The 288358-nt window shown below is 41.6% G+C and overlaps 1 protein-coding gene across 1 annotated transcript; it reads right to left on the bottom strand.

The window, feature by feature from the left end:
- Positions 1–56605: 56605 nt before the first annotated feature.
- KCNN2 (potassium calcium-activated channel subfamily N member 2) lies at positions 56606–199598 on the bottom strand. The gene is made up of 8 exons (XM_027605754.2): positions 198379–199598; positions 197650–197745; positions 157780–158198; positions 94534–94675; positions 82200–82310; positions 66782–66909; positions 60434–60503; positions 56606–57212 (listed from the first exon to the last, which is right to left on the bottom strand). Exons 1-8 carry the CDS (start codon positions 199498–199500, stop codon positions 56922–56924), a joined length of 2379 nt encoding a protein of 792 aa, XP_027461555.2. The 5' UTR covers positions 199501–199598; the 3' UTR covers positions 56606–56921.
- Positions 199599–288358: the final 88760 nt, after the last annotated feature.

Below are 288358 nucleotides of genomic sequence, written 5' to 3'. Positions count from 1 at the left end.
GAGAGAGCGAGAGCGCACAAGTAGGGGGAGGGGCAGAGGGAGAAGCAGACATTGTACTGAGCATGGAGCCTCAACACGGGGCTTGGTCCCAGGACCCTGAGATCATGACCTGAGCCAAAATCAAGAGTCAGACACTTAACCAACTGAACAACCCAGGTGCCCCATTTTTTAAGGTTTATTTATTTATTTGAGAAAGAGAAAGAGAGCGGGGGGGAGGGCCAGAGGGAGAGGGAGAGAGAGTCTTTTTTTTTAAATTTAATTTTATTTAGGGGCGCCTGGGTGGCTCAGTCATTAAGTGTCTGCCTTCGGCTCAGGTCATGATCCAGGGTCCTGGGATTGAGCCCCACATCAGGCTCCCTGCTCGGCGGGAGGTTGCTTCTCCCTCTCCTACTCCCCCTGCTTGTGTTCCTTCTCTCACGTTGTCTCTCTCTGTCAAATAAATAAATAAAATATTTAAAAAAATTAATTTTATTTAAATTCAATTAATTAACATATAGTGTATGTTTCAGAGTTTAGTTTCAGAGATAGAATTCAATGATTCATCATTTGTATATAGCACCCAGTGCTCACGACATCATATGTCTTCCTTAATGTCCATCACCCAGTTACCCCATCCCCCCAACCCCCTCCCTCCAGCAACCTTCAGTTTGTTTCCTATGGGTGAGAGTCTCTTATGGTTTGTCTCCCTCTCTGATTTTGTATTGTTTTATTTTTCCCTCCCTTCCTCTATGCTCTTCTGTTTTGTTTCTTAAATTCCATATACGAGTGAAATCATATGATAATTGTCTTTCTCCGATTGACTTATTTTGCTTAGCATAATACCCTCTAGCTCCAACCACGTCATTGTAAAGGGCAAGATTTCATTCCTTTTGATGGCTGAGTAATATTCCATTGTATATGTATACCACATCTTCTTTATCTATTCATCTGTCGATGGACATCTGGGCTCTTTCTAGTTTGGCTATTGTGGACATTGCTGCTGTAAGCATTGGGGTGCATGTACCCCTTCGGATCCCTACATTTGTATCTTTGGGGTAAATACTCAGTAGTGCAATTGCTGGGTCGTAGGGTAGCTCTATTTTTAACTTTTTGAGGAACCTCCATACTGTTTTCCAGAGTGGCTGCACCAGCTTGCACGAGGGAAGGAGAGTCTTAAGCAGACTCCCTGCTGAGCCTGAGCCCGACGGGGGTGGGGTGGGGGAGGCTCGATCTCAGGACTCAGATCACAACCTGAGTGGAAACCAGGAGTCAGATGCTTAACCCACTGTGCCACCCAGGCACCTCAGCAGCTGCATTATTAAACAATAACTGCTTTTTAAAAAACAAAAACAAAAATCCTGGGGATGGGGCTTTTCCCACAGAGTAAGCTTCAAGTCAGGTCAAAGAACAGCAGTGTCGTGCAAAGGGTTTTTTCCCAGGGACCCATGAGACAAAGAGTGACAATGCCCTAGCACTGGGGCTTGTCAAGGAGCACCAACCCCACTTAACCCCCTGTGTTGGCAGCCAGACTGCTGGTTTTCACAGCTGCTGCGGTTGGGAGGCTGCTGGTTTTCAAGGCTACATGGAAATGCAGAGAAAGGGATGGAAGCAGGAGTAATTAAATGCTACAGTCCCTACCATTCTTACTGAGTTTTTGCAGTTTTTCTTCAATAGATTGCTTCTCATACTGTTGGCAACCTGGTGTTAACTCCCAGAGTTCTAAAAACATTGATTTTGGCAAATTTGCTTGTACTTTCATTGATTTTATGGAAGAGCAGACTTATGGAGGTCCTCATTCTACCTTTCCATATGTCCAAACCTTGCATTTTTATCTTAACTGCAAATCACTTTCCAAGAGTCCTGTGGCTTCCTTGAGTCCATGTTTTGTATATATCAGCACTGGGACTCCAAATTCCTGCAGGGATCAGGTGGGTGACATACATGAGAGTCGAGCATGTGATAAAGATCTGAGGAGTGGTGGGTGCACAAGCCCATCTCAGGAGTGGCTGCTCCTCCGATCCTTGGGGATAAGGGCCAAATACTGCCAGACCTCTCCATTTAACAAAAGAGGCAAGAAATTCAGATTTTTTTTTTTTAAAGGAAATGCTTATAATTCATATATATAGTATACGTTGCTAGATGAAGACAAATGGCACACCTCTGTGGACCAGATCCCTCTGGCAAGTCCCTGACTTGTGTCCCTTATTAAAGACTAGTGTTGAGGGGCACCTGGGTGGCTCAGTCAGTTGGGCATCTGCCTTCAGCTCAGGTCATGATCTCAGGGTCCTGGGATCGAGCCCCACTTTGGGCTCCCTGCTTGGCGGGGCTTCTCCCTCTCTCTCTCCAGTTCCCCCTGCTTGTGTTCTCTCTCTCTCTGTCAAATAAATAAAATCTAAAAACTACAGATAAAACAAAAATAAAATAAAGATTAGTGATGATATGAACTAGGCATTGTCTTCATATTTCTTTTTTCTCACAGGAAATAATGCAAAGCCACATGCTCTTCTACCTGATAATTGTTCTCCTTTGTGATGTGGGGGAATTTTTTTATAAGCCCCATCTTACAGGTTTCGTTTATAACTCATTTTGATAAGGAGAGGTCTTTCCTTCTGGGATTTTCTGATAGGACACATGGATGACTTCTGGATAGCTCCCCTTACCACCAGCCTCTCCATATGGTCTGAATGTGTAGACCTGGGTGAGACTCTGTGTTTTTATCAACAAAGTAGTTAGTTTTATGATAGGAGCCTAGAAGAGGTGAGCACATTAAAGAAGATCAGTTCTGATGGGATTTTAGTGTGACCTTTTGACATTTCTCTGCTGTTACCAGCCGAGCTCTCCCTCTTGAAATAGTGCTCAACTATAGCCAGAACCAAGGACCACACCGCTTATAAAGAAAGGTGGAATTGGCACAGAGGATCAGCTATCTTTGTCTTCATATAGGACCTCATTTAAACCATCTCATACCTGACAGATCTGTTTTCTGGGCTCCTCTCAATCACTCATTCTAGGAAATGATAAACATTGTGCTGTGTTTATCTAACCCTAAAATGTGGTCATTTGTCCCAAAACCTTGTGAGTGTTTAGTAAAGGCAAGCAGTTAGTTTTCATTCTAGGCAAACTTACATGTGGTTATCTTCTGTCTGACCTTACCCAGGCTGGGAATCCCTGTGAGTTCATCTTTCTTTATTAGTTGTGTTGTTACTTCCTGTGATCAATGCCATTGCTCTTTGTTAAACCTTCTCGAATGTTCTAATGAGGCGCAGTAAAATAGGAATTGCTGTCTGTTCTCTTCCCTGTCAGGGATTTATGCTTTTCTCTTTGGAGTGCATAGCATTAATGATAAAGTAATATTTCCTTGTGGCTGTCCCAGTAATAACCCAAAGAAAGTATCTGTGCGTAAAGTCACATATAGCTGGGCATCTGGGGGGAGATATGCCCCTTCTGAAAGAAGGGACAGAAATTCCCTTTCCAATTTATTTCTCCTCTCCTAGCCCTCCCTTGCAAAGATCAGTTTATTGCTGATTTCCGGCAAAGATCAGCTGGATGTTAAAACCTGTCAATTTTGAAATGGGTAGGAAAAGAGTAATGAAGTCACTGAGAAATAAAAGTGAGTTTGAAGAGTAAAAGTATAATCAAATTAATTTGTGAGCAGGATCATTATAGCTTGGATTAAACACCTGCATTTTTGAATGTGGGAAGAGCCAGAAAATATTCCTTTCTAGAATTATAAATTGGATATCTGCAGCATAACTTGAGGAGATAAACTGCCAAAGACATGTCCTGTTTTCCCAAATAAGCACCTTTTTTCAATGAGAAATAAAACTCAGTGTGTCAAGAGAAAAGAAGACAGGCCACAGACTGGGAGAAATTATTTGCTGGAGACATATCTGATAAAGGACAGTTACCCAAAATATACAGAGAACTCTTAAAACTCAAAAGGCAGAAAATGAACCCCATTTAAAAGTGGGCAATAGTCTTGAACTGACGCCCCACCAAAGAAGATGCAGAGTTGACAAAAATTGTGAAAATATATTCAACAACCTTTGTCCTCAGAGGATTGCAAATTAAAACAATGAGATACCCCTACCTACTAATTTAAAATGGCCACAATCCAGAACACTGATAGCACCAAATGCTGGTGAGGATGCGGAGCAACAGGAACTCTCATTCACTGCTGGTGGGAATGCAAAATGGTACAGCTCTTTTGGAAGACCATTTGGCTGTATCTTAAAAAATTAAACATACCCTTACCATATAATATAGTAGTCACACTCTTTGATATTTACCCAGTGCAGTTGAAAACTTATGTTCACACAAACCTGCACATGGATGTTTATAGCAGCTTGATTCATAATTGCCAAAACTTGGAAGCAACCTAGATGTCCTTCAGTAGGTGAATGGGTAAATAAACTGTGGTACATCCAGACAATATTATTCAGTGCTAAAAAGAAATGAGCTGTCAAGCTATGAAAAGACATGGAGGAAACTTAAATGCATATCACTAAGTGAAAGAAGCCAATCTGAAAAGGCTACATACTGTGTGATTCCAACTATATGACATTATGGAAAAGGCAAAACTATGAAGATAGTAAAATGATCATTGGTTGTCAGGGAATTAGGGAAGGGGAGAGATGAATAGGCAGAGGAGTTTTAAGGCACTGAAACTATTCTGTAGGTTATCATTGTGGGTTCTTGTCAGTATATATTTGTCTAAATCCACAGAATGTACAACACCAAGAATGAAACCTAATGTAAACTATAGGTCTGTGGGTGACAATGGCTTGTCAAGTAGGTTTAATCAATCATAACAAATGTACTGCTCTGGTGGGGGATGTTCGTAATGGGGTAGATTGTACATACATGAGGACAGAGTATAAGGGAGCTCTCTGTACTTGCCACTCAATTTTGTTGTGAACCTAAAAAATTAAGTAAAAACGATGTGTACCATGGGGGCATCGTGTTAGGTTCAAAAAATGGGAAAAGCAATTATTAGCGCTCCAGTAATCACCCAAAAGCTTGTTTGTATCCTTACCCCAAGTAGGTTTAAGTCTCAGTAAAAACAAAATAGTGAACATAGTTGGGCAAATGGGCAGGACATATGATAAACCCCTTCCGAGTGGGAAATACTGAGTTCTTCTCCCATGGGGTATTTGAAAACATTTTTCTTCTCTCCTTTCCATCTCTAAATGTGAGTACATTCATCATCCCTTTTATTTCTTCACATTTTGCATCCATGTATTTTTTATAAAGGTAGCAATGCCAAGAACAAAAGCAGTAATCTATTGGTAGCTGATGTGGGACAATTAATTAAAGCTTTTAAGTTAAGAGCGATTTCTCAAAACCCCACCCTCTGTGATGGACACTTTATTTCACTAGTGTTTCCAAGGCTTGAATCTGCCCGTTTGAGGAGAAGAAGAAAAAAAAAAAAGGCTAGCATCTGGTTATAATTTGGTACTATTGCATGTGGAAATAATAGCTTTGGATGAGGACATATGAACCTCCTCTGTGAATGCCTTCTTTCCCCGCTTTGGTTGATCAGAAGGCTGCTAGTAAATCTTTTTTTCTTTATAACTCAAGAGTCAGCAGCATTGCATGGCATTGTTAAGCGCCCCCCCCCCCCCCCCCAAAGAACTGATTGTATCTGAAGTTAGATTTATCCCACTGGGGGCTTTTCTGACCTCAAGATGATTTCATTTGCTGTTCCTCTCAGACTTTTTCTGCCTGCCATTCTAGTTAAACTGGAAGCCTGGGATCTACAAGGTAGGTTCCCAGTACCTGAGAGTTATCCACACTGTCACAAAAGACTGGATCCATTCTACTATTGAGACACCCAGGAAAGAACTTAGATTCCTTGATGGATTTTATTCTCCAGCCTGGAGGGAGTAAAACAGTCTGAGGAAAGGTCTAGCCACTGCGGCTTCACAGACTATAACCAGACTGAGAAGGGAACATCCTTTTCATGGAGGCTCTGGACCAGATCACTCTTGGATGATTCAAATAAAAAATAAAAAATAACAAGTGTTGGCAAGAATGTGGAGAAACCATATGATAATTGTCTTTCTCTGCTTGACTTATTTCACTTAGCGTAATCCGCTCCAGTTCCATCCATGTTGATGCAAATGGTGGGTATTCATCCTTTCTGATGGCTCATATGTGGAACATAAGGAATAGTGTGGAGGACCACAGGAGAAGGGAGGGAAAACTGAATGGGAAGAAATCAGAGAGGGAGACAAACCATGAGAGACTCTGGACTCTGGGAACCAAACTGAGGGTTCCAGAAGGGAGGGGCTTGGGGGGACGGGGTAACCAGATGATTGGTATTAAGGAGGGCACATGTGGTGATGAGCACTGGGTGTTATATGCAACTAATGAATCACTGAACACTACATCAAAAACTAATGATGTACTATATGTTGGCTAATTGAACATAAAAAAAAAAGAATGTGGAGAAAAAGGAACCCTTGTATACTATTGTTAGGAATGTAAATTTGTGCGGGCACTGTGGAAAACAGTATGGAGGTTCCTCAAAAAATTTAAACTAGAAATACCATATGATCCAGTAATTCCACTATTGGGTATTTACCCAAAGAAAATGAGATCATTGATTTGAAAAGATATATGTACCCCTATGTTTATTGCAGCATTATTTACAGTAGCCAAGGTATGGAAGCAGCCCATGTATCCATCAAGAGATGAATAGATAAGGAAAATGGGATACACACACACATATTATACAGAATGGAATATTATACAGCCACAAAAAGGATGAGATCATGCCATTTAAGACAACATGGATGGGCCTAGAGAGTATTATGCTAAGTGAACGAAGTCAGACTGAGAAAGACAAGTACCATATGAGTCCACTCACATGGAATCTAAAAAAACACCCAAATAAACAAAAAGTAGAATCAGATCTACAAATACAGAGAACGAACTGATGGCTGCCAGAGAGGAAGGTGACAGGTGGTTGGGCAAAATGGGTGGTTGGGAGTGGGAGATACAGGCTTCCAGTTATGGAATGATTAAGGTACAGAATACAAAACACAGCTTAACGATTATAGTCAGTGACACTGTAACAGGGATGTAATGGGGCAGATGGTAACTATACTCATGGTGAACATAGCATAATGCATAAACTATAGGATCACTAAGTTGTGTACCTAAAACTAATGTAACATTGTATGTCTACTGTACTCCAAAAAAGAAAAAAAGAAAGAAAGAAAAAAGTCTACTGGCATTTAACAACCACAACAAAAGATACTTACAGACTACTTTATAAAAATAGAGCTACCCTATGACCCAGCAATTGCACTCCTGGGTGTTTACCCCAAAGACACAGATGTAGTGAAATGAAGGGCCATATGCACCCCAATGTTCACAGCAGCAATGTCCACAATAGCCAAACTGTGGAAAGAGCCGAGATGCCCTTCAACAGATGAATGGGTAAAGAAGATGTGGTCCATATATACAATGGGATATTACTCAGCCATCGGAAAGGATGAATACCCAACTTTTACATCCACATGGATGGGACTGGAGGAGATGATGCTAAGTGAAATAAGTCAAGCAGAGAAAGTCAAGTATCATACGGTTTCACTTATTTGTGGATCATAAAGAATAGCAGGGAGGACATTAGGAGAAGGAAGGGAAAACTGAAGGGAGGGGGATTGGAGGGGGAGATGAACCATGAGAGACTATGGACTCTGAGAAACAAACAGGGTTCTAGAGGGGAGGGGGGTGGGGGGATGGGTATTAAGGACGGCACGTACTGCATGGAGCACTGGGTGTTATACGAAAACAATGGATCGTGGATCACTACATCAAAAACTAATGATGTATTGTATGGTGACTAACGTAACATAATAAAATAAAATTAAAAAAACAAAATCAAAAACAAAAAACTTAAACTCTGAATATGGGTTTGCTTTGTTTATAGGTAAGCCTTTTGGTTCAATCATAATGGGGCATTTTCTCTTCACTTCCTGGGGAAGATTAAAGAGCCACAAGTCCACAATGGTCATCTTTTAGATACTCCCAAGAGTTCTGTATCCTAGTGTCTGGAATAGTGCTAGATTTTACAGTTTGTAAAATTAGGACCAGAATCTGCTTGTCAAAATAACCTCACAGAAAATCTTGGGGCTATGGTTTTCTTAATATGTTGAAGTGTCTTGTACCTTTATAGACTTGATACATATAATTGCTGATGATCACCAATATAATGGATGACAACTTAGTAAAATAGAAATGTTTACCTAGCCCACCAAAGGAAAAGATGGCTAAATATTTACTGGTTATAAAGCACATTAGGCCACACTTTTTCCTGGTGACTCAGTCCTGCACCACTCTTTAAAACTTGTTAAAATAAGGGCGCCTGGGTGGCTCAGTTGGTTAAGCGACTGCCTTCGGCTCAGGTCATGATCCTGGAGTCCCGGGATCGAGTCCCACATCGGGCTCCCTGCTCAACAGGGTGTCTGCTTCTCCCTCTGACCCTCTTCCCTCTCGTGCTCTCTATCTCTTATTCTCTCTCTCTCAAATAAATAAATAAAATCTTAAAAAAAATAAAATAAAACTTGTTAAAATAATAAAAATGAATATTTTCATAAAACACTAAAAATATTAAGATGGTATTGTCCAGTGGCCACACAGGGGGAGATTCTTCTTGGGCTTTGAAGAGTTTAATGGAGAGGAGGTCACATTCCTGTTACTGTCTCACTTTGTGTATAAACTCTCTATTTTTTCGATATTTTACTTCCAGCACTTGAAAAACAGCAACAAATAATCCTATCTTTTACCTTCTTCACAAAATCATTCTGTATTTGGAATCCAACACTTTGAGTACCCTGAAGAGAAGTGACGTAGAAATAGCCCTGTCTCCTTCCCCAGTCTTCCTCACGTATTTTTTTCTTGGTTCCTGGTAAGATTCTTGCCCAGTGATTAAATCAAGAGAAACACGTACACATGTTCTGCTCAAAAGTATTTGCCATCGATCATTTTATGTATGGTCGAGGCCACCCAAGGCAATCACTCCCCTTTCTTCTTTTTCATGATATATGTACTGTTGAATAAAAGAAACAAATGAATTACATATTAGGATTGGAACCATATTTTCTAAAATGTTCTTAAGCAGGAAAGCATAAGAAAAATGTGAAAACCTTTTTTTTTTTTTTCTTCCTTTTTCCAGTTTCTAAGCTGTGGACTGAGACTGGGTGCTCTAAAAATGTTTGATTTGGATAATGCTGGAGGAAAATTATATGGTACATTTCTTTTTAAGTAATACTCCTGTTCTCCCCCTTCTTGCTTTATCTCTCTATGCTGGTTATCTCTGTGGTGAATCTCCTCATTCTCTGCCAAATTTTAAGAGTAGAGGTCATTTGCATGACACTGAGGCATGGTTGCAATTTCTTCCCTGGAGAGGCACCAAGAATGCCCATCTGTGAACTTCTTCCTTCCCTTTCTGTCTTCCCAGCTGTCCAGTCCTTCCTAAAGAGAATGATCATACTACTGTAAATCCAGGGGATCTTCATGGGCTAGCTTCCAGAAAGTTGAACTTCTTACAGAAGAGAAGGGAGAGGTACAGAGTGTCCGGGGTTTTCTTTGTTCTGGAGAAAATCACTTCCTAGGGATGGGGTGGTACCTCCCTGCCAAAATTACCCACCCTTCTATCTCCAGGCCCTCTCCAAGGATCCTTCCCTGCTCTGGCCTGGAATCTGTTCGAGACTCACCTTTTCTTCATATTTAGATAGAAGCATATTAAAATTGGAAAAGTTGGCTCAAACACAGTTCATTTCTCATCTGGTCAAGAAAGCATTTCCTAAACTTTTAGCCTGGGCCCTCCTAGCCCCTGTTACATATCTCTCAGACACTCCCCATCATACTGAAGGGATCCGATAATATGTCTGTTCTCTTATGTTATTAATTCCTAGGATGTGGTGTACATTGGGCGCCATATAACTCCAGGGTAACCATTCATACCATAGTCATCTTAGACTCGTGTGTTTCTCACAACACTTTTCAGTTGGTTGGCAATAAAGCGTCTTGTGAAAGGGGTGGCATTTGCTAGATTTTCAGATGGTGGCATTTGGACTGGTGACAGGGCTGGTCTTTTTCTTTGCTTTATCCTTATAGTAGTGAACTTGACAAAGTAACATGAAATTTAAACAAAAGATTTATAGGATAAGTAGATAAATGAACATACGATGCTCTCAATAAGAACTTTGCAAACCAGATTAAGGTGTCTGGCTTTTTGTTGCATTCCAAACCCATGTTCCCCTTCCAAATATTTCTCCAAGTGGCTATGTGAGTACATATCCCTGTGTCATTTCCTGCAGTTTGGGTGTGTCTAAATGGAGTCATGTGTTCCCAAGTTTTGGCTCTTTTTACCCTATTCATTTACCCCACTCCCAGACCTGCCACCTATCCACAGCAGAAGGCCACAGATTAAACTGGCTTCTGGCATTGTTCAAAACGGATCCAGCTTGGCCTTGGGTTTCCCTCTTAAAATGCTAGTTTGTTAGTACAACATCAATTAAGATCCCCTTAGACCCATTAAAGCTAGTGGTGTTTTAATTAGGTTCAGTCAACAGGATTGATTACAAGTGAACAAGAACAGCTTTGGTGAGGTGAACTCACGGTTAATACGTTTGGCTGGCTTTCCAAATGGCAGTGTGAATTTAATGAATATAAGCCTACATTTGTTCAAAGTTTGGTCACCCTTCACTGTCAACCTGCAAGTTGTGGCATTTAATAAAAACAACATGTGGATAAAAGGTACATACCAAATATTGAATAGGCATGCATATATGGATACCAGAAAATAAACTTTCCTAATTACATCAAAATTATTTTTTATTAACAAGTGAAGAAGGTAAAATGGCATACCCTTAAAATAACTATGCTATTTCTGGCTAATGGAAAGAAAATGTTTTTTAATGTCCTATATTTTTAATTAAAGAAGAAATACATGGTTAATATAAGTAAAATCATATAAAAATATGTAGAGAATTAAATATTCTTCTCCCCTTTGACGTCCCTGAAATAACCCAATGTATACTTTTGCCATTATTCTTTCTCATTCAAATGTAAATCCAGATATGTTTGTTGATAAAAATGAGATCCTACTGTACATGTTTTTCTCCTGCTTGCATTTTTTATGTATCCATGTATAATAGAGAGCCATCAGGAGAGTGGGTAGAGATCTAAGTTTTCTTTTCCTCTGCCTACATTCTGTAGAATGGACATATCCTAGTTTATGGAACCATTTTCTTAGTATCGAGTATTCAGATTATTTGCCACTATAAATGGCGCTTCAATACATATCCTTATCTTTATGTATTGTCACTTTTTTTTCCTCTAAGAAGCTCTAAAATGGAATATCTGGGCCAAAGAAGATATATATTTAAAAATTTTTAAGTACTGTGCTGAAATAATTTTTGCCAAATTTCTAATAGCAGGCAGTTTTCAGACTAATTCTTAAATTTCCCAGGTAAGTCTAGATCACTTGAAGAAATTGCCATTTAAAGAGTTGTTTTTCAAAACAACACAAGATAGAGAACTAACTTCCACATTTTTCTCTATGAATCTATATTTGGTGTTGTTTTTCCTGAGAGACTGAATTATCTAGAAATGTAGAAATACATTTAAGTTCTATAATTATGATTTGAGATGTGTAATTTTACCTGAGAACATTAAAAAAAACGTTCAAGTTTCATTAAATCAAGCAAACTAAATATGAAATACTAAATGCTCTACCTCATTTCAAACCTTATTATGTATCAGTTCCATATTCACTATTAGCTAGTAATGGTATCATGCTAAGGAATTCCCTGGGACTCACTCTGATGGTTAAATTCTCTCTGGAAGTGAATCCTGTTACCTCGCTGCAGTGGGTCCAGTCCATGACCTCAAGAGGGAGAATGCACTGGTGGGTTGCATAATAAGCAAGCTTATTTACATTAAATTGGTGTTTCCGAATGTGCTTTATATTTACTTCTGGTAGTATGCAAAATTAATTTAGTTGTAAGAACATATTCTTGGGCACCTGGGTGGCTCAGTTGGTTAAGCGACTGCCTTCGGCTCTGGTCATGGTCCTGGAGTCCCGGGATCGAGTCCCGCATTGGGCTCCCTGCTCAGCGGGGAGTCTGCTTCTCCCTCTGACCCTACCCCCTCTTATGTGCTCTCTCTCTCTCTCATTCTCTCTCTCAAATAAATAAATAAAATCTTAAAAAAAAGAACATATTCTTAATATCAATTGTACTGGAATTTTAGCTCTTTTAACAGGCACTGGAAGAAACATAACTAGAATATCAAACCCCTGATGTCATATATATTTATGTTTGTAGATATATACATCTGTGTATATATACACATATTCTCATATACATATATGTGTATAATGTATAATTAATATAAATATTAAAGTAAGTTCAAAAATGAACTTATTGAAAGAGAAATATTAAGTACAGGTGGTACATATATATATATATATATATTTTTTTTTTTTTTTAACAAAATATCTTTTGAGTACTTTCCATGAGCCAGATGTTGTTTCAAGTGCTGGAGGTAAAATGAAACCTTCAATCCAGTAAAAATTGTAAAGCCGGAATAAGAATAACTGAAATTAGGGGAAAACTGAAAATGTACATAGCTCTAATTTCATGTTCAACTTGAATACTTAAGACAAATCTCATTTGTATAGACATTTTATTACATCTCAATGCAGCATGGCTAGCAGCCTCTCTAACTTTTGCAAACCAGAGTACAGTAACTGAGACAACCGTGCACAAAGTGTGTGTTGTCCAAACACAATAGTTCTCACCGTTGTAACCGGAACCAGCAGGTGGAGAGATTGGCAGGCCACCCCATGGCACGCATTTTTGGTGTGGTAGCTGGTAGAGGCTCTGTCACGTTACCCATGTGGCTTCAAGTGAGCCCCGAGAGTTGTCTTCACTCCTGGCTGCTGGGAAGGGAACAGAGCTTAGCCCCTGAGCATGGGAGGCTTGATCATCAAAGCCCAAATCTACCTTGCAACTCTTTCAGTCATCATCCTTTGGATCAAACTCACTCAGGAGGCCCCCGCTAACTTCGAGAAAGACTACAACAAGCAGGCTAGCTATGGCCAGGAGAAGAGAGGGAGCAGCCAGTGATCTCTGCCACTGTGGGGACTCGAATGTGAAGGCAGTCTTCAGAGTTGGTCTCTGACCACCTAATTCTGGAATAATTAGAAAGGTAACTTTGGGTTATGCATATGAGAAATAACATAATAACCATATATGATTTTCCTTTGGTCCAGAATGCCATGGAAGTGTTTTTTTTTTTTTTTAATGATAAACATAAAATACATTTTCCAAGATGTCTAAGAACCATTAGCCCTTCTTCCTACAGCCACATGGCTCCAACGACGAAACTGTCCTCCTACACTCTCATACCCCCCGTTCACCTGTACGAACTGTTTTCTGCCTCTACCCCCTGGTGGTAGCTTGACTCTCAAGGTCCAGGAGGACCTTCTCATGATCAAATCCGGTGGATTCTTCTTATCACTCATTCTCTTATTTTCTTTTTCCATTATTGACTTCTCTTCCTCTTATTGGTTTTGTAGGAAATGTTATTGATGTTTTTGTAACACCAGTAACCTCAAACACAATATAAAGCACTTACTACGTGCCAAGAACTAGTCTGTGTAAAATACAAATATTAATTCAGTCCTCATAACAATCTTATGGGGCACCCCTCTTATTAACCCCATTTATAAATGAAGACTGAAGCATAGAGAAGTTACATGACTTGCTCAAGTTCACACAGCTCGTCAGTGGTGGGACTGAGGTTTGAACTCAAGCAGCCAGTCTTCAGAATATGTGTTCTCATCCTCTGTGATATGCTGAATCTTTACTTCATTTCTATTTTGAGCCAAATTCTGCTGAATTATGGAAACTTAATCAGAGTTAATTTATGGCAAACTCATTTTAATTCAGATTTTTCTCAAATTAGAGCTCTTCCCACCTTCTCCTTCTCCTCTGGATTTCAGGGAGGTTCCATGGAGTCTTATGTGAAGTCAGGCCCTGAAGGGTGTGGGGAGCATCTGGTGCCCCTTCTCCATGAGTTCATGCTGGCATTACACAGTAACCTGAATGTTCACGGTCATCGTTACTCCTCTGCACTGCATTCCGTCATCCGGGGCCTGTCTCTTTTCCATACTTCTGTTAGGAAATACACTGCTTGAGGCTCGGAGGTCTCTGTATTTTCTCACTTTCTCTGTTTTCTCAGACCTCCCTTTTATGATCCACCTCCTTGTCAGGGTCCTATGCAAAACCCCAGAATGCCGGGTACCTTCTACCCTCAGAAAGGCACTGCTCCCTAGGTTCTCCACACTCTGAAATTGGTGAACATAACTGGTGGTGTGTGTGCTTCCTCACGACTCAGATCAAGGCAGGAGGCAACTCTGCCTCTCAGACCCCGGGGATCTAACTCTGCCGTTCCTTCTCCGACCCTCACCTGCCTTGTTGGGAAACTCTCTTCCTCCTCCTCTGACCTTTGAAAGGTTTCCCCTCTTTTGCCTTCTTTTCCCTCCTGTCCTCCCTATTTCTGGACTTCCGTGGCTCCCGTGAGTCGTTTCCTTTCTCCTTGACTTTGTTTTTTCTTGCTTGCTCGAAGTCACAGGCCAATCCTAATCTCTACTCCTATTTCACATAGTCTTCTACCTCCTCTCTGTGGCTTCATCAGTCAGGTCTTTCTGACTCCAAAGATCTAAATCTCTATTCTTGATTTTTCTCCCAAACTTCAATCCCAATCCCTGTCTACCTACTAGACACCTTTACTAGGCTTCACCTTAAGCTAAATTAGTCTCAAACCAAACTGGCCATCTGGTTTCAAAACCGGATAGAAAGTTCCAGTTGTTCTTGTTTGTGGGTATGCATCCAGGATTGGTAGGGCCTTCCAGTTAATAGGCACCTGGTATTTGTTGAATGGATGAATGGATGCTTATCAAAGGCCTCATGACTTCTATGTTTCTGCTACTCTAACACCTCTGTTATCATCCCATTCTCTCTCGCCGTTCAAGTTGGTTATTATAATGGAAGGAAAAAGATGTTGTAGTTAGTCTCCTTTTGCTTGTTTGATTTCCTGAAGCTTACCATCTCTATCTTACTAATTTCTCACTGCCGATTTAATTTGTTTGCTTATTGGGTTTTATTTGTTGAAGATTGTTCCGTTTGCTTTCAAAAGCTTGCCCTCTCATTACTTTTGTGGGATTAGAGATCCAGGTTCTTCAGACCTCTCTGGTTTCCTCCAACCCAGAGCTCAGGACCACATCCTCCTCTAGATGGTGATTCTGACAGATGTCCAGAAGATTTCTGGAGTATATTAGTTAGCATGCACCAGTAGGGTGTGTGTGTGTGTGTGTGTGTGTGTGTGTGTGTGTGTGTGTGTGTGTGTGTGTGTGTGTGTGAAGGGATTTATTATAAGGAATTGATTCACATGATTATGGAGGCTGAGGAGTCCCAAGATCTGTAGTGGGCAAGCTGGAGACCCAAGAGAGCAAAAGTATAAAGGTCTTAGATGCAGGAGAGTCAGTGTTGTAACTGTCATCTGAGGCCAAGTCCAAAGGCAGGAGGAGACTGGTGTCCCAGCTGGAAGACAGGCAGAGAGAGAGAGAGAGAGAGAGAGAGAGAGAGAGAGAGAGAGAGTGAGAACAGTCTGTTATTAAGCCTTTTTGTTCAGTTCAGTCTTTCAGCATATTGAATAAGGCCCACCCACATTGGGGAGAGCAGTGCTTTACTCAGTCTACCAATTTATATGTTAATCTCAACCCAAAACACCCTCACAGATACACCCAGAATTATGTTTAACTAAATATCTGGGCACCTGGTAGCCCAGTCAAGTTGGCACATAAAATGAGCCATCATAGTTATACGTATGATAATGCTAGGGAATGTATGATAATGCTAAGAAATAGCCACCAATGCCTTCAGTTTATTTTAATGTGGTAGGCTGTATTGGATTCACATTTGTTCCTGTATTATATTCCATTAGTGAATGTACTTTATTTATTCCATCTGCTATCAATGGGCATCTGGCATTTCCTTTTTTTTTTTTTAATTATGAAAAGTGCAGCCATGACCCTCAGTATTCCTCTTCTCCTTTTAATGCTTTAATTCTTCCTCTTTGGTTTCCCAAATCATCACAAATTGACTACCTGTGTCTATAGCAGGTGGTAAGCATGGCTGCTGAGTTTCATGCTCCCCTTTGAAGATTTTTTTTTGGGCAGGAGCCTGCCAAGTACCCTTCCATAGAAGTCTATGTTCTTCTGTCCTGCCAGAGCAGAGCCTGAGGAAATAGAACTTCTCACAAAAGTGACCACAGCAAAGGGCATGGTGTGATGGGGGTGTAGTACTGTTTGCAAGTGCAGTCCAGCAGAAAAGAGTAGGTGGAATCATGAAAAGAACCAGACATTGTGCACTGAGAATGGGTTCCGTGGCTGAATAGAACTGTGAACTAGAAAATCTGCTTCACCTCTCTGAATCTCAGTTTCCGTATCTGTAAAATGGGACAGTATCGATCACCTGCCATGATTGTTAGAGGAATGAAAGTAATAATGTGATATTGGTAGGTACCAGGATATTCACCAAAATAGTCTCTTTTCCTTGCCTTTTTTGCTCTATTTCCAAAAAAGTAATTGATGGCGAAGCTTTTTGGGTCATGGGTTAGAGTAAGGTAGACATGATCTCTAGATGTATGGTCATGTATGCGTACCAGTAAGTTTTGAGCTGAATTATAGCCAGGCACCTAGGATCTCTCTGTAAGCAGAATGTAAATCACTTTCCTCAAGATGTTTCTCATTGTTTGCCAGAATTCATTACCAGAGAGTTTCCAAAGCGCTATCCATTACGTCAGGGCCAGTAAGTGCGTCCACGGCTTTTCAAAGAGGTAAACTGTCCAAAGTTGAGCAAGTTATTAATAACCCTTCTTTTGAAATCATTGCTGCCAATGTGGTTCCAGACTAAAGGAACCATGGGCACTTTAGCCCCTAGGAAGTGGGTGTCCGTGTTAAGTGGCCAAGTGGCACTCAATCACATGCCCATTTGTGGCCGCCTTGACTCTGACATTGACATTATATTTAATGGCTAAATAAAAGATCATTTTTCCTTTTATCTGGCTGGAAAAGAGAAAAGCATGCACTTAAGACTACGTTGTGCCATCGAGGGACACCCATCAGGGAAACTGACACACTGATCTTTAAAACTTGGATTTTTAAGCTTTGAATGACCGGGTCCTGGGATTGAGCCTCCCCCCTCCCCCCCCCCCAGCCCCAACCATGTGTCTGGGCTCTGTGCCCAGCAGGGAGTCTGCTTCTTCCTGGCCCTCTGCCCCTCCTCCCAGCTCATGCTCTCTCTCTCTCTCTCTCAAATAAATAAATAAAATCTTTAAAAAATATCTTTTTTTGCTGATTATTTGTAGCTTTTCTCTTATTTCATCCTAATTTTTGACCTACCCTGTTCTGCCACCTGCCTAATTACCTACTAGTTACCATATATAATGGCACTTCAGGGAGGGCAGGAGGTTTTCACTAGAGTGGAGAATTTTAATGTAATGCAAACTCTCACTTTTATATCCATAGATTTACTTAAAGCAGGGCATACCGATTATATATCGTGAAGTAGTTTTTCCTTTACTGTGGGGTATGCTTAGAACTGTGGCATTGAACATGAATATATTTAATACATTTCTTGCAGTTTTTCTTAGCACGGTATCATTTATTTGAGGAATATAGTTTTGCTTTTTTCCTCTTAAGATGTTGTAATTTTTCTCTCAAAGTTTTACAAGCTATCCAAATCTGGAGTAGGGAGGTAGGGGCTGTACACTGGAAAAATTTAAGTATATTTTTAATGGGAAAAGGTCAATGATGAAATCTGTCTGGTTTCTCTCTATGAAAAGTATCAAGAAGACAGGTTTGTAGAGATTTGAAAAAAATGAAATGCCTTTTAAAAGTTGGGAAAAATACAGGTTGGGAAACAGTTTGATTTAAAATATTTTCTGTTCTAAATTAATTATAATAGTTGATTAAACTGGCTGCTTAGGGAATACAGATATTTGGTTAATACATTTTTATGTTATTTTTATTAACACTAATCATTTAGTTTGTTAATGACAGGGAATCCTCTATATTTATCTTTGTTGAAAAGTTGTTTGCAGTTTGGTCTTCCTTTCCTTGGACCTCCACAACCTTTGTATGAATTTTTATAACAACATGCATGGCATTGCTATGGCTGAATGGTCATTATTTGTGAACTCATCTGCCTATTGGATTCTGTACTCTCTGAAAGAATTTTCTTTATTCATCTTTGCATTCATTTGCTGCCTAATCCCAGAAATTTTGGAATGAATACATGGATGAAGTTAGAGCTTAGAGAGTTTATGGTACATCATTATTACTTCTGTCATTGACCATTTATCCCTTCATTGTTTTATATTCTGGAACCCCCAAAAGGAGTTGTATAGGTGAAGGTGGGCTAGTATGTGGCCTTAGTTAACAGGAGACAATAGGTTCCTAACTGGAGAGTTGTTGGATTTGTTTAGGAAATTAATAATGGAAAGAGGATGGGAAGGAAGAAAATTTTTCGTCTAAGAAGTATTAGGACCTCTCTCCTTGTCCAGGGTGACATAATGGCTGGGTACTTACTTCTCAATGAAATTCAAGTGCCCACAGTAGGTACCACATCATGCATTGACTCCATACATTCAGAGACGATTAGAAGGAATTGTGAAAACTGTTCAGCACAATTCAGTACAGAGAAGGAAATGGAGACCTTGTGACCTAACATCTCGCAATCCACTTAATGGTAGAGCTTCACTCGATCACTCATCTACCAGATCCAGTGCTGTGCTCCAACCATCCCCCCTAATTTGACCTGATGGTTTTTGGATAATTGCTTCTGTTTGTTGAGCCAGAATGGTCAGCTGTGACAGCCAGTGTGTACTTATCTAATTTTTCAGAGTCTTGAAAATTGACACCTTCTTGGATGTACGCACATCCTTTCACCTTCCCCATGGATAGAGACTTTTTCCTGTTGGACAGTTTCCCACTTGAAGGACCAAGTAAGAACGTTACAGCAGGTGGGAATAGGGAGACTATATAGACCCAACTTCTTAAACCTCGAACAGAGCATAGAGTGATGCAGCTTTGATGGTCTCTGGGACGTTTTGCTGAAGTAAAACATGAGATTTCCCTCATTATTAATGCAACATTTTTTTTTTTTTTTACAGTTTAAGAAAAGTCCATTAACACTGTCCAATTCTGTTTCATCTTTAAGGAAAAGTGTTTCTGTACCTCAAGCTAGTGATTTCTGCCTCTCTATCTGTAACTTGTCCACTAAAGTGAGCGTTCTGTAACAGGCATCAGAAGAAAAGTTGGGCTTGCACATACTCTGGGGACTCTAAGCCCAATCATGGGCAATCAGTGTACAGAATTAGAGACAGAGTTCTGAGAGAGAAACATCATACCATCTACCACCATCGCTTTTATCTGTTGGGCTTAGATGCTTTGCAAAAGCCAGATAGCTTCAGCTTGTAGTAATATGCAGACTGGGAGTTGCATACATGTGTTCATGTTGTGGTAATTCATTTATTTGTGTACTTTTTGCTATGTGTTTTTATTTCTACAAAGAAGTTTTTTTTTTTTTTAAGATTTTATTTATTTATTGGACAGAGAGAGAGAGCGAGAGCAGGAACACAAGCAGGGGGAGCGGGAGAGGGAGAAGCAGGCTTCCCGCTGAGCAGGGAGCCCGATGTGGGGCTCGATCCTAGGACCCCGGGATCATGACCTGAGCCAAGGGCAGATGCTTAACCGACTGAGTTACCCAGGCACCCCTATGAAGTTTAATAAAGCTAACCAGCCTGCTTGTGCTCTCTCTTTCTCACTCTCTGACAAACGGATAAATCTTAAAAAAAAAAAAAAAGAAGAAGAAGAAGAAGAAGAAGCTAACCAGCCTGCTGGCCCTAACTTTTATCTTCCCATTTCCATGTAGTATTCTCTGCTGACCATGAGGAACATGGGTATGTACATATGTATGTGTGTGTATGTTTGTACATGTGTGTAACTCCACTGGTTAGAACTGTAAATCTTTGTTGTTCCTGAGAGATTTTTTAAAAAAGATTTATTTATTTTAAAGGGGTGGGGGCAGGTAGAGGCAGACACAGATGGAGAGAGAGAATCTCAAGCAGACTCCCTGCTGAGCCTGGAGCCCGACGTGGGGCTCAATCTCAGGATCCTGAGATCATGACCTGAACCAAAATCAAGAGTTGGACGCTTCATCGACTGAGCCACCCAGGTGCCCTGTTGTTCCAGAGAGATTAACCCCTACGTCTGTAAAGAAGGATTTCTATAGTTTCTGGCTTTCTCCCAAATTCTATTTCTTTGGGGAGTTTTATGTTTCTGACCTCTGTATTCATACAAGTTTGCCTCCTCTTCAGCTTTTCACTACAATTTTTGTGCCTTGGTGGTCACAGTTTTCCACAAGGAAGCATTTTTTCTAGTTCACAGGAGTTACAAGAAATTGAATAGAACATGTAGGCTGAGTTGTGTAGGAAATGGAAACCAGTTGGCGAGGCCCACTCACTAAGTTATTAACTACTTCTGCACGCCAGCATGAAGGTATAAGCAATTCTGAGTCACGCCCCTGCATAATTTCACATTTCTACAAGCTATGGACATGGTTGCTTGACCAAGTTATAACACTGATGGTAAAATCCACAAACGCCAATAGATGAGACAATTATAATATTTTTTTTCCATTTCTAACCTCCCGTACTCAAGTGTAAGCCACCTGAGATCAGCTTTGTTCCTAGCAAGCACTGAATAAATTTTAACAAAAGTAGTAAAGTGAGTGAAAATGGAGTATATTCCTTTATTTGCAACTTATTTAATTTGACACATCAAGAATTCTCCTAGGCCTAACAAAAGCTTAGAGGTTCTTGGGTTTTGAGTGGTATTACATGCTGGTTTACCCAGGATGGTCCTAGTTTACATGTGTTGTCCCCTGTAACTATTAATAGTGTCTTTTACTTAAAAAGTAAAAGTAAAACTGGACTTCTGTCCGGTTAGGACAGAAATTTAAACAGTCACTTTACTTAAAGAAATATGTTTGTATCAATTAACTATAGCCATAATAATATTGTGTAACCACCACAAAATGTCAGTGGCATACAATAACTGTTTAGCTCATGAGCATGTGCACAAGCTGGTAGTTAGCTAATTTAAGCCGAGGTGACTGCTTCACATCTCTCTCCTCCTCTCTCAGACTCAGTGGCCAAGATGGGCATCTTCTTCCAATCATGGCAAAGAGCAAGACCACAATACTTCCCCTGCTTTTCATCATGTCATGCCCACCAACATTTCATTGACTAAAGCAAACCACATAGGAATTCCAAGTTAAGGGGCAGAAAAAAATACCCCACCTCTTCTGTGGAAGGAGCTATAAAGTCATATGGCAAAGAACCTAACCCAGGGGGGATGCATTCTACTACAGCTTTTCTTAATCGCAAATAATTTCCACCATGTTTGAGAAGTCTACAGATGAGACCTCCTACATTACAAGCCAGCAAGATGATTTTACTGGTCACATTGCACTCTAGTATCTTTTTAAAAATATTTCATTTATTGATTTTGAGGGGGAGGGGAAGAGGAAGAGGATCTCAAGCAGGCCTTCACCCCCCAAGCGCGGGGCCCAATCCCACGACACCAAGAGCATGACCTGAGCCAAAACCAAGGTTTGGATGCTCAACCAACTGAGCCACCTAGGTGCCCCACACTCTAGTGTCTTTTGTAGGACTGACAAATAAATGTATTACCACAACATGAACACATGTATGCAACTCCCAGTCTGCAAGCCCATTGGAGTGGGTTTTAGGTTTGAATTGCCAGTCAAACTCATCATGCACAATTAGGCTTCTGCAGCAGCAACTTTATTTAGCTTTTTAAAAAAGTACCAATCAGGCCGTAACTACAGCTTCATCCCAGAGACCTCAGACACTCTGATGTAGCCTCTGATGCCCCAAATCACCACATGCAGATGCATTTTGGTCACCAGTTTGATGGAGACTAACACAAGTGTGGATCACATCCACATAGGTAGACACCCAAGCTCGGGGACCTTCAGCTTAACTACTTTGCTAGCCATGTAGCTCTATTCTTTTGTCCTTAAATCGTAAGTCATACAATGAACAGTCCCGACATCCAAGCACAGTGGGGTAAAGAACATTCATGTATCAGTATTCAGTATATGGCAGGCCCTGAGAACCCTATTCTTCAGGGTTGATGTTATAGGAAATAAAATATGCTCCCCAACCCCCCAAAAGTCCTCCTTATGCTTCTTATTAACAAACAGTTCCTCCTAACGATCACTACCATGACTTTACTCCTGAACATTACTTTTTAAGTTTACCTAAAAGAATAATACAGCACACACTTTTGTGGCTGCCATCTTTTGCTTAGCATCACATTTTTGAGATCCATCATATTTTTTTTCATGTATCTAATTAGGATCTCATTGTATGCATATACCATAATGCATTCATGCTATTGCTGATTGACATTTGGATTGTTGCTAATTTATATAACTCGAATAAATCCTGTTGCCAGGCATGTTCTCGCAAATGTCTTTTGGTTCATATGTGCGTGCATTTCTGTTGGATATCTGCCTAGGAACAGAATTGTTTGTCCTAGGGCAACATCACCTGTCAGTAGATATGGACAAAATGTTTTCCAAAGTAGTTACACCAATTTATACTTCAATTGATCCTAGGAAGTAAGGGATGAGACTTCCTATTGATCTACATGTTCTACACGTAGGGGACAGAAAAAGTTTCCTTCCAACTTTCTAGGTTCTTTGGCCTAATAATTAAATTGACATAATGACAGATGAACACGGGGAAAAACCAATTTAATTTCATATATACAGGAGCCTCCCCCCCCAAAAAAAATATGAGACTCAAAAGTTACCAAAGTAGGCGGCTTTTACACCTTTTAAATCAGGAAACAATAAATTCGTGAAGAACTGATAGGACGAAGGGGTTTGGGGCTTGGGGTAGTAAATTAGCAAAGAAGGAACAGGTTTGTTTATAACAGCCTTCTCAGCCCTAAATTCCTCTCTCTGACGATAAGGATGCCTTGTACTCTCTTTGTGCAAGGAAGTACTTTCACGGGGAAAACACATTTCCTGCTTTCAGGGACACAAGGGCCAGACTGTCCTTCTTGCAAAGACTGTTTCTCAAGGAACTTTAATTCAAAATAGCCAGTATCACAATAATCGTATATTCTGCTCCCCTTCATAGGACATTTGATATTATCTATAATAATTTTATTACCACTTCACCTTGTGGGTGTGTAGTGGTAATCTTAATTTCCACTTCTATGTCCTGCCGTTTGAATATCCTCTTTTGCAAAGTACTTGTTCACATGTCTTCTGTATTTCTATTGGAATATCTGTCTTTCTCTTTTTCATTAGCAGGAATTCTTCATAAATTCAGAAAGGGTATCCTTTGCTGATTATAAGAATAGCGGATGTTCTCTCTCCTCTCTGTGGTTTTTTTTTTCAGATTTTAATGGTGTCTTTTAATGAACAGAACTTCTTAATCTTAATATAGTTCAGTTTAGCAAACTTTTCCTTTTTGGGTAGCACTTGTATAGTTCTGTTTATGGATTTTTTTTTTTTTTTTTTTTTTGGTAATTCAGATTATGAGACTCTTCTCCAACATAATCTTCTAAGTGCTCCATTGTTTTACTACTTTAAAAAATTAAACCCTGATAGGATAAGTAGTCCCTTCTTACTCTTCTTTGGGAGTGTCTTGAATGTCTGCAGATTTTGAACTTTTTTTAAAAAGATTTTTTATTTGAGAGAGAGCACATGCATGCATATGCATGTGAGCCGTGGGACAGGGGCAGAGGCAGAGGGGGAGCGAGCGAGAGAATCCCAAGCAGACTCCCTGATGAGCGAGGCGCTCGATCTCCTAGACCTGAGATCATGGCCTGAGCTGAAACCAAGAGTCGGATGCTAGAAAAGATGCTGGCTGAGCCACCCAGGCGCCCCTATTCTCACATTTTGTAGGGCTTACATAAACTTTAGCATTAGCTTGTCAGTTTCCCCAAACCATGCCTACTTGAATTTCTATTGAGATTGCATTGAATCTGTAGGTCATTCTAAGGAGAAATGATTGACCGTGATCCTCACAGCAGTAAGTTAGTTGGTTCATGCACAAAAATATCTCTATTCATGTCAGTTTTTAAAAAATTACTCTCAATAATGTTTTTTGATTTTGTGATTAGGGATCTTACAAATGTTTTAAAGATTTAATTAGGTATTTGATATTTTTGATGCTGTTGTAAATCATATCTGTTTTAAAATTTTATTTTCTCATCGTTGCTGCTATAAAAATACTATTAACTTTTGGATATCAGCCTTGTAACCTGCAGTTCGGGTCAGTACATTTATTAATTTGATCATTTGTCTGTATTTTCTTTGGCATTTTTATATATGTAATATGTCACTTACAAATAACAGTATTATTTCCTCCATTGTGATTCTTTTACCTTTCTTTCTTCTTTTCTTTTTACACTGAGAAGGACCTTCCGTGCTGTTTAATACAATGGTGGTGTTAGTCAGCATTCGGTATCATTTCTGATTTTATAAGGCAAAATTTTTAACATTTTTCTCTCAAGTATGATTTTGCTGTAGGTTGTTTGCATGTCTATGCTTCCTTCTTGCTCAAATCAAGAAATTTCCCTTTGGTTCCTACTTTGCTCATAGTTTTTTTTTTTTTAATTAGTATGAATGGATATGAATTTTATTAAATGCTTTTTCTGTCTGTATTAGTTGAGATGATCACATTTTCCCCCATCTATTCTATTACTAAAGTGAATTGAATTGATTATTTTCAAATGTTGAACCACCTTTTCTGATCTCTTCATGATATATTGCCAATTTGATAATTTAAAAACTCTTTTTCACCAATAATTATGAAACGTGTAGCTTAATTTTGCTTCCTTTTAATAGGCATGACTAGTTTTGATATCAACATGATGTCAGTCTCTTAAAATGATCTGGAAAATTTTTCTTTTTCTGTTCAGAAAAATTTGAGCAAGATGGGTGGTAATTTTTCCTTAAATAGCGAATTCATTGGTAAAGCCATCTGGATCTGGATTTTTAAAAAAATATTTATTTATTTATTTTAGAGAGGGAGCGAGAGAGTGAGCACAAGCTGTGGGAGAGGCTGAAAAGAGGGAGAATCTCAAGCAGACTCCACACTGAGTGCTCTATCTTATGACCACTCAACTGAATGAACCACCAAGGCTCCCCCTCATGGATATGTTTTTAATTATTGATTCAATTCCCTGATAGTTATAGGGTAGTCATTTTATTCTATTTGTTAAAAGATTTTTTTTAGGAATTTTTATTTCATCGAATTTTGATAAGCATTTGTATCCAAATCTTGGTAATACCCTCTATCATTTTAATGTTTGCAGGATCTGACCTATAATCTCTTCTCATCCTCCATATTGCTTATTTTTTCTTTCTGTCCTATTTCTTAAATCATTTTCACCAGGGGTTTATCACTTTGATTCATGTTGTTAAGAGATAATTTTTTAACTTTATCTTCATTGTAATTTTGGTTCCTATTTTATTTCTTTGTGTTCTTCATTGTGCCTGCTTTCTATTCTTCTTGAGTTTGATATGCATGGCTTTTCTAACTTCTGAAGATAGAGGACTATAATATTGATTATTTAGCATTCTTCTTTTCTAATGAGAGCTATTAATATATGAAAACAACACAAGGCTTTAAATGAGAAGCTGTATCAGTTCCCTTTCTTCTAAGATCCCTTTGCCTGCATCCTATAAATGTTGTTCTTTTTTATACTAATTTATTTCAAATAGGCTTTTTTTTCCATTGTGATTTCCTTTTTGATTCATGGTTGGTTTAGGCATGTTTTGGTTACCCTACAATGATTTGGAGATCTTTCAGTTACTTTTTTTTTTTTAAAGTTTATTTCTAGCTTAATTCTGCTGTGGTATGGAGAGCGTACCCTATATGATTCCAATCATTTAACAGTTTTGGAGACATTTTGTAGGCAACATAAGATCAATTTGTTCACATGTTCTCCATTTCTTTGCAAGTAATATCTATTCCTAATACTAGACATTCAGTTGCATCTGGCTTACTTGTGTCGGTCAAATCTTTTATAAGCCAGTTGAACCGTTTTTTAAAGATTTTATTTATTTATTTGACAGAGAGAGAGAGAGAGAGAGAGAGTGAGAGCAAGCAGGGAGAGGGGCAGAGGGAGAGAGGCAGACTCCCTGCTGAGCAGGGAGCCCAATGTGGGGCTCGATCCCAGGACCCTGAGCCCCAGCTGAATTTTTTTTTTTAAAGTTTTACTTACTTGAGAGAGAGAGAGAGGGAGAGAGAGAGAGAGTGCATGCACAGAGAGGGAAGAAACAGAAGGAGAAGGAGAGAGAGAATCCTCAAGTAGACTTCCCACTGAGCATGGAGCCTGACTCAGGGCTCCATCTCAAGACACTGAGATCATGACCTGAGCTGAAATCAAGAGTTGGAAGCTTTGGGCACCTGGGTGGCTCAGTCGTTAAGCGGCTGCCTTCGGCTCAGGTCATGGTCCCAGGGTCCTGGGATCGAGCCCCGCCTGGGGCTCCCTGCTCCGCGGGAAGCCTGCTTCTCCCTCTCCCACTCCCCCCGCTTGTGTTTCCTCTCTCGCTGTGTCTCTCTCGGTCAAATAAATAAATTAATTAATAATCAATCTTAAAAAAAAAAAAAGAGTTGGAAGCTTCACTGATGGAGCCACCCAGGTGCCCCTGAATTAATTTTCATCACCTCCTTTTATCCTCTATGAATTTGTCATTTGTACATGGTTTTATTTCTCTTTTAATAGTTAATCCAGGGATTGTAGTATGTGTCATTTACTTCTCAGTGTTTATTACAAATTTGTACTTTTCTCTCTCTCCTGAGAATGGAAAGATTTTAAAATTCTGTAATTCTCTTCATAGTTAACACTATTGTTTTGGGTGTGTATTTACTAAATATATGTGTAAATCCCAATACATCATTGTTAATAGTTTCTCCTGTTAATGTTAATTCAAATTCCCATGCTCTGTTCTTTTATGTCACTCTTCATTTCTTATATCTCTGAGTTTCTCCCTAGCACTGATCTTTTCTTCTGCATGAGGAAATCCCTGTAGTATTTCTTTTATTTTTCCAGAAAAACATTTTCTCTTCCATTTATTTTTGAAGGAAAATATTTGCTGGTTATGAAATATTAGATTGGTAGTTACAGTTTCTTTGCTTCCTTTGAAGTTAGCTATCCATTCTGGTTTTGCTTCTTTGAAGATTATTTTTAAAAGCTAGAGTTATAAAAGACAAATTATCTTTTCAAAAAATGCATAGCATTCTGTGATACGTTTTAGTGTTGTTTTTTCAAGTTTGCATTCATCCTATTTGGTGTTCATAGACTTCTCTGTTTTGTGACTTGATAGGTTTTCTTAGTTTTGAAGAATTCTCAGCTATTATATTTTAAAATATTGCTTCTGTTCCATTTTCTGTTATCTCTTTATTTTGGGTTCTAATTACATGTATATTAGATTTTTTTTCAATGCAATACTCCTACATTCATTTGTCTCTTATTTGTCTTATATACTCCTTTTCATATTTTTATTCCTTTACAAAATTTTGTTCCATTATAGATATTTTCCTGACATTTATTCCAGTTCACTAATTCTCCCTGTCATAATATCTAATCTGCTTTTAATTCTGTCTTTTTATTTGTTAATATCAGTTATTTGATTTTCCTTTTTCAGGATTTTCAATTGATTTATTTTTCTTTATGAAAAAATCTTAATATTTAGTTTTTTCAAACATATAGAGTTAATTTAAAATCTGTCTGATAACCCATTATGGGTTTATTTCTATCACCTGTTGTTTTTCTTGGCTTTCTATGTTCTTTTCTCTCCTTCATAGCTGGTGAATTTTTTTTTTTTTAAGATTTTATTTACTTATTTGCCAGAGAGAGAGAGCACAAGCAGGGAGAGTGGCAGGCAGAGGGAGAAGCAGGCTTCCCACTGAACAAGGAGCCCGATGCGGGGCTCGATCCCGGGATCCTGGGATCATGACCTGAGCTGAAGGCACATGCTTAACCAACTGAGCCACCCAGGCGTCCCTATAGCTGGTGATTTTTAAACTTGGGTTCATTTTATGGGAAATCGGGTATATGAAATGATTTAGAGATAACGTGAAACCTGAAATTACGTTTTCCCTCTTATCATCCTTTGCAGGAGATGTATTTTTGTTCTTATGGAAAGTCATAAGCACTACCAATCTGGATCATCTTAATCCAGTTAGGATTGGAAATGATTACAATCTGGGGCTTAGGGTCTGAAACAGGGTCAGTTCCTAGTTTACCTCTCTTGCTGAGGTGTCCATCTCCCCTTCTTCCTTTGTATACCCTGAACTCAAATTCATGTTATTCCTTCCCTGTGATTATCAAAAGCTCTGCTCAGTTTCTCAGTGTCTCTGCAGACTCTTGGAGAAATTGGCAGACAGCTTGGACAAAACTAGCCCACAAAATTCTGTTCACTTATCTACTTTTCCTTTGTCTGCCAGATATTAACCAGCACTTATTTTTCCGTTTTTTTAGTCCATGCTACCTGCAAATGGACGTTTTCTTTTAATTTTTTTTTTTCTAGTTATAGTTTCATCAAGAAGGTTGGTCAAATTTCATTGTCCACCATTACTAGAAACTGAACTCTGTGTTTTGTAAGATTTTGATGTGAGGGGCGCCTGGGTGGCTCAGTTGTTAAGTGTCTGCCTTCGGCTCAGGTCATGATCCCGGGATCCTGGGATCGAGCCTCGCATCGGGCTCCCTGCTCAGCGGGAAGCCCGCTTCTCCCTCTCCTTCTGCATGCTGCTCCCCCTGCTTGTGCCCCGTCTCTCTCTCTCTCTCTCTGTCAAATAAAAAATCTTTATTAAAAAAAAGATTTTGATTATGCGAAAAGGATCATGGCCCACGCACGACATGAAAGGAGTCCAGTGTGGTGATTTCGGCAGAACTCGACTAACCTGTGCAAAATAGAAGCTGTGTGGAGAGAACAGGGAGAGCCACTGTCTGCTGGGGCCGGGTGATGGGTGGGCTTCATGTGCACAGATAGAAGCTTGGACTGCATCCTGTCGGTGAGCGGTGAGATGCTCAGGATTTGGGAGTGGGGGAGAGAAATGATTTAAGTGGCATTTTAGAAGGATGAATCTTACAGATAACTGTCTTGCATGCACTGATATCACACAATATTGAATCTGATGCCAAGAAAAGACCTTAGTCTCACAGGAAGAACTATATTTTGAATACCACCATCAGTTCTTGTAGCTATTCTTACCCAAAACTTATTTTCTATAGGCAACCCTTATTTTAGACTTGGGAATCAGAAGTAATTTCGGTTGGGATGCCTGGGTGGCTCAGTCAGTTAAGTGTCTGCCTTGGGCTCAGGTCATGATCCTGGGGCCCTGGGATCAAGTCCCACATTGGACTCCCTGCTCAGCGGGGAGCCTGCTTCTCCCTCTGCCTCTGCCTGCTGCTCCCCCTGCTTATGTGCTCTCTCTCTTTCAAATAAATAAATACAATCTAAAAAAAAAGTAATTTTGGTCGATGGGCTGTTCTCAGTATTTATATTAAAAGTCAAATAGCCATTGGTGAAAGGGGCTATTTGCTTCCTTATACACTGGAAGTCTCAAGGGTCCTAAAAACTGATATGTCTAACCTGTCCAACCTGCTTCTTAGATACCTGCAGATATTCTTCACGGGATTTACTTAAGCAATTAAAAAAAAAAAGTCCTCGCATCTTTATCATGCTTAAGTGCCTCCCCCTCACGGCAGATTGTGGTCTTTATTTACATCGCACATATCCCTTCCTTCATCAGGGAAACTCCAGTGCTTTGGAACTGAGAATTTCAGGCCTACAGGAACATTAGAACTCCTCTCTGTACAGCCTCCTTAATTTACAGATCTGGAACCAAAGCCCAGCTTGTTTATGGAACTTATACAAAATCCCACAGCTGGTTAATAGCAGAGCTGGAAATACAACCAGAATAATTTGGATAGTAGCCTTCTAGAGCACTTTTCATTCCAAAACAAATGTTAAAAGATCTAACAGGTTACATGCAACTATAAATACATAAATCAGAAGGTTAAATAGCAGATCAGTAGTTTGCAGATAGGAAAATACTTAGGGATGTTTAAAAATTTTGTGTGGAATTCCTACCTAGACTAGAGATGGGCTTTAGGGTACCCCCCCAAATAACCTTCATTATACCCTATCATATGCGTTTGGTCAAGGGAAGACTTTCTTCCAGTTCTCTAAGGAGTTCGTGAGTCAGAAAAGATGAAAAATCACAACCTAAAACTTCTTAGATGGTTGGAGTTAGCATGTAGCATTCATTCATTCAGCTCCGTGCCAGATACTTTGTTGGAGGCTCAGGACACAGAGATATGTGAGATAGTTTCCTCGATGAAGGACCCTACATTGTTCTGGGGAGACAGAGGTGTTGTTACGTGACAAATAAGTGATACAGATTCCTGGTTAGATGAGTTGATCCCCACTTCATTTCTTTATCAGACCAAGATCACTGTGAGAGGCTGGATAGGAAACTGAAGCAATCCCAGACTTAATCTAAGATTTCTGCTTTGAGTCATGTGGATATATCCAGATACATTCCCCAGATCCAGAAATTATACAGACACATTGCACCCGAACTCTGGAGAGCAGACTTCTGGATTCCTACATAAGAGACCCATGTCTTATCCATTTCTGGATCTCATCTCTGGTAGTGTAGGGCACATAGAAGGTTCCTGATAACTGGCTGTTCACTTTTGCCAATATTGTCTTAAATCATTGACCTGTGGGCCCCACCTTACTGACTTACAGAGAAGTTAGCAAATTAGTTGATTTTTCCTAAGGGTTAATTGAAGAATTTTTATTTTTCTATGGCTGGGCTGAGGCAGTAAAGAAGCTAATGGCTTGAACAGTTTACTACAACATCAGAAGGGTCATTCGGCACAATGAACATGCTTGGATAATTTTTAACTGCATCAAATACAACATTTCTTAAATCCACAATGCCAGTAGCTTCAGCTTGTTTGGGTGCCAAAGTACCCTAAATTGCTCATTTTATGAAGATAATAAAAATAACACTAAAACCCAAACACTTTTAACACTTTTCACTGTTTCTGAAGAGGACAGGGAAGGAATACATCGCAAATGTGGGTTTAATAATCAGAGTCCGTGAAATTGCAAAGCATTCTCCCTGAATACAAGTGACATTTTCCTCTATCCTTAAGGGTGAAAAGCATGTAGCCAAAAGGTAGAATATCGACCGATGCTTTTAGAGAAAATAGTTTCCCCAAGAATGGCATTGGACTCGTGGTAGTGTCCGTTTACTTTGACCAGAAATGTCTGAAGACCCAGTAGAGAACATGCATAACCTTATGAGGACAAAAATCTTCTTTGGACTCGCAAATCCCATTGCATTTTGGAAAACTGAAAAACAGTGCCCTAGTTTCCTTGGCGTCATTGAACAACATGGATGTAAATAGCGGCTGTTCTGATTTAATTTTATTTTTGAGTTCAGCATGAGTCTGGCTCATGGAACAAAGATCTATTGAGTAGCATCATTCGAGTAGTGCTAGCTGAGAATTCAAGGATGAGAAAAAACATATTCCATTTCCTTTTTAAAAAAATTTTTTATTGTTATGTTAATCACCATACATTACATCATTAGTTTTGGATGTAGTGTTCCATGATTCATTGTTTGTGCATAACACCCAGTGCTCCACGCAGAACGTGCCCTCCTTAATACCCATCACCAGGCTAACCCATCCCCCCACCCCCCTCCCCTCTAGACCCCTCAGTTTGTTTTTCAGAGTCCATCGTCTCTCATGGTTCGTCTCCTCCTCCGACTTACTCCCCTTCATTCTTCCCCTCCTGCTATCTTCTTCTTTTTTTTTCTTAACATATATTGCATTATTTGTTTCAGAAGTACAGATCTGTGATTCAACAGTCTTGCACAATTCACAGTGCTCACCATAGCACATACCCTCCCCAATGTCTATCACCCAGCCACCCCACCCCTCCCACCCCCCACCACTCCAGCAACCCTCAGTTTGTTTCCTGAGATTAAGAATTCCTCATATCAGTGAGGTCATATGATACACGTCTTTCTCTGATTGACTTATTTCACTCAGCGTAACACCCTCCAGTTCCATCCACGTCGTTGCAAATGGTAAGATCTCACTCCTTTTGATGGCTGCATAATATTCCATTGTGTATATATACCACATCTTCTTTATCCATTCATCTGTCGATGGACATCTTGGCTCTTTCCACAGTTTGGCTATTGTGGACATTGCTGCTATAAACATTGGGGTGCACGTACCCCTTTGGATCCCTACATTTGTATCTTTGCTTTCCACTTACTTTTAAGACTGAAAATCTAGCAGTGATAAAATTGTTTTCTGAGCTCCATCATTAGATGAAGCTGCAATGTGATTACAGTTAAAAAAAAATCTGATCAACTGGGGATGCCCGGGTGGCTCAGTCAGTTTAGTGTCTGACTCTGGGTTTTGGTTCAGGTCATGATCTCAGGGTTGTGAGATCGAGCCCCAGGTCAGATTCTGCCCCAGCCCCCCACTCTAAATAAATAAATAAATAAATCTTTAAAAAAAAATCTAAAGTGTAATTTGGGTAGAGTAAAATGTGCCCATTTCAAGTGTGCAGTTCTGTGAATTGATACATATATGCACTCATGTAAGCTCCATCCAAATCAAGACACAGAAGATGTCCACTGCCCAAGAAGGTGCCTTCATAGCCCTCTGGAATCAATTCCTCTCCTCTTCCCTGACCAAGGCAACCACCAATGCAATTTTATCATTATGGATTAACTCTGCCTCTCATGAATGGAGCCATAGTATGGACTCTTCTATGTTTGACATTTGTTGCTCAGCCTAATATATTTGCGATTCATCCATAATACTGTGTATATAGTTCATTTCTTCCTTTTGCTAAGTGGTATTTAATTTATGAATATACCACAACTTGTTTATAAATTTATCTGTTGATGGATCCCCCCACCCCATTTTTGGCTTCTATGAACATTTATATAAGAGTGATTTGTGGACATACACTTCTCATTTTTCTTGGGTACATAATTAATAGTGGAACTTCTGGATTATTTCATAAGTGTATGTTTACCTGTGGAGGAAATGTCAAGACGTTTTCCGAAGTTATTGTACATATATTATATATCTATGTAAAATGTGACACTTAACAGTGTCTTTTGAATACCAGAAAATTTTGATAAAGTTAAGTTTATCAATATTTTATGGTTCCTCCTCTTCATGTCCTGTCTGTGAAATCTTTGCCTGTCCCAAGGTCAGAGAGACTTTCTTCTGTATTTTATCTGAACCGTTTCCTAGTTTAATTTCTTAAGCTTGGGTATCTGATCAATTTCCAGTTGATTTCTCTCTGTGGTCTGAAGTGTACAGGTTATTTTTGCTTTCTGAATGTGGATATCCAATTGTTCAGTTTCACTTGCTGAAAAATGATCCTTTCTTCATTATACCGGGGCACATGAATACACACACACAAGTGTGTGTGTATGTACTTCTGTATATTGCATATATGGTACGTATATTGTCTCTGAATATTTATACATTTATTTATGGACTCTGTTTTGTTCCCTTGTTTTATATGTGATATCATGATGCCTTTACCATACTGATTTCACATAAACCTGTTTTTCTTTCTCAAGATTGTTTTGGTTCTACTAGGTCCTTTGCATTTCCCTTATACATTTTTTTTTTTTTTAATCAGCTTGTCCGTTGCCAAAGAAATACCTGCTGGAATTTTAATGGATTAGAGTCTAGAGTCTAGAGATGAAATCTGGGAGAGTTAATGCCTTAACCCCATACTGAGAACTGCAATGCATGAGCATACTATACTCGAAAAATTCGAGAACCAGAAAGGTAAGTGCCCTGGGCAGATGTCACATAGTCCATTGATGGTGGAGATGGAGGATGTTGAGCCCATGAGACAGCCAGTGCCCTGCTGGATTCTTCAGCCCAACATCCTTAAATGTGTGTAGACTATAACGTGCCTTCTGGTTTGCGTCTGATCTGAATATTTGGTCCTCTCCTGCCTCTCAGAGGGCACTTGTCATTCTCAGAGTATTACTCCTCACCTTGTTGAGCCACTTTGGAAATATTAGTTCAATGACAGGGAAGAAATGGTGTCTCTTTATGCAGCTACACTAGGGTTGTCTGATGTCTAAAGGAATGAAAACATAGTTCCCCTTTGAAAGGTTTCAACAAATGCTGGTATCAGAAGTCTCTCCTAGGCTCTTGATCCCAAAATGGATGGACTGGAGGAAAGCTAGAGTGACGAACGGTAACTGCTGTGTGCGTTAGTGAAGTCCACATGGGGTTTTCAGGCACTGCTTCGCTGGCCCCCTCTTGAGCTCGGGGGGCATGGATGCAGGGGCATGATCAAACAGGGTGTGCAAATCCCATTATACAGAAGAGCGACCTTTTTCCTTCTTCATGGCTGCAAGTTTCCTTTTTCACTCAAAGCTATTTTTTTCTTATAAAAAGCAGATGTTTTTTCTTTAATTCATCTGATGGTAATTTATTTCTTAGCATCCTGGAGGAGCCCAACTCTTCCCTTTTTTCCTTCAGGTGGCCTTACCTCGGCCGCTGAATTTTTTATTTTTTATTTTTATTTTTTTTGTCACGTCTCTTCTGATTTCGGAAGAAACTCAGCCTGTCAGGTAATTTCTCTGGGCCTCTGCCTCAATACCCGATAAGATCATTGTTAGAAGGTGAAGGGGGGGGGGGCTCCTGGGTGGCTCGGTCATTAAGCGTCTGCCTTCGGCTCAGGTCATGGTCCCAGGGTCCTGGGATCGAGCCTCGTGTCGGGCTCCCTGCTCGGCGGGAAGCCTGCTTCTCCCTCTCCCACTCTCCCTGCTTGTGTTCCCTCTCTCGCTGTGTCTCTCTCTGTCAAATAAATAAAATCTTTAAAAAAAAGAAGGTGAAGGAGGGACAGTAAGCTATCCTCCAGACTGAGAAGGCACTTGGAGACTGGAAAATGGAACAGGTGACTCCATACAGAGTTTTACCCGGTTTTATTTTATTTTTTTAAGCGTTTATTTAAATTCTAGGGAGTTAACATAGAGTGTTATATTAGTCTCAGGTATACAATAGAGTGATTCAACACTTCTACATCACCCAGGGCTCATCATGACAAGTGCCCTCCTTAATCCCCAACACCTGTTTGCCCCATCCACCCACCTCCCCACTGGTGACCATCACTGTGTTCTCTAGGGTTAAGAATCTCTTTCTTGGTTTTACAAAGCTTTATTCAAGTTAACTTAAGGTGAGGACTGGGCAGGCCATGATCCCGGCACTGTGAAGCTATTCTCGTTGAAGTCTAGACCTTCCTCCACAGATTTTATAAAGCAAAGGGGCTGTGCGGAGGGCACTGTGGGCGAGGTCAAAGGTTAGTTATCTAAAGTAGTGCCAACCGTGCACCAGAGGGGCGATCAGAACAAGCCCTCTGGTATTCCACTCACGGCAAACATTCACCTCCACAGGCCTGGAATGCGAGGCCCTGAGTGGGGGGGTCACTGTGGGGACATGAACAAGATGGAGTCAGTGTTGTCAGCTCTCCTATAGCTGGTTCGGAAGTGTGAGTGAACATGAAACAGGAAGTAAATTTGCCACCAAAGAGCCCTGAGCCTTCATGCTGCTGCTCTGTTGAACATAGTGTGTGACGTAGCCCAAACAGACACAAGCACGACTCCTTGGGCTTCGAGGAGCCTAGAGCCCTCTGCAGGAAGGCCTCTCCGAGGGGGAAGTGAGGCAAAACGTTAACCCCACATAGAGCGCCATTTCCTCAAAAACTCTCCTCAGCCATGTTGTTCACCGAGTCTGACATGACCCAGTCGCTTCTCTTTTTCCCTTCCCGTCATTTCACATCTTCACTCCTGAATCTTCCCCACATGCCTCCCATTCTTCTCTTAGAACCATCTGCCTCCTCTTCTCTGGGCTTGTTTCCTCATTTTGGCTTCTTTTCATTGCCCTTGGAGGCACACCAGTGGACCCACCCAGCCAAGTTCCTTCTCAGAAGGGGAGGATGAGAAAAAGTTTGGGGAGGTAATGGATGTTTTAGCTGATGGAAGGACCCCGCCATATTGTTATGGGAAACAGTTCTCTTGGTGGGCGTCCCTCCAAAAGACACAACCAAGCCAGATAATAGGAAAAGGAAGGGTTTTGTTTGTTTGTTTGTTTTACTTGGAACAAGTAAAGGAAGACCCTGGGGATATCTCCCAAAGCAGTGTCTCCTCAGACAACAAAACCGGGAGGTTTTCAGCAAAGGGTATGTGCATATTCATGAAGGGGCTTGAGCAGTGGGGAATTCAGTCGGAAATTTGGTCAAAAGTCATCTTAAGAGGACAGAACCCAGGTCTTAGGTGACTGGAGTCATGAGGGTCGACAAGGGTCAGCACCATCAAGTCTCTGACTCCTGGTAGTCTGGTGTTTGGGGGCTTGAAGTGGGTTAAATCATGCCAAAAAAGGCTCAAGAATGTGCATTAGGTCAATCTCTACTTTTGAAACAGCTCTGGGTGTTTTGCCACCGATTTACTGTCTCTGGTACACTCAGGCCATCTCCTGGCCTGGTAGACGCAGTTTGTCTTTGCTTTCCTTCGTTCCCTCAAAAATCATTGACCACTGAGGTTTTCACATTTCTCTGTAATTCCAGCACCTCCTAGGAAGCACTGTGTCCTGTGCTTGGGCCAGGGGTGCTGGTCAGGCTTAGATCATGAAAATGGCTGAGAGCCTAAAATGACTCCTCTCGCATCCAGAAAGCTCAATCTCATCTTTCTTTCTTCCGGTATCCTAAGCCAGCTTATGGAGTGGTGGCCCTTTTGCTTGTGAGCCTCTGGAAATGTGGGGAAAAACCTGATTTTGGAGTTGTTAGGAGACCACCCCACCCCTTGCCCCCAGCCTGAGCTGTTGCCTGTTACCAAGGTCTGTGTCACCGAATACGCTTCGCTTCACTGAAACTTGAGACTTGGTTTTGTTCCCCATAAAACAGTGATCATTTCTCTAACAAATTCTGCTAGTCAGTCTGTAGATAGACATTTGTAAGATTGACTTGTTCCGTGGAGGCTGATGATATTGTTGAATCGGGACATAAACCATAATCATCATGGTTTCCTGGGCACCGATGTGGGAGAGCAAAGGATGGGAGGGAGACCGGCAAATGCGGCAACCCACCTTCCTGGGGAAGCCAGGACACGTTTTGAACGGGTACTGATATTCGTTGAATGAGTACTGATATCCGTTCTATCGTGCAAGGTGGGGATTTGATTTCCAGAAAGGAAGCACAGTTCCTGTTCACCAGGCTTACATTCAGATGCCTTTCGGGGCCAGGCGAGTGATATAAATATGCAAAGAGGAGTGGGGTAGGCGGGGTACTGAAGGGGCCTGTGGCAAGCTGGAGAGTGTGTGCCTGTTCAAAGCTGTTCAAGCTCAAAACAATTTTTTAAAAGCTCGTCTGACCAAACAAACACAAAGCTGTGGGCAGATAGTGGTGATTCTGTGCATAATGTGTTCGAGGAACACATTGTAGGATCGCTTGGGGGTGGAGCGTAGGGGCGGTTAGCATAGTCAGGGGAAGGTACCAGGGAGGAGAGGTATTTGGGGGTAGACCAGAAGGGCCGAAGGAGTCCGGATTTCATCTTGTGGAGGGCAGGCAATTGCATTCTTCCGTTAGGTGGAGTGACATAATAAGGTTTGTTTTGTAGGGTCAGGTATCACCCTGAAGAGATAACGTGAGTGAAACCGGTGGATAACCAGCACAGTGTGGTGCGGATGGGAGGTGATTTTAACCCCTTATGTGGAGCGTTGGATGGGGTCAGGGTTGGACAGCCTTGTGTTTCCTTCTGTCCTTGTCATAGCTTCTTGGTCACTCAACGGTCTGGGTGAAGAGATGTGGGATTGGATCTCTCCAAGGCGAACCCCTTGTCTGCAAAAAATGGGCCCTGAGCCCAGCCTCAGTAAGCCTGGCCATTTCTCCTGGTCTGCATGCACAGGATTTCCTGCTGCCCCCATGGATGCCTTTTTCTGTGAGCGTTCAGTTTTCTTCCTTAAGAGAAAAAGCTACAAAAACAGACTTAAATCTGCAGGAATGGTACTCCATTGGGGGGAAAAAAATGAAGTAACAACACTAATACATCTTACAACTTCTAGCCAGGATCTGTTAGGATGCTGCTATAGCAACCCCAACAGAAACGCTTCAACAACCCCCCACCGGATCCCTTCCTGAATCCATCTACCTGACAGTCTCCCTCCTGGTGAGGCTATCTCTCTTACATTACACCCACTAAGTGAAGATCCAAAGCAAAGAGACAGAAAATAACATCTTCTAACAATCTGCTTGTCATTTAGAAAAAGCTCCCCATATAAATGTCATGGAAACAAGCTGTTCTTGCAGAAAGAAAAGAAGAAAGCCCAGCCTCACTTGATTCCCTTTCAATTTTAATCTTCCTAATAAAAGGGTAACAGAAAGCAAATGTTAAGTGTTTGAAAGCAAATATCTCTGGAGCTTGGCCTCGGTGTGGTTCAGCCGTGTTCAGCCTGCTGGTAGGCTGCAAGCAGCGGGAGTCCCAGATCAAGCTCTCTGGGAGAAGATAAACTGGCTGCTCAAGACGCCATCCGTAGGACATGGAGAACTCAAAACAGACTGACAGGAGGCAATGAGTGTTGTTCTCCTAACTGGGACCCGGGGTTCTTGCTAGGATACTGGCTGCAGGGTCTGTCCATTTCCGTTGCGTTAACAAACATTCGTGGGCACAAAGCATGGACAGTTCATTGTGCTTTGGTCCTTTGAGGGATGCCCAGATACAGACGACATTGTTCTCTGTTTGTGGGTGTCTCAGCTATGGCACGAGGACAGTGTTGTGGAAGCTGGGAGCCCAGAAGAAGGAGCCTTTATTTTCTGCCGGGATTAGCGGGGAATGCACTAGAGGAAGCAGCATTTGAATTGAGTCCCAGAGGGAGAGGTAGGATTATAACCACAGGATTGGGGAGGGAAAGGGAATGGCAAGGAACATGTTAGATGAAAGCAAGGTCAAGAAAGCAAAAGAGGAATATTTGAGGTGAAATAATGGAAGGTCCTGAATAACCTATAAGTGCAGTCCTATCTGGACTGGAATGGTTCAGATGTGTCTAGGGTATGTGTGGTTAGCCAACATCTACTCCCTAGACTCCCCTGACATAGAAGTTTCCTGAGAAAGGAACTTAAACCCTGTCTCTGCTTAGGGTTTATCTCTAGGGACATGCATAGCAAAGTGGTAGGAGAGGCCATCAAGAAACTAGCTTGTAAAAAGAAACTGCAGACCCTCCAGAAAAGAAACTTCTTCCTAGGAAAATAAGCATGGTGAGTTAGACTCAGCCTAATGGTCTGGGGGTCAGAGAGGAAACCTAAAGGGAACAAAGCTCTGTTTGTGTGGAAGAGAGGAGATCCATGATACCATGGTCGCCATGTTTGGGGAGGAAAGCCACACTATGGTAGCACTGATGTGAACAGCAACAAAGGAGATTGCACCTGTCTGAGTCCTGAGAGGACTAGGAAGCCAGGGAAGGATCCACACCTTCATTCATCCAATCAGAAAATGCTATAAAGCTGGAGAATGAGAGTTTTAACACTTGAACACATAAACTGATGACATGTAAGGACCATTTGGGGCTACGTGAAGATTTGCGGTTGGTGCCATGGACAAATTTTCAAAGTGCATTCTGCAGAACACTTGTTCTGAGCAGGTTCGGACTGAGCTGAGTATCTTGGAATGGGAAGAGACTGGGGCGTACAGTAGAGCGAGGAGATCTTTGCAGGAGACCAAGACAAATGTGAGAAGCTGCGCTGGGCAGGTTGGATGGGAGAAGGGAGGAGGCACTAACAGGAATCATTTCACCGAGGAAGCATCCGACAAAGGTAAAGACTAGGTGTGTGTTTGGTTGATTGGACATGCACGAAAGAAGAAGCAAGAATGGGGAAAAATTTATTGTGAAGGTTTAAGAATCAAGAAAATACAGCGTAGCTGTCCAGCGAATGGGCTTTAGAGTCAGCCGAGTATGATCCTGCCTGGGCCACTTACTAGTGAGGGACCTTGAGGGCATTGCTTAGCCTTCAAAAATGTGTTTTGTAATCTGTGAAACAGAATAATGCCTGTATCTGAAGCTTAGCTCTTGGATTAAATGGTATATTTCATGTAACATAGTTAAAAAATAATTGCCATGAAATGGAATCACTTTGTAGAGAAAAGTAATGAATATGTTTTAAATAGTAATACCTCTTTAGATCTTTTTAAAAATTTGATGGATAAGTTTTTCTATAGGGATCTTTCACGTCTTCCACTAAATTTACAACTAGGTATTTGATAGTATGTATATCATGCAAATTGTATCTTTTAAAATTATTAACTTATAATTATTTGTTGCTGATTGGTTTTTCTTATTAGCCTTTACCCAGCAACTTACTGATCTCTTACCAATTTTATAATTGAGCTGCAAATTGTTTTGCAATATCTATGTACATAATCCTATTGTCCACATTACTATGTTATTCCAATAATACTATGTGGATAGTATTATTTCTTCCTTTGTAGTCCCATAGGTTTTTTTTTATTTTGCTTTATTGCATTGTCTAGAACGTCTAGATGACTGTGATTAGAAGTGATGATAGTCACCCAGTCCTTCACCTGATATCAGAGGGTGAACTTTGAACATTTTACCACTAAATAAGTTGTTTATTATAGGTCTTGTGTAGATTCCTTCTATGGCATTAAAGAAGGACTTTCTCTTCCTAGTTTGCCAAAGTTATTTTACTGAATGGATGCTTAATTTTGTGAAATGCTTTTTATGAGTCTGTTGAAATGATCATATTTTTTCCCTTTGTTCTGTTTAATGCAGTGAATTTGGAATCACTCTAAATTTTGAATGTTAGTCCACTTTTCAATTCTTGAATAAAACCCATATAGATGGAGAAATATGTACATACACAGGTATATAATGAATTTAGTGTGTCAGTATGTTGTTTTATAATTTTTGCATTGGTATTGGTATCCATGAGGCAGATGGGCTGGTAATATTTTTTCTTGTCATGTGCTTTTCAGGTTTTGGTATAAAGGTTTTCTGTCCTCAAAATAAACTAAAAAGTGTTTTAAATTTTCTCTACTTATTATACATACTTAAACGTTTGGTAGAATTCACTGATGTTTATCTAATCCTGGAATTTTCTATTGTAAGATTCTAATTACAAATTTAATTTCTTTGGTAATATAGGACTTTTCATAGTTTCTCTTTCTACTTTTATCAGTCTCGGTAAGTTACATTTTTCAGAAAAGAGTCTGTTTTATCTACATTTTCAAACTTACTGCTTGTAAATTATTCATAATATCCTCTTAGTATGTTTTAACAACTGTGTTCTTCTTCATGAAAACTCCTTTATCATTAGTTACATTGACGGGTTGTTTTGCTTGGTTTTGTGTTGGTCTTAATCGTACTTGCCAGAGGTTTATTAATCTTACAAATCTGTTCAAGGAACCAAATTCTGGCTCTGAGAATCCTCTATATTTTGTTTTCTACTTCATTCACTTCTGATAATCTGCCTATCTTTCTAGTAACTTCAGTTGAAAGCTATGTGTTTACTTCTAAGCATGAATTTAACCGCATACTACAAGTTTGATGTTGTAGTTTCATTATTAGTCACTTTTGAGGAGGTTCCACTGACATGGTGACAGGATAATGAAGAGTTAGCTGAATCTTGAAAACTGTGCTGTGTCTGGGAGTTTTCAGGCCAAAAGCAATGGCCTCTATACAGACTTTAAGGCAGAAAAGAACTCAGTGAAGTAAAAGAAGGCTGATGTTAGTGAAGAAAAGAGCAGAATATTATCTGAGGCACAGACCAAACATTGAGACAATCACTGAACTAGAAGGTAGATCTGGAGAGAATACCCAGAATGCCATATAAAATAACAAAATGAGGTTATTAGGAGACACGGAATCTAGAGTGGGGATGTCTAATTTTAACCTAATTGGAATTTCGGTAATGGAGAGTAGAGAGAGAGGGAAAAACCACATTTAAAGATAAGAGAGATGGGCACCTGGGTGGCTCATAGGTTGAGCATCTGACTTCGGCTCAGGTATGATCTCTGGGTCCTGGGATTGAGCCCCAAGTCAAGCTTCCTGTTCAGCGGTGGGTCTGCTTGTCCCTCTCCCCTCCTAGTGGGCTCTCTCTCTTTCAAATAAATAAACTCTTAAAATAAAAATAATAAAACTAAAAGATTTTTTTCCAGAATTGTTGAAATAGATGATTTCTTAAATTCAGGAAGTATATCAAGTCTCAAGAAAAATAAATCCTAGGAATTAATATCTAGACAAATCCTAAGAAAACTACATCATAGACTTATACCCAAAATTAGCAAGAGAAAAGAAGTCAAATTGTCTTTTTCAAAAATTGACAAAACATTGCCTTCTAATTATGACAATAAAAGCCAAAAAGCAACTGATTTTTATCTGGCATGTATAAAAGAATTCCTACAAATCAGTAATAAAATGAGATATGTGGGTGTGTATATATATGTGTGTATATATAGATATAGATATATATCACCATATATATAAATGCTAAACATCATTATTGATCAAAAAATGTAAATTTAAACTACCCTGAGTGATTGCTACACAGCCATCAGAACAGCTAATATTAAAAAGACTAAAAATATCTAGCATTTCTGACAATGCAGAAGAATTGGAACTTTCCTATACTATTTCTGGGAATGCAAATAAATACAACCAGTTTGGGAAATTATTTGGCAATAACTATTTCAACTCCTAGAATTGAACATACTCACATGCAATTCTGCTACTACATTGACATCTAACAGAAATGCATGCATATGTTTCCTGAAATACATGTATAGGAATATTTATGGTAGCATTATTCTTAGTAATCAAGAAGTAAACACAACCCAAATGAACATTAACGGTAGAAAAGGGAAGTAAACTGTGATATGAATGTACAGTGGAAATATGGCCATATAAGGGAACTCCAGCAGCTAGTACTAGGGAGATGGATCTCACAGATAGAATGTTGTATGAGAAATGCAGTCCACAAAGGCATACATACTATATGATTTTATTCAGGTCAAGTTCAAAGTAAGCTAAAGTAACTTCTGTTGCTAGCTTTGGGAATAATGGTTACCTTGGAAGAAGAAAGGGAATAGTGTCTAAAGAGGTCATGATGGGGACATCTGGGCTCCTGGCAAAATGTATGGGGTTGTAATTTTATGATCTGTGTACCTTTCGGTATGTCTCTGATACTTTGAAAAGGTTTATATTTTCAAACTTAAAAGATGCTCACAAATTCCTAAAGGAGGAAATTTTAGCGTGAGCTAAGCGCTCACCTTCAGAAGCAGGAAGAAAACACCATTTAAAAAAATAAAAAGAGGGGTGCCTGGGTGGCACAGTCAGTTAAGCATCTGACTCTTGATTTCAGCTCAGGTCATGATCTCAGGGTCGTTAGATCAAGTCCTACTTTGGGTTCCATGGTGGGCGTGGAGCCTGCTTAAGATTTTCTCTCTCCCTCTCATTCTGCCCCTACCCCCATGCTCGCTTGCTCTCTCTCTCTCAGACAAATAAAATCTTTTTAAAAAATAAAAAGGAAGAAGGAAGAAAATATGGACAGAAAAAAAGAGGTGTGAGAAAATACCAAAGCCAAAAAAGGTTAAGGAAGAAACATGAAACCACTAGGAGCGGTGTTTAGTAAAATTAAAAAAGAAGCATTTGGAGCAAGGCCAAAATTTGGGTCTTTGAAAATAGTGATAAAACAGATAAACACTTAGGGAAATATTATCAAGGTAAAAAGTAAAGAAGGTACAAATAAGCAATTCTAGGAATTTATATAGAGGTTATAACAATGGGCATGTACATTTTTTTAAATTAAAGAATACATGAGTAACTTTATTAAAATAAAACTGAAAAGATAATGGAATTGTTCTTAGAAAATAAAAGATTTTAACTGACTCAGAAAAGAGAACTCTTCAATAGGCCCAGAACTAATTTTTGAAAACATGAATCAGTGAGTGCTAAAATATATTCTCATAGACAATCAGAGGCCAGATGATTTTCTAGACAAGTTCAAGCAAACCCTCAAGTAGAAGCTAAGTCCAATTCTATAAATCTAAAAAGAGAGAATCTTAAAATAAAACCAAAGGCATCACTTCAGCCCCCAACAATTACTTCCTCCATGCCTCAACTGCATAAGAAAACAGATTCTAGACCTATGTCATGTTAAGAACACAAAGCAGAACTTCTCAATAAAGTGTTAGCAAATTTAAGTGAGCAATAAGCATCTATTTTAAAAAGTATAACCAAATTAATATAAAGAATATTTCAAAACACATGAAGGCTTACAGATCAGTAAACAGAATATTATCCAATGGGGGGGGGAGGGCAACTGAATAGGCAGCTGACACAGGAAGAATCCCAAATGTGCAATAAACTCATGTTGTTAACTATGATTGTTGACACAATTTTTAACCAGCAGTCCTACAGTTGTGAAGTTCTGTTTCCTTGCGCTTTTGAGTTGGAACATCTTCCATGGTTGACAACTGTTGCAACAGTGTGAACAGTCTTCTCCCATTGGTAGGGTATAAATTGGTTCCATTACTTTGGAGAACAATTTGACCAAATTGGTAAATTCGAACACGTGCAAATTCCATCGCACAGCAGTTCAAGGTATATGGTCCAGAAGAGTGCTACTCAAAGCCAGGTCCTAACAGAGACATTGCTCTGCAAATTGTCCTGACCAGTCCGTGAAGAAATGAACACAAAAGCTTTTGAGTAAGCGTTTAGAAATTTTGATCGTAATTTGACATTGTCACGTCATCTCTTTTGGGTTTTATCAAAGTATCCATCTACAGCCAATTGGAAAACTTAAAAATCCTTCCTTTTAGATAGTTCTAGAAGCACTGTCCTGTTTCAGTTAACACTCATGTGTGACTTGAGAGATACAGACAATGATAATGGTTCATGGCACACAAGGGTAAAAGCACAGTACTCTGTGCCCGTGGGTAACTGTGGGCTTCCCTTACCCCAAGCCCCACCTGACCAACTTCAAGCCCAAGAGGGGTCATCATCTCTGCTCACTAAATAAAGAAGTCATGGCAGACAAGGGACCTATATCACACTGGTTTGTGAGCTCCGTTCTAGCGATTGACATACATGTGCACAAGAAGATATATACAAGAATTTTCCTATCAGCATCATGTGTTACGATGATAATATTGACACTGACTTAAATATCCATCACACACACACACACACACACACACACACACACACACACACACACACACTCTTATGAATTTTCTAACGTTGGATCAGAAAAGGGAATTAACAAAGTACATATAGTAAAATATGTTAATATTTTAATACTTAAAATTGTGTTAAGTAAATTCTGTTAAAGAATGAAATACATAAAAATAGAGGATACATCCTATAAAAATATAAAGAAAAGCAATAGGAAGACAATAAGTTCAGGATAATAGGTCCCTCTGGTGGGATAGGGAGATGCCCTAAAAAGAAAATGGACAGTAATAAGAGTATAGTGGATTTCAAATGTATTGTAATAGTTTATTTTTAAGACACTGTTTTTCTATATTTTAGTATCTTTAAAAATAGTGTTTAATATTTTTCAGAGATAAGTTCTGGAACAATAATTTGGTGACAGGAAGGCCCCACCACAGAGCTCCATCCCTCATGCTAGAATATCATGGGGAGCAGTTGGAGCATAAACAGGAGACACAGACTGGAGAGGTCTTTATACACGTAGAATGTGCTTCTTAACATCCCCAAACCTCTGCTTAAACAATTCTAGTGCCAGGGGACTCAGTTCCTGTCAAGGCAGCCTGTTCCGTTGTTGGAAAGCGACGATTATGAGCCAAAAATGGAGTTTTCAAGGTCTTGATGATCCTTGTCCATGTAGAATGGATCCATTCCTCTCTCCAGGAGCGCCCTCTAAGTATTTGAAGACACCTTTCCTGTCTCCCATTGGTGTACTCTTCCAGACCAAAGTTACTCTGAAAACTCTCTCCTTAACCTATAGTTGATCTCACATCCCACTTCACACGGAAACAGAGGTCTTTAGATTTGCACGAACTTCCCTAACCCAACCTCCAAACGTGTCTCAAGTTTCATAGCCTCCCTTTCTGGATATTAGAACAAACAATTTCTCTGTTCAAGGGTGACCCTTCCCTTACTCTTGAGTCCGTCCTCTCCCATTTTCTCCTGTTTCATCCCTTCCTCACTTTCCGGTATGTTTTAACCATTTTCCCTTTTACTTTGTCTTCATTAATACAAGAATACATTTTCTTTAAAACAAAAAAAATTAATGGCTGGCTCAGTTGGCCAAGTGTCTGGCTCTTGATTTCGATTCAGGTCATGATCTCAGGGTTGTGAGATCAAGCCCCATGTCAGGCTCCATGCTGGGTGTGGAGCCTGTTTAAGATTCTCTCTCTCCTTCTCCCTCCTCATTCCCCTTTCCCCACTCATGCCTACTCTCACTCTTTCTCAAAAAAATAAAAAAAAATAACCAATACGGATGAAGTGGAAGTCTTCCTTGATCACTCCCAACTACATTTTTACTCCCGCCCAGAGATAACCAACTTTATACTTCTGGTATATTCCATCATATTTTTTCTATGTATTTGCACGTATTTATATGAATGTGGAGGCATGTACACTCTTGTGTGGTACTTAAGTGGGATAATAATTCATTTATTTTCCAAACTTAGAAACTCTGTATACCCTTTAACTAAATTCACTAGCTGTTAACATTTTCCCATCTTGCTCTGTCTGTCTCCCTCTCTGCAATCCCCCTTTCTGCCTCATGTACAGGTCACATTTTTCTGAACCCTTTGAGAATGATTTGAGAACATTATGCTCCTTTATGATGCATTTTTGAATATGTATTTTTTTTTTAAGAACAAAGACTTGTCTTTTATCACCACAGTATAGTTAGCAAATAAGAAAATAAGATTGGGGCGCCTGGGTGGCTCAGTCGTTAAGCATCTGCCTTCAGCTCAGGTCATGGTCCCAGGGTCCTGGGATCGAGCCCCGCATCGGGCTCCCTGCTCGGCCTGAAGCCTGCTTCTCCCTCTCCCACTCCCCCTGCTTGTGTTCCCTCTCTCGCTGTCTCTGTCTCTGTCAAGGAAATAAATAAATAAAATATTTTTTAAAAATTAAAAAAAAAGAAAATTTAAGATTGACACAAAACTGGTACCTAATCTATGATCTATATTCAAATTTGGCCAGTCGTCCTTCTAATGTCCTTTATAATTTGTCTTTTCCTCCTGGTTAGAAAGATGACTTGTATTTAGTTGTTATCTATTCAACTTCCCATAATCTGGCTTTCGTGGTCTTTTCTAAAATTGACATTTTCGAAGACTGGTTAGTTGTTTAAAAAGTCAGTTTACATTTCTTGGTTTCCCGTCTTTGGGGTTATCCGATAACTCCTGATTACTAGATTCAGGTTATGCATTTTGGGTGGGATTACTACATAAATGATATGTCTTCCTTTACTGCCTCATATCAGTGATACAGGACCTTGGCCTGTACCATTTATTGGTAATAATTCTTTGTTTTCTTAGTTAAAGAAGTAGTTGCTAGGTTTGCCATTTCTCATTTTATTTTGTTTTATTTTATTTTGCTTTAAAGATTTATTTACTGTAGAGAACGCACACGAGTGTGGGGCAGGGGCAGAGGGAGAGAGAGAGAGAAGCAGACTCCCTGCTGAGCGCGGAACCATGTGGGGCTCAGTCTCATGACCCTGAGATCATCACCAGAGCTGAGATCAAGAGTCAGACGCTCAACTGACTGAGCCACCCAGGCTCCCACCCATGTCTTTTTTAAATTTTAAATGGCAAATTACCATGAACCCTTTATAATTAGTAAAATAATGTTTTGGAGGATATTTTGATGCTACAGAAGTAACCATCCTGATCTCCACAAACTTTTGCTTACTGTAAGGAAGGGTTTTGTTCCTTTTATTTGTTAAGCAAGTATCTAAGGATTTCTTTTAATTCAATTTTGTATTTACTTTATATATATCTATTTTATATTTTATATAAAATATATTGATTTTATATTTTAATTCATAGACTCTTAATATCAGTATTTTTTTGATGCGCAGTCTCTCCCAGATTTGTGATTTTATGATTTGTGCACCTTGAGGCTGCCCATTATGTCCCTCGTGCCCTTCACGTCCTCTTCTGAATGTTCTGGTAGAAGATGTTCCAGGCTCATCTTGAACTTCCCTGCCCTACTTCTGTAATCTGCCATTTCTACAAGGAGAATGGTATTTAATATTTAGTGGAGACTGGTATTAAGAATTCAAGGTCAAGCTCGAGCTTTGGGATTCTGTTGCTGCTAGGTCTTTTCAGCAGACAGAATACGGAAATAAGTGCACAATCATATGTTTATTGGAATGTATATCTGTATCTGTTTCTAGATCCGTGAGTTCATGCTGGTGCCTCCAAATGCCAGTCTAATATTGTAGGGCTCTTCCTAGCCTAACCCCACTCTGCATTTGGAACTCCCTCCTCCAGCCATGCAAAATCTGCTCCTGCTGTCTTCAAGATATTTATTCATTGTCTCACCCTTCTGGTGTGCAAAAAGTAGTTTTACAACTGCTAACCCACACAACTGTGAAAAATCAAGCACAGTAAATGTCTTCAGACTGAGGTTATTTAGTTCAAGTAAGGTCTGTAGACTAGTTAATATTGTACCAATGTTAAGTTCTTGGTTTTATAGTTATACTAGGGTTGTGTAAGATGTTACCATTGGGGAAATGCGTAGAGATATAAGGAAACCCTGGTCCTGTTTTTTGCAGTGTTTCTGCAAGCCTATGATCAGTACAAAATAAAAAGTTATAAAAAATTCCTAAGGTTGTTTTCCCCCCACCCAACGCACACACTTTGATAGGGTTATATTTTTCATTTGAAGTAGAGTGAGGTTCGGTTTTTCCCATAGTCTCACTGATAGTGTTTGTTTGTTTGTTTGTTTTTAAGATTTTACTTATTTACCTGACAGAGAGAAAGGGAATGAGCACAAGCAGGGGGAGTGGCAGGCAGAGAGAGAAACAGGCTCCCCGCTGAGCAGGGAGCCTGATGCGGGACTCGATCCTGGGATCACAACCTGAGCTAAAGGCAGTTACTTAACCAACTGAGCCACCCAGGCGCCCCGATACAGTTTTTTTGAGCATATAAAAGATAGACATGTTTCAAAAAGTAAAAATTATTAATAACATACCCAGACGTGTGTCACCGCCCCCCATTCCTTCCACCCTCTTCCTCACCTATCCTCATAGGTATACAATTTTGTTAGTTTCTGGCTTATCCTTCTAGTATTTCCCGCTGCAAAAAATCAACCTGCTTTTCTTATTTCTCCCTGTTACACAAATACACTACATGTACATCCTTACTTACTTTGCTTACTTGAGCTCTGTCAATAAATTCTTGATGCCATTCCCTATCTGTTCATGGAGATCTTCCTTATTGTTTTGTGTGGCCACTTACTCTATTTTGGAAAAAAAAAACATTTTAAAATATGAGCACTGATGGTGCATGCAATGTCCTGCAATTATCGGTAATGCTGTAATTCACCACCTCATTTGTATATTCTCCTACAATGCTTGACATTCTATCTTCAGAGTCAAAACCTAGAAGAGAGATTTCTGGGTCAAAAATAAATGTGGTTTTCTTAGACATTGCCAAACTTCCTTCTAGAGGGTTGTGCCCTTTTACACTCCCACATGGAGAGGATTGAAGTGCTTATATGCCCACTTCCCAGGGAACTGGGCTGTCAAACGTTCCATTTTCGCCAATCGAATGGATGAGATGTGTCGTATCAGTATAGTTTCAATTTGCATCTCTTATTATAAATAAAATATCTTTTTATCTGTTTAAGAATCATTTAAAAAAAGAATCATTTTATATCCGTTATTTGGGAAAATCATTTTTTACCCATCATTTTCTTTTATATGCCTTTTGTAAAAAGCACATAGATGTGTATTGTTTTTAAATACATCTTAAATTTTCTATTTTTTAAGAGTGTAAATTCATCCCTGGTTACTTATTGCCAGGCTGCTAGGTTTCATCTCACTTTGGGTTCCTTGCTTTATGCTTTCACATTTTTCATGGTTTCTTGCTTTCTCATTTTTCATGCTTTCTTGCTTGGGTTTTTTGTTTGTTTCTCCGACATCATTTTAATTTCTAGTTTTTAAATTATCAAAGTCAAGAATGAAAACACACGTTGCTTCCTTGATTCCTCTCCTTTTTATTTTATAATTAAAAAAAAAGATTTTATTTATTTATTTGACAGAGAGACAGCGAGAGAGGGAACACAAGCGGGGGGAGTGGGAGAGGGAGAAGCAGGCTTCCTCACGGAGCAGGGAGCCCGATGCGGGGCTCAATCCCAGGACCCTGGGATCATGGCCTGAGCCGAAGGCAGACGCTTAACGACTGAGCTACCCAGGCACCCCAATTCCTCTCCTTTTTATAAACAGGTTTTCATCAACTACTTTGTAAAGGGCTTTTCCTCTAAAAATGTAATCTTTTAATTTTTTTGTTAATAAAAGTACTGCTTTTTTAAAAAGCAATACTTTTTCCTAAGTTTTCAGATCTGCTCTCTAATGGATGCGGAGAAAATGTCCTCTTAATGTGACTATTTCTAGAAGGGAGAGGAAGCAGGAATCTCATGAAGATACAAAGGATTCCATACTGGAGCTGTTTTCCCATCACTAGAAAATGTTTGTCCACCTTCCCCGCCCCCCGCATTCTGGTTGAAGAGCAATAACCCCTCTGTTACCAGTGCTGTCTCTCAAGTGAAGTATAATCCTCACATTCCCTGAACATGTTTTAAAACACATAGACATAGTACAAAATTAAGTTTTTTAAAGAAATCAGCAAAAAGTACCCTTTTGCAGTCGTGTTATATTCTTTCCCCTTACAAACTCAAAAATAAAAATATTGGCTCGCTTAACACCTTTTATCTATTCACTGTTAGCTTCCTCTTTGGAAGGCACTGTGATTTTACCCAACACAATGGTTAATTTTGGATTTATATTCCCAAGACCCACAAAAATAAGAATGTCCGACCTGACAATTCCATTTATAAGCAGTAAAACAAAAGTGGGAATAAGTGGATAAACAGGTTCATCTGTGATTCAGAATCATGCATAATCACATCACACGTGTAAAAATCAGAGAGACAGGCATGCATGTATTCTAGCCCCCCTGAAGGGATGGTAGGTGGCACAGTGAAAATTCTGGTCTTTTAGAATAATGTAGATTTAGAATGTTATGACCAGAAGGTGTTAGATTTTTGTTGTACATTATACCAAATGTCTTCTTACTAAGGCAATTTTGATTCTTCCTGTACAGTGAAGATACAGATATCTTTATTTCAGTGTCTCAAATCATCCCTTATCTGCCATCTGAGCAGGGCTGCTGGCCACAGTCTCTCCAGCATGTCAGGTGCTGGCCTTCGTTCACTGGTCCAGCTTCAGTGGGGGTAACAGGTGGTGTTGTCTCAGAGTGTAGATGGCCACACTGAGTTTGTTCTGTCACCTGTTTGAGTCCCTTGTCACTCATACCCACAAAATATTCCACAGTGCATGTGCGTTTTTCCCTTGAGCTAAAGTAATTTAAGTAAAAATAAATAAATCAATCCTACCAGGCAAAGCAGACCCTGGGGGAAAAAATAAAGGAATTCAAATATTTCCCTTCTTTTTTTAAAGTTTTTTTTTTTTTTTTTAACTGTTAAATAATCTCTACACCCACCGTGGGGCCTGAACTCATGACCGTGAGATCAAGAGTCACGTGCTCTACTGACTGAACCAGCCAGGCACCCCTGGAATATTTCCATTCTTTAACCTTAGCTGAGGGCACTAGGTTTTCGCTGCCACAAAATATGTGAAGTAACAGAACTGAGTTAACAAGAAATATCTTTTTTTTTTTTTAACAAAGTATCTTCTTTACAGATTTTTTTGGGGGGTCGGGTGGGTAGGAGACCCCAGGGAAGTTGATGATTAAGTAGTTGGGCTCTGGAAAGACACAAGAGCCACTTTCCTAAGGAGGAGTCAAGGAGTCAAGTTATTAACTAAGTAGGAAGCCTGGAGAGAGAAAGGATCCTGCTGAGGTTTCTGTTTAGCCATAGTCTGCTGACTACAGTCTTCCTCATACTCACCTTACAGCAGGACCTAAAGTTGAGCCAGCTCCAATCCAGAATGCCTAACACTGCCAGGATTAAGCAGCCCGAGGAATTCCTAATTACTTTTGTAAACCCCTCCCCAACCCCGCCATGTGGGGACCATGAACACTGGGGCAGAAGAAAAAGAAGAAAACCTGTAAGTAGAGAAAAGGCCATGTCGGGGGGAGATGGGGAATTCAAATTATTTCTAAAAATTTGAAATGGGAAATATCTGCAAAGTCATAATCTATATTTTCTATTTCTGGGTTCACTGACTCGAGACATATTTCATAGAAGTACTAGAAAGCAGCATTGATGGGCTTTTTTTTCCTTCCCTGACCTAAGAAATCACAGAGGAGCGTGCCCATCAGGGGCTCTGGCCAAAGTGTCAGTGAGATGGAGAAGTTGCTGCCGTCCTACCCCTTGTTGCCCTGGCTCCCAGCCTCACAACATCTACTAGGATTCATTTGTCAAAAAGCCAGTTTGATAGTATTTTCTTAGTGGATTGGCTTGACATTTCCCGTTAGAATGCACAAACTGTGTGTGTTACAGATGGGGAGAAGTACGTGGAAGCTCACCAGTGACAGAGATGGGTTTGGAAAAGGAATTGAGCCCTTTGGTCCAGCTCTTGGGTGGCCATATTAGCTCAGCCCTAATCATGTATCCCAAGTCATGAGCATAGGGCGCAAGCACCCTCCACACTTCTGGATCATGTTTACCAACAGATTTTGTGGGATGGCAAGCGGAGGAAAGTGTAGGTCAGAATCACAAAGACAAAGCCTATGTACCTATTGATATTCTAGATCCCATTGCCCAAAAAAACAGCGACAGGATCAGGAAACGAATCAACAAATGGAGAGTCTAGGAACTTCCTTTAAGAATTAATTAAGCAAAGGGGAGAATTTATAAACTCTACTGCCAGGTGTTAGAAGTGGTAAGACAGGCAGGTGTTGGGGGGTTTGGCATTTGTTGCCTTATACTGGAAATGGTGATAAAAAAAAATGTCTGCCGTCAGTTGGAAAAATAGATGCTAGGCTTCAGAAAGGCCCTCTGCTGTCTCCTTGCACACTCATTTTGTGGCTGAGAAGAAAGAGGCTCAGTAGGATTAAAGCTGTTCAAGTGCGTAGAGCTAGCAAGTGTCAGGGCTCAGTTCTGAATCCCGTTCTTTGAACCACATGTTCTCTCCACTACGTTATTCCACCTCTCAAGACCAGGTAAATTTGCAAAATAGTACGGCTGTAGAATTTGAATCCACCCCTTGAGATTTGTATTAAACCTAACCCACAGGTCCCCTGCCCACTCCCAATTCCCATCCTCTCTTTTGGAACATAATACCCTCTTTTGGAATATCATTATTGGATTATTGCTGATGCTTTGGTCTGAAGAGCTCTTGGAAAAGAATTACCAAGGGAGAAGCAACTGGGGAGAAAGCATATTCAATTTCCTAGATCTATTACCTGTTAAACTTGGCTCATCCTTGTTTCTTGATGAGCGTGGGATCTTCTTTGTTGTGGCCAACTTGTGATGTTGTGCGTAAGTAGGAGAAGTGAAGAAAGTTAGGAGGGAGGGGCTGTTGTTAATTCAAAATGATTTGTGGTAGCCCTATGTTCCCATCCCGTCAGGAAACAGGGAGGCCCGGGTGTGGTAGGCCGGCAGGTATAAGAACACACTCAATTATCATCAGAAATTTTGACAAAGTACAAATTAGAGCAAGGCCTAGATCCCCTCAAAGGAGTAGTGATCTGAGGAGCCCCCGGAGGATTTTGCCTCCTGCTGAAAGGCATATGGGAGGAGACCGTGGTCATGTTGCCCGGAAGTAGGGTTCATTCAGCAACTTGCTGGCCATAATCTCGACCTGATTGATGGGTCTTCTTTTGCTCTCTCAAGTTCTGGTTATTTGGTATTTGTTTAAAATACAGAAACAAAGGATCATACGCTTCTGTCGAATCGTTACCAGTCTTCATCTACTTTGCATAAAGAAGCAGGAAAAGACAGATCAAATTTGGGGGACTGATGACTGCCAACCTACAGGAGCTGCATTTAATCAGGAAGAGGAGGATAAATACAAGGTCATGAAATCTAAAATCTAATTTCTCTTCTCTGTTCTTGAACAATTTATTATTCCTTCCCTAGTCTTGCAGTATATTCTGGGATGGTGGTGCTAATTGATCAATAAGAAGATCATTAACCTTAATTATCTGCTATTCTGCTTTTTAGTCACCACAGAGGTATTTATAAGATTTTTATAATCTTATATATTTTATATATGTATAATCTTATCTTAGAATTAACGGTGTCAATTGCCAGAACAAAGCAATCATCTTTTCAAAATTTCTCTTTCTTATGTCTAGTGTTTGCACCAAATACTGGATCTATTCTTGCATATAACCCAGAATCCATAAAAGAAAATTTTAATTTCATCCATGGAATAGACATCCCCATGAGGGTAGGATTTGAAGTTCATTTAACTCAGCAATATGTTCCCAAAATGGTACTCTAAAAGTTTTTCTTTCACTTATTACTAAAAGACCTTCTAGGGGGGCGCCTGGGTGGCTCAGTTGGTTAAGCGACTGCCTTCGGCTCGGGTCATGATCCTGGAGTCCCCGGATCGAGTCCCACATCGGGCTCCCTGCTCGGCAGGGAGTCTGCCTCTCCCTCTGACCCTCTTCCCTCTCGTGCTCTCTATCTCTCATTCTCTCTCTCTCATATAAATAAATAAAATCTTTAAAAAAAAAAAAAAAGACCTTCCAGGTCTCACCCTCACCCTGCACAGACACATATAAGATGTGCAAATGGCTTTTCTTTTCAGCCATTTGAGACGGGTAACAAATCACAAGCAATTCTCCTGCAATCTAAAGAAATCATCCTTTTATGTCCTTGATCTTGAATGGAAATGTCTGATTTTTGCATCAGTTATGGAGCATAGTTATGAAAGTGATTTTATTCATTGAATTATGCAAAGTGATGAGATCAAGCACTCCAGTTGTGGGAGAAGAAAATGACTTGGTAGGGTAGACACCAAAGGGTATGGTGTAAAATAAAGGGGAAGAGGGCAAAAGCAGATTTCTCTGGAAATGTGGAGTAAATTTTAGGTTTAGGTCAATCCAAGCAGGTTGGTTGAAGAACTGTCTAAATCGTGCCTTACAGTTGTGATGTGTTAGCCCTGCTACTGTAGATCAGCTCTTCCGGTAGGCTCTGGAGACCATGAGCAGGTGAGAGAATTCCACACTGCTATCCCCTCTAGACCCAGTCAATTCTTAAAGTAAATTTGGAAAGAGATGTGCTGGCCACATTTAACCACCCTGTTCCCTTTCCCTGCAACTGATCTTAACCACCTATGAAACAAGTGCGATAGAACTCATGAAATTGACAAGGTGCCATTTACTTCCTTGTACCAAGTACACAAGTAGAGACTAAGAGGGGACCATTTGCCAGGTGATAATGGACATGTTGAGTTAGGCTCATTTATGTCCATTATGCTGTTAGGGACTATGCAAACAGATGCGTGTATGAATACGCATGGAATCCAAACCAAGTGCATCACAGGCCTCCCATAATAAACAAATATAAGGGAAAAGATGAAATAACTGGTTTAGACCAAAAAGTCTTCAATATCAGTTCACAGACAGTAGTGTACCCCTGATACTTTCTTTAAATATATTTCCTGGGCCCCTGGGTGGCTCAGTTGGTTAAGTGACTGCCTTCGGCTCGGGTCATGATCCTGGAGTCCCGGGATCGAGTCCCGCATCGGGCTCCCTGCTCAGCAAGGAGTCTGCTTCTCCCTCTAACCTTCCCCCCTCTCATGCTCTATCTCATTCTCTCTCTCAAATAAATAAATAAAATCTTTTAAAAAAATAAATAAATACATTTCCTGGTAAACTGGGAATAAAATAATTCTAGAAAGCATCTGTGTGCCCCTGGTCTACATATACGCTTTGATGTAACAGGTCCTCCTTCCAGATAATTTGGAAATAAATGCAATTAGAAACTAGACACTGTAAACTCAAAAAGAATAGTAAGCTGCCCGTGTCAAATGAATGTGACTGTAACACTTCGTGATGGGGGAGCATCTTAGTGAATGGAGTACAGAGTGATTGAAAGTCTTCTTCCAACCAGCTGGGTAATGAAAGTTATCAACACGTATCAGGTGATAACCAGTCATCTTAGCTTGAAAACAATGCGAGAAGTGAACCTTTAGAAATGTCAAGTGACCAAACAAGTATGTGCAGAAATTAACTTTTTTTTATTATATATCATATAATGTAGTAGTAAAGTTTGTTTGAAGTGCATGAATAAAAAGTTAGTGAAATTACAGGAGGAACAATCTATATAGCAATAATAGGTGCATTCCTTGTGCATCTGAAAGGAAAAGGAAAAGAGTTTTCACTCATTTTGGCCTAAAACTTAGTGTCAGGTTCCCAGGATTCTGACATCAGAACCCGGATAACGCTGATTAGAACCATAGGGGCTTTACAATAAAAGCTAAAATATTGACCATATGATGGCAAAAAGTCTTATTTTGTGGTTGACTGATTCTCTTCTAGCTACTCTCTGATGAAGTTGGTGGCGCTGTGGAGGAAGACCGCCGTCTCCTGGACGAGGACCGGGACCGCTCGGCATTGTCGTAGGTGACGTGCTTGTCATAGTTCTCCATCTGAGCCTCGATGAAATCTCTCTGCTGTTGCCTGATGGTCTGGCTGATGAGCCCAGGGAGGGCGTGGATGCTGCCAATCAGAGTCTCTAGTTTTGTCTCCACGGTAACGATCCTCTTCTCAAAGTCTTCGCTCCGTTCATTTAGGTCGGAGATCATGTCGTACATGATGTTCTGGGTCTACAAAACAGGGTGGGAGACAGATAAGGAAACCAAGGACTACGGTGTCAGGACACCGGCCCTGGAAGCAAACTGTCAACTCTCCCAAGTCTGAGGGTTGGATTCCTTTTGGTGGCACACAAAGAAATAGGGGCATCAGCTAATGGAGCACTTGACTTTGCAAAGCAGATTTAGGATGTCTGTTCGATGCCAGGATTTAGAAATGTGGGATCTTTGGGGCCCCTGGGTGGCTCCGTTGGTTGAGCCTCCGACTCTTGATTTTGGCTCAGTTTGTGATCTCAGGGTCATGAGCTCGAGCCCCACACCTTGGGCTCTGCACTGGATGGAGAGCCTGCTTAAGATTCTCTCCCTTCCCCACCACGCCCTCCCCCTCCTAAAACTGTAAGATCTTAGGCCTTAACCTGGTCCAGTTGCAGAAAATGTCATACAGGTTTGCTGGTGGTATGCCCTGTGATTTTTGGTGGTGTCGAGACAAAGTTGTGATTTAATATTTATGTAGATTTCTTAATAGCAGTTACAAAAGTTAGCATATCACATTCGTTTTGCAACATGTAATATTTATTAGGGCAAGGGTAATTTTTAAAATGAAGCTGATTTAAAGAATAATAATAGCATACAGAAGGTACTGGAATGTAGCAAAAATTTTGAGGGTGGAATATGAAAAAATTTGAAGGTGGAATAGTTTAGGACAAACTAATTTGGTCAAGTAATTTAGTAACTTAAAGCAGGAAAAAATTCTGAACGATCTTTTGTGGCCCTAGGTTTCAAATTACAGGCTCTCCGTTGGGTAAAATAGCATTTTGAGAGGTAAAAAATTGGGGGGAGATTAAGTTACCAGTCTACCCTGTGGTTTATCAGAGCTGAGTGGTTTGAAAGAGGAAAATGCTTTTTGGTCTCTAGCGAATCTTGAAATTGTCTTGATGAGAGGCTTTTCATAACTTGGACTCCCAGTTATGTTTCTGGAGGGAACTGAGAGACCAGGAAGAAGGGAAGGAGGGGCACATGAATCTCCTTCCATTGCTGCTTTTCCCAAGTTTCAAAACATTTGTTGAAGCTGTCCATCCCTCTATCTCATTTCCCTCTATTAAATGTGCTCTTACCTGCTTAATAACCTCTTAATGATGCTAAATGAACCGATTAAGAGAGTTACTATTCAGGACACAGGCACCTAGTCTGAGTTTGGTCATGGAGACAGAGCACGTTAACTTTATTTTTTCACTACATAGTCTTGAGAATATGGGAGCGACATCCAATTCACTCAGAAAATACTGAACCCTTAAGACACAACAGCTCTGTAGCTGTAATAATAAGCATGGTGCTCAAGAAATAATTTGAAAGAAATAGCACAGCGTATATCTGTGAGCATCCTGCCTTATAGGTAGACTCCTGAAGTGACACTATATAGTACAGATTTATAATATTATATATAGTAAAATGTTATATCTTATATTATTTCCAAGTGGTCTGCTTTATTTACCCAATTTTTTTTATCATTTGGCCTTGGAGTGATGTAAGAGTCTGCCCCATCTTCATTCAAGACGTGTCTACTTGAGAGCCACGTGTGTAAATATTAATTGAGAACATTTTCGAGTCTCATATGTGCTGCCCACCTTCAGTGCATGACATATGCTCTCCCAGGGGTAAGTCATTGAATTCTTCACTTACCTTCTATTTATAAGGCCTCAAATATTCAATTTTTACATATTTATATTGCATGTGTTATTGATAGACAGTAAGACAAATATGATGTAGTTGTGTTATTTCATAAGGCTAGAATAAATAGGTGTAATTTTCCTAGTGATACTGGAGGCTTTATAAAAGACAAACAACAGGATGTACAGATCCAACTGAGAGTTGCCCCTTTAGTTTTTTATTATTTTTTTAAAGATTTATTTATTTGTTTTGAGAGAGCGAACATGCGCAGGGAGGGGAAGAGGGAGAGAGAGAATCTCCAACAGACTCCCTGCTGAGTGCAGAGCCCAATACAGGGCTTGATCTCACGACGCTGAGATTATGACCTGGGCCAGAGTCAAAAGTCCAATGCTTAACCGACTGAATCACCCAGGTGCCCCTAGAGAGAGTTGCCCCTTTGAAAGCATTCGTGTTAAAAGGTTGAGAACTGGGGAGCCTGGGTGGCTCAGTCGTTAAGTGTCTGTCTTTGGCTCAGGTCATGATCCCAGCCTGGGATCGAGCCCCCGCATCGGGCTCCCTGCTCGGCGGGAAGCCTGCTTCTCCCTCTCCCGCTCCCACTCCCCCTGCTTGTGTTCCCTCTCTGGCTGTCTTTCTCTCTGTCAAATAAATAAAATCTTAAAAAAAAAAAAAAAAAGTTGAGAACTTCCACATGATGCCTCCTTTGGAATTAGCTCAGGAAAATGGTAGGTTGTCATTGTTGGCAAATATTCATTTTTTAAAAAAATTTTTTATTGTTATGTTAATCACCATACATTACATCATTAGTTTTGGATGTAGTGTTCCATGATTCATTGTTTGTGCATAACACCCAGTGCTCCACGCAGAACGTGCCCTCTTTAATACCCATCACCAGGCTAACCCATCCCCCCACCCCCCAAATATTCATATTTTTAAAGTGGAGTTGACTTGAGAGGAACAACCAAAAATCAACTGGATAAATCTTGTGAGTGTGACAGAAGAATCAAGGGACCATTAATGTACTTTTTAAAAAGTACTATGATCTTTTAAATAATGAAAAAAGAATCCTAAATTATAAAAACTGATTCTTTTTTTGGAAAGATGATTCTCATGTTATGATGTAATTTCTTGTATTTTTTTTTTAATTTCAACACTGCAGTCTTCTGAGCGAGCTTAAAATAGAAAAATAATTTTATTAATGAGTCCTCTGTAGCCCTGAACGTCACAGTCAAACCCAGAATGTAGTTCTGCTCTCAGAGGGATGAGACTGAATGACAAATATGAAACCCAATGGTATTGTCTCATATTCCACTTATGTTTCTTACATATTTTCAAGTCCCTGTAAGTGGGAGGGCTTTTAGAAAGGGGGTTGAATAATTTATGTAGGGAAAGAGCATATGAAGGAAGAGTTTTAGGAAAATTCTCTTAAGTCGGGTCATCGGGTTTAGGGTGGTTTGTTGGCTTGATGCGTTAAGCAAGTCTGGGGTGTCCTCCTCCCAAAGCATGATCAGTTACTGTGCAGTGCTTCATTCCAACAGACCTCATCACGAGGGCTGAGACCCCAAGCTTACCTTGGCCAGGTCCACCAAGGTATTGGCTTGGTCATTCAGTTTCCTCTGCTCCATCTTTACACTTCTTAATCTAAAAGACAGAATCTGAAGTCAGAAGGGCTCCTTCCTTTCTACTGCTCTCATACGCCTTCCAAAGAGCATGCATAAAATCGACAAGAGCAAAGAACTGCATGGATAATGCCTTGAATATTTGGGGTCAAGTCCAAACTGGTTATGTATCTGGTACAATGAGAAGCATGCTTCCCCAACACCGCAAAAAAGGAAAGGAGAGAGAGAGAAAGAGAGAGAGAGAGAGAGATGAGGTGTCCTTAGGACAGCTATTTACCAGGGAGTTAAAAGTTGAACGGAGAAAGGCTCATAAGGATTTAACCATATGAGAAAAGTCAAAACATTCCTTAAAATCCCAGTATCGTTTCAAATAGACATAGGAAGAAATAGGCAAAGCGACGACAATTTCATCAATGTTGGAGCAGTGAGCACCTTCCTATGCCTACATGACTAGATACGGGGCATAGCCCTGTTCAGCTGGAGATGGATTGGGTTAGGTATTTGAACCTGATGAAACGCAGTGATAAGTGAGATTCTTATTAGCAAAAATAAAGCTTTTATTCAACCAGCAGCAAGATAACTCAAAACACATAATTCTCTTATTCTTCCTTGTGTTTCCCTTGACTTTTATCTTAAACTGCCATGAATTTGAAGGGAAGCCGGACCATTTCCTTGGGAGAATTTCCCTTAATTTTTTCTTGTAGATAAAAGTCAGCGGACAATTAAAATGTCTGACAGATGGGACTGCTACTCATAAAGTTACTTTTAGATACTTTGAAATATCACTGCCTATATCTGATTGACAGTCAAACAACCACTGGTTTTTTTTTTTTAATCTTTCTGAATGACAACTCTTACTATTCCTTAACTTATTTACTATAATATTTAAAAAAATATTTATTCATTGCTTACTCTGTACCAAGAAATCAAGATTTTCCAACAAGAGACAAGTGGTTTGTTGTTCTTTAAGCCAACGATTCAAAGCATTCAAAGCCATGCTCCAGGAGAGGAGCAAGTCTCTCTCAGCTACTAGTTAAAAAAAAAAAAAAAAAAAAGTCCATGCTAACCTTTTTGCCTTGATGACATGTTGTTTGTAAAGTACAGTGTTGATGTTGGAGAGTCATCTTGATAATTTCCCAATTTAAATGAAAGGTAATTACAAAAAAGGGATAAAAAATTCACAGGGCAAGATTTTACTGCCAGGGAGATTTTTGCAACGAATGTTCATGATGCGCAGTGATTTTGTTTTGAAACTACGATAGCCAATATGTCCCCAAATCTGCTTGACAGTGAAGATAGAGTTCCTTCTGCCAGTATGGGTTTAACTGACACCTGCCTATAACACGGTATTTAACCATCCAAAACAGCTTAAGGTTATAACATATCATTGCAAGTCTGTGTTTCTCTATTAGAATGCTTGGAACTCAGTTAATTGGCTCCTTTCTGTGCTATTCTAGAGATGGAATATGTTTAAGTGTAAAAGAAACTTACAAATATGTATTTAAATCTAACACGTTGTTGAGATAGGTTTCTCTAAGTAGTTACAAGGATTACGGGTCTTGATGTCTGCCTTTTAAAAAACAAGTCCCTTCCCTCCCCCTGCCAAAAAAACCCAAAACAAAACAAAACAAAACAACCCTTGAAACATGTGTGGGGTCATTCTATAGAAATGTACTAGAGAGAACAAAGGGGCCAGACAGGGACTCCATTCTCCCTGGCCCTAATTTGACCTTCAGTTTCTTAATGGAGGAAACAAATAGGGTTAGGTGAGGACAGTGGTTCTGAAGTGCTGGATTTATATCAGCAGAGGTGTTCTAGATGGCTAAGTGACACGCAAACAAGAAGACCTTAAATACTAAACCAGATGGAGAGACAGTTCTCTTTAATTCTCTTCCAATTCATGATTATTACAGGAAAAATGTCTCAGGCTGGTCCTATCCTGTTTTTATCTCCCAACACCTGCTAGTCTCTCCTTTCTGAAAAAAGAGAGAGCAGCATTTCAGCTGAGAGCTTTCTGCAGGCAACAGTCCGTGGCTAGAATTCAATGCCAGTGTTGCAGTTGTTGGCTGATGCTGCCTTTACCTCTCTTTGCTGGGAATGGTTTTTTGTTTTTTCATTTTGGTTTGTTTTTGGTTTTGTTTTTTAGCCATTTTGTGATAGAGACTTACATCAAGCTTTGTTTTCAGATTTAAATAATAGGAGAGTCGGCACGTGAATGACCCAAGTTTGGGGAACCAGATCAGAAGCCTGAGCAGCTAGTGAGTGCAGGCAAAGTCCTGAGCTTGGCCGGTCCCGCGCAAGGGCCAGAGTGCTGGTCCCTTCGCTGAGGTTAGTACTCTGTCTTCCAAACAGTGAAGCCTAACTTGCTTCTCTTGAATTCCTATATTATGTTTCTGACAGTAGAATTTTGCCCATTTTCTTTTCCACTAATCCGGAAAGCTGACATAGAGCAGCCTATTTGATTGGAATCCCCTGAGCTACTTGCACTTAAATCATCTTGCCTTGCTGCTTCTGAGACTGCCTGAACCATAGAACTGGCAGAAAAAAGCCTACTTAAAGCTTCAGCTGTCAGAATAAAAGGTAAAAGGTGTGTGTTTTACTTCCCTTCCCCCCGCCCCTCAAAAGAAGAATAAGGAACATATGTTGACTTCTTCCTTGTGAACTTCACTTATCACAGGAAAAGATCATGATTTTGGATCACATTTCCATAGCAGCAATCAGACTACTAAAATTCACAAATAAAGGATCCACTTGGGTGCATGCAGCCGGTAGAAAATTCTGCAAATGTTGAGGGGAGCGGCTCACACAACTTACTTCCGAGCTCTATTTTCATTTTGTTGAAATAAAAAGACAAAACAAAAGAAAAGAAACTGTAAAATATTCTGGAACAAAACAGCGTGGTGTTCAATTGTGCACAGGGGGCTCGATTCATTGGCGGAAAGATCCTGTTAAGGTTCTGCAGGATTTTGGCACAGTGATCACAAAAAAACACTGTTCAATTATATTAGCATCCTTCACTGCTGAGAGACTGCCTCACCTGAAACACAGCGCTTTCTCCAGAATGAAGGTTCAGAAGGAAGAACCTCTACCAGGTCATTATGGCCTCTTCGATACTCGATGTACAAGTGAACTACAAGACCCATTTTGGCCTAATATGAATGTCATAGGGACAGTAGTCTCAATAATGGGATTATAATGTCAGTGTTTCTTGGAGGGGGTACATACACTCCGAGTTGGGGCTGTTCAGAAGCCTGGCTTTCTGAAAGGTGGGTAATCCAAAAACTCAGCATCAGAGAAATTCTGTTTACTGAATTTCTCGGCTCCAAGAACAAGTTAATGTTGATTGATTGCTGGGTCTGTAGTTGAGATAGACAGAAGAATGATACACTTTAAAAGAGTTAATGCCGATACCAGAAAAAATGCTCAAACGTCTACAGGCACAGAATGCTTCCTGGCACTAAGTGATGATCCCTAAAGACAGATCTGTTACTGGAAAGAGGACAGAGCCTGGAGAAGCAGGCATCTACTGGAGACTAGGGAGGCCATGTGTTAGAGAGAGACGCTGGGAAGAGGGGAGTCCAGATCGAGCTCCGGAAAAGCTCTCAGGACAAATCAGAGGATGGGAGAGGCCAGCAGAGCTCTAGCCAATGAAATTGTAAATCTGTGTCTGAATAGTGGGCAATGGGAGTCTTGCCCTGAAGAATCGAGCCCTGTGTGCTTTCCTGCATGACTTCACTCACTCACTTAAAATGAGAGATTAGGCATGATTAGAATAATCTAGCCAAAACCCAGTCCATATAAATGTCCAGTTCTACTTAAAAAAATTTTTTTTTACAAAGTATAAGTACCCTCCCACCTCAGAGGAAATCAGATAACCCCAAGACTAAGTTATAAAACAATTTAGAACATTTGCATGGCTCGAAGCTGATCTACTTTAGAACTACGTTGTTGCTACTGAAGAAACAGAATGAGAAATGTCTGCAAGAAGCAAAAGAATCATGAATGGTTTCCTCTGTTATGCTATCCCAGAGCAGGATTCTGGAAGGCCCATGTAAGCTATACCTCGAACCCCTTAAGAGTGGATCCGTGCACCTTCTAGCAATCTAACGATTGCTTAGGTGCAATTTTTCAATTTCGCTTCTCCCAATAATTTTTTCTGACATACTATAAAAATTTTCAAACCTGCAGCAAAGTTGAAAAAAATTTATAGTGAACACCCCTAAGCTGCCCCCACCTGCCCCAAGATTGAAGCATGAGTGCATTTTGTGACAAGACAGATAAAAATATAAATACCCACCATTCACATGTGGCTACAAAATTATTACAGAAACCATCAAAGCAGTTTTTCCAATAGTTATATAAAAACTTCTCAATGGCACACAAGGCCACTCACATTTCATTTTCTATTTAATAGGTACATCACACTGACAGAAAGGGTTATAAATATGATCCCGGAGGAAATGGCATGTGTGGTTGCTGGACCCGTAGACAGCCCACACCTGCCCACACACGCAAAGGTAAGTTTTGTGTGTGTGTTTTTTTTAATATACCTGAACAATATAAGTTCGTATTGAAATATTAGAAGTACAAAGGGTGATTTCTCCACAGTATGGAGAAATCTTGGATGAATGTTGGGTTTCTATGTGGTACACTTGTGGGGGTGTAGGAATGGCCACTCTACCAGGAGAGGGGTGCCTGGGGACCCTTGAGGAGGCAGCCTGTCCTCAGAGGTGAAGGCTCAGCATCTCTCTGGGGACTCGCTCTCTTAGTCTAAACTTTAAGGAATCAAGATGTGGAGTCCCCTAGGGGGTGGTATTTGGTTAATAAAGGTAGCCGTGATCTCCAGCAAGCAGTTTCCTCTTGGGAGCCAGATCTGATCCGGGGTCCCTCTGTGTTTCCCTTTTATGCATTCCCAGACTTGGACAGAGTATTATCTTAAAATTCTAGCCTTTCCTTACAATGGGATAAAAAGCATAGTTGGGGGCCCAGTGTGACATCCCAGAGCTAAAGGGGAAATGATGTCACTTTGGGGCTGCTGGCCGCAAGAACATGACTAAAGTGCTCTGAGGAGCCATGAGGGCGGGCTCTACTGTACTGTATGTGTGGAGTCTCCATTTTAGATCTCACAGTGCCTGGATTTTATTCTCATTAAGGTAGTAATTTCTAGACAGAGTCCACACTGTGAGTGCTAGCTATTTAGAAACGCACAGTTAGAGGGAGAAGTGAAAGGGTAGCCCTTGAATACTGCGTGATTCCCCAGAGACTCTCGGTGTAATATATTAGGTATGTACTACCTGAGGATATACAATGAAAACTCCAGCTTCAGAGCTTTCTGGTCTACCGCACTAGGCAGCTCCGAGAAAGACACATCTTGCTGTCTCAGCAGGATACCCAGTGTGTTGCCCCACCTTTCCATGATTCCCCTGGTAGGCTGCATGAGGAAAGCTACTTTTCTGGCCCACCCATGTAACGGATCTGCTCTTCCCCACACAGAAATGGCATGGACTTAAGAGCAAGGCTGTGCAGCCTCAAGATGGACGCCCACGTGAATGTACTTACGGTAAGGATGCTGCCAGCCTGAGGGAGAAAAACTGGTGCTTTCAAGTCATTATTGAAACTCACTACAGAGGCATTTGTCCTTTAAAAGTCTATGATGGTTATATACAGTGTTACAACAAAATGGTGTGAAGAACTTCAACAAACTGAATAATGGTGGTCTGGATAAAGTCAGAATAATGGTGGAAGAATGTAAGGTCTGCAGGCACTATAAAATCTATAATGAACACGGAGTGTATAGAAAATCCCCCAAGTCCTGAGTAAAGACTCATTTAAAAATGCAAGTATTAAATCAAGCATCTATACTATCTTCACAGAAATATGTTGGCAGAGTGTTAAAAAAAAAAAATCCAGACAGGTCATAAAATAGTAAATGTTTGTCAAGATTTTGCAGTAGATACAAACTAAACATCCTACAGCAAACTAGATGATTAAGCTATACTAGGAAATACAATTGCAACTGAAAATATTGTTTCTAAAGAGAGAACCTGAGAAGACATTTTAGTTAATACAGTAAATGACGATTCTCCCTCATAATGAATGATTTTTTTAGTCCTAAAAAGAACTGACAATCTTCTCAGCATTTCATTTGTGGAATTACTAAAATGCCAAATAATGTCTTCTGGGCACAGATATGACAGTGTTTTCTTTTTTCTTCTCTCACGAGAGAAGAATGACCAAGTGTGAGAATTTAGACCCAGAGCTACACAAGCAGGAAGGCAACAAATGAGAAATGGTACTTACTGGTGAATAGCTTGCAAGAATTTTCGTTGATGTTTTCTTACTTTTGCATGATCTATCTTTTTTACTAGCTTTGTATTTTTGTAAATTAGCCATGTTTCCCTGAGTACATTGGCAGCTGCGTTTTTCACCTGTTAAGAAAACAAACAAACAACAAATCCAAATCAAAACCACATTGAGATACCACCTTACACCAGTTAGAATGGCAAAAATTGACAAGGCAAGAAACAACAAATGTTGGAGAGGTTGTGGAGAAAGGGGAACCCTCTTACACTGTTGGTGGGAATGCAAGTTGGTACAGCCACGTTGGAAAACGGTGTGGAGGTGCCTCAAAAAATTAAATATAGAGCTACCCTATGACCTAGCAATTGCACTCCTGGGTATTTACCCCAAAGACACAGATGTAATGAAAAGAAGGGCCGTATGCACCCCAACGTTCATAGCAGCAATGTCTGCAATAGCCAAACTGTGGAAGGAGCCGAGATGCCCTTCCACAGATGAATGGATAAAGAAGATGTGGTCCATATATACAGTGGAATATTACTCAGCCGTCAGAAAGGATGAATACCCAACTTTTACATCCACATGGATGGGACTGGTGGAGATTATGCTAGGTGAAATAAGTCAAGCAGAGAGAGTCAATTATCGTATGGTTTCACTTATTTGTGGAACGTAAGGAATAGCAGGGAAAAATGAAGCAGGGGAAATCGGAGGGAGAGATGAACCATGAGAGACTATGGACTCTGAGAAACAAACTGAGGGTTCTAGAGGGGAGGGGTGTGGGGGGATGGGTTAGCCCGGTGATGGGTATTAAGGAGGGCATGTACTGCATGGAACACTGGGTGTTATACACAAACAATGAATCATGGATCACTACATCAAAAACTAATGATGTATGGTGATTAACATAACATAATTAAAAAAATAAACAAAAAAAACCTAATGATGTATGGTGACTAACATAACATAATTAAATTAAAAAAACAAACAAACAAAAAAACACAACAGTTGATAAATTCCAGAGCAGAATCCTTTGCAACGTGGCTGGGGCGGGGGGGTCATATTTGTCATCTGAATGATCATGGTAAGTTCTAGTTCGTTGAGTAACTGTTTCTCAAAAAAAAAAAAAATGTGTCTTGAATCTGAGCCTGTTAAAAAGTACCTGTTTCTGTCTTGGAACCACATTTAAAATGGAATATTAGGGAGGTACTGACCTATTTCTGGGCTAACCTCTACCCCAAGCAGTTTTTTTTTTTTTTTTTTTTTTTTTAAAAGAAATCAAGAGGTGCTTGTGACCTGTCTGGCAACACTAGGGGGGGAAAAGGTGCTGATTTCCCCACCCTGTATTGTAATTGTTTATCCCCACGTTCTTCATTTCCCTGGAGGAAGGCAAAATGCCAGAAGGCCAAGGTGAATCTTGTCTCTTGCAAGCCTGTTTGGGATTTTTGGCTGCCAAACGACAAGAAGGGCACGTTTCCACTGCTCAGTGTCCAAGCAGCCCTATTCTTCTGCCCTCCTGGGGTGACTTAGCAAACTGTATGCCTGTTAGCACACTTCAACGAACTGACAGAGTCTATGTTGTTGTGATTTTGTTGGTTAATTTAAGTACACTGCATTTCAAATGGATGAGACAAACCTAAAGGATGTAAGTGTTTCAGTAACACAGCCAAGACCTAGTGTAGCTGATGGGAGGTGAGAATACTTCCTAGTAATATTCAAGCACTTTTCTTTCTTTTTTTTTAAATTTTTTATTGTTATGTTAATCACCATACATTACATCATTAGTTTTTGATATAGTTTTCCACGATTCGTTGTTTGTGTATAACACCCAGTGCTCCATGCAGAATGTGCCTTCTTAAATACCCATCACCAGGCAAGCACTCATGGATCAACTTCTTAGAGTAAGTCATTAATAATTAGCCTAAGTGAAACCTCTGGGTCATCATGTCTTGCACTATGAGCAAGAAAGCACTTTCTTGATTAGCATCTTCAACAATTCTTGGAACCTGATAAAGGCCAGCCAAGGCCAAGTTTGGCCTCTCCCTTGCTCATAGTGCAAGGTGTGATGACCCAGAGGTTTCACTTAGGCTAATTATTAATGACTTACTCTAAGAAGTTGATCCATGAGGCAAAGCATGAGAGACTCTTAACTCTAGGAAACAGACTGAGGGTTGCTGGAGGGGAGGGGGCTGGAGGGATGGGGTAAACTGGGTGATGGGCATTAAGGAGGGCTCTTGATGGAATGAGCATTGGGGGTTGTATGCAACTGATCAATCACTAAACTGGACCTCTGAAACTAATAAAAAAATCCAAAAAAAAAAAAAAGTTGATCCATTGAATTCTTCTGAGTGATTGAGTGATGGATAAAGGATGTTTCGGGGCAGGGGGCTGGGTAGAGGAAGACGACTTTGTAAGAAAGGCAAAGTGGTGGGGAAGACCGAGCAGTGAACTGGACTTGAGAAATGGTTCTAAGTTCTTGACTTTGGACTAAGTAAGTTAGGTCAAGGAGACTAGCTAAACCTCACAGGACTTTAGTTTTCTCTTCCCTACATGAGAAAAGTAGAATTCTTACTCAAGTCCTTTTCAGGTCTTAGTTTTCAATAAGGAAGAGTCTTAGAATTACAACTATGATCGCAGGGATGTACATGTATTTTTTCACTTTTAGCACAGAAAGCCTCAGGTTTGGTAGCTGATGGCAAATCCTGTTCATGCTGCTGTAAAGGTTTCTTTCTGAGTGAAAATGAATTGCTAGAACCCACGTTAAGAAAATGACTTGCTTCTTAGAACTGCTTTTAGCAGCGACTTTGCTTTATGATGCACTTCCTCCTGGATATTCATCAGACTGCACAGAGAGCACTCATGCAGAAACAGGATTGAAGTATTAGGTGCTAAGCGCCAGCAGAGTGTCCAAGAAACATCACCACCGTCCACAGTGAAGTTGAGAGGTGTTCCAGTGAAATACTTGGCTCTTCATTTTTACAGAAACAGATTTCTCTTCTTTACAGGGGTAGGAGTTGCCTTTGGGAGGGCTTTTCCATCTGATCGTTAGATCTGTTTCAGAGGTGAGGATGCTGCGTAAGTGGCCAAGGGTTGAGGACCTTGCTTTTAAAGGGAAAGGGGTAGGAAGGTACTGGTCAGCACCAATTGGGGTTGGAATAGGCCCTTCCCCACTAAGAAACAGAAGGGCCATCGAAGGGAGGTCTCAGCTATCTGAACGGCTTTAGCTGCCTGGAAGATGGTAAGGGAACCTGGTAGACACCCCCTCCTTGATTTTATCAGCTCAAGACGCAGAGGAGGAAGCTAGAAAACTTGGTAAACAACAGATGGGACAGTAAAACAGTGGTTGAACATAGGAATGTTTGCAAGAGAACATAACAACTGATTTTGCTTTGGATTCCCATCCATAAACAGCAAATGCCAAATTCCTCAAGTTCTTAAATCTTCAAAAAAGCGATTTGCTGCTTGCCCTCGAGGTGTTTTAAATGGTTTTTTTGTTCTCTTTGGGATGGTGGGGGAATGGCTGAAGGGGAGTAGGAAACCTCAATTTCTGAGATCATTGGGGTGGGTTGACACCCCCAAGGTCTTTGTGGCAGGATTTGTATGCACAAAACGCTCACTGTAGTTGACAGGCTAAAAATGAAAATGATTCCTCATCTGAAAATGAAATCCCTACAGCTGCTTTGAAAAACTATGAGACAGATGCATTTATGTTGTAACGTCCCCCTTTCTAACTCCCTAATAGGTTTTGAAACACAAGAATAAAACTCTGAAGTCATCCCATTTAACTGGTACTTTTCAAGATGGCGGCCACAAGACAAACATCCAAGAGTAGAAACATGCACCCTCTGCCTAGTGATCACATGTGCCTGGGATAAGTAGGTATTTCCAGCCTCTTTTAGGGCTGAAAGGGACAGGGGACAGTGAGAAGACAGGGTACAAAGTACCTCAGTGTCCCACAGGTTTGAACAATGGGGAATTGTTACAGGGCAGGGATAGCCAATTGGAGAAGGGAAGTAGGTCTGTGCATTAGTGATCGTTTAGATGAAAGGGAAGTTGAATTAGAGGGCAAGTTTCTTTTGTTAACGAAGTTAAGAACCCTGCCATACAGTTATCTCGCAATGTAACCCTGGAGCTCCCTCCTGCCCTTCGGGGGCATTTACAGACTCTCAGAGGGGCATGGGTGTTGACACTAATCTTTGTGTCCCCTAGCACAGTGCTTTGGGCATAGGTGGTACTAATTATTTGATAACGTAGTATATACTTTGCATCATAAAAACTTCTAATCATGAACCACAGATACATACTTATCCACCAAAGGACCCTTTGGATAAGAAGGGTATACAGGTTACAGAAGAGACCTATGATCTCACCAGGTCTTCCCTAATTTCCAATTACTAATTCAACACATTTATTAAGTGTCTATCACATGTTAGATACTGTGATAGTTGCTAGGGGGAGATCATAGATATGACCCCCCACAATTGTAGCTGTAATAATTCTAGTGCCAATTAATGGGCCAAAGCCACTGTGAAATAGAACTTCTTTTCTGTACATCAAAAAATGAGAGAAAAAAAAGGAAAACATGAACATTTGCTCTGCCTGACTCATGCTCAACTCCAATTAAAATCTTTTATCAGAAGCATTTTGACAGGCATATTAATAATCAGGTATTTTGAGAACACAAAGGCCCTAAAAGCAATAATACTATTGAAGGTAATGGTACTTACCCAGATGCCTTAAAAGCATCTTCACAGGTAGAAAGGATATGAAATGTTCTATTGCCGACTTACAGGTAATGATAAAAAAAAAAAAGCCACAGGTAGCAAGGTGAACAATATTTTTAAGTGCAACAATATTTGATAAACCACAAAAGCCCTTAAAGCGGATGGACTTTTAATTGAAACTTTGCTTTGCTCAAACCTAGATAGAGACAGTTATTAAAGCACTGTCTAAAGGGTACTTTGTTTATAGTTTTCCTTTGCTTTTGACTACTGTGATTCTTAAAGAAGAAACCTCCATTTCTTTGTCCTTTTTCCTCTTGCCTCTCCCTTCAGAGACTTATTTTGGGGCAGTGCTTCCCACTCTTTCTGAATTTAAGAGGAAGGCACATAACCTCTGCCTGAAGGAACAGGAGAGTTCCCTGCCTCTCATTCTCCTAACGACAGTAAAATGGGTAAAATGTTGCTTCGTATGCTGTGGGTGATGCCTCCGGGATGCCCGGGGCAAATGTAGACAAGGCTTCTAAGCCTGAACACCAACACCATGTGCCGCCCAGTTCCCCTCAGGAGCAGGTACGTGGGGCTGGGTGAACGCTGGAGCTTTGGAACAGAGGGAAGTCCCAGGGATCCATTCATTCTGTGTTTTCACCCACACTGGTGCTTATGTCACCAAGCACAATGTAAAAGCTCCGTAGACGAAATCCTCCAGAATTTCTGTTCACTTGCTAAGAAGCACGTAGGAAACAAAATTATATAACTGCATAATGGTGTTCTTATTATGGATCTTATTGAGAATTCTTAACAGGATTGGAAACACCCACAGTGGACATTAATATGTATAATTATCTTTTGTGGTACATCTAGCTACTTTAAAAATTAGGTCTGGGCTCCCAGAATTGCTTGTTTTCAAGTTTCCTTCTAAAATGGAAGTATGCAGAGGGCCAAACTCCAGGATTTCTTCTTGGTTCAGACATGGATGAAGAGCAATAATATTTCCAAAAGATAAAGCATGGTAAACACGCTGCCTGTCAGGTGATAAACTGCAAATGTACGAAATAGCTAGTCCTATCTTCCTAAGCCCCATGACAAGTTACTGCTATTGTGCTTTCATTTTGAAATCATTAGATTATTCTGGGTCCATGTACCTCCTTGGCCATTTTTTTGAACTATAGAGTGGCATGTAAACTTTTGGAATTACATGGAACAATCTCCCCTAATATATACTGTGCAATGAATAGTGTGTTCTACTTTCAAACACAGTATTTTACGTGGCTAAGGTTGTCAAACAGAGAAACGATTTCTATATGAAATTGTTCCTCTGGAAACTTGGGCACGGTGAATAATTTTTCATGGAAATTGTTCAATGCAGTTAAGAGACACAATGGGAGGCTTGGAAAGTTAGATTTCTTCCTAGAAGAAATAATCAATTGTTTAACATTCATACTGCTGCTTCTTTACAGGCCTATTCAGATTTCAGAATGTCTATAATCATTACCCCTGCTGACCATCAGAAAAAAAAAAGATAGCACCCTTGAACTTGTATCTTGAACCTTCCTCTTGGTAACTCTATATGGCTTTTAGGTCCTTGTTTACTCTTGGTTATGTCCCAGAAATCAGTCCTGATTGTTCAGATTTTTGAACTCTCTTTAAATTGTAGTTGACATACAATGTTCCATTAGTTGGGGTATGGACAACATGGTGACTTGACAGTTATCTGTGTGCTCAGCATTACTGCACTTACAATCTGCATGTCACCGTGCAAAGTTGTCACAAGAATACTGACTATATTCCCAATGTTGTACTTGACTTACTCATTTTAAAACTGGAAGTTTGTACATCTTAATCACCTTCAAATATCTTGCCCATCCCCAAACCCCACTCTCCTCTGGCAACTATGGTTGGTTCTGGGTATTTAAAAGCCTGGTTTTGTTTTTTAAATTTTATTTTAAATCCAGTATAGTTAACATACAGTGTTTTATTAGTTTCAGGTGTACAATACAGTGATTCAACAATTCTATACATTACTCAGTGCTCATCACAGTAAATGTACTCTTAATCCCCTTCATCTGTGTCACCAATTCCCCCCCCCCCACCTCCCTCTGGTAACCATCACTTTGTTCTCTATAGTTACGAGTCTGTTTCTTGGTTTGTCTCTTTTTTTCCCCTTTGTTCATTTGTTTCTTAAACTGCACATGAGCGAAAATCCTATGGTATTTGTCTTTTTCTGACTTAATTTGCTTAGCATTATACTCTCTAGGCCCATTTCCATGTTGGGAATGACAAGATTTCATACTTTTTTATGGCTGAGTAATAATCCATATATATTAAAAATATATAAAAATGTATTTAAAATATATATCACATATTCTTTTTCTTTTTAATTTTATTATGTTAATCACCATACATTACATCATTAGCTTTTGATGTAGTGTTCCATGATTCATTGCATGTAAAGCCTGGTTTGTTTTGTTTTGTTTTTTGGTCTGTGTTTCTTTTTAACTTTGTTTATTAATTTGTTTCTTCCACCTACAAATGAAATCATATGGTACCTTGTGTTTGTCTGACTTATTTCACTTAGCATGATACTCTCTTGCTCCATCCATGTTGTCGTAAACTGCAACATTCCATCCTTTTTTATAGCTGGGTAATATTCCATTGTGTATCTATGTATCACATCTTCTGCATCCACTCATCTATTGATTAAAACTTACATTGCTTCCATATCTTAGCTATTTTCAATAATGCAATAAATATAGGGGTACATATATCTTTTCTAATTAAGTGTTTTCATTTTCAATACCCAGACGTGAAAGAGCTGGATTGTACAGTATTGCTAGTTTTATTTTTTTTTTAGGCACCCCTATGTCATTTTCCATAGTGGCTGTACCAATTTACATTCCCCCCAAAAGTCCATGAGGGCTCCCTTATTACTACATTTTCATCAACACTTGTTACATCTTGTCCTTTTGATACTAACCACTTTGATTTGGATTTTCCTGATGCTGAGTGATGTTGAGCATCTTTTCATGTGCCTGTTGGCCATCAGCGTGTCTTCTTTGGAAAATTTCTGTTCAGGCCCTCTAACCATTTTTTAATTGGATTATTTGGGGTTCTTTTGGTATTGAGTTCTATTAGTTCTTATATATTTTGAATATTAACCCCTTATTGGTATATCACTTGTAAATATATTCTCCCCTTCAGTAATAGATTGCCTTTTTATTTTGTTGGTGGATGATCCTTGTAATGTATTGTTGAATGTGGTTTACTCATATTTTGCTGAGGATTTTTATATCTGTGTTCATCAGGAATACTGGTCTGTAGTTTTCTAATTTTTGTAGTGTCTTTCTTTTTGGTTTTGGAATCAAGGAAATGCTGACCTCATAGAATGAATCTGGGAGCATTTCTTCCTCTTCTTTTTGGAATAGTATGAGAAAGGTAAGTGTTAACTCTTCTTTTAATGTTTGGTAGAATTCACCTGTGAAGCCATTTGGTTTTGGACATTTGTTGGGAGTTTATTATTATTATGGGTTCAGTTTTATTACTAGTAATTGATGTGTTCAGGCTTCTACTTTCTGATTCAGTCTTGGAAGATTATATGTTTCTAGGAATTTATCCATTTCTTCTAGGTTGTCCGATTTGTTGGTGTATACTTTTTTGTAGTAGTCTCTCCTAATCCTTTGTATTTTTGTCCTGTTGGTGGTTACTTCTCTTTCATTTCTGATTTTATTTATTTGTGTCCTTGCTCTTTTTTTGCTTGAGGAGTCTGGGTTAAGATCAATTGTCTCTACCTTTTCAATGAACCAGCTCTTAGTGTCATTGATCCTTTCCATTGTTCTTTAGTCTCTATTGATTTTGGCTCTGATTTTTAGTATTTCTTTCCCTCTACTAACTTTGGGCATTATTTGTTCTTTTTCCTAGTTTCTTTAAGTGTAAGGTTGGATTACTTGTGATTCCTCTTGTTTCTCGAGGTAGGCCTGTGTTGCCATAAATTTCCCTCTAAGAACTGCTTTTGCTACATCTCAAAGATTTTGGACTATTGTGTTTTCATTTTCGTTTGTCTATAGGTATTTTTTTTTAATTTCCTCTTCAATTTCTTCATAGACCCATTGGCTATTTGGTAGCATGTTGTATAGCCTCCATGTATTTTTTCCAGTAATTTTCTTGTAATTGTTTTCTAGTTTCAGAGCATTGTGGTTGGAAAAGATGCTCAATAAGATTTCAACCTTCTTAAACTTATTGAGACTTGCTCTTTGGCCTAATATGTGATCTGTTCTGGAGAGTGTCCCAAGTGTACTTGAAAATCATGGGTATTCTGCTGTTTGGGGATGGAATGTTCTTTATATATCTGTTAGGTCCACCGGGTCTAATGTGTCTTCAAAGCCACTGTTTCCTGGTTGATTCTGTCTGGATAATCTATCCATTGATGTAAGTGGGGTGTTAAAGTCCCCGATTATTATTGTATTACTGTCAACTTCTCCCTTTATGTCTATTAATATTTGCTTATGTATTTAGGTGCTCACATATTGGGTATATAGATATTTATAATTATTATATCCTTCTGTTGGACTGTTCCTCTTATCATTATGTAATTCCCTTCTTTGTCTTTTGGTTTAAAGTCTATTTTGTGTGATGTAAGTATTGCTACCCCAGATTTTTTTCCCTTTCCATTTCCATCTTTTTCCCTCCCTGCGCTTTCAGTCTGTATGGTCTCTATGTCTAAAGCAAATCTCTTGTAAGCAGCATATAGATGGGTCCTGTTCTTCTATCCATTCAGTCACCCTGTGCCTTTTGATTGGATCATTTAGTCCACTTACATTTAAAGTAATTGTTGACAGGTATGTACTTATTCCCATTTTCTTTTCTGGTTGTTTTTGTAGTTCTGTTCTGTTCTTGCTCTCTTCTGGTTTGATAGCTTTATGTTAGGATTCTTTTTATTTTGTGTGTGCCCATTACGGGTTTTTGGCTTGTGGTTACAATGAGGTGCATATATAATATCCAATGTGTATAACAGTCTATATTGATGGTCACTTAAGTTCAAAGGCATTCTAAAAGCACTACCTTTCTAGGGGCGCCTGGGTGGCTCAATCTGTTAAGCAGCCGACTCTTGATTTCGGCTCAGATCATGATCTCAGGGTTGTGAGATGGAGCCCCACTTCAGGCTCTGTGCTGGGTGGGGAGCCCGCCTAAGATTCTCTTTCTCCCTCTCTCTCTTAAAAAAATAAATAAAAGCACTACCCTTCTATTCTGCCACTCATGTTTTATATGTATAACATATTTTACATCTTTTTATTTGGTGTATCCCTTTACTAATTTCTGTCGATGTAACTGATTTTACTGCTTTTGTCTTTAACCCTTCATACTAGCTTTATAAGTGATTGATCTACTACCTTTACTATATTTTTGCTTTTACCAGTGAAATTTTTTCCTTTTATAATATATTTCTTCTGGTTAAGGCCTTTCTTTCCTACTTAAGGAAGTCCCATTAACATTTCTTATAAGGATGGTTTAGTGGTGATTAACTCCTTTATGTCTTTCAATTCTGAGTGATAAGCTATCTGGGTAGAATATTGTTGGTATAGGTTTTTTTCCTTTCAGCAGTGTGATTATATCATGCCACTCCCTTCTTGCCTGTAAACTCTGCTAAAAACTCAGCTGATAGCTTTATGGGGTTTCCCTTGTACCTGACTAGTTGCTTTTTTCTTGCTACTTAATTTATTGAGAGAGCCAGCGTGAGTGGTAGTGGGGGAGAGAGAGAATCTTAAGGAGGCTCCACACTGAGCTTGGAGCCTGACGTGGGGCTCGATCTCACGACCCTGAGATCATGACCTGAGCCGATATCAAACGTCAGACACTTAACCGACTGAGCCACCCAGGTGCCCCTCTCTTGCTGCTTTTAAGATTCTCTTTTTATCTTCAGTTTTTGCCGTTTTAATATGTGTCATGGTGTCGGCCTCTTTGGGTTCATGTTGTCTGGGTCTCTCTGTACTTCCCGGACCTGGATGTCTGTTTCTTTCCCCCCGGTCAGAGAAGTTTTCAGCTGTTCTTTCTTTGGTAAGTATTCTGCCCCTTTCTCTCTCTTGCTTCTGGGACCCCTATAATGTGAGTTACCCTGCCTTCCATCTGTTCCCTGCATCTTTTGCTCTATGGTTGATTCCCTCTAGTGTGTTTTTCTCTTGTTATTGTATTCTTCAGCGCTGATTGGTTCTTTATATTTTCCATCTCTGTTGAGGTTCTGAGTTCATCCCAAGTCTGGGGAGCATCTTTAGGACCATTACTTTGAACTCTTGGTTGGGTAGATTACTTATCTCCATTTGGTTTGTTCAGTTATCGTTCTTAGGTTTTGCCTTTTTCTTTCTTTTTGAACATATTCCTCTGTGTCCTCATTTTGTCTGATTCTCTTTGCTTATTACAACGTATTAGGTAGATCAGCTCTGTCTCCTGGTCTTGTAAGTACTGGTCTTCTGTAGAAAGTGTCCTTGTGGGGCCCAGTGGCACAGTCCATTCACCCTGGTCACCAGAACCAGGTACTCCAGAGGTGTCCCCTGTGGGCAGCATGTGCCGTCCTGTTGTGCCTGGGCTTTGACTGCTCTAGGCCCACTGGTAGGTGGAGCTGATCCCCCCCCCTCCGCCCCCCAGAATAGTACTTGCTTCAGGGGGAGGCTCACTAGGTGCAGTTGGATGACCAGTGCCAGCAAGGTAGATGGAGAGTACCATAATTGGTTCCTGCAAAGTGCAGCCAGCCAGGCTGAAGGAGGGCAAGAAAATGGTGTCCACCGGCACTCCCACTCCTGGAGAAAGCTCCTACCAATTTGAATTCAGAAGTTATGGAGACTCGTCTTTCTGGTGCGGGTCCCCAGGAATGTGAGATGCCCAATGTGGGGTTTGATGCTCTTGCTCCGTAGGTAGGATCTCTGTGCCTGTAACAGCCCTCCATCCTGTGGGTCGCCATGCAGGGGGGGTTGGGTTCTCAACTGCATCTTTGCCCCTTATCCCTGTGGCTTTTTCTTTAAGTCTTTAACTGTAGAAGATCCATTCTGCAAGTCTTCAGGTAATGTCCAGAGTCAGTTGCATTATCTGTAGTTGTAGGCCTTGTGTATCCAGAGGAAGAGGTGAACTCAGGATCCCATTATTCCATCATCTTCCAGTATTTTAGAATTTTTATTTAAAAAGGTAAAATTATAAATGGGCCCATTTAGAAATTCCATAAATAACCAAATGGAATCAAGTGCCAAGTAAATGATACTCATTAAGTTGAAGAGGACTATAAAGGGCTATTATTTTCATATACTGTATTGACTATAATAATGAAATGGGTATCCTGAGAAATTTGTTTGATTCTAATGCCATTTTAACATTTGTACCTGTACTTAGTGACATTTTGCCTATAAAATTCAAGCCTGCTGGAATGCCTTTCTTAGGCCTATAAGAGACTTCTGTCCCAAGTAATACTGCAAAGCAGCTAAACTTTTAAGAAGTAGTAATGAGATAATAGAATTAGAGATAAGAGAATTAAAGCATGGTGGAGAATGTGAATTTTGGAATTAGGCTAGTACTTCTTACTGAAAAAGCTCTCTATCCCTATAGATAATGTTGCATTATGAGTCAACCTAAAGTATACAAGAACTTAGAAAGGCTGTAAGATCAGAACACGTGGTCCATTTGGGGAAATGAGACCCATTCATAAAAACCAAAGGAAGTCCTCTAGACCCACAGTCCTCCAAAGAGCGCCCGGACTAGGCTTTGGGGTGGGGGGTGGGGGGCGGCTTATGAGCAACAGAAGCAAGAACACAAGTGCATTTTTCTGCCAAGTAGAGAAAAAACAAAAACAGATCTTTCATCTGATCTGCTGAAGGCACAGTAGTGTAAAAGCTTAAAATACCCTCAGTCCTGGGCTATGATAGTTCAGTTCTACATCCTCAGCAGTAAACACAGAACCCCAACTATAAGAGGTACACTGGGTACTTTTGTTAACGACATGTTATACCCAGGAAGATTATAATAAATTGAGTAGACACAGAGAATATCTGCTATGAGGATTGTCCCAGTCTCCAAACCCCTGGGGAATAACACACGAAAGCAGCAGTTCTCACCATGGGCAATTCTGTCCACTGAGGGGACATTTGGCAATGTCTAGAGGCATTTTTGGTTGTCACGAGTCTACCAAGGATGCTGCTAAACAAACAAACAGTCAAAAATGCACAAGGACAGCTGCAGAACAGAGAACTATCCAGTCCCAAAGGTCAACAGTGCTGAGGCTGAATGACCCCAAGCTAAAATAATTAAATGATAAATGTCTCCCAAATGATCCTGGGAGACCTGTACGAATATCCCAGATCTCTTCATCAAAGGTGTTCCACTATGGATTTTAACATCCGTCTATTCAGTAAGTAGGATATGGAATCGCAATAGCCCCAAGCCCATCTAAAGAAATTACATGGTTCCTTCTTCAGTTAAAATTAAGTAACTGCTTATGAAAGCCGGGGATCGCTGCCTCAACATGCTAACTTGGTTTCTCTTACTTGTGGTCCTGTCACACCTTTTGTTCTTGTTGCTGAAAAGATTTACATGCAGGTGTATGGGCTATTATGGTGTTTTAATGTAATTTTCTACCTCCGTGTGGCATTAATTCTTGTGAAATTTTTTTTAAAGATTTTATTTATTTATTTGAGAGAGAGAGAATGAGAGATAGAGAGCACGAGAGGGAAGAGGGTCAGCGGGAGAAGCAGACTCCCCGCTGAGCAGGGAGCCTGATGCGGGACTCGATCCCGGGACTCCAGGATCATGACCTGAGCCGAAGGCAGTCGCTTAACCAACTGAGCCACCCAGGCACCCTCTTGTGAAATTTATAATGTATAATCTTCACAACAAAATTATTTGGATTATACAAGGGACTCTGTGGAAGAGTTCTTTTGATACTGCCCAACTTCTGACTCTTAGATACGAACCATACAGTATGGAACTCATACAAACAAACCCATGATGAGATCTATAAAATATCTGCTCCAAGCTTGGAATGTATGTGGACTAATAGTCTAATAGGCATGTATTTGCATTTCCTAGCTTATTTATTTTTGAAAGTGACAAGAGGGCGCCTGGGTGGCTCAGTTGGTTAAGCGACTGCCTTCGGCTCAGGTCATGATCCTGGAGTCCCGGGATCGAGTCCCGCATTGGGCTCCCTGCTCAGCAGGGAGTCTGCTTCTCCCTCTGACCCTCTTCCCTCTCGTGCTTTCTCTCTCTCTCTCTCAAATAAATCTTTAAAAAAAAAAAAAGTGACAAGAATCCCACCCCTCCATTCAGCTCTGCACTTAGGCCTCTCCTTTTGCTTTTCTGTAACATTCATGAATGTTCATGGGTTTGGAGAGTGAGAGAAAACCGGAGGGTAGAAAGACATCCTAAAGGGGCACACCCAGGCCACGAGGGTAATGTCTGCAATTGAGTGGCTTAGGTCATCGAGAATACATGTGGACCTTCCAACTGCAATGAAGTCTCACAATAACATCTGATGGTAAGACTTAGAAATGAGCAAGGCAATTGGAATCCATGTTTCCATTTTGTAAATACTACCCATATGCATAAATGTGTGCATCAAAGTGACTGATCTATTAGGAAGTATTTACCTAATGAGCTAACTTTTATTCATACAAACAAAGTCTACACTGAAAATTGTAACTCTGCTTGAACTTGAGCTGAGATAACTTCTATTCATACAAACAAAGTCTACACTGAAAATTGTAACTCTGCTTGAACTCTCCATGGATTCCTTTATGGGTAAAATTGCCAAATGACAACATGTTTTGTTATTTTGATGACAGCCTGATTAGATTCTACTTTGGGTTATGCAGCAAGATGACACTGCTACAAAATAATTTTTAGTTTTGTATCTGACCTTTTATTTTGGTTTCTCAAGTGACAATGCATAGAGGCTAAAAATTTAGTGGGAGAGGGATAACAATCTTTTCCCTCTTTGATATAATGACTTTGAGCAAGTTACCGAACCTCTCTGTGTCTTGGCTTCCATATTTGTAAAATGGGCATACTATTAGCACTTCCCTCATAAAGCTGTCTGAGAATGAAATTAGTTTACATGAGTGACATTCTTGGAGCCAAGCTTCGCACAGAGTGAGCGCTCTGTAAACAAACACCGTGATTACTGTTTTCTACTGTAGTTTCCCGTTGGGATGCTATCCCATCATCTATTGCACAGTCTTTAAATCACAGAAAAGGCATATCTATCTCTGCTCCTACGCTGGGGTCCTAAAAGTTATTGGCTGGTTCTTGCTGTCATTGCAACCCCAGTCTTTAGAACAGTGACTAGCTCACAGAAGCTCAGTAGGACATTGTTGAATCACTTCCCCATAAGATTCCTAGATTACACTGACAGTGTGTTCCTTTCTGTTCGATCAAATATTCGTCCCTTCTTGTATCCTGCAAACGTAAATGTTAAGTGTGCCTATTTATTTGGACTGACGTGGTCTGTTTTGATCCTTGAGTAAATACCAAGGTCGTCCAATTATTTCCTACCTGACCTAGAGTTAGAACGACTCTGTTCTCAACATGTGAAAAAAAAATGGAAGTGATTCCAAGAAGGCCTTAACATTAAAGCACGTCATGTTAGCTTCAGAAGTCAAGACAGAAATCGTATTGCCCGACATGGAGAAACGCACGATAACATTCCTTTTGAAGACACAAGGGTGATGACTCACTCTTTTGGTCAGCTGAGTATCCATCATGAAGTTGTGCACGTGTTTTTCTGCTTTGGTAAGTTCTAGCTTTCTTGCCACTACAGCGACCACCAGGGCTGTGCAACCAGCACCCTGAAAACCAGAAGAGAAGAGAACGCCAATGCGTCATTACTTTTGGTCTCAGGCACATGCAAAAAATGTTCACCAAATACGTAAGTATCCAGGGATAAGGAACCATAGCATTCAGTGACTTCAACACATACCACCAAAAATGCCTGGTCAACGAGCTCAAGCAGCAAACCTGTAAGTGGGGATTTAAAAACTTAATTCATGTATTATAAGTTCTAAAGCATGATATAAATGGTAAAGTAGCAACTTGTGGAAATTTGAGAGATTTCTTAAAAAACAGACAAACAGAGCATATCAGTTATATAACTGAAAGTATAATAGGAACAAATAATAGCTGAGTAAGTTAGCATAAATGCATGGAGTAGAAATAACCATTATTCGGGACACCTGGGTGGCTCAGTCGGTTAAGCGGCTGCCTTCAGCCCGGGTCATGATCCCAGGGTCCTGGGCTCGAGTCCCACATCGGGCTCCTTGCTCAGCAGGGAACCTGCTTCTCCCTCTCTCTCCCTCTACTTGTGCTCTCTCTGTCAAATAAATAAATAAAAAAAAAAAAATCTTAAAAAAAAGTAGCAAAAAAAAGAGAACCATTATTCCATAAAAAATAACATTGCATAATCTTCTCTTAAGCTAAGACCAGAGGTCTTCAAGCCAATTTACTGTGACTTACCAGGAGTAGAAAGAGATGCATTACCTCCACCTACGCAAAACTTCAAGGTCATGTGAAGATCCCAGTGATTTGAACCGGGACAACAGAGCTATCTAGTGTTGAAGGTAAGGGATAACTGTCCTATTCCAGGCATTTAGCCAGTACTAAGAAAGGCATGGGTTCCCTTTTTTTCTGAAAAAGATCAGCAGTGGTCTTTTTTAAATTATAGGCCGCTGTGCCAATCTCTTAGGAAGAAATGTGAGACAGACACTGATGGTACCCCCGGGATTAGAGTCCTTCTGCTCCATGATCCCATGCATGAGGTGTGGGGTCTTCTTGGTTTTAAGGCCAGTGATTTCATACAGGGCCAGGAGGCAGGGCCGGGATACCTGCTGTTATTTTTTTAGGCAAGGTCATGGTACTGCAGTTACCTCATGGATCTTGGGCACAGCCAACCTCCTGGGAGCGAAGGGGGAAACTGAGGACCTACCAACAGGCCTGTGAAAGGGAAGTCAGTCCATTCCTCTAGATGGAATCACACCCCTGAGAGGACCCCGGGGCAGTAGAGCCAGCCGAACTGCCTCAGTAGACAGCGATGAAGACAGTGTTTAGGCAGGAGCCCGCTGAAAAGGGGCGCCAACAGCACGACGTTACAATACTTGTGGATCTTTCAACAGATTTGAATCTTTTTAAACTAGTTTTTAATAGGATCCCCTTTATGTTAGCCAAAATGGCAAGGTGCTCACTGGAGAGCTAGCCAAGAGAGTCTCAAAGTCCCACGAGGTGACCTAGTTTTCCTCATTACCAGTAGGTCTGAAAATCACTAGTTAGAAAAGCAACTCTGCACCTTGCGTACATGGTAATCTTCACCTTCAGTATCTAATATTGAGGAATGGAATTATTCAGAGCATATCCATAATATATTATTGCTGCATTAAAATTTTAGTTCTATAATACTTAAGGCAATATAATATTTAAACAAGCAAATCAGAAAATTATATACATAATTTGCTCCTAATTTTATCATTTAAAAAGGATCCACATTTGGGAACAAATTTAAGGAGGTGAAAGACCTGTACTCTGAAAACTGTAAGACACTGATGAAAGAAACTGAAGAGGACACAAATCAATGGAAAGACAGAACATGCCTACGAATTGGAAGAATTAAGATATCCATACTAAAAGCAACCTACAGATTCAGTGCTCCCTATCAAAATTTCAATGGCAGTTTTCATAGAACTAGAGCAAATGAGCCCCAAATTTATATATAACCACAAAAGACCCCCCCATTAGCCAAAGCAATCTTGAGAAAGAAGAACAAAGCTAGAGGTGTCATGCTCCCTGATCTCAACCCATGCTACAAAGCTACAGTAATCAAAACAGTGTGGCACTGGTACAAAAATAGACATATAGATCAATGGAACAGGATAGAGAGCCCAGAAATAAACCTATGCTTCTATGGCCAACTTACAACAAAGGTGACAAGAATAAAAAATGGGGAAAAGATAGTCTTTTTGATAAATGATGTTGGAAAAACTGGACCGCTTTCTTATACCATCCACAAAAATAAACTCAAAATGAATGAAAGACCTAAATGCGACACCTGAAACCATAAAACTCCCTCCCAGGAAAAACAGAAAAACAAAACACAGGCAGTAAACTCTTAGCACTCTGAGCAGCAAATTTTGGATCTGTTTACTCAGGCAAGGGCAACAAAAGCAGAAATAAATAATGGGACAACATCAAACTATAAACCTTTTGCACAGTGAAGGAAACCATCAACAAAGCAAAAAGCAACCTATTTACTGAATGAACAAGATACCTGCAAATAATAGATCCAATAAAGGGTTCATATTCAAAATACATAAAGAACTCCTACAACTCAACACCCAGAAAAACCAAATAACCTGATTAAAAATGGGCAGAGAACCAAAATAGATATTTCTCCTAAGAAGACATATAGCGGGCCAACAGAGACATGAAAAGATGCTCAGCATCACTAGTCATCAGGGATGTGCAAAGCAAATCCAAAATGAGATATATCACCTTATACCTGTCAGAAGGGCAAATACCAAAAAGACAAGAAATAACAAGTGTTGGCAAAGATGTAGAGGAAAAGGACCCCTCATGCACTGTTGATGGGAATGTCACTTGGTACAGCCACTAAGGAAAACAAACAGTATGGCAGTTCCTCAAAAAAATTCAAAATAGAACTACGATACAATCCAGTAATTCCACTTCTGAGGATTAATCTGAATGGAATATTAGCTATAAAGAATGTGATCTTGCCATTGGAAACAACATAGATGGAACTAGAAGTTTCTATGCTAAGTGAAATCAGAAGGACAAATACTATATGATTTCACTTATACGTAGAATTTTTTAAAAAGACAAATGAACAAAGGCAACAGAAACAGACGAATAAATACAGAGAACAAACTTCCAACTATAAAATAAACAGATCATGGGGATATGGAATACATTCTAAGGGATACAGTAAATAATATTGTGATAGCTTTGTATGTGGCGACAGAAGGTAACTAGACTTCTGGTGATCATGTCATAATGTATAGAAATGACAGTTCACTGTGTTATACACTGAAACTAATAATAGTATTGTATATCAACTATACTTCAAATTTTAAAAAAAAGAATAGCTTTTGAAAGCACATCTATTCTGTTCACTTTTCAACATTTGCCACAAAATCTAAATAGTTTTAGTGTACTGGTAAGGGCCTAACCAAAAATCAGTGGATGGGATCATTGGCCACTCAAGATGGCCATCCATACCTGCCCACTGTAGTTAGCATTTGCTCGAGAAATACGGGATCACCTGTTGCACACTGCTCCCAGGTGCTCATCAGTCAGAGAGTTATGAGAGATTCGAAAGCAGCGATGGTTTCTGAATAAGCAGAGAACGTAAAAATCTGAGGGGCTTCCTCTGCTAGAGAGAGAAAGAGTGAGCTGTGAGCGGCAGTTGGCACTTGAAGTTGAATATTGTTCTGCCCTGGCAGGTGGCCACTGCTGAGATCCTTCTGGAAAGAAGTCAACATCCTAACAGGAGTGGAAAATCACTGGTATCAAGAGCCTTTGAAAGTCGATTTTTATTGTGTTTATTCTTGGGCTCTTGTTTTTTTCCTGCTACTGGCCCATTCCTTGCTGAGCGTTCTCTAGCTCACCATAAGTCTTGTGCACTAAAATGAGTACCTCTGTGGCAAACTGCAAAAGCAGGGGAGTCTGACAATTTAGGAATTATTCAAACTATTACCTGTACCTGTCACTCCATCATCCTAACTGTACCCTTTAAATGGTACCTCAAGGGCCACTTAGAAAACTCCCTCCGTTCAAATATAGTCACTCCTTTAGTTTTATTTTAGTTAGGGAAACCATACATTTCTGTGTCCCTAGGTTCTTACTATTCATCAAAGGATTCCATGTGTATAGAATCAGGTTTCAAGAAAGTAACTTTAATAAAAAAAAAATTTAGAGGTATGCAAAATGAAGCTGGTTCACCTCTGAAAGCTTTCCAGGTCCCCAGGAAATCCCTGCCCACATGAATGGTTCTAATGATTTAAGTAACAGCATGACGTAATTGTCCATTCTGTTCCATGAAGTGAAGACAAATGAAAGTAAACATGCTTCTACAACATTTTCTCCAAAGCGTGTCGTCATCACGATGGATGTAGAAACAGTTGGGATGAACATATGTTACTCTCTGAAACGAAGATCCCTGTATGCCTTTCACAAGATGAGTCATCTTCCTTTCACCAAAGTCATAAAAAGTATCCTGGTTCCTGGTCTGGGAAAATGGGAGCAATGAATGGGAAAATGATGGGGAACTGAAGCAAATCATTGGCCCGTCCCTTCAGGATGCTCGGGCCCCTAAAGACTACATGAAGAAAGAAAACATGGTGTGTTTGTGAAGCTGAGAGATTCAAGGCAAACGTGGAGGTTCTCCTTAGCTTGTGTATCATTTCCTTCTAACAAATGAGATGTTGCAAGGGAGAGATAAAGGAGGCGGAGAGACCGTGTCCTTAGAAGAGATCATTACTGATGCTCATGGCCCTAGGCCAGATCAAAGTGAACAGAATGACAATCAGCATAAAGCAGAAGTTGAACCCCAACACCTGGAGAGTCTGAGCTGCTGCCAAATTAAAAAAATACAATCCTTATTCCCACTCTGCCTTTCCTCCTCAGAGCACAGAAACTGCAAGCCGTGTTGGGCCCCAGAATGTTCAGGAAGGAGTTCATTTTCCCCGAGGTCATTTTACCACACAATGTTTGAAAAGTTCAAGGTACCACCGTCGTTTTACTTCAGGTCCCCTGGTTCGGCTCATCCTGCGGATACTTTCAAGAATCATTTTGAAAGATCATTTTGGGGGAGCAGGCTCTAACAACTTAAGAATACAAGCCTATGGAGAAGGGAAACTCCTTTAACAGCACACTAGGTAAAGGTTTGGTTCTTATTTAAAAAGGCATCTGCCAAAGATTTAACATAAATACTGGAATGTGTAATTTTCGTTTAGAAATTCCAGAATCCTCACCCTCACCAAGAATGACTAATGAAAAAATGCGAGTGTTCAAAATACTCCAGTGTCAAATTAATTCTCCTCCTGCAAGTCTTATAATAGCTCCTAAAGCCTCAAAACTTCAGTGTGGTAGCCAATTTGTTCGACTAACAGTAATTAAAATTTACCAAAATATAGTTAATTTGAAAAAAAAAACATGCTTTTTCCTTAAAATACACCCAAATTAATAAAACAGCTTTAAGACCAATTAACTTTCATTTAAAAATATCAGCATATCCTCCAAAAGGAAGGTAAAAAGAGTATTTGGAAATACTGCTGCCCATTTTTCTGTCCCTGATTTTGACTGATTCAATATCACAGAATAAACAACACATTTTACCGCACTTGTCTATTTTTTTTTTTCCTGAAACTGTGTTAACCGATCACTTCTGGCAACCAAAATTCTATAAAACACTCAGCTTTATTATTCTATCCCATTGGAATTCTGCAAGATCTCCTCAGGTCTTGAAAATCAACAACAGTCAAGGTAATTTTGAAGATAAATGCCCTGAGTTTCTGAGTTTCTTCAAAGGTGACTTGGTATTTGCTGATAGGAGGGTAGAGGTCAAGTCCACTGTCCTCATCTGGTGGAGGGGAGGAGGTATGTGTGGTTTTTTTGAGTTCAGTGAAAAAAAAAAAAAACCCATACCTGGAAAACCCAAATCTCCATTAGAGTGATTTGCTGCTTCAGCTCATTCTTGTACCTTGACGGTTGGAAAGAAAGAAATGGTGCATAAAAGTGGTCATCAACAATGAGTCATGCCTGGGTTTAAATCTCCTTATTAGCAACGGTTGCCAATGCGAGTGCACGTATTTTAAAGACAGGAAGGGTAGCCCTGCCAAATAAAAGTGCTGATAGTTTAGAAAAATTGGGTGGAATTGTGGAGTCAACAAGTCAAAAGCTAGAAGGTCACAACAACTTCCGAATCTACTTGTCTGTACCTAGAAGAAAGCAGCTATTGTATTTCTTAAGAAATCTCCCTGCAGAGAAATGAAGGTCTGCTTAGGGCACTGGTCGGGAATTGTGCCTTCTGACTGACAAGGCTCATCATCCCCTTCTGCTCCTCTGAGCAAAACAGAAACTATCCTAAGAATTTAAAGATAAAGGCTCAGTGAGGAGAGCCTATTTGTTGAGATTCACCACACACACGAGAAGGACCCCAGTAAACTAAAAACTTCTTCAAAGTTATTATTTGATATTAAACATGTGATGTCAAATTGTATGAGACCTATAAAAAAGATCCTGGGGTGTTTTTTTGTTTTGTTTTGTTTTGTTTTTTTCTTTGTTTGTTTGTTTTTGCTTATTCACACAAGCAATACCAAGAACTGACTTGAGTTTCTCAGGATTTCTATGTCCAATGGCAGGGGGAAAAAAAAATCCCCAAATGGAGAGACAGAAAGTAAAAAAATATAACCAGACCTTAGGTTTAGCCCTCTTGAATACCAGTCATTCTCTTGACAAGCTCTGGCTAATTGATGGCTGTGTTTTGGAACACTCTCTGACTGAGTGAACAGTGTAGTGTTCTTCCCCCTAGGATGAAAACTGACCTCTGACAACTGACTAAGCCACCATGTGACCTTCAGTCAAGACTCCTCAGCACTGGGGTAAGAGGATGGTGACAGGATTTATTTTTCTGAAGTTCTCATCCTAAGGTGGTATAAAAAATAGACTACTTTGTTGTTGTTGTTGTTGTTGTTGTTGCCTGAGTAAAATTTGAACTCACTGGTGCCGTGACTGTTAAATTGTTATGAACTGCAAAAATGGTTGGGGGAAACCTAAATCACACTTGTGTTGAGGAATCCATGGGGAACCACTTATCAGATAATAACCTGTGTCCCCAGGATGGGGCAGATAATACTTCCTGTTTTAAGGTAATTTTGCCAAGAAATCTAGTCATTTATATTCTAGTTAAAGGGCCCCCAAGAGATGCCATAATTCTATAGAAGCAGACAAGCAAAAATGACCTTCATTCTCATAAAAGCCAAGAGATACTCTTTCACCAAAGAAGCTGTATTCTCTTGAAACAAGCATAGATATTCCTAAGTAAGGGGAACTTAGAGCTTTCAGCTTGTGTTTTTGTCTATCCGTACACATATGAAAGGGTAGGTAGGATAACTTTGTAAAAGCTAAGCAAAACAATGACCGTCTCTACGTCACATTGGAGATAACGAGAAACCAGCGCCAGCTGACAAAAATCTAAGACACCAACAATCCTAAGACACCAACAATCTAACAGCGTTGTTTGCCCAGCATCTTCAACCAGAAGAATAAAGCCATTTAGAGTTCATCCCATTGCTTGTGGTGACATCCACACTAATGAAGCATCAGGTCCTTGGTAGGACCCCACAGAGAAAAGACTTGAATAAAGAGAAAAAAGTAATTACAACCTCCATGGCTTTCTCTGGAAGGGTGATGAGTGACTATTACGCAACCCTAGGAGTTTATGTTTTTAAGACACTATCCAGGAGAGAGGAAGAGATCTTTGAGTCTTCAGCTTTACTGTTAGGTAGGTCTTGATAAGAAGGAAATTTCTGCTTGATTTGTCTGATCTATCACACTGTAATACTTGTATCTAAGATCGTCTTATTTTAAGCGTTTCCATTATCATCTATGTAAACAACACTGTAAAAACTAGAGAAAAAGCTTTGCACGGTTGTCTTGGATTCACAATTGACATTTCAGGCGAGGAGAGGTTATTTTTTGATGAGGCCATTTGTTTGTCCCTTAGAAATATTCTGGAAAACTCTCTCCTCACCGTTTCACAAGATATTTCTGCCCAGAGCACTGCAGATTAATCTTAATGTCCTTGGAGCCCAAAAATATCACTCATGACACAAATTAAGCTATTTAAAAATTTTAAATTACAGTTTAATTTTGGGGTCTTAACCAACGAAATGTGAACATCTAAGATGGTGCCATGAAATAATTCATTAGTTTCATTAGTTTTATGAAGGAAGGCAGTGCTCATTTCTTTCTGTGGACATTTTGAAATGGGAAATGGGCTTTGTAGATATTAGCATTTGGACTGACTCTATCTTAGGTCAAAGTAAAAAAAAAAACCACATAAAGCTATAAATTCTATCAATTTCATAAATGCAAGAACCAGAAAATTCAAATATAAAAGAACACAAGGAAATACAGCACTTGAGAGATAATATACAAGATGATTCAGGGATAACCCTGTCCTCTCTCAGGAGTATTGTAAATCGTATTTCTTTTTCACAATTGAGTAGGGACCAGATGGAGAGAGAGAAAGATGGCCCATGGGAAATCTGACATTGTGCATTTTACCTAAACATGCATTGCAAAAGCCCAAGGGGAAATAGGCAAATAAATGCCTGAAATAAAAGGAAGTTGTGTCTGGCTTCGATAATCCCAAAGTGACAAATTGGTATTTAAGTTTCCTGAAAACAAAAGCAAAAAAAAAAAAAAAAAAAAGAGTCTCACAAAACACAGTTCATCTTAAGGAAACTAACCATATCTATGGGCTGGGAAAACAACTTAGCTTCTTCTAGATATCTTTACTATCAGCCAAACACTCTCCATACTGGTTTGTAGGTAACCTGCAGCCATACACTGTCAATCCCCAGGAAATTTACACAGGATGGAATCAACTCCCAGAAACTCACCCTCAGGCAATCGCTCTGGGGGCCTGACTCTGTGGGAGGTTGCTTGGTCTAGGGATAGACACAATCCAACTCCATGCAGCGTTTCATGTAGGTTAGTCCAAGATTAATGAATGTGTCTACATGCAAGTAAACCATTTTGATGGGACCAATTAAGAAATGAGTCTGTTTGAAGGGGCACCTGCACTCCAATGTTTGTAGCAGCAGTGTCCACAATAGCCAAACTATGGAAAGAGCCCAGATGTCCATCGACAGATGAATGGATAAAGAAGATGTGGTACACACACACACACACACACACACACACACACACACACACACACTGGAATATTACTCAGCCATCAAAAACAATGAAATTGTACCATTTGCAATGATGTGGATGGAGCTGGTGGGCATTATGCTAAGTGAAATGTCAGTCAGAGAAAGACAAATGCCATATGATCTCACTCATATGCGGAATTTAAGAAACAAAGCAGATGAACATAGGGGAAGGGAAGGAAAAATACAATATGATAAAAACAGAGAGGGAGGCAAACCATAAGACACTCTTAACTCTAGGAAACAAACTGAGGGTTGCTGGAGGGGAGAGGGGGAGAGGGAAGGGATAACTGGTTGATGGGCGTTAAGGAGGGCACTTGATTTAATGAGCACTGGGTATTATATACAACTGATGAATCACTAAACTCTACCTCTGAAACTAATAATACACTCTATGTTAACTAAATTGAATTTAAATAAAAAAATTTTTTTAAAGTCTCATCTGGTCCTTACATGGGAGTAGACCTCCTCAGCCTAAGAACAGAGGGTCTGTTTCACCATGAATCTAGAGGGCAGCAGTGAGGTCACTGTGAATTTCAGGGAACATAACGTCTTTGTGTCCATATAGATTAAAAGTTGAGTATAACTTCTATTTTTTTTCTGTAAAGTAGGATCCCTAGTGAAACCTAAGCAAACAAGTAGTTCAATTCAATAAAAGATTTGTGCTATCAGGTGAGGCTCTGAAGACCCTACGGGCAAAGAAAAAAGTGAGGAAAGCTAGAAATACCACAAGATCCAGGCAAGGCTAACCTCAAATCTGGTTCTGATCCATGGCGTATTAGGCTATTTGCACAAACCCTGAGTCATACCTGATTCAACAATAAAAAGGGGGGGGGGCATCTTGCCCAAAAGGAACACCAAGGAAATTGTTTCTAAGAAGCTTAAGGGGAAAGACTCTGCAATTAGCAGTTCTGTTTTTTTAAATAGCATCATTCATGTCCCTTGTGGGCTTGTTACAGCCTTCCAAAAATACATCCATGCAAATTTTATTTCCCAGAGCATTATGCTATATAATAAAATGCTATCTTCTGAGGAAAAAGGAGCAAGTGATCCAATAGTTAACAGAATGGACCATACCCACTGTAATGGAAAAAAAAAAAAAGTTCATCAAAATGCAAAGAACCGTATTTTTCTTTTACAAGCCAACAATGTTAAGTTATACCCCCAAATTATATTCTTTACAACTGGGACTTGAAATGGTCATCTTGTCACTCCTGGTGACCTTAAAATTGGCCCTGGATTTTATGTTCCCATCTAGCTGCCTTATGCCAGGTCAGTACTGCCGAGTGGGAGAAGAGCGTTCACACTCCCTCTCTATGCCACAGGCGCGCGGTCCTTCCAGCCAGTTCTGACTCTTGGAACAATCCTCCAAGGCAGCTGCTACAAGAGGACAGGCTGCTCTGGCCACCATTCAAAGGCCCTCACATGGAGAGCCTGTCCCTCTGCTGCCAACCTGGAGGTGGATAGAGTGGAGGCATTGGGAGGGATGCCTAACTTCAGAAATTTAGGGTATTTCCTGCCTAAGGAGCTCCCGGTACTAGCTCTTATATCCTGACGTAGGCAGAAAATCAAAGAAGCAGCAAGATAATACATTTTGCTGTATCCAAACTATAAAAAGCAGATAAAGAATGAATAGAACCTGGGTCACTGAAAAGAACGCATCAATTTGAAGCTACGCCCGGCTTCAACATTTAAAAAGTTCATGCTGCATTACGATCAATTTGAGACAGCTTGCTGCCCTCCCATTTTCAGCTACCTAAAACACATGCAACAAACCAGTCCTGGTCAAATTGGAATGTGTAAGGAGTAGGGGTCATGTCTGCACCTGCTGCGGGTCCCGGAACATCGGCATGTTGGGGCGCCCGAGGGGCTCAGTCAGTTGAGCGTCTGACTCTTGATTTCGGCTCGGGTAATGATCTCATGGGTCATGAGATTGAACCCCGTACTGGGCTGCCTGCTCATCAGGGAGTCTGCTTGGGATTCTCTCTCCCTCTCCCTCTGCCCCCCCACCGCTCTTCATGGTCTCTCAAAAAAAAAAAAAAAAAAAAAAAAAAAGGAGTGGCAAAGCACCACAGGCAGCAAACCCTTCTCAAAAGCTCTCCAAGACCTGGCCTTCCGTTCCAGCCTCCTGCTGTACTACTTTTCCACTTTCTTTTTTAAGATTTTATTTATTTTTGCATGTGTGCATGAGAAAACACGTCACAAGGTGGGGGAGGGGCAGAGGGAGAAGCAAACTCCCCGCCGAGCCGGGAGCCTGATGCGGGGCTCCATCCCAGGACCCCGGGACCATGACCTGAGCCAAAGGCAGAAGCTTAACTGACTGAGCCCCCCCAGGCGCTCCCACTTTTTCACTTTACTCTGTGCGCTCCTGGCCCAGTGGACTTGCTCAAAGTTACCAACATCCTCCCTGACTCACTACCTTCAAATAAACCATTTCCTCCTCCTGGATGCCTATCCTTGCCTAAGCCTACCTTACAGGAATAGAAAGAAGAAGATGTTATTAAGAAAATCATAAGGAAGGGAAAATACATTTACCGTACTGTTCTGCACCTACTAAAAAAAAAAAAAATCTGCATATAAGTAGCCCCTGCAGTCTAAACCCACATTGTCCAAGGGTCAACTACAGTTTAATTCTGTAATTGACAAAATGCAACTCTTCAGCCCTTCAACACACTTCAAGGTACGTTATAGGGTCCCCGTTTTGCAGATCAGGAAAGTAAGTTTCCGAGAAGAGAAATTTACTCAAGTTGATGTAGCTAGCAGGAGAATGGCAGAACCCACTGAAATGAAGAACTTTCTGGCTGAAGCTCAAAGACCGGATTTGCTCATCAAAATTAGTGCTTCTCCCACAAAGAACAATCCAGCAGCACCCTGTGCTTAATGGAGCTGCGTCACAGTAAGAATGAAGGTGAAAATCAGTGATGTTCTCTCCCAACCGAGAACTGATTATTTACGTATGCTTTGCCGCTTGCGGTTGGGAAATGCGGATGGAATAACTTACCATCATGTGGAGTGCCTTCAGGAGCTGAGAGTATAAGTAAAAGGAACAAAGTAAAAAGATACTTACCATAATTCCAGTAAGCAAACAGACTCCTTTCCCACAGTATGTGTTTGGTACCATGTCACCATAACCAATGGAGAGAAAAGTTATTGATATCAACCACATTGCTCCGAGGAAGTTGCTAGTAACATCCTGTTGATCATGGTACCTGAAAAACAGCAAACAGAGCCAGTCCTTTATAATTCATCTACAGCATGGCTGCCAAGGGCAGCTGGATCCAATCCAGTGAATTCACTAAGTAGCTTCTATAAACTCATCTATATGGAGGGTTTCAAATCTCACTATTATGTGTAAATAAAATTGAGGTTCCACCTGAACAATCTGACAGACATCAGGAAGTTCAACGTTAAAAATAGTCTGAAAGAGAAACTTTGAAAAATGATGACTGCTTTTTTCACTCGTGTCAACTGATAAATGCACATTTGTCCCTGAACTCTGCACAGACCTTGCTCATGGCTCATCATTCCTTGATGCCCACCGATGTGCCTAATTTATGGGACACTATGCATTACTATGCATTACTATACAATCTGCAATCTGCAGTCTCTCCCCACACTCTTAGCAGGAGCCATGCTGCTCCCTTTGCTGAGACTGTCCTTTTCTACCTTTATTTCTATGATGGTCGAACTCCTAGTCATCCTTCAAAATTAAATGCAGGGGGAGCCTTTTCCATCTGCTCTTCTCCCAGCCTCTCCCGTACACCCCCTCAGCCTCCTGCATCTTTCTCTATCATCGGACAATACCGTAACGGTTTACCTGGAGGTACTAACTGTCTTCCTTGAAGACAGAAAATGTGACACTGATTGCACAATCCGGCTCAGACCCAGAGCTTAATAGAACTTACTGCCTCGCTGTTGCATACAAGAAGCTTGCAGTCAGAAAGAAGGAGAGGGACTCAGTTTATCCTAATTAGTCTTTATGGTATCAAGATATTTGTGGTGAGGAGGAGGGTTTTTGGATCAGGTACCCTATCATGTTTTGTTTGAATTAGCAATGCCCAACAGGAACCCTGGCCCATCACGGGAACACTGCTGCCCACCACGCATACAACATGGAGGCCATGTGAGTGGTTCCCCTGGAAGAACTCGCCCGGAGTGCCTGTTCTATGTAGTCATGGGGCAGAGTGACCCTCCTCTGGTCTCCATGGCAGTCAGAACCCAGACTCTGGTCACCGGAGTCATTCTTGGCTCTTTGCCCAACATCTCCTAAGGACCCTCTTCCTTCCCAGCTGTCAGATATCTCTGGGGAGGGCTCTCCTGTCCTCAGGTCTTGCTCTCCAAAGCGTGCTGATAACCACCTAGGTTGCACACACACAGCTCTCTGAAGGATACCCTGTGAGTCGCTGGTGTTCGGAGGGCAGAAACCTCCACCCTTCTCCCCCCATTGAGTGCCGCCATGACCCAGCGGTGGAGTCCCCTCTGCCCAGGTCAGGTGGCGAGGCTGGCATTGCCAAAAGGGAGGTCAAAACGCATTCCTAGCTTTCCAGGAAGACAGGTGAGTGCATTTGCCTGAGAAACTTGGGTAAGTACCGTGCACATAGGGTGACAAGATCCATGACGCCCTTTAGCTACAACCATCAGCTGACACACTCTATGAACTACTCTGGGGACATGCTGTGCCTGTGTCCTAAGACTTCCATGGGAGAATGTGGTATTTATTTTCGACAAGACCCTCAGAAGCTTTAGATTATCTCTTTCATGACATTGGGGCTCTCTACAGAGTATTCTTCATCGATCATTTGCGTAGAACAGGGAATGCACGACACCAGAGAAGGGAGGCAGGAACCTTCATGCCCTATTCCATGTTTAATGGTGAGACAAAGCTTCTTCACCAAGCAAGACCTACAGAAAGATCGGATACATCTAAGAGCCAAAGACTCTAATTCCCTGACACCTACGAAATATTTGTGGAGCACCCACTGAATGTTCAGCCCTTGACTTGCATATTCTCAATTTACACTAATATTTTAATACCTAGATGACCTTTTTGGCTGAAACAGCTACTGTCCTCACCCTCTCTGTATCAATAAAGTGTCCTCAGTCACTTAGAAAATGTGATCACATCTCCGTGAAATCCTCAAGGTATTTCTATACCATGAATGACCAGAAGACATCCACTAGGCACAAGGAACTACAAAGAGGAGTTTGAGATTTAAAACTAAAAGCAAAGGTCCCTAAGGGGAACCTTCGTGGCTGGTGTCCACAAGGAAATCTCAACTTTGGCATGGCTGTGGGAATATTTCCAATCTGTTCTTTCTGAAGCACTTTTCATTTGGTTTCTGAAGTTTGGAGAAGTAAACGATTTAGCAAAAATATAATAAAAAGCATTCACTGGGACATTTAGGCCAGCTGACTCCTCTTTAGTTGCTTACCTTAATAAATATCCGAGTTTTAAATACACAAATTTCTCCCATCCTCATCTGACTCTTTGCAAAGACTTGCAAGCATTATGCCATCATTCTATCAATATTTATTATACCCTACGCACTACTGTAATCCTATAGTTAAGGGCCTGATTAGAAATAAACTTTCTAGGAATTGGTATTTTAAAGCTTGGGATTCAATCTAAATTATTATTATTTTTTTTTGCTTATGAAAAAATAAACCTGCCTGAAAAGTAGCTCAGAATGGAAAAATAACATCTCAGACTAATGTTTATGTTACATTCAGACATACTTAGTTGTGAACAGCCAAGAGGGAGGTAATTAGAGAACCACATTAAACACTATTTGAATAATCAAGATTTCTTTCTTGGCAACTCAAATATTAAACTTATCAGCAGGATGATATTATCACTTAGAACACTGCCAGGTTTGGAATTATGCCAGATTCACACCACTGTGAGTGATTAATACGCACAATTTAAATGGCAAAGAAAAAATTTCAAGACATTTTTTTACAGATGTTTATTTCATGAACTTACTCAGGCAACTGCAACCTTCTTCTTCACAAGGTCTATTCTATGAAATACATGAAGAAATGACTCAAAGTGGCAAAGTTCAAACTCTGATCAATAGGAATCCTTGTTTAAGGAAAAATACATCAAATAAGATTAAAACGAGAGCAAGGAAGGCCTGATGATCTCAAGCCTTTAAAATAAGACCTCTGGGGTTTGGAGTGAAGACTTACTGCACTATTTTAAAGCAGGTACACACTTCATAGACGTAAATGTCTCGAGATCAGCTTTGAGGTTTGAAAAGAAGCAAAATACTCCTTTTCTTAGCTTCCATTCATGTCTTCACTGGTGACTGTGGGTCTACCACTTTTCCTTGAATATGACAGTTTTCTATAATACACGTTTAAATGTGCCAGGGTTATTTTTCTAAGGGAATTATGGACTTCTTCCCTGAACAAGGCACCTCTGCCCCACACCCCTGACTCCCGCTCAGTACCTTTCCACAAGCAATGGAGCTTTGGCCACACGAATGGCTGGCACTTATGCCATCCTCTTTCATGGTTTTGTTGACCTGGGAACAACCCCCTCCCCCCGCCGCTTCCTAGCCCAATGGTCAAACAATGGTTAACAAGACACAGATCATCTACTAATACAGGACAGTGATCCCCAAGAGATGGTAAACAACCAAAGTGGTCATACAGTTGTGGAAGAGAATCCCCAGGACGTGGCTCAGGGAGGGAAACCAGACAGAGCCCAAAGGTCTCCCCACATTCAGGGACAGAGCTGGAAATCCAGGGAGGCCAGGAGTTCACAGGGCCAAAACCCAGAGAGGAGAAATTTGCACAGAGATCCAGAGATCTGCACAGGGGTCTCCTTGGTTATTCAGCTGAGGACTAATCAGTACATGGATGTAGAACCCCAGTGTTGGAGAAATGGAAGTACTATATGTAAAGTAGTTCAGTATCCCTTGAAGATAGGTTGTAGTAAGTGGCATCCTGTCCAGTGAAGACCATAATAAGTTAGTTAAAGTGTACCTACGTGTATAAGTATGCTGTTACCCTCAAGGAGCCACTAAAATAATACCTCAGAGAGTAGTAACTGATAATACAGTAAAGGATATAAGATGGAACAATAAAAAATATCCAAAAGGAGGCAGAAATAGAAAATAGGAACAAAGAATAGATGGGACAAATAGAAAACAAACAGCCAGAGGATAGATTTATCCAAGCATATCTGTAACCATATTAAATATAAATGGCCTAAATACCTCCAATTAAATGGCACAGATTGTCATAGAACCCATGGAAAGTTCTCAACTGCAGAGTAGCTAAGATCCAAAGCTGAAAACAGAGAACTGATGGAGTCTAAGTATATGGAGGGATAGATGCCCAGGTGCCTGTCCCTGTCTGGTACCACCAGGCAACTAACAGGAGATAGAAGTTTATTCTCTAGGGATAGACTGGAGATTGTGACTCAAGGCTCAGTGAAGATCAGGAAAGATGTTTGGGGCTGAAAACATGGGGACTGAATTCAAGTTTCCAAAGTGAACAAGAGCATCTCCAGTTTCCTTTCTTCACTCCCATCCCCGACCCTGTAACAGAACTCAATAACAGAACTCACTATGACAGAGAAAGAATATTTTCCTTTGGAGAAACAACAGTTTCAGTGAAAAGACATTCATGTACTAACATCAAGGATTCCCTAATGAAACATGCAGCTCTCCATTTATCCATCCTACAGGAGATTTCACCACACAACAAGCTTCTCTCCCCCCACAGAGCTTTCAATTCCCACTCTTGAACGTGAAAGACTGCAAATGATCAGCACACATTTGAAGTATATTCTCTGCAAATAAGATGCAGACAAAAAAAGGGGAGGAGCAAAGAAAACAGAAAGGAAGAAAGGAAAGTAGGAAGGGATGGGAAGAGCGAGGAAGCAGAAGAACTTGGACACAATGCAGGGTGATGGGGACAGGTCTCCTGAACTCTCTAATTTATGTCAGCAAAGACCTAAGGGAAAATATGGCATCCATAAAACAGGGACAGGATGCTAACAAAGGTGAGCAATTTAAGAATAAAAGAGGGGGATTCTTCAAAAAAATGTAATGTTACAGCAAAAAAAAAAAAATAATATGATAAGAATATAAATTAGTGGAAATCTCCCAGAAAGAACAAAAAGACAACGGTAAAAGGAGAAGAAAAAAGATACATTCTCAAAGAATCACCACAGAGGGCCTAACAACTGAATTTCCAGAAGAACACAGAAAGTGTAAGGAAAGAGATGAAAATGTTCCTTTATTTCTTTGGTTTTCCAGGAAAACTGCAAGGCAGGCATCTCTAAGATTCTCGTTAGTATCTGAATAGGGAATAAGAAAAGACCCATGCCATGGGGAGTGGGGGTAGTCACAATAAATTTTAAAGTACTAGGAATAAGGAGGAGACCTTAAAAAGTTTCAACGAGGGGAAAAAGAGATCACAGCTAAACATTAAAAATGGTTGCCTCTAACATGATTTAACTGTGTGTGTGTGTGTGTGTGTGTGTGTGTGTGTGTGTGTGTGTGTGTGTACTGTGGTGGGAGAAGAGGAGGTAATTTATTTCTCCTGGATTTGTAGAGGGGAGGGATGGAGAATCTGGGAGGAGGATCTGAACAGGCATAGCTCAGCCTCTCTGTCTGCTCTGCCAGCTCACAGAGCAGGCATCTCTGGCTCTCCGTGTGGTCAGCTTCCCCAGGGCAGGGGCAACACCCCCAGGTTATGAGGTGTAGCTACAACTCCATCTACTTCAGTGATGAATCAGGGGAAAACCCGGCAGCCCATTGGGCTGTAGGTCAAGTGGTGGTGTCCAGATCTGCCTTATGTCAGTAACGAAGCTGCTATTTTCACGTCTACCAGTTGAAGACCCAGAGAAGTGAGCTCAGGATGATCAATGATCTCTCTCCAAACCCCAATTATGTGCATGTCATTTTGATTTAAAGTAAAAGCAAATAAAATAAGTGATCCAATTAAGGAAAACATAGGAGCACAAAAAAGAAGTCCACTGAAGGCACGCAGCTAGGTTCAAAGGAGAGAGGTGCTGAGTTAAGGAGGAGCTAAGAAAGGAGGGTGACCTGCATCTCTGATTTGCCACTGGTCCAAGTCATAGGTGGCCACCTGTACCAGCATATTGGAATCACCCACAAAACATTTAAAAATAACTGTGCAAAAAAGCCTGGTATCCCATGACAGGGATTTTATTTTAGAGCTCCCAGCTGATTTTAATGTATTGTCAAGCCTGAGAACCATCCATGAGCTTTATTTCAGAAGTTCCTCATTCAATCTACATGTACGCGGGAACAGGCAGATGAACAAAAATGAGGCAGTATTCATGAAAAGCTTAAAATATAGTAATGGAGAAAAACCTGATGGCCAAGAATAATCAGGTTAACAGGGAAGCTGGGATGAATGTGAATATGAAAGGTAGGGGCAGATCAAGACACAAAGTATGTAACAGATTGAAAGTAATGATAGGGGCGCCTGGGTGGCTCAGTCATTAAGCATCTGCCTTCGGCTCAGGTCATGATCCCAGGGTCCTGGGATCAAGCCCCGCATCAGGCTCCCTGCTCCGTGGGAACCCTTCTTCTCCCTCTGCCCACGCCCCCCTGCTTGTGTTCCCTCTCTCGCTGTGTCTCTCTCTGTCAAATAAATAAATAAATCTTAAAAAAAAAAAAAGAAAGTAACGATAGGAGTATATCACAATAGGACACTGACACCTAAAATTATCATCTTAACTTCAACCAGAATGTAGAGTCCAGTAGGTCCAGACATGCTACTAAGTGCCTCTCTGAGCGAGGGTGCTCTAAAGTGAAAACAGAGCAATCTTATGTATAAAACTACTCTGTAAATGATTTACACAAAGTTCCTTCAGGCCAGAGAATGTGAACATCCTCAATCGATGTGACTTTCTTCTTGTCCCTTCCTTGCTTTCCTGCTCTTCTCTCTATCACTGAGTTGTGAAAACACAAACATGGCTTGGGGGGCCCATATACTGACTTCCTTCACTACTGATAAATATATCCCAAGAAAAGCTGCAGAGATACTAAAAAGCCCGATTTTAATTTAGGCAGAGCCAGTTCTGATTTTCATTAAATGTATAATTCTCTCTTAACTTTAAAACACCAAAGTGAGTTTTCTATTTTGATTTCATTTTGCTCCTGTTGCCCATTTGGAATGCTTTCCTCTCTTCTGTTAATTTGGAAAAGTCAAAAAGCTAAAGGCTTCTCTCTCTTCCTCCCTCCTCCCCCCTCCTCCCCCTCCCTTTTGCTTCCTCCCCACCTATTCTGTGCCTGTGTGTGTGTGTGTGTGTGTGTGTGTGCGTGCGCGCGTGCGCACCGCACACGCACACACGCTGGAGGGAGGCATGGTTCTGTAAAATGACCGAGTTCTTTTCATGTGTTCACCTTGGCTAATGAGAGTTTCATTCACTGTATGGATACAGAAGATTGATCTTTGGGTAGGGACCACCAGTGGATATGGTCTAAGAGTATACACTTCCTATGAAAAAAAGCTAAAAGTCTGTAGAGGAAAAGAGAGGGATGATAGAATGGATTTTCAAACTTGAAGAATTACATGATGTGCCCCGGAAAAGATGTTGTCTCTCCATTATCCATTCATGCATTTTCCTTGACATGAGAGTAAGTGAGTTCAGAAAGGACTTCCCTGTCAGTAAGTTAACAGTCTCAGTTCTCTGTATTTGACAATGATCTAGGTTAAAAACCTATAGGAAGACAATGGTATCACATTAACCCACCCTAAAAATAGACTTGAAAAGTCTTCTCAGCATTTGGGCTCTCTCTGATAAAAGGGTTGGGGTATTAAGGAGGGCATGTGTTGTGATGAGCACTGGATGTTATACACAACTAATTAATGAATTGAACACTACATCAAAAATGAATGATGTACTATATATATGTTGGCTAATTGAACATAATTTAAAAAAAAAAAAGGGTTTGGTGAAATATGGCCAGCTTTGGAGAGAACTTCCAGGTCTGAGAGCCATGGTCGCAAGTCTGATTCCTAAAAGTGAAGATGGAGAAAGACCCCAGGGCATGCATGGCAATCAGGAGAGACTTCCCTGAACAGAGAACTCCATTTAAGCAATGGTTCTCAATCCTAGCAGATCCAACGCCATCTCTTACGATCTTGAATTGGAATGCAAACAGTATACCTTATCTATACCTGATTTATAAAACAAAAATCTGCAATACAGAGAAATAAAATAGGAGTACTTTACAATAAAGCATGTATTTCAGCATCTAAAAACTCGGACAAGACTAACTTAGAACACTTGAGGAACCGTCAGTTTGTTTGTACCTTTTATGTAAAAGCGCTCGAACGCAGTTCAATCCAATGAGAGTAAATTGTTCTGGCAATTCAAAAGCCACGGGGGCATGGCCAGAGCTAATGTGATTTTCTGAAATGTGAAAAACTTCTGGCCAAACCCCAAATATAACAAATGACAATATTCCCTCCATTTATACATTATAAGTATGTTGTAAATTCTATTATTATAAACGTCACAAATAACACCCTAACTTAAAAAATGAAGTGTATATTACAATTGAACAAAAATATTTTGTTTATGCTTAAAGTGGATTTAGGTCTCAGCTATGAAAATTATAAATAGGTTTTTAGTACACAGAATGTCCAGCAGGTCAGTCCAAGGTCAAGTGCAACACAGATCCTCTGTTGGATGGGACTGTCCCATGCACATCAGAATACAGAGCATCCCTGTCTCTACCCAGTGACAAACAAACAAATAAAACCCTTCTCCAAAAGGGCCCCTAGGGGCAGTACTCGGTACTCGGCCCAGTGAGAACCACTGGTCTAGAGCTTCTGCTGGGATACTCCAACAGCCATCTGAAAATCTGGAGCTGGCTCCATGTCAACACATCTGGAGAGCAGCCAAACTAGAAAACCTTGGGATTTGGCACAAATGATATAGTTTCACTCACATACGGAACATAAGGAAGAGCACAGGGGACCATAGGGGAAGGGAGGGAAAACTGAAGGGGGAGAAATCAGAGAGTGAGACAAACCATGAGAGACTCTGGACTCCAGGAAACAAACAGGATTTCATAAGGGAGGGGGATGGGGGGATGGAGTAACCAAGTGATGGGTATTAAGGAGGGCACGTGTTGTGATGAGCCCTGGGTGTTATCTGCAACTAATGAATTGTTGAACACCACATCAAAAACTAATGATGTACTATATGCTGGCTAACTGAACATCATAAAAAAAAAATAAAAATAAAAATTTGGGCAAAAAAAAAACACCCCAAAAATAAAAACAAATGATAGTCTCAAGCCCCCTACTCCTCCCCAGGCGATCAAAGAAACATCCAGCTCCAGAACAATGTTATAACTAACGCTTGCATTTTTTTTAAATTTTATTTTACTATGTTATGTTAATCACCATACACCATTAGTTTTTTTTATTTTTTAAAGATTTTTATTTTTATTTATTTGAGAGAGAGAGAATGAGAGATAGAGAGCACGAGAGGGAAGAGGGTCAGAGGGAGAAGCAGACTCCCTGCTGAGCAGGGAGCCCGATGTGGGACTCGATCCCAGGACTCCAGGATCATGACCTGAGCCGAAGGCAGTCGCTTAACCAATTGAGCCACCCAGGCGCCCACACCATTAGTTTTTGATGTAGTGTTCCATGATTCATTGTTTGCGTATAACACCCAGCGCTCCATGCGATAAGTGCCCCCCTTAATACCCATCACCAGGCCTGCATTTCTGACCCCGTTTCTTTTCCCTCCTTGTTTCTTTATTCACTCCCCAACGCTTCGTGATTTACCTTTTCTCAGGCATGCTGCATTCCCTCAGCTCCTGCTGTGTGCCAGGCCCCTCACACATACTGTGAGCGCCTCTCCAAGGGGGCAGGTGGAGGCCCAACTGACAGAGACAGAGCCACGTGGGGTCGGGCCCAAAGATTCCCCTACCAGAAAGTCACTTCTGCAAAAAACACTTAATAGAGCTCACGTCTGGCACACGCCAGGCTCTGCCAATGGCCGACAGAGCTCGTCTACGCTGGCCTGGCCGGCCACAGATTGAGAAGCCCCCCAGCACCATCTTGCACAGGCCTGGCAGTCTGCAGACCGATCCACCCGCCTTCTGGAAGGCCAAGCAGAGTGGCCGAAAGGGCAGTCACTAGGTGGCAGTGCCACACCAGTTTATCCCCAAGGCCATCTGCCGAGGTGGGCCAGACCGGGGCCAGAGTCAGGGTTTCAGGGTTGTGAGGGCCTTTACTGGGAACACCTTCCAGGGAAAGCCCGTTCCCTGGGCATCCTGCGGGGGGTGGGGGGGGTGCTGCTCCACGTGAGAAACAGCAGTCATGGGTAACATAGTCCCAGGCCACTCCTATGCCCGGCAGCCCTCAGGGTTGCCAAGAATCTTAGGGGCATCTCCTGAGACAGGACAGGTGGGTAAGTGAGGCAGTGGGGGGGGGCTGCCGGGGGGGGTAGAGAAAGAGAGACAAAGGGGAAGAAAGAGGGAGACAGAGAAAGAGAGCGAGAGAGAGTGTATGTGTATCTGTCTGCACAGAGACTCCTTCCCAGATCCAACGGAACATAGAGCTAAGCTAGCAGCGTATCTTTACACTTCACCCCCCAACATGAGATTCTCTCTAGATCACAGACCAGACCTTATCTCCTAAGTCTGTAAGAAGAAGAAAAAAAATGCTGTGGATTTTTTTTTTTTTTTTTTTTTACTAAAACTTGGCCATGTTGGAATTGAACCCACATTTGCAGAAACAAAGTTGGGGTCTTGTTTCTGTACCTTGCAATGGGGTCCAGGAAGGACAGCTCTGCATTCAGAGCTGGTGCCTCTCCTGTTAGCTCTGGGGGACCCAGAGCCGTGAGTCTCCCTGGCTGAGGGTCACACCATCTACCCTGGGATAACTGTGTATAGCCAAACGCCACCCGATCGGCCCATAAAGCCTGGCTGGGAGTTCTAGGCTGAGTCAGTGCTCCATCTGCATGCAACAGGCACACAGAGAGAGGAGTCTGCTTTTGTGAGTGCACCTTCCTGCACCTGGGTGAGGTGGCAGACAGCGGGGCCTTCCCGAGCACACGCAGCTTCGATTTTGTTCCCTTCCCTTCCAGTGACTAGTCCCACTGTGGCAGAACAGAGCAGGAGGAAGAGCGGAGGAAGGAGAGGAAAGCAGCCTCAGTGGGGAGCTGTCCCGGCACCCCAGGGGAGAGCACGCCAGTGTGCAAAATAAGGAGAGCAGGGAGAAAGGGGGGCACTTGGCAACCAGAAGCCTGAGCAAAAATGCAAGAAGAAAAAGAAACATCTGGGCAGCTCCCTGTGTTATCCCGCTCTCTTGCCTCTTCAGCCTCCCTTCCTCCCACCAACACCAGTGCTTGGACCCGGGGGGCGGGTGGTGGTGGGCAGGGGAGGAAGAAGGTCCATTTCTGGCTCTGGCATCTCTCAGGGGCTCCTGAGGCTTGCACTGTGACAGGGCTTTTGTTGAGGGCTTTCAGTGAACTGAAAAAAAGAATATGCCCCAGTGATCCAGATCAATCCAGCTCCGAGACATCACATCGACAGGAGGCACTTATCCCGAGTCAACTCTAAATCTTTCATGTTCAAAATCCGAGCGAATGAAAATCCCTGCTTAGAACCTGTGATGACAAGAAGTGTGAGCCTCCGGCGCTCCCCAGTTCTAGGCTAGGCTTCTAGGGAAGCAAATATTCAAATATCCCTCAATGTCATTTTTTTTTTCCCCTGAGGGAGAGGGAGAAGCAGAGGAATCACAACGCTGAGCCACCAAACTGAGGGATCAGAGAGAGCTGGGCTGAAGGTGAGTCCAGCACAGCAGAGGAGGAGGAGAGAAGAAATCACAGATGTTCTGAGAAGGTCATGTGCCAGATTTTCCCAGTTCAATTCTCCCACTTCAGCAGTAAAAGTGAGTCTGGGAGGGCCAACGAATTGCACCTTGCTTGCTTCAGCATGGGGGGCTAACATATAGTCTGCAGTGCCCAAGCATCATGAATGAAATGAAAACACAGGTCCCAGGTCATACAGGAGGGGCACTTGGGGGCCGCGGGGCTCCCTCAAACCTGACCCACTGTCTCCGAGGGCTGTTCAAGCCCTTGCTGCCTCAAGTGCTCATGGCAGTACGCTGGAAACATGGTTGCTGATGCCGGGGACTGCAGACATCCCCCTCCCCCTGCAACGAATCAAAATTGTAGCTTGCCAAATCAGTGAGATCAACTTTTTTTTTTTTTCAGAGAATTCAGGAATCTATAAAAAGGAATAGCATGCAAGGAAGCCTGGATGGTTGATGACCTCCACACAGGGGCTGTTTGCTGGTAACCAAAAGCCATCAAGGGGACAGAAGTACAACAATCGAACAAACCCAGGAGCTTAAGCTGGGTTGCATAATGTGTGCCCATCCTGTCTTTAGTACAACCACACGGCAGTGATATGATCTTCTTAAATGCTATTCCTGTTCAGCTGCACTAACCCAATGTGAACCTGCCAAGCCAGAAGCCTTTCCTTTCCACTAAAAGGACCACATCAGGCTAAGAGCAGCCAAACCCTTAGCCCAAATGCAACAGCTAGAACTAAAAGCACAGAGTCTTCTGCGTGGTGCCCTGAAATGGTGAAGGCCTGGCTATGCAGGCAAAAGTCAATCCATCAGTCCTCACTCTCTTCTCGGTCCTAGCAAATCAGGTTAAGAATTGCTAGGCACACAGCTTGGCAAACCCCAGGGGTGCCCCCAGGGGATAAAGGATTTGCGTGTGCTCTACATAGGCTTTGAGGCAGCCTACAGGAAACGTCTGACCTGCAAACACACCGATTAGAATGGGAAGCATAAACCCCCGTCTAGCTCAGTCCAAAAGGGCTTTCTGCAGCAATTCTGAAAGTGGTCACTATGTGTGCTAGCCACGTCACTAGCCACGAGCCTCACGTGTCTCCTGAGCCCTTGAAAGGTGGCCAGTACAAATGAGAAACAGAGTTCTGAGTTTTATTTCATTTTTACCAATTTAAAATGAAAATTAAATAGCCATCTGGGGGAGGGGACTGGCTGCCCTATCGGACAGGGAGGACCAGATGGCGAAGTGGGAACAAGAGAGCCACAGAACGCACATAATCACGCCTTAATAGCACAGCTTAGTTTAATTCAGCCATAACGTTCGCTTGGAACTCTCTCTCTGCCAACGTGAAATGGGAAAAAGGAGTCTAATACAGTCCCTGACTTTTCGGGCCTGAAACGAACGTCTGTCTATGTTTGACACAATCTTCTATGCCATGTGGACATTTGCTCACTTATTTTTTGTTGTTGTGCTTCTTAGGTAAAGAAGTATTTTTAAAGAAATAAGTTGGATTTTGATTACTTTGTGTGCATTCATTCATTCCGACATGCAACGCTCCTCCCTGGTTCATGGGCAGACTGGGGCCAACAGGGGAGGTGAAGCAGCCCCACCCATGGGTTCTGAAATCCACAGTGAGTGATCTTTGTCTCCACAGGCTGGACACACACCCCCATCCTTCCGCTCAGTCTCACTTTTTATCACTTTCCATGATCCCGCCCATACTGAGGGACACAGCGGATGCCCGGAAGAGACCCACAAAAAAAAGTGAGCACGGGGCAGGGGCCTTCTGGGTGGACAGCTTCCCAAAGCAAACAACCGGAACCAGAGTATGTCTCTCAAGATCACTACCCCAGCTCTGCTCACTTGGCATCCTCTTGAAATAAGGACAGAAACGGGCTGCAGCTCATCTATTTACCAGGTCGTTTTGTAGACGGTTTAGTGACGTGTATATTGATAGCAAGTGACAGGGAAAGAGAAGTCATGGGGATGCGTGCCAAGGTGATCTTTTGTTAGTCTGCACTTTTTGATACGTCAAAACGATTTTAAACCAGTGTTCCCATGGTGTGAATATTTTACTTAGGCAGCCACTTAGCTCATGTAGAAACAGTTTCCAAGCAGTGTGAAGAGTAACGCACCCCACAATGGCTTTCTTTTGCTCCATTTCATTTAGTTAGCATGTTTGTTTCTTGTATCTTTTACTCAAAAATAACATTTTCATAGAGTCTATCACTGATGTAAACGCAGCTGAACACTTTAGGCAAGTGTGGACTTCTAAAATTAAAACAGTTCAGTAATAACTGCCAGACATTTTTTCTTAGTAAAAGGAGGTAAGGGATTTTGTAGGGCATTTTTGTGTTTATTCTAGCAAGGATTTGATTCTCGGTTTAAATGCATACACGTACATTATTAATACACATGGTGCTTATCCTTCAGTCACTCGGTGTGTGTCATTTTATATACTGTCCAGGGCATGTGTATCTTTCACACCCACAAAGGCATTACATATAGATATATAAGCTACATTACTACTGCATTCAGAATTATGATCTCGGTCATATACAACTCAGGTACCACTGGAACTTTGTTTTCTGAGAATGACCAAGAGGGACCCCTGGTGGCCTTGTTATGGTGGCTTAGGAAGAGAACATAACCCATAGAAAATGAAGTCCTGGGGCACCTGGGTGGCTCAGTCGGTTAAGCATCGGCCTTCGGCTCACGTCATGAGTGTCCTGGGATGGAGTCCTGCATCGGGCTCCCTGCTCAGCGGGGAGTCTGCTTCTCCCTCTCTCTCCTGCTCCCTCTGCTTGGCTCTCTCCCTCTCTCTCTCAAATAAATAAAAATAAAATTAAAAAAAAAAACCACAATGTACTCAGTGAAGTATGGGATGCTAGGAGGAAAAGTATGTGGGGGCAACGTGGAGGTTGGCTGAGAGGAGTAGAGGGTTTCCACAGCTCTGTGTCCTAATTCCCTGACTGGATGAGAGACAAGTGCAATGCTCATCACCAGAGCTGGGATGCACACCGGCCTCTGGGGAGGCTCAGGTCCGAGCTCTGACCTGACATAGGAATGCTACTCTGTTTCCAATTAAAGACAGTTGCCATTTATGCAGCATACAGCAGCCCTCCCTCCACCTTCCTCACCCTCCAGATAGCAAGCTGTGCCAAATCAGACAAGCTGGGGTCATATTTCACGAGACATCACACCCCGATAATCAAGGAGCTACGATGCTGAGGGGTATCCACCTTCAAAGGTTCCTCAGCAGAGCCTGTTCTTCAGGGCCCTGGCCTCTGCTGGCCTCTCAGTCTTAAGTCTTGCTGGTCTCAAATGTGCATCATGAGCACCCGTGGGAGTACACTGAATGCACGGGATCTCTGTTCGCACCTCTCTGGGCCTCTGCACATGCTGTCTCTTCTTCTATTGCCTTAAGCCCCCTGATGGCCTGGCGTCAGTGCTTCACATCCCACCTCCACAGATTTCCTACCACCTTCAACCTCCTCCTCGTAAGGGTGGGCCAGGCGTCCCCCTCTGTCTGGTCCCATGGCACCTGCAAACCAGTCCTACTGCACTCTTACCAACCTGGGATCCTTAGGGGGTGCACACTGTGCCCTGTTCAAAGCTTTACGCCCAGTTCCACTTAGCACCATGGCTGTTGCATGGTAGATACTAAAAAAATTCATTTTTAGTGAATGAATAAGTGAGACAATCCCCTTATCCACCATCTTCTTCTAGGATTGAGATGACAGAGGCTTAGTAAATTCCAACAGTCTGTCTCCAGCCTGTCTCTCAGCATCCCCCTCTTCACTGGTCCTGGGGATATGTTTCTGAAATGCCAATCTAACCATGCCATTTTGTCTCACAACCTTGGGTGGTTCCCCTCTGTTGGGAAGCAAAGTCCCATCTCTTTAGCATGATGTCTAAGGCCATTTGCAGTTTGGTCCCGGCCCACCATGCCTGCCATTTTGTTGTATCACCGGCTACCTGCTAAACTCTGCTGCTTTTGTCCCCTGGCTTCTAAATGTCCTCAGCTAACTTCTCTGTCTTCAGTGCCCATTCCATCTGAGAAATATTCCCTACTTCCCTTGGGCACAAGTCCATATGGATGTCACAGCATTTATGTCAAAATGTAATTTAAATCTTTTTATTTATGTATTTATTTGAAGGTTTTATCTATTTGAGAGAGAGCGCACGAGAGAGAGAGAGAGAGAGGGTGCACAAGCAGGGGGAGCTGCAGAGGGAGAGCGAGAAGCTGGCTTCCCACTGAGCAGGGAGCATGACGAGGCACTTGATCCCAGGACCCTGAGATCATGACCTGAGCCGAAGGCAGATGCTTAACAACTGAGCCACCCAGGTGCCTAAATCTTGTTAATTATTTGTTTCTTCCACTGGTCACTGAGAACTGTCAGGGATTGTCTCTAAAATCCCACTGACTGGCTCAGTACTTGGTTCCCAGCAGGAACCCAATAAATGTTTGTATAATGAATTACAGCAAGTCCAAATCCTAATCACTAAAGATTTCGATCTGGAAAATTATTTGCTTTAAATCAAAATATAAACACCAGATAACTAAAGCGTAACATGGTGTATTTTTGTCATATAGCCAGAGAATAAGATAAATATATTACTTGGACTATTAATGCCCATGCTCTTACTTATAGGGGTTTTTATTGTTTTGTGTTGTGGTATGTTGTAATTTGTTGATTACTTCTGTGAGTCTCAGCTTCAACAAATTTAACAAAATTTAGTGAATTCAAAGAAAACCTGGATTTTATCTTAGTTTTCCTTTCATAAATCAAACCCTATCAAGTTGATTAAGATTATTATTAACCCCTTTCCCCAAGATAAAAGGACATATTCTTCAATGTGTGGGATACTATGTATTTTAGGCATTTGCCAATTTGTGATTCTTGTGTTCTTGTATTGTGTTCTTTTTTAACTCTTCGGTTTGATTCTGACTCTAGAAGAAAGATACTTCTTATATAATCCTAATGAAGCAGAACCAAATGATTCCAAAATTCTTTCCTTATGTGAACAATGAAAAATTGTTTGACAAAACGCTAGAAACAGCCTATGGGACTTACACACTAAAAGAGAAAACATTTTAAAACGACTGTTATTACTGTATTAAATATCCACAAGTTATTACCATGTATGTGTGTCACGGGTAAATAGGAACCCACCTTGGTTCCAAAGGGTCTAATGATTACAAATCCACAAGAAAAAGGGTACTGCGCAGACAATGAAGAAGTAACAGTCTCCTGATTTTCATGGCAATCAACAAAACCACTTACTAAATACAAGATGTTCCCATAAGATGGAGAAATAACTTAGACTAGAAAAAAAAAATTCTCTTGTCACTTTCAGTTTAGAGAAAGAAACTGGAATAGGCTAGTTCACTAAAACTCACATTCTTCTCCTGCAAGACTTTTCCCCCTGCATATTCACTGTTTCATTTCCCTGCACTTATGAACTGATAAATGGATCTTTGAAGCCATCCAGCTCAACCCTATCATTTAGCAGCTAGAGAAACTGAAGGTTGGAAATGTGCAATGAATGTCCAAGGTGACTGAACTAATCGTTAGCAGACAAGAGTGAGCACCCAGGTTTCTTTGCTTCCAGCCACACGCTCAGGCTTCCCTTCCTTAGTACCTCTGAGGGTGGCCAGTGAGCATCCAGGTTTCAATACTTGCTACCCGTGGATCAATTTCATGTGCCTTCCTAGATGATTTCTACTATGAAAATTTTAAAAGCTGCTAAAATCAGTACCCTTCATTAAACTGCTTTCCTGAGAGCCCTCAAGGGCAGAAAAATAATTTTAGTAAAATCCACTTATTCATAAGAAATTAAATATTTTATGCAATGGATAATTTGAGATCCTTGTGTTCTTGTTCTTTTTTAACTCTTCAATCCGATTTAGACTCGGGAAGCAAGACATTCCTTACATAATCCCAATGAAACAGCTCCTAATGATTCTCAAGTTCTTTCTACAGGAGAACAATGAACGTTATGGGACCAAATGCTGAAAATAACCGACAAGACTTCCACTGAAGCAGAAAAAATTTAAATCAACTGTGAGTACTGTATTAAAGACCCCCGTGTTCTCCGGCATTTAAATACTTAGTCATTCTCTTGTAGGAAACGCTTTAAAAATCTCTTAGGCTGGCATTTAGCGTTTCCTAAATGAGGATGCGATCTGCCCTTCTGACCTTATCTGTAGACACTATGTTCTCAAACCAAGTTACTAACGTGTGTTGTCTCTTTCACTTGTGCCCTCGGTTCACGACTATGTGATATTCTCAGGGACGCCTGAGACTATCAATCCTATTCAAGGGACACTTGCTTTCGCTGTCCCCCTCTTGGGCATTCGCCCCTCTCCAACTAGTGCTGTTGTCACTGGGAAGTCTCTTCCAGCTATCCTGGACCGTGAAGCCCAGACACAGGTCCATGGCCCAAGCCTTCTTTAATCGCCCTGCATCAGCCCTGACAACATCTGGCAAGGCCTATTAGAGATGGCAGGTACGCAAGGAACATTTGCTGATGGAGGGCAGGAAGCAAACAGCTGCACTCCAGTGGGGAAGCAGAATCCCAGGGAGATCCAGGTTGGTGCAGGGTCTTGCCACAGTTTTGAGTCTATTAGGTACACTTCCGATCATTGAATCCCAAACAACTAGGTACCTTTCTGCATTAAACCAATTTTACTACTTGTCTATTTTTTTTCTAAAATTCACTACGTAACTGTCCCTGTCCTCCTAACTTGACTACATAACACAGACGTTAGTTTTCTTTTTCATGACCAAAATGGTCTCTCGTGCTACTGGACAATCCTGTTTTTGCTTTGGAAAAAAAAAATTCTATATCAACATACAGTTTGGAAGGATACAGACCCTCTATTAACATGGAGTTTTGCTAGAGCAAATAATGATTATTACCAGAGAGCAGAAAGGCTAAAAAAGGGATGATTTTGGTTTAGATTTAGTTACCTTTAGACTTCTGGTTTCTAACATCTCTGACTGTTGTCTAAGAACAGGCACTATATTCATTGATGCTAATTCAATCGAATCTCTTGGAGACATATTTCATGGGTCACATCTGGTCAATTATTGAAAAAGTCCATGAATGCTAGAAAGGAAAATAAAACTCACTAATTGCTGGCTATAGGGCTCAATATGTGTATATTACATGAAGTCTGTTAATTGTGTTAAATACTCTATAAGTCATCTATACACACTAACCTTTTGTTTGCATGACCCATTAAATGCTGAGTTGTATTCATTTTCCACTTTAATGGTTTGTGTGTAAATTTCTGGTCCTAATTTGCTCACTGTCTTATTTTACGAGTTTTTGAAGCTATATAATAGATACATAAGACGGGTTTAGAATTAGAATTATTCTATCTTTCTGGTGAATTGTACCTTTACATTATCTAATGGTCTTTTTTAGTCTTAACAAAGTTTCTCTTTAAAGACTTTTATCTGATATTAACAAAGCAGCACCAACCTTCTTTTGATTAGTATTTGCCTACTGTGTATTTTCCCATTTTTCAATTTTCAACCCATTCATGTACTTTTGTTTTAGATCTCTCTCTCTTATTTTAGACTTTAGACAGGTAGAATTTAAAAGAAAATTAATAATCTCATTTACAGTGACTACTAGCATCTGTGGGTTTGTTTCTCTCATGTTACTTAGAAATTTCTAATTGTCCTATTTGTTAAATGCTTCCTCCATCTACACACTTTTTCTATTCCCTGTTTGCTTAGGTATTTTATATATTCTACTTTTATTATTTTACCGGTTATCCGTGTAACTTTCAACAAGACTTACTTGACTGTGGATTTCAGGTCAATAGCCCACTTTCCCCTGAGCGGTACATGACCCGTGGTAGGCTTGAAATCTAGTATTTTCTGAAGGACATCCTTTACAAGGCCATTTAGGGAGGATCTGTTGATGGCAAAGATCTTCATGTTTGGATTATCTAAGAATGCCTTTATTTTGACCTGGTTTCTTTAATGAAATTCGGGTAGGTATAGAATTCTAGACCTATAGTTACCTTCTCCAGCTTTTTGAAGATAAACCACTGTTTTCCAGCTTCTTAGATAGGGATAGCAATCAGTGTGACAAGTTTCTTTTCTTCTTCGGATTCCTTTTAAGACCTTTTACTTGATGTCCTATAATGTCACCACATGTGAACTTCTTCTTCTTGACCCTGCTTGAGATTTGTTGGGCTTCCTGAATCTGAGGACTCACATCTCATCAATTAAAAAAAATTCCAAACCACGTCTCCATCTGCATGACTTCCTTCTTCTGGAAGATAAATTTGAAGTACTTAAGCCTCATTATACCCATGTGTCTCTTCATTTCTTTCATATTTTCCACATACTTCCAGAGACAAGGAATATGCACCATTTGAGAAAGAGTTCTTCAGTTCTATCTCCAGTTTACTAATACTCTAGGAATTGACTGTGTCTGGTCTGCTACTTAGCCTCTTCACTGAGATTCCTGTTTGGTTCTTTTCAAGTTTTTTCTGGTCTTTTTCATAGCATACTTTTGCTTTATGGTTATTTGATCTTTCTTCCATCCATTCAGACTTGTTTTTTTTTTTTTTTCCCCTATTCTACATATTTAAAGTTCTGGAGTGGTGGACATGGTATCCATTTTTTTCTGTTTCTTATTTCTGCTTATTCTCTGGATGGTGTGTATCTTCATGCATTTTGCAGCATGGCTGGTGAGGATGGGGGATGGCTTATGTCTTATGTCTCATGTCACAAAGATACCCTGCTGAACCTGGCTTGACATGTATGTCCTTCTACAGAGACCCGTGTTTGCTTCTGCCAGGTGACTCAGGGTGCTGCTTACCAGGGACTGAAATAACGCTTTCTCAACGTGCCTTAGTGTAGATTCAAAAGCAAGTGTAAGCAGGCATGTGGTTCATATTCTTCAGGGGAGCTCCCTTCCCCCATTCTCAACCCCACCAAACAGATGCACCACCCAGACAGAGAGATAGGTGTGTTTTCCGTTTGGTTGGTTTCCTTCTGTGGCAGGAGATTTTATATTTAGTTTACTCTTTCATTTAAGGTAGACCTCCTTAGAGGAGTGGTTTTCAAACTGCTGTCAAGTCCCATTAGTAGACAGTAAAATCAATTAATGTGGTGGTTCTCCACCTTGGCTATGCGTTAGAATCACCCAGGGAGCTTTTAAAACCTGGACTCCCAGGCCACAACCCAATACCAATTAAATCAGAATCACAGAGAATGGGACAATGTATATTTTTTTATAGCTCCCGGGGGACCTGAATAAAGAGCCAAGATTGAGAACCACCATCCTAACCAGCATTTTACAATAAAATAGAATGGGATACAACGGAACAGAGAGTACATTAACATTGATCCTCAGTAAGCACTGGGCACGTAGGTACAAAATCTGCTGTTCAGTGGATGTGTGTGATGATATATATCAGGTTCTAATAGAAATTATATTCTTTCCCATGGTTTTCCCTTTAAACAAAAGAAAAGTTAAGCTTCTTGGTTACCAAGATTAGATGTAGTCCTCAGAGTAACTGAAGCTTGGGAGGCAGTTTATTACCTGAAGTCCTACTGCATTTTTTTTTTTTTTTTTTTTTTTGGTACATGTGGAGAATTCCCTGGCTTTCTTGGTTGTTCAGCTATACATTTCCATTTTATCCAGCTGCCCTGGGCATTTTGTGACAGGTTACCGGGATGTCAAATCTACCATATTGCTGAAGATGGAATTCCAGATTTCTTTACATACTTCTGTTTTCTTGGAACTTTATTTCAACATGCACTCTCATGTCTAAGTTAATTTTACACTGATAATATGCTGGGATTGTACTCTGTTGATATGAATATATTCTACAAAGACTGAAAGATGGAGATGTTTCCACTTCTCCCAATAAACTGGGACAGGAGAGAGCATCATAGAGACTGTGTTTGTTGTTGTTGTCCTTGGCATGGCTGAACTAGTCACTGGGAACATTTGGGCCCTTCCCAAAGTTCTTCGGGATCTTTTTTTGTGGTGCGTGTGTGTGTGTGTGCGTGTGCGTGTGTGTGTGCGTGTGTGTTTAAGTGATATATGAGATTAGGGATTCTAGCTGTTAAGCCCTTTGTCTATCCTATCCCCAACACATCAAAAGATGCCACAGAAATATTTCTCTAATACCACCATGTCCCATCTCTGGAATTCAACACTTTCTCCTATCTTAATCCTCCCAAATGCCACTGACCCAGCCAAAATTCCATCCGGCCACAGGGAGTGATGGGAATTAGCCCATAGGGCATTTTGTCCAATCCAGACTGGTGCTAAGCGTCTCGTTACCTAAGACGTTTGACCTCCCTTCATGTTACTGTTGTGGTTCTCCTACATTTGCAACTGTGACTACAGTAAGTGTGTTCTTCTGCAATCGTTAAGTTCAGAGCGGTGGCACCCAGAGCCCCACGCTGCAATCTGGCAGATTGCTGGCAATCTGTTTTCTCTCTCCAAGGAAGTAAACAGCTGCACAGTCGCTCAGAAATACCAAGGTGATAAAGGTGAAATGAAGTATGTTAACAGATTGACTGAGGTGAGGCGGGGCCTTGGGTATTATTTTGATTACGTCTAACTGATCAAAATGTTTTAATACATTACTAGGTGCACAGAACTGGATGATAATCCTTTGAGGTAGGAAAAAAAAAAAGGCAAGGGAAATGTTTAAGAAAAAAAAAAGTACGAGAGAACGAATGCTTAGGAAAGAAAAAGAAATTACTACCTACCCAAACCCCATCTTACTCCTCTGGGAGGAGTCCCTGTCCCCCAGGCTCACACAATCTGCCACTGTCCCAGGAAGGCAGGGACCCTCTTACACCAGAGAGACCTGACAGGATGCTGGTTCTTTTTTTCAAATAATGTTATGGGACAACAAATAGGTGGAAACAACCTCAAGTTCATCAAAGAGGACTGGAAATGTGTAACACTCTGGGTTGTCCCCAAATATGTAAATGTAATGCTTTCTGATTTGCTACTTTTAGCTCTCTCCATCTTTACTCTGAAATTAAAGTTAACTGCTGCGAAGGAATAAGCAGATTTTGCAGAGCGTTGTTTATTTAACCGTAACTCAAGTCTTCAGTAGGAAAAGCAGCTAGGTCAAATTAGCCTCTTCCCTGGCTATATTAGAGGGCCAGTGCATATTATGACCACAATCCGAATTTCTAAAATTTAAATAACTCCCACTTCATCCATATCCTCCCTTCCTCCCTCTCTCTCCCCTTTCTCCCTCTTTCTAGCAGACACTGTTTCCAATTCCTCGACTGCTCTTCCATTGTTCTGGGAAGAAGTCCATTTAATTCTGTGTACCAAATTTATTATGTTTTAAATTATCTCTTGGGCAATTCTTACAGATTCTATATATAACCAGTTCTATGGTGTTGGTGCCAATTTTTCTTCTTGATAGCTTTCTTTGGATGAAAGAGTTGTACTTACAGCCCAACTTTTTCTTACAACACATGCGCGCACACACACACACCACACACACACACACACACAACACACACGATTTTATACACGCTAAAAAACCACACAGTCAACACACAAAAATCTAACTCTGCGCTGTCCAATATGGGAGACAGTAGCCAAAAGTGCCTCATTAAACTTAATTACAAGTTTTGCAAAATTAAAATCTGTCCCCTAATAAATGTTAGGCACATTTCAAAGGCTCAATACCCACAAAGAGCCAGTGGCTATCATACCGAATGGTGCAAAAGAACAGGGTCATCACTGCAGAAAGTTCTACTGGACAGCCTTGTTTTAAAAGTATCTATAGAATTTGGAAGTAACAGTGGAAAGCTGAAATATATGATTCACTGATTTTTTTGTCCCCTTTTTTCCTTTCATGCCTTCTTTTAACCAAATGAACAATCTACAGACATGTATTTTGTTAAATGTCATTGTTATCGGCCACAAGATGGAGAAACAGAGTATCATTAAGGATAAATCACCAAACAACTCTGGTATGTGTGTCCAGGTAGAGTTTCAGAATAAACATCAAGGTCAAAAGTCAGCGCTTTCAGGGCTGACCTCATAGGATTGATTTTCTAAAGCCTTATCCACCGAATCATTAACATTATACACAAGTAAAAAACGAAGACGGTTCAATTTAAGACGTTCTCTGTCCTCCTAGTTTTACACTTGTTTAACGGTTGCTAAGGGAAAACAAGAGAAACACCTGAACGGTTTATTATATCTGTATACTCGAGTCCAAACCAGGGTGTTGCAGACTACCTCAATGTTGATAGAAAACCATCCTTAGATCCATTACCGAGATAAAACACCTAAAGCCTAAGAAATATCAGGAAAACCAATATAAAGTATTACAACCACTTTGACATTTATAAGGCTCTGCCTACAGGCGGTAGAGCCTTGTCTTAAGGGAAATTCCTTATTTTTAAGTTCGAGGATGATGAGCTGCGGGGTATGATTTCGTAATTCACCTATGAGGAGATGACCTTGATTACTCCATTCAAGCAGAAAATGTGAAAGGCAGCTTTCCAGAATCCATGCAAGCAGATGAAAACAAACAAGCCCCACTGCTAGCCAGTTCCAGGTTTGCGGCGATAAGAACCCACACCTGGGGGACGATGGGGACAAGCGGAACTTCAGGCAATCCTTACTAAGAAGCTTAATAACGCAAAGAAAAATAAAACTTCAAATGCTCCCTAATTTATCCAGTTAATGAACTGTGCCTTCTAGAACATATGCCAAAATACAGAGAGTTTCCCTGTAGAAGGACTAAACTTTGTCTTTATATTCATTGACAGATTCAGAATCAAAAGATTTAAAAATAATTATCATCTAATATTTCAAATTCCTGAAGGTGCAGAAGGGAAGGCATACGTGGGAAGAATCTAAGGAAGCCCGAGTGAATAGATAAAATTACAGACATCTAAATTAAGTGGATTCCTGGGGTAACAATGTAGAAAACTATGTGATGTTTATACTTGGGTCTTTGATCAAACTGAAATATTTTCACTTTCAAAGGAAAATGTTGTCAAGAGTCAGTTGTGCATCCCCATGACACAATACAAGGCAGGAATTAAAAGCCATGCTTCTAGACCTCCGGGTTGTAGTCTGACGAGTAAGAGACTTGGAAGGTGTCACTTCCATATTCACGAAAGGTGAAAGAGTGAAAACCAGCAACTGCTCTTTGATCCAGCAGAGACTTGAGGTCAAAGGACAGACCGCCACCCTAAAAACTAGGTTCACTAGCACAGAAAATTAAAGCTTCCCTGCTGTGAATTGCGCAAGACTGTTTAATCACAGATCTGTACTTCTGAAACAAATAATGTAACACATGTTAAGAAAAAAGAAAAAGAAGAAGATAGCAGGAGGGGAAGAATGAAGGGGAGTAAGTCGGACGGGGAGACGAACCAGGAGAGACGATGGACTCTGAAAAACAAACTGAGGGTTCTAGAGGGGAGGTGGGTAGGGGGATGGGTTAGCCTGGTGATGGGTATTAAAGAGGGCACATTCTGCGTGGAGCACTGGGTGTTAGGCACAAACAATGAATCATGGAACACTACATCAAAAACTAATGATGTAATATATGGTGATTAACATAATAAAAAAATTTAAAAAAAAATTAAAGCTTCCCTGAAACAGAAACTGCTCAGAAACCAGCTCTGACGCCCGTATCAGGTACAAATACTTCAAGGAAGAATGACTGAGTAGTTGGTGGAACCTGAGCACGAACCCACCTGACAGAGATTCCCGGAGGCCTGACCTGCGGTGGGGGTGGCATCACACTCTCGTGACCCACTAGGACCTTGGGGGACAGATCATAGAAAAATCCCCCCTGCTTCCAAAAGGGACAAGGGAAAAATAACCATTATATAATAAGCCCAGAGCATTTGGTTCCCCTCGACAAAAGCTTTCAGCGTCCCCAGCCAGGGAAATATCCAACTCCAGCCCCCACAGAGTCTGACATGGGGGAAGGAGGGACTGCAAAATGGCACGGCCACTGTGGAGGACAGTGTGGCAGTTTCATACAAATCAAAGCATGCTCTTATCCTTCCATTGATTGAGCACACTTCCAGGTATTTACCCAAGTGAATTGAAACTTTAACGTCCACACAAAAACCTGCACATGCAATGGTGATAGAAGTTTTATTTATAATCGTCAAAACTTGGAAGCAACCCAGATGTCCTTTAATCGGGGAAGGGATAAGCATATTGTGGGACAGTGGAATATTATTCCCTGCTAAAAAAACAAATGAGCTTATTAAGCCATAGAAAGACACGGAGGAAATTTAAATATATGCCAAGTGGAAGAAGCCAGTCTGAAAAGGCGACACAATGTATGATTCCAGCTCTATGATATTCTAGAAGAGGCAAGACTGTGTTAGCAGTTAAAAGATCAATGGTTGCCAAAGGGTTCGTTGAGGAGGAAGGAATGGATAAATTGGTAAGGCAGAGGGGAAACTATTCCTTATGATACTGTAATGATACATACAGGTCATTACGCATTTGTGAAAACCCACAGAATGGACATCAAGAGGGAACCCTAATGTCAACTATGGACTCTGCTTATTAATGACATGTCAGCGTTGGTGCTTCACCCATAGCAGGTGAAGCATGCTGGTTCTGGGTGGTGATGGCAGGGGAGGTTGGGCAGGGGGAAGGAGAGGCAGGGCTTTGTGGGAATTCTCCCTACTTCCTGCTCAGTTTGGCTGTGAACCTAAGACTACTCTAAAATATAGTCTATCAAATATAAAAATGCTTCTATATGCAACTGACTGCAATACTATCATGTGAAAAAGGTCCGATCTTATATATAGAATGACCCCAACTGGGGAACAGGCATTTTGTTAAGCAGCAGGGTTAATAATGGTGAGGTCTCGGTAAGTGAAAGAGCTCACAGTCTAGTGGGAAGGACGATCATCTGGACAAAAGGTCACACAAATAAACACACAGTTGCCAACTATCACAGGTGTTTTCAAGAAATGTCCCAGGAGCCCACCATGGGGCCTAATTTAGAGAGGGAGTGGGAGGAGGGTGGTAATAAGGGCCAAACAATGTGACTTTGAGGAAGTGACACAAGAAGGCTGGGATTTAAATGAGAAGTAGGGATTAACTTGTGAAGAGCTGGATGAAAGACCACCCAGGAGGCCGTTCCTCACAGCATGGCTTAGGTGTCCATCCCTGGGAGAAAAGACTAAGCATGGTAAGTGCCTGCCCTGGGCTGCACAGTGTTAGAACGGACAAGCTCAGTTCACCAACAGCAACCCACGTGGATCCCCACACAGTGCTGAGATGGAAAAAGACACTGAATGAGATTTATTATCCGATGCCATGAACGAAACTCACAAACACATGCGCTCAGAGAAAACATTACCCGTCTCTCAAAGACAGATCTCAAAACATATACCTAATAAAAGCAACTGGCTCCCTTGAAGAGGGGAAATAATAAAAGTAATAGGGACTAAAAAGGATGGTATAAATTCCAGAGTGTGACAAACTCGGCAACCAGGGCAGAAAGAAAAAGCAAGAGAACAAGAAAGGAAGGGGGCGAGGGGGAGAGGGAGGGAGGGAGGGAAGGAGGAAGAGAGAGAGAGAAAGAAAGAAAAGAAAGAAAGAGAGAGAGAGAGAGAGAGAGAGACACTGGAAGAGGAATATTCTGGTAAGAGGAAACATGATACTCCAAGGCAATGAGGCAAGCAAAGTCCTGGGTTTTTGAAGAGCCCAAAGCAGAACCTGTGTGCTCTCTGGAGCGGCGGAAGTTGGAGTGGGAAGAAGAGAGCTGGCTAGATATGAAGTTGGTGGGGAAAGCATAGGCCAGGCCAATGCCTCCTCAGGACCTCGCTGGGGGCTCAGAGTCTGTCCCAGCTACAGAGTCTTGGGAAAAAGAAACAAACAGAAATAAATTTTTAAAAAAATTTAGGAAAGACCGTAGTATTGACATTGAGTATAGCCGGGTGAAATTGTTCTAGTTGATCTTATGTAAATGTTACCTGTGTTTAAAAAATACTTTTATTATAAATAGGTGCTATTTCTGTAGATGAAAAAATTAGGTTATATTGAATCATGGCTTTCTAAAGTGTTCAAAACTAGTATGTAGTAGGTTCAAGGAACATAATTAGAGGGGCATCTGGGTGGCTCAGTCATTAAGCGTGTGCCTTCGGCTCAGGTCATGATCCCAGGGTCCTGGGATCGAACCCCCCATCGGGCTTCCTGCTCAGTGGGAAGCCTGCTTCTCCCTCTCCCGCTCCCCCTGCTTGTGTTCCCTCACTTGCTGTGTCTCTCTCTGTCAAATAAATAAATAAAGTCTTTAAAAAAACATAATTAGAATTGCACTTTAGAAGATACATCTATTCTGTGAGTTGAATAACATACTGCAAATATAACCAAAAGAAGTAATATTTCCCTTTAATGGATGAAGTGGATTCATTTAAGGCTTGTCCCTTTAAAGCATTTATTACTTTTTATATGTGCTATTAAAATACATACTTTCATTACTCTAATGAGAAAATCCCCCATAAAACCAAGAGAGAAAAAAATGAAAAACCACCATCTAACAAAATTACTTTGTAAAACTGAGATTGAATACAGATAAAAGAGCTATTGTGTTTTCATTGAATATGAAAGATATAAAGAAACAGAGGAAGAGAGAATCATCACTGACCGGCCCTTACATGAACTGAAATGTATATGGTTCACTCCTAACCTGTGACAGAATTAGGCCTGAGGTATTACATTAGCGCTGCTTTATCTTCTCATGCACATTTTGCCCTTTCAAAGAAGAGCAAATGCCCATTATGGATGCACTGCAATTTCACAAGAAATAGAGGCGCATGAGGGCGCCTGGGTGGCTCAGTTGGTTAAGGGACTGCCTTCGGCTCCGGTCGTGATCCTGGAGTCCCGGGATCGAGTCCCACATCGGGCTCCCTGCTCAGCGGGGAGTCTGCTTCTCCTTCTGACCCTCTTCCCTCTCGTGCTATCTCTCATTCTCTCTCTCTCAAATAAATAAATAAAATCTTAAAAAAAAAAGACATAGAGGCTCATGAAATTTAGGTCTGAAATAGCACTTCTAAAGTAATGCTACTAATTTATCTATACATGCCCATGACGGATCCACTCTGTCATGATGCAATGCTAAGTAGGCCACAAGGCATCACTGAAAGATTAATGAGAATAAAACATGGAACTGTCCAAAGGCCTACAGGTCATTTAGTTCACTCCCCACCTTATTAATAAGGTTATCCCTAAGAATTCCAAACCAATCTTCAAAGAATTTTTAATACAGAAACTTCCTTTATCTGGGAAGATCCCACTTCTGAAAGCCGCAAGGAAACATTCCAGAAGACATCAACACACAGAACGATTCTTCTAGAGTTGCGTCTTATCACCAGTTGGAGTAAAAGAGCTTCAGATAATAGATTCTTTAAACTGCGAGACCAACGCAAGCATTATTCAGACTTTAATAAACAAGAGTAGGATGGGTCTGGTGGTAATTTAGAAGCCAGAAGAATACCTGAAGAGCCCCGTGGGTTGTGCTGTCCTCTGCGATTCACTACCCTACCCACTGGACAGTCCTCGCATTGGCCAATCCCACTCTTCCTCCACCTGGCCCTATTTCATGCTTCTCCCTTCTCTCTCTCTTTTTCTTTAAAGCTTTTATTTATTTATTTGACACACAGAGAGAGAGAGAACACAAGCAGAGGGAAGAGGCAGAGGGAGAAGCAGGCTTCCCGCTGAACAGGGAGCCTGACGTGGGACTCGATCCCAGGACCCCGGGATCATGACCTGAGCCGAAGGCAGCCACTTAACCAACTGAGCCACCCAGGCGTCTTGCCCCCTTCTCTTCTTTCTCCCTTGCAGTGTGAGCCTTCCTGTGGCACCCACATGTCAACTTTTTTGTTCTTGTTAATTGGAAAATACTTCAAAGAAATGGCAAGATTCCTAAAGTACCTGGTGAGAAAAAAAGATTTGGCGGGCTAGAATTCCGGGAAAGGTCCTGGCGAAGTTTTCTGTGGGAAAAGGTACAGAATGAGAAGGGAACAAGGAAGGAAAAGATGGTGTGTGCTGTGGCAGGACAGAGATGACTTCAGGATCTGCAGGGTGACAGGCAACAGGTATGTGCCCATTTGGTTCATCTGGAGGGAATCACTGAAAGGTTTCCCATCCCACAATAAGCAAATGCCCAAGAGGTGTGAAACTTTCTTTTCCTCTGAGAGACTTCTAGTGATCTATGGAAAGAGTATTTTCACTAGATAACCTGCCTAAAAACTGACAGAAAAGATTAGAAAGGTAAAACTATAACCTCAAAATGCACTCTACTAGACATAATGTGACATGAACAGCCAGGTTATTCTCTTCTCTTCATTTTATGAAACTATTCAATACACAAATCTAAAAACATTCTCATTTGGGTGCTTTCTTCATCCCACAACCACAATAAAAAAAGCTACCATGTTTTAAAGACTTAGTTTAAATGACTGTAAATATTTCAGATATTCACATTCAGCATATATTTAAAAAGAGAGCAGGATGGAACAGGAAGCCAAAGAGGCCTAAAAAGACATGAATAAATTCTACTAGACACTTGAAGAAGAATTAATAACCAGTTCTTCATAAATACTTCCAAAAAAGATCAGGGGAAACACGTCCTAACTCATTCTATTAGCTAGTATTTACCTGATACCCCAACCAAAGATATCACAAGAAAAAAACTATAGACCAAAATATATTATAAACATGGATGCAAAAATTCTTGAAAAAAAACAAACAAAATCCAGTAATATATTAAAAGGATGGTAAAACATGACCAAGTGGGATTTATCCCAGGAACACAAGGTTGGTTTAACATCCAAAAATCAATTACTGTAATATACCATATTGACAGAATAAAAAACAAAGTCACATGATCATCTCAATAGACATAGAGAAAGTATTTGACAAAATCCAACACCCTTTCATGATAAAAAACATTCCATAAAGTAAGAGAGTAAGGAAACTTCCTCAACCTGAAGAAGGCCATCTATGAAAACCCCACAGCTAACATCTATATGTTAAAGACTAGACCCTATCCTTCTAAAAGCAGGAACAAAACACAGGTGTTCACTCTAACCATTACTATTCAATAGTGTAGGAGACATTCTAGCATGGCAATTAGGCAAAATAAGAAATAAAAGGCATTCATTTTGGAAGGGAAGAAGTAAAACCACCTCTATTCACAGATGACATGATCTTGTACATATAAAATCCTAAGGAATTCACTAAAAATTTTATAACTAATAAATTCAGCAAGGTGCCAGGATTGAATATATACAAATCTATATACATCAATCTATTGTATACTTGTAACAATCCAAAACTGAAACTAAAAACCAATTCTCCATTTAAAATAGTTATCAAAGAGAATAGAATATTTAGAATAAATTCAAGAAAAGAAGTGTAAAGCATATACTCTGAAAAGTATAAAACATTCTTGAAAAAAATCAAGAAAGACTTAAATAAATGGAAAGACATACCATGTTCATGGATCAGAAGACTGCATATTATTAAGATGGGAAACACTCTCCAGATGGATTACAAATTCAGTGCAATCCCTATCAGAATCTCAGATGCTGTCTTTGTAGACACTGACAAGCTGATCCTAAAATTCATATGGGTTGGAAAGGGATCTGAAATAGCCCAAACAATCCTGAACAAAAGGAACAAAGTTGTGGATTTATACACCCCAATTTTCAAACTTACTACCAAGCAATAGTCAAGACAAAGTGGTACTGGAATAAGAACAGACACCGAGATAAATGGAATAGAAAGTGAGTGTCCAGAAATAAACCTATAGATCTATGGTCAACTTATTTTTAACAAGCATACCAAAAGCATCCAATGGAGGAAAGAACAGTCCTTTCAACAAGTGGTGCTGGGACAACTCAATAGCCATATACATAAGAATAAATTTGGACTTTATCTCACACTACATATAAAAAATTAACTCAGTGCACAAAAGATCTAAATATAAAAACTACATCTAATACAATTCTCAGAAGAAAACTTAGGGGTAGATCTACATGACATTGAGTTTAGCAATGGATTCTTAGGTATGACATCAAAAATATGAGCAACAAAAGAAAAAATACAACATAAGAAAAAAATACATTGAGCTTTATTTAATACTTCTGTGCTTCCAAGCACACTATCAAGAAAATGAAGAGACAACCCACATAATGAGAGAATATATTTGCAGATCATATATATGATAAAGGAATATCTAGAATCTTTTCTATATATCTAGAATATATAAAGAACTCCTGCAACAGGATAATTAAAAAAAAAAACACAAATAACCCAACTAAAATACGGGGAAATGATCTGAATAGACATTTCTCCAAAGAATATATACAAATGGCCAATAAGCACCTGAAAAAAAAAAAAACCACATACATCATCACTTGCCTCTGGGAAAAGGCAAATCAGAACCACAATGAGACAGCACATCACATCCACTATGATGGCTAGAATCAAAAAGTCATATAGTAGTGAGTGTCGGTGACGATGTGAAGAAATTGGAACCCTTACACATTCCTGGTAGTAAAATGGTTCAGCCACATCGGAAAACTATCTGATAGATCCTTAAACGGTTAAACATAGCGTGACCACATGATCTAGCAATTCTGCTCCTAGGAACATATCCAAAAGAACTGAAAACATATGTCCACACAAAAACCTGGAATGTTTACAGCAGCATTATTCATCAAAGACAAAAGGTGGAAAGAACCCGAATGCCCATCAACAAATGGAGATTCAAACTGCAGTAGATTCATACAATGAAACGTAACTGGGCCGTAAAAAGGAATGAAGTACTGAAACATGTGAATTATATCTCAATAAAGCTGTAACTTAAAAAAAAAAAATTGATCATCTGAAATGCACACAGTGCAACGAATGTCGATCGTCATTCACTGGCATGACTCAAGGGAATGAGCCAAACCAATGGGAAAGGATGCAGAATTCAATCATGCATTCAGGGAAACAGTTGCAATCAAGTCTCAAAGTGGAAAAAAAAAATTGCTAAAGCAGTAGGTGAGGGAGGAACTTGAAGGTGGTGGGGTAGGGGGGGTGGAGGGATGAGAATCAATTCCATCTGAGAAAGGTAGCCTGCGTCCCCTTTTCAGAGCATCTGGAAGAAAAGGTCTGGCATGCCCACCTGCAGCCTGGGTAGAACCACCGTTCAGATTAGCACCTGCTCTATGCCCTGCGTCCAACTTCAATGAAGAGCAGGGTCAGTACTTCTGACTCCTGGAAGGAAAGATCTCTCCTCAAGGCTGGCTAAATGTTTGATCCTACCTAGGCTTAAAATTTAATTAATTAAATTTAATTCAAATTTAAACTTAATTCAAATAATGCCAGATGTCAACCCTGTCGTATTAGTTATGTTTCCGGTTACATTTAAGAATAATCTATTATTTCTGCTAGAGTTGTGACTTCACGCTAAGAGATACACAATAATTTGACCAAGTGTGTAAAGTGGTATTAGAATGTTTTAAGTGAACGTGATTTGCTAGAACTTTGGTTGATCAGACTCATAAGAATAATTTAACTGTTGGACAAGTTTGGCTTGCTCGTGTTGTAAGGTGTTTCTTATCGGGCATTGGAAATGCTGAAACAGAAAAACGAATGCATTAAATTAGGACAGAACTTACAAGAGTGAAGGGAATTTCATCAGCCAAGGTCATAAATGAGAGCTAGTGTTTTAACAATTTAGTCTGATCAACTTGAATTAATTGACCATTGAGAAAAGAAACAGGAAAACTGCTTGGTTTTTATTTTACTTATTTTTATTTTATGTATTTATCGATAGTAATATTATGATTTGTAAAGTTGAGCTTAAGTTCTTCAGGGAAACTAGGCTTTAAATCTGTAATGTGAAAGAGATTAAAAATTTACAACCTAAGTAATATATATATACTCTTCTTATGTAAAAAAGGCCCCATTCAGACTTTCATGAAAACACTCGTCTTTACATAAATCTCTTTAAACAAGAGATTTAAAGAAAACATTCATTCCTTCCATAAATATTCTGGAGCACCTCCTCTGAGCAAGCAGGGTTCTTGGGGCTGAGAATATAGCCCTTAACTAGAACAAATTAAGTCTCTGCCCACATGGAGTTTACATTCTAGTCGGGAGAGACGGGCAACAAAAAGCACGTATTTTTATCTTAGATAATACTCCTAAAAACATATTTACATCACACAAAGAGTGGAGGGCACAACAGCATAGGGGCTTAGGACATGATCCTGAAGCCGCACAGCTGAGCTCAAATTCTGGCCCCAATTTTTAGATAAAAAATATCTAAGCTATCTGATCTCAAAAAGCGACTTAACCTCTTGGTGCCTCAGTTTCTTCATCTGTAAAATGGGAATAATAATAGAGTTACCCGATAGGGCTCCGAGGAAGAAGAATAACTGGTATTTATAAAGCACTTAAAACATCGCCCAGGACACAGAAAGTACTATGCATATTTTGTTATAGAAAATGTCAGGTAATCAGTGTCATGAGAGAAAATAGAGCACAGTAAGGGGACAGACAGCGATGCCTATAGGAAGGGACAGGGAACCATTTTAAATTACGCTGTCAGGACCTGTCTCCCTCAAGAGGGGCTATCTGATCCAGGGGCTGAGTGTGATGGGGAAGAGCCTGTTCAAAATGGGGAAAGGCGTTCTGGACAGAGGGATGTGCAAAGGCCCTGAGGAAGGGGCAGGTATGATGTGAGGAAGAAGAGGAGGTTCCAGATGGTTCTGATGAGGAAAGTCCTATGATCTCATTTACATTTTTAAAGGACCTCTGCCTGCTGGGGTGGGGGTGGGGGAATCTGACCAAAGAGAGAGAGGCAGGTGGACAGAGGAGCCCACATCAAAGGCCATCGCGGGAGTAATTCCTTATGACCCGTTTTCCCTTAAAAATGAGAAATGGGGGTGACATGGCAGACAGTGGTAGCTGGGGAGATGCTGGAAGCAGATGGATGCAGGAGACAGTTTTGAAGGGAGAGCCAACAGGATTTGCACGTGGGATGCTTTTGACGGCCAAGAGCCTTAGGGCTTGAATTGTGGCCCTTGGACCAGAAGCATCGGTATCACCTGGGAGCCTGTGAGACAAGCGGAGGCTCAGGCCCCGTGCCAGACCCAGTGAACCTAAACTGCATTTTAACAATATCTCCAGGTGACTTCTCTGCACTGCATGGGGAAGGGTGAGAGGCACTAAATTAGGGTGGTGCCACTGTGGGGGGTGGAGGATAGAGTGGGAGAGAAGACAGAGACCAGAGACAAGAAGCTCAAGGACAGGGTGAAAACAGCCAGCACCTGAGAAAGCTTTCTGAAAAGCAGCGTCCTCAGAGGCAGCCCGTCTAGGTTACCGAATGTAACACTACCCACACCATCCGACCCACAGCTGTTAAGATGCCAAAAGCATCAAATGGGGCGGAGAAGGGGACGGGTTTTGTTTCTTCGGGGTTCTCTCGACAATTCAAACACACTCTGCAAACACCTGAATTTCTAAACAGGAAATGCTTGAAAAGCATGCAAAAGTTTATTGAAATAATGTGCTTGGGGATGTGAGATAGTGATGTATGCATACAACTGCAAAGAGTCTTTTTCAGGTGTTAAATAAAGATGACATAAAGCCTTTACATATTAAGTCTTAAATAACCTTTACGTGGTATATTAAATATTAACTCCTTGGGGCGCCTGGGTGGCTCAGTTGGTTAAGTGTGTGACTTTAGCTCAGATCACCATCTCAGGGTCCTGGGATCAAGCCCTGCATCCTGCTTTGCGCTCAGCGTGGAGTCAGCTTGGGATTCTCCCTCTCCCTCTCCCTCTGCCCCTCCCCCTACTTGTGCTCTGTCTGTCTGTCTCTCTCAAATAAAATAAATCTTTAAATAAATATGTTTTTAAAAATATTAACTTATTAAAGCCTCACAACACCTACATACCTATAGATAGGTGCTATTTTACCCCTGCTTTACAGATGAGTAAACAGAGGCACACAAAAGTTCAGGTAAGTTCCACAAGATCTCACAGTCAGTAGAGGGTGGAGTCAAGCTTCCGGGTCTGTGCTGCTTTGCTTCAGGTCAATATATAAAAGTTGCTTTGAAAAAAAAAAAATCACTGGGTGCCTGGGTGGCTCAGTTGGTTAAGCAGCTGTCTTCAGCCAAGGTCAAGATCCCAGGGTCCTGGGGTCGAGCCCCGCATCAGGCTCCCTGCTCACCGGGGAGTCTGCTTCTCCCTCTGCCCTTACTCCCTTGCTCATGCTCATTCTCTCTCTCTCTCTCTCGCAAAAACAAATAAAATCTAAAAAAAAAAAAAAGAAAAATGAGACTCCCTAGAACGAAGGTTGTGTTTAGAGTAGCCCCCCCTTAATTGCAGGGGATACCTTCCAAGACCCCCAGGGGATGCCTGAAACCTCAGATGGTATGAACCCTATACAAGCTACATTGTTTCCTATGCACACATACCTATGATAAAGTTTAATTTATAAATCAGGCACAGTAAGAGATCAACAAAAATGAATAATAAAATAGAATGATTATGATAATATACTGTATTCAGTTATGTGAATGTGGCCTCTCAAAATATCTTGCTTTGCTGTGCCCACCTTTTTCTTCTTCTTGGGATGATGTGAGATGATAAAAGGTCTGTGTGAGGAGGTGAAGTACGGGAACCACACAGGTGTTGTGACGGAGCATTCAGCAACCATTAACCTTCTGACAACATGTCAAGAAGGAGGATCGTCAGCCGCTGGACCTCAGTTGACCGCAGGTAACTGAAACCTCGGATAAGGGGGAGCTACATTACTCCCAAAGCCGACTTATCCTCCCTTCGCTCCAGACAGATAAGAAATTAATCCTATATTTAAAGAGCCTTCGAGAAGGCCAGGTCCTTACTTCCCTTGATAAATTATTCCAAGGTCGGATGTCTCCAACGGCCAAGATGCTCTTCCTTACACAAACTTAACCTCAAACATTCCTGCTGCAATGCAAGCATGTTTTCCCCTTGCCACTTCTCTGAAGACCTGCCGGCTGGGCTCTGAAACTTTAAATCCATTCCATTTCAGGGACACCTCCCTCCCCCTTTTTTTTTTTCTTTTCACATCCTAGAAATGTCCTGTGCTGAATCATTACATTCATTAGGCTAAGTCCAACTGTGATTCCCTTGCTAATCTTTGCTTCACTTGGAGCATTAGAAGTCAGGAACATCAAAGGTGTTGTGGAGGAGTGTCCTTATGTGACTGGAGTGGAAAATGCCTCCGTGGTGAGGCTCTGGGGACAACCAAGTGTCACCAAGGAGATGTGCTCTTTTTGGGCCTCACTCTCAGTAAACACCACCCAGAGATTCTGGTTAAATATATATCGGGGACCTGAGACTACAATGCTGTGCTTACAAATCACCTCCACCTGTGTCATTAGCTAGCAACAAGGCGAGAATCTGCAGTGATCACAGGAATTCAACGACAAGAATTCAATGATTCGGTGCATTAAGTGTCTCGGGGGCTGAGAAATAATGAATCACCGGAAAGAAGCCAGTGTGTGAGATGATCTGCCTATGTGGATTTCACCTATGCCAATAACATAAGCCAGAAGGGAGTATCGGGATCTTACATGTATAATGTCCTATCTTTAGAATCCCTGGAATTCCTTAAAAAAATTTTTTTTTTAAATCCCCCCTGGCTATCATAAGTAAAGTGAATTTAGGCACAGTCACCATTATAGGTACAATTCAGTGGTCGGCTTAGAAACATTTGGAGCCCAACCCTCCCTGCTTCCCCAGTGACTCCATCAACACTTGGCTACATTTTATGAACATCGTGTGTAATCCAAAGTCCTGAAAGCCTGTACTACTAACAAGGTTGCAAAGTACAGTGGTCTTCGAAGTCAGTCAGGGTGGGTGCAAGGGCCAGCCATGCAAATTGCCTGTCAGGTAACCCAAGTCAGGCTACCTTTCTCAGACTCCCCAGCTATAACTTTAGGATAATCTGCATTTCTCACCTTTTTTTCCTTACCATCCCCCTAAGGAGACTTTTTTTCTTGAACCTAACCACCCCTATATTTTAACACCACAGGATACTATAGATCCGATTTTGTCCTTAATGGATATTTAAATGTTATACATAAAGAGTAAAATTTGTTCACCCCCCCAAAGAACCAATGTTTGCCCCCCTTAAAGTGATATCTCCCCTATTGAGAAGGTAGGGGGTTAAGGATGTCTATGTTCCAGAGTAGTTCAGCAGAGAGGTAATACATATGATGAGACACCAGGCATAGTCCAGATCTTTCTCTCATGGAGCTAATATCTTAGTGGCTTAACTAACTACATCAAGCCTCCCCGAGAATGAGAACGTGAGAACTGTTATTTTTATCATAATGTAGCATTACATTACCCATTGTTAGACTGGGCTCCGCAGTGTACGCAGATCAGCAAAATTTGGGTCACGGTATTAGAGATCCATCTCTAGAGCACTTACCAACAGCCACCAAGTCATCACAGAAGGCAAAGCGCAAGATCTTACTGAACTGATTAGTCCAATTCCATCATTCTACAAATGAATAAATCAGATCCATTTTTTATGTGGTTTTCATTTTACCTAAGTTCTCAGGAAAGAGTCCCTCCACACAGCTACAGGCATACTTAGGTATTATAAGCAGTATGGATCGGTAAAATTCTTACAGAAATACTGAAGTCCTTTTTAATTGGGGAAACTTAAAAAAGGAAAGGCAAAAACATAATATTCACCGGTGCTCCAACTTGATAACATGTTGCTAATTTAACTCAAAAAGGACTCCTCGATATTTACAAGTGTCTATGAAACAAGCTCTATTCGTTTTTCTGCTCCTCCTAATGTCTGCAGTTTTCAATGAAGTTATGGCATCACAAAACCTAAAAAGACTGCAGCTCACATAGAGTCAGATACAATCGCTTCATGGGCATAACAGAAGGGAATGTTACCCTCTCTTTTTTTCCCTGCAAGCCAAAGTTCAGGGCTAGTTCTTCTTGACTGAGGAGAACGCGAACATCTTTGTTTCCCAGTTATTTTTAGGAAACAAACACTATTCCGCTGATTTCTGCAGAGGCTAAACAAGTAGACCAAAGATTCATTCTCAACGCGCTGCAAGTCCGTTTCCTTCCCATGTGAAATAAAGCAACACAATGCCCCGAGGAGGCAGAATTTATCACTACGGGGACAAGGAAGAGTGAAGGTAGGACCCAGCAGGAAGGTGACCCGCGGGACAGGGGGGATGCAGATGCTATCATTAGAGGAAAAATACAATCAAGCCCTGGTGCTTGTTTTTCCTGAGCTGCCCCTGGAGTGTAAGCGGCAGGGGCAGAAAGACGGTGACAAGTGCTTCTCGACTGTGACAGGTCACCGAGCGGAACACAAGTAAGTAGCAATTTTCCCCAAGTTCCCACCACACAAGAGGGGGCAAGTTCAACCCTGCCCATAGTCACACATGTGCCCCCAGATCAGCCGTCCACTTGAATGTTTTTGAAAATCAGTGTTTTGCCACGAGTTTTCCTTCTTGTAACATCAGCTGCGCTGCGGATAGAGGCCACCTCCGGCAGAAATCGTGTGCTTTTTGGGCAGATAAAAAGCTCATGCTAGAAGGGCTGCTGGGTCTCGGGGAGGGTGCAGGAGGGAGTGAGGCAGTCAGCACGGGCTGCTTTCACCCTGCCTTCTACCCACCTCCTCAACCCTGTGGCATTCTGACGTTCCCCTGTACCAGGGGGCCAGGTACAGGCACCTGATTTTGTTTGGTTTTGAATGCCTGTCAAGTCCTTCACCTCTCTGAGGTTTGAGATCTGAGCTAGGGCTGTAGCATCGTGTCTCACCCATCCAACCAGCAGCAAAATGGTGTATCAACCCCCAACACACTTCCCCTGGCTTGTCAGCTATTTCTGGAGTGGTTACGTGTGCCCAGCCCTGGGCTAGGCGCACTGACTCATCTACGGAGGAGTCCGTACAATGGCACCTGTCATCATTCTGAGCTAGGACCTGGAGTACAGCCTAGCATGGCGCAGGCAGCCTAGATATGTGGTTGACAGATGGATACATGAAGGAATGCAGGAAAGAGAAAGGCCTCTGCTTTCGAGAGCCTGTGGTCTGTGGTCAGACACAAACGGCCACCATAGTATAATCCCAGGGAGATGGTGAGGAGAGGTGCTTAGGTAGGTTTGAGATGAAAATGCTTTAGGATCTCCCAAGAGAGAGGCACAGTGCATCTTAAAATCTGTATTCAGATGGTCTTTCACTGTAAATATTTCACTGAACTACTCCAGGCATTGTCAAACAGAAGCAACCCCACTTTTGTATCGAGGAAAACTCTGGAACCACTAACCAAGCTGCCAACGATCCTCACTTCTGGTTCAAGTGACGGTTAGCACAGGGGAGGGGGCCGTGTCACCCAGAAACTCAGGTTTAGTTGGCCAGTAAAGACACTGAAAGACTTTTAGTGTATTTAAAAATAGCAAGAATTGGTCCAAGGACAGAGTAGGCTTTTTCAGGAGTTGGTAAAGGCATCCTTTAAGGTTCCGAGTATGGCTTGAATGACCCTTTGCATGGTTGACAGGATTCAAGAATTAAATTAATAGTTGGAACAAGGTAACCTTGACAGTCCCTCACATCTTCCAAAATCCCGTGACTCCAGACACAGAGATGTGCGCATTTTAGGATTGTTGGCATAGGTCTTGCAGAATTAGGAATGTGGAATCCTTGGGACAGGCAAGAACCAGAGCGTATGAGCTCCTAGCTGAATTTCCTTAGTAGTTGTGTGTATCTGAGGTCACAATATCTTCAGATTTTTGCAGAGTTCCTAATATTTAAAATCATGACGGTTAAGCTCCTTATTCATAATACCAAGGCCTTGGGTAGAACAGAGTGTAATATCTTTCATTTATTGAATTTATTGCCATTTCTTCACCAAGCTTGCTCTCCATATGTAGCTTTAATGTCCCGTGTCATGGTGACTGAAGGTCATGTGATGAGGGTTCCCTTAATTTCCCTTTCTCTGAGGGCACCTGGCTGGCCCAGTAGGTGGAGTGTGTGACTCTTGATCTTGGGGTTGTGAGTTTGAGCCCCATGAGGGGTGGAGAGATTACTTTTAAAAATAAAAAATCCTTTTAAAAAATTTCCCTTTCTTTGGGCCTTAGCCTATTTTCCCCTCTTCCCACCTTTTTTTTTTTTTTTTAAGATTTTATTTATTTGACAGAGAGAGACGCAGCGAGAGAGGGAACACAAGCGGGGGAGTGGCAGAGGGAGAGGGAGAAGCAGGCTTCCCGCTGAGCGGGGAGCGCGATGCGGGGCTCGATCCCAGGACCCTGGGATCATGACCTGAGCTGAAGGCAGACGCTTAACGACTGGGCCACCCAGGCGCCCCTCCCCTCTTCCCACCTCTTTAGATGAAGGTGGTACCTGAGCTTGTCTTAACGACCTTATTTTCTTCTTTCAACATCTCTTTGGCATCTTCAAAATAAATCTCTTCACTGCCCCCTTTTCAACTCTCTCTTCCTGTGTTCGGTGTATCTGTAAGTCCCTATACCATTCACACAATTTAGAGTTTCAGATACATCATACATCACTCCCTCAGTACCTGGCCCATGGAAAATCTGGGAAAATTGATAAAAGGAAACCTCATTTAAAATGGAATCGGGAGGCCAGCAGGAGGAGCTCTCACACCCTACACTCCTGGTCATTAGCCGCCCCCCTACTGCTTTAGCTACCATTTTCCCACTAGCAGGAGGAAGAAAGGTTTTCTTCCCCACCCCAGCAACAGCCCAGCCACCGAGATACTGTCACAGCCCAGCCAATGAAAAGACACCATACTTCCAACCCCCAGTTTAACCCAATGGACTTTCTGTTTACAACAACCGCTCCCAACTCTCCCTTTTCTCTGTAAAAGGGAGGCTCTGCCTTTGTCCCATGGATTCGCCTACTGTTCTGCAGTAGCTTGCTGGTCCTGGATTGCAATTCTCGGCAGTTTTCAAACAAACCCATTTGTGCTGGTACAACAACTGGCAGTTTTATTTTTCAGGTTAACAGATCCATCCCTTAGTCTGGCCCCCTCCCCTCTGGCCTCTCCGCTGGTTTGCCTGTTTCCAGCTGCCCATTTCAACAGTGCGGCCAGGGTTCTCCTTCCAAAGGGCGGCCAGCCTTTATGTTATTCACATACCTCAAACCCTTCAGGCCCTCACCAGTGCCTCTTGGAGAATTCCCAAAAGTGCAGGGCGTAGGCAGTGGTCCAGGCTATGGTTTTAGGAGGTATTTAAGATGAACTTCGCTAGCACAGAGACTCTGGATTACAAACTACTGTACATCTCAGTAAGGCATTTATTTTCATTTTGATCCTCTCCAGGTCCTTCTGAAATGGTCTAAGAAAAAGCATCCTTTTAGCGCTAGTAGGTCAGGATCCAGCCTTAGATGTTTGCTGATCTGCCTTCCTAACAAGCCTACAGGCACAACTCAGAGGGCGGCAGTGAAGTAACAGCGTCAAATTCAAATACAGTAACAGGGTCGGGTTGGAACAAGTAATAGAGGGTTATAAGCATCTTTTCAAGTGAAAGCATTTAAGAAAAATGTCAATTTAATACAAGTTTAATAAAAAAAATAATATAGGGGATGTGAATGTCATGAAGAAGGCATCTGGGAACAGATCTACAGATGGACGTCCAGACCCCTTGTTCTCTTGGACAGCGTATCTCCACCCGCAGCTCTTCATAATTTCTTCACTGTGGACACAGCTGCATCTCTGCCCCCTGCCCAGGCCCTGCACTTTCCCTTCTCCATGCCCCTTATTTATGCCGTTCCTACAGTACTAGTCTACCTCACTTTGGCCCCTCCTGAAATTCTATTTAAGCCCCAAATCAACTGTTTTCCTCTCTAGAAAGCCTTCCGCTAAGTCTTGAAATTATGATTTAATCATCCATGTGACTGTCCCTCAGCTGTGGTACTTACTTTATTTTCTCCAGTAATAGAGTTTGTTTACAAATTTACCCTACCACACCTGACTCTTCAACCACTCAGTACTTAGGGGTGCTGACCACCTCATCTCTGCAGTCAAAAATCCACTGATGACTTTGGACTCCCCCCAAAACTGAGCTATTAATAGCTCACTGTTGATTGGAAGCCTTACTGGTAATGGTCAATGAACACATATTTTATGTATGTATTATATACTATATTCTTACAGTAAAGTAAACTAGGGAAAAGAATGTTACTAAAATCATAAGGAAAATACATTTATAGTAGTGTACTATATTTATCAAAAAAATCCACGTATAAGCGAACCTATATATTTCAGACTGTGTTGTTCATGGGTCGACTGTATATTGTAAATTCCTGGAGGGCAAAGACTATGCCATTTCTATATTTATGCTCCCCACAACCACGTAGGAATGCCAATATAAATATTTGTAAATGAGATAATGGGTAGAAATTTTCTATCTCATCTTGTTGCCTGACCCAGAACCCATCTGTAGCTTTTTTTTCCTCTTAATAAGTGAGTACCTTCAGCAATAGATCTTAATATAAATATAGACAACTCTAACTTACTGAGTGGAAAACAACGTACAACACACTTCTCAAATCTCTGAAGAGAGGAGATTTTTATTAGTCTTCTTATTTAAACTCGTATGCTTCGTTTGTTGGGTTTCTTTTTTCCTTTGTTGGGGGCGGGTGGGGACAAAAGCAGGGAAGTGTGGGTGGGAAGCTGAATTCCAATCTAATGCGATCTGAGGACTTGGGGGAAAAGGACCTTAAAAATTAGCAAAACCTCCAGAATTAACTACTCATTCTCTTATCGGACAACTATTGATTGATTGCTGGCTTTGTTCCAGGTTTTATGCTTGGTGCTATGCACAGAGAAAATCGAAGCCACTAGCCCTCCCTGCAGGAGTCGGGCATGAATCAGTTACATAGTACTCCTCGAAAATGGGGCGAGGTAGCCAGTTGCTTTGCTTCAGGGGACTCTCAACTGGCAGGTAATAAACTTACTGAACACCAGTGTTTTGCCCGCGCATGTGCTGGGTCCCGGGGACTCGTGTACTTCTCTGCTGCAACTTTATTTGCCACAGTAGATGACTGATGACTTTCACCTCCTAAGACAGTATCTGCCCAATCAATAATGACCAGCCCCAAGGCTCATAAAAGTAGGGACACTAATGAGCATAAAAGTGCTGATCATTTGCCTGGCGAAAGGCCAACTGACATTGGTAGAACTTGCTTTTCTGAGCACTTCCAGCCAGATTTGTGCTGGTAAACTAGGAGTCTCTAACGATTGTCTGTCCTACAGGCGCATGTCTGCTCAGAGAGAACAGCCTATGGCTGTTTCCAAAGTCAACCATAGGTTTAAACAGGTCAGACTCATGGGCTTGGCCTCATCACCACTGTGGCCGTGATGACTAACCTTGCCCTGAATCAAAGGGTATTCAGAAGATGGTGCTCAAAATTTTAATATATATATATTATATATGTGTGTGTGTATAAAAAAATATATATATAAAATACATAGCATACATTTTATGCATAATTTTACATACTATATAAGTATATATAACATATAAAGGTATATACATTTTTGAATGCCCAGCCATTTCTAGTCCTGAAGAGACCTGCACACACACATAGGCTTTTTTCAGGTTCTTGGAAGCTTAAGTCAGTCTCAATCATCTCCTTAACATGGAGATGCCACCCAGAGCAGCTCAAGCTCTTTTTTTTGATGGAGTCATATTTTCCCTTTGCACCTAGTGGTCATTTTAGAAAAGACTGATGAGAACAATGGTTTTAGTAGAATACAATTGACTAAATCCGATGGACTCTGAAAAACAAACTGAGGGTTCTAGAGGGGAGGGGGGTCGGGGAATGGGTTAGCCTGGTGATGGGTATTAAGGAGGGCACGTTCTGCATGGATCACTGGGTGTTATGCACAAACAATGAATCATGGAACACTACATCAAAAACTAACGATGTAATGTATGGTGATTAACATAACAATAAAAAATTTAAAAATACTGATAAGGAAAAACTGGGAAACATAAGGTTGGTTCTAAGGCAGTGCTTCGTGGCAGAACATACCAAGAAAATGCACCTTAATTTGAATAAAAGTGGGCAAATTACAGATACGTTCTTTTAAAACTTAATCTACCTTAATGAGGCTTAACCCACATGTTGACTTTCTTTCTCTTTTTTAGTTTCACTTAAATGTGTTCGTTCACTAGAAACCATAACTCAGGATTTCTTCCTTTCCAACAAAGACAATCTATAAAAAGGAAATGTAATATATGCTTAAATCAAGAACATCCAAGGCCATGTGCAAAATAGATTGGAAGGTGGTTAAGACAACTTAAGGCTGTACTGGAAAGGTACAGAAATCTTCAGCATTCAAAAAATGAACTTGTTTTGGGAAAGACACGTGATGCAATTTTTAGTCACATCCCACCTGTCTTAAGTCTGAAAAATGTCTCTGTGTCCATCCAAAACATCAGGGAAGGAAAGGGGAACATCCTTTCTACCTCTCTTGAAAACTACAATGAAACAACAGTCCTCCAGGCCAGAGCAGCCTCAGCCAAAAGGAGATGAATCTACAGGTGGTATGAAGGATCAGATGGAATGAGAAAGGGAGGAGGGGGAGTGGTGATGTAGACAATCATATGAAAGTCTTACCAGCCAGCAACACCACTGAAGTTCTCGATCGCCTATAAAACATGTTGTGTGAACACTTTAATGCAAAATGTTGCCACAATCATGACATTGTTCCAGATATCTGGTACCTTTGCCGAATTATAGCTTGTTCCTTTCTACTCTTCTGAAGAATGAGCATTATGTTGACGGAAAGGCAGTAATGCCAAAGAAACATAGCAAGTAAACCCCATGAAAGGTCTTAGGAGAGATGCGTGTAAGAAAATCAAATGGGAATTATTTTAATGTCTTGCTGGTCAATTCCCCAAAGTTAGGTAACATAAACTGACTTGATAGGAACAGTACTGAATTTGGAAGCAGAGACCATAGGACCAAGACAATCGTGGTACTTTATGATGATACTCCATTACATAACAGATATAAAGGCTATTTCACCTTGAGCAGCATGGAGTCACTGCTTTACTCGCCGCTCAGCATACACGTTGTGGAGAACAACTCTGCAAGAAGACTTTAGATGATTTTCCTTGTCAAAAGAAAGTCATTCTGCCAAAGTTCAGTGACTGCATTTTGGAATCTTTGGTTCTAAATCCATCCCATGATTTGCTCCTCCACAGCCTCTAGATTAGATTTCTTAGTGACTCAGTATTCCTACTGATGTTACCCAAGGTCAGTGAGAGCAGAACCCAGGATCCTCCAATAGATGAGAGCCCTCCTTCCATATCTTGCTGTTGTCCGGCTTTAGGTGGACAGAGCAGGTAGTTCTTGTTTAGGATATATAAAAAAAGTGAATTCTACTGGGCTCTAGCTAGAACTACTCCATATAGCTTAGGTCAGTCATTAACATCCATATGACACTCATACCTGTCACTTGAGCCAATGTCAATGTTTGCTCCTTGGTCACCCAAGTACTTTATATTTAATCATTGAATATGTTATAATGACAATTAAAAAAAAACTCATCTAAGCTGCGACAAATACAAATTCACTGTCTGAACCTGAAAGTAAATTAGAATTGTTTGTAATTTATATTAAGTATCATATTGTGCTTAAAACAAATCTGACAAAAATGATACTTTATGTTTGGGGTCTGCATGGTAAATATTTTAGACTTTGCAGGCCACATATGGTCTCTGTCACATATTCTCCCCTTCTGCAAAATGATTTAAAAGGGTAAAACCTGTTCTTAGCTCATGCGATGTCCAAAAAACAAGAAGCGGGCCAAATTTGGCTCACGGGCCATCCATAGTTTGCAAATCCTTGCTTTAAACAGCTTAGAATATTTTCATTTCCTCAATTCTTCCTGATATTTGTCCCCACAAAAACTGATCAATAAGAAACACAAATTAAGACAAAGACTAAGCCAGATAAAATCCTTAATAAAAAGTAAAACTGGATAAAGGGCCATGAAAAAAAAAATCTTATGTTATCTTTCAAATAGCCTACTTGGACCCCTACACTGCTGTGGATAACTGTAGGAGGAAGTTAAACCTGGTGCTTTGAACCTCATGATGCTCTTTTTCAGAAGGCTGTCACTGGGATTCTCAGAAGTTCTTCAGACCATATTGAGCAGCACTTGCCGTGTGCATTTCCAACAGGAGCAATGCTAGGTTACATATTACTGTTAACGAGACTTTCAGGAAGTACCCATGACTTTAAACACACTGTGGGACCTAAGTTGAGTGGCAGGGGGACAACTGCAGTGATTAGAACAGTAGGTTTTGAGAAGGAAAAGATGGAATGCTGCTTTAGGCGCACTCATATCATCTGCATGTTTCTCTGTGCTGTGGAGCTCTAGCCCTAATGTCGCCTCAGGATGGGATTCCCTCTGCCCTCCCTTTGCAAATCCCAGTCAGTGACTGTAACACACAGATGCTGAAAGCTCACCAAGCAAAACACAAGATAAAAGACTGAGCAACCCTGTCAGAAGTCTATGTGCTCCAACAGAGTAAATAAAAAATACTTCCAGGCTGAACACTGAAAAAGTTTCAAGCAGTGCTGTAGCATGCCTGCCATGTTTCTGTGAGGCCTTCTGCCCGTCAGTCTAGCATATTCTGAAGGTTTCAGATTTCCAAGATCAATGTGCCTGCAGTCTTCAAAAATTCAGCAAGTAGCCACAGCAATAAGGTAAGAAAAAGAAATAAAAGGCATGAAATTGGAAAGGAAGAAGTAAAGCTACCACCATTTGCGGATGACAGGACAGTATATACACAAACCCTTAAGTCTCCACCAGAAAAATGTTGGAATAAATGAATTCAGTAAAAGTTGCAGGACATAAAGTCAATAAACAGAAATCTGTGGCATTTCTGTACACTAATAATACACCATTAGAAAAAGAAAGAAAGCAGTCCCATTTACAAACACATCAAAAAGAATAAAATACTGAGGAATAAATTTAAGCACAGAGATGAAAGACCTGTACACTGAAAACTTTAAGGCACTGATGAAAGAAACTGAAGACACAAATAAATGGAAAGGCATACCATGCTCATGAACTGGAAGAATCAATATTGTGAAAACATCTATACTACCCAAAGCAGTCTACAGAGTCAATGCAATCCCTAGGAAAGTTCCAATGGCATTTTTTCAGAGAACTGAAACAAATAATTCTAAAATTTGTATGGGACCACAAAAAAATCCCAAATAGCCAAAGCAGTCTTGAGAAAGAAGAGCAAAGCCTAAGGTATCAAGCTTCCTGATCTCAAACTACACTACAGATACAGTAATCAAAACAGTGAAGTTTTGGCATAAAACAGACATAAAGATCAATGAAACAGAATTGGGAGCCCAGAAATAAACCTACACATATATGAACAATTAATTTATGACAAAGGAGCCAAGAACATACAAGAGAGAAAGGAGAGTGTATTCAATAAATGGTACTGGGAGAACTGGACAGCCACATGCAAAAAAATGAAAGTGGACCACTACCTTATACCATATACAAAAATTAACTCAAAATGGACTAAAGACTTAAATGTAAGACCGGATAACATTAAATTCCTAGAAAACACAGGCAGTACGTCGCTTGACATCTGTCTTAGTGATGTGTTTGTGGATCTGACTCCAAAAACAAGGGAGATAAAAGCAATAATAAACAAATGGGACTGCATTAAACTAAAAAGCTTTCCTCCCTAAAAAGTGAGGAAACTATCATTAAGATGAGAAGGCATCCTACTGAACAGGACAAGATACTTATAAATCACATATCCAAGAAAAGATTAATATCCAAAATAGATGAAGAACTCCTACAACTCAATAATTAAAAAAAAAAAACGATTAAAAAGTGGGCAGAGGATCTGTAGACATTTTTCCAAATAAGACAAACAGATGGTCAACAGGCACATGAAAAGGTGTTCAACCTCACTAATCATTAGGGGACTGCTAATCAAAACCACAATGAAATATCACTTCCCACCATCAGAGTGGCTAGCATCAAAAAGAGAAGAAATAAGTGTTGGAGAGCACATGGAATAAAGGGAACCCCCACGCACTGTTGGCAGGAATGTAAATTGGTGCAGCCATTCTGGAAAACGATATGGAGAATCCTCAAAAAATTAAGAATAGATCTACCATATGATGCAGCCATCCCACTTCGGGGTCTTTATTTGAAGAACATGAAAACACTAATTTGAAAAGATATATGCACCCCTATGTTCACTGCAGCATTATTTAAAATAGCCAAGATATGAAAACAACCTAAGTATTCATCAACAGATGAATGGATAAAGAAGGTGTGGTACTTATGTGCAATGGAATATTACTCAGCCATAAACAAGAATGAAATCTTGCCATTTACAACAACATGGATGGACCTTGAGGGTATTATGCTAAGTAATGGAGAAAGACAAATACGATATGACTTCACTAATATGTGGAATCTTGAAAAAAAACAGAAATAAATAAAACAAAATAATACAAAAACAAACTCATAAACACAGAGACAGACTGACAGTTACCAGAGAGGAAGGGAGTTGTGGGGTGGGCAAAATGGGTGAAGGGGGTCAACTGTATGGTGAAAAATGGTAACTAGACTTTTGCACACCTGAAACATATGAAACGTTACCGACCAATATTAACTAAGAGAAAAAAAATTCAGCAAGTGCTATTTTTGCCCCTGCTTCAAAGAAATTTTAAATTAACACAGAGCTCCTCATTAAACTTTGTTAACTTACTAAATAGTAAAACTCTAATTGCTTTCAAATGAACCCATTTCTGGAAGATAATAAAATCAAGACATAAGCATTTTTTCCACATTTAACATACATTATTCCCATTGGAAGTATTATGTCGCTCGTAGGGTTAAACTTAATACATGAAGTCACTCATGAAACATTTCTCATCAGCCCTCTGTTGTTCTGACTGATGGGCACACATCTGTGCAAAACGTTTACCTCACAAGTCCTCACGGAGCTGTGGTAGTCATCATTATTCTTGACCTGACAGGACTAGAAGACTCATAAGATCTCACAAGAGGGGCGCCTCCGGTGGTTCAGTCAGTTTTAAGCGTCTGCCTTCGGCTCAGGTCATGATCCCGGGGTCCTGGGATCAAGTGCTGCATCGGGGTCTCTGCTCAGTGGGGAAGTCTGCCTCTCTCTCTCTCTCTCTCTCTCTCTCTCAAATAAATAAAATCTTTAAAAAAAAAAAAAAAAGATCTGGGCCACCAGGATCAAGATGTTACTAGACATGGTCTTTATCCTTGTGGAGTCTGGTTTAAGCAGGGCTTTTGTACCCTCATCTGTAAAGGGTGGAGAATACCATAGGCACTCAAAGAACACCTTGACATTGGAGAGAAAACCCATCCCCTCACCTAACCAGGATCAGATGAAAGTTTTGAGCATATTACGCTAGTGACTAATGACTACAAAAGTCTTCCCGGTTCTTCTTCAAGACCACATCGAACCTGCCTATCATGGTACCTTCATCCCTTTTACCATACAACCACACACCTACCCCAAACACCTGGCCCATCACTAGCTGTGCCAATGACCTTGGTAGGAAAGAACAGGAATCCAGAGGACACAGAGGGTGAATGATAGATGAGAAGAGAAATAAAAGCTATCAGTCCATAAAAAATGAAGAATCTTTAAGGAGGAATACAAAACCTGACAGAGAGACCTCTCACTTCACAGCGACACCCCGAGCTTCTTAGAACCTATTTAAAGAACCAAAGCAAAAACATCTTACTGACCACTAGAAGGCACAGTAGGTGGACTAGAAAAATAACAGTAGTAAATCTAAGAATACTCATCCCTTTTCAGAAAAGACACACAGCCAGCCAGATTTCTAAGAGCTGGCCACCACGAAGCCAGATTAAAATTATGGACCAAAGCTTATCTTTCTGTATTGGATGCTTCATTTTGTCATGCCTTCCGGGACAAAAGCATAAACTTACCCCAAAAGAATAATAAGCGGAGATTCAGGATAATTTTCCATAGATGTCTAACATAGCTTTGGTTTTGTTCAAAACAGAGAGCTTACGATCACTGAAACGCCCAATCACATGAAATACTGGGAACCATTTATTTAAATCAAGAAAGTTAGTAAATTTAACTTTTCACTCTGATTGCTGGCAAAAGATATTTTCTTCCAACCCAACTTGATCTGAATACTTTGTGCCTTACGTTGTGGCTTTCCTATTTACAGACCAGACCATGATTCTTACATGGAGGTTTCTGAAGAGGTTCTAAAGCCCCGACACCAGATATCACAAAGTCTGCAAAAATTTATTTTTAAGTTGCATCTTCTTCTGTTAGACTATTCAATACAATTCTGTAAGCTAAAATGGTACTCTTTATGTAATGCAGAAAGCTTTTAGAATATTAAATCTATGACAAGCAATAGATATTAGGAGTGGCTACTCAAAAATCTCTTGGCCCCTGAGCCATTGTGGAAAACTAAATGTCAGATATCAATTGCTACTTCCCTGTGAGTTGGACTATGATATCCCGTCACTGTGATACAAAGCATGCTATGAAGAATAATCAAGCAATGGGCATCTGGTCAGGCAGCCCATGGCTAGAGCATCACTCTTCCAAAGAGATGACACTGGACTGTCATAAAATCCAGTGAGGTCACACAGAGTGGGGGAAGGGGCTTGGTTTTTAACAATCTTTAGCTAATTCCCTAAAATGGGGTCACACCTGTTACAAACGTTTGCCCTTGGTCATGAAGATACCTGTAGATTGTTTAAAACAAATTACTGCCTTAACGGGGAGGAAAAGAAAAGAATTCTAAATATCCCCATTAGGTGCGAGTCAAGGAACATCTTCACCCTAAGTATTAAAGTGACAGAAACTCTCTGGACTTCACTGTTCACAGTGACTACCATCATCACGGCGATGCAAGACCTGGACAGATATTTTTTAACTCAGGTTAACCTCCCTCGCTCCTTCCTCTATTTCTTGTAACTAGCAAAATAGCAGACACTAGAAACGCAAGACTTCAGGGTAGCAAAAGACAGCAAGGAAAAGCATAGGAAGCAGAAAAACTTAACAAGGGAGTCAAGTCTCTTCAAAGAGTTCATCACAGCCCCCTGGGTATGTGTAGCTGGTTTTTTCCCTGGCTTGGGCGGTAAAGCAAGACTCCTTTTGAGAAAGGCAAGTATTCGTGGCTTCAGAAAACATGGTGTTCAAAAAAACAAACGAAAACACAAAGACAAGCCACAGAAAATATTTGCAAATCATGCATCTGAGAAAAGCCTGGTAATCGGAATAGAGAAAAAACTCTTAGGATAGAGTAAGATAAATGACCCAGTGTGAAAATGGGCAAACACTTTAAATGGACATTTTGCCAAAGAAGATACACAAATGGCTAATGATCACATGACAGGTGTTCACCATCATTGGCCACTGGACAATTGCAAGTTATAACCAAAATAAGGTACCACTGTGCACTCACTAGAATGGTACTAAGATTATATCAATAAATATGTTTGTGTATATATGTGTGTATGTGTATATGACCGTGTTGTCAGTGCTGTGTAATAAAAGAGGAACCCTCACAGATGCTTAGTTTCTGGGAAGAATATAAGATAGTGTGGGCCACTCCTAGATGTCTACCCAAGAAAACCAAAACCTGTTTCTACAGAGACGTCTGTGCAAAAGTTCACAGCGGTTCTATTCATAACCGCCCCCAAACAGGAAACCTTCTAAATGTGTATCAACTGGTGAATGAGGGAACAAACTGTGGCATATCCTTATAACGGAATACTATTTGTCAATAAAAAGGAGCAAACTAGATGAGACGACGGGAATGAATATCAAAATCTTTGAGCAAGGTAAAAGAAAAAACTATATATCATCTGATTCCATTTCTACAGAATGCTCAGAAGAGCAAATCTATGGAGACAGACAACATATTGGTGGTCTCCTGGGACTGGAGGGTGCAGGGACTTCATGCAAATGGGAACAAGGGATCTTTTGGGGGGTGGTGAAGCTTTAAAATCGCAACAGAGGGCGCCTGGGTGGCTCAGTTGGTTAAGCGACTGCCTTCGGCTCAGGTCATGATCCTGGAGTCCCAGGATCGAGTCCCGCATCAGACTCCCTGCTGAGCAGGGAGCCTGACTCTCCCTCTGACCTTCTTCCCTCTCATGCTCTCTCTCTACCATTCTCTCTCTCTCTCTCAATAAATAAAAAAAATAAAAACGCAACAGAGGTTGGGGTGCCTAGGTGGCACAGTCAGTTAAGCTTCTGACTTTGGTTCAGGTCATGATCTCCAGGTCCTGGGATCGAGTCAAGCCCCACATGGGGCTCCCTGCTCAGCAAGGAATCTGCTTCTCCCTATCCCTCTACTCATGCTCTCAAGTAAATAAATAAAATCTTAAAAAAAAAAAAAACAGAGGTGATGGTTGTATAGTTCTCGACATTTACTAGGAAATGATTGAGATATATGCTTAAATTATATGCTTAAAATAGGTATATAAGTTATACCTCAATCAAGTTGTTTAAAAAAAATGGAAGAATGACCAAAAAAAAAAAAATCCTCTTACACATTATCCAAAAATTATGGCAAAACTCTGCATGAGGTTTTTTCCTTTAATTCCTTTATTTTATTCATCAAGCGTTTATTAACTAATGACCATGTTCTCAAAATGGCTTTGACTTCACCACCATGCTAAGTTAAAGTCTCTGAAGCCTGGGCCTTTTCCAATTTCCCTAGGAATTTGGCAGTGATCAGACTATTTACTAATCCGTGGGCTTTTGAATCAGGGACAAAACCGGACTGGATCTGGCAGAGTGGGAGAGTTCAAGGACTGCCATTCCCCTCCACGGGGCATCAGGAAGCACTGTTAAGACTAGATACTGCTCTACCTGGCTGGCAATCACCAGAGAAACAATTCATCCAGTCCTTCCCAGGGAGTCCAGCCAAGCACCCTGCCTGATCAGCAGCAGATGCTTTTTAACCCCAACACCAGCTCTGGGATACAATTCTAAAACCCCGTTCATTCCCTAAATTGAGTAGTCATAACATGAAGCAAGCCCATGAATAGGTACAAAGGTTATAAAAGTTTAATGTTAGTATAGAAGGCCGATTTGTCCAAGCCCTGAAAATGCTCAAAATGTGTACATTCTATTGCACGTAAAGGCACTTTTCTTGTCTCAAATTTATTTTGTTATTTTTATGCTATTTTGCTGTATGATCACATTAAAAATAAAGGATATAAATTTCAAAAAGAATAAAAGAACGTACAAAATCCTGCAGGCAAGTGGGGAAAAGCTGAATTTTCTCCAATCGAGCCTCATGTATGTCTAAGAAATGTATTAATTTTCTTAAAGACAAAATAGTGTGGGGCGCCTGGGTGGCTCAGTTGGTTAAGCAACTGCCTTCGGCTCAGGTCATGATCCCGGAAGCCCGGGATCGAGTCCCGCATCAGGCTCCCTGCTCAGTGAGGAGCCTGCTTCTCCCTCTGACTCTCCCCCCTCTCATGTACTCTCTCTCTTTCTCGCTCTCTCAAATAAATAAATCTTTAAAAAAAATAAAAAATAAAGTCTTTAAAAAAAAAAGACAAAATAGTGTGAATGTCAGGGCATCTACGTTTTGACTCTATGTTTTTTCTTTTTATCTGGCAGAGTGATTCTGAAGCTCAAGTGCATAAGAAAGCTGCACAGGATCGCATACACACCAGTTAGGAGACAATCAGGACCCGTATTCCATAAAATCTGCACCTCAGCATCGATGTCAGGATGGGAAAGACTATAATGAGTTCACTATAAGATCAGCGAGATTGGATTTCTGAGCGGTTTTTGGCTTCATGATTTTTGTTTGGTGTTTTGTTGTTGGGTTTTTGTGGGTTTGTTGTTGTTGTTGTTGTTTTGAATATAATCAGTGCTGGTTTTTCCAACTGCACTCCTCAAACCAGGATCTCAAAGCATCTTGCCAACAAATATTAATTCTCATCGTTCTCTCAGGAGGTAGACCCCAAAAAAAAACCACACCCCAAACCAAAAACAGAATACCAAATCATATCTATGGAGGCATGAAGAGAAAACTGAGCTGGACAAAGTACTGGCTTTTTTTCCATAAGACTTTAATGACCAATTTATTTGGCAAACACTATACCGAGGCTTGATGCTTTCCAAGTCACAGATGCATGATGAATGCTTTCAAACCGCTGACTTTTATAACTTGAAAGGGCCCATTTTAAAGTTGTGACTCATTTCTGAGTCTAAAAAAGGCTATATCCGTCCATGTGAATCAGACTCTGGAAGTCTAAGTTTACAAAGTATTACATTACCATGAACCACAAATTACAAATCCATTGATGAAATGCTTAGAGTTTACTTAGCAACAGCTGAAACTTTAAGTGGTAAGAAATAATCTAATTATCCAGTACACCGTGATCAGTCAAGGTGCAGGAGGATGCTTCCCCAGCACGGCCCATGGATATTTTATGACTACTTTGACAACTACTGAAGAAACTTGATCCCAAGTCACATGCTTCCGATTTAAGGAAATCAGCAGGAAATAAGGCATCTCTGATGGTCAGGGCCTGAACACGCACAGACTTCTCAGAGAGTCTCCTAAAAATATAAAATAGAATCATGGACAGCAGGTCAAGAAAGCAAGCTAGAGTTTGAAAACGTAGCCTCCTCATTTCATACTCTGCTGTGTGTGATGCTATGTAAATAATTTTTAGAAATAAATAGAAGTGAGGCTCTCAGATGCCATCTATCCCTTCCTCCTCGAAAAACTGGCTTCTCAGAGAAAAAATATCAAAGCAAACTAAAACTCTTTTGAAATGAGAAACGTGAAAATTAGAATCCAGACCATTTAAGCATTCTAAATCGTTTATCACCTATTGAAACCTGAAATGGTTTTATTCAAAATCATGCTCTATGAAGAGGAAGTCAGGAATGTCTGAGCTTAGAATAGCAGATTCACGTTTGGTCACAAAAAAGTAAACACCACAATGCTGATTTAATTTCCTAGATGTCAACAATGACCACGCAGGAAGAACGGTATGTTCACGTTATCTTAGTAGGTAGAAAAATGACTGGTATTCAGGGCCCATATGCAATGGGAAGCAGAACCCCAAATCATATACCCTCTATGAACTGGTGCTAAAAGTTTGGAAACACGTGTAGTTACAAAATGGGCCGTTCCCATCCTGCAAGCACTTTCCTGATCGACTCTTTGGTTAATACTGATGTTGGACGATATCACCAATCCTTGTGTTAAAAGCAGCTATTGTATATAAAGTTTTATGTGGGATACGGTTTTATGGCACATGACTTGGCAGTAATATTCCACAATATACTGCTATAATAAAGTTTCAGCCGCATTTTGGAAATCATCTTTCGGGCAATTAAAACAAATGCAATGTAGGAGACTATCAGTGACAGGTTTTTAAAAGTATTTTTAAAAATTAATTAATTAAGAAAAAAGAAAAGTCTAACTTGATTAATGGAAGACGTAAAACATACTTTTAAGACAGAATAATAGATTCTAAACACAGCTGAAACTCCATTCCTCAGTTGTCTTTGATAATTTGAAAAATACTCATTTACCTGTTTATATATTATTATGTGTTAAATATTTTTGTTATATAATAAATACTTACTACCTTTCTTTACCTATGAGTTTTGAAGAATTTATTTTTAACCCATCTAAAATACAGCTTAGCTCATGAGAAGCTCTACAAAACAAGTTCCCTTGTTCAATTCTCCAATTTTCCCACCTGGGAAAAGAACAAACCATTCTAAAGCCACTGAGAGAAACCTTTCCCACTTAACAAATGCATACTAGTTAATTCATACTTAAACACTCCTGGAGATGAAGCAATAAGGTAAAGAAGAAGGGTGAATTTAGGGTCGCCTGGGTGGCTCACTCAGTTAAGTGCCCTACTCGGCTTCAGCTCAGGTGATGATTTCAGGGTCCTGAGATCAAGCCCTGTGTTAGGCTCTATGCTCAGCACAGAGTCTGCTTGAGATTCTTTCCTTCTCCCTCTGCTCCTCTCCCCACTCATGCGAGCGTGGGTGTGCTCTCTCTCAAATAAGTAAATAAATAAAATTGTAAAAAAAAAAAAAAAAAGAACAGTGAATTTTATTTGGCCACAAATGTCTTAACTAAATGAATCTTTTCCGGTGACAAACCGCACCGAGCATCATTACATTATCAGATTGTTCATGTCTGCTTCTCTCTGTGGTAACGCTCCCCATTCTTACCCCTTCTTTCTGTCCATTCCAAACTCGGCCCCCTCCCCCACATGATAAAACCTGCAGCAATCAGGAAGAGAATAGTGTGCAGAAAGCTAACATAATTAAACAAAATTAAAAACAAAAAACAAAACAAGACAAAACTACAAAATAACAGTTTACCTTAAAAAAAAAAAAAAAAAGCCTTTCCATCTCTGAAACTTCAGTTATTGACAAGGGCCAACTCTGGTTCCCAGAAGACGTGGTCAAGTCAATGCTCCTTTTCTCTCTTGGATATACCCAAAGCACATGCCCATAGTAAATCTTCTGGGAACCCTTACAGGGAAAAAAGAAAAAACAATACGGAGCAAAATGCTTTCCCTCACGTAACACAGCACTGGCCCACAGTATCCGGTCCTACGCCTGGCAAAACAGTTTCCTCAAAAACAATGTCCGGTGGGTGCCTGGGTGGCTCAGTTGGTTAAGTGACTGCCTTCGGCACAGGTCATGATCCTGGGGTCCTAGGATCAAGCCCTGCATCGGGCTCCCTGCTCAGTGGGGAGTCTGCTTCTCCCTCTGACCCTACCCCCTCTCACGCTCTCTCTGTCTCTCATTCTCCCTCTCAAATAAATAAATAAAATCTTAAAAAAAAAAACACAACAGTATCTGGTGAAGCGCACTTCAGATTGAACACTCACTTATGCTCTTTACAAAAACAGTGAAGCCTCAAAAAGTACAAGATAGATAATGCCCAGTTTTCAGGACCCCAAGATATGGGGTTCAGACTTCCTGGAGGACAAAAATGTTCCTGAAGATTCTCCTGACACATCTGATTCAATGCCCAGACCTGAGTCTGCATGAACAAGAAATCACTTGAGCAGCACTAGGTCACACTTTCCGGGTTGTTTTAGAAGCAAATGTTCTTTCCAGGCTTCATATCCACCTCAACATAAAGCAAAATGAAACCAGAGAGAGAAGGGGACATGGTCTGGGGCAGGCTCCTCCCGACAAACGTAGGCTCCAGGCATAATGCCAGCTACTTGCCACTCAGCTTCTTCCTACCTTTCACGGAAGGCGGGGGGGGTAGGGAGAAGGTGACAGAGGGGACACTGGAAAGGGGGGGGGAGAGAAATAAAAGAAAAAGGGAGTTTTTATTCCTTATAGGTAAATCAGAGATACATGATCTGTCAGGGAAAGTAACACCGCCAGGAAGAGATGCCTCCTACAGGATGTCCTCCTCCTTAGTACAGAACATTTCCCAGAAACCTCTAGATGTGCTGTGCTCAGTGGAAGGAGAGGGATAGGTCTGCAAAACAAACTTCTCCAGAGAGGCATGTGCTTCTCTCTTTCTCTCAAAAGCTCTCTCCTTTTAAACATTTTTAAAAAGTTTTACCTAATTTATTTCAGAGGGCAAGCGAGCAAGCGTGCGCACACCTGGGTGGGGGGAGGGGCAGAGGGAGAGAGAATATTCTCAAGCAGACTCGAAGCTGGTGTGGGGCCCAATGGGGCTTGATCCCAGCACCCTGAGATCGGGACTCTAGCTGAAATCAAGAGTCGGCTGCTTAACCAACTGAGCCACAAAGGCGCCCTAAAACCTTTTTCTTTTTAAAAATATTCTTAGACTTGTTCTAATTAACTAAGAGGAGGATTTCTATCAGGTGTGACTCTCCCTTTAATATGGAGAGGATACTTGGGTAGATCAAAGATGGACCTGGTGGGGTTCATTCAAATCCAAATTCCAAACCAAAGAAATAGGAGAGCTGTGTGTTGTACGAAGTACTGCAAATTCACAACAGGAAGAAGGAAGGAGGAAGGGAGGGAGGGAGGGAAGGAAAAGAGGGAGGGAGGGAGGGGGAGGGAGGAAGAAAGGAAGGAAGGAAAACATTTAAGGAAATGTAAGATGCAAACGACCTCATATCAAACTTTGTAAAAAAGAAGCTAATTTCTTTTTTTATCTTTGTATCTTACAAGTCACAATCTGGAGATTTTGTGCAGCAAAATGGGAAGTCAAACGAGGAACAAACTGTGGAAAATCTACTATCACAACGCTGGTTAGTGATTTTATTTTCTTTTACACACTTGTACAATTAGGAAATGTTATCTTTGGAAGAGGAAAGCTTATCAACCCATTTAGTTTGCAGTGAAGAAATTAAGACAAAAAGAAGTGAGCTGGTTGGCCTGAGGTCATCACGCAGCCCCTCCGCTGCACGAGTGGGACGAGATCCCAGCATCCCAGTCCAGAGTCTGGTCTCCCTCCCTTCCCCAACACGCCACAGTGTGTTCCTGTTATGTAACTGCTGGCTACAGACTCTCAGTCTTCATATGAAATGGGCAATTTTCAGGTTCTAGTGTCTTTTTATATGAACCCAGGACTGGTCTGTCACCTCACAATCTCAGCCTGTTAAAAAAACACACATACTTTGGGCTCCTAGGAAGATGTGGCATCATTTGCCTGAGGCGTTCTGAATCTGGTGAAGATGGGTTCAAACAGTTAAGATGGACCATTTTTGAAAAGAAAATATATGGCATGTGCACAGTTTTGAGGCCATTTATTTCCTGGGCCCTTGGGGAGCAGATATGCTGGGGACCACTCATACAGATGTACGTACCATTCAACTGTGCCTTTACCCCCAGTGGTATGGTGTTATGTATAACTTTCAACTAAGAGCAATTTTCATAAACTAAATGGGTTTATCAGCTAAAGTTTTTCATACTTACTCTTCAAATTTTATAGGTACATCTGCTCCAGGAAATACCATAAGCCTCTAAATACCATGACTGCTAGCAAATAAAGCAATACCATAAGGAGTCTAGGTTTCGTTTAAAAAGAAAACTTTAATCCTTCAAACACCGTACTTAATAAGAGAAGGTCTAAAAAAGATTCAGATACTTGATCCTAAAAACTAATCACTCCAGAATTTCTTGTAAAATAGATAGACTCAACAAACATGCAGACCTTGGCTCCCTCCCTGAACCCCATTAAAATGACTATAAGTAACTGTAAAACAAAGAAACCCCAAAAAGCACAGACCCATGAGGACAGCAAGAATGAGTGACAAGACAGTCTGACGGGAGCTGAAAAGCCAACTGACATGTGATCACTGACTTACCTGACTCGTGAAAGGAGAATTCTAGACTGGGATTGGTAAAAAAAAAAATCACAAGGAAAGCATATCGGCACTGAGAACCAACCCATCCCGTCTAAAGGCTCAGGAAATCCTTGGCACCAGCATCTCCGCAAGTGGAGATCAGGACACGGCCTTAAAGGTGAGGACGGGTTCAGATACTGCATAAAAGCAGTTAGATACCTAGATTCTCTTCTCTACTTTGTCACTTGTAGTATCTTTTACCAACTGGGAGAAGCCTGGAAGTTTATTGTCCCGAGAGGTAAAACACAAAGTCAGTGAGTTGACGGAGGGCATCAAGCACCATAGGGAGTAGGCTACCGGTAATGTTACGACTCAGAAAACAAATAAAGGTTTGCAGATTAGTGGTTGAGACCTCTTCTCTGACCTTTCAATTCCCAGTATGCTGTCCCCTAGGGCTTGCACCTTCAAGGGAGGACAGGAGAAACAACTTCCCATGAGCCTGTCAGATTGCTCAGAGAAAACAGAAAATACGTAAAGATACTAAAATTGGTGTTCTGCCCGCCACACCCCAAATGACCCTGTAGTGAAGCCCACAGTTGACAACTTCTAGATATGCAAAGAAAGTTCCACTCACTCATCTCTTGAGGATGGCACTGTCAAGTAAGGGCAGACAGTTGAAGTTACCTAACTACTTGGGCAAAGCTAGAAGCCAAAACCAACAGAAAAATGAATCTTTGGGCAAACAATACAGATACGAAGAGAAAAATTTTCAAAAATTATCATTAACATCGCTGAACAAATAAAACAATGTATCCAAGAACAAAAGCATGATGCTACTTTTTTTCAAAGGGGCACTTGGGGATCAAGCATGAGACACTGGAAATTAATATATATTAAAAAGAAACTAAATTCCAATAGAAAGATAAAATGGAGGTTATCTTTCATAGACAGAGCAAAAACAGAAACAGAAAAAAATAAGAAAGAAAACAGGAAAATCAGAAAACCAATAGAGGAGGGCCAATATCCACACAACAGAACACAGGAACAAAAATCATTAAATAATTCAAGAAAATTTCTAAGAACTGAAGGACAATCATTCCAGGATTGAACAGGCTTATTATATTCCCAGTACTCTAGATTAAAATAGAGTCACGCCAAGATGTATCCTGTTGCAACTGTAGAACACCAATCCTAAAAGCTTCCGTGGGGGAGAAAAAAAGCATAAAAAATTGAGGACAGTATCAGACTGCTGGATCCTGGATGCCAGAGGAAAATAAAGGCTTCGATATTCTGAGTAAAAGTGATTTCCAATCTAGAGTTTTATATCCAGCCCCGTTATCAAAGAAGTAGGGAAAGAAGAATGGCCATATCTCAAGCTCTCAAAATATGCTCTCTCTTACCTGCTACCTTTTCTTAAAAGCTACTGGAAGATGAATTCTGCCAAAATGAAGGATAGGTGGAAAACGAGGGAGAAACGGGGTTCAAGAAAAAGGGTACCCAACATACAAAGAAGCCCAAGGAAATCCCCAATGTGATGGGCAAGCAGGTTAGAAGAATTGTTTTTCAAGGTGAAATTGCTAGACTGCTCAATATACATGAATCTAGCAAAAGAATATTTAAATATGGGGGAAATGAGGGAAAATAAAAAGATGTGCAGAAAAAGCAAGATGCTAATAAGATACTACACACTGTTCAACCACAAATGCAGTTTACATAGTCATAAGGATGTTAGCGTAGAATGCAGATCATCGGTGTCAACATAACTTACTGGGAAGATAGAAATTACTCTTTTGGGGGGGTACAGTCATGAAAGGGGTATGTACGTGTGAAAGAAAACTAAAACCCCAACTTTCCTAAAAAGCTAGATGAAAAACCTAGTGGTAGCAAAATAAGCAATATCATTCAGAAATATGAAAAGCAATTACCAAAAAAAACTGACTAAAAGATCGTCGAGTGACTGCTTCTGAAAAATCAAAATGGGGAAGGGGTATTGCAGGTTTGCTTTTTTTGCAACAATTCTCATACAGATATTTTTCTTCCTTAAACTGTATACGTATATACCTTCGATTTTCAAAAGCTAAACTAAAAAACATCTGGACACTACAAAGAACATCCTAAGATTTAACAGTTCTAACAATTACTAAATCGTTCCTGTCTATTGCTAATTTCAACTTAGATATTCTTAACCAAGGTCACATGAGGTTTCAGTCCTCATGATAGAGTCCCTCTTATTTATATAACAAATCTCTTTTTGTTTGTTAAATGGCAAGGTTAATATCAGTGATGCTATTACTAATTAATTCAGACTCACTGGGCAGTTCCTGAATTCTAAGGATGCGTGTCTAGCTCCAAACCACCAGAGCACCTCAGACAATACAACAAATCCACACTTACCATTCTAACTGTTGAGTTCAATAAAAACCAAATATTATACCTATAAACTCCTTATCAGTAATCACATGAACACCGTGTTAAATAGGCAGTACGATCAACAGACCACACTGAAATATTCCCGAAAGTTCCAACAGTCTGAATCACATCGTTTCCACTGGCTTTCTGTCTCAACGATAATCGACGCTATAACCAGTGTGGCACCAAAATGATCCAGTGTTACCATTAAACAGACATTTCGGACAGAAATCTATAAAATCTGTAGGTCTCCAAATTTTGACACAGAGTATAAAAACAGCCCTTTGTAGAAAACTGATCCAATCAGAAAGAAAAATGCATAATCAGGGCGCCTGGGTGGCTCAATTGGTTCAGTGTCTGACTCTTGATTTCAACTCAGGGCATGATCTCAGGGTCGTGAGATCAGCCCCCAGTAGGGCTGCGTGCTGGGCATGGAGCCTGCGTAAGATTCTCTTGCTCCCTCTGCCCCTCTCCCCTCAACCCCGTCGTGTTATCCTCTCTCTCTAAAAAAAAAAAAGGGAAAAAGTACATCATCATCAAGTCATTACTGTAAGAAAAATGTGAAGTCAAGTTTTGTCAGACTCGTTTAAAACACCAGAGAATCCAACATTTTCAAGAGTGAGTCACTGTGTGCCTCTGGTCTAAAATGTGTTCTTCCTCCCACTTCCAAATTACGTCCCCAGGAAAAGAAACAAACTTACCTTTCACAAGCTCGGACGGTCCATGCGGCAATTATCCATAATGAGATACTAAACACCAAGAGCACAGTTCCTGGACAGATAGTCATTAGAGTCTTCATAACAAAACGGGTATTGAAGTTTATCTTATTCAGTGCTCCGATGCTTCTAGAGGAGGCATCGGTGAAAAGTTTGCTATGTAAGAGCATGACTCTGGCGATCAGATAGAGTCTTAAGAACATCGGTATAGACAAAATAATGTCCACATCGGCGGTGGTTGTGGATGGGGCATAGGAGAAGGCAAGCCGGGCCGTCCATGTGAACGTGTAATTCCCAGGTATGGGATGGATAGCACACACCAGTATTTCCAAGCAGATGAAGAAAATACGCTCATAAGTCATGGCTATTCTCCAGTCATCTGCTCCATTGTCCACCATGAACAACTGAAAAAATAAAGTAGAAAGTCAGCTTCAGTATGGCATGAATGGTCCACAAGGGTTAGTGCAGAGTCGAAAGATACATAACGCATGACTTTTAGAGATCGTGGCGAGCTGAAGGGTGTAACACTTAAATGCTAGCCAGGTACGCTATCTTGAGAAAATGGTATCGGCACAAAAGGAGAACTTCGTTTTGCAAAAATTGAAATTGGACACTTGCTGTCCGGGAGCTGGAATTATTCTGGGGTCGATGCTCCTGGAGGATCGGGTAAGTTACATCATTTTAAGAGAAGGGGCTTGGGCCCTTCGGTAATGCACCCCCCCTGCGTTGGTGGAGTCGCAATGGACTTAGCCTTAGGAACAATCTGTTCTCCGCATCAAGCGTCTGGATCTAAAACCCTTCCTCAATTCTAACCACGTTCTCAGTGGAATCTATTTGCGGTGCCTCTGTGGTCAGTTATAGCCTATAATGCAACTGCACATGAGTGTTCTTAACAGGAAATCTCATTGGCTTCGGGGAGAAAATCACAAGGGACCACAAAGGTGGCAGAAACATTTCTTCCAGCTTCTCTATCTATGACTCTACCTTCTCTTTTCTTCTGTCCTTCCTTAGCCTTCCCTTCGATTATGAACTTGCTTTCAATCTTCCTTTAATAAAGATTCTTTTTTGAGGCGCCTGGGTGGCTCAGTCGTTAGGCGTCTGCTTTTGGCTCAGGTCATGATCCCGGGGTCCTGGGATCAAGTCCTGCATGAGGCTCCCTGCTCCACGGAAAGCCTGCTTCTCCCTCTCCCCCTCCCCCTGCTTGTGTTCCCTCTCTTGCTGTGTGTCTCTCTCTCTGTCAAATAAAATCTTTAAAAAAAATTAAAAAGTTTCTTTTTTTAAAATTCCTGTCATTCCTCACACAATGAAAAAAAAAAAAGAAAAAGAAAAAGGAGACAGATGTGCAAATAGATGATTAATAGATAGATAGATAGATAGATAGACAGATAGATAGATAGGCAAGCAGACAATAAAAGGGACAGAAAAGAAAGTTTCCTGTCTTCCCTGGCTTCTCAGTAAACAAGTCCACCAGGCTCTGGGAGTCCGTAAACAACCAGAGGCATCTGGAAATGTTCGGTGACATTTCTGACTGCAACAGTGACTTGTGGGGGCTCCTGACATTTAGAGCCAGGAAGCCAGGGGTGCCAACCACGCTGTAGTTCTGGGAGTCTGCCAGGATGCCAGTGGCGCCTCCCCCCCCCCCCAAGAAAGATGACATATTCTTTGTGTTTTGGTAAGTAGCCAACTCAGGCAGAAAGCGTGAGATGAGAGCCACCCAAACGAGAACAGTACATTCTCAGGTAAGTGAATCTCAACGGAGGTGGGCAGAACAGGTCTGCTCCCAGGTTGGAGCCCATGGACTCTGCTCTTCTAGAGTCAGGCAAGCGATCTTCCCATTTTGGCTACCAACTGCCATTCCAGGTTAATTATTCTGCGGGGCATAGCTATTTCCCAGGCTACTACTATTCGAACTCTGCCATCGATGGACAGGAATTTGACAGCAAAATTTACCGCTTCTTTCTGGTACCTCAAGGAGCTGGAGAACCCAGCAGATTCTCTCATAAACATACCAAGTTTCAACAGATGATGTTCAATTTGGCGATATAAGGGGTTGAGGTATGCCTTCTATCGTGCGTTTTCATCTAGGGACCTTAAAGTGTTGGCCAAATGCTAATAGACAAGAAAGATGGTTTTCCAGTTTCTGGTAAAGAAACAGATCACAAGTACAGAGCAGGCCAAGTGGGCTATAGAAATATTCTTGTTCAGTCTCGCCACTTCTAATACCTCGTTGGCATCAAGGATTTCTATAACATATACCGAAAGGCTGTACTGATACAATGTCAGGAGCCTGCTTGACTTTGTATCGGGGGCTGTTTACTGCGTACTGTATAACTCTAAAGGAATGTGATCCTGAAATCTCTTAAGATGTTTACATCCAAAAGAATGCACCCTCAAATGGGTGACTCTGAGAGGCTATATACATTCCAAAGATGCTGTCACTGCTTTCTTTAGAAACTGATGTCAGGGCCTGGCACAAGCCACATAAGAAAAACAGTTCTGTTATTTAAATCCGCATTTCCATTTCTACTGAAAATGGTATTACCCAGCTTGATTGTCTACTTTCTTCACCAAACTTGGCTCTGGATGACTTGGCAAAAATTCAAATCCGCCCCCAAAACTCCACCCCAAGACTCCAGAGAGCCATAAGCTGAGCCACAGAATCTGAGGGTAATTCCAAGACAGGCTTGCCCCGCACTGTTCTGGGCAACAGCGGCATAAGTGCAGCAGGAAGGTACCCTCCCAGGTAACCGGGGGAGAAATGCCAGGTTAGAGGGAGAACCCGGAGATTGCTCGCCAAGAGTCTCCTATCTGTCCAGGACTGGCCCTCCCTCCATCACTCACAGTGCACCTGCCTCTCTGTTGGTGCTGCTCCTCAGCATTCACGCACATCACTTCACCTGTGACCTCCCCAATGTTCTAAGCAGCCTCCCCCTTTCACCTCCAGCTGGGCCCACCCAGGTAACCTCCAAGCCAGGGATCCGATGTCCAGGCTGCTACAGTTTGACAGGAGCTGCTGGTGCCTTCATGCTCAGCAGAACCCTCCACATCCCATGGGACCACCCCCCCCCCCCCCCCCCCCCCCCCCCCCCCCCCCCCCCCCCCCCCACCCCCCCCCCCCCCCCCCCCCCCGGCCAGCCTCCCTAGCACCTGCTCTGGACAAGCATCCCCACGGCTGGCTCTGCCCTGCAGGTGATAATTCTTTTCCCAGGTCTCTTTCATTCCCCCAACAAAAGCCCAGGTGGCCTTTTGCCCCCACCAGCTCACCACCTCTACTCTTGTTAAGGTCACTAAAGACACCTTAATTATGAAATCTGGCCCTTCCATCTGACTTTTTACCTGATCTACCTGACATTAATCACGCCTTCCCTCCTAAAAAAGATCTCTTCTCTTGGCTTGTGTGACATATGGCTCTTTTTTTTTTTTTTTTTTTTTTTTATCTGCTGCCACTTTGAAGGATCCAACCCTTTCTTTAAAAATCCACCTTCCTCCTCCCCAGCTAAGTGCCGCTGCTCTCCTGGGGACTATCTCTGACTCTTCCCTGTCTCTGTACTTTCTTGGGAGATCTCCTGTATGCTTTCCATCTCCACTACCAGAGTCTTCTATGGGAAGCTATCGTCCAACCTTTAATGACCTTTGTAAAATGTGAATTATAAAAGCCGGTGGCTGTCAGGATTAAAACCATTAAAGGCCCCCATGCTGCCATCTGGTTTTGCCTGTCTCTTTAACCTCAGTGCCTGTTCCTTCTGGTTGCATGGATTCTAGAACATGCTACTGCAATGGCGCTTCCATGTGTCTGTCCCCTGGCCTGGAAAGTCTTCCCACCTAGCAAATTCTTATTCCTTTAAGACTCAACTCCACAGTCACCTCTTTTCAGGACATCGTCCATGCTCAAGCCAAATCTGCAAACTCTCTCTCCTTTGTTTCATGATTCCTGTATGTGCCTCTTAATGATGTTTACTGAAATCACAGAGGAGGGTAAGGACTTCTTCGGAAGATTATCACCCCTACTCGTCAGCGAGGCTCCTTGAGGACAGGACCCACGCTTGTTAAATGAACTGCCTTGTTACTTCTCATTTAATACAGACTATCCTAATCACCTCGTAGGCCCTAAGGCTAATTAAATATGCTCATGGAAGAGGGGAATACTAAAGCATAATACGAATGAAATCAATCTACGTCATTTCTCAAATGTGTGCAGAACATGTTTTACTAAATGCTAAGCCATTACACAGCAACATAACTTTGCAATTCCACAGGAAGTCCAGAGAACAATTCTTTTTCAGTAACTTCCCCAGAAAAATCTGTTATCACAAAGTTGCTTTTTACCCCAAGGGGCTTCATCGACACCTAAAATGAGTTTATTTTGGTTTCATTTTATCACGGTACCTATTTCAACACTAGAGTGAAGGAAAAAAAAAAAAAACGTTTTCTTCTCCTTTCCACGTAATCCCCGACCTTAACTGCTGCTTATTCTTTTGTTTTTCCTTTCATTTGCTAAATATCTTTTAGCAAGACTCACTATGCGCCAGGCACTGGGCTCTGTACCAGCCATCCGGTAGGATTCGCAGCAGACAGAGGATCGGCTGCATGGAGCGAACTTTCCACCAGGAAAGAAAGACAAAGTCAAGAAAGCAGACTTGGAGCCATTTAATAAAGTAATTCTGTCTGTGGACACTGCTCTGAAGGAAACATGCAAGAGATGGAAGGCAGATGCGGGCATCAGGGAGGACATGTGGAGAAGAAGTACCATTTCAGGAGAGACCTGGATAAGTGGGAGAGCCAGTCATCTAAACAGCCAGGAGAAGAACATTCTAGGCAGGGGAAATAGCACGTGGAGAGGCCGTGGACTTCCAAGGGCTTAGTGTGCTTAAGGAAACAAAAGGACACCCAGGGTGTTTGACACTAAATGATCACCACGCAGAGTGGTAGGAGATGAATTTGAAGAGACAAATCGGGATCAGACATGCAGGACATTGTTGGCCACGGAATCAAGACTGGATTTCAGTCCAGGCTCAGCGGGAGCCCACTGAAGGGCATTAGGCAGAAGGATGGCAGGATCTCTGGTTTATAGCTTTAAGGGTTCATCCTTACTGTAAGGGAAACCAGAGGACACAGGGAGGATACAAGGGAGGAAGTTCTACTGCGTCTGATTGGTTGTACTTAGTATCCCCATGACCTGGACCGGGAGGTGGGGGTTGCCATGGAAATGGAGACAGTGGGCGTGCTAGAGATAGAGTTTGCAGATCTTGCTAGAACTTGCTGATGGGCTGAATGTGGGAGTGATAAAAGAAAGGAAAGAATCCTAGGTGGCTGAGCTTCTACTCTGAAAAACACAGTGGATAGCCGTGCCATTTCCTGGGGCCAGTGGGCTGGTGGCAGGGGGAGCGGGGGGGGGGGGGGGAGGAAAGAACAGATTCTATGCTGGCCACCGTCATTGGAGTGCTGACACCAAGTAGGCAGCACTATATGCAAGTCACTGAGAGGAAAAGTCTGGACTACGGGAGTGAACTTGGAAGGTAGTGCTGTTTAGGTACTGTTCTCAGAGGAGGTGCAAAGAAAACGACAGGACACACGGCCAAGTCCTGAAGAACCCCAAATGCAGAAGGCAGCTGGAAGGTCAAGGCAGTCTGTGAAGTAGGAAGACAGGCAAGGGTGCCAGGGGCCAAGGGTGAGGGCTGCCCATCAAAACCGCAAAATAATATTTCTATATAGAAAGCAAAACTATCCTCAACATCGCAGTTATTCAACAACTGATTCCACGTCAAGTATTAAAATCCACCTGCAAAAATATTCCCATTCTAGTCCATATGATCAATATATATGACAGGTTTTTTTTTTTTTTAAGATTTTATTTATTTATTTGAGAGAGAGCATGAGCAGGGGGAAGGGCACAGGGAGAGGGAGAAGCAGGCTCCCCGCTGAGCAGGGGGTCTGATGCAGGGCTCGATCCCAGGACCCCGGAATCATGATCTATATGGTCAGTTTTAAGCTCAATTGTGGGGGAGTTAGAGGAATCACAATGATAGATACTATAACACCTTTATATTCATTTTTCACGTGGCTATTAATAAGAAAGGTTTCAGAGAGCAAGCATGACAGTTCAATGGGTTTACTTTCTAGAGCTATGGTCAATGGTCTTCACCAGAGATCTAGAGGAACCTGCAGGCATAACACAGAATGTGTCCCCAGAAAATACCCCACCACAAGCTTCAACTTCCCAATGCAACTGCTCTGATACCCAAAACATACTATACTGGAAGTCCACCCTCCAAGATGAATTGGGCAGTGAGGGTCATTAGCAGGAAGAGGGTCTGGAGCTCCGTGAGAGGGGCCTGCCTCATGATCGGGTCACCTGCTGGCATGAGGACCTCTGCTTAGCTGGCTCTCCAGAGCGAGGGGCTCAGATGCGGCAACCCCAGCTGCCTTCTCCGTGTGCATTTCCCCCTCAGTGAGGTTACAAGCTCTACGGTCTGGTCTGAGACAGTGTCTTGCACATCCTGTATTTCCTTTCTAGTAAGGAACCCAGGGCAGGGCTGAGCACAAAAGTGGTGCTTAAAAAACAGATACTGAATAAAGTAATTACAGTCATGGATTTGTTAAGAAAGTCAACATAGAGAAAATAGCCAGGGAAACTCCCAAAAGGAAGACTAAGGGAGAAGCAGCTCTGATAGGTTACTAGATAAAATAATAATTAAAACCATGTGATGCTGGCATATAAAATAACTGAGAAGCCAGAGGAAGAGAATAGAAAGTCCAAAATTGACCCAGTACACTGAGAATTTTATAGGACCATAAAGGCAGACGATTAAATCGGGGGGGGGGGGGTCATACAGTTTATGGAAAAATGATTTGATTGTTGAACCAGTACCTTATACCAAATATATCAAGAAAAACTCCAGGGATGCCTGGGTGGCTCAGTCGTTAAGCATCTGCCTTCGGCTCAGGTCATGATCCCAGGGTCCTGGGATCAAGCCCCGCATGGGGCTCCTTGCTGAGCGGGTAACATACTTCTCCCTCTGCCTGCCCCTCCCCCTACTTGTGCATTCTCTCTCTCTGACAAATAAAATCTTTTAAAAAAAAGAAAAAGTAAACTCCAGGTGGATGAAAGCTTCCGATACTAGAAAGATTTAGAAAATGAAACCACTGACAAAATTACCTAAGAATTATTTTGTAAGCTCACAAAAAGGAAGGCCTTTTAACTAACAAAAACCCCAGAGCCTCAAAACACGGAGACATCAAACTTCTGTTTTCTGCACCTGATCAAACCTACAGTAAAAGAGAGTAAAAAGACCAACACCATGTGGGGAAACTGTTCACAACTGTTCAGAGAAAGGACTCATTTCCCCGGTATATGTAAGTTCCTACAAATCCTTAAGAGACAAGCAGTCCACCAGAAAAAAATGGATAAAGGCCATAAACAGCAGGTCATAGAAAAGAAACTAAAAATGTATCTTAAACCATTTTTTTTTTAAAAGATGCTCAACCTCAATCCTAGGAAGAAAATGAGATACCACTTTTTGATCTGTCATGTTGTAAAAAGATCAACCAGCTTTGTAACACACTATGCTAGTGGAGGCGGGGGGGGGGGGGGGGGAGCGGGAATGCACCCACATGCCCCCTGCGGAGAACAGGTTACCAGGTCAGAAATGTACATGCTCTTTGACCAGCTAATTCCACTTCTTCGCGTGAAGCTTGTCCTATTGATATGTTTGCACGTGTGATTGTGAACACATAGGATCATCTGTTACAACATAGCTTGTTTCTTAGCAAAAGACTAGAAACTATCTAAATGTCCACTAATAAGGGAAGGAGTTCAACCCATTAGGGACTTCCACAAAAGGGAATAGTATGACATTCAAACACGATGAGAGGGGCACCTGGGTGGCTCAGTTGGTTACGCGTCTGCCTTTGGCTCAGGTCATGACCCCAGAGTCCTGGGATTGAGTCCTGCATCGGGCTCCCAATAATTAATAAATAAATAAATAAATAAATAAATACACACACGATGAGGAAAACTGTTATATACTATTGAAGAAAGTGATCTAGGAAGTAACTGAGTTTAAAACCTAACACAACTCTATGCTACTACTTGTATAGGTTTTGTTAAGGGGGAGAACATATAATTCTATGTGCATAAAACAGCTCTGAAAGAATATTCTAGAAAGAATGGTAAATGTGGCTTAAGGGAGGTGAGCTAAGTCGCTGAGGATCAGAAATGGAAGGGACGCTTTTAATTCCACAACCTATTCTGAATGCTTTTCTATTTCAGAGCCTTGTAAATAAATAAACATAAGTTAATTAATAAAAACAAGGGATCATGAATGGTACACAAGAGAGGAAGGAATAATGGGAATGAATCAGGTCATGAGACATTCACAAGCATCCTAACAAACAGTCTCCATGTGGAAAACTGCACAACTAGAAAGTCGTAGCTGACAGCCACAACCCCAACCTACAGAACCAAACACACCGAATCCAACTTAGATTTAAAATATCCTGCTTGCAGGGCACCTGGGTGGCTCAGTCAGTTAAGCATCGGCCTTTGGCTCAGGTCGTGATCCCAGGGTCCTGAGATCAAGTCCTGCGTTGGGCTCCCTGCTCGGCGGGGAGCCTGCTTCTCCCTCTGCTTCTCCTGCTCCCCCCGCTTGTGCTCTCTCACTCTCTCTGTCAAATAAATAAATAAAATCTTTAAAAAATAATTAAAAAAATAAAATATCCTGCTTGCTAAGTAGAACCTTGAACCACGACATTATGTAACTGTTTCCAGCAGCATGAACAAAAATAAATAAGCTTTCTTGGTTAACCTTTAAACCAAATATTCAATAAAACCAAGCTCTCTCTCTCTCTCTTTTTTCCCGTTCAGTTATTTAATGCTTCTATTTGTCAAATTCTGTGGCGACAAAGATTAAAAAGCCTCTCGGTGTTTGATGAGGAAGAGAACTACAAACGAATGTTTACTGTGCCCGTGGAAACAGCCCCAGCAGAGGACAGATCAGGGGAGGAGGCTACCTCATGGAAATGAACATTCCGCCTGTCCAGTCCCTTCCTCCTTTGTCACCTGGATCCTTCATAAAACTCAGGACTGTGACCTTCCAAGTCCAGTTCTAGGATCCTTGCAGGATAATAGTCCCAAAGACAATGCAGGGAAATGTGTTCATCAGAAAAAGACACACCCCCCCCATCTCCTGAGAAACCAGTTTTTGTGTAACAGTGCGTGAAAAAGCCACTACGCACACAAGCCAAATAATGAGGCTCTTTATTAAAGTGTGGCCAGGACTCAGTCAACACAGAAATGAGACCACAATTGCCCATCCCAAATTAGGTCAAAGGACAAAGAAGGGAAGAGAGAAGTGTTTTTTGTTTTTTTTTTTTTAAGATTTTATTTATTTTTCAGAGACAGCGCACAGCAGGAGAAGTGGCAGGCAGAGGGAGAAGCAGGCTTCCCGCTGAGCAGGGAGCCGACGTGGGACTCGATCCAGGACCCCCGGGATCATGACCTGAGCCGAAGGCAGACGCTTAACCAACTGAGCCACCCAGGCGTCCCCAGACAAGTGTTTTCAATGGCCTCGCTGAAATTCCTACCAGACCGTCTGCCCAGAACTGTATAGGAGGCAGAAACAGAAAAGCTACGTTCAGAATTCATGTTCAAGGTCCAGTCCTGAGCCAAACCGGGCAGAAAGCCTGTAATTCTCTCGCCCCCAAGCCTGTCGCCTGTCCGGGCTTTTGGAGCCTCCTGCATACTCATGCTGTCCCGAGATTTCTGCCTCTAAGGAGGAGGATTTCAGAGCCAATGCAGTAATATCATATTCCCTGAACTGCTCCCTCCTCCCTGGGCAAAGAGTGTGGACAGACGCACCTGCCTGGAATGCGGGAAACCAAAGGCTCGGAGTCCAGATAGTCGAACTTGTTATATGACCTTGGGAAGTCATTTAAACTTCACGGACCTTTTTTCCATCATTTGTCCCATGGAGATAATGTTCTTTGCTGTCCCTGAAAGTACTTGTGTTGAACACATCTTGTTTTTTTGCAGACAGCCCGGCAGTGGGCTGACCCAAAGCCATTCCCATCCCTCTCCTCCTCTGCCAGCTCCATTACAGAAATACCCACGTTCCCAGACTCTTTTGTAGTCACGTGATGCAGCTCTGACCGCAAGTCGGAAGCAAGAGGTTGCTGGAGGACTAATTAGGTGGGCTTGGCTTTTTTGGATAGAATTAACATCTGGCTGGCAATACCCTCTTCCTTCCTTTCCCCCAGCCCCAAACAAGAGGGGGACGCCCTGGGTCTGCAGCAGCCATCTTATAACCATAAGAAAAAGGCCAAAAGCATCACAGTAATGCAAGGCCCGATACCTTAAGCCACTGAGCCAGCAATCAGTCGTCCTAGTGGTGTGAGCCACTGTTAGCTGGGGGGTCTTCTCCCATTTGAGCAGCCAAAAGTCTGCCTATATTTAACTAAATACACATTAAAGGGCTGTGTGAGGGTCCGTAAGACATAAAGAATACCCCTAAACCAAAACAGTTCGTGGAGAGAGAGGTTAAACAATTCAAAAGGGATGCATCTCAATTATTGGAATTTACAGCACAGTAACTATTGGGTGGTGCAGTTATTTCTGGGTGGGTGGCTTTGGTTCATGCCTTTTAAATATCAACCAACTGCTCAGAATATCATGTAGTGTGACTCATAGGAAACACACACATATTTTGGAGCCAGAGAAGCTTGGATTTCATTTCTGGCTTGACCACTTACTAGCTAAATGGTTGTGTGCAGGATACTTAATCTCTCTAAACATCGGTTTGTTCATCTACAGAAATTTAAAATACTGTCACCCTTGCATGGTTATTAATGAGGCAAGAGCCACTCTGCTGACCCGAATAAAAGTGACCCCATGAATAAATAATAGTATTCCATGAGCCTTCAAGGGGCGGGGGCGGGGCGGGGGGGGGGGAGTACACGAATTAAATGTTAACTTGTGATATAAAAATGGGAAAATTGGGGTGCCTGGGTGGCTCAGTCATTAAGCGTCTGCCTTCGGCTCAGGTCATGAGGGATCGAACCCCACATCGGGCTCCCTGCTCAGCGGGAAGCCTGCTTCTCCCTCTCCCACTCCCCCTGCTTGTGTTCCCTCTCTCACGTTCTCTCTCTCTGTCAAATAAATAAATAAAATCTTTTAAAAAATGGGAAAATTTTTTTTTCATGACAGAGGATGAAGGGAATTTGGTAAGGAAGGACATTAAAGCAAAGCCAGTGTTGAAAGGAGTTCTAGAAACTTCCACTGTACCTATTTTGGAAAGAATCCTTGTCATTTGCTCAAATTAAGGGTTTCTGAAATTCTCCTCTCTTCTGACTTACCCAAGCGCTTGGCCTATAGACCAAAATCCTAGAACTGTCTGCTGAGGTCCAGTCATAGGTAAGGTTATCTATCATATCTACATGCCCTGCTGCTCTTAAAACTTATTTAAAATCTTAACTCCCTTTTACATGGCTTCTCTCAACTGTGTCCACACCTCCTACAGCCCCACTTGGGCATTTTACACATGTTGATGTATTACCAGGGAATTTTTCTCACATGACCTGGGAATTTATGTAAGTTGATTCTAGAAATCATTCCTGAATTTCTCCAGAAAGTGAAAATTATTTTTCCCCTTTGGGTTCTCCCAACAGTGAGGTCAGAGAAAACACTAAGGTGAATGACTGAGGAGCCTGGGCTCTAGGATCCAGATTCTGGCAGATCTAAGTTCCTTGTGACTTTCCACCTCTGACCAGTTCTGTGACCTCAGGAAAATGACTTAAACCTTCTAAGCTCCTAATCAGAGCATCTCTCTCACAGTATGGGACAGTGCTCAACAAAGGTTAGTTGCCTTCATAATAATTAATTTCAGTACTGGGTCCACAGCTGGCCTCCGATGAATGAATGTACTCTTAATGAACTAAAGGTGGAGTAAGAAGAGATGGGCAGACTGACATCACTTGGTTGTAGCTACTGGAAAGGATAAGCATCCAATTAGAGGAAAGGAGAAACTGGAATAAAATTCCTCCATGGTCACTTTTTTACGAATTTTTCATCAACAACGCTTATGTTAACTGTCTACACCTTTTGAGAAGTATCCTCAAATCATTTGGGGGGCTGGTAGGGGATAAATCCTAAGCAAAGTAAAATAAACGGGGCAAGCCCTAAAGCCATGAAATAACTGAATGTGAACCAACTCTGCTGATTCGAAAAGCTTAATCCGAAATGATAAAAACCACATATTTTCATTTAAAGCATTATAGTAATTATTGCTACATGGCTAAAATGTGTTATCATCCCCTTAGTTATTTTAAGCACTTAAAAAGCTAGCTAAAAGCCAGACACATTTATTATCTCATTTGCCCTTATAACAGTCCAATTAAAGGACAGACAATTGAAAGGACTTGGTCACGGTCACATCATGAATTACTGAAAAAAAAAAAAAAAAAAACAAAACCTGTAGCTCAAATTCATGCTTTCCAGTGTTCCCATCCTTGGATGGGGGCATCGGGCTAAACTGAAAGCTTGGATGCAAATCAAATATTTATAAAGCAAATAAACACTTCCCCACTAATTTACATTATGATTTCTAAAATGTCACATCTTCACTCCCTGATGATCCTGGGTGACAGTCACCGCTCAGACCTCCTGCTTCTCCGGCAGAAGCAAACACTTGAATAAGCCCACACGTTGTATTCAATGCCCTGTGGTCACAGAAATAGACTGCTCCTCCTGAACTCCAAGTTCAGGCTTTCACCAACTGAGATATGCTTCATCCTGGATGCCTTTTTCTAACTTTGGTTGCACAGACCCTCAAACTGTACACGGGACTTGAGATGAAATTTGAGAGCTGTTTTAAAGTGTTTAACTCACCATATTGTTTATAGGGCCAGGCATTGCCCTGACCTGTTACATGTGTTCATTCACTTAAAACACACAACCACTCAAGAAGATAGATACTGCAATCATCATCCCCATTTTAGGAGTGAGGAAACGGAGGCTCAGCGGTTAGAGAATGAGCTGGGGTTGTATGGTATGGAAGTATGGGGCTGGAATATGAACCCACGCAAGCCAGCTTCGGAACATGTGTCCAGAGTAAGAGGACTGTTGCTTGTCACTTAGCCAGTCATAAAACAATTTTAGGGGGCACCTGGGTGGCTCAGTTGGTTAAGCATCTGACTCTTGGTTTTGGCTCAGGTCATGATCTCAGGGTCGTGGGATTGAGCCCCCGCATCCTGCTCTGCACTCAGTGGGGAGTCTGCTTCAGAGTCTCTCTCTCTGCCCCTCCCCACCGTGTGTGTGTGTGTGTGTGTGTGTGTGTGCGCGCGCGCGCGCGCGTGCACTCTCTCTCTAAAAATAAACATTTTTTAAAAAAATAAGTTTTAGGAAGAACACCCAGACAACACAGCAACAACATCAGATGAACCCATACATTATTAACAAGTCCAATTATCGAGGGTCCTAGTATGTAGCCAGGGAGAAACAATATATCAATGCAGAAGGAAACAGATTGAAGGAAGAGAATTATTATATTTAGTCAGTCAGTTGTAGCTGGAAGTAGTGGCAGAGAGGAAAGGCACACAACATACACATACATACACACACACACACACACACACACACACACACACACAGTAAAAAGCAGATACAAGGTCTCAAAAGACCAAACAACTGGGGCAGCTGGGTGGCTCAGTTGGTTAAGCAACTGCCATTGGTTCAGGCCATGATCCTGGAGTCCCAGGATCGATTCCCGAATCGGGCTCCCTGCTCAGCAGTGAGTCTGCTTCTCCCTCTGACCCTTTCCCCTCTCATGCATTCTCTCTCAAATAAATAAATGAAATCTTAAAAAAAAAAAGACCAATCTTATACACCTCAATCACCAAAAGGACATCACTGCATTATAATACCATGCAGTATCTCCTGTTCCCAAAAGTGATGCTGACTTTAACAGAGCCTCTTTGAGATTTAACAGATCCTCTTCTTGAAGGCAAGAGTGTATAAAATCGTTACACTTATGTCTAGATATTAGAAATGTAGATATAGGTAGATATAGATAGATACCTAGACTGTTCAAATAAAAATTGATGTGAAATAATTGATTAAAATCTCCTTCAAAGTTCTAAAAGGAACTGAGTCAGCCTAGAAATCTATACACAGGTAAGCTACCTTTCAGTAAGAAGAGAAGGTGAAAGGCACTTTCATACACAAAGATTAAGAGCAAAAGTGGTGGCTCCAAGATGTGCTAAGAAGGAAGACAAGCAAGAAGGAAAACAGGACCCAAAAGGAAGGAGCTTGACGAGCCAAGAAACAGGTCAGCATCCTCGTAAGGCTGAATAAAAACTCACTGTAAACAAATACTGTCATAAACATAATCGTAACAACTAATTTGAAGGAGGTTGAAAAAGTAAGATAGAAATAAAATCTTGGACATCGATAATGTAGATAGAGGGAGGAAGGGGGATTAGAATGAAGGTTTCTAAGGGTCGTTACAGTGTGTGGGAAGAAGAGGAATTCTCACTAACTTCAGACATCACTAAATATACATATTTGCTAAAAATTATTGAGTAACCACTGAAAGAGAGGAAACAAATTGTGTAACATCTAAGCTGTTGGAGGAAAAAAAAGAATTTTTAAAAATCCTCACATCACCCAACATAAAGAAAGAAAGGAGAAAGATAGAAGCAGTGGGAAAACATTTTGAAGTCAAAATAAATGTCAGAAATAGGCACCGAAATAACCGTTGCTATTATGGATGTAAATGAACTAGCCTATACATCCAAAGTATAATGCTGAGTGGGGAAAAAAAGCACATTGTAAAAGAACTGGTACAGCCTGTACATTGCCTCGAAATGTACAGAATTATAAATACTATAGATGGGTTATAAAGACATTAACATTTAGTGAACATAGGAAACCATGAGCTGGAAGGCTACAACATGCTATTGTGCATGGCAGGGGCCTCTACGGGCAGGAAGAGAAAAATGTGACTTGGAAGAAAATGAAGAATAGTTCATCTTTGGCTGTGATGTTCTTTTTCACCTACAAGAAAGAAGATCTGGAGGGAAAATGAAACAAAAAAGCCTTGTGCTGACAGGTAAAGAGTGAGGGAGCCTCTGGGAAGGAACACTTCTGAAATGTCAGGGAAGCTGCTCTGAGTCCCTCCCAGAGTGGGGCTCTGGGTCCTTTCTTCTTTCCTTTCTTGGGGACGACAAAAGGCTCCGCTGGAGCTGAAACCAGGGAAGAAGATGTGAAGGAGGAAAGTCTCTGGAATGATTCCTCAAGCTCAAGTGCTCAGTCTTGGCAACTAGGAAAATATCCCAGAAGCCCATGATACAAGAGCCCAAAGTCTACGTACAAACCATAGGGAAAAGTATTTTTAGCGCTTTTTTTTATTTTGAAAATTTTCGGGCCACCTGGGTGCCTCAGTCGGTGAGGGGTCTGCCTTCGGCTCAGGTCATGATCCTGGGGTCCTGGGATCCAGCCCCCATGTCAGGCTCCCTGCTCAGCAGGGTAGTCTGCTTCTCCCCCTCCCTCTGCTCCTCCCCCCTGCTTGTGCACTAGCTGACTCTCGCTCTCTCTCTCTCTCCCCCCTCTTTTGCTGTCTCTCAAATAAATAAAATCTTTTAAAAGGAAAAAGACATTTTCTCAGCTAAGCCCTCAAAGTTCGTTCCAATGGAGCGTTTTGAAACACGTTAAACCCAGCCCGATGACAGTCAAGGTTAAGCAAAGTGTACTACACTGTGGCTTAGTGTGTAATTCCCCAAACTTCCTTTTTAAAAACATTCTACTTTACTCTTCTGTGGCTGCCTCACGGTGCTATAATAGTTACTTTCCTGATTCTAAAAACAACAGAACAAAATAAACATTAAGTGGCAAGTCTGTTACAACTAGCCATGTCCGTAATTAACTGTAATTAAGTCCAAATCGTGACTCCCAGCTCGGAACACCTACATGGTGAGACTCATCAGTCAGGGCAGGTAGTGGTGATTTTTAATAAAGCTTATCAATTTGTATTCTTTGAATTTAAATCAGTCAAATATTCCTTCTTATTGTTTCATTAAAGAAGAAATAATCAGGGCACAATGAAGTTTGGTTTTCTCCAGCACCCATGGGAGGTCCATTTTTCTACCCTAACACAATGGGAAATGACACATATCCAGTCATGACTGGATTCCGTGATGACCAACTGGCCTGACATAAAACTACTGCAGCCTAAAGGCAGGATGTAGAAAGTAAAGAAGGTAGAAAGTAAAACTCCACATACTTCTTTTCAAGGAAGGTTCTCCATCAAAAAGAAGAACCACCAACCTTGCTGATGTATCAGTGGTGGTAAATAGAGAGTAGAATCGGGGCACCTGGGTGGCTCAGTTGGTTAAGCGTCTGCCTTCGGCTCAGGTCATGATCCCAAGGGTCCTAGGATCGAGCCCCACATCTGGCTTCCTGCTCAGCGGACAGTCTGCTTCTCCCTCTGCTTCTGCCCCCCTACTCATTCTCTCTAATATATAAATAAAATCTTTTAAAAAAAGACAAAATTTTAAAAAAAGAACGAAAGAAATCTCACTCAATCTTTCAGATGGTGGAAATTTTAAAGTTCCCTCTTTCTTTTGAACACGTTAAATTCAAAACTAAGGTTACAGCCAAAATGTGATGCTGAGGATACGTGGCTGTTGAATTGGCAGAAAATACATAAAAATCTGAGGAAAAATAAAGAAAACCAGTTTATTGTACATTCTTATATTCTAAAATTTGGAGAGGTAACAGAAAGACTGCTTAAGCCTATCAAAAATAAGATTTCAAATTTTATGGGACAAACAAACATTTTGAGCCTATACCACATGTCAGACCGTAGCAGAGACACAAAATCAATCAAATTGTCCATGACGTCCAGGAGCTCACAATGCAGGAGAGCAAAACCTATAAATCCACCGTTTACATTCCGCTGAAAAGGCTCCACCACCCTCAAGCAATTGTGCTCCTGGGCCAGGCACCTCTGCCTACTTCGCTTTCTGCAGGAAGATCATAATTCTACTCCACTAAGTTATCATATGATTACAAGATAATCCAAGTATGCACCGTCCTTGGCACACAGAAAGGCCTGAACAAATAGTACCCAGGGCATCCTCACCGTGATTTATAAGAGTAGTATATCAGCGCTGGTATATTACAGATGCTAACAAAGTAGAAGGACAACGGGGTCAGGGAAAGCTTGCCAGAGAGGGAGACCTGAACCGGGTCCAAAGGCAGATGGATGAAAGTAGTATATTCCAGAAAAAAGGTGCAGCATATACAGAGACGCAGAAAACTGAAAGAATGGCCAGACTTTGGTTCTCCCAATAGTTAAGGATGGTTCCAATGAGGGGTGTGTGCGTGTGTGTGTGTGTGTACAGGGCTAGAAGGGGTTGCTCTTAACACATAATGAGGCTGAAGCGGGGGGGGGGGGGGGGGGGGGGGCGGAGATCAGATCACAAACAGCCTCCCAGGCCCCAAGAAGCAACTTGGCTCTTCTTCCCTAGGACTCACTATATGCACTGATGGGGATCCTTGTGACTGAGATCGGTTACATAAATCAAGATAAATACATATTTGTAAGTTTCAAATATGAAACAGTATGTGAAAAAAATTAAGGTAAGCATCTAACGTCTGTTTCATGTTGTGAAGGAAGGGAGAAAGGGAGAGAGGGAGAGAAAAAAGGGGAGGGCAGAAAGGAAAGAAAAGGGAAAAAGGGAAACATAAGGGGAAGAAGGAAAAGAATGATAAAGGCACACACAGACAACCAGGCAGGACAGACAGAAGACCTGGGGCCTGGCAGTTTCTCACACCTTCAGACTTGCAGATTTTTATTTTTTTTATTTTATTTTTTTTTAAAGATTTTATTTATTTATTTGAGAGTGAGAGAGAGGGAGCACATGAGGGGGGGAGGGTCAGAGGGAGAAGCAGACTCCCCGCTGAGCAGGGAGCCCGATGTGGGACTCGATCCCGGGACTCGAGGATCATGACCTGAGCCGAAGGCAGTCGCTTAACAAACTGAGCCACCCAGGCGCCCCAGACTTGCAGATTTTTAACAATAGCAAATGGTCAACGTATCTGCAGACCTTTTATGTTAGAAGGTGAGCATTTTGCCACACCAAATTAATTCTACATTTATCAAAATAGATTCCTAAAGGGTGTCCGGGTGGCTCAGTCGTTAAGCGTCTGCCTTCGGCTCAGGTCTTGATCCCGGGGTCCTGGGATCGAGTCCCGCATCGGGCTCCCTGCTCAGCGGGGAGCCTGCTTCTCCTTCCCCTTCTGCCCCTCCCCCCCACTCATGCGCGCTCTCTCTCTCTCAAATAAATAAATCTTTATAAATGAATGAATGAATTCCTAAAACAAGAACAAGACAATTAAGACAGTTTCCTTAAGGATTATCACTGAAATGGAGTAACTTCTTTATTCAAAGCTTCAGGATTTTTTTGCACAGAGAGGGAAACATAAATGATATACTGAAGAGAGCAGAAAAGGGATGGCAAGTATTTGTCACCCATGCTGCCACTCACTTCCCCATCCTAGACTCATGACAGATATGAGTAACCAATCAAAGGTCCTGGCCAGTCCAGGCTTTCTGTGGGCTAAAGAATCATTCTCAATTCCATGCTACAGACAGTGACCATCAAAGGGCAGGAGTTGATATGTGAGAGGAAACCTATTTGCCACATCCAGCTAGAATAATTCACGTCTCCTTCCCAAGAACCTTTCCCTGGACTACCATGCCATGTGGTTTGGTTGAGATGCGGCACCGCCAGGGAAACGTGAAAAAGTTGTCCGATCTGAACTGGAGGGGGGCTAGGATGGGAACCCCAAAGGGGAGCATAGGCTCAGATACCATCCGGATTTTATTACAGTCTTCAGTGATCCTCTACCTCAGCTTCATGGATAATTGAGTATTGGCTTCAATCTCATCTCTGTGGGTCTTTCTGAACACCCAGTTAGAGACAGATGAAAAGGCCTAAATAAGATATATTTTATAGGACAATTAATTATGGATAAAAGTTGTTCTATCACAGTCTCCTTGACTCAACTTTGGTGAAATGAAGGTGACATAATGTAAAATACAGAAGAAATGACCTCCTTCATCTTTATTAAAGTAAACCAAATGTTTGAACATCGTAAGTTTTCAAGCAGTTACTTGACGTTATGGTTGTTAATTACTGACATAGAAAATGGTACTTTTCTCATATATTCCAGATGGAATCATTTGAAACCTTTATAAGCAGTAAAGGCTGCATTGCAAAAGAAAAAAAAAATTGAAGTTATAGATGGGAATTTAAGTCTCAGTTTTGCTACTCACTAGCTGAATAAGAATTATAATCTAAAAAAAATTACAATCTAGATTAAATGAGACAATGTGTATAAATATACTTAGCACTGTGCCGGTTCACAGGGGGTACATGACACATATTGCTTATTTAGATACATGTTAGGTATTTTACCTTTCCAAAGAACAGCCATAAAGTGTGTAGCTAACAAACCCTGCCTTTTCTTTTATATTGCTCACCAATTAGTCATGTCGGTGGTCTTCTGTTCCCATCTCACACCCACTCGAAAGCATTAAGGATGCCTATTAAGTCTTCATTATCTTCCGTTTGCCTCACCTTCCCTTCTAAGACCCTACTTGTCCTCAGGCAATCTTCAGCATATTCCCTAAGGAATATCACTTCATCTCATCATTACCTTTGTCGTCACATCGAATTTTTGAGATAATCCCCCAATACTACAGGAGATAATTCAGGGTCGACACAGACAGACTTCATTATAGCCTTGAGGCTCCAATTCAGGAACAGGAGACTCTAAGAAAACCTATCCAAGCTCTTCCCATAATTGCACAAAACCCAAAGAAAGAGTTCTTCCACCGTACATCACAGATGGCTTATTGTGGCTTAACACCTGGGAAAACGGGAAAACACTTTTCCAAGACACTCATTTGTTCCTATTAACCTCAGCTGTTAGACTCAAGAAGGCTCACACATTCACAAAAAAAGTTCACTCAAACCATTTTCAAGCCAGGCACGTGACAATGAACACCAATAGCCCAGGCGGGAGTTCTAACATGAGTAGCTCCAGTCACAATGAGGTAAACAGAAGCAAGCTGCTATCCTGGGAGTGGCCGATTTCCAGAGATGGACATAGGACTGGCGTTTTGAGAGCAGGTGTGTCTATCCATTTGTTTTACAGCAGAAAGCTGCAAAAGTGGATGAGGGAATAAAAGTCTCTTATTAGGCAGGAGAACTACAGACTCCTGAGAGAAGAACTGTCTCCCAGTTGCCTTTTCTCTGTTGGCTTTCTGTCTTAACATCCAGAGAAAGAGGCATCTATGCCACCCGCCTGAAGGCAGTTACTTGGGTTTGCCAGTGTGATCATATGAACCCGCAGAGCACAAATGCCAATATGTGAATGAACATAAGACCAGAGATTTACTATTTTCCCCAGAGGTGGCAATAAGCTCCTGTAGATACCTACACATCCGACAATGAGAACTCGAGTTCAAGTTGGCAAATATGCACCATTGACAACAATTTACCTTATTGACTAAACTCCCCAAATGGCTGTCTATCACAGAAAGGATCAAAGGGGACAGCCAACTTGGAAATATTATGGATGCCAATGATGGTCAACTACTAATGAAAAAGCTGGGAAAATCCATTTTTCCCCGAGAGAGAGAGAGAGAGAGAGAGAGAGAGAGAGAGCGCGTATGCACACGCGCGCACACGCACAAGTGGGGGTGGGGTGAGAGGGGCAGAGAGAGAGAGGGAGAGAGAGAATCTCAAGCAGGCTCCACACCCAGAGAAGAGCCCAACATGGGGCTGGATCTCATGACCCTGAGATCATAACCAGAGCCAAAATCAAGAGTTGGATGCCAACCAATGGAGCCACCCAGGTGCCCCATGGGAAAACCCATTTTTAAGAGCCATGGAAGGCAAGGACTTTACTGCAGAGTCTTAATAAAGGAAAACATATTCCATGGCCTTCTATTCCATTCTACTGTACAACATTTTCAAAGCCTCGTTCTAAACCATGATTAAAATATAGGAAAAGTTATATACATAAGAGAATATCAACCTCACAGCTCACCTATTAATAGGATGATAGTCTATATTCTCTTGCAAGTACAGTTCTCCAGGTCTATGAACATTCTCATATTTTTCCAGGTTCAAGAAGAATCTGTGCAATCAACAGATAGGTAATGATAAAGGAAATTTTCAGCTTTTCATGTTTGTGGGCCCGCTCCTGGGTGCCCAGGGAAAGCCATACTTAAACATTTACCAAGGTCAAAAACGACTCTGCAAATCCTCAAAGCATGGGCTCTATTTCTGCCCCGAGCACACACTGTATATCTGCTTCATTAAAATAATAGCCAAAAAAGGAGCAATCTGAACACAAAAGAAAAAAGAAGCAACTTCCCTGGTTTTCGTGAGATTAAATTATACAGCTCTGCATAAAGGAGAAACTTAAGATAAAGTCTGTAACTTTCTGAAACGTCCTTTGTCTAATGATTTGTAACTTTTTATGTAAAAAAATGTATATAACCCCACACCAAATGTTCCCTTGCCTGAGCACTCTCTTCTTTATGAAGGTTGTGCATCCTGGGCAGCTGTCCTCCCAGGGCTCAGTAGGTTAAGCATAAGACGCTTGATTTAGGCTCAGATCAGGATCTCAGTGTTGTGAGATCGAGCCCTGCATGGGGTCCCGGTGCCAGGCATGAAGCCTGCTTGGGACTCTCTCTCTCCTTCTCCCTTTTGATCCCCCAGTCCCGTGTGCACGTGCACTGATGTGCGCTCTCTCTGAATGAAAGAGAGGAAGGAAAGGAAAGAAGAAAGGAAAGAAAAAGGAAAGGAAAGGAAAGGAAGAGAAAGAAAGAAAGAAAGAAAGAAAGAAAGAAAGAAAGAAAGAAAGAAAGAAGAAAGAAAGAAAGAGAAAGAGAGAGAGAGAGAGAGAGAGAGAGAGAGAGAAAGAAAGAAAGAAAGAAAGAAAGAAAGAAAGAAAGAAAGAAAGAAAGAAAGAAAGAAAAAGAAAGAAAGAAAGAAGAAAAAGGTCTCTTCCTCTCTTTTAGAAATTCTAAAAGGTATGTTCATTTTACGTTGACAGTATCCCACCTCCTCCCATTACCCAGCACTGTCCTGGCACCGTTAGGAAGAAAATATGCAAAGGACTAGGTCCTGCCTCACCCACACTCTGGTTCGATTCCACAGGAGCGATTCCACAACAGCCTGTGATGCACAAAGCCTGCGATGCAACTCGGGGGCAAAAGGATATGTAAATGCCCTTGAGAGGTCACGTTCAGGTTCAGGCACACCGAATAACTCAAGGAGGCTTCCACACTCAATTACACAGAATGACAATAAACGCAAACATTGCTCCATAAAGAAAGAGAATAAAGTGTCTGAAATCATCAGAGGCGGCTTCCCAGAGAAGGGCGGGGGGCGGGGAGGGGTGTTGAGATGAGCTGAGAAAGTCCGAGGGCATTTTGTAAGGATCAGGAAGTCAAAGAGGACAACCGTGGGAGACTCTGCAATCAGACCGCCGTGCAGGGAACGGAGAGACTCAGAGAAGGGCTCTGCAGTCAAACACAAGTATTGCGAGCTGGGGAAGCTAGCCCATCACCAATCGGAGCGTCCTGATTCCCAAAATGGTCCCCCTCCTAAAATGGTCAGGGCTTCATAAGCAGAGCACTGATGGAACTGGATAGATTCATTTTCACATTCTCTCAGCCAAATCTACAAAACTGGTCTCTTTACATACAGCTACAAAGAACAGAAACAAATGCACAGCTATAATTTCAATCAATGCTACTGTCACCGGACATGGTCCTTGGACCCAACAACTGAAGAAACGAGGCTGGACCCCAAATTTAAAGGCACAGGCAAGGCGTTATTGGGCCAACACAGTCCTGACAAAGGTGTTGGACTGGCTCCGCAACAATGGTCAGGGAACTTTTGTTTGAAAGGGACCTAGGTGGAAAAGGAGTGATGCCCAAGCATGTGGAGGGGCAGGGAATCCCAGGAAAGTGGGTGCATGCGCAGGTGCGGTTGATAGAACAGGCTGCTTCATACTTGGTAGGTTGATTTGCATATTAAATCTCAACCTCTGGGTGTGTTTTTCAGCATTAAAATGAGGGCAGGGGAGCTGGTGAAAGGTCAGATTTGGCTGCCATCCTGTCCTTGGGTCAGTTTGAACAGATCTGGGCTTGCTCTTCCGTCCAGCTCATGCTGCCTTCTGCAAGAAAAGTGATTGACAGCCAGGAGGCGGTGTCCCCCGTGGCTGTTCCCAAGGTCCCCGACTGTCTCAATATCTAACTATCCTTTTACTCACGTTAATATAGAGTTTTTAATTCAAAGTCAAGCCAAATTACAAATAGCGAAGGCTAGGTTTTTTAGTGGAATAGAAACCATGATAGAAAAATGCCGCTGTGTAGAAAGAGCTTATGCTAAGAGAAGGCATGTTTATGAAACTGTTGTTAGTATTCAATGGCCCTACCACCTCCTCTAAGACAGGTTATTTTGCCCACACGGTCATTTATCCTCCCGGTAGAGTCAGAGGCTGAGGTAGCTATGGCTGTCCCCATTTCAAGGTGAGGACACAGGGACAGCTTAGGTGACTACTCTGGTTTACGGTCACCAAGATCACAGTAAGGTGTATGAACAGTTAAACATGGATCACTTATGTTAAGTCCCTGTGTTAGCAAACCAAGGCTTAGTACCTAACCTAAGGGCAGTTTCAACATCCCCTCCCCCATGCAACCTTCAACCAGCCAAACCAGAATTTCCTGCTCAGCACTAGGAGGTAATCCCTATGTAGACCGCTTTCACTCCCCTTAGGAAGGAGACCTTGCCTAAAAAGCAATGCATTCCTTGTTAATTCCTTCTCTACCCTGAAAAACCTTCCATTTTGTACAGCTCCTGGGAGCTCCCCTCAACTTGCTGGATGAGATGCTGCCTGATTCGTCAGTTGTTTAATAAAGCCAGTTAGATCTTCGGATTTACCTGGTTGAATTTTGTTTTTAACAGAACCCTAGATGCAGGGACCTGGGGTTTGCTCCCTGGACTGCTCAGCCGAATCAGACAAGACACCTGCCCTCTGGGGGCTGGCAGCGGAAGTAGGACTCAGAGCCTGATGCATGCTGCTCTATTAAAGGCCCCCGCCCCATGGCCCCCCCCCCCCGGAAGGCCACATATTGGACCAGACACTTTGCCGTCCTCCCACACCCTGACTGTCCCCATACCCATCATGCAGTCCTAACAACGGTCGTGATTCATGATGGCAAACACAACAAAGACAATAATAATGCTACAGTCTGTGTGATTACTATGTGTCCAGCACTGCACAAAGCTGGGAATGAATGCCAGTATAATCCTTACAGTGATTTCACAAGATATACCCTCTTCTTCCCATTGGACAGATGAGAAACTGAAGCTCAGCGTTGCTTATGTGTCAAAGTCACTGGGAAGAAGTTAGGAGAACCTGGGTTCAAGTTGAGTTCCGTTTCACGCCAGCGTTCATGATCACTCTGTTCAACTTCAGGGCAGCCAGAAAAAGGAGGAGGGCAGCCCCATCAAACTCATGAGGGGGTTGAGCAGGGAAGGTTACCTGGCAGAGAGGAGTCTTGGGGTGAATTTTCAAGCACCACCAGGATTTGGGCCAATAAAGGGGAAAAGGTATTCCAGGCACAGGGGCAAGGAACAGAGTGATATCTTTCGGGAACTGCAAGCGATTCAGCACTGTTGGAGCAGAAGTAGTATATTCAGTGGACAGGAACATGGCGGAGAGGGGCCGACAGGTAGATGGGAGCCAGATCCCAAGAGCTGAGTTGTGAAGTATGTGCGGTAAAGATGTCCCCCTGATGACAACAGAGGGCCCTGGAACCGGATGTGACAGGCTCAGCTTTACGTTTGGGGAAGGCATTCCTGCAGTGGGGAGGATGGACCACCAGAAAGAAGTGAGGGGGCCACGGGAAAGAAGCGGGGAGACTACTTTCATACACATTAAAAGCGATGAGGATAAAAGCCAAGGTAGAAATTCCCGAAAGGGGTTTTACGTGTTCCTATGAAATGATTCTAGTGTTTACAGTTTTCACGGATGGCATATTAACAACATATGCAATATTATACTCCAATCCGTGATTTCATGGATATGATTAGTTAAGATGAAGCTAAAAAAAGGGAACTGATTTAAAGAAAAATACTGAATCGGGGTGCCTGGGTGGCACAGTCGGGTAAGCGTCCGGCTCTTGATTTCGGCTCAGGTCATGATCTCAGGTCGTGGGATGGAGCCCCTCATCTGGCTCCTCACTCAACGGGGATCTGCTTGGGATTCTCTCTCTCTCTCCCTCTGCCCTTCGCCCCCACATCATGCACGCATGCTCGCTCCCTCTCAAAAAAATAGTAAATCTTAAAAAAAAGAAAAATACTGAATAAGTACTACAAATATTAAAATAGAAATACTATAACAATCTAATGTAGGATATAACATGATACTATTATTTTAATATATTTTATATAACATTCCAAATACATTGTATAATATACAACATAATTATTGTGTTAGGTTTTACATAGTATCGTTCTATACTATATATTCTATTATTGTACATGCAATATACTGTCACAGTGTAATACGTAAGTATATATTGTACAAGCATCAATGTAAGGTATATTATATGTAATACACTGCATATTCTAGTACCACAATATAAAATATGGTATATAATACAAATAATATAAATATAAAATAGTAAGTAAACATAGATAGAGTGGAGATTGTAGGAGGACCAGGGAGAAGTCTGAGTTCAGGAAACATAGAACTAAGGCATTTGAGAGTAAGTCACCAGAAAGCAGCCATAATGCAAAACATCTTTAGGATCCTGTGACTCTGCTGGGTCCCGGGAGGGGTGGGAGGCATGAGGAGGAGTCAGGTCCCTCCCTGGAGCCTGAGGAGGTCCGGGGAGCCCTTGCCAGGAGAGCAAATGGAGGGCAAGGAGAAGGCCTACGGGCAGCTGAGGGGGAGAGAAGATTATCTACAGGAAATAAAACTGTAATCGTGAGGGAAGAGAAATAAGCAAATTAATCAATTATCCATTCCAGACCTAAAGAAAAATTCCAGAAATCCAGACCTAAAGAGAAAAACCAACATTCTTTACTGCTTCCCAACTTCATGTGTGATTTTTTTTTTTCCTGGTAAAATACAGAGTTGGAGAACAGGTAACTCTACAACCCTTGCTTCCAAATAAGCAACAAATGAGCCTCTCTTCCTTGATTGAGGCCAGCCACACCCACAGGGTCTTGAGCCTGACCCCACCCCCAGCCCAGCTTCTGAGCCTAAGCTATGGGCACACCGAGGTGCAGACAGGACCAACCTCCCATTACTGGCCTCCTCCAGGAAAGAACCTTGAGCCCTGAGGTTCCTGCTCAGGCCCCTTCAAAAAGTTTTTTTTTTTTTAAGATTTTATTTATTCATTTGACAGAGAGAGCACAAGCAGGGGGGAGCAGCAGAGGGAGAGGAAGAAGCAGACTCCCCGTGGAGCAGGGAACCCGATGCGGGGCTTGATCCCAGGACCCTGGGATCATGACTTGAGAATGTTCTGTTTGTAAGCCTGTATATTGCATATGCCTGTAGGTCCTCCCTCCAACAGCAGGGACGCCTCCAAGGGTATCAGAGATCAGCATGTATGCACGACTCCTCCCTGAGGACCCGAGTCAGCTAGGGAATCCTGCTTGCTTGCCATGGCTGGAAATCTCAAAACACAGCATGTGTTCCCCCAGAATATTCCCAAATGGAAACAAGGCTAGGGGAGTGGAGAGGAATGGGTAATGTAAACACACCCAGCTGGGGCTTCGGAGATTGCTGGGTAGGGCAGGCTGCTCCTCTGAAGAAGAGATCCAACAGGCAAATTTAAAACAAAGTCAATGAGATGATTCTAAAATCCTGCTCTTCTTATCTTCTCGGTAAATAGGGACACATTTGTAGCACTTCATTGGAATGCCCCCCATTGTGATGAAGAAAAAGAGGATTAAGACCATCGACTGCTCTGACCCCACTGGAAATGGACAGGTCATCACTGACCCCACTGGAAACGGACAGGTCATCACTACACCACTAGAGGACAGAGGAGATGAGCAATGCAGCTAGAGCACACATGATGGGGGTCTCTGAGCTCATCAGCTCCATCCCACCAGCCCCCCAAGCCTCTCCCTTTGCAATTACTGAATGTGTTCCCATGTGGCAATGCCTCCTAATTCAGGTCTTGAAAATGAGCCTTCATCCCACCTCGCCTGCCAGTGAGCATCTCCCTGTGCCCACGTGCGCTCCCGCACAACGGTGGTGAGAAGACCTTTTCCTGCAGGAAAAGGTTTGCCACTGACCATGCTGTGTGGTCTCCCCACAGGATGTTCTGACACGGACTGGAGGGACCGCACATCTGCTCTCCCTCTGTGGCCAGTTGCATAAAGCTGCAATGAGCCGGACTTGGATAAATTATTTTGAAATAGCTGCCAGTGAAGCAACTGGTATACAGAGCACCGGACTAAGCAACACCATGAACATGACAGCAAGTGGGCTGGATCTTTGTCCCCCAATGCAAGGGACACCCAAGGGATGCATCCGAGGTATAAAGCAGAACCCAGCCAAAGCACAGCTGACAGGCAGGTGTGGTTGTCACAAGGATAAAGGAGAGTATGTAAAATAGATACGCTGAAGAAAAAAAAAAAAGAATATAGAAGATGGAACCTTTCTAAAATGATAAAAGAAATCTGTAAGAGCCCGTCAATCAGTGAGTTCCAAACCAAGAAAATTTTTTTAAAAGTAGTTTTCAGGGATGCCTGGGTGGCTCAGTCAGTTAAGCATCTGCCTTTGGCTCAGGTCATGATCCCAGGGTCCTGGGATCCAGTCCGGCGTCGGGCTCCTTGCTCAGCGAGGAACCTGCTTCTCCCTCTGCCCCTCCCCCTGTTTGTGCTCCTCTCTCTCTCTTTCTGAAAAACAAATAAAATCTTTTAAAAATAGTTTTCATCCCTAAATGCAAGTGCTATGGTTTCCTCTGCCCCCACCCCCAAAAAGCCAAGCAATTAGAGATTTCTCCTTGTATTGCTACTGCTTAATTTGTGAAAGTCTGGCCAAATGCCCTTTCATTAAGTATCCTTTTTGATATTGACAAATGAGAACAAATAGTGAAGTTCTGGACTGAAATACTAATGAGAAAGAAGTCGAAGGTCTGTTCAAAGTATTTTTCAACAGCAGCTTTAATGTTTGAAACATCAGCCACAGGTTGAAGCAGTGAGCTTAAAGCTTTCAACAGCGTATTTAGCTAAATAAATGTATCCCAAGCTATTCTCACTTCCAGAGACAGAGAGCAATTCATGCTCTTTGACATAAGAACTTTTCCCCCAATTATGGGGAGATTTACCGATATGAAAACGAACCTATGGCAAGTTTCTAAAAGCCAAAACTTTTAGCCTTAAAATTGCATTGCTAGGTCCACAGAAACTAGGTTTTCAGTCAAAAGCTCTGCCTGGGTGTGTGTCTAGAAGTAGAAGACTGCCTTTGTGAAAAAGCATGAGGTGACTATTATAAATCCCACGGCCATCACTTTTATATGCATGCCACTTCAATAACGCTCAGCCTATTATTTTTCAATATTTTCAATAATCCCTGACCTTAAGAATAAATCCAATACTAAGACACAATTTCCCTTAGCCACTTAGCAAAAAATTAAGCAGCGTAAGAATTAGTACCCATGTATTTATGAACCCTCATGACAATACACTCTACTGTCAGAAAAGGACTACCCAAGGTCAAAACCATGAAAAACACATGATAGTTGATTCAGTATGTTTGTGTCAAAACTAATATACAACCAAAATTCAGTATGTCTGTGTCAAAACTAATATGCAACTACTACACAGAACTTCCTTGGAAGACCAAAGCTTCCAGAAGGAAAGAAGTCTACCTCCATGACCATACAAATCTCAATAGCCAGATGACTTGGAAACAACTCCATCTTAACACCTACTGGATAAAACCACTACGGAGTAATACAGTATTGGGCAAATACGCTCAGAATATTCCAGAAAGCAAAGAACAAATTACCGCTGTAGGATACCGGCTGTCAAAACTCGTCGACAACAGTTCGGTTCAATGTTTATCAAGTCTGAACCCCAATGTGTTTCACAGATTCAAAAAGCCAAGCCCAAAGTTCACCATCAATAACACACTGTTCAAAAAGAGAGACTAGCATAATAGACTCGACTAATGACTATTTGATGTGGAACAGAAGAGAAGATGCAAGCTCTCTGAGAAACAGTCAATCCAATCACTGTACCAAGAATATTTTGAGATGTTACTTGCCATATTTACACACACAAATTCTCCACCCCTTCAGACCACTGTTCTCCAAGCACTGGGTGGGGAGTGGTGATGTACTAAACCAAACTCTTGCCAGAGACAAATCCAGTACAGAAAAGAACCAGGGTTTTTGATTTGCCTATCCTGTAGCCCTACAGTGAAGAGGGACAGAAATTCTGCCAATTACAGTCCTTTACACAAACACACACACACGCACGCACGCACGTGCAGGCAGGCACCTTTGCCTTTGGCTATTTACTACCTCCTTTCCTTTCAGCAGTGGGTTAATACCAGAACTTTCCATTATCCAAATGATTCCCTTTGCTTACTTTTCAGAGCACTTCACTTAACTCTTTTAAGTCACCAGGGTCCCAATTAGTGATGAGGAGATGCCATTAGCTAGGACCTGGATGCATGAAGGAGTTAATGGAGCTCACAAACAGCCTTATGTTCAGCATGAAGCCACACCGACTGTAGGTTTATGGGGGAAATGGCTGTTCTGGTAAAAACTGTTAGCCATAATGTTATAGTCCTTTAACACTTGTTAACAGACCTGAAACCGAATGGCCAAAATGAACACTTACCTTCTCAGAGAGCCAATTGCCCAGAGGAAACGTGTAAAGTAACTCAGTTAAAAAAATATTGGCTGCCTTCAGTTGATATCATAACTTCTATTTAAAAAAAACTGAACACACAGACACACACATTCTAGATTGTTAAACTAATGAACACCATTCAAATGCCCACTTTTTTTTCTGTTCCCATTCATAAGACTTGTAAAAAAAAGAAAAAAAAGAAATTGATTTTTTACAGCTTCCTATAATAAAAAAAAAAAAAGACGGGAACATCTGGGGACAAAGTTACCTGCCAATACCAGCACCCACACTGTTCCTACATCAATGTTAATTGTTAAACAGGGATACCCTTTTACAAACCTGGTTAGCTAGTAATTTAGAAACCAAGATCATGGGGACACAGGAAGGAAGACAAGGCCAATGACAAAGAAGCAAATTCCCAGACTCACGAGGTAGTACAGTCATCAAAATACTAACCAGTAAATGTGACCGAGAGGCTCCAGAAAACACTACATGAGGTGGTCTGTAAGCACTTTAAAAATGAAAGGATTGCTATAAACTTTGTGGGGGGACAATTTAAAAATCTGCCAATTGTCTTAAATAATATCCTTGACCTCAGTAACTTCTCTCTTAGCAATTTTTCCCTAAGAAACCATCAGAGGGGCTCACAAAAGCTCATTTGCAACAGTACTCATTCTATAAATGATTATAGGGGCACCTGGCTGGCTCAGTAGGCGGAGTGTGTGACTCTTGATCTCAGGGTTGTAAGTTTGAGCCCCATGCTGGCTGTAGAGACTACTTAAAAACAAAATCTTTTAAAAAATGATTTTAAATAGGTTTTCCCTACTTTTTAAGTGTCTAAAATAAGGGAAAGGATTAAATTGATTACAGCCATAGGACGGGGAGAAAAAAATTGGATCTATTAAGAAGGTTTAATGGTGGCTCAGTTGGTTAAGTGTCTGCCTTTGGCTCAGGTCATGTTCTCAGGGTCCTGGGATCAAGTCCCTCTCAGCAGGGAGTCTGCTTCTCCCTCTGCCCCTTCCCCCTGTTCATGCTCTCTCTCTGTCACAAAAATAAATAAATAAAATCTTAAAAAAAAAAAAAAGAATGTGTAACGGCATGGGGAAATCAACAGAAAAATCACATGAAAAGAATTCCAAATTTCTTTTTACAGATACATAGCACCTGATATAAAGACACACACACACACACACACCATCTACTTTGTGTAAATACATTAGAACAAAATAATAATTATCTCTAGGTGGTGAGACCACAATGACATTCTTTCTCGTGTTTTCTAGGTTTTCCGGTTTTCTAATATGAATAGTTATCAATTGTATAATCTGGAAAGGAAAACGAAATTTTTAAGAGGAAAGGCATTTGGTCACGAATCCTACATCACAACGCTTAAAATAATAAGCCCATCCGTCTTTTTTCCTTCTTGGATATTGTTAAACAGACGGGGAGATCACAAGATTACAGTTCTCACGGAATACGGGGATTCAGGGAGGGATATGACAGGCCTCGTGACATTCTGGTAGAGGAATGTGGGCTGCCTGATAGTCAGGGTTCACAGAGTTGTCATTACTTGAAAGGCTGTACCAAATATCATGAATGAGCAGATGTCTCACAGCAAAAAAGGCCCTAGTTCTGAGCTCTGACCATGATTCATGAACTCTTGCCTTGTGCACCGGTTCCCAAGGTCCATTTCTCACACTCACAGCTTAGCCAGAAGCCCGGAAGAAGTGTTAACGTGTCGATGGCAGGTGTGTGCCAACCGGGTAGGGCCGATAATATTGACCATGTTTCTGGAACAGAGTTTAGCGCTAATTTGGGTCTTGCCAATGGAGCAACTCTATAATGAGTCCATACACAGCGTTTTCCAAAGCGAAACAAGTGTTTTGTCAAGTAAACACTGGGATTATGATTCAAATAACTCTGACAGTCTGAAACCCGGGTCTGACACCAAGATGCTAGAGAAGAGGGCCCATAAAGGTGAAGCCACTCAGTTCCATAACAATTTTACAAGTCTTACTTGGCAGTGGTTCGCACAAAGCGATGACCATTGTAGACCAATAACGGTGGGTATCATGTAGCATCTTTGAGAAAGGGAGGCAAGAATCCCATCTGAAAGTCCTGGGTGCCTTTCTAACTTTCTAATTTGAAAAGGAAACTCAGCAAAACAGAGGTAAGGACAGAAGAATATGATCAGGGAACATTGTAAGTCTGATCAGGAATGTTCAAAGAAACTGGGACTATTTAATTAGGAGGGCGTTTAAGGGGAACTAACCAACGTTTAAATGTTTGCTCTGTGATTCTGCGAAGGGGGGGGACCAATTTATTCTGCTATACTGGAAACTGCAGTCTGTCTTCTGTCTCTGTCACTCCACTGAAAGTGTGCATCAAGGTCAGCAACGACCTTCAGTTTGTCAAATCCGAAAGGCACTTCTCCACCCCATTTTAACGGGCTTCACAGCGTGTGATACATAGCAACCCCCCCAACACTGCCTTCTCCACAGCAGGGACAATTCATCCCAACTCTTTTTGCTATTCCTCCTTTACACAACCTATAGATGTCCCGGGTTGATCAACTCTTGACCTTCTTCTCATCTTTCTTCTCACTCAACGACTTCATCAATTCCCGTGGCTTTAAACAGCCTCTATGCTAATGGCGCCCATTTAAATTTCCATTACACACTTTTCGTCTGAACCCTAGCTTCCCCTGTATAATCAGAAGCCTTTCAAATGTATTCTGCCAATACAAACCCCTGTCTCCACCTCCTCACCCTTCACTGTGGGTCTTCCCCTCTTGGTACATATACTCGGTTGCTCTGACCAGAACCCTTGGATCCATCTCTGCAACATCCCTTGACCTCACCTGTCACATCCCATCCAGTGCTAGGAAGCCCCCACTCTACCTCCAACATGGGTCTCAAGTCAGACTTCTCTGCATCTCCACCACTATTACCCCAGCCAAATGAGCATCACCTCTCACTATTAACTGGCTGGTCAAGAACTTCCTAGTCATCTCCAGGCCAGTCTCCTCAGAACATCAGAACAAAAGGTCCGCCCAAACAGTATGTTGGATCATGACTCTCCATGCTTTAAATAAACTCTTGACTTCCCCACTCTGTGCTTTGCAAAGGGAGAAAAAAAAAATCCCCAAATCCTTATCATGGCCTCAAGACCCTTCAATATCAGAATCCTACATCCTCTCTCACTCCACCCAGGACCGTTCTCTTGTTCTCCCCCTGGCTTGGGCCACACCGGTTTGCTCTCATTTGTTTAAGTGCAGGAAACTGCTTTTGGTCACGAGGCCTTAGCACAAATTGTTTCCACAGACTCTGCCAATTGCTGACAATGTCTTTTCTTGTAGGTCTCAGTTTCAAAGTCAAATCCTTGGAGAACACTCCCCCCGAGGACCCGGTCGGATGTGTAACCACCCCTCCTTACCTCCAAGTATTTTTTATTTCAGCCCTTTCTATCCTCTCATGACACTGATCACAACTTCCCAGGACTGTGTTTCTTAACGTCTGCCTCTCTCCTGAACCCTGCGTCCTTGGAATGTCAGTTGCAAGAGGCAAGGGACCTTCCTGTCTTCTCCGTTGTCTCTGCAAAGCTCAAAACCTTTTAACACGTTGAGCGTGGAAGGCATAAAACCAGGCTTTACCTCAACCTAAAGAAAATCTTCCTGAAAGTAAGGGTTGTCTGGCCTTGGAACAGACAGCCTTGGACAGGCGAAGTGCCTGCCAATCGTGGGAAGAGGGTTCAAGCAAGAAAGTGGGTGACCACTTTTCTCTATGACATAAAGGGATTTTCCAGGCTGGCTGGGATACTGGGCCAGATCATTCCCTCCATGCACTTTCTAGTTTCATAAATAGCATTCGTAAGGAGTTTCAGGGTAAAATTAGACTCCCAAAGTAGCAGACATCCTATTATCTTTTCTTGCGTGGAAATTCGTTCTGAAGTAGCCCCACAAAACCAGTTTATAACCTGGCCAGAAGTAACTTCCTGAGGTTAAATCAGTGTAGGCTCCCTCTGTACACCCCACCAGATGTGGTTTGGGATGATGACAGCCCACAGTGTCCCTTTTTCCACGGTGCACAAAACATGGCCCAGAAACATGCTGGCAGACCAAGGAAACCCATTTGCGGTAAACCTAAAGTTGCACTCTTCCACTCATTTGTGATGCTGGTCTGTAAACACACCAGGATATCACTTTATTTAGCGTCACACCCATTAATAATGCAGAGCTCTTCACACGGGCAGGCAGGGAAAATTAGTTCTGAGTGATTTCGTTACTACAGTGTCGACACGAAGTCAAAGGGACTGAGAGTCCCATTACAACCGATGTAGAAGCCACTGGCCACTGCGGTATCAGCTGTGGAGCTAACCAACAAGGCAATTCAGGCAAATTTCCCATATCCCCATCATTTGGAGTCTCACAGTTAACCCGCAATTCTCATCTATTTCGCTGACGAGAGCAGAGACCTAAAGACCAACCGAAGATAACCTCCTTCTACTTTTGCAGCTTCCTCTATCTCTAAATTTTTTTAAGTAAAAAAATTAAAGTGTAGCAACTATTTGCCTCTGGTGGCCTCCTTCCAGGGACTGTTAAATTTGTTGGCAGATCAGATAAGGCACCCCCAGAGATCACACGTTGTTGCAAATAAGCCTATGAGGCCATGAGTTTGTCCTTAAATTTTTTCTCCAAAAAATTTTTTTCAGGCAAATCAACTTTTTAGACTTCAAAAATCCAAAGACCTTTATTATAATATCCAGTGTTAACAATACTGTGGAGGAATAATGTGTGGGGATGCGGGGAATGTAAACTCTTCTGGAAGGGCTGGTGGGCAAAGGGCCTTCCCTTTTGAAACACAAATGCCCTTGGATTCAGTGATTTGACCACTGGATATTCACCATATGCGTGTACTCTAATGAGCAGTTTAAAATGAGTATGCAAGAACGTTCATTTGTAGTACTGTTTATAATAGCAAAAACCTAGAACACTCGAAATGCCTATGAGTGAACTGCAGTACATCCATAAAATAGGATCATATGCAGGTGCTAAAAGAGAATGAAACAGGTCTCTATGTGCTGAGGAGGCAAAACCTCCAAGATATATCACGGAATAAAAGCCAGGTTTGTCTGTATCTAAACACATCTAAAGATGCAATTCTGAAAACTCTGGAAGAGTATACGAGAGCCTTCAAAGCAGTTGCCCCTCAGAAATAGGTCGGAGAGGATAGAGAATGTGACTATCTCGTTTCTTTGAAACTCTTCCGTACTGTTTGTTCTGACTATATGTGCTATTATTGTACTCATAAGAATAGCTAGATGCCATATTATCTGCATGGCCTGGAAGCATCTACTTGCTCTCTGTAGGAGTGGGAAAGGGAGCATGCTTTCCCAAGCTCCACAAGGCAAACCAGAGTCTGCTAAGTGGGTGCCTCACCACTCCTCTCCAGAGCCTTCAGACTTCACTAAGGCCCTTGTCCTCACTCACTCCTTCTTCCTTTGCGCAGCCTAGATGCATGAGTAAAGAGAAAGTTTAATTTTTGTTCTTCAAGTTTGGGGCGCCTGGGTGGCTCAGATGGTTAAGCGTCTGCCTTCAGCTCAGGTCATGATCCTGGAGTCCTGGGATCGAGTCCCGCATCAGGCTCCCCGCTCCTTGGGAGCCTGCTTCTCCCTCTGCTTCTCTCTCTCTCTCTCTCTCTTCCTCTCTCATGAATAAATAAATAAAATCTTTAAAAAAAAATTAATTTTTGTTCTTCAAGTTTAAGATCGATGTCCTCCATCACTGAAAAGCTAAGTTGAAAGAGAAGGAATTATCCCACTGCAAAAGATACCAAAGAACAACCAGTGTTTCCTCTGATGCTATGTATTACATAATTATATTATTCCCAAGAGAAAATAAAAAAAAAATGTGTTTAACTTTAAAGTATGTACCAGACATTCTTCCAAATCCCATGAGAACCAGGCAGATCAAGGTCCAAGGGGCTTTCTTTCCCAATTTAGAATTTTGTATTTGTCTCTCTCAAAATACTACACAACTCTGTCAACTAAAATTGCTTCCACATGAGAAATTCAAGTAGACTGAAGTTGAAAAGATGGCAGTGAAATCTAGATTCAAATTTTCTGATGTTGAAGATCTTAAAGGGTATTTGAACTTGACTGTGTACTTGCTCCATCCAAGACACACTCCCAATCCCACAGAGAAGGAGGGGAGGTAAAAAGGAAAGTGACAGGACATCATGCCTCTGTTTTTCCTATTATTTGACCTGAGACATGAGAAGGAAAAGCCACTTATTTAGTATCAAGTGACCTTTCCAAATCACATAAAAACAGTCTCTAGAGTGCTTTTGCTTTGTCGGAAGACCGAGATACATAGGCATTTACTGAAGTTTATTTCTTTACTCATCATTCATTCGTGGATGGGATTTTGTTGTTGTTGTTTATTTTTGCTTTTGTTGCTTTGGCTTTACTGATGGATATAGAAAATAAAGCCAAATGTCTACTGGGAAAAAAGTCTAACATCTACTGAGCTGAAAAACTGCTCCCACTAAATCCGATTTTGTGTAAGCATTCTGACAAGCAGACACACAAAGTGAGTTCATTTTTGGTTGGGGGGCGGGGAATTCAAGTAATTAGTGAAATGTACAGACTAAGACCTGGTGCACTGAGCTGTCTGTGGTACTGAAAAAGGACACCAAGGCTGCAATGTACTGAGCTCTGTTCTTTCAAAGCCTCTTCATTGCACTATTTTAATTCAGGCACTTCCGACCATGACTCACCTGAACCGTCTTATTTTGCCCGAGTGTGTATAAACATTTTATAAAAGGTCACACTGACTTGCTTTCCAAGGTTCTCCATGGAAATGTCAGGGCCTCCCCAAGCTTCATTAAGCCATTCCAGTGGACAGAGAGCCAGAACCCTGGCTAGGACACTTTGCCTGAACGTGGTGAGAAATCCTACCATGGACCAGAAAGCCACACTCAGCTAGCGCTCACTACCCAATCACCACGCTGGTATGCTAAACAGAAAAAGAAAAACTGTCATTTTAGACAACATGCTACATCCAAACACAGGCTCTGATTGGCAACAGAGTTCTTTCACTCAAAGCTACTCATTATGTTTGGAATTGTTAACAGTAAACTGAGAAGTGCCTTCTTGCTTAAAACTTATGAAAGAAATACACCTACAGCAGTAACATCAATAAGTAAAAAAAGGGGGGCCACAATGCATCTTTTCCCACATAGATACATATGCCTGTGCACTTAGTTTCACTGAGCTTCAAGTTCAACTATTTTGCCAATATGGCTGACTCGAATATCTGGATAAATTAAGTGTTTTTCTGTGCCTGACTTGTAGCTCAGGGTCCTCAAGTTTATTTGGTCCTCTTCCACTTTATATTTTTGTAAAAGCATCTCAGATAAGCATTTGGAGCTTCATCTTGAGAAAGAAATCCCCCTTAGATAAAACATGGAGTGAAAAAGCTACAACCAAAACAAATTAATGATACTACCCAAGCATCAATTTTGAAATTTAAGTGTGGATGGTTTAACAGAAACTATGTATCATGTAAAATAAACCCAGTTTAAAAAAAATCTAACATTCTGGGATATTTATGTTGCCCCAACAGTAAAGAAATTCATGGTGCTTACAAGTTTTAGGGGAACAGCATATGTCCTCATTTTTGTCACCAACCCTATAAATCTTCTAATCAATAGATCCACGCATTTGTGCAACAGAAATAGTCCTCAAAATGAGCCAGCAAGTGGAATTCCAAGTGTGAAAAATCTGGAAAAATTTGAGTTCCTGTATTTTTATTAGTGTCTAGAAGTTTCAAGAGTTCTAACATGGCATTAAAAAAATTTTAATAATACATAACATTTGGCTACTCCTCGCAAACTCCTATAAGTTATCTCAAAAAACCTCCCAATAATTCTTAAAAAGTCAGTGTTTTCAGGGGGACGCTTTGCTCTCGATGGGAATATCGTCCAACGTCTCCCCAACGAATGCTCGTTTAGCTGTGCGCTTTTCAGAAGGACCGAGCAGCTGTATGAAAGCTAATGCTCAATAAAAACACCAGCAAGTTCTCTCCAGCTGAATGAAGGAAAACCACTCCAGTCACCAAGCCAAAAAAAAAAAAAAAGTTGTTTTAAATACTTGATTTTTAAAAATACCTGAGAAGATTTTACAGCAACCTTTTAAATTTAATCTATTCATCAACCAAACTTGTAGAGAGAAACAACGGGCCAAAAAAAAAAAAAAAGTGCTCATGTTTCGGGGCCTCTGGCAAGTAACAGAGTGCAGTAGGAAGCTATCTGGACTAGAAGCTGGAGGACAGGGCCTGGTCACACTCTGCCCTGTTTAGCTGTGCCATCTGGCAAGCTACTCACCTCTTCTGACTTCGGGTTCCCCATCTGTAAACTGAGTCAAAGGACCATTCATTCTATTTTGTTCCTCCCAGGTCTAAGTATCTGCTCTTGAAGTCAAAATGAGAAGATGCACTCGTTATGGGTAAGCCACATTTTAGCATCATTTAAGAATGTTTGAAAGAATCTCAGAAGCTCAGGATCACAAGCCCTGAATTAAAATGGACCTTCCTGTAAATTATTAAGAAGTTGGAGTTCTAGTGTGTGTTCGCCTTGTTTCGCCAAGGCAGTTTGATTACTTACCTCTAAATAGTCTCACTCTTTCTAATTCTCATTCGCTAACTTTCTCCCTTTGGAAGGACATCGTTCAAAGTCTTTGCAAATGTGAAAGTAAGATGAAGTCATTCTCCCTGCTCCTTTGGGGTTTTGCTTGCACAATAGTTAAAATTGGTTTCTTCCATATTTGGTCCGTACTAGCTAATGACTAACCTCAAACTGATTTAACATAATTAATATTAAATTATTTAAATGGCAAGTTCTATATGATGTTTTAAATTTAAAGGCAACTCCTAACGGGAAGCACCCTAAACTGAAGGGTTTAAGAGTTCCAACAAATATCCAACAACAGCTCCAAAAAAAAAGCAAAAAATACGTATTAGTGTAGATTCTAAACTGGAAAATCCCAACCTTACTTCATTTTTGAAAACTCTAGTTATTTTAATTCACAAACTTGAATATTCCTTTGACTGAAGTCTACAGCAAAGTAAACAACTCCAAAGATGACCCATAAATTTTATACGAGTATTTTGAAATTGTTAGTAATAGCCAAATCCAACAATAGAGTTCCTGGCTACATTTAAACAAAACATTTCCTAACAAGACTGCTCACAAGGGCAGTGGCCTTTGCTCTTAAATGACTTTTTTTTAAAGGGCAACGTAATGATTGTAGCTAAAAATCTACCAAACCACCACATATACAGAATTTGTATTCTAACCTTAGGATGGATTTTGTTTGTTTGTTTGTTTAATGTCCGGGGATATAGAAAGAGTCTGAGTTTTTCTCATGTCTCATTTACGTATCTTAGGAATATCATGAGCCTATTTTCTTCTCTAAGCTACATTAGAGAAGATGATACACAGAGATGGACACTATCTTCCATAATGACGCACCCAGGGGGAATAGGTGTATCAAACAAGAATTTGCCTTTACCCTACAGATGAAGGCTAGTACCTAATTGGCCTTAAGGAAAACAAATGCAGGGGCTGATTTAGAGAAGTAGATCCACCTGAAGAAGAGAGGGGGCAATCTTAAGGGTTTAACAAATACAACCCAGCCTATTTACATGCTGCACTGTTTTGTTTTGAACTTCTTGAAAGAACAGGTTAGGTGCTAAGGCAAGACTACAGGGTGTCTTCTGTAACCTCAAGCAAGGACAGGAGGGTTTGGGGGAAAAAAGCTGCCTTGGGCTTCCCCAAGCCAGCGGCAGCAGCGCTTTGGGTCATTCATAAATAGCAGAATCTGAGTTACCTGTATTTCCCTGGCGTGGTACACAATGATCAGCCCGAGCAGGATGATTGTGGAGAGACTGATAAGGCATTTCAGAGCTAAGGAATACAGTGACGCCTGCAACACAGTCAGACAGAAGCACTTTTAAGAAACCAGTACTTTTAACCACCTTCCAGGGCCCCCCCTACCCCCACCCCGGGATGGGGGTCAGTCAGCTCCCAGCCAGCGAATGTGAACTCCCAGGAGGAGAAGGAGGAGGAGAGCACCTGTCTTGGCCCTGTGATCTGTCAGATCACCTGGCCTCAAAGGGAAGTGAGAGGGGAGCAAGGCAGGCGGATGGCCAGGCAGCCGGTCCGCACCATCAGACTCAAGCGCAGATCCCGGCTCTGCAAACCCGGAGGGAGTTATTCCCGAGTTTAAGCGCTTTGGGTTGAAAGGGGCCTCCTAAATCCCGAGCACCTGGAAAGCAACAGAGCATGCTTTCCCCCACTGACTCCTGGAACCATTTACTTAATGTGCCCAAAGGCGCTGGGCACTCACTGCCTCCAGGACTTCGGCTCCCTCTCTAGAGTTGCCTCGAGGCTTAGGGGTGCGCGTCGGAGCCGTGCTCGCTGTCCCGGCGGGCACCTGCGACCGTCCTGCGGAGGCTCGGAGCTGGCAGGCAGGGAGTTCCCCCTGGGGCCCATCCCACCCACCCGGCGTCCGGTCCCCGCGGCCCCGGAAGGCTGGGCAAGCGGTTCGAGCGCCTACCTTGTCGTAGGCGCCCCACGACAGCTCGGTCTCGATGACCATGACCACGATGCCGAACATGCCGAAGATGAGCGCGTAGTCGCTGAGCCGCTTGCGCTTCTCGAACAGGGCGCGCCGGTGGCCTAGCTTGTAGCCGATGTTCTGGTTCTTCTTTTTGCTGGACTTGGTGCCACTGCTGTTGCCATGCCCGCCGCCGCCGCCGCCGCCGCCGCCTCCAGCGCTGCCGCCCGCTCCGTAGAGCGCCAGGTTATTGGAGTTGTTGTGCTCCGGCTTAGACACCACGATCTCCGGGGCTGGGGACGAAGCGGCGGCGGCGGCCGCGACGGCGGCGGCCGCAGCTGCAGACGGGGAGGACGCGCCGCCACCTCCTCCGACGGACGCGGGCGGCTGTAAGGGCTGCGCCTCCGAGTCCATCTCGTGCAGGTTCCGGCGGGACGCGCTCAAGTTGCTGAGCGGCCGCATGACGCCCCCGTTGTACCTGCAGCTGCTCATGGCTATTTCGGTGAAGGGGTTGCTCTCGCGGCGCGCCTGGGGCTGGTGGTGCTGGTGGTGCGCCGGGGGCGGGTGGTGGTGGTGGTGGTGCGAGAGCGGGGGCCCGGAGCCCAGGCTGCCGAGGCTGCCCGTGGGGCTGGCGGCGGGCTGCAGGCTGTGGCACTGGTGGTACTGGGAGGCGGACGCCGGCTGCTGCGTGTACTGCTGCCGGAGCGCACTGGCATGGCTGGACGGCGTCAGCTCGCTCACATTGAGCTGGCTGCCCCGGCGCGACGAGCAGCAGCAGCAGCACGACGAGCCCGACAGCGGCGAGGAGGTGCGGGTCCGGAAGGCGCCGCCGGGCGAGGAGGTGCGGAGCAGCAGGGACAGGTTATCCCCCGCCCCCGCCCCCGCCGCCGGGACACCGGAGGAGGCGCAGCTGTTGCACCGGAGGCATGGGCTGCTGCCGCCGCTGCCCGGCGGCTGGTGCGCGAGGTGCGGCTGGTGCTGAGGCTGCGGGAGGGACGCGAAGGGCGCGCACGCCTTGTCCTGGCTCTGCTGCTGCTGCTGGCAATGCAGGTGTGAAGAGCGCGGCGGCGGTGGCGGCTGTTCTGAGAAGAAGCCGCGCTGGAACTGCAATGGGGTTTCCATGTCAGGGCTGTTAAAGCTGCAGGGAGACCAGGCGGTGGTGCACCCTGCGCAATGCGTTATGGTCGGGAGCGGGGACTCCTGCCGCTGGTGCGAGGAAGGGCCCATGCCGGCTCCGGTAGAATCCAGGCGGCGAGTCCGATTGGTTGGGCGCACCAAAACAATGGGCATGACATCACCTGCGGGGACCGAGACTGAGTTTGCGGCGCGCGCGGCTGAGGGGAACGTGTGTGTGTGTGTGTGAGAGAGAGAGATGGGGAGGAAGGAATCTGCAGGATGAGAGCCCAGGGGATAGCAGGCCACGGCGGGGGGGAGGGCACCTGCTGATTGGGAGCGCCGGTGAGCACCACCAGGGATGGGGAGCCCCCAGGCAGTGCAGCTGGGCTGCAGTGGGGAGAAGAAAGGGGCGTCCCTCCCTCCCTCGCGGCCGCCCCCCTAGCTAGTGCCGGACGCGCAGTCTGGATCACCTGCGCCGGGCACTGCAGCACGTTGGGCCACCCCAGCCGTGGGTCAGGCGCGGGGACAGTGCGGAACCCCTGCCACTTGTCCGCCCGCGTGCACACCTCGTAGGGCTGCGTAGGGCTGCACAACAGCGGCCCCCTCGGCGCACGCCCACCTCTCCCTAATCGTCCCGCGGAGAGTGGGCCGCCGGCTGCCCGCCAAAGAACTGCGGGGGCACCGGCTTTGGGGAGAAAAAGTTTGGCGACTGGCTACGCCAGTGCAGCAGGGCTTGGGGAGAGGCCCGGGGCCTGAGCCCCGGTTTGGTCGCCGCGAGTTCAGGGCGGGCCCCGCGCCCGGATCATCCCCAGTCGCTCGGCTCCGGCGCCCGGGAGTCGGTATTGGCTGCGCCGCGCTCCGGCCCGAGTGCGCTGCGGCGCGGGGAGGGTTAACCGCCTCGGCACCCGGGCCGGGGGAGGGTGGGGGCGGGGCCGGAGGAGGGGATCCCCACCGTCCGCGGGAGAAGCCCGCGCGGGCTTCCCGGGTCCCCCTGGCGGGGACGGAGGACTTTCCCAGCTACCGCCCGCTCACATTTGCGCCTTCTGCGGAACATGAGGGGCTGGCGCCCCCGGCCGCCGGGTCCCTGGACTCGGGCGCTCGGGCGCTCAGGCCCTCCGGCCGCCCCAGTGGGTAGGTCCGCGGGCTTCTCCGGCGGTGGAGGGGCGGCTTGCTCGAGGGTCTGGGGTCTGCTCAGCGACCGCCGGCCACCAGCGCCGCCTCTGTTCCTCTTCCTCCTCCCCACCTGCAAAGCACAGACACAAAGCAAAGGCGGGTCACAGATGCGCAAACCCTGAGCCTCTCCTTGGCCGAGCCCCGACTGCGGCGGCGGGTGGGAGAGGGGCCTGGCCGAGTCGCCTCCTTCGTAACAGCCTGGCTGGGAAATTATTCATAACGAAAACCCCGGCTGAGTGTCCACTCCGGGGCCAGTGCTGGAGTTTTGCTAGGGTCAGGTATAATTATTTACTTTCTAGTAAACCAATAAAAATTGCATTTTGTGTCTCACGGATTTCCTGCAATGTGTTCTTCTCTTAGGGGATATACCAACACAAAGCGGTAGGGGACCCTTTTCGAGGATTGTTACTGCTCTCTCTTAAGTGCTTCTCCTTCTTATTTCTTTATACATTGAAATTCCAGTCTCCCCGAAAAGGACATGGAAGGAACTAGCCAGCTGAATATCCGTTTCCATTGTAAATCGTAATCTGAATGCATGATTTTTATGATCGAGATTATAATGATTTAGACCAAGAAATTAGAGCGTAAACAGATCACCCTCATTAGGTAATTGGAATTCTCAGCTGGATCCAATTTCTTGATATTCTACTCGGCAGCTGCCCTAAAGTTGCTTACCAGGTACCTTGTCCTAAGAGTGTGTGTGTGCGTTTTCAATACCATGGAGTGAATAATTCATTTTAGGCTATCTTTTGGACATGGGTTAAACAATTTTAATTTTTTGTACGTGCAAGTAAACAGATCCAGAAGAAAAAAAAAGGACAGGGTTACTTTTAGGTTCATAGCCCTCCGCCTAAGATAATGAGTACTGTCAGAAATTTTATTTTTCAATAGTCTTGGTCAAGAGTAGAATTTGAAAAGTGGAGCCAGCATTTTATGTTTGTACCCTGTCCTGATTTTTGGCAATTCAATAAAACTTGTTTAGAATTATGAAGCTCACCGGATCACTGGGGTAGCTGAGTAGATAATGCAAGAATTGCGCAGTGAGCATGGCCATTAAAAACAATTCTAATGAGCTGAGTTTGAAATTACAATGAAAGCTTCCAGATTAAGTTATTCACCTTCTGGGGTGAAACAAAATTCAACTCAAGCACAAAAATCATACATTTATTTTCACTATACAACACATTCTATAGGCTTCTGCTAGTCTCTCTATGCAGCTGAATTGAATGAAAAGTTTGATTCCTTTTTACAAATTAAAGTCAAGAAGTGTTACCATGGGAAATTAATACTTTCCTTAGCCTTTCATAAATTTAGATGAAAGAGGACATCGATGCCTCCCCAAATATCAGATTGTTGCCAGCGTCCAGTTAGATACAAGGTTCTAGAATGACTAAAACCCCATAAGTAATGGCTACATTCTATGTTTCAAACTGACTTTCTCAAATAGCAAGTTCAAGACTTCAAATAGAGGTTGCATAAACAAAATAACAGGGACAAAATGTTGTATCTTTTGCCCTGTATATCTCTGTGCCTTGGTCTGGGATTACGTGCAGTACCATTAATCATACAGAAACAAAGAATGTTTACTAAGATTTATGACAATGATGTATGGAGTTCCCATTGCTCACAAAGCGGACTCGGGAGAATGGGATGCACAGAGTAAGAAAGAAATGGAGATTTGACCCACAGCATGAGGAATTGTCAGAATACCAAAAGTCATTTAAAAAAAAAAAAACACTCATGAGGGGCGCCTGGGTGGCTCAGTCCTTAAGCATCTGCCTTTGCATCAGGTCATGATCTCAGGGTCCTGGGATGGAGCTCAGCAGGAAACCTGCTTCTCCCTTTCCCACTCCCCCTGCTTGTGTTCCCTCTCTCTGTCAAATAAATAAATAAAATCTTAAAAACAATAAAATTTAAAAACTCATGAAATAATTGAAATTCACTGTGACTGGAGAGAAAGAAGTCAATCAGATGTATATCATCTTTCTGTTTTAAGGAATCATCTGATCACACACCCCCCCCCCAAAATCACCTTGCTAATAAATGTCTGTGTTTGGAGAGTATGATAATCCTCTATCAGTATGATTACGAAAAACCACAAGATGCCCCCCAACAACATCACATTCATTTTTCATCTGTGTCATCATAACTTGCTAGTTTGGGGCATCTTACACTATTGGGTTATGACAGGGGCACATTTAAGATGTTCTTGTTTTCCCCACTCCTCTCTTCTTTATAAAATTAACAACTGAATCGTAAACTTATATGTAAACCTTTAAAATATGGATACCGTAATTTCGCCTTTTTTCCTATAAAGGATTATAGAGATACATGTAACCAAGTCAAGCAGTTGGGGCAACAAAGACAATGTTCTCCCACAGGGTTGGTGCTGTGCACACAAGAGATACTCCTTTATATCTGTAAGACCAAGGAGGGAAAGAGAGGGAGGGAAGGAAGAAAGTTTGAAAGAAAAGTCACAAAACAAGGCCCTGTAACCTCTGATGAGAAGCTTTTGGAAAATGACATTTGTTTCTCTTTCTACCGTTAAGATATATAGTACCGGAATTTCTCTAGTTTAACACCAGAGGTCATACTCATCCACAAAATACATTTCGAATCTCATCAATTAGTCTCCTTCATTTCCAGTATCATTTTTTAAAAAATCACCTGGGTTTTGTTTTGTTTTTGTTTTTCTAGACTAGAACAGCCGTGTCCCCATATTTGTGGCATTTCAAGCTTGTGCACACACAAATAACACCCCCACCCCTCCCACATACGCTTAACAGCAGTCTTAAAAGATCCGTTTTCCCAGACCCCAGGGTCTTGGAAAAAGCTGCAGGTTGTTTGCACTCTGATCCCTTACTTTACTCAGATTTACATGATGCCATTGTTTATAATTCTCTTTTTCCTAGGAATTATTTGTGCTCTCTCTCTTCATTGTTTCTTCAAAAGCGGGACTCCCCTGAATTTAGATGTTTCTGGTCTATTTCCAGAGGCAGGCGGAGCAACTGAGGCAGAGATCCAGGGCGTCTGTAACCCACACTGAGAAGTCTGGGGGAAATTTTGAGCTACAAAGTAAATGTTCTTCTGAGATTTTCTTTTTCCTTTGCCCAAGTGAGAAAATTATCTGGGGGTGCCAAACAGAGAGGTTGTGTTGATAAAGACACAGCCTCTCTGAATTTAGTTCTCATGGCGGTAAATATAAATGCGGCATTGGGGTAATATCAGAGTTATTTTCTTAGCACATTAACAGGTCCACATTTCCCGGAACAGAACCATTAAAAGGCCGTAAGAACAGTTATATTTTAAACCACAGACTGTCCTAACTTTTTTTTTTAAGATTTTATTTATTTATTTGAGAGAGAGAGAGAATGAGAGATAGAGAGCACGAGAGGGAAGAGGGTCAGAGGGAGATGTGGGACTCGATCCCGGGACTCCAGGATCATGACCTGAGCCGAAGGCAGTCGCTTAACCAACTGAGCCACCCAGGCGCCCCAGACTGTCCTAACTTTGTAAGAGATAAAAACCACATTGGGATTTGAAGAAAACATTAGAATAATTATTATATGTTTTCTTTTTACTTCTGCATCATGATCAGAAAGTGTCAGGACCTGAATGAGCTTATTGGTGACAGTCTTGTTAATTTTTAGCCATAGAGCTATTATTCAGGGACTAATTATCCTGTTGGGGCCTATTCATTAACTTTACAAATTTTCTCTACTCTCATCTTTGTCTCCAGCTAATTGGCATATCTGCCAATGTCTCAGCAGTGCCAGAAAAAAAAAATGAAAACCATATACTAGTTTTGCTAGAATTGAACTATGTGACATAATTAAATAGGTGAACACCAGGTTATAATTACTGACTAGGGTAAGTCTTTTGAAAAGAGTTTTTCTTAAACCAATATCCTTGGCAGCTAGAACCACACATCCAAATCTAGAAAGTCATTAAAAAAAAAGAAAAAAAGTTAAAGGGCAGCCCATTCCGGTTCAGAAATCTCCTATGTTATTTTATTTGCATTTCCTAAGAATGTTTATGGAAGGCAGGAGAGTTTTCATTATCCTTTCCATTTTATAGGTAAAGAATTTAATGCTGGAAACGCACACAGCTACTGAGTAGTAGTAACGAGGAGCAGGCTTCAAACACAGCCTTCTGAGTCGGCCTGCTGAGTCTGTTTCACATCCTTCTAGCATTTCCTCCATCATGGAAGAATAACCTATTGACTCTATCGACTCATACAACCCTTTACTCCACTAACAGTCCGGGAATGGACGGCAGTGGTTTGTCATTTACCATTCACCTCCTTTGTATGGCCTAGGGGACATTTCCTCACTGACTTGGTTGGGATTCTGCGATTCTTGACTGTTGTCCTCTTGTCGACTTAATTTGATCAACAGAATAATTTATAAAGATCTAATACAAGTGTGGATAAAATGGTAGTGCTGTAGACACACAGTCCAGGGTGCCTAATTAAAAAGTATAAAATATAGAGCGATTCTGGGCTACTCACACAGTTTTCTGCCTACTTTGCTGGCTGGTCTGGCACTCCTTATTGTTGGCAACATCCATTGTAGAAGCTGAAAGCCAGTGAAGAATATATATTGACACTAACAGGCCCATTTTGTCTTTTTATGTAATAAGGGAGATCCCATGCTCAAGCTCTGTGCCCTGTGGCTTGGAGGAACTTGTCAGCAGTCCTTCAAGGACCCGGCCAGGGGTCTTCTTGCTGCTTCTCCCATTATGCCAAAGAGTGGGGAGAACCATGTCACAGGATGAGCCCCAAAGAGCCCCATAGAGAATTTTTCTAAAAGCTGTTTTTTCTTTTCCTAGTATCTCCCCTACAGGTGTTCCTGTCCCAATGAGCTTGACACCAGACCACAAGGGACCACCGGAAACAGAATCAATTAAATAGGTGAACACCAGGTTATAATTACTGACTAGGGTAAGTCTTTTGAAAAGAGTTTTTCTTAAACCAGTATCAGACGGGCCTGATACGGTGGACACAGTGGGCCAAATTTACATTTTTCCTTCGTTGTACTACAGTAACAAACTAAACTCTCCTCCCTAGGGGCGCCGAGACAGGAAATCCCCAACCACATAGGGAGGAAAAAGAGATATACATCAATGGAACAGAACTGAGAATCCAGAAATAAACCTTTACCTTTATGGTCAATTGATTTTTGGCGAAGGTGACAAGACAACTCAATGGGGGTAAGATGGTCTTTTCAACAAAGGGAGAGGATATGGTAAAATTTGAACCCTCGTAATGGCTGATGGGAATATAAAATGCTTCAGCTCCTTTGGAAAACAGTTTGGCAGTTCCTCAAAATATGAAATGTAAAGTTACCTTTCTAACCTGCAATTCTACTCCTAGGTAGATGCCCAAGAAAAACTGCAAATATATGTCTACACAAAAAACGTGTCGGTGCCGAGTGATGGTGAGCACTTTTTCATGTGTCTGTTGGCCATTTGGATGTCTTCTTTGGAAAAATGTCTGTTCATGTCTTCTGCCCATTTCTTGATTGGATCATTTGTTCTTTGGGTGTTGAGTTTGATAAATTCTTTATAGATTTTGGAGTGGGGGTGGGAGGGATGGGGTGGCTGGGTGATAGACATTGGGGAGGGTATGTGCTATGGTGAGAGCTGTGGATTGTGTAAGACTGATGAATCACAGACCTGTACCTCTGAAACAAATAATACATTATATGGTAAAAAAAAAAAAAAAAGATAGTAGGAAGGGAAAAATGAAGGGGGGGCGGAATCAGAGTAGGAGACGAACCATGAAAGACTATGGACTGTGAGAAGGTTCTAGAGGGGAGGGGTGTGGGGGGATGGGTTAACCTGGTGATGGGTATTAAAGAGGGCACATACTGAATGGAGCACTGAGTGTTATATGCAAACAATGAATCATGGAACACTACATCAAAAACTAATGATGTAATATATGGTGATTAACATGACATAATAAAATAAAATTAAAAAAATAAAATAAAATAAAATAAACCTGTCCATGGATGTTTATTAGAGGCATGATTCATAATAACAGCCTAGGACTGGAAAGAATGCAAATGCCCATCAACTGCTGAGTGTGTAGAGAAAACGTATACTCTTACAATGGAATACTCATCAGTAAAAAGGAATCAAGTTCTGATGCTTTGCTACAACTCGAAGGATCCTTGAAAATGTGTGAAGGAAAGCCAGTCACAAAAGACCACAGGTATGACTCCATCTATAGAAAACGCCCAGAAGAAGCAAAGCTATAAAAAAACTTACATCAGTGGTTATCCCCCAGCACTAAATGGAGAGTCATTCTTAGTGCATACACTGTTTCTTTTTGGTGTGACAAAAATATTGCAAAATGTGATTATGATGATGGTCACTTAACTCTGTGAATACACTGTCATTGATTTGTACGCTTTAAGTGGGTACATGGTATGGTATGTGAATTGTGTATCAAAAAGTTGTTAGAGAACTCCCCAAACACAACTGAATGTGGAAGTAAAAGGAAATGTATCAATGCAACAAAAGAATCAATTTAAAATGAATAATGGTAAAGCAACAGTTTATCCACCCGATTCGGGAAGGGCAGGAATACATTTTCCTCGGTGGCACAAGTGACTATTGACCTGTGCATTTGAAGGCATTTGAAGATTCTGGACTTTTTTTCGTGTGAGACTCTACCTGGATGGGTTCTAAATCCTAAGAGTCTCATGGTTCAATGAATATCCTAAGAAGAATTTCAATAGAAGGAGTTGTGTGGCACTTTTAATTATGGAATGTACATTTCTCATCCTGACATCTAAGGAACAGAGCAGGTGTATTTTGCACTGAATTCTACAGTTTAAAAAAAAAAATTGCTGTCCTCAAATGATCCTAACCGATGAAGGAATTTGAAATAAAGCATTCTCCAAAGATGACTGGCCGTCATTCCTGGTGGCCATTAATTAATTTTCCGTGCGATGTCTTAGCTCTATCCCCCTTCAGTAGCTCAGACTTACACTTAAAATACGGTGAGACTGAAGCCTTTTGTAAGAGGTTGTCAGCAGCGGTTTTGGAAGTACATGTTATCAGGGTTGAGGGCTGGCAGCCAAAGTGCGCTCCACACGCAGCCTGCAGCCTGTGGCTCCACTGATTGAAGCCTACATCTTAAAGGACTCAGCAGTCAAGAAAGACAGAGCCCGAGCCAGGGCACCGCAGAGGGGGCAGGGGTCTCTTTTGATATTGACAAGTGACTGGAGCACCAGGATGAGACTCACTTCCGCGCTCACTTCAAAAGACAGACTAGGGGCATCAGAGGCCCTCTTCTGAAAGCCGAGACAATACTGCAAAGCTGTCTTGGGGACTGTTGTCTGGGGACACTTAGAGGTTGGTATGATATCAGAGGAAGGCAAAATCCCTGACCACTTCCTGTTCTTCTGGAAAAACCATTTTGCTCATGGAGTTTCTTGTGTTTTTAGCCAAGATAAAAGTCACAGTTTTGCTTATTTAGTAAATACTTTGCTTAAGAGTAAAAAAAAAAAAAAAAAAAACAACTTTTTTAGTGGCCCTGTAGACCATGGGAAAAAGACGTAGGAAAGAGGACACTCTGTTCTCAAAGATAAATTACATGAAGTGTACCAAACCATTGAAATAAGATTAATCAAAAAGGTTTTTCTAGGTTATTAACAAGCAGAGTTCCAAGATAAAGGACTCTTGCATTTCCTGTTCTGGATTTGAGTATTTTGCTTATCCCAAGATCAGGGCTCTGGAGGACACTAGAGAAAAAGCAGTCTTAAAATGAGCCTTACTTACAAGGGGTAGAGTCTGCTGTAATTGGTGGAGGGCCGCCGACTCTCTGCCTGAGTGTCAGCCTCCGTGGTTCCATTCAGAGGGCAGGGGAGTTATGTAAGGCAGGCTGTAAGGAATGGCCTTTTACTTCATTTTTTTTTTTTTTAAGATTTTATTTACTTACTGGAGAGAGAGTGAGTGAAAGAGAGAGAGCACACACACACACACACACACAAAGAAAGAGAGCACAAGTCAGGCAGAGAGACAGAGGGAGAAGCTGACTCCCCACTGGGCAGGGAGCCCGATGTGGGGCTCGATCCCAGGACCGTGGGATCATGACCTGAGCCAAAGGCAGACACTTAACCGACTGTGCCACCTGGGCGCTCCATCATCTTATTTTTTAAAAAATATTTTTTTAACTTAACGACTGAGCCACCCAGGCGCCCCTTATGATACTAATTCTTTGATGGAATGCAGATGCTTACTTTTTCTCCTTGAATCCAGAATTCTGGGTACAAACAAGCAATTCTAAGAAGATAAAATGGTCAAAGAAAGAAAGAAAACTTCTGAACAATCAAAGAAATGCAAATTGAAACAAAAAAATTTTTTTTGTTACACTGAATGATAATTATATATAATGCATTGGTAAAGATGCAAGAAACCAGCTTTCTCATACACCAACAGATAGGAGTATAGATTGGTAAAGCCTATTTGGTTTGGGGGAGGGGGATTGGTTGTTTTGTTTTCTTTTTTAACCAAAAAACAGACTCTTAGCTCTAGAGAACAAAGAGATGGCTACCAGAGGGGAGGTTGGTGGAGGGCTGGGTGAAATCAGTGATGGGGATTTAGGAGCGCACTTATCATGATGAGCACTAAGTAATGTTTAGAATTGTTGAATCACTGTATTGTATACCTAAAACTCATATAACATTGGATGTTAACTATACTGGGATTTTTTTTAAATAAGCAAAATAAATAAAAAATAAACCCTCTCAAAAAAAATTGGGTGGATTAAAACAGAAGCTTAGTTTCTGTTAGAAATTCCAGTGCAGCTTAGATAGGTTGTTCTGGCTTAGGGTTTCTTATGAGGTTGAAGTTGGCTTCATAAGGATGAGGATCAAGGGGCTCCTGGGTGGCTCAGTCAGTTGAGCATCTCCCTTCAGCTCAGGTCATTATCTCAGGGTCCTGGGATCAAGCCCTGCATCAGGCTCCCTGTTCCGTGGGGAGTCTGCTTCTCCATCTCCTTCTGCAGGCCATTCCCCCTGCTTACATGCTCTCTCTCTCGTCAAATAAATAAATAAAATCTTAAAAAAAAAAAAAGGATGAGGCTCAAGATGGTCACTCATATGGTTGACAAGTTGGTGCTGGCTACTAGCCGTCCTCAGTTCTTCACCACACAGACCTCTCTGTAGGGCTTTGTAAGGGTTGTCATAACATTGGATGGCTTTCTAAGAGCCAATGACTCAAGAGAGAGGAAGTGTCTTTTATGACATAGCCTCAGGGTTACACACCATCATTTCCACAATGTCCAACATTTGCAAAGGTCAGCCCTATTCAGTGTGGGAGTAGACAACCTAAGATCATGAATAGGGGACAAGGAATATTGAGGCCAGCTTAGAGGCTGGCTGACACACTCCACCCTGCAGTCCCTAATAATTCACCTCCCTCCCACATGCAAAATACACTCACCATCTCCCAATGCCCCCAAATACCTCACCATTACAACATCATCACAAAATCTAGAGTCTCATTGTTTAATGAGATGAGGTGCTTTAGATTCAGTTCACCTTGATGTGAAAACCTGAGAATGAAATATACAAGTTGTCTGTCCCCCCAGCCCAAAATACAAGGGTAGGGCATTATAACACAGGTAAGGACGTTATCAATACTCCCATCCAAAAAAAACGGGGTGGGGGGAATGGGGGTGGAAAGGTCGCTGTTACACAGAAAATTTGACATCAATAGAGAACGTGCTGGTAGAATGTTGATTGGGATTCGAGGCCCAGGAAAGATTCTTCAGGACTCTTGGTTGTACTCTCTAGGTTCTTGGTTCTGTTTTCTGAGTTATGCTGCCCTGTCCATAGATGGTGGCCCAATTTTGCTGCTGGGTAGTTCCTGCAGCCTGCTTCTTCCCTGTAATAGTTCAGGACTCAAAGGCCTCTTCTCATGTTCTGCTATCTCAACGCTTTTCAATTCAAGCTGGCAGCATTTCTGCCAATACAATTCCCTGAAAAACTGTGTGGGGTTCCACAGAAACTTACTGGAGTTTAGGTCATTAGACAAGAGCCACACCCACAAGTCTTTGAGATAAATCCATACCCTGGGTTGCTGTTGGAGCCACCGACAACAAGGCCTTAAACTTCTTAGAGGGCCATTGCTTGACTGAGGAGTTCTGAGTGGGATCCCAGGGTCCTGGGATCAAGCCCCGCATTGGGCTCCCTGCTCAGTGGGGGGGTCTGCATCTCCCTCTCCTTCTGCCCCTTCCCCTGCTTATGCTCTCTTTCAAATAAATAAATAAATCTGTAAAAAAAAAAAAAAGAATTTTGCAGTCACCCCTCTGGCTTCACCTTTATAGTATGGTTTACAGATACTGCCCTGAATTGATGTTGCCTAGAGTCTACCTCTTAAATTCTAGCATCATTTGCCACCTTGAAGGGCTGTGAATTTTCAGAACCAGCAATCCCTGGCTCTTTTTTACCTGACCATCCTAACTTCATCCTCTCCCTCTTCTCCTGTGTTTTACGATAAGCAGCAAGAAGCAGCCAGGCTTCAGCATCCTGCCTGGAATTCTCCTTAGCAAGATCACTCAATTCATTGGATATATTTGCTAGTTTCCACATTACCCCGGTGATAATGTGGCTAAGCATTCTGCAGCTCTGTAACCAGGGCCCGTTTTCTCCAGTGTCCAATAACAGGCATAAAGCATGTGCTTTGATGACACCGTACACATGACTGACTTCTCTAGTCCATGCTTGGTGTGGTGATTTCCTGACAGAGAAGCCACAGGTCCTAAGAGTGTGAGGTTCCCAGTTGCTTCTTTGAAGATAAAGTCCTCTGGCTGCGCCAACGCCACCCGATCCCCCTGCTTTGTTTGTTTGAGGAAGGACTGCTTCCATGTCTATAAGCACTGAGAGAACTTGCAGAAGCCCTATTTCTTCAGACACAGGTTTCTGCACAGGTAATCATTCTCTACAACCCTATTCCAGTACCTGCTCACCAGGGAAGCTTGGAGCAAGCTGAATGCATCCAGGGAGGAGATTTTCAACATTGGCACATCAGGCGGTTGGCGCTCCATATGCATGGCCTGAGCCTACATCCAACCTCCCCTCTCTGAAAACCAATTTGGTAATGCCCACTAAAATGTTAAATATGCAACTCTTCACTTATGTCCACTAGGAGGAATCTATTCTTTAAAAAAGATTTGCATGTATGTACCAAGATATATGTACAATAGTGTTCTCTGTAGCGTGATATATTGTAGGTAAGAAATGCCAAAGAGCACCCTACAGTGTTTTTTTAAAAGGATGAAAAAGACTTCTTTGTAAAGAAAGAGGGCGATCACTAATACTTGCCATTAAACAAAACCAAGTAACAGAACAATTCCTAAGTGTGATCCCACATATAAAAAATCATGCTTCTGTTTCTATGAATTCAAAGGAAGGTGATCATCAGGATGGTAGTGGTCAGTGCTGAGGAGTGGATGTGGCTGAGAGCATGAAGGGCAGCTTTCAGGTATTCCTTGCTGAGTGAGGCTTACATCATAAACAAAATTCTGAAAATACAGTAAAAAGGGAGAAGCAGAAAACTTAGGCATATGAACCTCCTTGAGCCCCGTCCCAAGCTGGTGTTGGGCGTCATTTCCTGAGATGCTAAGTCATCCCTGTGGCCACAGCATCTGGTACATGGAAGGTGTCCAATAAGTATTTGTTGAATTAATGTTGAATTAAATTCATAGATTAAAAGTTGCTGCTTTAAGAAAAAAGAAAAACCTAGAGGCTACGCAAGCACCCACGATTCACAGTGTGGTGTCTTTATTTGTCGATGTATTAAGTGAATTACCAGGAAGGGACATCAGAGGGATTTGACAGCCTCTCGAAGCACCTTATACAGAAAGCAGGTGGGTACACATATTATATTATACTGTAGCGATTTGCTGGTATCTGCAGGAGGGAGCCATTCCACTCCTCCTCTCCCCACACTCCACACGTCTTTGCCCCCAAGTAGCCAAGATATTTGCAGTCTGTCCTAGGTCCATCGACTTTGGAATAATGAGCCTTCTCCCTGCCACTCTGACTCCCTTGGTCTGTTCCTCTTTCTGTTCCCCACTTGTCTTAAGACGAGAAGCTCAGGCTTCTGTAACCAATGGCACAGACTGACAGGCTTAAGCAGCAAAGAGAACATTTATTTCTCACACTTCTGGAGACTGGTAAGTCCGAAACCAAGGTGCTGGCTGATAAGTTCCCAGTGAGGAAGCACTACTCAGGTTTGGAGATACCTTCTTGCTGTATACTCACATGGCAAAGAGAAAAATCCTCTCATTTTTTTTCTGCTATGGGCATCAATCCAGTTCATGAGGGATCCACTTTGGTGAACTAGTTTTCTCCAATTATCCCCCACCTCTCCAAACACCATCACACTGGGGATTAGGTCTTCAACATATGAATTTTGAGAGGACACAAACATTCAGTCCATAGCAACCACCAACCCCAGTATTTTTTCTCTTCTGTGGAACACTCAAGAGTCTCAGAAGCACCTGATATTTCCTCCAAATCCTACCAGTCATATTGATTTGAGTCACAGGTGAAAGATGGATTCAGGCTTCAAGCTTCCTTTATTCATTTTTCCTTATGCACATTTATGCTTTAACATTTTTAGAACTGGGCAGTATTAATTATTATATCACAGTAACCAAACACACATAAGAACTCTGTTATATAGACCCCTCTTAACCCAAGGAGCCCAACTTTCCAGAACTTAGCTAAAGACTAAAAAAAACTACAGCCCTAAGGAGCCAAAAATCACTGTCAGAAAGCCTGGGCTGGTTGTCCTTAAGCAAGTCTTCAGGTTACCAGTAATCCTGATTGTCTGATTTCCTGACGCACCACGTATCAAAATCTTAAAATAATAATAAAGAAAACCTGGGGCCCCTGGGTGGCTCAGTCAGTTGGGTATCTGCCTTCAGCTCAGGTCATGATCCTGGAGTGCCAGGATCGAGCCCCGAGCTGGGCTCCCTGCTCAGCGGGGAGTCTTCTTCTCCCCCTCCCTCTGCCCCTTTACTTGTGTGTTCTCTCTCTCACTGTCTCTCTCAAATGAATAAAATCTTTAAAAAAAAAGAATAAAGAAAGATTTATTGGGTCTGATCAAGTGAAAACAGCAAGAACAGGAGAAATGACAGTTGATTTGAAGAACTACCTAATTGTGAATTTATAAACAAAGCAACATATATTCAGACTCATACAATGCGAGAACTTAAAAAACACATATGCGATAAGTGGTCTTTCATACTGGAATAATCCTTAGTGTCACCTTTGAATTCTAAATGATGCTAATATGTGTTTTGATGGTGTATTAGTTGGGGGTTCTCCAGAGAAAAAGAACAAGACACACACGCACACAGTTTATTGTAAGGAACTGGCTCATACAGTTATGGAGGCTGGGAAGTCCCAAGATCATTTTATAGCAAGCTGGAGACCCAGAAGAGCTGACGTTGTAAGTTCTATTCCAAGAGCCAGGAGGCTTGAGACCCAAGAAGAGTCAATATTTCAGTTAGCATCCAAGGGCAGGAAAAGGCTGATGTACCAGCTCAAGGCAGTCTGGCATGAGTTCTCACTCAGCCTTGTTGTTCTATTCAGGCCTTCAACTGATTGGATGAGGCCCACCCACATTAGGGAGAAGAGTCTGCTTTATTCAGACTACCAATTCAAATGTGAATTTCGTCCACAAACACCCTCACAGACACATCCAGAATAATGTTTGGCTAACCATCCTGACAGCTGACACAAAATTTACCATCACAGATGATCATCCTGTGTGATCAAGAAAACTTTAAATTATGTATACCATAGCCTATGTAATAAAACAGGAAAGCATAGCACTCATTTTAGAAGAATTATCTCCAAAATTACTAAAATAAAAATCCTAGTGCTGTAACCTTTATCTTAGAATGTCAATTTTCCACAAAAAAATTCTAGCATTCTGAGAACTCACTGTAGTTGGGAGTTTGTTAAGGCACTACTGTGGAGAACCTATTTTTAGCTCCCATAGGTTGGTGTGACTGCTAGCTCAGAAGGAATCTTTCTGGAAGGAATCTTTCATGTACATGAATATGATGATCACCACACAAACAATTATCACCCCACATCCACCTCCTCACATACACCACATGACTTGCATGAGATTAGACACTTCTATAATTCTTGATATTCTGTGCCTCTGTATCAATTCACGGATGCCTTTAAAATGTAGCCCCAAGGGAATCTATTTAATTTACTTTTTATGACCACCCTCACAGAATCTTGCCTAAGGAGACGTTTCAATACACTGTTTTGTGAAATGATTAAAAGGACTGGCAGAATACAATTCTGGGGATATATATTTTTTAATAGTATGAACTTTTCAGTTTTGTTTATGCCTTACTTTAACAAATAGCAATTTGTGTCATTATCAAATAAAATCGAAAATACTAGAAGTTCTTAAAACTCCTACAATTTGGCCATAAAACCAAACTTAAAAACAGAAAAGTCTATAAATCTTTGTCATTAGTATTTTGTGAGTAAAATCTCTGGCTAATGTTATAGTTTTTATAGACATTTGGCCATATTCAGGCTATTGATCATTTTAATGGAAGACACCTGTTTGGGAAAGAAACATCAACCAAGGGAAATGTGTGTTTGTGATATAGATAATAGATTCTATATATATATAATAAGCCATCTTCGGATCCCAGACATCTGGCACATAATCAATTGGCTACAAATAATGAAAATATTTGTACAATACATTATAATTTGGCTTGCAAGTGAGAAGTTAGAAATACCTAAATAGAACACAATTAAGCAATGACAATCTGCTCAATCTTTGGGCAAGCGATCATTTGAATTTCTCTTAGGTGAAATAGAGATAGAATCAATAAGATCTCTTTGGGGGAGAAAATATGTTAACTTCTGCTTTATTTCATAATGCTTATGTTCGGCGTGTAAGGGAAAACATGTGGATATGGAGGCAGAAAGTCCTGGATTCAAATCCTGCTTGAGTCATGTATCCAGAAGGCCCGAGTTCCATCTTTTCTAAGCAAAGTGTTTCCCACTGTATATGGCAGGATTAGTAAACAATTAACTTGCATGTTGTTTTCCCTCTTTCCTCAACCTTTTCAAGAGGAATCTTCGTACTCCAAACTGGGACTTTCCTTACCCAGCCGGGGGAAGCTAATCAACTGGGCTTCGTGGTTTGAAGGTCTGGGTAGGGGTTATAAACTCAGATACCTACAGGAGCCCAGCATGAAGGAAATGAGTAAATCCCTTTGGGTGGGACATGGTAAGTGTGACCCTGGGAGACAGCAGGTCGTCATGGTAACTGAGAAGCATCTGTCCCACCTGAAGGAAGCTGACCCAACTCATCTCAAGCCAGCTGTTGCCATCAAGGTCTGTAGGCCCAATATTGGCAGATTTCCTGCATTTCTAAGGTATGAATCCAACATTTTATGTTAACTCTCTCAATTTTTAAATATTTGCAGCTTAAATTTTTTTTTTTAACACAAAGCAGCAGGTGAGACGTGTTTCCTGCTTAGAGTTCATTTAACACTACCAGTTTGCCACTTGGGGCCAGGACCATGAAGAACTGAAACTGCATAATCTGACCAGGTTGTAGTGGTTGGAGCTAACCAGAAATGACACACCTGGGCAGGGAGCCCAAGTCACAGGTTTTCCAAGAGGGCAAGACCTCAGCCTTCTCAGATACAGTACTACAGCAGCAAGACCTCTGCAAGAGTTAGCTCTCTTGGTGACTGTGAGGAACCATGCCAGGTCCTGTCGCTTAGAGAAACCTGGTGATGATTCTCCTTACCTGGGTTTGGCAGAAAAGAAGAACCACCAGTGAGTTGGGGAACCACCAGGAGTTGCCCATCTCTGAACAGGCCAAGCAACAGCAGGGGCTGCCACCAAGAACTCACTCTGTTAAGTCCCCAAGTTCTTGAATGGCCTGAGGCCAACAAGATCCTTCATATGTCTTGGAACTCATGGTTTCTTTTTTCTGGGTTTTCTCTCTCATTTTTCTAGAAGAACTTCTTCAGTAACTTCCATGAAAGGGTACACTGGGAATCAACAGGTGCCTCCCATCTCGCTAGCCACCTCCCCCCCTTACCTTCAAACCCAGTGAAAGTGCTGTCTCAGGCTGTTGGGGGTCACCAATTAGGGCTGGGGACAGGGAGCTTTCAGCTCCCACTCCTACAAGGAAATCCCAAACCCAGAAGAAATGCTGGGTTTTCCAAAGCTCTCACTGTAGTACCATTCTTCATTCTCCCCATGGGTTGTATCTAATGCCATGGGCTGATTCTGGCACCTAATCGCCTCAATACGGTGATGCCAAGAAGTCAAAAGAGCTGTAGAGAAAGGAAGACCTGGATTGAAATCCTGCTCCACCCACTTTCTTGGCAGACTCTCTTTCTCAAATTTCAATATTTTCATCTGTCAACAGTGAGGACAGTCCCTACCTTTCTGGAATGTTATGAGAATAACCCATTTTTGGTACTTACTTAAGGTACCAAAGGACCTTTCGAACACAGATTAGACATGACCTGAAATATTCAAACTCTTTTACCTGCACAACGAGAATATTATGTTTCCTTGTCCTTAGATATGTATTCATACTTAGAAGGGATCGGTGGCAGCTTGAATATACTTTATCATTACCTCCCTGTGCTTATTACTAATTCACGGAAGTCCTTTTAGCTCCAGCCAGTTTTTGGTATTAGAGTTTCTCAAGGAAATAACACTTGAATAATTTTTGCTCACCTACCAAATTGTGCATGAAAACTAAAAAGGAAAGAAAAAATTTAAAATACAGATGTGAAACTACAATGTTGGCTTAACGAACCTTTTTTTAAAAACCCTACTCATAAAAAGTCCTGCAAAAGATATTCAAAGTGCATATCTGGTTGATTTTGCTCAAGGAAATGACTTGAAAGCCTTTGAGACAAAGGAAAACATAACCAGTCTCTTCAGCTGCTACAAATTCAATCCATCTAATCTTTCATTCCCAGTGACTGGCTTGATCCGAGGTACAATTCAGACTTGGAGATTTTGTTAATTTTTCTGTCTAATGACTGAAAGCAAGCCAAATGTCAAATGAAACTTTTAATATGTAAGCTTATTTGTCCCAGAAAGAAATCTAGTTGGACTGAAGTTATGAATTCATGCTGGGCTCTGCATGTTAAGATTCAACACAAGTCAAGAGCAGAATAATTTTTTTTTCCAGGATGAAAACACCATTGACTCTGGTCATTCACCAAGAGCAACTTGAAATGATCACAGATCAGCCAGCCTTGCGACGGCGGTAAGGCAAGCTCTGACTGTAGTGTCAAATGTTGTATATTCGTGCAAAATAGAGCATGCAAGATAAGAAACCTTTCCTGGTCATTTCCGGGAAAGGTTAACTCTGCGTAGTCTTGGTCCTTAAATAGATCATGTTCAGTTGTTCATATGTCGACAAGGTTTTCATAAATAACTGCAAGTTCCTTTATTACTATACGCACATGTTCTCTTCTCTAAGTCCACAGGACACCTTTCTTCTATTTTTTTTTTAATTTTTAAGGATTTTATTTATTCATTTGAGACACAGAGATACAGAGAGAGAGAAGAGAAAGCATGAACAGGGAGAGAGGCAGAGGGAGAGGGAGAAGCAGGCTCCTTGCTGAGTCAGGAGCCCGATGTGGGGCTCGATCCCAGGACCCTGGGATCATGACCTGAGCCGAAGGCAGACGCTTAACCATCTGAGCCACCCAGGCGCCCCACCTTTCTTCTATTTTGATATCACAACTAGAATGTCTTCTAGGTACCTCAGCCTCAGCAGGTTCCAATACTCAGTTACTCATCCCACATCCCTCACAGACTTTATCCACCTCGCAATTTCTTGTCTCTGTTTACGGCACCCTCTTGCCCGTGGCGTAAATCCCTTTCCCTCCACTCTCTCCCTTCTCTCTGAATTTCAACAGATCCTATCAATAGTGTCTCCAAAACGCACCTCAGATCTCTCCACTTTGGTTCTGATGGCCATCCTCTCGTCTCGATCTCTAGCACAGCTTCTTAATGAGCCTTATCTTTTCCACTCTTGCCCTTGTCAGATCTGTTCGTCACCCAGAAGGCAAGGGGTTTTTACAAAGCTCCAAAAATCAGGTCACGTCATTTTTAAAGGAATTAAAGATCTTTCTGAAGTAGCTGTCCCCACTCCCCTCTCATACCTTCTGTGTTTCTGTTCCTTATCTGGTTTCCCCACAACTAACAAATTGCAAGTATTTTATCCAGAGGTTTACTTTTGTCAATATGACTCCTTCACTAGGATGTAAGGAGTGCTGGTACAATGTCTTATTCAATGATTCATCCCTAGTAGCTAGGACAGTGGATGCATATAAATTTTGGAATGAGTGAATTAATATCTAGAGCTGGTGACAAGATGACTAATATTATTTGAGTACTCTTTCTATTACAGGAATTCAAGTTGGCATCTCAGATACATTATCCAATTCCTTTATGAGTAAGAATTCATAACATGGCTTTTAAAAGAACCTAGATATCACTTCACTTTTCTGCTCTCCCGAACAGATCGTACCTACATGTACATACGTAGATTTATAATGATTTCCTATGCTCTTCTTGAAGATAACTAAAGCCAGATATTCCAACGCTTCCCAAATGTTCTTCTCTGTTTAATGGCTATCTCTTTCTATGTGAGTGCTTTAAATACATGTGCTTTCGCTAAGCACTTTGCAAAATTTGGTGAACGGATCATTCTTACTCATATACTTAAAGGCAATTATCACCACCCTTCAGCCTTAAACAACATCAAACAGTTACTTTAGAATGTCTTCTAGGGCCAACTTTTAATCATTTTCACCATTTAAGTTTCTTTAAATTTTTATTCTTTTAAATATCAAGTATAATTAACATACAGTGTTATATTAGTTTCAAGTGTACAATCTAGTAATTCAACACTTCCATACATCACCCAGTGCTCATCACAACAAGTGCCCTCCTTAATCCCCATCAACTATTTCACCCACCCCCTACCCATCTCCCCTCTGGAAACCATCGGTTTGTTCTCTATAGTTAAAAGTCTGTTTTTTGGTCTCTTTTTTTCTTTGCTCATTTGTTTTGGTTCTTAAATTCCACATATGAGTGAAATCATATGGTATTTGTCTTTCTCTGACTTATTTCACTTAGCATTATACTCTCCAGATCCATCCATGTTGTTGCAAAAGGCAACATTTCTTTCTTTTTTATGGCATATACATTTTTTATGGTGTGTGTATACACACACACACACACACACCATGGTTTCTTTATCCATTCATCCATGGAAGGATACTTAGGTTGTTCTCATAGTTTGGCTATTGTAAATAATGCTATAATGAACATGGGGGTGCATATATATTTACAAATTAGTGGGGTTTTTTGTTTTCTTTGGATAAATACTCTGAAGTGGAATTGCTGGATCATATGGTAGTTCTATTTTTAATGTTCTGAGGAACCTCCATACTGTTTTCCATAGTGGCTGCACCAGTTTGCATTCCCCCCAGCAGTGCACAAGATTTCTCTATTCTCCACATCCTTGCCAACATTTCTTATGTCTTGTCTTTTTGATTCCAGCCATTCTAACTGGTGTGAGGTGATATGTCATTGTGGTTTTGGAATTGCATTTTCCTGATGATGAGCGATGTTGAGTGAACTTTCATGTCTGCTGCCCATCTGTATGTCTTCTTTAGAAAAATATTTATTCTAATCTGCCCATTTGTAGATTGGACTTTTTTTGTTGTTGTTGTTGCTGTTGAGTTGTATATTTGGAATATTGGCCCCTTCTTAGATATATGATTTGTAGTTATTTTCTTCCATTCAGTAGGTTGCCTTTTCATTTTGTTGAAGGTTTTCTCTGCTTTATATAAGCCTTTTAGTTTGATTTAGTCTTACATATTTTTTGCTTTTGTTACTCTCACTTTTGGTGTCAGATTCAAAATTCATCCCTGAGAACTATGTCAAGGAGACCTAAGTTAACGTGATGCCTAGGTTTTCTTCTAGAATTTTTATGGTTTCAGGTTTTACATTCAAGTGTGTAATCCATTTTGAGTTAATTTTTGAGTATGGTGTAGATACTGCTCCAGTTTCATTGTGTTACATGTGGCTGTCCAATTTTCCCAACACCATTTATTAAAGACACCATCCTTTCCTCATAGTATGTTCTTGGCTACTTTGTTGTAAATAAATTGACCATATATGGGTGCGTTTATTCCTGGGCTCTGTTCTGTTCCACTGAGTCTGTTTTTATGCCAATACCATACTGTCTTAATCACTATAGCTTTATAGTTTCAAGTCAGGGAACATGATGCCTCCAATTTTGTTCTCTTTCTCAAGATTGTTTTGGCCATTCAGCGTCTTTTATGGTTCCATGCAAATTTTAGGAATGTCTGCTCTAGTTCTATGAAAAATACTACTGGAATTTTGATAGGGATTACATTAAATCTGTAGATTGCTTTGGGTAGTATAAACACTTTAACAATATTGATTCTTCTAATTCATTAGCATGGGATACTTTTCTATTTATTTTTCTCTTCAATTTCATTCATTAATGTCTTGTAGTTTTCAATATATAGTTCTTTCACCTCTTTACTTAAATTTATTCCTAGGTATTTTATTCTTCTTGATGCAATTGCAAATGGGATTTTTTAAAAATTTCTCTTTCTGATAGTTTGGTATTAGGGTAGAGAAATCCCACAGATTTCTGTGTATAGATTTTGTATCCTGCAACTTCACTGAACTCGTTTATGAGTTCTAACAGTTTTTGATGGAATCTTTAGGGTTTTTTATATATAATGTGTCATCTGCAAATAGTGACGGTTTTACATCTTCCTTACCGATTTCAATGCCTTTTCATTCTTTTTCTTGCCTAATAGCTCTGGCCAGGACTTCCAGTACTATGTTAAATATAAGTGGCAGGAGTGGACATTCTTGTCTTATTCCTGATCTTGGAGAAAAAGCTTTCAGCTTTGTCACTTTATCATTTCCTTTCTTGAATGAATTTAAAAAGCTCATCTCCTGGAACTTCCTCACACAACTCTGACCATTGTGTGGAATGTATGCCATACCCCTAATAGGTTATTATATATTGTCTCCTAGTATTTTCATATTTGTCCATCTTATTTCCACCAATTGTGCCGACAGAGTTCATATCTTCAGGGTTGTTATTACTGTTGTTTTAAAATCTGTCACAGTGCCTAGCATGGTGCTGGGCCATTTAGTCAGTCCCTATCTTATACATTTTGATTAAAAAAGTCTTTATTATAGTTTTAAGATTCAGTCATATAATTGCATGGAGGCGTAGTTTATTACTATTCATTGTTCAATATTTATAAGCAGTTATAGATTTATATAGTTTTATAGTTTATGCACACAGTTCCTTATATAATTTATGTAGAACATTTCTTCTTCTTTTGTACTACTTTCCTCTTCCTTTTTGTGTCAAGATACCGTACTGAGATATTTACGTTTTGTTGTTTCTACTACAGAAATTAAAGAGAGATGTTTCATCTTCCCCTATTCTAAGAAGCCTATGTTCTGAGTCTAGGTTCCAAAGTTTAAGGTGTTAACAATTGGTTTCAGTTAACAGGACGAAAACCAGAGGCTGCAAAACACCCAGGGGATTACTCCTCCTCCAGGCTATTTGGAGAGTACAAGAAAACTGAAGGAGGCTTGTGCTAGAGGAAATTCACAGGTAAAACTGCTTCCACATTTGGAGAAGAGATTCTGTTTCCCTAAGCCTTGGGAAGCAGTGGTGCTAGGTTGGTTCTGATAGATGCATTCTGCAAATAGAGATTATTTTCCCACTTGCATATTTGCAACTGAGATTAGTTGATGCAACAGATTACTTATGGCAACCCAATGTGATGGACACATGTACATCCACATGGCTTTTGGAAGGGCAGGCATGGGACTGGAAAGTGTAAGCTTCTTGAGATGGCAAAAAGAAAAATAACTCTTGTCATTTATGCAGCAGAAAAAACAAAACACAGGTGAGTAGATTAATAAATTATCCTCCTGGTTTTTGCCCCAAACTTAACTGGCTCCATAGCTTACTCTTTCTAGACTTCATAAATAGCCAACAAGCTCAGAAAATTAAAATGGCACTAGAAATGCTCTAGACTCCATGCTGCAGGCCAGTCTATAAAGGAAGGACTTGCCTTTAAATGTACCTACATACCCAGCACCTGGTGGGCATTAAAGGATTACAACAACAATATATCCAACACATAGCTTTATATCTCCAGAAGTAGTAGGCCCAATAAATCCAAGAAACTCTAATACACCTGTAAAATGGACATGTTTAGAAGGTAACCAAGAACTTTCCCAAATGCTTTCCATTGCTGAAACCTCCCAACGAAAATAATAAATGTCGCCTACAGAAATCTAGAGCTACATCCAGTTGATGACTCTGGTCAAGTCACTTGCCTGGAAAATGTAGGAAGCCAGCACCTGTGACACCCAGCCTCCACGACACTCAGCGCAAATCAGAGACTTCGCTCAGACAGAACAGACTGCCCAAGAGAGCAAAGAATCTCTGCACTGTCAACCTTTAGAAGAAACATTATTTTGGAAAAGAAGGGCTTGGTTAACGATAATCTTCAATATAAATAACGAGTGAAAGCATGTGGGGATAAAAGGCAGAACACAGGGCATAAGCAGGCAGAAGGGTAAAGAAACCTCCCTGGTGTTCCACACATTCATCTTTTTCCCTCTTGTTGCTCTTTTGTCCGTTCCAACCTTATTCCACTCTTCACTGGGTGGCAGGCTTGCCACGTGTCCCTGCCATGCTCTATCCTCACATCCTCCTTTCCCCTCTTCCTTCTCCTCATTTTATTTAAAATAGATAGTTGTTCTACTTCTTCCCCAGGGTTTCTCTGTATTCTCATGCACACCAGCATTTCTTCTTCCCGGCTATAAACTTTCACAGGATGCGATCGCCATGTGTTGCCAAACAAACGTGAATCTTTAAGGGTAAGCGTACCCACTAAGGTTAACAAGGCTGGTATTGTCGTGAGGTGAGGCCAGGGGCTGGATAAATGCAGGCAGGGAGAAATGGATTTCCCCACAGAGGCATAAAGTGACTCTGACAGGGACAGAGCCCCTTCCCGGTCCGCATTTGTGATTACACACCAGGGAAAGCAGGCCAGAAGGAATAATACCTGGATGAGCCAAGAGAAATATGGAAAAGAATGGTTCTTTGGATTCTGTGAATGTTTACTTCAATCTCTCAAAGCAGTTGAGAAACTAAGAGGTGCCCCTCTGTGGTTTTCAGCGAATGTCCTTACCCCCACAACCAACGGCAGGTGGGTGAGTGGTTACTTCAGCAAGTGTGGTAATAAATGACTTGTGTTCATGGCTTGCTGGGTACAGACAGTTCTGTCACTGTAGGGTAGCTGGGTAGGAGCCCAGGACCACCTCAGATCTTAGTGTCCTCAGATCTGGTTGAGTGACAACCCAAAGCAAACGACACACCCCCTATCATGACCATTAAGCCATTTCATGATCTCTCTCCAGCTTTGTCAAATCACTGCTCTACTCACTTCCTTATTATCTAGCCTTTCCAATGCTACGTTTTTCTGGAATCTTCTACGATATTTCCATTTGCTTGGCTCTTGTTCCTCGCAGGGGTTGGGGAAAGTGGAGGAGACCTTTTCTCCTCTGTCAATTAAATTCTATCTATCTATCTATCTATCATCTATCTATCATCTATCTTTGTTGCTGAGGAGACTGGCCCACCTAGTTCAGGCAGTAATAGATCATCCCCTTTCTGCACAAAGTCATTATCTGTCTCTGTCACATGTTTCTGTCTCATCTACTCAAACCTGCTCCAGACTATGAACTCCATGAGGGGACAGAATAGCTTATACTTTTCATCAGCATGGCCCGCGAAATTCAAAACCCTAGAATTATGAGAATAAGCAAATGAAATGAAATGAGTAAATGAGTAAAATCTTTGCCTCCTATAAACTCCCAAAGAGCTCCTACATACCTCTCCCTGGTGGAACTTTTAGGTGTTCAGCTTTTGTATTGTAGATATTTTTGCATACATTAAAACTCTCAGCTACAATCTCAGTAACCTGTGAATAGATCTGAGATTCGTTCTCTTACAGCTCCAGCTGGTAGAACAAGATCTTGAATCCAACAGGTAGTTCGACACTGAATGGGCTAAATCGACCAATAGGTGTTCTCTGAGTAGAAGATCATTCTACGTTTGGAGAAAAATTTGAATACCTTGCAAGGAATGTAGTCCTGTTATAGGCACATTTATAATTTAAAATGTGTTAACCAACTGTCATCTGAAAGATGTTTATAGAGAACATACTTGCTCACTGTTGAAGAAGAAAATTAATCGTTGTTTTTATGTAATCAGTGCCTCTAAAGTCCTTGAGGGTACTCGAAAGCAGTTGATTTTCTTAAGTAGATTAATTATTTATAATATAAATTTACATAGTAAATTCTGTATAGAGCACAAAGCTACATTTTATTACAGCCCCTTAAAATGCCACAAATTCTACATTAGGGGGATTCAAATTAATGAGGCTTCTTTGTTTCCTGATGTTTTGCTAATATTAATAAAAGACCAAAAAGTCTTCATGGCCTTCAAGTGGCTGATTCATTCACTGAGTCTCACCCTGTACTGCACCGCCTTCCTCAGACTGAGAGGGGAGAGCAGAATTTTGCAGAGTAGCTCAGCTCTGTCACCCAGCACCACCCACCTCATCCCCTTCCAGCCCACCCACTATTCTCTCTCTCTCTCTCTCTCTCTCTCTGTGTCTCCAAACCGTAAGCTCTTCTAGCTCTTTTTCCCTTCCCAAACGCTCCTTTATTCATTTTTCATTTCTATGAAATGAAACGCTCCTCTATTCATTTTATTCATTTCATTTCTATTTTCATTTCTATTTCCTTCCTCTCAAGCCCACCTTTGCTTTTTCTCCACACTTTGGCATTCGCCATGTTTATCATAAGCCTACATCCAGAAATGGGACCACCCCTTTGACAGTTCTAAGCAGAGCCATCCAGCCACCTGTTGGCTCTGCAGCCCTTCAGCCAGTAATGCTAAGAGAACAAACAATCCACTAGAGAAGCAGAAAACTTCACGGAAAGTTAATTCATGATGATAAGGTGGGTGTGCTTTGTAAATGGAGACGTGGGTATCATCGCTAGCTGTTCTTCTCACACTCTGCCACCCATCCTTTAATAAACACCAAGCACCAAGCACCTGCTGATTTTCTCTGCCCTCCACTGAGATATAAAACTGAGTGAGTCAAGGTCATCCCATCCAGCAGGGAAGGATGGTCTACTGTGGGAGAAAGATCCTGCTTGCAGGTACTAAACACACAAATAGCAAGTCCTCCCGTGTGGGCGAGTGCCCACAGGAGCCCCTAGGAGGAAGCAACCACAGCCATCAGAGAACACTTCACAGAGAACTGAGTTTGGAATTGCACCTCGATGGTTGTGAGTGAGCATCTGTCAAACAGACAGATTGAGGACAGCCTGCTCCAAGACAAGGGACAGACTTTGCAGAGGCTCGGAGGTGTGAGAATCATATTATGTTAAGGAAGGTACCCATGAGATTGTTATCTAGAGGACGGGTGCTTCCAGGGTGGGAGGCAATGAGGCAAAAAAAAGACAGCTTTGCCTAGGATCACAGGGGCCGCTCTGAGAACTCTGTCATGCTGTATATAATTGAGAGTTTTTGAAACAGGAAGGTTACACAATCCAACTTCCTGAAATGTAATGAATACCTAAGTGAAGGCTGGGCATTGCTGGGAGTTCAAAACTAGTCTGGGGGCACACATGGAAAATGTGTGGGACATTCCATTAGAGGTGTAGGTGCATGTGGGCATGTTTACAATGGGGAGTGGGGTCGAGTGTTGGTAAGGAGCACCTTGGGACAGAACTCATCCCATGACGTGCCGTATCTGGGCACAATCAGGCTGACACATGGCCCCTCCGCTGGTGAGAGGGTGGAGGAATCTGAGGGCAGCCATCTAAGAGAACGGGACCACCAGGGGACAGAACATTCCCTTCTCTGTTGCAAACCACTGCAGAGGGCGGTGCCTGCAGAGAACGATGGTGCCCAGCAGAGCGGTAGGCAGAACCACGGCACCCCAAGGAGCAGAACAGACAGAATCAGGGTGCCACCGTGCCCCGCAAAGAAGAGCCGCAGGCAGGGGCTGGGGGAACCGACCTTCGGGACCTTCCAGATGCCTCAGGGAGCTAGACTCGGCAGGGGGCTGGGCATTCCACACTAGGACATGGGTATCATGTGCCAAAGGCATTCAGAGACGGATGCTATTAGTATCTGTAGAGAGGAGAGTCCTACGACAAATTTAGGCTACAGAAAGAGCATTTAGCTGGTAACCCAGGAGAGGAAACACAGGCACAAAAATGGGTTGTGAGGACCCTGGAATGATGAGGACAGGCATGGTTTTGGGTAGGGCTAAGGGAATATAATTAAGGAGGTGGAAAGACACCTTTTGGCCAGCTGAAGAAACTGATGTTGAATGACTCGTGGTATTTGCTATCCGAGGGCTGGCAGTATGAGAAGCGATTATCAGAAGTGTCTACAAGTGACCCCGGGTACCCATCTGGCCTTGGTTACGATGACTTAGCTAGGATGAGTTAGCACCTGCATCTCTGTTTATTCCCCCACTGACAAAGTCACACTCACATGCACCAAAACAAGGGAATGAGAGTGGGGAAGATTGGGACATGAACTATCTCAGCAAAGCATCTTGGGATGGTGGGAAGATGGCAAGGAACTTGCTACTTCGTGGCTCCATCAGTTCCTCCTGTCCTCAGTGAAGTCAATTTCCTTTTTATTTTTTAAGATTGTATTTATTTATTTGGGTTGGGGAGCACAGGGAGAGAAACAAGCAGACTCTGTGCTGAGCATGGAGCTTGACGTGGGGCTCGATCCCATGACCCTGAATCATGACCGGAGCTGAAATCAAGAGTCAGCTGCTCAACCAACTGAGCCACCCAGGAAACCCAGTCAAGTCTCTTTCTTAACCCATGGTATTGTGCTGCTGGAGAATTACTGTCAGACTCTGGAATATGACAAGTGAGAACAGATCCAGTCAGGGAGCCACCTAGCATGACCTGGGGTAAGGTCTTAGGAATGATTCAACCAAAGTTGTCACATCCTGCAGCTATAAACTGTAGTAAGAGCATACTACATGATTAGGACTGTGTTTAGAGAGACCCACCAAAAACAAAACAAAAGCCCCTCATAAATTGACCGCTACTACACTGACAGTGACAGAGAATAGAACGTTCTAAGTGCTCCACCAACAGCCAGGATGAGCCTTAAAGTACAGGGTGGTCATGAATGTGCCCAGAGTCTTCAGACCTACATTTATAGAAAAGGCCATTTGCCTCTTCAGTTAGGGATATCCATAGGTTTTCTGGTGAAAGTAAAATCAGATGACATTCAAATGGATTGGCCGACTCAGGTAGTCATCTTTCTAGAAGGAAATTAAAATTAGAAAGGTACCAACTACTTGCCACACACTTATTGTATTTTCATGTATCTCTTTGATTTATAAAATTAGACTCGCTGAACACTCCTTTTGGGACTGAATAACAAAGATGACTGGGATTGCCAGGTTCTTCCTCATCTTTGGTCCAAAAGAAGTCCTGGCCCACAAAGAGCACAGATTGGGACTCTTGAAATGAGAGTGATGACCAACCCATTGCCAATTTCAGAAAATCGCCCCTTTGATTCTACAAATTTAGTTTGATCGGGCTTTCCGTAATTTATGTGATTCCAAGCTTCTCTCCCCTATGCTATTTTGTTTGTTCGCTAATTTGTGTTTCCGTTTATTCCTTAGCTCTTACAATATAGTTGAAATCAACTCAGAGAGAATTAATTGTTTTTTTCAGGGTGGCCTTGTGATTTTTGTCTGTGCTTTGAAGTGATATAATCATGGCAACTGTGTTAACAGATCAAAAAGCACTGTACCAGAAATGTTTACTCAAATCCCACTCTGTAGCGAAGGACATTCCAGAAGGACAGCTTGGTTCTGGGAGCTGTGGGACTCTGCTCCCAAATATACTGGTCTGAAATAAGACCAACTTGCAAATATCTATTTCAAGGGAGGCAGATGAGAAAATTAAAACCAATGACACTTTAACACCCACTAAGACTTTGTATCAATCGACTAATCACGATGTGTCTTGGAGGGTAGATTCCTGGGATCGTGTATCTACTTTGCATCATATCAAGACCAATAATTATTTTCATCTGGGCTCTGGGAAAATGTGACTTTTTGACAGGAAGCATATTGTTTTCAATTCTTTCCTGATTTGATCCCACTTCACCTCTTTGTGTGTGTGCGCGCGCGCGCACGTGCATGCGTGTGTGCTGTGATTTGCTCTTGGCCCCTTTAATCTGCTTTTTGAACAGTATTCGGTGGGAGGCACTAGGTGGAGGAGGGAGAGCCCTCCCTTTCTGCAGAATGTTCTTTAGCTTATAAACAGCATCATCTCTCATCCTCCAAGTCAGAGTCCACTGCTGCTAACAAAACAGAATCTGGTATGTCCCAGAAAGAAAGGGCTGCCATAGTCATGAGGAAATTTGCCAAACAGAAATGCAAGAATGGGACCCATGCCTTGGAATACACAATAGATCAAAAAAAAAAAAAAAACCCATAATTTAAAAATGGGACCTCCTTCATAAAATCCTGTATTAGGATGCCTAGTGTGGCCACAGGCTGTGAAGGCAACCAGATGTAGGGAGAGCTGAACTCAGACCAGAGGGCGGGAAGGGAATTCTAACCATGTTGTGGCAAGGTCTGGCTTTTAGAGGAATTATGGAGAAGCACAGTTTTCTAGATGCCCCCACTCTTTAGCACACGGCCACAGGCAGAACCAGCCATGATACACCCTGTTTAGAAGTGCATGTTGGGACAGAATAAAGACCACACTCTTTGGCCTTCCCAATGTGGCAGGAGCTCCGTCTCCTCCTGTTCTCTCCTGAGCACCCATAGTCCAACCACCTCATTTCCTCACTGCCCTCAGATTGTACCCCTCTCTGTCAGTCTCTGGCTACTCTGTCCATATTGCTTCTTTTACCTGGAATGTTCCCTTACACTCCCACCCCTACCCTCTGCCATGGCGTCTCTGTAAAACTCTACCCACGGTACTGGGTCCAGTTCTTACTCTCCTAGGCAGAGTGAAGGCTTCCCTTCAAATATGTCCTCTGTCTTCTCTGTCTCGATACCTGTCTCTGCTTCTCTTTCTCCCCCACTCTTCCTCCCTCTCCTTTTCTCTCCTGGCAACTTCAAAATATTCCACATCCTGGAAGCTAGAAGTTTTCTTCATGATTCATTAGGTGGCAAAAGTGGAATTTACTGGAATAACTGGAAGTTACTCATCATCTTGATCTGGCTCTCCTGCTATGAGAATTCATACATTTTCTGTGAACAAAACAAAATAAAACAAAAACAAGGACAAAAAGACATGAGTTGGACCACAGGTTGCTATCCCAGACCCCACTGGAAATATGAGATAATACTGGGTATCAGCTATGCTAATACCAGGAACTGGAAGTGTTCCTGGAAATTTTCCACACAAGCCTCCGACCCTTGGATGCGCAGAACAGACTTGGGTAGCAATTCTAGTGGAAAAAGGGATGCCCGAGCCCTGGCCCAGACCCAGACGGGTCCTGCTTCTCATTTCTCCCCTTCGGGGCACTATGTAGTCCACCAAGTGGCCCAAGGATGCCCATGTATGTCTCACTGATCACTCCACTAGACAAGAGGCTTGTCTTCAGGTCTTTCCTCGATAATCCCATCTCTGTCCTGGGCTTTTGCTGAGCTGCCTGAGGGTCAATGCCCTTGGGCTTCCCAGCTGCTTCTGGTTTGATTGAGGGACTCCCTTCCTTCCATGTTATTTTCTGAGCCATTAGCAAAAGTTTCTAGAACAGCACCCCGGGCTTTTTCTTGAGAGCATGCTTTCCTGGCAGTGAATCTCTTAACTTCAGCACCTTTTGATAACTATATAGGCTGGGAATTTCCCACATCATCACATCTCGGTTCTTTTTATCCCCTCAATATATCTCTCTTCTTGTGTTGTACTCCAAGTAGCCAGAAGAAAGCAGGCTACATTTTATTGGGAAGCCTCCTCAGTTAAATAACCGACTTCATCATTTACAAGATCTGCTTTCCACGTAACGGTAAGGCACCATTCTGCAGTCTTCTGCTGTCTTCTATCTAGGATCCCCTGTTCCTCAGTTTCTTAGAACAGTTCTCGTTTCCTTCTGAGCTCTCACCCATGATGCCTTTAATACCCATATTTCTAGAATAGTCTGTTCACAAGGATTTAGGTATTCTTTAAGGCAATTTATGTTTTTTTCTACCATGTTTCTCACTTCGAAGTCTTTACTAGGTGAGTCATCAATATCCATTTTCCTACTAACAGCCTGGTCCAGACAATGTTGGCATTTTTTTAATCATGCTTCTCAAAATTCTTCTAGCCTCTGCCCACCCCCCAATTCCAAACCACTTCCATATTTCAGGTATCCCACAGCTGCATCCCATGTCCTGGTCCTCAAATCTGTATTAGTTCTTATTTCTCTTGTAATATATTATCATTAATTCAGTGTCTTAAAACAAATCTATTCTCTGAGAATAGATCTAGTTCCGTAGGTGAGAAATCCAACATGGGTTTCTCGGGGCTAAAAACCAAGACCGTGTTCCTTTCTGGAAGCTTTGGGGGAGAATCAATTTCCTTGCCTTTTCCAGCTCCTAGAGGCCACCAATATTACTTGACTCTGGTCCTCTTCTTCCATTTTCCTTCCTTCATCAGCACTGTATTTTTCTGACCTTTCTTCCATAGTCACTTCAGCTCTGACTGTGAGCACAGCCAGTAAAGGCTCCCCACTTGTAAGCACTCATCTGATTAGGTTAGGCTGACCTGGACCATCCGGGAAAATCTCTGCATCTCAAGGTTCTTGATCTAATCAGATCTACAAAGACCCTTTTTCCACAACAAGTAACAGATTCACATGTTCCAAGAATTAGGGCATGGACATCTGGGGGACATCATTTTGGGGTACATTATTTTGCCAACCGCAATATCACTTCCTTCAGATTTCACAGGATTTGGTACACAGCATGTGAAGGATAGGTCAAAACAAAAGTTATTTTTTAATGGGGAGGATGAAAAGATAGTCAAATTAATGATCATTTTCATGCACTGCATTTTAGTATATACTCAGTGAACACCTGTTAACCTGTTAATTTGGATTCTAGCAAGATTAGGTATATTATAGTAATGTCAATATTTTAGATTTTATAGAACTTTATAGAATTCACTGTGCTTTCAGATCTCACTGATTAAATAAGTAAATCTTTTGATATGTTTATATCATGATACATACTATGTTCAACATGTTTTCTGTCCTGCTATCCAAACAGGAAGAACAAATCATACCATATCATCCGGTGGATGTGAAGTTGTTTACTATACTAAATTAATCCAATTTATGTCACAAATGACAAAATAAATATTTTGTTTATCAAGTTAAATTTGCTTAGTGTTATTACCTTTAAGGATTTAACCTTAAAGTGGATGACCTTTAAATACCAATTCAACACACAAGCAGTATTTGGAGCTTAAGAAGGCACCAAAATGAGATGAGTACTTGTATTATTTTTCATGTATAGGTAAGGAAAACGCCACTCTGGCAAAGTTTTGCAACTGGTTAATAGCAAATCCAGGTTTAAACCCAGGATATGTGATTCCAGAGTCTGTGCTCTTGACCACTGTTTTGCAGATTCTTAATGAGAAGGTTTTACTGTTGATGGTAGGTTTATAATTAAGTAACCCTAATGTAAGCTGGGCTCCTCATTGTCCAGACTGAGCAGAGGCTCACTTTAAAAAAGCATAGTAATTTTGTTGTGCCCAAACACATTACCATCAAAATGTCAAGTATATCTAATCAGTCAAAGAAATAACAGAGGAAGCCTTGCAGAAGATCACAAAAGTTCTCTTTAGACCATCTCTCTCACTCTCAAGCTCTCTTACATGCTTAACTGAGGCTTCCAGCATCTATAAAAATATTCTGCTTCTCTGTTCTCCTGGAGCCAAATACATACAACAAATCCCCAAGTCCAATGAAAAAGGCAAAGAGAATCAAAGTATCTGGTTAATAATCCTTGAACTGTAACTAATTAGTATCTTTTTTTAAAAAAAAGTTTTTTTAAATTTATTTATTTAATTTATTTATTTATGAGAGTGAGAGAGAGTAAGAGAGAATGCGCACAAGCAAGGGGAGCGGCAGGCAGAGGGAGAAACAGACTCCCCACTGAGCAGGGACCCCCCCCCCGACACCCCATGCGGGACTCGATCCCAGGACCCTGGAATCATGACCTGAGCTGAAGGCAGATGCTTAACTGACTGAGCCACCCAGGCATCCCACTATCTTTACTTTTAAAATAAATGGGTATGTCTACATGGGAGTTAAATCTCCATCAAGTTCTGAAAATTCAGATTTCAAGTAGAATTTAGAGATTACATTAAGAAAAATCCCAGGTTTTAGTTGAAAGGTCATTAAAAATAATTCTAAGACTTAAAAAAAAATTATTAGCCTACTAACACAGTATTTGTCTTCAATTAAGCTACTGAATACCTCTGGATTTCAGTTATGTGGACCGGTAAGAGAAAAGATTGAACTAGAAAAATTTTAAGGTCCCCTCAAGCATTCTGCCATCCTTGATTAAGTAACTCTTCCTACAGTGGGTTCTACAAACTCCTTTTGAAATACAGCCAAGAAATAGGAAATTCAAATTATTAAGTCTTCATGTTATTTGCAACTTGGTTGTAGGTTTTATTGTAACAGGATATAGAGTGGGACTTCCAGTTCTCTTAGGGTTTCATTTGAGGATTTCATTTAAAGCTTCTGAGGAAACTGGGCAATAAATTCTACCGTATTCTGAAAAGAAAAACTGAATCCATGTCTGCAACCTCTTGTAAAATGTCCAGTGGCTCTCACATCTATGAGCTGATATAAGAGAAGGCAAGAGATCCATTATGGAGAGGAAACTTCATGAAGGATCCTTCATAGTTAAGAAGAACCTTTCTTCCCTGGGCTTCTGTTTCTCTGCCACCAAATCAAATGAGGGGAGGCCAAGAGAGCTGGTTGTTTTCCAGAAGAAGAGACTTCTATCTCATCATCACCACCCTGCATCATAGTTCCTGAGCTGTAAAAACAGGTAGGCTGTCCCATGCTGCTACCAGAAAAGAAAGAGTGTAACAGAGTTCTTGGCAGAGCTCAGGGGTCTTGGGGTTTGGAAGAGGAAACAGGACTCCTCATCTGCAGAAGATGAAGGTGGGAACATGTTTGGAACAACCCTCAATATAAAATGAGGAGAGAGGACAACACTTGGGGCAAACTGTGCTTCTGCAGTTTGGAAAAGCAGAGTTTCCCAGCAATCAACCCAAGGCTCAAGGAGTTAACTCAGCTCAAAGTGTATTGTAAGGACCTCTCTGCACAGATGTGGGAAACACAGAGACATGGGGCATGAGCTGGGGGAGGATCGTGAAGGGTCTAACTGGAGACTATCTCACCCCACCAGGGACTTGTGCAATGTGGGGGACCCTGTGGAGATGGTGTCTGCTCTAGTGAACCTCATGAAAAAATGCTTGCCATGATAAAGGATATTTGACGGGTAACAGAACTGAAAAAGCACTGGCTCAACAACAACAACAACAAAAGGAAACCCTTGCTCCCTTATGCCCCACCTTATGCCTTTTCTTGAAGGAGTAAGGAAGGAAATGCATCAAGCACTGAGAGGAACAGACTTCCCCCATACACACACTCCCAACCCTGGCTGTGGAATCACCATCTGGGCCAGATCTGGTGAGGAAGGAGAAGTTTGGAATTGGATGAATGCTTTATAAGTTTCTATTTAAATTGGACTGAGGTGTTTTGATTTGTTTTGTTACAACCTTCACTGATTGAATACTCTCAGATACCCAGAAAAAGTCTGAGGGCTGCCTGAGATATCACTGAGGTCCAAGGAAGGACAGGGAATATTTAAAAGAAGTGGTGGGAAAATAAAGCTCCTACCTGATCTCACCCGAGGGAGTTTGCCAATTTAATACATCAGTTGATTTACCCTTGAATCTTTTCCTCTTTAAGGATTAATCAGCCATATTGGGAGAGGGGTGGGGAAAATGGGTATCTGCTTTTACTTGTGTTAAAATTTCCATTTAAGAAGACAATGGGGAAGGGCGCCTGGAAAAATAGAAGACAATGGGGTATCATTGTTGAATATTGCTTCCACAATTTCCATGAGCTTCAAGGAGAGAAACAAGCTGGATTGGAAATGAGAGAAGTCTTTCCTCAAGCTCTGTGTCAAAGGGGACACTTGATTCCTTCCTTTGACTAATATCCAGGAGGAAGATGAAGAACTTCTATAAGCAGATTTTATGATTAGCACATAAAAACCACAGAATGAGACAGAAGATGGGATGGTGCAAAGCCCCTTTGGCTTAAATTTCTTTAAAAAAAGAAAGAAAAAACGGTGGTATGTTAGTATGATAATGGGACATGGGGTAGAACATTGCCAAACATTATATTTTATAGAGTTTGATTTAGGAGCAAGAACTAATTGTGTTATACTACATTTTGCTTATCATGGATGCAACACAAATCAGGCCTTTTTCTAAATGCATAAAGATTTATTTATCATGAACAAAGAATATAATCATCATGCCAGAAGAGTAGAGATTTTCATATAAAACAATGACTTCCTACCCAGCCACTCACCTCAGCTTTAAGTATATTTATGGGTATTAAGGTACTCCCTTTAATCTCTCTGAGCTTCAGCCTGTATTCTAAATTGCTATTGATGAGAGAGTTCATTTCTCCTATGAATTTCCACTATGTTCATACAAATAGCCAAATGATGATAGAAAGTCTAGGTCTGAATTGCGAGGAGGTGCATTTGTGTAGTGTCTGCTTTCTTTCCCTTTGCAGGGCTCTTCAGGGAAACACCTTGCCCCCATAGGAAACCTGCCTGCAAGGTTGCTCAGGGCAGATGCCACAATGTAGAAGGGCCGAAGCCCCATCCCACCAAGGAGAATACAGTAGGAGAATGGACACGAAAGAAGTCAGCGGACCTCTGTGCCTTCCCACCCAGAATGTAGTCTTGCTTGTGAAGGTCACCCTTTGATAGACTTTATTTTCCCTATTCGGGGCAAGTTCCCTATTGGGACGCAGTAGGGATTTCTGAACACATCCCCAGAGCTTCAGTATTTTATACACTGATGTCTGGACATGGGGGTGGGTACATCAGAAAGAAGACTAGAACGACAAAAATGTAGGACGGCATGACTGATGCCTCACTTAATATCTTTGAGCCTCAGTTTACCTACAGTTAAATCATGGTTCTCCAGGGTCTCATTCAGCTCTAACACTTAAATTGTTCAATGAAAATGGTGGAAAGGGACACAACCAAAACAATGAAATAGCACATGGCTGTAGGAAATAAGTCTTTCCAAGGAGCAGACAGCAGGGAGTATGGAGGAGGGGTTAGGAAGGAAGAGAATTTCAATGCAACTATAATTTATACCCACAGCATATAAATTTAGTCAGTGAATCCTGAACAAATTTAAGAGTACAGAAATAATATAATTAAAGTGACTGTCAACCAGTTAACAGTAATGTGGAATAGCAATTTATATATAATAATTTATACATATGAATTATCAATATAATTATATGCTCTCATAAACATAGCATTATAACTGTTACAAGTATATAATTACATATAATGGTATGATAATATAGTATACATACTATAGCTGATATTATTTGAAGTCTTAACTCTTTCAGATCTGGAGTTGTAAATACATATATTAAACAAAATATAAACTCTATTGCCTACATAAGTGGCCATCCTTCAGATTTTACCAGGAAAGAAAGACGTGACAAGACAACATCAAAGAAAAAATAATGGGTGATAATAAGAATTTGGCAATGGACTTCAAATATTCCAGAATGAGTTGTAGATAAACTCTGTAGATAAGGCACTTAAAGTGCCTGTTTTTAACTCTGTTGACTTTTCCTCAAAACACAGCTTTATCCTGCCCAGGCAAAAAAAAAAAAAAAAAGTAGAAATGCCCAGAAAGTAGAAATGTGGTGAGTCCCACTAAAGAGCAGAGGGGTAGGGAGCAGGACATGTCAGGGGCAGGGTGGTCATGAGGGCTGTGCTGGGTGATTGTCTTTATGCTTCTGATACACTACTGCAAATATCCAAGTGTACTATTGGTCTGTGGTTTCATCTGCCATTAGCTTTGCCCCTCCTGGCCCCTTTCCCCTTGTCCTCTCAGTGCCTTACAACCCATTTCATGCTCACATATGAGCCGCTCTGGAGATAAGCAGGCACACGGCCCCTGGTGGGCAGTTCCTTGGCAACACATCACAACCATTTTGCTTAATATGGCACTAGTATGGAATTGCATATAACAGCTAAAGTATAAGCCACTTTCATTTCTTTTGGTAATCCCCGAGTCCCCTGACATTGAATCTGCTTCTTGCTGCTTCCCTTATTATTACTTCAACCCCATACTGACTGATACCATCAACAATGTCGTCACTCTGTATGGCATTTATCTCCCAGAGCCACTACTTCTTGTGTGAAGAATGGCATTAATCATCAGATCGAGCTCCAAAATTCCTGCTCCCTCTAAGACTTGCAGGAGCGCATACCTCATGGAAGGGCAGGACTCTTCAGAGCAGGCACAGCTAGAGCCAAAATGGGGAGGGAGTGGTATCAGATACGAAAGTAAAATCCTAAGAAGAATCAAAGTCAGAAGCAAGGTAATCTCAAGCCAACACAGGTTGGAACCCAACAATTACCTTCTAAACAGAACGGATCCTTTGAGCTATTGTTGCAAGCTTTAAACAACGATTAACAGAATTGTCAGGAGCCATTTGGGATCTTTTGATTAAGGGGGCTGCGGTTTCCAAAGTCAAAATCACCTTGGAGGGGGGTTGCTTCACTGCAAGTCAGTGGAGAAATGATACCCAGTAGGAGTCTGAAGGCCAGGTGATGTAAGCTTTGCAAAAAAGTGTAGTCCTCTGAGCTGGATTTGAGACATTACATAACTGGCTTCCAGGAAAAAAAAAAAAAATGATATCAATAAGTTTCCAAATCTCTGCAGTCCAGACAAGCTTCTATTTTCTTTTTATGTCTAAAAGATCTCAATGGGCTATGTCTGAAAAGCAGAAAGCTTTGGTAGCAGCAAAGGGTCAGCTGGGGGGTCACTGGGAAGAGAGATCAAGGAATGAACCAAGTGCCCCAAAGAAAACAGAATGAAACCCAAAACAATCTGGAAAGCAATGGCAAGGATGCCGCTCTTCTGAAAAGCCCCTTCTGGAAGGCATTTGCTGGTCTCAGTGGGCTTTAGCCTGAGCCCAGAATCTGGAATTTATTCCATAAACATTTACAAAGTGACTGCAATAACTCACAGAGCACCCTGCCCCATTCCTTCCCTTGCTTTCCTTTTGCACATGTGTGCATCTAACCTCAGATAGGACCACAACACTCATGTGTGAATATTTATAAATTATATATATGAGCCTTAATATTACAACTTCATGGATCAGGTTTTAAATAGCTGGGCTAGAAAGTCATATGTGTTACATATCTATACACATGTTTTTAACATGACTGGTGGTGCTGTGTTTTCTAGATGGATTCATTTCTGGGCTCATGTTAACAGCTTACCAAGCACCATCATTCCTGAGGATGCTGGGCTTCTGAACCTCAAATAGCATCGGATCAAAAGAAAAATCCCATTCAGCAATTCCTATGGGGGGAAAGTACTCAGCTGTGTATCCGGAGATCTCCTCCCCCCCCCCGCCCCCTCCCCCACCATGGGCAGTCTTGAACAGGAAATCTAACCTCTCCAAGCCTAAATTTTGGTATTTGTATGTCAAATGCGTTAAACCAGTCTAATGGTTTCCAAATCTTATTTTCTGAAGTCCTAAGTTCCCCAGAGGTATCTTAGATGCCACTGTGGGGGCCAGGAGGCGGCTCAGGTGACCTCCAACTCTAAGAAAGCAGTTTTGCTTCTGTCTTTTATGTTGCAACTCTGCACAGAATGTCATGGGATAAAAAGAAGTTTATTGCTAAAAAGGGATTTATAATAATACAGACCTAATAATAAAGGTACCATAGCGCACCTCCTGTAAGTCAGAAGGTCCCCTGGCCACTTCCATTTGGGGAGTTCCTGATAGAAGAAGAAATTCTAAAATAGGTTTTAAAAGCGGGGTACCTGGGTGGTTTAGTTGGTTAAGCATCCGACTTCAGCTCAGGTCATGATCTCATGGCCCTGGGATCGAGCCCTGCATCAGGCTCCATGCTCAGCGGGAGTCTGCTTCTCCCTCTCTCTCCCTGCCTCTTCCCGTGCTCGGGTGCTCTCATTCTCTCTCCCTCTCTCTCTCAAATAAATAAATAAATAAAATCTTTAAAAAAATAGGTAATGAAAATGATGAATTAGATAAGGACTGTGTTGAATATCCTTCAGTGTTGTCAATGTTTCTCAATGCTGGATGCATAAACTTACTGGAGACAGCCTCCCGATTTGAGGTCCTTGGTAAATATAAGGCCTAGGCTGGATGGTTTTCTTGTCTCCCTTCAAATTTCACCCTCAGAATAATACCTGGTCCCTGCCAGCTTCCCTACTCTGTGCACCTGTGTGTCTTGGATAGCCCTTGCTTCCACGAATGGAATCTTCCAGTAAAATCACTCTGCAGAAAAGCTCCTCTATTCAAGGACCCAGAGAACTCCTAAGGGTTCTTTATAAGTTTCTGTTGTTACATCTTTCTAGATATAACCTTACAAAGGGCATTAACAAGGTTACCTGATTTCAAGTAACACGTCATTTCAACAATCAACATATTCAATTAGCCCAAATCCAATAAAATAAAGAAATCTGAATAGTTGAATTTACAGTAATGGGAGCTGACAACTATCGCAGTCTGTTTTTAATCAGTGCTGCTTATTTCATGAAGATGAAGATCTAGTAAAATATTTCATTTTCCAACCATCTAAGCACTGAAAAGAACAATAAAGTAGGAGTATGAATCCTAAGTAGTAAAAACAGCCCCATTTTTTAAAGCGCAGAAGTGAGAGATGTAAAAAAAGAAAAAAAGTGTCTCCCGTCCATGGGTGGGAGGGCATAAAGCCGTTTAATAATGTTCCATGGCATGAGGTAAACTTGTCCTTTAATAGCTTTGTAAGGTGCTGGACTGCATTTGACCAGATACTCAAAGAACTGAAATTACTATTATTACTATTATTTTGAGAAAGGGGGGAGTGGCAGGGGGAGAGGGTGAGGGAGAGCATCCCAAGCAGGATCCACAGCCAGGGCGGAGCCCATCAAGAGTTGGATGCTTAACTGATTGAGCCACCCAGGAGCCCTGGAATTATTTTATTAGGTTCCTGTAACCAGTGAGTGTTGTTTGAAATAATTGGCTTCACCGGCTAGAACAGTTTATGGGAACGTGACCCAAAATGCAACATACAAGGACAGAGGAGAGCAGGAGGTGCTCATGTCTTTGTGGGGTATTACAGATGCTCAAGAGCAATGACGCACAGATGAGAAGAGTCTGATTCCTATGGGCCCCCATTCTAAGATACGTAGGCTGGTGTCACTGCTACCTTCTAATTGCACTGACTTAGTGTCCTATGACTCAAGCTAAGCTGTGGGGTCTCGGGACGGTAATCAAACCTATAGTCAACCCTGCTGGTTTCAGTTTATCTTTGGCACTTGTGGATTTAACCCTCATGGTTTTGAGGGTTCTCAAGAGCCCCGGAAGGTCTATGCCATGTAACAATTTATCATTTTGTTAAGGAATACATTTGACTCTTCTACTTCAAAGCTTCATATGCAAGGAGTCCTTTAGCATGTGAGTGGGCCCAGGTGGTCTCTACCGACCTATATATACCTCAGGCTGGCTATTTTTGTTCTACACTTTTGCTACCTTGGCAATACTTTTCTGGCGGTAAAATTCATATTCTTCTTGAAAAGAAAATCTGCTGGGCGCCTGGGTGGCTCAGTCATTAAGCGTCTGCCTTCAGCTCAGGTCGCGATCCCATGGTCCTGGGATCGAGTCCTGCATCGGGCTCCCTGCTCGGCAGGGGGCCTGCTTCTCCCTCTCCCACTCCCCCTGCTTGTGTTCCCTCTCTCTCTGTGTGTCTCTCTCTGTCAAACAAATACATTTTAAAAAGTAAAAATTTCTTAAAAAAAAACCTGCTAATTCAGTGATGAAATGAAGGGAAAATAATGTAGTCCAAGGCAGAGTTCTTTTTTTTTTTGTAAAGATTGTATTTATTTGCCAGAGAGAGAGAGAGAGAGAGAGAGAGAGAGAGAGAGAGAGAGCGCACTAGTAGGGGGAGGGGCAGAGGGAGAAGCCAACTCCCTGCTGAGCAGGGAGCCTGAGGCGGGGCTCCATCCCAGGACTCTGGGATCATGACCTGAGCAGAAGGCAGACACTTAACCCGCTGAGCCAAGCAGGTGTCGCCCAAGGCAGAGTTCTTAACCAGAACTTTTTTTTTTTTTCAATTTTGAAGGTGAAACAGCTATATTAGCAAAGGCAACACTGCGTTGGAGATGGTAAGACTTTCAGTGGCTGCCAGGAGCTGCTGGGGGTGAGGGAGGCAGAGGGGAAAGGGATAATAACTGGAGCCTAGGGCATTTTTCCAGCAGTGAAAATATTCTCTATGATACTGTAATAGTGGGTATATGCCATAGAAGTGGACAACCCAAAAAGAACCCTAATGTAAACCATGAACCTTCATTAATAATAATAATGTATCAATACTGGCTCATCAATTGTAACAAATGTCCCACTCTAATGCATGACATTAATAAGAAATTATGAATTTCCTGCAGGCAGAGGACCGTATATAGGAACGCTGTGCTTTCTGCTCAATTTTTCTATAAATGTAAAGCTGCCCTAAAAATAAAGAGTATTCATTCTAAAAATTGCATCAGAAGGGGGCTCTAATCTACACACCAGGGACAACTCCATAAATACTGTAGAAATGGAAAAATGATCCACGAAACCATTTCAGCAAGTGCATACACCATGTGCAAAAGCTGTTTATCAAGTGAGAAATAAAATGTTCATCAAAATTAAATATGCAGTTATCTGGTTATGATAAAAAAAAAAACCCTTTCACCAATACTGGCAGACACCAAAGGCTTGTACAAATATTTCTATGAAGTGACTAGTAAAACCACTGGAATGACCTTTTCCATGTGGAAATTTTAGGATGCATTTTTGTCAACGTTCCATGGTGTGATATTAATGGGGAGGGCCACTTGACCGCAAAAACATGTCTTCAGAGTTGAAGACAGGAAATGCACATAGATTAAAGGAAGGTGCCTTTTGCAAATGTGCACATCCAAGAGGGAAGAAGAAGTTGTTGAGTGTAAAAAATCTGAGGGCAGACCATCTCCTCTGATACCTTACTGACAGATCTTAGGGTTCCCTTCCTGAGCAGCTGTGATCCACGTCTCGCGGCTGTGCAATCCATTTCTTCTTCACCTTTGTCTTTGTCCACACGTCAGAACATCTTATCACTGTAGCAGTTTTGGCTAATTTAGGTTACTCACAGAAGAGTATCAGGTAATAAAGTGTTGGGCTTATTAAGAGCTATATACATACAAATGACTTGATCTCATATATCTAGAACCGTTTAGGGTCTGAAAAGTTTCATTAAAATCTTCAGCTATTTTGTGGAGAAGGGAAATGAAATATTCCTTGAAATTAATCAATTGAGGATTCTTAAAGGCCTCAGGAAGATTCCCTTGTGAATGAGAAGGTCTACTTTAATTTGAAGGCATTGACAATGTTCAGTGTCCCAGCAGAAGGAAAGTGAAAATTCTCTTGTATTTCAGAATAAAAGTTCGAATGATGGAGCTAAGTGTTCAGGAGGAATGTATGTGGGAGCCAACTGAACCAAAACCCAAAAACCAAGAAAATGAAACGTGTACTAGCAACTCATACTAATATCTTCTTTTCTATAGAGATCAAAACAAAATTTCAGAGAAGCAGGGGAGCTTATAAATAAATAGTGGTACAAGCAAATCTGAAAAGGCATGTTTCCAGCTCAAAATGTAATTAACCAGGCACTTTGCAATTACTGACAATTTGGGGTTTTCAGTCTTATCACAGATCTTCCTTGAGCTACATATGTTATTGAGAAAATTAGCCATGTTCCATAGCAATAACAAAGGCATCACTTTGAAAAGCACCACGTAAAATAAACATTGCCTCGAAAACTGGAGGAGTTGCTAGGAAATTATGTCAAGCACAGTCCTCTCCAGTTATAGCTGATTTTTCCATTTTATATCTTCCTCAATCATTAGGGCTTAACCCCTACAGGAATTTACACCAGGATAGCTTACATACCTCCGCCAATATAAATTTTCCAGGGGTTCCTTTCAATCCTTAGAAGGCCTTAGGTATTAGTGCTAAGAATTTTGAGCCGGGTCAGCTGTTCTGGAAAAGGGCAACGCTTGTATTCTTGACCATATGGGGGTTTGTCCTGACCAGAAGATGGAACCAGGCTGGGTCCATGGGGATATTCACATTTTCCTCTTCTACTGCTACAGAATGAATCAAGGGGGAAAAGGCTTAGTGGCAAGCCAAATCAAATGATTTGAGTTATTTTAAGAAGAAGCAATTCATTGCACTGGTTGCCAAACTTAAAATGCCTGGACAGCCTGTTCAAAGAGCCAGCAGCGGGAAGAGAAGAAATCATGCCAGAAATTGGTGCCAAGAAGCAGAGAGGAAACTGGGGGCAGCTCCCCCTCCTATGAATTAGCATTTCAATGGTCCGACTCACCAGGGCTCTGAGAAAGTCCTGGAGATTTCTCAGCTACTTCTATTTGCACCTCGGAGTCCTAAAATCTCCCTTTGCATTTATTTCATCCACTCTCTACAGGTGGGTCCCTGATTCACAGATACAAACAGGAGTAGATGATACAGGGAAATAATTCACTGCGAGGTTCGGATTTTTCTTCCTTTCCATACCAGGCGCTCCCGTGTGTGCTGCACCAGACAGAACCCATAGCATGTTTGCATCCACTGTCTTATTAAACCTCACTACACCTTGTGAGATAGTATGACCTTCCCCATTGTGAGATGAGGAAGTGACACTCAGGGAAACCGGAACTGGCCCAACGTATCCACATAATAAATAGCAGGGCAAGAATTTGGAAATCTAAACCAAGTGTATGGGAAATGAAACAAAACATTCATTCTTAATCCACACAAAAATACCTCATTAGTTACAACAGTAATAAAGTGAGCACCTAGTAAATACCTAGCCCTGTGCTAAGGTATTTTGCATGGTTGACTCCCTGAATCTATTTTTTTTTAAGATTTATTTATTTATTTGTCAGAGAGAGAGTGTACAAGCAGGGGGAGTGGCAGGCTGAGGGAGAAGCAGGCTCCCCACTGACCAAGGAGCCCCATGTAGGACTCTATCCCAGGACCCCGGGATCATGACCGGAGCCAAAGGCAGATGCTTAACCGACTGAGCCACCCAGGTGTCCCTGACTCCCTGAATCTTGGTAAAACTAAGCAGAGGAAAAAAAAATCTTTCCATAAATGCAGGGCACAAAGTGGGTAGAAATGACATGAGAATGATTTTCCAGGAGAGAGGGAGCCTGCCAAAGACTGTGAAAATAAACTTTTTCAAAAGAAAATTTTCATTTTCACCCAACTATCAATGAAGAAGACTCTGCCAAGGGACGCTGGCCCAAAAGCAGCCTCTCACTGGATAGGTTCCACATCCACGGTCATGGTTATTATGCTGTTGAGATTCTTATTTTAATGATAAATCAATTGTTGCTGAATAGTGACTTTAATTTCCGGGAATCCAAAGAGTGTCTTCATCAGCCACAAATGAGACAGTAAATGAAACGGTATTTTATTTACATTTTTACTTCTTATTTCCATAACCACAAATATGCCTGGGTTCGATCATTTTAAAATCAGCGTCCTTATCTTTTTAGGAGGGAATTTGCCAACGCCTAACATTAAAAGAAAAAAAAAAAGCGCTCACAGAGACACAAGATCACTTAAAGTTCACACAGACTTAATGTTAATATGATTTTCTTTCAGCCAGTCATCGCCCACATTTATGGAAAAATAGAGTCTCGAGCCAGCAAGTTTCCTTGTTTCCAGACTCATGTAGAGGCAGGAAACTGTCAAAGGGCTGCAAAGGCAGATAGACTTTGATTGATGAGCAACTCACACATTAAGATATATTGGTCTGTAGATCGTGCTGCACCTCATTTCCCGGAACACACCCTGCCTTCAGGAAAAGGGAAATGAGTTTGGCTTTAAAAACAGAGCATTTTACTAGACGCAGGCTGCAGTGGATGAACACAAACATGCCACTTTACTCTTCTACCTCCAACTGCACTTTGCAGAGCAGGGAACTACGATTTTATCTGCCCATTTTCATACATAGCGCCAACCCTTCAAGAACTCATTAATTTATGAAATATCTGCATCTTGATACAGTCGCAGTTGTGTCCTATCTCTCTGTTCATAATTGTCCAGTTTTCTCTATTTTAGTCAATGGGTCACTTGAAAAAATTTAACCTTTAAAAAGCTAACGGTATTTTAGCATGAATCCCGAAGAGTCCCCACCGGAAATGGTGTCTCTGAGAAAATGCCATATTCCACAAATATTGAGCTGGCCCATGTTTTTTTGTTTTGTTTTTTATTATGTTATGTTAGTCACCATACATTACATCATTAATTTTTGATGTAGTGTTCCATGATTCATTGTTTGCATATAACACCCATTCAGTACGTGCTCTCTTTAATACCCATCACCAGGCTAACCCATCCCCCCACCCCCCTCCCCTCTGGAACCCTCAGTTTGTTTCTCAGAGTCCATAGTCTCCCATGGTTCGTCTCCCCCTCCGATTTCCACCCCCTTCATTTTTCCCTTCCTACTATCTTCTTTTTTTTTTTTTAACATATAATGTATTATTTGTTTCAGAGGTACAGGTCTGTGATTCAACAATCTTACATAATTCACAGCGCTCACCATAGCACATACCCTCCCCAATGTCCCTCACCCCAGCCACCCCATCCCTCCCACCCCCCACCACTCCAGCAACCCTCAGTTTGTTTCCTGAGATTAAGAATGGAATATTATGCAGCCATCAAAAGTAATGAAATCTTACCATTTTCAACGATGTGGATGGAACTGGAGGGTATTATGCTGAGCCAAACAAGTCAATCAGAGAAAGACATGTATCATATGATCTCACTGATATGAGGAATTCTTAATCTCAGGCCCACGTTTTTAAGTAGAGTGACACTTTTAGTTTGTAATGTGTTTTAAAATTTGTAATGTGTTTTAAATCTTTTTGCTTTTAGCAGAGAAAAGAAAATGAGACTGATGACTTCTGCACTGCTGGACTGTTCTTCCACAAAGATGTTTCTGAAAGGCAGCCCTGTGTTTTGCAAGGGTCTTTCATTTGTTATTTGGATTGCAGTCCCTGGAGCACTGTGGTTTCTGTGTATTGTGGTGGTTCCTCCTCTCTTGCTCTGGCTCCCCTTCTCCCTCCCTCTCCTACTCCTCCTCCTCCCCCTCCCCCTCCCTGCCCTCCCACCGCCTTCCCTTTCTCTCCTGTGTTAGTGTGCAAACACAGGAGGTTCACATTGCCAAAGGACAGAAAGGAGGACTTAAGACTGTCGAGAATATCTCACAAGGGGACCAGAATAAGAATTCGCAAGTAAGACTGAAACAAAATGCACCAGCTCTGCTGCTCATTGTCTTTCTTATTCAGGCACTGATGTTGCTGCACACTTACCCTGTCTGGAGTCCTGGGCAGGACATCAATGCTCCACAGCAGAGACAGACATGAATCCTGCTTTCAAGCTGTCCCTGCCCTGGTGAGGGCCCTGAGACATGCATGCACCAAGAATCTCAGACAGTACACTGCATATGCTAGAGAAGAGGCACCAGAAGCTTTAAGAGGGGTTGGTTCCTGCAACTTGAAAGTAACAGGGAAGGGTTTCATGAAAGGAGCCCTATTGGGTCGAGCTTTCGGGAGAGCAGAGTTCTCTCCACCAGGCGTGCCATTCCACCACTACATCACCTTCCAAAATCCAACCTATCCCTTCAAATTTCAGTGTGGACCCTAGCCTATGTCAAGCCATTCCTGATGCAACACCAGAACCCGTTCGTGTTTTCTTCCCATGTCTTCTGAACAAGGAGTCACTTTGCCCTTCTCTCCTGTAATATCGGTCATATTCTTTCTTACATTATACTTGTCTGTGTACTTAATGGTTGGCTCTCCTGGACAGCTAACTCTCCCCAGCCCTCCATATTCCTCTTGGCATCTAGCCTGGCGGGTATCAAGTACCCAAATGGGTCTTTTTGACAAACATATGAATGACTTCTTTTGATCTTTCCTTCATTATGTCCATTGGTCTATCATAACATTTTCTTGCCCTTTCTACAAAGGAATAATCCACACTATTATTGCTGTCTCCTTCCCAATGGGGGAGGGGAGGAAAGTAGGTTAAGAAGCTTCCATTTATACACAGTGAAACCTGGACTCAGAGCATAAGGCTGTACCGTGGATGTGGGTGCCTTATAGGGCTGCATGTAACTCAGAAGGACAATCCAGTCTCTAAACCCTCATTCCATATTATTATACCTCTTCCCACAAGTGATCAAGGTGAACGTTGGACTTGGCTTTGATAATTGAGTCTAGTTATGTTATGTGATGGACCCTGACTTTAACTTAAATTTGCTATTTCCTCTGAAATATACTGTCCCAATTTTGTCTGCCTCAAGGAAAACCGTTGGCCCATATGAAGCATTTTAAAGGTAATATGCAGACTCTTTTTTTAAATTTTTTTTTTTTAAGGTTTTATTTATTTATTTATTTATTTGAGACAGAATGAGAGAGAGAGAGCGCGAGCACATGAGAGGGTGGAGAGTCAGAGGGAGAAGCAGACTCTCTGCCAAGCAGGGAGCCTGATGCGGGACTCGATCCAGGGACTCCAGGATCATGACCTGAGCTGAAGGCAGTCGCTTAACCAACTGAGCCACCCAGGCGCCCTAATATGCAGACTCTAAGATGAGCATAAGTCAATGAGTATAATTGCTGACATGCCTTAAATTAAATATATTGGCAGCTAGTTCACTAATGGTAAGAAAATAGATCGGACTGTGAGATTAATTGTGTTTTCAGCTCCATCAGGGCTAAACCAAATATTGGAATTAAAGATTCTAGTTTCTTCAATCTGGAATTCTGGTATAAAGATAGATGTACAACAAACAAGTCCTTTGATAGTTATTAGAATATGAAAACAACTTTTCCATAAATTACCATTATTAGCAAATTTTCACTTTCCCATTTGTAAACAGAATAATTTAGCATCAGGTTTTGGTTCTGTAAATCATCCATCCATCCACCTATCCAACCACCCATCCATCCAGGTGTGAGCTGTTGCACTGTTCTCCCTTAGTGATTTGGATAACTATTATGCAACATCTCCCATCCTTCCAGCCCCAACTTATGAGAGTCATTATCATTACTCCTGTTCCATACTGGCCTAGACCGACTTTATCCATGCTATGTCAATGCCTCAACTTGAAAAGTGTGCTCTTGCTTCCTGTTCTGGGGGTTCTCTGACACTGGCATGTGGGACATCTGTGGGAACACGCTGGACACTCCCACGTATATAACCCAGAATTTCAGGGGATTTCATGACCATGAAGCTGTTCTTGACCAACACATGTTCAAGCATTAGGCATCAGCAAGGTGGCCAACTTGATATTTTAATCTCTTACAGTCTTTCTCTCCTTCGCTGCTTCTCTTCCCAAGCTCCCCACTCCCATTCTCTGGGATCAGTTCCCAAATAAACGATCTGTATACAAGTCTTCATCTCAAGCTGAGCCTTCAGGGAGAGTAGGATAAAATTGTTGGTACCAAAACCAGCTGCAGAAAGATGTTATGATGGGATTTGGAGCTGGATCACTTAGTAGTCAAACAGCAATAAGGACCCATTGTTAGTGGTGTGGTGGTGGTAATCCCTAGAATGTAGTGGCATCAGAATTAATCTCAGATATGATGGATTGGGACGGGGTAGGAGAAAGCCACAGCAAAGCCTGATATGGGGAGTGCAGTTCCTTCTCTGGGAGAAAATACTTACAAAATGAAGGAATCAGTTAATATGCACGAGGAGGAATGGGTGAGCTGTATGTGGAGATGGATCATGAAGATTTTGGGAGTATAGTGTGTGTGTGTGTGTGGGGGGGTAGAGTTGAATAGGGGTTATGAGGAGGAAGCGCTGATGGTCAATGTCCTGGCAGGCACCCATGGATCCAGTCCTAAGATGCTGCGGGGAGGGCTCCTTGAAGACTGACCTCAGTGATGGCCTACAGTAAATGAAGTAGAGTTGCTGAAATTGTCTTGGTAGAGTTTTGAGGCTAGATGCTTGAGAAGGCAGGAGGGTTAGAACAGACTTATTACATACAATCAGAGAACCTGCCCCCTGAGTATTTTTCCAGAAGGGCCCAGAGAAGAGTTGCTTCTTTAAGGCAAATAAAAACATGCACTGGTAAGGGCACATTGCCATCTCTGAGAATCACATAGTGTGGTGGCTGTCCCTTCTAGGTCAGAATTTACGATAAAAGAATCTACCATAGTGCCAATGAGGATGGCAGGATTCTAGAATGGCAGAAGGAAGGTAGGTGGCATTTAACAATCAGAGTCAAGCTTGATGTAATTACCACAATGAACCACAAGTTGAGAGTGCTAATCACAGCCATAGGACTTAGAAGTATTAGGGGCAACATGTATATAGTTGCTAGTGTGTTACCTTTTTAAAAAAACCAGAAACAAACAAGAACTCTGATGTCAGTTGCTATAATGGAAGAAATCATGATCCTTCATCCCCGTCTCCAGATCTGAGTCAGTCAACAGAACCAGAACCCAGTGACTGATGAGGTAATCGTACAATGCCACCATCAATTGGTACAATAAATATTCTCCTTGTCCTCCTCCAAAGCTATCTGCAGCCATTTACCTGTAACTCTGAAATGGGGAAAAGACATCCATTCTTTTCAAGGATCACTGGACACACACTCTAACGCTCACACGAGGGGTACCAAAGCATCCTCACAGTCCTGTTATTTTTTATCATTATTTATTCATCAGTTGCATACAATACCCAGTGCTCATTCCATTACGTACTCTCCTTAATGCCCATTACCCAATGACCCCATCCCCCTACCCACCTCCTCTCCAGCAACCCTCAGTTTGTTTCCTAGAGTTAAGAGTCTCTTACGGTTTGTCTCCCTCTCTGTTTTCATCTTACTTTTCCTTCCCTTCCCTTATGTTCATCTGTATTGTTTCTTAAATTCCACATATGCATGAAACCATATGATATTTGTCTTTCTCTGACTAACTTATTTTGCTTAGCATAATACCGTCTGGTTCCATCCACGTCACAAATGGCAAGATTTCATTTTTTTGATGGCTGACTAATATTCCATTGTGTGTGTGATCTCTTCTTTATCCATTCATCTGTCGATGGATATCTGGGCTCTTTCCGTATTTTGGCTATTGTGGACACTGCCCTAGCAGTCCTGTTATTAAGTGGGGACTGAGGGAAGGCTGGCACCAATGTATATCTGGCCCAAGTACATCCCTACTGGGTCCTCAGACACACCCTGTGGTTATTTTCCTGGGCCCTTAGTATATAAATTGGGCAACCTATGAATAGTAGCTAGCAGAACTCCCACTTTGGTCTCTGACCAGTGAAGCACAAAACATTTTTGTAGAAACAATCAAGTATAAGTGTCAGAAACTGCTCCCCCGCCTTAAAATACTAAATTAGAAATAATAACATCCTCCAGGAGGGATTGCAGAGATTAGTACCACTATCAAAGACTTACTGGATGAAAATGCTCCCCATTGTATTCAATGTATCTGTTCAGTCTCTACAAAACCAGTAAGAGGGTTTTTTGTTTTAAAGATTTTATTTATTTATTTATTTATTTATTTATTTATTTATTTATTTGAAAGAGAGAGAGAGCATACAAGTGGGGGAAAGGGACAGAGGGAGAGGGAGAAGCAAACTCCCCGCTGAGCAGGGAGCCTAACGCGGGTATTGATCCCAGGACACTGAGACCATGATCTGAACCAAAGGCAGCTGCTTAACCAACTGAGCCACCCAAGCGCCCCCTGAAACCAGTAAGAGTTATGATGCATGATAGTGTGCACCCAAAAAGCCAACCAAATTGCAGCTTTAATCACAGCTGCTGTGCTGAAAGTGTATCCTACCAGAGAGATAGATCAATGCAGACTCTGGCACTTGACATGTAGCCATGGATCTGGTGAAGGCTATGTAGCCAGTGAGCACATTTTACTTAATCCCTACCAGTATGGAAATCAAAAGCAGTCTGTTTTTATGTGGTACCGAGACCAGTTCACATTCACTGTCTAGCTCCGGGGTCATGACAACTCTTTGTCACCATATAATCTGTAGGGACCTCGTTCAACTTGACATACCACAGAATACCATGCTGTTTCACTATATTGATGACATCGTGTTTGTCAGGTGTGATGATCAGGAAACAACATTATCCTAATAGAAACATGCATGCCACAGCATGGGGATTGAATCCCTGTGCCGTTTACAAAGTTAATGCCTCCTCAGCTCCAAATCTACCCATCAACCACTTTTGTGGGAACATATGGGAACCTGGGAACATTCAAAGCACCTCTCCTTTGCAGTGAGCATAATATCCAATTTGCCAATAGAGGGCACTGGAGGACTCGACAAAGGAAAGGGGCTTCCCTCCTTGGTTCAGGTATGCTGTTGCTTTGCTGCTTCTCACTCCTGCTCTGCCGTTAGCAGAAATGCATGTGTAGGAACATCCAGAGATGCCTTGCCACAGCTGCAATCCCAGAGCACACAATCTGTTGGGGAGCTTGCCATCACAGTCTTGGTCCAATGACCACCTCGCGGAGCCCCCTGGATGTAAGCACAAGCACCCTGGGCCTTCTGGTCCCCTGCTGGTAAGAAAGGCTCCTAATGTCCTGACTACTCTTGTCAGCCCACCCACCAGCCTACACCCATCTGGAACCTGGATCCTTGTTTCCTGGCCTTCCCGATGTTGAGCAGGCTCCTAAGACTGACGCCTTCTGTGAGGCCACCCACCAGCCTTACTTGCATCCAGAGAGACATTTCCTGCTTGCCCACCAACTGTGAGCCATCTACGGCCTGGGCAAACCAGCAAATTCTCTGCTATGCAGTGGGCAGCAACCACATGTATTCCAAGGATTTGAATCTCAGCCTTGGGTAGGGGGGCCCTTGGCAAGTTAGGTCCTTCCTTGCATATTCTCCTTCAACCCTCGGGTATTCTTGAGAGTTTTCTCTAAGCCCTTATAGTTATTCTCCTATTATAGCTAATAATTCCTGATATTACACTTGTCCTGTTCAAATTATTCTGTTTCTGCATCATGATTATACCCTGACTGAGGCAATCTCAAAAAAATTCAGGACATGCTTACTTAGGTTAATACTTTGGGAGTCCAGTGGTCTGTGGCTTGCTGGGACATCTTCCCCAAGGTAAAAGACAAAAGGTTACACCTCAACATTCTCATACTAAATAAGAGCCATGGCACTTGGTGGGTCTCATTAGATTCTGAAGGCGCTATACAAGCTTCAGGCATGCCATATGGCCCTGGTTTTGATGAAGCATTTGATTATGGGCCACCAAGTGACTGTGTGACCAGAGTTCCCATCATGAGCTGTTATGATAAAATTCACCAAAATCATTAAGTGTGGGCAGATCCTTAATTGGGATGAGTATGTTGGAAATGGCATATTCATGGTTAAGTCTGAATGGGTCCAAAAGGCCTAAAAACACTGCACGATAAGATGGCCCAGATGCCCCTAACATCTGCTTCTGTTGCACCAACTCCTTTCCACCAACTCACACGTATGGCCTCCTGAGAAGTTCCCTACAACTAAGTGCTGGCAGAGGAAATCCTCAAGCCTGCTTCCCAGATGGGTTGGCTCAATATGGTATCACTAGCTGAAAAGAGACAGCTGTTGTCTATAGCCCCGCTCCGGGGGTAGCTCTAAAGGACAGTGATGAAGAGAAATTCTTCCGGTGGGTACAACTTTGATCACTATGCTCGGTTGTTCATTTTGTATGGGAAAAACATGGCTTGAGTGTGGCTATGTATGGTCTCCTAGACAATGGTGAATGGCTTGGCTGGCTGTCCAAGGGCCTGGAATGGATGGATATTACTGGAGAACTGGAGACAAGAAATTCTGCCGAAGAAATACATAGATGGATCTACGGCAGTGGGAACAAAGAATGGATTTTTGTGTTCCATCTTAATGTCCAGCAGAGAACATTCCTTGTAGATGCCTATCAGTATCTTTTCTCAGCTATTCCAATGGATTCATGAATGAAATGGCCGTGATAGTAAAAAAAAAAAAAAAAAAATGAAGGCTACCCCTGGGTCACTTCCTCTCACAAGATATGGCTCATCAAGCTTCCTCTCATATTTGTTGTTGCTCTGGATTTCTGGCTCTCTCTTTCATTTTCTTTTACAACCATCATTCTGGAAAGAGGAGTTTATTTTGGTTGACCCTCCTTCCTCATAGCTAATCATCTACCCACTCCATAACCTCTGGCTGCATCGCTTTCCTGGTCTTCATTCCATAGCACCTCATTTTTTAACACATTACCAGTGACTTCTTTGTTCACTAAAATAGGAAATGGTATTCAGGCTTAGCTTCCTTGAGCTTTCTGAAATTTGGTCCTATTTTTTTCCCCACTGTCCTTTCTTGCCACTGTCCTCTGAAGATCAGTGTTGTCTTCTGTCTCTCCTCCTTCCATGACCAATCCTTCTCCCTCTGGGGATCCTCTTCATTGACTGAATGTACTCAGAGGCTTAGTCCTCAGCCCAACTCTTCTTTTCTGACTATACTTTCCTTCCTAAGTAATTTTATTCAAAATGAAGTATATAACAGTGTTTGGCACTGCTCTTCTTTACTTTCTTTTTATGCAAACGACTCCTAAATCATATCTCAGCCAAAACTTTTTCCAAGGGCAAGTCACAAATTTCCATCCACCAGAAGGATTTCTCTGCTTTCATACACAATTGATAGCTCTAATTCTCAATGTCAAAAATACAACACATCAACCTTTCTCCTGAGTGTGCTCTGGATAGTGGCTTCACTCAATGACAATACACATATTATGTCTTAATCTCTTCTCTTTTTCTAGTGCCCTAGATCCAATCAAATCCCAATTTCTATTGACTTGCCATTCTACCCCTTTTAAATTTGTTTTATCCTACCAATTTTCATTGTAACCCTAGCTAGGTTCTTATTTCTTACAATACAGTAGTTCTTGCAATAGGTTCTTAAAGGGTCTCTCAGATACTGTGCACACTCATTAGAAGATTAATTTTCTTAAAGCACAAATAAGGAAATGTCACTTTCTGCCATTGAATTAGTGGTTCCCAGTTCTCAGTTTCAATATCCTCGGCTTAGTATTCAAGCTCTGGTCTCTGCCTGCCTTTCTAAACCTTTTCCCACCAATTTCCCCTCAGAACTTCTACTTTAACGCAAATTGGGCTGCGTGTGGAAGTAGAAATCACAGAGTGTTAAAACCAAAAAATCTGTGTTCAAACCTTAGCTCTCTAAGTGACTGAGCGATCTCGAGCCTAACCTTTACTCTCTATATTTGATAAACAATACTGTTCATTTTCTTTCTCTCATCTGAAAAACAGTATAATTGATAACTACCATAAAGCCTTGCTGGAACGGTGAACTACGATGATGTATACAAAGCCCTGAGCACAGCGTCTGATACCTAGTAGGAGAGCAATTAATATTGTTTGGTTCATCTCTTCTCTCTTTTTATATATGTCCCAAGATTTCCCGAAGCAAGCCACTTCACCAGAAGTCAACTGGCCCCATGGCCAGTATGCCAAATTGAATGGACTTTTTGGCAAACTGGTTCCAGTACATTGACATATATCCAAGTTTACTGCCTCTGTGCTTTGCGTGAGATGGTCCTACCCGCCTGCCTGTTGTGTATGGTGCCTCTTCTAGCTCTTTCCATGTACAAGTCTTCCATCTCACATCTGAAATTCCGCAGTGGCTTGTCTGTTATCCTTCACCTTCTGAGTCTAACTAATGTGGTTCCTGAAGTGCAGAGTAACAAATGCTTAGGTAACTTGTTTATCCTTTTGAGAGCAGTTGTATTGCTGACCTACCTCAGAGACACTTGTCCCAAACCCAGGCTTGCTGTGAATTGCCTGCAGTGACCTCATGGCAAAAAGCACAAACCTTCCAGAATACTCAGCATCAGTCTAGATGCTCAGAACTCTCAGATGCAATGGTAGAGTCTCAAGGCCTGCAGAAGTGTCCTCTCATTGTCTTTTCTCTCAGGGGAATTCAATGTACAATAAATAAAATAAAATTCTATGTACATCCTGCCATTTATTTTGCCTGTCTTTGTCAACAATCCCTTCTCATTCTTCTAATGACTTCCAAAAGTTAATACCTTTCATCTTCTTCTATTTCTTCTATTATGACTATTATTCTAATTGCCTCAGTTCCTCTACTACTAGATTAAAACCTCTTTTACTGGCACAAAAACAGACACAGAGATCAGTGGAACAGAATAAAGAGCCCAGAAATGGGCCCTCAACTCTATGGTCAACTAATCTTCGACAAAGCAGGAAAGAATGTCCAATGGAAAAAAGACAGTCTGTTCAACAAATGGTGTTGGGAAAATTGGACAGCCACATGCAGAAGAATGAAACTGGACCATTTCCTTACACCACACACAAAAATAAACTCAAAATGGATGAAAGACCTCAATGTGAGACAGGAGGCCATCAAAATCCTAGAGGAGAACACAGGCAGCAACCTCTTCGACCTCAGCTACAACTTCTTCCTAGAAACCTCGCCAAAGGCAAAGGAAGCAAGGGCAAAAATGAACTAGTGGGACTTCATCAAGATAAAAAGCTTTTGCACAGCAAAGGAAACAGTCAACAAAACCAAAAGACAACCGACAGAATGGGAGAAGATATTTGCAAGTGACATATCAGATAAAGGGCTAGTACCCAAAATCTATAAAGAAGTTATCAAACTCAACACCCAAAGAACAAATAATCCAATCAAGAAATGGGCAGAAGACATGAACAGACATTTTTCCAAAGAAGACATCCAAATGGCCAACAGACACATGAAAAAGTGCTCAACATCGCTCGGCATCAGGGAAATCCAAATCAAACCTCAAAGAGATACTACCTCACACCAGTCAGAATGGCTAAAATTAACAAGTCAGGAAACGACAGATGTTGGGGGGGATGCGGAGAAAGGAGAACCCTCCTACACTGTTGTTGGGAATGCAAGCTGGTGCAGCCACTCTGGAAAACAGTAGGGACAGCAGCCACATGGAAAACAGGTTCCTCAAAAAGTTGAAAATAGAGCTACCCTACAACCCAGCAATTGCACTACTGGGTATTTACCCCAAAGATACAAATGTAGTGATCCAAAGGGGTACATGCAACCCAATGTTTATAGCAGCAATGTCCACAATAACGAAACTATGGAAAGAGCCAAGATGTCCATCAACAGATGAATGGATAAAGAAGATATGGTATATATATACAATGGAATATAATGCAGCCATCAAAAACCACAAAATCTTGCCATTTGCAATGACGTGGATGGAACTAGAGGGTATTATGCTAAGTGAAATAAGTCAAGCAGAGAAAGACATGTATCATATGATCTCACTGATATGAGGAATTCTTAATCTCAGAAAACAAACTGAGGGTTACTGGAGTGTTGGGGGGTGGGAGGGATGGGGTGGCTGGGTGATAGACATTGGGGAGGGTATGTGCTATGGTGAGCACTGTGAATTGTGTAATACTGATGAATCACAGACCTGTACCTCTGAAACAAATAACACATTATATGTTTTAAAAAAAGATAGTAGGAAGGGAAAAATGAAGGGTGGGAAGTCGGAGGGGGAGATGAACCATGAGAGACTATGGACTCTGAGAAACAAACTGAAGGTTCTAGAGGTGAAGGGGATTGGGGGATGGGTCAGCCTGGTGATGGGTATTAAAGAGGGCACATATTGAATGGAGCACTGGGTATTATACGCAAACAATGAATCAAGGAACACTACATCAAAAACTAATGATGTAATGTATGGCGATTAACATAACATAATTAAAAAAAAACAGATTAAAACCTCTTTGTGACCAGGGACCTTGTATCTGTATACTTTTTCTATAGCAGCATCTACCAAATACAGTACTTTGAATGAAGTAGGTTCTAAGTAACTATGTTTGGAATGAACAAATGTTCACGGTGTTGTGTTAGATATGGCGAAATACATCAAGAAATATAGACAAGATCTCAATCCACAAGGAATTTACCTTTTAGGGGGAGATGTAAGTTACTTACAAAATGAACTGCTAATAACTATGCAAGGTCAAGCATGACTCAAGTTCAATGTACAAAAAGGAGGCACTATGGGGACAACAGCACCCAGCCAAGAGCACTATCAGCATCCTCTCCTCCATCTAAAGCAGTTCCAATGGACATACTCCAATTCTTAGGCAGGTGCAAAGAGACTTCTTTAAAGCTTGACAAATGTGGACTGTAATATTTTGGGGTGCTACATAATGCTGAGTATCAGTATGCTCAAATCTAAAATAGTGATTCCTACTTTGCAAGGACTTTTTCAAGGAAGTGTTAGAGATAATATAAAGTGTTTTACTTCTACTAGTGACTTAACAAATGTTAGCTGTAATATATCTTCAGTCAAATAAGCAAATTTGGTTTCGCTCCAGCAGAAAAATTTTGCCAGACTGTTACCCTGTGGGCTCAAATCTGTCCCATGCTGAGTGGATCAGTTCTTCCCCCTTCTGTAGGTTTCCATGGAATAACTTCTCAGCCAAGAAGCTAAAGAGGACTCAGCTTCCTGTCATGCTGAGGAGTGTTGCCTGCAGCCAATGTCACGTTGTGTCTGGGAGCCTGGGAGCTCAGTGCAGGTGTCTCAGGAGGCAGCTATGAAGAAAGCATGGTCTGTGGGGAGCTGGGAATGCTACCACTCTCAGTACCATCAGCAAGACCAGGAGAAGGGCAACTCCATGTCTACCAACAGGGTGTTTCATTAGAGTGGAAACAGATTACAAGAAAGCTTTTTGTAAATGGAGGAATGCCTCCAAGAAACACACCCTCAGCAGACATAGGATGAGGGAAATAACAATACAGAAATTTCTCTTGTGCCATCCAATAATTCTAATCATAATGAAAGTGGCTACCAGGCTTTACATAGTTTTCTCATTTAATCCTTTCAAGAAACAGTTAGGTTCATCATTCCCATTTTACAGAAGAGGACACAGAGAGGTTAAATAAATGTGCAGGGTTACAGAGCTAACAAACAGTAAAGTTGCGATTTCAACTGTAGGAATCAGTAAGAGCAGTTCCTGGTAGAAGATACTCTTTAGAGAACTTATTTACATAGGAACGGGAGGACCTTCAAGAATAGTCCACACGTTGCAGGCTGAAACAAAGTAAATACATAAAAAAAAAAAAAGACACCGATTCAAGAAACTAAAAATTTTACTTTTTGAAAAAACCCTTCTACTGTGAATCATCACTAAAAATAGGACATTTACTTCCCAGTTGCTGTTGTTTTACATTATCATCTAAAGGAAAATGAAAAGAAGATTTCCTGACTCCCCCATGTTGAGAGGCACAGGTGTAGTCCCATGCAATCATGCAAACAGGACTGGGTAACAAAAGGAAGCATGGAAATGAAGAGAACTAACTGAGCTTGGAAAACAATTATGTACTTTATAAATACTTTCTGAAGGCGATGAGAATTCTTAGATTCAATTTTTGTGTCCCTCCGAAGTTCCTGAGTTGAAACCTAACTCTTGCTGTGCAGGTATTTGGAGGTGGGGACTTTGGGAAGTGATTAGGTCATGAGGGTGGAGCGTCATGAATGGGATTAGCAACCTTATAAGAGACCTCAGAGAGCTTACTAACCCATTCAGCTATGTAAGGACACAGAGCAAAAAGAGCCCTCTACAAACAAAGAAGTGGGCTCTCACCAGACACCAAATCTGCTGACCCCTTAATTTTGGACTTCTCAACCTCCAGAATTGTGAGAAGTAAATTTTCTCATTTATAAGTTACCCAGTCTATTGTATTTTATTATAGCAGCCCAAATGGACTAAAACCAGTACTCTCTTGAGGGAAATGACATTTGTAATCAATAACTATACCTACAAATATATGGATCAACTCCTGCCTGAGCTCTGCTGAAGGAGGGGCTCATCACAGAGAATATTCTCCTTTATAATCCATTGCAAGCCACCAAATATAACTCCATTTCTCTTTTCCTTTTCTTCTTATCAAATTTGTACTCATTCTTCAAGAATTAGCTCAGGTCCCACTACTTGTGGGAATAATATCTGATTTCCCTTGCTAGAACTAAATTTCTCTTTTCTTTAAACCCCTATAGTGTTTAATATCTGCTTGATTCTTGGCATTTATTATGGCAGCAAGACAATGTTTTAAAATATTTCTTAATGTAATTGCTTTAAAGCCTGTATTTTACCCTAAAGCCCTTTTGCAATTAAATCTAGACTTCAAGACTGAGGTCAATTGCTCCAGGGAAGAAAAGACTGAAAAGAACTCAGTGAGAACCAAGAGTTGATTTCCAGGCTTTTAAACTCCAAATGCAAATTTTAAAAAACCTATAGTGGGTAGAGACAACAGTTCTGAAAGTCACTTTTGAATGAAAGAGGCCCAGCAAGAGAGTGAAAAAGGTTGGGGAATTTTCAAAACTTTGCTTGGAAAACCAAGAGCCAGAGCCTGAAGGAAGAGGCCTTAAGGTTTGTCCAAAAATAAGATATTAGATAAAGAACTGATCGTCATGTAAGAAAGGCAGGAAATATTGACTATGAAGAAGGTTAAGAGGGCTGAGTAACGGGAATAGGGTGGCCAACAAAACCCCATGCTTATATGAATCACCTCCAGGCTCTTAGGGTACAGCCCAGGAAACTGGAGGCCCTCTAGCAGAGATTCCTTTCCAACATGGCCTCGTGTATAGGGCAATGATGAAGGGTGGAAGATAACAACCTCACAAAAGTCTGGGTTTAAGCTTTTCACCATTTTCAAAAATTGTTCCACATTTGGGAACGGGGGGAGGGGGGCTTGTTAGATAAGCAAATTTGGACTGCATTCTGAACCAATCAGGATATCTTACCTTTTTTTGGCTCAGATTTGATTCAAGAAGGAGCATGAAACTCAGTCAATTAGTGTGTGATATTCTCCCACGTGACCTGAGTTGGTCCAATCATGATATCTGAATGAGGAAGGGTATAGTCCTGGCCCCTGCTAACAGATAGAGAGGAGGCAGCCTTAGCCTTTCCAAACTAATGTAAAGAGAGATACCAAAAAAACAATACAAAAAAGAATGAGAGAATGAGAGAGGGAAGGAGAGGGTTCTTGGTGGCATTACTATGCCATTAAATTAACCTTCACCCTCTGGATTAATTACTAATAAATTCCCTCTGTTATTCAGGTTTGATCAGGTGTCTCTGATACTTCCAACTGATCAAATGTGGCTTGGTTACATCTTGCCAACTTATTACAGAAATTCCTCATGAAAAACGCTATATACCTGAAGTGAGTCCATGGAAGAAGCATCACATGTGATACAAGAAACATTTACCAGTCATTCCTTCTAGTTAGTAGGTGGTACGTTCAAAGTACAGAAATCTGGAAAACAGAAAATTTGGAAAAGGACAAAATAAATCTTTCTACCCAAGAACAACTTTCGGGCACAAATGGTTTCTTTAATTTGATTTTTGGTTTCAATCAGGATAATTTCTTAAAGCATATTTGTGATGATTTTTCTATCATAATTTCTCATGCTGGTTTATTCACTTACTATGTAATTGCAGGAATAAGCTTCCCAACCCTAAAGCTTGGAGCTGCTGGGGGGAATATACAGCTGGAAAACAGACGCAGATTCAACTTTTGATCTTGTGATCACTTGGGAGTGTGCTGGGATTGCAGCTCTGCTTTGTAGCTGGTGAGCTGGTGGGCACTGGTCTTTGTGGAAGTGGAAGGCAAAGAAAGCTTGGCCCAGTGAATTGGAGTACTTCTGTGTCTCTTGTCAAGCAGAGCCATCTCTGTGCAGTAAATGGGATCCTTTATCCACATTAAGGAACATGTATTCTTTGCTAGTGTCTACTGGCTTTTTTCCCTGAGTCTTACTGTGACAAGCTTATGGTGATGATGATGATAATAATACTAACTCTGTGCCAGGTATTGTTTCATATACTAAGTCCTAACCTTCATGGTCGTGATACAAAGGAGTTATGTCATTTTGCTGTTCTGTCATTCCCATTTTACCTAGAGAGAAACTGAGACTCAGGTTCAGCAACTTGCCCAAGTATATAGCTAAGGGCTTATGCTTCCCACTGTGCTAACATGCCTCACTTGTTAGATTCTATACAAATACTTCAACATTTTCCATGTTATTATAAATAATGCAGATTATCTTTAATGACCAAATAAATATTACATCCTTTATATAATCCAACAATTGTTTCCATTTTTAATTTCATATATAATGCTCTGGTAACATATTTGCACAGAAATACCTTCGCTGCATTTATCATTATTTTTCAGGATGCATTCTCAGAAATCGAATTATGAAGTATAATAGTATGACTATTTTAAGGCTCTTGAAATAAACTGCAAATTTCTTACCAAAAGTGTTATATCAAGTTATTTCCCCAACAACAAATTAGGAGAGGGTTCTCTTTCACCAAAATTCTACTATCATTAGGTCTTATTCTCTTGCCAATCTGTTATGACAGATTAATGGTACAGGATAATATCCAACCATTCTTTTTTTCCTTTGTTTTTTAATAAATAAATAATATTTTGTAATAATTAAGAAATGTAGACAAAAGATATGATCTCACTAATAAAGTTAACACCTTAAAATGTAATCCTGTATTTAAAGTGTCATTTTGCACTATTCCTTGTGTTCCACAATGAGTGAAACCATATGATAATTGTCTTTCTCTGCTTGACTTATTTCACTTAGCCTAATCCCCTCCAGTTCCATCCACACTGGGTGTTAGATGCAACTAATGAATTGTTGAACACTACATCAAAAACTAATGATGTATTATATGTCAGCTAATTGAACATAATAAAAATAAATAAATAAATAGAACAATAAAACAATAAAAAAGAAGTACAAATAAAAGAATCACTATTTAAAAATGTCATTTTGCTTCATTGAAATCATGGATTAGTTATGCTTAAGAAGAATCCAAATCCTTCACAACTACACCAGTACTAACTCTTCCATCAGTATAATACCAAGGAAGTAGCTAAGGAGGAAATATTATTCACAGAGAGCCACTGACATAAAATGACCCGCCAAGACCACATCTTTCAGTTAAAGAAAGAATGAACATGATATACAGGGAAGAAAAGAAGGAAAAATATACCATCACATGTTGATGTTAAAGTATGAAAATGTTTCTCAAAAATTAAGAAAAAAATACCCATTAATTCTTCTTACTGTCTTGATGCTTCCTAAACTTTTAAATGCCCTTTCCAGTCGCTGACATAAACTAGAGCCTTGAGAAGCTATAAATAACTCCATCCATGCTGCACCATGCTCCCCCTCCCCTTTCAGTGCTTGATGGCCTCCCTTAGGAGTGTGCTTGGGCCAGATGGCCTTCAGCCCAACTTCCTGTAAATATTCATTTTTAATGACAATAATTAAAAACACCAATTTGCTCTTACCCAAGACCATTTCTATAGAGACCTCTTGGTGCTTTACTAACACTAATTAAGCCTCAGAAATAAGACTTTCTTTTCTAGTCTTACTAAATACCTCAAGGTTTGTCCCCAGAGCTATTTTTTAAGTATAAGCGGTGACATCAGACTGAGTTTCAGCCTCTTCCTTCCATCATGACACTGAGATGGACTTGCATCACTTAATTCCAGTTTGGGTCCAAGATGCCACCAGAAGAGAACATTAAGTTTCTTCTCCGGGCCAGAGATGACTGTGGAAGGGGCTGTTTGAGCCTGCCCATTTCTTTTAACCTCAGAAAACAACATTTACTCAATGGCTTGGTACATACTTTCTTTTTTTCTTTTTCAAACTCAAGGACAAACCCATTAAACAAGCCATTCACCGATGGTCCATAGGCCTCCAGAGGGCCTGGGGATAGAATTTCATGTGTCTGTGAGCTTGAGTGGGGGAAAAAAATAGCATCTTTATTTTCACTAACCTTTAACTGAATTGTATTATTTCCTTTAATTATGAACCTATTATATTGTCACCAACAAACATGACAGACATTTTTATATCACATTAGGTTATATAGTTATCTTGAACTATTTTTTATGTAGATTACCACTTTGAGATTCTGGTAATTTATTCAAGATTTTAATTTAAAATCCCATATATTGCTATATCACACATTTGAACGTATTTTAATACCTGTATTCTCAGTTTTCCTTTATACTTCAGTATCTTATTTTATGCACAAAAACGTAGCTATAGCTAATTATAACAGAATGCACATTCTTCTCAAGTGCACATGGAACATTCCCCAGCACAGACCATTTGTTAGGCCATGAAACAATCTCAATAACTTTAAAAGGATTGTAACCATACAAAGTATCTTGCCCTACAGCAATGGAACAATGCTAGAAATCAGTAACAGAAAGATAAATTGATAAATATGCAAAAATTTGACAACACAGCCTTAAATAATCAATAGGTCACAGAAGAAATCACAAGGGAAATTAGAAAACAGAAACAAATGAGAACAGAAATGCAGCATTACCCAAACTTGTGGGATGTGGCCAAAGCAGTGATCTGAGGGAATTCATAGCTGTAAATGCCTACATATACAAAGAGAAACATCTCAAATCAATCACCTAACTCTACACCCTCAGGAACTAGAAAAAGAAGAGCAAACTAAAACCAAGGCTGACATAAAAAAGCAAATGATAAAATGAAGAGTCGAGATATATGAACTGGAAAACAGAAAAGTAACAGAGAGAATCAATGAAAGCCAAAGTGAATTCTTTAAAAAGATCAACACAACTGATAAATTTTTAACTAGACTACAAAAAGACGAAAGGGATGTACAAAGTGAAAATCAGAAATGAAAGTGGAGATATGTCTACTAACCTTACAGAAATAAAAAGCACAAGAGAATACTATAAGTAATTGTAAACGAATTAGACAATGTAGATGAACAGAAAGTCCTAGAAATATACAAATTTTCAAAATCAGTTTGGAAAGGAACAGAAAACGTGAACATACCTATAAGAAGTAAAGAGATAGTAATCAACCTGCCAGCTAGGAAACGTCCACAACAGGCTTCATTGGTGATTTCTACCAAACATATAAAAAAAGAATTAATCTCTCTCTCAAACTATTCCAAAATAGCAGAGCAGGAGGCACCACTTGCTAACTCATTCTATGAGCCTGGTATTAGCCTGATACCAAAGGCAGACAAAGGTACCATGAGATAAGAAAACCACAGGACAATGTCCCTTGACCAATCTTGAAACTGGTCAAATAGTCAAAACAATCTTGTAAAAGAAGAACAAAGTTGGAGGATTCCCTCCTGATCTCAAAACTTATTACAAATTTATAGTAATCAAAACAGTGTGCTACTGGCATAAGGGTAGATATACAGGCCAATAAAGGAGATTGAGAATCTAGAAATAAACCCATGCCTCTATGCCCAACTGATTTTCAACAAGAGCACCAAGACCATTCAATGGGGAAAGATTAGTCTTTTCAACAAATGGTACTGGGACAACTGTATATCCATGTGCAAAAGAATGAAGTTGGACCCCTACCTCACACCATATATAAAATTAATGGAAAATGTATCAATAGCCTAAATAAAGAGCTAAAAACACATGGGAGTAAAAATATACAGGAGTAAAAAATATAGGAGTAAATCTTCATGACCTTGGTTTAGCAGTGGGTTCTTAGATATAACACCAAACGCACCCGTAATGACCAAAAAAAAAAAAAAAAAAATGATAAATTGGATTTCATCAATTTAAAATTTTGTGCCCGAAAGGACATTATAAATAAATAAAAAGACAACCTAAATGTTAGATAAAAAGTATTTGTAAATCACATACCTGACAAGGCTTTGATCTCCAGAATATAAAGAACATGTACAACTCAATAAAAAAAGACAAAACTTGGGATGCCTGGGTGGCTCAGCCATTAAGCGTCTGCCTTCGGCTCAGGTCATGATCCCAGGGTCCTGGGATTGAGCCCCGCATTGAGCTCCCTGATCAATGGGGAGCCTGCTTCTCCCTCTCCCGCTCTCCCTGCTTATTCTCTCTCTTTCTCTCAAATAAATAAATAAAATCTTTAAATATATATATATATATATATACACATAAATAAAAAATAAAGATATAAGAAGTGTTGGCAAGAATGTGAAGAAATTAGAACCCTTATACATTACTGGTGAGAATGTAAAGTGGTTCACTCTATGTGAAAAACAGTTTGGGAATTCTCAAAACATTAAGCATAGAATTACCACATGAACCAATACTTCTCCTAGGTATATCACCCAAATACTTGAACACAAGTATTTAAACAAACAAAACAAATACACACACACAAACACACACACACACACACACACATTCATAGCAGCTCTATTTGTAATAGCTAAAAGGTGGAAACAACCCAAATGTCCATTAATGGATGAATAAGTAAACACATTGTGGTATATACACAGAATAGAATATTATTCAGCCACCAAAAGGAATGAAGAAGTGATACACCTTGAATAAACCTTGAAAACAGTATGCTAAGAACCCAGACGCAAACAGTCACGTACTGTATAATATCATTTGTATGGAATATCCAGAATAAATGCACCCAGGGAGGCAAAGTAAACTGATGGTTGCCAAGGAGTGAGGGAACAGGGGAACAGAGAGTAACTGCTTTTAGGCTGGCTCTTCACTCCTTCCTTTCTTGGCCCTGGGTCTTCCCCAGGATTCTGTCTGTGGGCATCTTCTGAATATTCTTCCAGTAACTTTCCCTGCTCTTAAAGCTTAGAATACCACTAAGTGCCTGATGATTCTGAGCTCACCATCTGTAGGAGCTCCAGTTACTATGCAACACCAGACAAGCGATAGAACATTTTGGAACTTCTGTTTTTTCTTTACATGTCAGTACAAAGACAAAGATAATATCTAGCCCCAAATCAGAAATTGCTGGATGTATTGCCAACTGCTAACAGACATTTCTATCCTGATATTCTAGAGGCACTTCAAAGTAATCTTTTTTTTTCTAAAACTGTTCTTCCAGCTCCCCATATTAGTAAAGGACAATTTCATCTAATCAACTTGCCCAAGCACTAGAAACTCATGATCATCTTTAGTTCACTCCCTCCCTTGTCAAGCTGTCCTGCTAGTTCTATTGGCCAACTAAAAGCTCTGAAACAACACCCCCCTCCCGCCCCCACCAATTTCCTTTGCATGGCTATTGTTCAGGCCTTTGTATCTAGAACACTGAACTGAAGTTTTAACTGTTTTTGTATTTCGTCTCTGCCTATGCTGAAATGTTAGTCTCCCTCAGAATTTCAAACTCTCCTTTTCTCCCTTTATCGGTCTTTATATCTTCTCTGGGTGATCTAATTATTTTTCTTAGGTTCAATTTCTAATGGATTCTCTGACGACTCCTAAATAAATATACTTATTCTTGAAAGTCAGATTTCACAAACTTAACCCTTGCAAACGTCTCTAACTACTTCTCTACCTGTCTATGTGAGGATGTCCACAACGGAATCTACTCTCTTCCTCCCTAACACAGCCCTGTCCCTATAAATTCCAGCTCTGTGGGTGGCAGATGATCTGCCCTGAGATGCTCGTATAAAATTTGCCATTGCAGGTGGATTTATCATGAAGCTAAACTGGGTGAGGCCTAGCAAGTTTTTACAATTTTGCATTACTTTGTGTCCCCCAAACTGTATATGCTTCAGGCTCCTACAAATCAGGATCCATCTCTACCTGCAACAAATCCCTTACATCTGTCTCTTAAATTTCACCTAGGAGAACACTGAGTCATTATCTTACTTACACAAGAATATTTAGACTTATTTCAGCCCTTTCCATCTTTTTCTGTATAATGTAGTAATTTCAGACTTGACCATTTGTTACCTGGAAGACTAAAACAATTTCCTAGTGATCTCCTCACCCTCAATTTATGTCCACAACAAACTTATCATCCATACAACCTGCAACTGTTGATTCAAAACAATAATAACAATAATAATAATAAACCCATAAACATCACTTTGTGAATCCACTACCTAATTCTCATCTACTTTTTTAGGAAAAAATCCAGGTTCCTTAGTATGGCATTTAACAACTTCCATGAAATGGCCTCATTTATTTGTCATTATTTTTCAGATTCTTCCTTAATTACCACAGTCCTGTTTTTATGTTCTTGAAATGCTCATCCACTTCTACATACTCTCCCAGACCACCATTATTCTTGCTTTCATGGATCTGTTCCAGGTTTCCCCCCTAGTTGGAACTATCCGTATCTTCTACCCAACTGTATGAGTCCACTCAGGCTGCCATAATAGAAAAAGCCCAAGGAGTTAAGCAATAGAAACATATGTCCTCATGGTTCTGGAGGCCAGAAGTCTGAGATCAAGGTGCCAGCATGGTTGGTTTCTGGTGAGGGCTCTCTTCCTGGCTTGTAGACAACTGCCTTCTCACTGTGTCCTCAGGAGTCCTCTCCTTGGTGCATGTGTAGAGATAAGGGGAGAGTGAGCTTCTTGGTATCCCTCATAAAGACACCAGTCCCACTGGATCAGGGCCCCTATCCTTATGACCTCTTTTAACCTTATTACATCTTTCCACAATTTCTAGCATTTCCATTTGATTATTTCTCACAATTTCCAGCTCTACTGATATTATTCATCTGATCATGGATGTTGTTTACCCTTCCCACTAGAACTTTTTTAAAAAATATTTTTACCTTTTTTCCCGGATTATACATTTACATTTTTATTAATTTATTTTTTAAATTATCTCTATGCCCAACGTGGGGCTTGAATTCACAACCCTGAGATCAAGAGTCATATGCTCCACCAACTGAGTCAGCCAGGTGCCCCTCAACTAAAACTTTTAACTTTTTAATCTACTTATAAGTGAATTGGTTATTTAAAATTTCCCAGACTTCAACATTCTTACCATCAGAAGACGAGGATAGCCATACTCAATAAAATGTAGCCCTTTCTGTTAGATGCCAAAATCAGATCACTTCCACTAAAAAGAAAAACTTCCAAGGGCCAGTTATCTAATTAATTAAATGTAACTTTATTAACAAAAGCCAACAATAAAGAAATTTGAAGAGAATATTCTAGAGTATAATAATTTGACATGAAAAGAATAAATACTAAAACTTTTTTTCTATTATCCAGAAAGATCTAGAATTGTGGTGCTCAGTGTACTCTAATACTTTGAAGAAGTGAAAATATTTCATTCTTATGTTTAGATACTGATAAAGGAGCTTAGATATATGTGTTAAAATCTTACATATGGACATAAAAAAACTAAAATTTATTGAGCATTTATTACCATAAATGCCATGTGTCATCTAATTGTTTTATATATATTAATTCATTTACATTAATTTCATTATTACCCAATTAGGTAGGTACTATTATTATCCCCACTTAAGACATTAGGAATTTGAAATATAGAGAGAATAAATTATGTGGCTCAGATCACACAACTACTAAGTGCAGGACAGGGATTCAAACTCAGGTAGTGTGGTATCAGTGTCCACATTCTTAACAGTCTTCAAAGCCCGTGGAAAACGTAAATGTGAGATGGTGATACAGGGGAACACCAACCTATCCTTTGCATTGCCAGTTAGCGCCAAACATGGGAAATGTCCATCTTTTTGCCCACGGCTGGTATAACTGCCCAGAACTTCGGGGTGAGGTTCATCCATAAATTCATGTAGTGAATGCATTTTCTCATGCTGAGACATACCTGCCTATGTTCATCGAACACACCCACGAAGATTTCAAACCATACCGGGATGAAGGCCAACAGGACTACAGATGGAGACCTCATCAGTTAACAACACTCAACTGTCTAGATCTGTTTTCAGTGAGTGGCCAGTGAAAAATCATGACACATATGATGAAAATTCACAATTTAAAAGAATAGCAAACTGCACAAACAGAAAAATCATTCCTTGTACTGAAATAGGACTGGTACTGGAAATCAGTTTTAAAACAAGTCTAATTATTAACACATGCACAGAAGCAAACACATAGGCTTCTAGTTTTGATAATGGCAGACTAGATAATTTGCACTAACCCTTTGTTGAGGGCCACTAAAACGGTTGGTAAAGAGCAATAAAAGATCTTAATTAACATTGAAGTCCCAACAAGATAGCAAATTTCTCGCTGAGAGGATAAAGCAAAAAGAGATGCACTAGAGACCTCCTTTTCAGGCGTATTTGCCTGCGTAGGTGAAGCATCAGAGAGCTGGAGTTCTTTAAATTGAGAAGGAGGGAGGTGCTAAGGACACCAGGAGTCAGTACCCTGAATAATATTCCCCATTCCCTAGGTGTCACCTTTACAGCAACTTCCCTATTCTTGGGGAAAGGGCTTAAAGGCAAGCAGATCTTCTGTGGAAATTTCAGGAGCTGGAAGGACAGGTCTAAATTTAGTGCCTACCAAAAGCTACTAATGTAGCAAACTCTCTACTTGTGGTAGAGTGAAAGAGCTACACTCTTTTTTTTTTAGATTTTTAAAATTTATTTGAGAGAGAGCACAAGTGAGGTGAGAAGCAGAGGGAGAAACAGACGCCCCACTGAGCAGGGAGCCAAATGCTGGGCTCGATCCCGGGACTCCAGGACCATGACCTGAGCCGAAGGCAGACACTTAACTGCTTGAGCCACCCAGATAACCCAAGACTACATTCTTAAGTTGCAGTACTTTGGCAGGTCAATGAGGTTGCCCAGAAAATCTTCAACCCTTAATTCCATACTGCTTTCACTCTTAGGTACCTGTCTTGAAAAAACAAAATTCCTCTCTGGTAGAAGATTCATTCTAAATCCCACATTCTATCTCAAAAATAATTTTTCAAATAAAATTTCCAGCTAACAACAATAGTCAAAATCATTACAAACCATAGACGAGAGAAAAAAGTCCATGTTTATACACCATTGTCAGATGTAGAAACTAACGCAGTTTTAGTGGCTATGATCAATGAGATATAAACTGAATTTAAGTATGTCAATAAAGTATTGGAAAAAGTAAAATCTGACACGGAAGATTTGGAAAATAGCTAGAAGTTATAGAACTGAAAAATACAATAATGAAATTAAGAACTCAGTAGATGTTTTTAACACCACTGAAGAGAAAATGAATAAACCAGAAGATCGATCAGAAGAAACCAGCTGGAAGGAAGTGTGGAGAGACAAAAATATGGGACACACTACTGGACAGGATAAGGCACATTGAAATGATGTGGTCTAACATATATTACTTTGAGTTCCAGAAGAAGGAGAAAGACAAATGAGGCAGAAACAGTTTTTGAGAAGAACTGATATTTGAATTCAAAGTCTTTAATAATGTAATAATATAAGTGTGACTTTCCATGAGGGGCATTCAGCAAGTACTGTAGCTCTTAATTCATTCATCCTAAAAATAGTATACAACAAGTACCTGCTATGTCCTGGGCACTCATACTAAAGCAACAAGCAAAATAAAGACTCTTAAAGAGCTTATATCCTTCTAGTAGAAACAGCAATAAATAAATTCTTATATAATGCAATGTCAGGTATTTTTTTTTTTTTAGTGTCAAGTAATTTTGGTTGTTAGGAAGGCAATTAAAACCTGAGTAAAAGGACCAAGAGCAATGAATGAGGTGCCATTCTAGATAAGATGGTCAGAAAGTACTTCTCTAAGTAAGTATCTGAGCACGGATTTATATAAAGTGGGAAGGAGGCACAGGAAGATCTGGGTACAGAACATTCTATAGGAGGGAAACATCAAGTAGAAGGGACTAGAGGCAGAAGGTTGTTTGGTGTGCTTGAGGAACAACAAGAAGGCCAGTTTGGTAAGATTGAGAACAAGAATGCGGACAGAGTTTCAGGATATGAGGCTGGAGAGGTTGTCAGGGGTCAGGTCGTGGAGAACCTTGAAGACTTTGGATTTGATTCTAAACATCATTACCACCCCTGGAAAGTCCAAACCACGAGAGTGGTAAGATGTGCTTTACATTTCCAAAGGATCACTCTAACAAAGAACGACAGATTGTAAGGAAGAAAGGGTGTCGACAGACAGAGCCCTTACCAGGCCGCATGCAGTGCCAGACAAGAAAATACGGTGGCTTGATCCAGGGATACCGCAAAGTAACCAGAAGCTGGTATATATTTCCAATTGGTTTTGGAGATGGAGTTAGGAAAGAAAGGGATAAATCAAGTATGACTCTAAGGTTGTAGCAAACAAACTTAGCACTGGAATGAATGGAGCATTCCTATTAAAGTCAAGAATGTAATAAGGGAGATAGCATCTATAATTTTTCCACATTATAATGGAGATTTCAGTTAACAAGATAAGAAAAAATTAAAACTATAAATATTGGAAAGGAGGAGACATAATTACATTTTTTACACTTAATAGGATATCTACCTAAAAAAAAATCCAAAGAATAAACTGAACAAAACCAAGAAAACTAATAGGAAAATCATATAAGGGAACTGGATATAAGACAGAAACCAAACCAAACCAAAAAAAAAAAAAAACATTATTCACAGATTTCCTGTATGGCAGCAATAAAACTTTAAAATTCATATGAATAAACCTTAGGAAAAAATATGTAAAACCTTACGAAGACAATGACATATTATCTCATATTGATATGGAAAGGTTCTTAGCATTTACCAAGTGAAAAAACTCAGAAATTCATAGCCCAGAGTATTTAGTATGATCCCTTTAAAAATTATGAATACAGGCACCTGGGCGGCTCAGTTGGTTAAGCATCTGCCTTTGGCTCAGGTCATGATCCCAGGGTCCTGGGATCCAGCCCTGCATCGGGCTCCCTGCTCAGCAGGGAGTCTGCTTCTCCCTCTCCCACTGCCGCTCCCCCTGCTTGTGCTCTCTCTCTGTCAAATAAATACATAAAATCTTTAAAGAAATTAAAAAAATAAATAAAAATCATGAATACAAATTGTGTGGATTTGTATGTGCATACATGTGTATGTATGTGTATTAACTGCAGTTATAGCAAAAACATAACACTATGAACTCTTGTTGATAGATTAATGGATGGGAAGAAGCTACGACTTATGGGAAGGTGTTTTCTTTTCTGAATGAATCCATACAGGTAAGTATTGTTTATAATAAGTATTATAAAACTTATGACAAAAACAAAGAAAAAATTATTTTTATAAAAAGCATAAGCAAAATTCCCATTAATTCCCAGCATAATAGTTGACATTTATTGAATACCAGATAATATACTAAGAACTTCACATGTATTAATTCCTGCATCCCCCATTAGGATGATTGTTCAGCCTTATGACATTGGTATGTGAATTTTCCCCATTTTACAGGTGATAAAATTCAGACAAAAGGGAAACTGCTGGAGTTCACATGGCATCAAAGTGCTCGGGACAACCTTGGAATGGAAACCTTGGAATGGAAACAGCTGGATTCAGAAGCCCATGCTCCCATCTACGATACTGATTTTAAATAAAAATAGTCTTACGCATCTGCCTCATATATACACTACAAAAAGGAGACCATATCAAAAGTAAAGACAGGGATTAAAAGGGAAGATTATGTTGAAATTGAAAAAACAAAGCAAAGCCGATATGAAAGGTGGCTCAAGATTAAAAATCTCTGCTATCACGACAGAGGAGAGAAATCACTCTCATTATGTTTTCACTCTGGGGATAGAATTACTAGTACTTTAAATTCTCTTCTTGGTGTTTTTCTGTATTTGTAAGCTTTTTCCACTGTCTATGCAATTTATTGAATAGTACAACTGTTACAAAGCATTCTGGGTACAGGCTTACCAAGTGTATCAGACATAAAGGACCAACTTTCAAATACTGAGAGTAAAATACAACACAACACAGCCTCCATGGATACAGTTGAATCCTTAATGATTCGCACTGTGCTTCAGCTTCAAATACATCAACTGTTATGTATCAGTGATTTCAAATGTATTAGTAAGTACGGAAAATCCTGTTAAGAGGCCAGATAAATAAGCTTTCATTATATGTTATCACATTCTTGTCTTGAAGACTAAAATTTGACGTATACATCATGGTTACTATGCATATTTTCAACAAATTGTATGGCTAACACAAACTGCTTCACAGGCTGATTTGCTTGAAGTTATACACAATAAGATAAGACTGGAATAAGAGCTCATATGATCGTTTTTGGTTGTTGTTTTTGTTTTTTGTTTCTTTTTAAGTAGGCTCCATATCCAGCATGGAGCCCAACACAGGGCTTGAACTCATGACCCTCAGATCAAGACTGGAGCTGAATCAGGGAAATACAAATCAAAACCACAATGAGATACAACCTCACACTGGTCAGATTGGCTAAAATGAACAACTTAGGAAAGAACAGATGTTGGTGAGGATGTGGAGAAAGGGGAACTCTCCTACACTGTTGGTGGGAATGCAAGTTGGTACAGCCACTCTGGAAAACAGCATGGATCTTCCTCAAAAAGTTAAAAATAGAACTACTTTATGATCCAGCAAGTTGCACTACTGGGTACTTATCCAAAGGATACAAACAGTGATTTGAAAGGGCACATGCACCCCAATGTTTATAGTAGCAATGTCCACAGTCGCCAAAATATGGAAAAAGCCCAGATGGCCACTGAATGATGTGGTGGTAGAACATGTGGTACATATATACAATGGAATATTACTCAGACATCAGAAAGGATGAAATTTTGCCATTTGCAATGACATCGATGGAACCAGAGGGTATTATGGTAATAATAAAAACAGATGAACATAAGGGAAGGGAAGGAAAAATAAAATAAGAGGAAAACAGCGAGGGAGGCAAAGCATAAGAGACTCTTAACTCTAGGAAACAAACTGAGGTTTGCTGGAGGGGAGGTGGGTGGGGGGATGGGGTAGCTGGGGGATGGGCATTAAGGAGGACATTTGAACTAATGAGCACTGGGTGTTATATACAACTGAAGAATCACTGAATTCTACCTCAGAAGCTAATAATACAGTATGTTAATTAAATTGAATTTAAATTAAAAAATCATGTTTTAAAGACCTGAGCTGAGATTAAGAGTCGGCAGCTCAACAAACTGAGCCACCCAGGGGCCCCAGATTAGCACTTTCTTATGAAGCACCTCCAGTTACCCAGGAAAAAAAGCAAATCAAAATTAACCAGGAAATTAACTTTTGCGTATGCTATTCTGGAAAAGTCTGAGGAACATGAACGACAAGAAGAGACATATTAAAGAGAAGAGGGTACTCATGCATGCAGATATATCTTATAAAAATCGCTTGCAGGAGGAGCCTAGAAGTTTTTCAGAGCTTTACAGATGAGCTTATGATTTGAGGGCAAACCAGAGGGTCCCATGTCCCTCCCGTCCCTGGGAATCACAGACAATCCCCAACAAATAGCTAGGTGAGCTGGAACAGGATGGCTTGCCTCTCTTTCCTATTCTACACCCACTACCCTGTCAGTGGAAACAGCCCTTCTGTCGTGCATTCCCATTCTTGAGGTGGATCCCTCACCTTGAGCTCTAAGACAGTAAAAACAAAGTTGCCTAGCTTGACAGCACCATCACCAAGAGTCATTTCATAGGGACTAGACCAAATGGTTCTATCTGGAGAGAAATGACCCCTGAGACCTGGCCTCAGAATGCCAGGCGGGATTCCAGAGAGTAGTTCTGATCTTCTAAGTCCCCAGCAACCCAGGAGGCACCTCTGTTCATGACCCACTTCTGTTCTTTTGGTTATCAGGTATCATTTACACAAGCACTGATCCGTCCTGTGGAAAAGTGAAAGGGGCTGGGTTGGTCTTTGCACAAAGAGGTTCATATTTACCCATGCAGGTGCAAACTCAGAAGTAAAAGGCTAGTGAGGAGGCACCTACCTGGGTAGCTCAGTCGGTTGAGCATCTGACTCTTGGTTTCTGCTCAGGTCATGATCTCAGGGTTGTGGGATCAAGCCCCACATCAGGTTCTGTGCTCAGTGGGGAGTCTGCTTGGAATTCTCCCTTTCCCCTCCCTCTCCCCCCCAATATAAAATAAATCTTTAAAGATAAGATAGAATAAAAGACTAGGGAGGCAGAAGGTGAGAGATGTGATCACAATTAGCTTTGCAGCTTTGCAGGCTGTTTTCCTTGTTTGTATATAGAACACCGGATTATCATCACTGGAGAACTGGAACCCAACTCTAGGATAAGAAGCATAAAGATGCATATTAACAATAACAGTTGGTGACAGAAATCAGGAAAACGAAGGTAGAAACGCAAGCAAATGCACAAGGAATGAGTTGGTACATTGGGCTGGGCACTTTGCAGGGTTTGCCAAGATGCCTGAGTCTTGGTGAGTGTTAGCGCACACTGTGTGCAATTCAGGAAGCAGACCAGGTGACACGGGAAGCATCGAGAAGGAAGTGCTGAGGGGGGACCCAAAGGAAGTGGCATTTCAGGAGTCTTGGCACAACCGGGGAGGGAGCTTCTTGTAAAGGACATAACATTCTCCCAGAAAGAAGCAATAGTCATAAAACCTTCTGAAGACAGAAAAAGAAACAGTGGTTTCCCCACATAAAGAAAAAATGAGTTAACTATAAGATGACTCAAAACTTCTGCATCTAGACCCGGGTGCCTGAATTAGCTACAATTTACATAACTAAGTCTGACTTAAATGTAAATATTAACAGGATATGAAATTCTTTTTCCTCCTCAAGAGAAAAACCTTTTAATCATTATCCAAAGAATAGTGTTTCCTCGGGGAAATAAAACGATTTTTATCTAAGAGGACAAAAGAGATTTAAAAAAAAAATTGGTCTGTGCTTCATTAAGCAGAATTATGTTTTAAGAAAAATGCCACCATAGAACAGTAAGTATTGGGTTCTCAATGTATTCTATCTCAAAATTCAGGGTCAGCCACAGCTTTTTGGGTGCTCTGGTCCCTTGAGAGTTGAGATGATCTTTTTTCCCTTGATATATAATATCAGTGACATTGTCCATCCTCAAATGGATACTCAAAAAAATGCCATCACCAAGGACAAGTTCCACGAGCTGGAGAAGACTCAGCCTATGGTGAATGGGGGTGAGTGGCAAGTAGATCCAGATGTGCCTTCCTGGGAAAGTCTGTCTATGAATTCTTCATTAAGAAAGAAAGAGGGAAGAGTGGTCATGTAGCATCTTCATACCAGTGACCCAAATGGGACAAAGAGAGAAGGTGGTTGCAAATGGAATTCTCACGTTGTCATAAATGTATGGTGTAGGGTGTGTAAGGTATCCTCAAGGGAAACCACAGAACTTTATCTAGAAAGGGACTGCTGATGGGAAATGTGAGAAGAATGGATATGATGTACATTTGATGGGATTCAGTTAGCAGAATCTTGAAATACTAGAATATTCTCACCCTTGATTGTTTGCAGTGTGAGACACTTGTGTAAAGTGTGATTTGACTCATTCTTTTGTCCACCAGTCTACACTCTCCTAGATCCAAGTGTCCCTCGTGAGGCACAGAAGAGGAAATGTGACCTGGGAGGGAAGTCACATGACGAATGCAGAGCAGGAAGTAACAGATGGGAGCAGCTCTGGTCCAGACCTTCTCTGGTCCAGAAAAAACAGATAAGCTTATAACAGTGTAGGTCTGGCACTTTGTAGACGGAGCATAAGCTCCAAGGCAGCTTGATTATCCCAGGCAGCTTGTCCTGAGAAATATCACTTAGACCTCCCTTGTGTTATATCAGACCCTCCCAACAGATGCTCTCTACCCTGAAACTCTCAGCGACTCAGTTCGAAGACCCACACACCATGAGAGAAGATACAGAAGACAGAACACTCACAGCCGACACAGTGACTGAACACGAGTCCTGTGGGGCTGTGGAGCCTGTGAATTGTGGCTGGTCTGAACTGAGATGGGCTCTAGCTGCAAAAATACACCGTTCAAAGACTTCAGACAAAATAAAGTGTAAAATATCCCATTAGTAATTTTTATGTTGATAGCATCATAATGATAACATTTTGGAATACTGCACAAAATAACATGTATTATTAAAATTGGCACTTTTCATGGGGTGCCTCAGTGGCTGAGTCGGTTGAGCATCCAACTCTTATTTTGGCTCAGATCATGATTTCATGGTTGTGGGATCGAGCCCTGCAGGGAGTCTGCTTGGGATTCTCTCTCTCCCTCTGCCTCTGCCCCTCCCCATTGCTCACATACTCTCTCTCTCAAAATGAATAAATAAATTAAAAACAAATACTAATAAATAAGTAAATAAATATCTGCCCTTTTCTTGGTTCCTAAAAAATCTAAAATCACACAGGTGGTTTGCATTTGTGACTTGCTCTCTACTTCTAATGGACAGCATGTCTCTAGAGGCCCAAAGAACATTTCCTCTTGATGTTGGGATCAGCCCTGTCTTCTCCAATCCCTGCAGGGCAGATGCAAGAGGTTTTGCTTTGTTTAATCTTCTCCAGGGTTTGGCGTGGAGCTGAGCACAGGGTAGACAGCCAGCAGACACTAAGGCTGGTTGCCTAAGAATCATATGCCGTATGTGTGATGATGAATGCTGTGTGTCAACTTGGCGGGGCCAAAGGGTGCCCAGACATTAGGCCAAACATTATTCTGGGTGTGTCTTCGAGGGTGTTTTCATGTGGCATTAACATCTGAATTGGTTAAGTGAGTAAAGCAGATTCCCTCCTGCTCTACTAACGTGGGTGGGCCTCACCCAATCATTTGAAGGTATACATAGCACAAAAGTGCTGAGTCTGAGGGAACTCTTCCTGCCTGAAGGCCTTTCCACTCTTAAGATCCAGACTGAAACACTGCCTCTTCTTGGGTCTTGAGCCTGCTAGCTTTTAGACAGGAACTTGTACCATTAGCTCCCCTGGTTCTCAAGCCCTGGGACTCACACAGGAACTACATGTCTGATCTCATGAGTCTCCAGCCTCCTGGCTTCTCAGCCTCCAGTCATGTGTGCCAATTCCTTATAATAAATCCACACACGTACAGGTGCATGCATCCCCCCACCCCGGGTTCTGTTTCTCTGGAAAATCCTAACATATGTGTAAGATTGGCTGATTTTAGAATATAATCTTCCACAATATCACAATTTTAAAAGTTTGTGAGTAAGAGGTTAGTTTTATGGATATCTTTTACAAGTGGCCCTAGAACTGACTAGTTTGGGGACACAGATAAATTCCTCTGATTCTCTGTTTTCTCCTGATAAAAATCATACCTCCCTCACGGGGATGGTGTGAGGGACAAAGGAGACAATGCCTAAGAACGTACGTGGTCCCTTGAAAGCTCTCTATGGTCTCCAGTTAACAGCCATTTAGTGCTGTCTTCTTTCCATACAACGACACGAAAAGTCAAGTTGTGGACACGGTGTAAAGATCTACTGTCATTAAAGAATTCATAGGCTGAGTTAGGTTTTCAAGCAAGAGGTAGAATCCACCTGACATGTCCTTGGGGGGACTTGTACCCCTTGTCACCAGCACACTTCCTGGGACTAGAAAACAAGGGCATGTGACCTACAGGACAAAGAGGCAGATGTGGTCCCATGGGTGGAGTTGCCATCATGGCTGCCATTGGTGTGGGAGGATTCAAACACAGTATGGCTTCTCGAGACCTGCTGGGTGGTTCAGCTCCCCATCCCAGGCCTACAGCACCCTCCCCACTTTGTTTATGGGGCTACCTCTTTGCAGTATGTTTCTTTTAAAAATAGTTTCAAGTTTCTCTTAAAATCGATAATGTCTCCCAAATAATCGCCTGGCATATTTTTTCCAGTAGGCCCACGACCATGATGGACAGAGACTTCCCCTGTGCCATCAGTAGGGAAGACGTGACCCTTCCTGGTTTCGTTCTTATCAATGTTACTCAACAGTTCATTGTTTTCTGACAAAAGCCCCCATGACTTTTTCATTTATATTTCATGAAATTCTGCTTTATATCAAGAGGTGGGTTGATTTCTGCAGCTTTACCTCATGCTTTATACTTGGACAAACTAAGTGCCATTGGAAGGAAAGCTCAGAAGTGACAAGATGATGGGACATGAAAGGAGGAAAACATAAAGCGCGCATTACAATTTATACACAGGAAAAGTCACTGAATGCATATCGTTAAAGATCATATCTCAGGTATGAAGAAAATGCAGAGAGTTATAGAAATGATGACAAGGATAGGAACTTCAAGGTCTTGGGGAAAAGATGAGTTGTTTCCAACTATAAAGACAGAGTCGGTCATTAAGGCATATTTAGCTGGGAGCCCAAAATATCATTTAATTGGAAGGAGGTTTTCTAGTCCCTAAATCAGGTTCACAGACACTTTCTCATTAAACTGCATGACACAGTGGTGGGGTAGGGAAGGTTCTCACCATGCCCGGGGACACCAGTTCAGAGAGCCCTGCCTACCCATGCGGCAAGCTCAGGACAGGTGAGGGGACGTGAGGGGCACCGTTTTGACTACCCCTTGCCGAGGAGGATTCCTGACGTTCCCCACGCCTCTGCCTGACAAAGGGGCACGTGCACAGTCTCCGGGGTGCTGGTCGAGTTGGCTATATTATCCTTCAATCTCTTCATATCTCAGCAAATAGAGTCACTTTTCAGGAAAGGGAGGATTTCGCACGTGAACTAAAGGCTGAAGACTGAATTTTCTGTGTTTTATAAACAAAGACTTTAAGAACTAAACGTTGTCAGTGTTATCTTGGTGGGACAGGGCGAGGCTCAGTTTTAGATTGCCGGGAGGAAGAGCTGGGTTGGAGAAGCTTCCAGAACTCCAGTTGAAGAGGGCAACCCAATCCAGAGGATAGAGGAGAGAGACCTCTCTGTCATACAGGAAGAAGTGTCTAACGGGTGCTACAGATTCTTAAATAAGAAAATAGATAACAACTTTCTCAGTTCTGATCCCATGAGATGCAGGAGCTGCTAGTCCATCATTAGTTTTTGATGTACTGTTCAACGATTCATTAATTGCCTATAACACCCAGTGCTCATCACCACACATGTTCTCCTTAATACCCATCACCCGGTTACCCCGTCCCCCCAACCCCCTCCCTTCTGTAACCCTCAGTTTGTTTCCCGGAGTCCAGAGTCTCTCATGGTTTGTCTCCTCTCTGATTTCTTCCCATTCATTCTTCCCTCCCTTCTCCTAATGTCCTCCATGCTATTCACTTATATTCACATATAAGTGAAACCATATAATTGTCTTTCTCTGCTTGATTTATTTCACTTAGCATAATCCCCTCCAGTTCTATCCACATAGATACAAATGGTGGGTATTCATCATTTCTGATGGCTGAGTAATATGCCATTGTGTATGTGAACCACACCTTCTCTATCCATCCATCTGTTGAAGGACATCTAGGCTCCTTCCACAGTTTGGCTATTGTGGACACTGCTGCTATGAACATTGGGGTCAGGTGCCCCTTCTTTTCACTACATCTGCATCTTTGGGGTAAATACTGGCTAACTGAACATAATAATTCATTAACTAATTAATTAATTAATTAAAAAACCACTGGCCTGACTTCATATACGTTCCCTGGATGCTGTATTTCTCTCTGGCTTCTTGAGACAAGAAGGTATGTGCCTGTAGGCACCTCACCCCACACACACTTCAAATCCATCTGTGAACTGTTTATCATCAATGACAAAGATTTATCATGTCTCATCTTCCTACCAACATGCGTGCCAAGAGCCAGACCAGCCCAAAAAGAAAAAGAAAAATCAAGGGATCAGGCTAGGAAGGACAAGCAAGTGGCCAGGCCTGAACCCAGCTGTTCTAAACCCAAGTCCAAAGACATTTAAACACAATCCCTCCTTTCCGTTTATTTTTACTATTTTTATTATGTCTTTTTGAGACTCTCTTTGGAAATAGTTTCTATAAGCTCCAGAATGGGGATGATATTATAGAACCATAATATTTTAGTGTCAGAGGGTAACTTGGAGATTATCTGGGCCCATCGCTCTCCTTATAAATAGGAGGACTAAAGCCCAGAGAGGTCAATCATTTTTTCAAGGTCACAGATCTGGATGGCAGATAAGCTGCAAGTAGGATCCATTTACTCTTTGCATTAACAACAAGCTTCCTGTCCTGAAGTTATGATTTAAAATGACTTCGAGGGGCACCTGGGGGGCTCAGTCGGTTAAATGGTCGGCTTTTGGTTTCGGCTTAGGTCACCATCTCAGAGTCATGAGATCGAGCCTGATGTCAGGTCCCGCAATGAGCGTGGAGTCTGCTTGAAGATTCTCTCCCTCTGCCCCTCCCCGCAACATGCGTATGCACTCTCTCGCAAGTAAATAAATCTTTAAATAAATAAATAAGAAAATGACTTTGAAAATATTCAGTATTGATAAGAGTTTATTTTTCAAAACAGGTTTCAGCCAGTACCCAAAGCACTTCTCGGGCCCAACAGAACTTAATTTTATATCAGCCCCATGAAGAAGTTACTACTATTTTTGCAGGTAGGGAAACTCTAGGACAGTGAAGGAAATTTCCCAAGATTGTTCAGTATCAGAGCCAGGATTCACTCCCAGGCAGTCTGGCTCTGAAGCCCATCCATCCTTTTTTTATCCACTCTGCTAAACTGATTCTCTTGAAAAATGTCAGGAGGGCTTCTATAAACTTTAGAAGTCATCTAACATTTTTGTATTTTAACTGCAATTTGCTTTAATGAAGCAAAACATTAATTTGCTAAGTAGCTGGCCTTGAGATATAATTTGCCCTTTTCAGAGTCCGATGCTCTTGAAAATTTATACTTTTTCAAGATGGACTACAAAGAACACTAGTTGACCCACGGAGTAGAGAGAGGCTGCCTTTTTGAACAGATAAGTTTTTAAAAATTGCCACAGTGAGGGGCACCTGGGTGGCTCAGTGGGTTAGGCATCTGCCTTTAGCTCAGGTCATGATCTCAGGGTCTTGGGATTGAGCCCCATGTGGGGCTCCCTGGTCAGCTGGGAGTCTGCTTCTCTCTCTCCCTCTAACCACCCCGCACTCTGCTCATGCTCTTTCTTTCTCTCTCTCTCAAATAAATATATAAAATCTTTAAAAAAAAAAACTGTCACAGTGAGAAAGGCTGGTTCGGGAATAATAATGAGTAAGGATAGCACCAAGTCCAACTGGGAAACACAGATGGCGATGAACAAGCCACTGATGCTCAGAAATTATAAATTGAAACCAGAATCTCTTGAGGTGTGGGCTAGATATTGCTATAGCCCCACACTGGCATGACTTTTAATAAAAGTATGTCACCATAAGGATTTGAATGTATCACAAAGTGGGGAGTCCCCCTCTATTCAACAGGTAGGATGCTACTCAATTCACGAATTGCTTAATATCGCCAATTAGATCCTTAACAACAATAGTGCAACAAAGTGATGCACAGCACTCTGTGTTTTGAATGAGCTTCTCCTCGCTTGCCAGGCAAGCACGCAGTTCTTTCATGACCAACCACAGCAACCAGCACCCCATCCCCAGCTCTCCCCGGGGGCCTCTCTGAAATGGCAAACTGCCCTGCCCAGTTGGGCCTGATGGAAAGCTCACAGACCGTGGACTGCTGGTTCGTGGATGATGCAAGCAAGCTGAGCACACTCTCTCAGGTGACCCGAGTCAATCTGCCATTCACAAGGATCAGACTCTCTAGTAAATGCACATAGCCCCTGGCAGTGCATAGGTGGAATTATCTGCCTGCTTCTCCTTCAAGCTCCTGATTAGTCATACCCTGCCATGGAAATTATCAGAGACAACCCTGCCACAAGTACAAATATTTCTTAGGAGGCAGGTGCAAAAACGTCACACGTCCCGCTCTCGGACATTCGGTGATGCTCTTGTTCTCTGCCTTTTGGGCACTCCTATCAGCACTTTTTTTGCGTTTTTTTTTTTTTTTTTTGCTTTTTTTAAAGATTTTATTTATTTGTCTGACAGAGAGAGACACAGTGAGAGAGGGAACACAAGCAGGGGGAGTGGGAGAGGGAGAAGCAGGCTTCCCGCGGAGCAGGGAGCCCGATGCGGGGCTCGATCCCAGGACCCTGGGACCATGACCTGAGCCGAAGGCAGACGCTTAGCGACTGAGCCACCCAGGTGCCCCCCCATCAGCACTTTGGATGAAAGGTTCACCCTGAGGCCAGCACACACTATTCTGATGGAGACATCAGCCTGCCCCAGGCCCTCATTCAGGGATGAGTCGGTGGTAGGACCAGGACAAACTGGGGTCCACCCCTGCTGGGCTCTTGGATGCTTTGTTCAGGGAAGGGCAGATGTTTACTCCAGACCCCTGCTCTCCCCATGAAAGGGCAGAGGTGCCCGTGTAGTCTTTGTAGCCAACTGAACGTCCTGGACACAAGCACAACTTACTTCAGCCATGAAAAATACTTTATCATCTCTGCTAGTGAATCTTTAGCTGTAGTTTGAAATCACCATGCAGAGATCATTTTCCTAGTGGTCTGGGGACAGTGAATTGCTGAATGGGGCTCTTCAAATGTTAACAAAACACCCCAGAGCGTGGTATTACTAATGTTTGCACCCTATGTTTATCACATGCTTTTTTGAGATGTTTAAAAATAAACTACAGTTGGGGCACCTGGGTGGCTCAGTTAGTTGGGTATCTACCTTCGGCTCAGGTCATGATCTCAGGGTCCGGGGATCAAGTCCCACATCAGGGTCCCTGCTCACTGGGGAGTCTGCTTCTCCCTCTGCCTTTGCCCCTCCCCGCACGTGGGTGCTTGCGTGCTCTCTCAAATAAACAAATAAAAACCTTAAAAAAATAAATAAATAAAAAATAAACCACAGTTAACATGACTGCCCCAGAGAAGAGCAATGGTCCAGGAGACCACAGTGGTTGCAGACTTATGCTATCTTTCTCCTTCCTTATGCCCTTCCTTCTGCTCTCCAGTCTCAACCTGGTAAGGCTCAGAACAGATCTCTGGCTGCCGTACTCCAGGCCAACACTGTCAACACCGGAAGGTGGGAGGACTGCTAGTTTTCCACATGCAAACAAAAGTCACCTGCATCTCCGGGAACGCTCAGCTGTGAGGGGAGACGTTAGGCTGGAAGGGGAGGCAAATCAGACAAAGGAGGGAAAGAGATTCTCCTAAATTGCTCTCAGGAAAACGAGAGCTAAAGGCACCAAAACAGAGTTTCTTTTCTTCCATTCACTCCTTCATTTAAAACAAAAAAACAACAGCAAAAAAACTTATTCACATTCTACTCTGTTGCAGGCACGGTATACCTGATACCTCAGGATATAGCAGAACACAAGATATTCAAGATTCTCGCTCTTAGAGATCTTACTCTTCAATGAGGAAAGATAATTAATATCTGTGCACATAAATGTATACACACACAAATAATTATAGACACTCATTTAGTAGCGTGATTTATGTTAAGAGCTGATGGACAAGGAGGGGTAAAACTATGGAAAATCTGAAAGAAGGATCACGAAGGAGGGGATGGCATAAAGCCAAGGGGCTGAGTTGTCGAGGAATTTCAAGATTGGATTGGAGAGGTAAGCAAAGACTCCACATTCGTTTGTCCCCCTAGAACCAATATCCACCCCCTTGAAGGTGATAGCACTCCCCCATGGAGAATGCATGATCTACACTTAGCAGAATGAAAAGGAAACATGATCTATATTCTAGCCTTTGCGTGGCTGATGACATGTACTTTGCATGGTTCTATCATATTTTTTTTACAATTTTTTTCCCATGAGCCAATAGGAGAAAGACTCCACATTTTTTAAGTTTTTATTTAAGTTCCAGTGAGTGAATCTAGAGTGTGATATTAGTTTCAGATGTACAATATAGGGATTCAACACTTCCATACAACAGCTGGTGCTCATCACTACAAGTGCACTCCTCAATCCCCATCACCTGTTTTACCCCCCACCCCCCCCCCACCCCCGACCTCCCCTCTGGTAACCATTATTTTGTTCTCTAGAAAGACTCTGCATTTTAGACCAGGGAAAGGATCTGGGATTTACCTCTAAGGGGAGTGATATGGTTTGATTTACTTTTCGGAAAGATCACGAGCTGCTGTGTGGAGGAGAATGGGCACAGGAAGACAGCTAGGAGCTACTACCAGTTTGAACAAAAGATGGCGGTATCTTGGAGTAGCGTGGTGGAAGTAGAGATGAGATTTAGGGTAAGTTTTGAGGTAGAGCTGGTAAGACCTGCTGAAGAACTGGATGTGGGCTGGGAGGGGGAAAAAGGGAACTAAAGATGGTATCTAGAGTTTTCTTCTCCTTCTAAAACTTGGAACAACTTTTGAATCACAGAGTTGGAGGCCAACCTGAACCCTGGCTGGCCCGCTAATTGTCTACGTGTCCCCACGGCCTCCAAATGCTTTGCCACCTCTGATCTGTTAAAATAACTGCAATCTCCACCTTCTGCAACTACACTCTGGTGGTTGTGCTCATCTCTCCAGATTGAAAATCTGATCCTTGAACAGTGGCTCCTCTCTGCCTACAAAGATAAAATCCAAATTCCCTACAAAAGCATAAAGATCTTTCCTGATCTGGGTCCTACCTGGCTCTTGCCTCCCTACCTCTTTCCCTCCCTGTGTGTGTGTGTGACCTCTACCCCTGCATATCACTCATTAAGGCTGTAGCAAGCTCCTTCCACTTCCCAGAACACACCATGCTCTCATTATGTTGCTGTCTTCCTACCTTCAAAAGCCCTCCTGAACACCTAATCCACCTAGAAAATTCCTTTTTGTCTTTCAGGGGTCTAATGAGTTTCCCTATACATTGTCTCCTTTGGTCAAATTTTAGTTGGCACTATGCCTTGTGTATGCAGCTCTATACAGCTTTGCCCTGTACTCGTGAGCTCTTGCTCACCTAGCTTCCTCCTCTCTGGATTGTAAACGGCTTGAGGGCAGGCACCTGCCCGTGTGCGCTTCACAGTGACTGATATCCATGAAGTGATCAGTAATTACTCAGAAGAAATGAAAACCCTCTATCTCATTTCCATCGAGCAGCCACCTAGCATTTGTGTAAATACCTTTACTGACTCTGAACTCAATACACCTGTCCCATATTTTTATCCATTCCTTTCCATCCACTCATCCTGGGCTTCCTTGTTTTTTAAGTTTTTCACGTATCCATTACATGCCAGAGTTAAAGGAGGCAACCAACTAGACAGGACTCTGTTTTCATGATATTATATTCAAATGTGAAGGAGGGACGGAGTAATAACAAATAAGCAAGGGAAGTATGTGTGGTAAGTTCCATAAAGAAAATTATACAAGTGGAATTAATAGAACAACAGAGATACTTGAATTGGGGGATCAGTGAGTGCCTCTCAAAAATGGTGACATTTAAAATGACATTTGAGGGATGCCTGGGTGGCTCAGTGGGTTAAGGGTCTGCCTTCAGCTCAGGTCATGATCCCGGGGTCCTGGGATGGAGTCCCACATCAGGCTCTCTGCTCAGCGGGGAGCCTGCTTCTCCCTCTGCCCCTGTGATGTCTCTCGCTCTCACTCTCTCTCAAATAAATACATGAAATCTTTAAAAAAATAAAATTAAATGACATTTGAATGATTTGATAAATAATTAACTAAATAGACATGTGAATGATTAAAAAAAGAAAAAGGATTCAGTCTTGGCAAGATTGGGGTAAGAGGCCGTAGACAGTCCTACTTCAAGGGCTCTCGGGATTTTGGAGGCAGAGAAGCACTCTGTGGTTGGAAACTCGTGAGCTGGAGTGGAAGGGAGCGTGCTGAAGGCAGGGGTTGGAGTTTGGATTTTCTTCTAAGCGCAAGGGAACGCAACTGGAGGATGGTGATCAGGGCAATGGCATGACCTGAAGTACATGTTTCGAGGGGTACTTGGTCTGCTGCGAAGAGATTGAGTTAGTAAAGCATAATGGTAACGCACATAGAAGCGCACGAAGGCTGGTCTCTGCTGGAGGGAGAACCAACATGAACAGAGATCGGGAAGCCTTTCACATCTTTGAATCAGCTCCTTGTTGCCAAGACAAACTTGCAGCTCCTGTTTATGGATACAGTGTGATCTGCTGCAGACCCCGGTAGGCTTCTTCAGCTAGGGGCTCCTAGAAGAGGCACAATTCAGGCAATGCTGAATTGGAAGACTGTTCCCCCCCCCCCCCCCCCACTTAGCCCAAGGCAAAGTCCTTCCGTTAAGCAGCCATGGTCACATTAGCCCTGTGAGTATCTACGGAACTCGTAGTCAACGCAGAGAAGATCCTATACTAATGTCATCGATTTATGGAAGCTGAAAGCTGGACTTCATTTCTACCTGCAATAAATTCTTCTTATTAAATTCACCCGATCCGCCAGGAGCTCTCTAAACCCCCCCACCCCCTGCCAAGTTCTCATCTTCACTCTCCTCTCCCCATCCTTCCCCTGCCTTCGCCAGGAGCCTCTATGTTTGAATTAACCACTGATTCATTACAATGGTTCAATCTGAGGACCAAGTATTCTTTCAAGAGCAAAAGGGAACGATTTAGATTTCAATTTCTAATTTAAAAACAGAATTTACTTTGACCTTGCTATTGATGAATTAAAGAACTTTTGCATTTTATAAGCCATATGAATATCAAACTCTCCTCTTTGAACTGGAGAGTTAAGCTAAGGAAATAATGGGTGTGCTAGTGTGAGACATAATTAGTCTAAGAAATGAGAGTGTGGGGGGGTTGGGGAGGGAAGTAGGGTTTGGAATTTGTTAAAGATGCTTCCGGATTTTGATCATTTAGCTTTGGTTTTTCATGAGTGAGCGCAGGTACCCAGGGAAATGATTCTTAGAATAACATAGGTCCATGACTTATGCTAGAGAGAAGAGTGTCAGACCTTCCCAGCCCTGCTTGAGACCTACCAGTTCCTCCCGTTTACCTGGCCTTCTGCCACCTTTCTAGAACGTGTCTATAGATGAAGATCTTTATAAATAACACACTTCCGTGGCACACCTTCCTCTCTCCCTTCACCTCTGTATCACCACCCCAGCCCCCCAACCAAATAAAAAGAAGAAGGCAAATCTAAAGCAAATGGAAGTCTCCCCTACTTGAAGCTCTGGCATTTGGCCAAGTGATATGCCCTGGAAACAAATCGCTCTTTAAATGTGGCCAACCAATGCATTCTTATTGATTTACCAGAGTGAGTAAAATCTGACCTCATAAATTCATCAGATTACTTAAGATTTATTTTTGGTAAAGCCAAAGGTATGGGTAGCCACTGAATAGGGAAGTAAAAATCAGAACATTCAGCATAATTGCATATGGATTTTCTAGGGTTTTAAAAA

The sequence above is a fragment of the Zalophus californianus genome, chromosome 5 (genome assembly GCF_009762305.2).
Source record: "Zalophus californianus isolate mZalCal1 chromosome 5, mZalCal1.pri.v2, whole genome shotgun sequence".
NCBI lineage: Eukaryota > Metazoa > Chordata > Mammalia > Carnivora > Otariidae > Zalophus > Zalophus californianus.
The sequence above is the reverse complement of the archived record's forward strand: the minus strand, read 5'-3'. Positions and strand labels throughout refer to the sequence as shown.

Coding starts and splice junctions, on each gene's coding strand:
- KCNN2 (XM_027605754.2), bottom strand. CDS start 199,500: ATGGAAACCCCATTGCAGTTCCAGCGCGGCTTCTTCTCAGAACAGCCG. Junction 158,199..197,649: donor ACCACGCCAGGGAAATACAG/GTAACTCAGATT, acceptor TTATTTTTTCAG/TTGTTCATGGTGGACAATGG. Junction 66,910..82,199: donor ATACTCAGCTGACCAAAAGA/GTGAGTCATCAC, acceptor TTTTCTTAACAG/GTGAAAAACGCAGCTGCCAA.